Source organism: Rousettus aegyptiacus, unplaced genomic scaffold (assembly GCF_014176215.1).
Source record: "Rousettus aegyptiacus isolate mRouAeg1 unplaced genomic scaffold, mRouAeg1.p scaffold_m13_p_1, whole genome shotgun sequence".
Lineage (NCBI taxonomy): Eukaryota > Metazoa > Chordata > Mammalia > Chiroptera > Pteropodidae > Rousettus > Rousettus aegyptiacus.
This window is the reverse complement of record NW_023416284.1, coordinates 103,422,160-103,710,517: the sequence shown is the minus strand read 5'-3', so window position 1 is coordinate 103,710,517 and position 288,358 is coordinate 103,422,160. Positions and strand designations below refer to the sequence as shown.

The window sequence follows — 288,358 nt, the reverse complement described above, 5'->3', positions numbered from 1 at the left end:
AATAATCACTTTAGACAAGGCCAAAAATAAAATTACTTCATAAAGACCAAAGTGTACTGCTTATCTTGCATTGCTTTTCTTAAGATCAGAGTCAGCTTTTCACATTTTTTGGCAATCCCATAATCTTGCATCACCAATTACTTGACGATTGTATCTAAGAACAACTGTACTGATCTCAATATACCTTGAGGAAGCTCTTCAATATTTTGTCAAAATTTTAATTTTATATTCTCTCTAGATCTTAGAGTTTTGCCCTTTTGAGGTCAAGTCTGTTATAGCAGCACCCCTGGGACCTGCCCAAAGTTCCCATGACAGGCAAACTATTCATCCTCATTCACAGGGACAGAATGTCTTTGCAAAAAATTTCATCATCCTAATGGAAGCCGCTCACAGGGCATCAGTAATCCATCTTCCTGAGAAGCCACTGAGAAAAGCTACTGTGCTTATAAATCCCAGTTGTAGTAAAAGGTGACACAAGATTTGCTTTTCAACGTCCTATCTTCACAAAATAAGCTCTATTCTTAAATGGTCTTCTAAAATTAAATGAAATAAAATAAAACTCTTGCCTTTTAATTGGTTTTGCATATTTTGTTACCTAGAAATAATAACACATTAGCCAGTTTACACATTAGCAGAAAACATCTTATACACAAAGGCTTTGCCACCCATTGTGAAGGAAGCAATGGGGGTCATTAATTCATTCAACAAATCTTTTAAATGTCTGTTATGTGAATACCTGAGAAGATAATATTAGAGCAGGAAATGAAAATGAATTTATCCCTGAAAAAAAGTGTAGCCCTTGGCTCTTAACCATTTCTATCAACAGTTGGGTCAATTATCACAAAGATTCTGCAAATGAAAACACAGAGCAAGCATTATTCACAGACTGAATAAATGTGTTACATTCCAATGCACTACTATTTTATTATGTGTATAGTTTTCACTGAGAGTAACTAAATACAAACTACTTTAAAATATTACACAGTGCATATTAATTAGCTCCTCACTATATGATTACTGACTCACTGGTCATCGAGATTACAATTACTATTAAGTGAAGAGTTCGTGATATTCATGTGGTTATAAGGAAGAAAACTCCATATTTTACAACGGCAAGGACCATTGATGCAAGACATTTAGAAATGAAAGTTTTATGGGAAAGGGGGCATAATTATTGAGCATGACCCATGTCTGAGGAACATGAGGCTAATATTCAAAACATGTCTTCAAAAATATGGGTTCATATGTAACTAAAGTTAGCAAAGTGGGGTGAGAGCAAGAAAAATTCAATGTTTTAATAAAATATTCTATTATTTCATAGTTACCTATGAGATTAAAGATGATAGAAAGCGCATACTAAATGGAAAGATCTCCAATTAAGCCTCTTGTAAGATATCCTCTTATTGGATTTAGTAATACATCTCACCTGATCAGAGGTGGAGAAAATGGAGCCTTGGAAGTTTCTAGTAACTTCTCCATATAAAATATAAGCAAAATCATGTTTTAACATTTGTAAATATTTAATAAAAGGAATACAAACTTCTCCTTGGCAAGTCGTTGTAATAACCTATAAATGTTAATTTAACAGCCTGAAGAAATAATAGCATATGGTATATATCAAAATTAGATACATGCTCTAACTATGTTGCTTTTACTTTACATTACATTAGAGGAATCTGCTTTAAGAAAGTAAGACACTTTGGAATTCTGCTGACTTAGTCCCTCTTGATATATGACTTTTACTTTTACAGTCTTTGTAAGAGAAAACTTCATCCAGTTTTGAGTTACCAGGATCCAATTTCTAAGATAGAGATGTCACTGCATCCTCGCAAACATGTAATTTTTTTTTTCTGGCACACAGAATAACTCAGATAAACTGAGAAGTAAAATTGTAATTAGAAAAAATGAGATGCTGAATATAAAGGCCACACATTAAATTTTCAATTTAATCAATCTCATGGGTCATTTAACATCATTTGAAATGAAAACTTCAAGTAGAAGGCAACATAAATGTTCCTTTTTTTTTTTTTTTAGTTGTGATTCTTCTTTTTAAAGCTTTGAACATAGTTCTTGTTACTTTTTAAATAGAGACAATTATTTATAATAAATGACCAGACATCGAAATTAGGGCCAAGCCTACAATTACTTCCATTATTTTACAGGCTTTCTTTTTGTGACATTACTTAACTTTGGGGAAACTAGAATTTCAGGCATGTGCCACCTGGATGGAAGAATTTTTTAACAAGTAATATGACTGATATTTCTAAATCCTCAATGATACTTTTTCATAGTATCTTTTTTATTTGCTATGGCTTTCTCTTCTTTTTTGGCTTCATTAATCATTATAAATATAATAATTTTACAATATTTTTTGATTGTTCCATTTTATTTCATTTTAGGACATTAATTTTACTTTTTATAGCAGCTGCTGCCACTTTTTCATAATAATTTGTTTTCTAATGCAACTTGTGTTTTGATTTATTACTCTAATTTTCACTTTTTTCCTTTATAAAAGATAAGTGGGCCCTGGTTTGTGACTATCTTCTTGAAGAAGCATTTTGAATTATTTTTTAGGGCTTCAGGAAATTTACAAGAGCTAGATATGTTTGTATAATTTATTCTCAGCTTGAAATTAACTTTCCACTTAAGTAATGTAAATTTAGAACCGATTTGCTTGTGTAGTACTGACTTATGTGTATCAGTTTTTTCAAAAATATTTTTTCTACCTAATAGCTGGAGGAGATTGAACCAAGTCTTGAATAGTGGGTGAAGTTGTCTGAGACTATGAGCAGTTTCTCTGATCATGTTTTCAGACTGAATAGTCCTTTGTAGTCCCAGCTTTAAAGAGATTATCTTAAATCTAGATATGTACTTTGTCTGGATCCAAGATTATCCTTGATTTCAATCCAAGATTGAAAATCAAGCCTCACTATCAGGGAAAAATCACAATAGCAAATGCCTGGTCTGTGAAATATCTTCATTTACGCCTTACCAGAGGACAACAGGCTTCCTGGTCTGCTCAAATCTCTTTCTGCCTGCTTAGAAAATAGTGAGAGACCCAGTGGGATCAGATAAACCAAGCAGACCAAAATAATATCTCCAAGGTGCTAAAAATTTAACTGTCATTGCAATCGCAGCCCACAAAATCAGAGCAGTCACTTCATGATAATCCTAAACAGGGTGACTGCCTGCTAAAAATAAAACATTCAAATCAGACCCAGGGTTTCCTAAACATAACAGTAAAAATGTCCAGAATACAATAAAAATTACCCATCATACCAAGAAAAAAATCACAATGCGAATGTCAAAGATAATCAACAGAGGCCAACAATGAAATGTATCAATTGTTGAATGTACCTGACAAGGATTTTAAAGCAGCCACTATACAAATGTTTTAATAAGCAATTACAGGTCCCCTTAAAACAAAAAATAAAAAATCCCAGCAAATAGATAGAAATTATTAAAGAGAACAAAATGGAAAGTATAGGACTGAATATACCATAATGAGAAAAAAAAAATTTGCTGGATAGTTACAATGGAGTAGAGTTAGCCAAGGATAGTGTCAGAGGAACTGAGGACAGATTAATAGAATTTACTTAAATAAAATAAACAAACTGAAAAAAAAATTAACAAGACCTCAGTTTCCATTGACTGGGACATTGACAAAATATTCCATATTCATAAACTCAATGCCCCAGAAGGGGAGGAGAAAGAGCATTGCTTCAAAAACCGGCCCCAGTACACAGAGGGCAAGGAGAGACGAAAGAGGCAGACCACTCCGTATAGGTAGGTGGCAGGTTTAATAAGCAAGAAAACTTAATTTTGAGCCTTGTCTTAGTCACAAGACAAGTAGATCTCCACACATACCCACCAGAATCTTAAAAGTTTATATAGAGTCTTTAAATGGGTTCAGTCAGGTTTTCTGTCCTGATGGTCTCAATAGCACATTGCTTTTTCAAGCCCGTGTCCTTGAAAAATGTGAGAATGGTGGGCAAAAAATATATTCCAAGAACAGGGGAGAGAGTAAGAAGCCTCCAATTGCCAGGGTCCAGCTAGGGGGTCAACTGGTGGTCACATCTTCTCAATGACCTCCCCCAACACTCCACCTCTTGTAACTGTCTCTTACAATCTCACATGCCCCCTTCTTCTGTAATGTGCCTTGAGCAGCCAGCAAGGAGGTTCACTAGCATGGAGGTAGCTCGTTTTGTGGCAATCTGACTGCACTGGAGTCAGATACCAAAGCAGTAATATGGGCAAATGCAAGAAAAATACAGCTTAAAATAATGATTCCCAAAATAAGTGACAACTTTTTTTTCCATCAAGAGCTCCATAATTCTAACCACTGGTTTATTAAGTCCCCTAGGCTGAGTGTCGGATCACTTAGGGCATTCGATTGAATCCTTATGCAATTTAATAAAGATGATACATTAGCAGACTCATCAAGTGTTAACATGCAACATTCTATTTGGATAATGGCATAGGTGCTTCACTGCAAGGCAGTAATAATGTCTCAGGCTATCCGATTTTGTAGGACAGCTTTTCTCATTAGAGACATTTCAGTGTTCGGTCAAGACAGGCTTGGCTAGCTATCATTTAAGGCCTGCTGGGGGAATTGAGCAAGGGCTTCTGTGTGTGCTATGTATGTTCTCCAGTTCAATAGAGGAAATAAAGATAGCAGCAAATGATAGTACTAGTGGTAAACAAAATGTGTCCACCCAGCCTTCAGGAGAGGAAGACTAGCAGCTTTAAAACTTGACCAGGTCATGAATACCATGCATGTTGCCTGGGAGAGGCAGCACTGTCAAGCACGAGGAGATGGACCAGACGCCTGCTCCTCCACTCTCTCAATGATGGATGCTCCAGTCCAAGTATAATGTGTTTCAACAGGTCCAGCTTGCATTAGGACAACAGGATCCCAGCAGAGACTGAATTGCTCCCCTTCACCCATCCTGGCAGGATCCCCCATTGTAAATTCCAATAGATAATGCCTTTCTCAGACATAGTGAGATGTGGTATTCTCAGCAGCATAGTGTGTTGATCCACTGTAAGAGTTGGGACAATGGCTTTTACACATGACTGGCTCCTGGACAGATAGGGAAGTTCTTACCATGTATTTGGTATCTTTGCAGGGATCACTAGTCTGGCATGTGGGGCAATGGGGCCAACTGGTTGATCATTCCAATGTATTAAAGCCTGGGATGGTACTTTAGTCCACCCAGCCAAGGTATTTTTACCCATTAGGAGTTGAATCTGATGCTTTAGTATTTCATTATTTCTTTCTACTAACCCTGCTGTTTGTGAGTTAAACAGGAGATGAAACCCACATTCAGTGTCATGTAATTTTGCCCAGTTTGGCTTACTTTGACTCTTAAAATGTGATCCCCAATTACTGTCTACTTAACAAGCATATCCATACATGGTACTTAGCATTTTAGTCCTCTGATGGTGGCAGTGTGGTTTGCATGGTGACAGAGTAAAAGTTAGGTTAAGCCAGACCAGTGAACAATGTCTACACAAGCCAAGGCACATAAAGAACCCTCGCTATGAAGAAGGCAACCAATATAATCAATTTTCCAATTCTTCACTGATTAGGAATGCTGATGGATGGCCTCAGGCATCTTTGGTAGTGTCCTTGGGAGTTGTTTAAAACACAAAGGACAGGATGTTACTATATTAATCAGGTCACTATATTTCAAGGGCATTCTGCCATCCTTGACGATGTGCCATGCCACCTGGGTACTATAGTGGCTACCCTTCCTTTGCCCTCAGTCTGGTATATCTACTGAAAGGTGAGTTGCGAGGGTTTGTACTAGGGCTTGGACATCAGTTTCCTGATTGCCAGGGGGTGTCAGTGCCTTATGAGCCAGGACATGGAAGATAGTGAGGACTGCCTTAGGTTCTTGCGGACAACCCAAACGTCTTTCTTGACCCCACAAGGGCTTATTCATAATGAACTACCCTGCAGCTTACCATTGCCCAGGCCTTCAAATTAGTCCCTTTAGAGCAGCCCAACTGTCAGTATAAAGGGTTAAAGCAAAGATTCATGAGTGATTGCCAGCCAAACCACTGTGAGTTCAGCCCACTGGTTACAGATTCTTGCTGTTTTCAGGCATCTATGCATCAGATATCAATGTGAATGCCCCTCGACACCTGCTCTACAGATCACAGGGACCATCACAGGAATAGGAGTGGGGATATCTGGAGGATCTAGGTACTCCAGGGGGCCTAGAAGTACTTATATTTCTAGAGAGTGGGCTGGCAGCTAGGGTCCTCCTCTGCTGCAGTTAGGCATGCCACTTAGTCAAAGTGGGGGTTTGAGACTTAAATGGGTTGATGGAACATATTCTCAATCCACCCTTTGATAGGAAAGAAACGTCTTCTCGTAATATGCTGTTCCTTTGTGAGAAGCTCTACCTTTAGAATCACTGAATACACTGCTAGGAGCTGCTGTTCTGTGGGGGTGTATCATGTTTCTGACCCCTTTCAGGGCTGGGACCAAATCCCTAAGGGTTCTCTCTCCTTCTGTTGTCTCTGCCACAGTGCTCAATCCATACCTTCTGGAGTCACAGACACATCTAACTCAAATGGTAGCTCTGCTTGAGAGATATCTAGAGCTTTAATTTTCTTCACTAGTATTTTTGTCTCTAAAAGGCTCTTGCTGCTCTGATTCCTAGTCTCACATGTGCCCTTTTCTCACCAGGCAGGATAGGAGGTGGAGGCAATGTGCCCAGTGAGGAATAAAGGCCTTCCACATCCCTGATATCCTTATGAAGACTTACATCTCTTTCATGTTCTTATGTAGGGTTGCACCTTGTCAATCACAGCTTCTCAGACAACAAGCATCCTACTTAAACATATGACTCCTAAAAACTTTACAGCAGTGCCTGAGCCTTGGATTTTCTGTGGGTTCACAATGCCCATCCTGTCCCTTGCAGATGTTTCTGCAAAGTCTGCAGAGTGCCTTGTAGTAGAGGGAAGTCTTCACATGTTAACAATATATCATCAATGTGGAGGGCCCATTTTACCGATGTGCGGTAGGAGAATAGAGACAGATGTCAGGTTACCATCCCATGACATGTGGGGCTGTGTAGGTAGCCTTGGGGAAGCACTTTTTCAGGAACACTTATGCTGATAACATATTCATATAACTATAGCTTAAAGAAAGTTTTGCAGTAAATAAGCCTAATTAGCTTAATATCTCTCTTTTATAAGGAGAGGAAACAAATCTTTTTGAGATGTTTCAGGGGCCCTCTTTAAAATCCCAAAGTTAGTTTGAGGTCAAAAAGATTTCATTTACAATTTGATTTTTGGGAAGTTTATCAAAAATATCAAAATTTTTAAAACATGTCATTAAACAGGATCATAGGTCACTGTGAAATAATACTTAGTTCTCCATTTAACCAAAGTGAAAAAGATTTTGAAGGTAAATATAGAAAGTTACATAATTGTAAAAAAAATTTAGCTCCTTTAATAAAGAAGATTCAGTTTTTTAAAGTAATCGGAGCTTGATAAGGAAAATATAAAGCTCAGGAAATTATTCTGATAAAACAAAATCTTTGTTTTTGAGGCAGATTATTTAAAAGGTAAAGATAAATGTTTCATAATTTTATCAAGAACAGACCAATAGTCCAAGAAAACTTAGTCCTAAGAAATCCATCATAATTAAATTTCTGAAAACTAAAGACAGAAAAACTTTGAAAGCAGTCAAAGAGGAATGATGGATTACCTATAGGGAAACACCAATCTGAGTTACAGAGGATTTCTCATCTGAAGCCATGGAGCTGAAGCAAGTAGCACATTTTTCAAGTGCAGAAAGAAAAGAACTGTCAACCATGCATTCTATATTTGATGAAACTATCCTTCATGAACGAAGAGAAATAAAAGCATGTGTTAAGCAGACAGACCCATAAGGATTTTGTAAAGGAGATTCATCTAACATAAATGAAATTATGAAAAAACAATCTTGGAGCATTCGGAAGGACGATCAATGGAAAAAGCTGAAGTATGGACATATACAATAGACTATCATTGTCCTCATGAATTTTATGTGTGATAATTGAAATAAAAATTACACCATCTGACACTTCAGGTAATGACATTTAAAAGTGGGAAGGGTAAAGAAAACTAAATGGAAGTGAAGTTCCCACCCTTTACTAAAAATGGTAAACTGTTGATTCCACTGTGATAAGTCATGTAGTATACTGTGATACTATTATCACATAGAAAATTAGAGAGATAAACAAAAAAAAAGTTATAAAGTAAGAATGAATCTTAAGATGGCCCACAGGAAGGAAAAAGAGAAACAAAGGAATGAATATTAAAGGAAACAAACAAATAAATGATAAAATGGCAATGCTAAGTTCTAACATAGAAACAATTACCTTAAGGTTTAATGGTATAAATACATCAATCAAAAAACAGAGATTGGTAGCATGGATTAAAAAAAGAAAAACACAACTCAAATATATTCTGTTTACAAAACTCAAGTCCTAAGCCCCAAGGGCCTTTAATTCAGTTTTAATAATTTCCCAAGCCTCTGCAACATCAATTTGTTTTTCTCATTTTACATTCCTTTGAATTTTTGGCATCTGAAGTTTTCTCTTTCTTTTAAGCTAGATCTAAATGTTTTCTATTAAGGTGTTATTTCTATGGATTTTAATATGGTTGTATTATGCCACATTGCCAGATTGTGAACTACATTCTAATAAAGATTGAAAAGAGTTTTTATGATATTCTAAAAATGTAGGAATGAATAGAATATCAACCTATTATGACCCTGAAAAAATTCTGCATTTTGTGGATACACAACACATTTTTCAAGGGCTTATCTCTCATCAACATCAATCCTTTTTGCCTTCTTAACATAGTACCATAAAGACTTCTAGTTGACCATCAAAGTTTATTTTTCCCTCCTTTAACAAGAGAACTCCTAAGTATTTAGAGTTGGACCAGCTGGAAACTATATTTCCTATTCTACTTTGACATTTGATATACCTAGCAATTGAGAACTAGCTGATGGTAAGTGAGCTGGTGTGATATATGCCATTTCTACATTGAGACTATAAAAAGGAGTGTACATGTGATCTCCCTGTCCCTTTATCCACTTCCTACTTCCTGGGAGATTATGAGACCTGGAGCCACTAGCATCATTGGACCTAGAGATGCAAGCCACATGTTAAGAATGTCAGAAATGCTTTTCTATCCTAGAATTTATTTGAATGTTGGGTGAGAGAACAATAAACTTCTATTATTTTCAGGACACTATATATAGATATTTGTTTGAAGATGTTGGACAACCTCAGGAGTAAACCATGGCTCATTAACACTCAGTGAAAAATGGAAATGAAGATTCGAGGGAGAATAGATTGTGAAAACTAAGTTGGGCATAGATATTGGTCTCCGAGGGGCTGTCAGGTAGATCAATTTTGACTTCCTTATTGAAAAACCTCAGTCATAGCTCAAAAAAGCATTGATAATGACATAGTCCAATTTTTCAGTGGGAAACCACTTAACAGGCTATATGTTCAGTATTCTTCAGAAGGATCTTAAATAATGAAGTGGTGCAGAGTCAACCTGCAGGTCAAGTGTAGCCCATCATCTGATGTGTGTGAGTGTATGCGTGTGTATGTGTGTGTGTGTGTGTGTGTGTAATCCTATGGGTTTTTACAAACATACACACTGTATAGTCAACACTGAAATCAAGATAATGAACAATCTCATCACTCACAAAAATTCAGCTTTTCTCCCTAACCCCAGCTCCCGATAACCACCGATTTGTTTTCTATTCTTATAATTCATACAGCTACGTTATTATTATTATTATTATTATTACTATATTTTATTTCCTATAAATTTTGCTTCTCAATTATTGTCATGACTAAAAAGGAAAGTTTTTCTTCCTTGCAAGGAGAAAGATTTTCGAGGCAGGAAAACATATACAAGACATGCTAACTCTGGGGAGAAATTGTCTTGGGGTGCATTGGGAGGGTGAATTTGGAGAAGTACTGTTAGATTTAACAGAAACTCTCTCCAGCTGCCCACCTTACCCCTATCCAATTCTCTTACCCCTTCACAGATAGATTCCTGACATGACCTACCAGATTCCTCATAGGTAACAATGCATACAGAACATGCCATCTAAGAGATTCTCAAAAGCACAGCCACATGAGCTAAGCCTCCCATGTATGTGTCTATATCTCTTGAACAAGGAAATAAGCAGGTTATGTGGATAAAAGAATGAAAGATAAAAGACGTTTGATTAGAACAGCTACTTGGTTGGGCGTACTCTCTTTCCTTATAAAAACTATGCTTCTAGTGATATAGAGAAATACGTCATTTGGGTAGGGCTGGAACTCCTGGCCAAAGGCAGATTCAGCCAAGAGTCTGAATGAAGGTGCCATAAGAGCCTCGAAACTCCTGCTAAGTAGTTTACTAACTTCCCCTCAGCTTTCACCTGAAAGTCCAGACTGGCTTTTTCCAGAAACCACTTCAGCAGAAGAGAGCGAAACAACAGAGGGTACTTTTCTGAGGGCATTAGACATTTCCTGAGGGTCTGAAGGGAACAGAGCTCCCTCTCTTCCCTCTTAGTTTAATGCCCGAGACAGAAGCTATTGGCTCATGTCTGAGAAATTAACTTTAATCCCAGGTCCCAACAAAATCTCACGATAACACTGGCTCTATTTACTGAGAAGCAACATTACTTCTGAGGGGTGAGTTTTGCTGCCAAAGGATAGTATAGATAAAGTTTTGTCAGAACATCAACACACTCATTCTTTTACATACTTCTACACTACAATAGTGGAGTTGAGTAGTTGCAACAGAGATGATATAGCCTACAAAGCCTAAAATATTTGCTATCTTTCCTTTTCTAGAAAATGTTAATACCTTCAGCAGAAAGAGTCTTCATGTCAAGCATTCCAGTTATCAGTAGGAAAATTGAATGCTGGGTAGAAAACTACAGTAGAACTTCACTATGTAATGAGTCATTGCAGGCCTGGTAGAACTTATTTCAAAAATACTATAAACACATAACTTTTCCTTATAATGCCAAGATCCTTGGAAAATAAGTTATCCTCACTTTGCCCAATTTGAATTATATTACAAAGTGATAGTAATCAAAACGGCATGGTATTGTCAGAAAAACGGGAACATGGACCAGTGGAATAGAATCAAGAGTCCAGAAATAAACCCATATTTATATGGACAAATAATTTTTGACAAAAAAGCAAAAATATATGGTGGAGAAAGGAAAGCCTCTTCAATAAATGGTGCTGAGGAAACTGGAAAGCCACCTGCAAAAGAATGAAACTAGACTGTTGTCGATCACCACACACCAAAATTAACTCAAAATGGACTAAGGACCTGAATCTAAGACCTGAAACAAAAAAGCGCATAGAAGAAAATATGGGAACAAAACTCAAGAACCTTGAGAAATAGGATTTTATAAATTTGACCTCAAAGGCAAGGGAAGTAAAAGCAAAAATAAATGAATGAGACTACATCAAACTAAAAAGTTTCTGCTCAGCAAAAGCAACCATCGACAAGGTGAAAAGACAAGCATCCAAATGAGAAAACATATTCGCAAGCAACGCCTCTGATAAGGGCCTAATATCCAAAATATACAAAGGACTCATATAACTCAATAATAACAAAAAAACAAATGATTCAATCAAAAAGTGGGCAGAGGATCTGAACAGACACATCTCCCTAGAGGACGTACAAATGGCCAATAAATATATGAAAAGATACTCAACATCGCTAGCTATTAGGGAAATGCAAATTAAAACCACAATGAGATACCATCTCACACCTGTTAGAAGGGCTATAATCAACAGGACAAGTAATAATAAATGTTGGAGAAGATGTGGACAAACAGGAACCCTCATACACTGCTGGTGGAACTGCAAATTGGTACAGCCACTATGGAAAACAGTATGGAGGTTACTAAAACAACTGAGAATTTATCTACCACATGATCTAGAAATCGCTCTACTGGATATTTACCCCAAAGACTTGAAAACTCATATCCAAAAAGATATTTGCACACCGATGTTCATAGCAGCACTATTCACAGTGGCCAGGACACATAAACAACTAAAGTGTTTCACGATAGATGATTGGCTAAAGAAGCTGTGGTACATACATACAATGAAATATTATTCAGCCATAAGAAGAGATGAAATATTGCCATTTGCAACATGGATGGACCTTAAAATAATCATACTAAGTGAAATAAGCCAGATAGAAAAAGTTGAAAATCACATGATATCACTTATATGTGGGATATAAATCTAAAAGCAACAAATGAACAGGACAAACAGAGACTCATGGATATGAACAATGGACTAGCGGTTACCAGTGGGGAGATGGAAGGGAAGAGAGAGTAAAAAATAAAAACATAAAATATTAAAAAAATAATAAAATAAAAATGTTATCCAACCACTGCTGAATCTCATTGTCTATTAACCATTTGTTTATTAACATTTAACCTTAGACAGCTCAACAACTTGATGACAAAGAACCAAAGAACAAGCAAACAAAAAAATGTCAATTCATTGCAGATGCGCAATGTACACAAAAAGTTCTTGACTATCATCCTATTTGTGCATAAGTCTACAATGATGATTCCAGATGTTCCTCAATTATGTAATTTAAATTATCTTTATTTTTTTCTATGAGATCTCAAAATTGTTCAGGATTTGAGTTGGAAAAAAAATCCATAGGAAGAAAATGAGACTACCTCAAATAAAAGTTCTGGTGAAAGTAAAAGCTAACATCTCTATAGATATTCTTCATATCTTGGACTATACCTAAATTTGTGTATTATGTTAACATCCTATTTTGAATTTTATGGAAAGAGTTGCCAATGGTTACACAGCTTCTCTTATTTAACTAACTCTTTTCATGAAAATTAATCTTCACCTTTTTCCTCTATCCACTTCTATCTGTCATTTGCATAAGCATTTATCCCTGACTCATTTATACATTGATGTACATCTAGTGACAAAAAGAAAATGCATATTCAACAATCTTTTCGTTAGTTAGAATATTAAAATATTAACATATATATACATTTATATTTGGAAGAATAAAATAAACAATTATTCATATTAATGTTAAAAGTTTTCAGTATAAGAAAAAAGATGAAAATATAAAATCAAGTAAAAGCAGTCTAATGTTAAATTTGAATTAAATTTTATAATATCTTGATATATTTTCCTCTTTTTTAAAAAAAATATTTCCCAGCTCTGTTCACTATCAAGATCAAGAAACAACAATAAACAGACCAATGAGAACCATTGGTACCTAGATCACAGCCTCTAAGCACCATTATTTCCCTCTAAAATGCATCAGCTCCTTGGAGAAATGGCTAATTAAGGACTAGGGAAGGAAATAAATAAGACTAACCTGGGACATCTTGACATACTTGAAAGCGAGGAAATTATGGAAGGTATTGTGGAGACATCTCTAAACCATATTGTTAAGTAAAACGCAAATCACAGAAATGTCAAAGTATATAGAAGTTGACAAGAAGGAGCTGTCAATGGCCAAAAAATGAGATAATTTGAACATCAAAAAGAATGAGAGAAGTTTATTAAAATACATAAAAATATTAAAAAACACAACGATATTTAAAAAATTACCTTTTGATTTCTTTTGAAAGTTACTATGATGCCAACTCATTATTCTAAAATGCGGAAAATAAATACAAAAAATGATGTATCTGTCTTCCCTTTCTTGTGTGAAATATAACTAAATGTTTGATGAGAGAATGCTATTGTTTACAAAAGAATCACAGCTAATAAGAGCAGAGGTAATGATAGAATTGGAAAAAATCACCATTTCAAAAATACTAATGAAATTCTATACATTGGCAATGATTATCAATGTCTGATAAAGCCATTCAAAAAAAAGATTACTGGTAAATTTTAAATGAAGCTGTCAGGCTTACAACAAAAGAACCAATGGATTAATCTCCATATTATTAAGTGAAATATTCCTTCTGGTATAATGCAATAAAAATATAGCTTCACCTATAATTATTTCACCTTCTCTCTCTCTCTCAAAAAAAAAGAAACTGAATTTGTATAACTATCAAGTTTGCAGAAAATAAACAGAATAGAGCACTTTCAAAAGGTTACTACCAATAAAATATAGAATTTTATGATAATTAGCTATTCTTTCAATAAAGAATTGGCATTTTAGAGAGGAGAGGGGAACTATTATGAACTGAGATATATAATCATTATAGGTACATGGACTTACTTACATTCTCATATTATTAGCAAAAAAACTCTCAAGACATTTTTTGAGAACAATGAGGAGTATTGATCATAGATTGGCTATCAGATGAGTGTAGATAATTATATTTAATTGTACTGAATTTTAAAAATCTTTATATTATTAAATATCCTTTATAGGTTAGGATCACTAAGGCATTTGCAAATGAAAAGATCTGATGTTTGAAATTTTTTAAAAACACAACAGTGAAAAAAAAAGCAGAGGTGATAATTGAACCATGGAGGCAAATTTTTATAATAGTTGTAAGTGAATAAATCCATGAAGCTATTATTCTCTTTACTTTCTTGTAAATTTGAAGATTTCTATATTTAAAGAATTTAAAGGGGAAAAAGTAAATTACAGCCTATGCACCTGAAAGTGCAGGTGGGAAACAAAACAACTTTATCCATCTTCCAGTTTTTGTTCAGCTTTGGAAACATATATTTGACATTGCTCCAAGCATGAATTGAATATGAATATCTTGCCGAAAGTTTAATTATTTGAAAGATTAGCATGTTTCGAGGAATAATATTCCTGCAGGGACATAGAGGTCTGTATTACAAACTGTTTTATCCATTGGTAGTGGTTGTGAAACTTTTACTCCTAGGACCTTTCTACTCTTAAAAGTTGTGGAAGATGTCCCCCAAGAAATTTTTTGTGGGTTATATTGATGCTTGTTTTACATTAAAGATCAAAACTAAGAAATGTTAACAATATTTATTTTAAAATAAAAAATCCAGAATCCGTTACGTTAACAACAAAGACCTATTTTTATGAAAAATAACTATTTACAAAAAAGAATGGTAAGAAAATGTCATTGCTTTACATTTTTTTAGGTTTTCCTGATGTCTGACCTAATTGAAAATGACTAGATTACTAGATTCTCATACTGGCTACTGCATTCAATCTGCTGCAATACATTGTTCTGTTTTAAGTAGATATCAAAATTTCAGTTTCACACAGGTGTACAGTGGAATAGCCTTTTCAGATAATTGTGGCTCTCCTTTGATACCACACCAAGGCTAAATAGGCCGTAGTTTCTTAAAGAGTAGTTACAACATGAAATCAATGAACTTTTCATACTCGGTTATACTAAAATTCATTGGTCTCCCTTTAACTTTTCATGTTCTTTTACTGATTTCTAATTTTGTAATATCACTCATTGACCATTTGTAAAATATTGGTTCACTTACACAGATCTTTCAAATGTTGACGTATTTCATTATACAGTATGAAAAATCACATTTATTAATTTTACCACCAATTTCATCAGAAAACTTTCACGTATTAGAAAGTTACCAAGCTCACAGTAGCAGATTCAAGTGTTCCAAGAGTCTAATTTTTACTTGAAATTACAAATTTTATAATTAGCAACAAATACTGTCAGTTATATTTCTTGAAGTGATACTTATTTATTTTCAAGAAAATGTCTGCAAGTACCTGTTGGCGCCAGGTCTGGCTGTTATCAGCCTAGCTGATCCATGGCCTGACTGACCCAAAGTCTGGCTGGTCCAAGCTCTGGTTGTGATCCAAGCCCGCAGCTAGGAATAGGAACCCAGACTTAGAAAATATGTAAACATACTTCAGCTTATTATATCATGCCTGTGTGGCTGAAGGCCATTTTTTTGTACTCTGCTATGTGAGGAGACATGCAGTCCCCTGGAGAGTGGAAAGAAGGAGAGAAAGAAGGGGAGAGCAAAAAGGGAGCAGAGAGAGGGAGATAAGAAAGGAGAGCAGGAGAAGTGCGTGCAAGACTGTGTGCCCCGTGCAATAGACTGCCCTTCCCAACAGAAGTGCGCTCTGCACAGTAAAGTTGGTGCCTGTCGATTCACTCTTATGTCTGCCTGAGCCTCACACTGCCAAACCTTTTGGGTCAGGTCAGCAATAACCTCGGCTCTGACAGTACCTATGTGTGAATAAACACAGAATATGTATGATTTGTTCTTTCAAGTAAAATGGTATGTCATGAAAAAAGTAGCTGGCTCAACTCAGAATTCACAAGAATTTCACAAATTAGAGATAACCATCATGCTTTGGTATATATGAGACATAATTTTTATATACTTTTCATTTAATCAAATGAAGTATTTAAAAAAATTTATGCAATGGTTGAAATTTAAGAAAATGAATAATTTTTACTGCTTCATTAAGGGCATTTTTAAATGTAACCAGCAATTTTATTACTGAGTGCCTATCAGTGAAGCATGTATTGGCTACCACTAGTACATTATAGTGCCACTGTCTTGATTCTTACTGAAGTGCCAGAAGTTTTACCCATCATCAGTGCAAAATTCAGCACAGTGAAGAAGACAAATAATATTTATGAAATAGTATTGACTTTATGGATCCCTGAAATAGGGACCTCAGAGACCTCCAGGGTCTTCAGACCCTGCTTTGAGAACCCCTGGTCAATCTTGAATATGTTATTTCAAGTTTCCTCACATATATGATACAAATGTTCACAATTTTAATATACATAATTCATACAAATAAAATAAGTAGCTAGGACTCAGAGGACTGCAGTAGTCTAAGGCTTGTCAAGTCATTAAATGCCTCAGTCAGACCAATTAAGTTGTCATGTATAAGTTTCCAGAGAAAAATATTCAACCTATCTAAGATTGTTTATTCATACTGTTTTGATTTCTCGAAAAGAAAATATACTGAATTTTCCCTTCTAGGCATTTGAAAACTTTAGAAGGTAATACATATATATATGGCATAGAATTTTTAAAATTAATTTTAAAAATAATTGTATTCTTACATGCAGCTGTAAGAAATAATACAAAGAGAGATCATGTACCCTTTATCAAGTTTCTACAATTGATGACATCTCGCAAAACCATAGTGCACTGTCATCATCAGGATACTGACATGATACAGTCAACATACAGAACATTTCTATCATTACAGCGATTATTCATGTTGTCTTTTTTTAGTCTCACCGATCTCCCTCCCCATTCTTAATTCCTGGCAATTGCTAATCTGTTCTCCATTTCTCTAAATGTGTTCTTTCAAGAACTGTATATAAATAGAATCATACAGGATATAAACGTTTGCAATTGGCTTTTCCACTCAGCATCATTCTCTGGAGATTCTTCCAGGTTTCTGCCTGCATCAGTAGTTTATTCCCTTTTATCATTAAATAGTAATCCACAGTACCAATGTACCACTTTAATTCATCAGTCAAAGGACATTAGAAGGACAATAGAGCAGTCTATTAAGAATAAAGCTGCTGTAAAATTCATGTACAGGTTTTTGTTTGAATATGTCTTTATTTTTGTGAGATAAACTTGCAGTACTGGGTGGTATGGTAGTTGCATGTTCAGTTTTCAAGAAACTGCCAAACTGTTTTCTAAAATGACTGCATTAATTTTTCATTCCCACCAGCAGTATATAAATGATTTAATTCCTCTACATCCTCTCCAGATTTGGTGCTATTACTATTTTTTATTTTAGCCATTCTGATTGATATACAATGATATCACTTTGTACTTTTGATTTATAAATTAAAACATTTTTAATTAACACTACTAGATAATTTAGTCCCACAACGTCTCTAAGGCTCAGTTCATTTTTCTTCTCTACTTTCTCTGCTAGTCAGATTGGACAATACCCATTATTTTGTTTTATAATTTACTGATTCTCCCTTGTGTATCTTCCATTCTGTTGTTGAGCTCATCTACTGAACTTTTTCTTTCCAATTATTCCTCTTTTTGTTTGGTTTTCTTTGCTCTCTTCTATTCCTTACTTAGAATTTTTCTTTACTGAATATTTCCATTTTTTCATTTCTTTCAATAATTTTACAAGGACCTATTGAACCATTTTTTAAAAATCATTGCTGCCTTTAAATCTTTGTCATATAGTTCTAACACTGTCATCTTAGAGTTGGCATCCATTGTGGTTTTTTTTCCATAGAGTTTGTGATCTTCATGTTTCTTGCGACTAGCGATTTTGCTTTATAACATTTCTTTTAGGTGGTTTTCTTCGGCAGGGTGTTTGTTTATAGTAAAGCAGTTACTGCTGAAAGTTTTCTGTTATGCTAGATTGCCCCTTTCCTGTCCCTTTGGCTGGAGAGGGAAGGCTTTGTGGGGAAATTTTCTGTCAGCATTAGTTGGTATTTCTAGGTATCGGTTCATTTAGCTGAAGTATATGAGGAAAAACAAAACCCAGCGAACTCAGCAAACATGTGGCTCTGCAGATCCCAAAGTCCCTAATTATTTTACCTTCCTTCTATGGTTCAGGCTGTTGTTTATTTTATATGTAATGTCCAGATGTTTTGCTTATATTAGTGGGAGCCACAGGGAAGTATAAATCTATTCCATGTCCCTAGAAGTGGAAATCCAAGGAGTGGAATTTTATAACTCCAGCATGTAAATAAAATCATTTTTCTCTCACATGTTCCATCTGAATTTTATATCCCTGTCAATTTATTTTATAAATAACTATGCAACAATTTTATATCTTAAAAACCATTGTGTTGCTTCCACTGGCTATTATTTATTCTGAATATAACTGCATGCCTTGTATTGACCTGAACTTTAGATAGGATAAAAATTTTCCCTAAATGTACTACTTCTTCTATCATTGCCAATGTTTACAAATAGACTTTTCCCTAAGAAATGCTTACTATTTCTCCTTCCTACCTTGCACCATTTCTCTAACTGACTAATTCTGGAAAAGAATTAAGAGAGGTAGATAAGCTATGACAAAAAATATAGTTATTGAATACCTCTCCTTATTGCTAACAGACTAGACATCCATTTTTAATTAATTTAGTACTTTGCTTTTTCAGAATTTAATTATGCTTCACCGATACAGAAATAAAAATGTTTATGAGCAAGGTTATGCATTTTTTTTTTGAATATTGAAAATGGAGTAGATACAGAAAATTTTTCTTTGTAGATTAGAGACGGTGCAGACAGCTTTACATGTAACCAGAAGAAACAGAAAAATAGAAGATGGTATTTGAGTTACCTGAAGGATTCTGAATTTTTAGCCATTTGAAGACATAATGAGCCATCAATCCTTAAAGTCAAAACACAGAAATGTGCTATTTGTAAATGATGGCAGTATATCAATTCAACATCATTAATTTGGTATAATGAAATACTACATCAAGGAAACAAGGGACAAATATCTCTTGATATAGACCAAGGAAGGAAAGTGTCTAAGTGTGGTATGCTATCTAAGAAAACATGACTATCTAGAACTTAATGATAACATCAGACAACAGCTGACAAAGATGACATGATTGAAAGGGAGAGAAGTTACAGGAGATGCTCAAAAGGAAATGGTGAGGCTCTGCTGCATGGTTTTGTAACAACGGGCATTGGTGTGACCTTGAACAAAACCTTTCTCTTCGTAGCTTTTCTGAGCACCATTTCTCTCACCTGCTAAATAGGAAGCTTGGCTGGATAATTTAAGATCCCTGATAGTACTATGTGCCTGACTTCATAGTCTTATACCAAATCCGAATAGAATAAGCTGGATATGTTTCAATAACAAAAAGCTAATTATTTATTACAGGAAAAGGAGTTGAAAATTCCATTAAACTTGATTCTACTTCTAGTTTAAACTTGATTATTACCTTATTGCTTTGGTCAAAGGCATTTCCACTCAAAATTTGTCTCCTTTGTGTAAATTGTAAACATTCTTTAAAAGGTAAAATCTAATAAGAAGTCAAAAAAAAAATCCCTTGATTACATATATACATTGAGAATAATTCATGATTTCACTTATTCTTCCCTAGTAAAATATAAGCCTAAGGCAAGGAAATACATCTGTAGCAAAAGCCAAGTGGAAAAACTTTGACAGAGTGCCTGTTGGTCCAGAGGAAGTTAAATGCAGAAGAATCTTTACTTCTATAAACTTCCATCTAATGAAGCTTCCTTTTAATTTTAAGTGACTCCTTCCTTACAGTTGTACCATGAGCTCCTTTAGTGCTTCTTGCACACGAATAAGGAGAAAAAAAAATTAATTTTTTAATGACTGAAGATATTATAACATAAATGAGAAGAGAGCAGGCCAAACTTTGCAAAGCAATGTATTTTCAAATAAAGTATGACACCCATTGCTAATAGTGTTGAGTTTGATTTTTATTAAGTCTGCAATTATTTTTACACTTCCTTTACAAAAAAAGCTTTTTAAATTTCTATTTATGTATGAAGGGTGTTTAATTTTTAAGAAGTTGAAAGGAGGAAGTCTAGATCTATAGTTGTGCCTGAGTCAGATCGGAATGTCATTGTCCTAACAATTACTAAGGCTAGCATTTGAAAAATACTTTCCTACACCTCCAATAACTTGCTTACAAAAAAAAAAAAAAAAAAAAAAAACACTAGAAATAAACATTTCATAGGTAGGGAACTGAGGATTAGATGATTTGTTCAACTTCTCATATTTAGCATGTACTAAGTGATGGAAATAGAATTCAGACTTCAGACCTAGGACATAGGTTGCATGGAAAGTAAATGAAAACTGAAAGAAAGAAAATAAAGCAAGGCACGAAGCCATTTGGGATCTTCTTTGGCCATTTTTACCCTTCCTACTACACACTTTCAATACTAGTCTTCTCCTCAGACAGGTTCAGTTTTAGACATAGATATAATTTTCAGGAACTACTAGAAAGTCCTAGTGCCTCCTGACCTGCTGCTAAATAAGATTTTAATCCCGGTTTTAAATACATATGTCTTTGAGAGGTCCAACATTTGTATTTTTTCAGGTTTTACTTCAGGGTAGCATAGAGAGGAGCTCTGAGAACAAGGTTTGATGAGTGCTAGGAAGAGAGAGAATGAGATTAGTGAGAACATAGATAGAAGTCAGTGAAGAGGTATCTATTCACTAAGAGGAAAAAATAGCAAAATGTAGAACAGGATGCCATGACCTCCAAATATTACCTTTATCAACAACATGCCTATAATCTTTCAACATTTTTCTGGTTCTCAGTGTTGAAAAAGAGAATAACAAAAACAGAGGAAGATACAAAAATTTCAGGGCTACCATAGTTTAAAAGTTCTCTTTTATTATCACAGAGAGTGTGATAAGAGTTCAAAAGACAAAGGAACTTCCCCTGCAATAACTGACTACTTTGAAGTGTTTAAAAGTATGAAAGAAAACTAACTACCCGCCCAGGATAGATATTGGTCACAGTAATTGCTAACAGTTTGAACTTCTACCTGACAAGCACAATGCTAAATGTCTTAAGTACATTAACATATGCAATCATTTTGACAATTCTGTGAAAAAAGTTATCTATCCATAATTACTATGTTATGCATCAGGAAATTTTACTGAAGAAGTGAAGTCCTTCCCATGGTTATAGAATTATTAAACGATGGAGCCATAATTCCAGTCCAGAGATATAACTCCACAGCCTTAAAGAATTACCATTGCACTTAGCATTTCCTTCAAGTGGATGAGGTAATCGTAGTATCAATAATAATAACACCTTACACGAAGTGAGGTTAATTATATGTCAAGCACTCTACAAAGCACTGTACACATATTTTTAAAAATTACTCCCACATTATGTAAAGTAAGAATTATAACTCTTTTTCTGATAAGGAAATAGAGACAGAAAAAGTAAACAACTTCACCAAATGGTGGAACACGAATTCTAATGAAAAGAGCTTAATTCCAAAAGTTTTCCTCCTATGGTTAAGAATGAATGATGGTTCATCAGGAGTCACTGAAAAGGGTGCTGTTAGAAAGATATTTTGGGGGGAAAACCTGCATGCAATTGATAAGATTTCAATTTTCACTGCTATTTATATATCTGTTTTTTCGTGTAGGCTATCAAAATTATGACACACTTGAAACCTGCTAAGGAGGAAAATTTGACCACGTTTACTGAGGCAAAATTCAGAAATTTAGGTACCACTGAAAGGGGTTGCTTTTGTCAAGGGCTCTTCTCATCTCTGACATTTTGCTGAGTTGCCTATGTTTTTATAATTAGAAGTAAAATCTTAATTTTAAGAATCAGTTTTTCACCAGGGCCTGGGAATTTTATAACTAACTGATCATTTTGAAAATTGCAGGCAGCTCTCATTCTAAGGTTAAAAATCTCAGAAATCTTTTCTAATAGCCTTTGTCAGAGTTTTCCCTTCGGTTGGATTCCCTGACAATCCCTCCACTCTTCCCTTCTCTCCTTTGTGCCAGGTCCCCTCCTTCTCTTTTGTTCAATAGTCAGCTGTCAAATGGTCATGTATTCTGCCAGCATGTACTGCCCTAAATTATCCTGATAAATTTCTTGCTCCTGTTCTCCATAATTTCAGTCATCTTTGCTGTAATATTTCCAAGAGCAAGGATGTTAATTCTCCTCAACCATGATGCTGTTCATCAGGCAATTGTTATTAGTATCTTTATCAAAAAGGACCAATTTTTTAGGTAATAGCTACACTGTTTCAGTCCAAATATAGAGAAAAATTTTTCTCTTCACAGTATATTATCAACGAGCTGATGAGTTTTTCAAATGTAAGCTAGTTTTAGTTCTAGATCCTAAACTGATTAAAATACTCAGGCAAATGTGCAATAGCTTTAAACAAAACAAAGACAATAAATGAAATACTTTACAAAAGGATCAATGATTTTTCAAAATTGGTTAGGTACCTCTTTTTTCTTTCGCTGAAACAATAGTTTAGCAGTGATCTAATGGTGCTGATCTAATGAAGTTTGAATTTATGACTCCCTAAAATATGGTTTTAAAATATAATACAAAAGAAATTAAAGGTCGGATTCTAGTTATTTTGTCCTCTTTGTGTTATTAATCTAATACTCTTTATCTCCTCTGCATGACATAGATATGATTACTTCATTATAAGCCAGAAAAGAAAGGCAACCATTCTAAAAGCAGTGGTGAAAAGTAAGATCATATCTATTAATGGGAAGGTATGAAAATATTTTCTGCCCATTTGCCAAAAGTATGGAATAAAACTCTGGAATGGGCTAAACTATCATTGGCATTTAGAGGAAAGTGAATAGGTATTGGTACCATTATAGAGTGGGGATAAATTATTTAACTTCTGTGAGTCAATTTCCTTACCTGTAAAATGGGAATAATTAAATTTATTTTGAACTACAATTGCGAAGGTAAATTACAATACATGTAAGATATACAATACATCATATAGAGTCTTGAATCAGTGCTCACTGGTTCTCTAATTGGCCCAACCATGTTTAACACATACACCAAAGCTTTTCAATATAAAAGACAGGAAAAATCATTGTCATAACCGATTTTAAAGCTAAATCATATGTTCTGAAGTGGTTTTAAGGGTTTTCCACCTGATTCTCAGTTTTATCACTTCGAATAAGCTGAAGGTACAAGGTCATCAGATATCTCAACACAACCCAGAGTTGCTGCATCTTATCAGTTTAGGAACCAACTGTTCTCCCAAAGACCCTGGAATTTTACAAGCATAGTCATTGATCTTCTAATTGAAAGTCACTTGAAAAAACTCAATTTGATATTTAAAGAGAAGTCATTAAATGCAAATTAAGTCATTAATGACCCTAATGAAACCACTAGTTTCACTTTAGATGCACTCTTTGAAGCCCAATACATTGGAAACTAAAAAGAAGAGCATTACAATTGATAAGGTGTCATCTGCATTAGTAAACCTTTCAGCTGGAATTTAAAAAGCCCAAAATGGAAATTTATTTCATCACTCTTCTATTTAAATTCAGTTCAAGAAGTGTCCTGAAGATGTATTTATAATGGCACGAAAACTACCCTGATTGATTATGATTTATATATATAGTCCATAAGCAAACACCTGGAAAGCTAAGTTAGTTTGTAATTTAGGAAGAGATACTAATCTATATTTGGGCTTTCTTACCTTCAAATTGTGAACATCTGTGTAACTTCGTTTTTGCATCCCCAAAATGAAAAAAAAATAATAATAATTTTCTGAGGCAAATGGAAAGGAATCTAATACAGGCATAATTTTAGGTCATTTTGTTATTGAGGTTTTCATTTTATTTCCCTCGGCATGTTACCCAACTAATTTTCTAATACAAACAGTGACTCCTTTAGCACTGTTGCTATAAACAGCAGCAGTTTATCTGGGCCACTGACATGTTTTTCCCCTCCAAAATGTGGCACTATGTCTCCCATCTCTGATGTTATCACTGAAAAATGCACTTCTGGTCATTTCAGAGGCTCATTTATTTGCTATGGTGGTGTATTCCTAAACAAGAATGAAATCTTTGTTATTTCCCGACCCCTGCTGTTATTCTCTCTGGATCCAGGGACTCCCTTCTGTCACATCGTCATTTGCCAGATAACTTGTTTGTAGATTTTTGTTTTTGTGTTAGGACTATTGTCTTTAAGAGTAAATCTGTTCATCGCTTTGCCTCTTTTACAAAGATTCCATGATAAAGAGAAATAGTATAGCTGTTAACCGCTTGTACTTGAGAAAAAAATACTGGAGATATGTTTTTAAAGGGAATGGTGGAACAAGGGTATTTTTCCTCTAGTAGCATCTCAGATAGGTCTGGGGAGAAAAGTAACTAATATATTTAAAATAGCACTGACTCTGTGGATAAATTTCTCATAGTCAATAAGCAAGAACAAAATAGGATACAAAGGTACAATTTCATTTTAGGAATGATATAAATGGCACAATTTGTCTCCATATCTGGAGGTAATATTAACTTAAGATCCTGACATATATTAATTACTCTGCAGCATAAGGCAGAAAATTCAAGGGGGAAAGTATTTCATATTGGTATATAAATGACCAATAAGTACATGTAAAGACGATCAACATATTAGCTATCAGAGAAATGCAAATCAAAAATACGATGAGAAGTCACTTTACACCAAATAGGATGGCTAAAATAAAATGATAATAGCTATTGATGAGGATATAGGAAAATTGTAGCCCTGAATCACTGCTTGAAGTAATGTAAAATTGAAGTGCTGCTTTGCAAAATAGTCTTACATTTCATGAAAAAATTAATAGTTACCATATCTTATTCATAATAATCAGAAAGTGGAAACCACCCAACTTTTTATCAATCAATCAATGGAAAAACAAAATGGGTTTTATTCATACAATAAAAAATTATTTGGCAACAAAAAGAAATGAATTATTGATACATGCTACAATATGAATAAGTTTTGAAATTATTAGATGACATAATGTGTGATTTCATTTATACGAAGTACACAGAATAGGTAATTCTACAGAGAGAGAAAGTAGATCAGCAGTTGCTTAGGGCTGGTGGAGAATTGGGGGTTAATGACAAGCGACTGCTATGGGATGTAGAGCTTCTTTTGGGTTGATAAAAGTGTTCTAACATGGATTTTGGTGATGATTTTGCAACTCTGTGAATATAATAAAAAGTAGTGAATAATATACTTTACATGAGTGAATTGTATGATATATTAATTATGTTTAATGAAGCAGTTTCAAAATAACAAAATGATAAAAAGAAATAATTACTAACAATTATTGAAAGTTGAATATGTGTCAGACTTTTGCTGTACACGCATATATATGCACAGACATAGAATGGTTCCTTCTTATCAGTGGGGAATATGGTCCAAGACCCTCAGCAGATGCCAGAAAATGCAGCTAGTATTATGCTATATTTAAAAACTATACTATGTTTTTTCTTATATATACACATACTTATAATAAAGTTAAACTTATAAATTAGGTACAACAAGAGATCAACAATAACTAATAACAAAATAAAACAATTGTAACAATAAGACCTTTCACCTCTTCCCTCCCTTATTTCTCTAAATCCCATTTTCCACATGTTCCCCGATTCCACCTTTGTATTTAGTGTAATTGGTTAGCCTCACTTTTCAAATGACAGTACTTGTGCCCTGTGCTGGAATGGAAATGGTTTATGCTCCCAGTATCCTTTCAGGGCTTGGAAGGATCCAAGGGAGGCTGGCTACACTTCCTATGATAAAAGAAGCATAATGAGAAATGGAATGAACTGCAAAATTCACATGAAATTTTAAAACAAAACAAGATTTCAAAGTAGGATCCTGCTCTCTCTTGACTTGGTGGGGGTTCTCAATTCTCTTTCTTCTCCATTAGCTATATTTTGATGGTCAAGTTTGAGATTCCTAGAAATTATAAGCTCAAGTCCAGGCACATCTTAGCCATTTCATACAGTTTACAGTGGGCCTTGGCCCTTTCACTCTTCACACAGAATTTGCACCTTAATTTCACTTTTTTAAGTCCATAAAAGTTTTTTTTTTAAGTTTAAATTAAAGATATTGAAAAAAGTGGATGTTTCCAAGTCTGTAAAACTCAACATAATTGAAACAAAAGTCAATAAAACCAGAAGACCTGAAAAAAATATTTTAACGACATACTATAATAAAAGTTATGTGAATGTGATCACTCTTTCTCAAAATATCTTATTGTACCGTCCATACTCACCCTTCTTCTTGTGATGATGTAAGATGATAAAATCCCAAACCTATTCTGGAATCTGTGTAACTGTCCCTTACTTAATGGTAAATGGCTTGGTGCCACTGGCTTCAGGAGATCCCTTGCAATATATTCTTTGCATAGGCTCAGTGCTTTCTGGTGCAACATGTTGCCGTCATTTGCAACATTTTCTGTTCATGTCTTCTACCCACAAATTTAATGCCTTTTCCATTTTAATTAAGGACTTGTCACACACTGTGGCTATAATTTTTGCAGTCTGAGGTGTGACAGCAAAACTAGCACGAGTATATTTTTTTTCCCACAATTTCACAGATTAAAGACTTATTCTTACCATAGATCTTAGGGGAGCTCGGCATACGACTTTTTTCCTTCCCTTATTAAGTTGAGAATTTTCACCTTTTCATTTAAAGGAAGCGTTTTATAGCTTCCCTTTGGCATCACTACTTTTTTTGAGCCATTACTTTAAAAATAAGGGTTTCTTGAACAGAAGCACTGTGATACGACAACAGTCCATCGAATAACTCAGACCACAACTACATAACTAATGGGAGGGAAGCGTGTACAGCGTGGAGATGCTGGACAAAGGAACAATTCATCTTTCGCAAGAGATGGACCGGGATTTTATCATGCTACTCAGAATGGTGTGTAATTAAAATTCGTTAATTGTTTATTTCTGGAATTTGCCGTGTAATATTTTCGAACCATCATTGACTGCAGGTAAATAAAACAGCAGAAAGTGAAACCATGGATAAGCGGAAACTACTATTTACACACGTTACATGTGTATGTGAGTGTGTGAGTGTGTGAGAGTGTGTGTGTGTGTGTGTGTGTGTGGTGTATGAATCAGAGCGGTGAGTACCTGGAACATAAATATAAATGAATACATATATAAAAATATATGTGTATATACATATGTGTGTGCATACCTATACATATACGTGTATAGGCACATATATCTTCATGTAATCTTCACTATCAACACAATGAGAAAATTGAATATATCTCCATTTTACAGATGAAGAAACTGAGCCACAGTGAGGTTAAATGACTGTCTGAGGTTTTACTCTCTGTAAGTAACAGGAGTCCAAGGGGATATGGACTCAGATACGCTAGATTCTGGGCCACCTTCTGAACAAGCACACTACACTGCCTGCGATGTGATGAAGTAGAGCTGAAAAAGGAGCCCAGGTTCCTGAGGTGCCCCTGGACCCTTTCTTCCACATCACAACACTTGCATCACTTACGAGGATTATAGTATTTTGATATATTTCAAAAAAAGCTCCATGATAGTAATATAAAATTCTGTCAAAGTTGTTTACTGATGTAATACATGGTTGCTTATTCTCTCCTCACCAATTTAAATTTTAATCTCAAAGTGTTTTTATGCACATAAGTTCATGATTTTAAATTTATCTACTTTTAAGAAATCTTTAACTTCCTGAAAGCTGTTATGTCTTAAATGCATAATAGATTTCACAGTATCTAAGGATGATTCCACAAACGTAAAGTTGTAACTCTGTGTAAGGAATAAGATTCAGAGAGAAATAAAAATTAAAATGATAAAATTTATATTATGCAAATATTGTTAGTAATGAGCAGTAAGACAAAAAACACTATGTGGAGAAATACACTAAAAATAAATGCATAGTTTAAGTCTTTCATGGGGCATCGACAGCTATTTTAACAAAATAAAAAGCTATGTAAAAGTATTAGAGGGATTTATCCTTATAAAATTCGCTTGCTCTTAAAAAGAAATTAATATTCAGGGAACATATTAATAGCACAAATACTTCTCCACAATTTAAAAGTAGCAACTATATCTATATGATATTGAAGACAGATATGTATAGAGAATGAAAAGAGGATTGTATCAAATGATATTATAAGTGTTTTCCTTACATGTTCCAATAAATTCTTATAACGCTACTACGGCAGTTTTCATAGAGCTCAGGAAGTGACATTGAGAGTCTGTTATGTATATAAATAGGAAATAATATAAAGAATCAAATGCGAGATAGCGACAGGCAAAACAGCCCAAGTCCTGAGGCGGTGGTAAGGAATTATATAAGGGCAATAGGATTAGAAACAAGATTTCTTTCAGTTCTTCAATGTCTTTGACTATAAAAGAGGAAGGTGTATCTAATAACATTTTCCATAGTATGCTTTTTGGTATATTAAATGCCCAGAGCACTCAATGTGTCTTCCTATAGCACTCATTTTATTTTTCCTGGCCTTGTAGTAATCTGTTTACTTAGCATATTCTCCATTAATAAAATGAGAAGACATTTACTGAAGATCTGCTGTGTGCCAGACACTTGTGGAACATTTTTAACATATTATTTCTGATCCTTAAAACAACCCTACAAGCATCCTTATCTGTAAAGACAAGTCAAGAAAACAAAGTACAGAATGGTTGAGTAACTTGTCCAAGGTCCCATAGCAAGTTTTAGTGGCGGAATTTAAACTTAAATACATGGAATCCAATGTCCATGTTCTTTTTACTTTGCTTTTTAATACTCTCTTGAGGATAGGGACTATGTCTCACTATGGAGTTCTGTCCATAGTGTCTGGAACAATCTTAATGAATTGTTTTTTAAGTGAAGTGAATTAACAAGATGTTATAGTATCATCTAAATATGACTGGGCTAGAAAGCAAGAATGCTGAGTTCTAATCATAGCTCAATCACAGATTAACTGTAAACGACCTCACCTTCTCATGCTTTTGTGCTTTGTTTGCTCAATTATCAAATGGATATTCATTAATTGTAGTGAGAACTCATATTTGAAAGCAAGTATGAAAGATTACCTACACTGGGAAAGCATCCTTGGACTCAGCTAGAGACAATTCTATAATTAATCCATATTTTAGTCACTGGCCAATCCTTTTAACCATTATTGTGGTACAAATATCTCAATTCTGTTTTATACCTGTTCAAAGAATGGTAGCCATAGAGTATTAAGAGAAGGTTGAAGTATTACAGTCCAAGATTTACAACCCCAGCAAGACCAATAACTTATTTCTTGTAAATATGAACTGCTGTAATCCCCTTGGAAGTTAACAAGAGGCAGAGCATGTTAGTGTGTTTAAAGCACCCTCCTATTGCTCATTTTCCCTTGGGTTTATGTTAGCACATTCTAAGCTATATATATATATATTTAGGCCTTACAGTAATATTGAACTGGTTGGTGTTTTTATGAGATCCTGCAACATATTTTCTTTGTTGTAGATATCTTGCAAGGAACAAGTGGCTCGTTTGAATTGTCACTTTCTTTGAAACTTTGAGCTTTTGGGTTTCTGAGCCCATGGTTTATCAGTCTGGCCTTCTTTTAACAGCACAGCATTGAAAGCATGAGTTGAAAGACCACAGTAACTTGCAGAAAAATTTTGACTGTGATACTGTTTCTTAAAGTGCTCCAAAAATTGAAGCTCTACTTCTTTTAAAGTGTCTTGGAGAATATGCCCAAGTGGAGTATTTTCTTGCAGGCATTTCTCATTTCTGTTCTGACTTGGACTTCACTTATAATTACATGGTAACTTTAAAATCCATTTCAGGAGGAATGGCTAGACAAGATTAGACAGTTTACTAAAGTATCCTCTTTTATATGACTTTTTGCTTTTCCACATCCTAAGCCTTCACATGTTTGAATGTGATATAAAAGTTGGAACTACATGAACTGAAATTTAACTGTTAACATTTGGGATTCTACTAAATTGGGGAGATATTTTTCCTATACTAAAAAAGAAATTTCATAAGATAATTTGCTAGATGTATATGGGCAACTCACCTGGTTATGTTAAAGTTAAATGGTTTCAGATTTTAGAATTTGAAAAATCTTTAAATGATTTTTGGAAGGCGAAGAGAGATTACACATCTTCCTGAGAGATTTGCTTTGCAGAGTGGAAATCTTTGTTTCCACCCACTTTCCCTATGTTGTGATCTAAGGGGTTATTTAGGACCGAGAATTTCAACAGGATCCTGTTAACAAAATCAGGAAATTGGATTTATTTGATGGTTAATTATCTAGGGACTCCTTTTGCTTTGGCTGTTAATTCCACTTCCATGGTAGAACATTCTAGTTTTGATTCAATATTTTCAGAACTGTATGTTTGCAACTGCTGTGACCATACTATGTTATGTTGCCATTGTTTAAATTACAATAGTTTCACTTCTGAAGATTTGTTACCTTCACATCTGGGAGTGATTTCTGCCAAGCAAAAGCAAACTTAAATTAAAAACCCATTAACAACGGGTTAGTTAGGGTTTTTTGACATCGGCCCCCATCACCCATGCCATGAGGTTCTAGTGAAAGTATAAATGAGGGCAGCAGGCCCAAGTGAGAGTGTCTCTTGTGACCTGGACAGTTCATGCTTCACCTGCCTGGATTCAAAGCAAAAAAATCTAAACAATCAAGCCTTCCAAACCAAACTCGGTTTTGCATATGTTGAGATATAGGTCACAGCGCCCTTTTGGGAGTTTAGAGGGAAGAATCCATTTTATAGCTCCTCCATATCTCTAAGAGGCAGGAAATGCTGACTTGAGGACTAACAGCTCTGGCCAGCTACAGCCACAGCTGCATTCCCAGCTCTAGACAGTATGGATGAAGAAGACCCATAACTACCCAGCACATGGAAGTTCATAGGGTAATAGGCAAAGAAAGCTCTAATCAAGATCTAATTGCCACATCTGCAAAGCTACCTTAATACAAATCAGCCTTTCTGTCTCCATAATTAAGAGAATATAATATTACATAAACATTATTATTGGCTGCTTCAATACTAAATCTAGCTGGCCCTAATCTTCTCTTAATACTAAATTAAAGATTAGGAGTGGAGAAATACTAGAATTACTGGCTTCCAGTGTTAAAGAATTGTATAAAATTGGCCTTTAAATACTTATGACTTCGTAGATCAGTAAGGATATTTAATGACTATTCTGTTCCACTTTTATTTTACATGTGAAGACTCTGAGGTCCAGCTAGTTAGGTGAATTTCTCAAAGCCACACAGTTGGTCAAAGAACTGCAATACCCATTTTCTAGCCTTTGCACTTTTCCCTCATTTTTTAATGCATATTTTACTTCACATTGCTCCTTTGTGACCTACCTTCTCCATGTCATAGCCTGTATACTGAGATCTAAACAGTTAAGTGTGGACTCCAAATTCTACAAAATAAGAGAAAGATTTATGACTTGTTTAAAGTACTCCAATAGACAAATAATTGTATCTGTTGTGCTGCCATCAGCCTGAGCCATTACTAGGGATCCTTTCAAATTCAGGGCCCACCTGGCAGAGCAGAGGGTGATGTTTCCTATGATACATATGGCCAACCACAGGCTCTGCCAGCAGTGTCCAACCTACTGTCAGCTGGAGACAAAAAGCAATTGAGGATTTTCAAAACTAGCATACAAATTAATCACAAATATACTATATATAGCAGGATAGGAATACCGACATATTTCTACAAACCAATGAGGTAAAGAATAGGGGTCTAATTTTCTGAGACCCTTCTGCAATGGTCCTACTGCTCATCTCCAGCCAGTCCTCAAATAGCACTGTCTGCTTGCAAATTGCAAATGATTTCCTTATAGGTGTTATTTCCATTCACTTATTAACTCACTCAAACTTATATTAGTCTTTATGTTCTGAATATATCTCTGTTTATACAGCATCTAGCACAAAATTTGAAATAGTTACTCTCATTAAATGCAAAATTATAATGAAATTCCATAGTGAGTGGCATAAAAAGGAAAATAAATTATAAGAAAGTAAAACTAGTATTGCTAGAAAAGTATAACCATCAGTATGGGGGCCAGAGGAAAATTTGACTACTTTTTTTGAAGGTATCTTTTCATACAGAAAGTGCCATTTGAGGGTTAGCAAATTTCCAGCTCAATAAGACCAGAACTGTAGAACAAAATGTTATTTTATCTATCTCAAGTCCATCCAAAATTATTCGCTTGGACATGCTTTGCTACTAAACTATCTTTTTAATTAAAAAAAATAGAATTAATGACTAGATTTGGGAGATATACAGATACAACTGAAAAAAAAAAACATGGAAGATGACACATTTGGAAATTAAAAGGTGGAAAAGCTGAGCTTTTTCATGAGATACCGTGTTCCAGAATTATGAACCATGATATATAATTTGAATGTTGGTTAGGGAGCCAGCATAAAAGAAGCAAATTTAACTACAAATCAATATATGATTTCTTTTTAAGTATATGTCACTAGGTTAGGGCAAACAGCTTTTATTTTTTAAACAGTTTTAATGATAGGAAAATGTTTAATCCCTGCTCAACAGTGCACTCACTAGAGAATCTAACTGCCTAGCTGCTGCTGTCTTTGAGTTCAGCTGCACTGCATAAAGTAATATGGGAAAGCCTTGCTTCTTGTTACAAAATTACATTTGGGAGACAAAAGGGGATTGCATTGTTAAATGGTGATGAGACTGATTGGAGCTGAAGAATAATATCACCTGATGGTAATTTTTTTTATTTCTTTGTCCTCTAGCTTCCTACGTGTTCTCTGTCTTATGAGAATTGGTGCTGCTTTAGGGAGAAAAAACATAGCTTCCTTTTGCTAGGGTTCTTTGTCATATTTTTTCAATATATATGATGAATATTTACTCAGCAAAGTGCCAGGCACTCTAGGTGCTGAGAAGATGAAGGGAAAAATAAAACTGTTTTACCAAAAGATGGTTTCTTATTTAGTTATTATGAATGAAATCCCCTGCTTTGGAAGTAACTGCTAAATCTAAAATAATGGCTAAAAGCGGTTGCTGCTAGGGATGAAAAATTAAGGTGGAATGTATGGAGCAAGAGAGGATTGTCTTTCATCAAAAACTTTTCTGTATCATTTTATTCTATTTTCATTACTTTTATGTGTTATTTTGATATAAATTAAAACAAAGTAACGGACTCCTTGAAAAAAGAGCTTTGAGTAAAGTTGTAAAAGACGTTAATAAGAGGGGTAAGGAAAAACTGGTTAAAGGAGTTAAAGACATGACTTAAAATTTGTCAGTGTAATAAAGAAAACACAAAGCATAAAAACTAGAAATTCAACAAACTAGAAAAAAGTTTAGTTTCAATTTGGCACAGCTGACATGACCAAGAAAATTAGCTTTGCTAACCTTTCTTACAATATTTAGAATCACAACATCACTCCATTGAATATAATTGAACAAATATTTATTAAAACCCTACTATGTCCCTGGCACTGCACTAGCTGCTAAAATTGTACTGTTTTACAAAGTAGATGCAGTCCTTCTCCTCATGACATTTATAGTTTACCACCAAAACTAAGACTCAGAGAAATTAACTTTGTTCTGCCAATACTTAAATAATGGATTTATTACACAGCGAAAAAGCAGACAATGATAGTCTTATCTCTTGAATGACCTAGAAATATCCACATTTTTCTAACTTCAAGTGTCAGTTTAGGCCTCTTTAACTTGTACTATTGCAATGAGTTCAAATTTGCTTATGTTTTGGAACAGAAATCTATAATTTCCCAAATGCATATGTGTAGTATGATTTAAAATGCAAAATATATATGCCATTTTGTCAGACAGCAGATGGAAAGAACACATATACTGGCATCTACAAAGTCGATGAGTCTAATTATTCCAGGGTAAAATGTTTGGTCAAACAATTGCATGCTATGATTATAGTGGCAAATATATGTCACCCAGGCTTGTGGAAGAAATAGCACATAGCTAGCTGCTTATAGCCATCATCAACAGCATGCTATACACAAACAAACAAACAAACACTCTGAATAAAGTTAACCAGTCTATCAGCAGAGACGGAAGCAAATAAAGTTCTAATAAGGGAAATGTTCTCTGCCTGAAGCCTGTAACCTGAGTTGACTGAGCATTCATTAATTATGGGCCTCCTGGGCAGCAGAAGTCAACTGTTTCTGCAAAGCAGCAGCCTGAGCTTAATGAAGACTATGGGCTCTCAGCCTCTTTCTACTATGCTCCATAAAAAATCACTGCTAGACATAGGAGGCAGCCTGGAGGTAAAGAACAAAAAAGGGACATTGCCTTCTCACGTAGTGCCCACTGCTAAATTAAGGGGCACGGACATTAATCATAGAGACCAATAAGTGAAATAAAGAGATTTCAAGTTTACAGATCACGTCTTCAGAAGAGAAATCATTTCTCGTGATTAGGTTTGGAAAGCAGCCTATTTCTAAATCCTTTGTGACTCAAGTTGTAAAGTGTTGTCAAAACAGTTCAGTTCATCAGGCTGTAATATGCAAAATGGCTGTGGCACTCTCCTACTGCAAATTAAACCAATAGAATTAAGCAATTAATTTTTAAGGGTCTTTCAAATGGAATATTTTTCTAAAAGGAAAGAAGTAATATAATTGACTACATTTATGCTAAAAGGTTGGGATAAATTAAGAGATGAAATGATTTGAGAATCAATACTAAGCTCCTTCTAGCATATTTTTATTAATGATTTAGCAATTCCATGGATTGGATATTGCTTCCCAATTAAGCATATTCATCAACATGAAGCCATTTGCATTCCTCTAAAGATTAAATATTAATGCCTTTATTCAGTGGAAAATAATTATACATTTCTCACTACATTTATGTTAACTTCCTTGCATCTTGGTTATAAAAAAATATTTTCCCGTATGTTCTTATTTTTTCTCTTTTAATCAGTAAAGAAATCATAATTATAAAATATATGGTCAATAAAAAATCTCCACGGTTTGTAGTTTTGTTTTTATTTTTAGAGCAATCACATGAAGTGACTTTATTTCCTAACAAATGTTGTCAACAATGTTAATCGTTTCATTATTATTATTCTCCCCCACAGATGTCTCTATAATAGCTCCCACTATGGATAGAATTGACAGGTAAAACATCTACTTATCACAGAATAAGAAGTTTAAAGTCATCTAGTTAAAATAAAGTCAAGTGATTGATCTGAATAGATCAGTGTTTCTCAACTTTTTCTTTTATTATTGCTCCAGCCAAGGGGACAGTTTAGATGTTTTTTCTTAATCTTCCCAATAAGTTAATAACACAGATGTACAGTGAGTGTATCCATTCATATATTTTGGCCTTTTTGGAGGGCACAAACCATTGAACTAGCTTGGATTTTCCTGCCCCACGAGAAATAATTTTTGTCCTCTTGGGGACATATAACCTCCACTGAAATCATAGGGTAGATAAAAAGAGTTTCCATGTATTTCTACCACACCATTGTACAAGAAGTATAATGAGTTAATAGTATCTTTACTATTCTTTGAAGTTTTATTTAAACGTTCTTGTATAGTTTTTATTCTAATTCACAATATATCCATATTTGCTCTGGTTTACAGACCATTTCTCCAAAATATTTTTATTATAGTAACCCACTCTATGAATGTGTGATATATATCCTGTGGTGTTGTGTGCTTCTGTCAAGCTGTGACATATCCTTTTTTTAATCATTGATATTCCAGTTCAACAATAGTACTGAAAGGCACTTGAATTCTTTAGCACTACCTATGGATGACTAAAATGACCAACATTGATACAGTGAAATTCAACAGAGAAAGAGAGAGCGAGAGAGAGAGAGAGAGAGAGCGCGCTTTTAGATCATTTTCTTTTAGCTCCCAGTCCCTTCTCTACCCAGCCTCTCACTTTTTTTTTTCAGTGAAAAAAATGTAGACATATTTCAGTTGTTTAAGCCACTCACCCAGTCTGATATTCTGTTATGGAAGCCTGAACTAAGTAATACACCCTTATAGAATGTTCTTTTGGGTTGCTTATTCTTATATTACAAACATCTTTTCTTTTAGTAAATAGAATTCTATCATTACTTTAAAAGTGTGAATTTCCTTTTATCTCAAATAAGGAAGAAAATATATGCCTTTAGTATTCTACAATTACTTTTAAAAAAAACAGATTAAATAAAATAAGTTTTGTTATGACTGCTTCTTCAATTTTATAATCATTAATGATTGGCTTCTAGTTAGTACATAACACACACCTGTGTATATCCATTAGTGACTTAATTAACCTGCTTTCTCATCATCTGTGTTTGAGTTGTAACTATAAAGAACACATCTGGCCACAGGTTGTCTTCCTCATAACTGTTTAATACCTGAGTGGAGATTTTTGTCTGCTTTAGATTTTGTAATAATGAGTTCAAGAGCCAAATCTTATATGCAGTGGGAAAGCGTAGCATAGAATTTCCAGTGGAATTAGGTATATAGAAAGAGATACTTCACTCCAGGTTGGTACTGCTCCCCTTGGTTTGCCTTTTACTTGAGCTCTCATGTCCAGGTGACATACATGGTTAATTATTTGAGCTTAGAAAATGGAACCTGTGTTGAAGCTTACATTCAATTTTCATAGAAGTTTATCTTTAAGGCATTGTTAAGGAGTTCCCAATTTTGTTGTTTAAATCTGTAAATACGTAAGCAAATTCTTAGGCAGGAGTTGCCACAAAATCGTTTCAATATAAGATTTTCCTTGGGTTCTCATAACTAGAGAATCCAGATACCAATGGCTAAAACATACATCAACTACTGGACAAAACACAAATTAAAATGTTGACTTTACTGCTTTTTAAACTGACAAGAGCCCTTGCACAGTGAATTCTCCATGTAGTCAGAGGTAAAGTAAGGACATGGAGAGACTCACCACTGCATTTTTTATCCTAAGCATCACGATCTGCAACTTTCAAAATGAACAGTTCCTGTTCCCAGAACTCTATTCATGTGACTGATATTCATAAAGTAGAATGCAAAATCTCACTTCATTATTATGCACATAACCCCTCAAGTAAGTCTGCATATTGTTTACATTTTCTTTAAATAAATTTAGTTGACATCTATACATTGTTGTTTTTCTCTTACCCATAAGCTTACACATGTATACACTAACATCATTATTATTAAGTGGACACGAACTTTAGAGATCAAATTCATTTAGCATAGGTTAATTTCTATGGACCATGGCAGTTTCTATATCAACTGTCCCCTGCGGAGAGAATGCCAGTCTTACCAGTGCTCTCAATAACAGGTCAATGTTTTATATCGCTTATCTCGATGTTAAAATAGCTCTGAATGAAGCAGGATTCATTTTTTATAACTTCCTCTTCTCAGGGCCCATTGTCTATAACGTTTTCATCAGGATTTACTATTTGAAGTTCTTGACCCTTCCTAATTCTAAAGATGGCATGCACTCTCTCTCTAAAACTGCCTAAAATTTTCTCTGTCCATTATTTGCATGCAATTCTTAAAGAGTTACTCCAATAAGATTGAGAAACATAGATTCATTTCCAAGTGGGTAGACTAAAATTGTACTGAGGTGATGGTGAAAAAATTACATTTCTCAGATCCTACCATCCTTGGCTTTCTCTCTTAATACTTCCTAATTCACCCCTCTCCTGCTCTTATTCACTTCTCATTTTTGCATCTAAGTCTATCTGGCATGATTCTTTTCATATCTTAATCATAAAAGACACACACACACACACACACACACACACACACACACACGGACAAAATTTTGGAGGGATTGCTGACCCTTCAGACAACAACAGTGGCCCTGGGAGGGATGGAAAAAATAGAAGTTAAAGTAAAATTGGGCTGGAGTATATGTAAGGATTTTTGGCAAAATATTTATGTGTTTTCCCCTTTTAGATGCATTCATGATTTTCTCATTGTCTTTGATTTTTAGCACTTTTATCATGATATGCCCAGGTGTGATTTTCTTAGAAATTATCCAGTTCATGGTATAATAAGTTTATTGGAAGTGTAGACTGATTTTTTTTGCTAAATTTAAGAAGTTTTTAGGTGCATCCAAATGGTTATGTGCCCCTAGGAAAGTGTGATTGTGGCTATTATGGCCTCTAAGAGTTTTCAATATTTGTCTTTCATTTCCTTGGTGCCCCTGCCTGTGGAAAGTTTTGTCTGTTAAGTGTCTTGAGACTGCAGGGATGTTTTTCTCTCTTTTTAATGAAATGTCACTCCAACCTGATGCAGCTTGGGAATGCAGTAAATATCTAGAAGTGTAAACCAGCCAATTGTTGGTCCTTCTTGAACACCTAGGGTTGTTTGTTTTTTGTTTTGTTTTGTTTTTGAACTTCAGCTTGATGTGATTGCTAATTGGTTCTCTATTTCTCTATCCCTCAACAACGATTCTTTGTTCTTGCAAGCCCAGATTCCCAGATTTTAGCCTACAACCCAAACTGTTGAACGTCTTCAAAGGAAAAGCAGCTGAATATCCTGGGTGCAAATGAGAAAAGTCTCCCCACTCTAATATTTCAGTACCTTTAGTTTCCCTTGTTTCTGTAACGCCCCATACTTTTAAAAATATGATGTTTATAATTTATTTTGGTTTTATAGTTATTTTAAATTTTAAAGAAAGAATTAGATAGCTACAAACTACTCTACACTACTCCAAAACAGACATTTTCAAAACTGCACATATTGTGGTTGTCGATACTTAATTTCTTAAATGACTCTAATTCTCATTCTACATCTCAGTATTCAGTAGTTTAAGTGAGTGAACTTTCTCTAAACACTTAGAAGGGCAAATCAGACATAACTTTGTAAATACATTTAATTCGACCAATTTTTTTTATTTTTTTATTTTGGCAAGCTAAGCTCAGCTAACACTGAAGGAACAGGGTGTTTAATAGAAGTATAAGTAAGACAACATAAATTTTAGTGGGACAAATATTAGAGGAGAAGGGGAAGTTTGGGTCAACCACAAAACAGAAGAAAAGTCTGAACACATACAAAAATTATGAAGAATGACAAATGATAAAGGTCATTACCACAAAGGGAGGGAGTAAGTGTGTTTTATTTCTTTCATAATTATTCTAAAGCCTGGCTGTTAGCAGAAGGTAACAAGGTCCAAAAAAAAAAAAAAAAAAAAAAATGTCTTCACGCTTCTTCAGTCAGCATTTCAGAATTAACCAGTAGTTGTGAAGGAATGTTCTGTGGACTTCTAGAAATTATCTGTGAAGAGATTTTGAAATAGCCAGGCTCCATGATGGCCCTCCAGGGATTCTTCCCTTCTGATAGTCATGCCTTTATATAATTTTCTCCCACATAGGGATAACTTTATTAAACAGTACAATTTAGCAGAAATAAAGTGTAACTTTCAAGCTAGATTATAAAAAACATTACAATCTCCCTTTGCTCTCTATTGGATTAATTTTTTGGGGGAAAGCTATTTGTTGGTGATGAAGGCACTCAAGTGGACTTCGAGTTAAAGGACCTATGTGTCAAGGAACCAAGGCCTCTTGCCAAAATCCAGTACCAACTTTCTAGCCATGATCCAATAAGCCACCTTGAAAGCAAATCTTTTAGCCTTAGTCAAGCCTTCAGATGACTGCAACCCAGACTGACAGCTCAAATGCCACATTATGAGAGAGATCAAGACAGAACCACCCAAGTTTCTGTAGGTTTGTGACCTGCAGAAACTGTGAGATAATACGTATTTATTGTTAAGCCACTATTTGGGGAAGTAATTTGTTACACAGCAAGAGATAACTAATACAGATGCCATGGTATTGCATAAAATCCTGGGGCCACGTCTCTCAGTTTGACATTATTGCCAACATCCCTCATTAGTGGACCTACTATTTATCTTATAGACAATTGAATATTGTATAAAAGAAGTCCTTTGACAAATCCATTAAATATGATAGTCTCCTTTTCTAACCCTTACAAAACTGCTTGCTGTCCTACTTTCTAAATTTTCTCCAGCATTTGGAACTACACTCTCATTTTCTGTCCAAACTCAATGAACCTTATATATTATAGAATTAATGTTCGTGACATCTCAAAACTTCAGTGTGATGGTATTTGGAGGTGGACTCTTTGGGAGGTAATTAAGTTTTGATGAGGTCATAAGAGCTCCCATAATGGGCTTGAGTGTCCTTATAAGAAGAAGAATAGACACTAGAGCGCTCTCTCTCTGCGTTCGTACAAAGAAATCATGTAGGCTCACAGCAAGATGGCAGCTATCTGCGAATCTTGAAGAGGGCCCTCATCAAGAACTGAATCTGCCAGCACTTTGATCTTGGACTTCCCACCCTCCAAAACTGTGATAAATAAATGTCTAGTGTTTAAACCATCTAGTCTATGGAATTTGTTACAGTAGTTCAAGTTGGCTAAGATGTCTTATCAATAAGAACCAACTCTATTTCTGCAAAATGATATATGTTATAGTAAAAGCTTTAGTGCCAACAAAATTAACATATATTTTACATTATGATGAAAATAAGGAACCCAACAGAGCAAATGTAGAGAATGAAGAAAAAGTGACACTCAGATGTCTAAGTCTTCATATTTGTAAAACATATCATTTTTTTCGGTTGGTTTCCCATATATCTTTTTAGATTAGCATGAATTTCATGACATGATTTTGAGCATTTGCCTCTCTCAACAACTCTATGTACTTTTTCTTTCAGAAGCTATGAATAGTTTTAATATTCACTCTGTAAAAAGCAGTCAGTTTCTGTGTGTGTTTACTAAATGTGTAATTGGACAAAAATCATTAAATGATCTTAACCACTGAAGAAATTTCTGAAATAAATATATAAAAAGTCAGAGTAATAGACAGTTACTTAATCTAGTCCACAAAACTGAAAGTTCACTTCTTTTTAATTCCCTCTAGAAATTTTTTCTCTAGTAGTCTATTATAGTACGGCAGAGGGGTTATGTACAGATGGAAAAGACTAAACAGGAACACAAAGCATTTACTCAAGCTGCTGCATGTATTTCAAGAACGGTTATAAAAGTTTCAATGAGAACAGTTGCATAACCGATTGTTTTAATAATTCTTAAGTGAGGTTAGGAGACATAAGAAGGATCAAGGTGAGATCTAGAGAGCAAAACTGAGAACTCAAAACTTAGTTTTAATTTTTTTGATTATTTTAATTTTCTTGGTTGAAAGCCTTATAATGTGTTTGTACTAATGCTATGTCCTTGAATCACACAATATCTTTGCCTCAATTCTGTTGAGCATCATTTTAAAAAAAAAATAATAATAAGCTCCTAATAGTAGAGGTTTATTGAGGGATGATAGGAAAGAGGATTTGTAAATGATCATGTCCAAAATTCTGTGTAGGAGAATTGCCACCAGGGAAAATCTACTGCTTAGTTTTTAACTTAAATTTTGTTTAAAATATTAGTAGGCTAAGAGACAGCTGATAAAATTTGACTGATTCAAAGAGTCCTCTACCTCTCCAAAAAGATAACCACAAGACATAGGTTCAGATTAGAGTTTCTATTCTTTCGATTTAAAAGATGACTTAATCCCTATTAAAATGCAAACTCCCCCCAGAAAATTAACAAAGAAAATTGATTAATAAGTATGTGTTTCACATGTGAATTTAATAACTAAATCATAGAAGGCATGATTATCAATTATAGGTCATTCTCAAGAAACAATGTTATACATTCCATTTAAGAGATAACTAAGTGGTAGTTGGTTAAAAAGTTACAATACCAATGAGTTTTTCATATTAACAATGAATGACAAAGTCTTTAGCCAAAAGACAAACCAATGGTTTTATATTTCATTCACCAGCATACTTTATAAGCAGAAACATTCTTGTAATCCCTGAAATAATAGCGTACAATTACCTACCTAACCTTCTTATCATGCAGGTAGCATGAATGCATTGGACTTAATTTTGAAGGAAAGGAGCTAGAACCATCAAGAGAAGATAATTAAGCTCTCGTTGATTCAGTCAACAAAGAGTAACAACAACAAAAAAGCAACAGAAGTCTCAAGATTAAAAAGGATGATAATCAGATCAATGCTCTGATGGGTTATTTTTTAGTCTCTTTGACTGTGTTATATATCTAGATTTCTCAAACCCCTTTCCATTAATTCCTTACCTAAAGGTTGTAGGATGATCTCTGACCCCAAAATCTTTATCATCCTTCTGGATTTTTCTTCTGAGTTCAGACCCATACAGTCAATCACCTACTCAGCATGTCCAGATGTGATGCCCTAAAGGGAATTCAAGTTCAGCAGGTCCAAAGGTAAATTCATCATCTTTCCTCCAAAACTGCTTCTTATCCAGGGCTGCTCAAGCAAATGAGAGAATTATCCATCTGATTTATAAAGTGGAGCCATAAGAGTTAACCTTGAAATGGATTGTTTTACTCTTTACAAAAATGTCTCTCTTCAATTATTTTTGATTTTATATCTTAAATATATCTATGCTTGTTTTTCTTTCTATTTCCATTTTCATCCTCTGGTCCAAGCTAGTATCTCCTGTTAGGTTACTATACTAGCCTGCTAACCACACTCTCCTCTTCCCCTTATGCTCCCAACTACCCATTCTCCATTGAAAGTACAGAAAGACCTTTTTTAAAATGAGGATCTTATTATCGCCCACCCCTCAAAAATCTTACAAAGGCTTTTCATTGTTATTAATATAATAGGCAAAGTTCTTTAAATGGCTGAAAGGCCTTCTTTTTTTCTCACCTCTTTCTTCATCCTCAGCCCCATTTTCTTCTTCCAGGCATGTAGTACCATGGTTCCTCATATATCAAGACTTTTAGACATGGTCCAATTGCCATTAGTGTGCAGTGTTTTTCTCCCAACCACTTTGCCCAGACAGCTCCAATTTATCCTTCAGATCTCAAATCAAATAGCCCTTCCTTAGAGAAGTCTGTTCTGATGCCTCAGATTAGATGAATTCCTTAATCCATTTCCCTCTTTTTTTTTTTTTTTTCCAACTATAGTGCTTACCATTCTCTTTTATACATTTGTGGAATTATATCTTTGCCCACCCCTTTTCTATACTACTAGTTTTATCTGCTTTGATGACCTCACTCCTGGTACACAGTTAGTTGAAAGGATGAGAGAATAAATTTTTAAAAAAAAGAAAAAAAAAAGTAGCAGTGTGTGGAGAAATCAAATCTTATGTACTTTACAACACAAAGACTTAATTCTGCTAGTAGCTATCTAATTATGATGAGTTGTAAATAAAGGCTAGTTTAGTTGGGGTAAAAATAATATAAACACAGAAAGTAAAAGTCAAAAGGAGGGGAAATATGAGCAAGATCATTTTGAACATTCTTAAGAATTATTATCAGTTTCCCAATAATTCAAAGTGATTGTTAGATTCAATTTTGAAAATTGAATATTATCAACAAGAAGATTTACCCTGAATTTAATGTCGGTTTAAGGGCTAATTTGTTACTTCGAATTGGACAACCACCTACATGGCATTTATATGTAAAGTTTTTATATATTATTCCACTCAACCATCATTTTTCATTCAAGGAAAACAGTCATTTTCTCTTCTTCATTTTAACATTTACTACAATTTACATAATGTAATTTTCTTCTATTTAAAACTACATTTAAACAAATACAAGTATGCCATTAATTCAGGTTATGAAACATTGCCATTCTAATCCTGACTAATTCCTAATGTTTTCAGTATTTTTTAAATAATATTTTTCATTCTCTTTCCTATTTTCTTGAAAGGAAATTTTGAAGTATTTATAAAATAATTGAATTTGACCATAATAACTGTGATTATAGATCATCAAAATCTATTGTTTGCCACTGGTTTTCTTGATAGATTTTGTTTCTGAGCTCATTAAAGGAAGAGCTCAGTGTTTATGCAAAATCATTACAAGGGGGCACATCATCTAAGTAATCATTAGGTAGTATATAGATTTATGGCAAATACTAGAGAGAAGGGCTAATATGTGCATATAAATCCCTCATATTCAAATAGAGTAGGCCACTGGAGGTTAGTATTTTCTAAGCAGAAAGAAACGATATTACTTCATTAGAGAGGAAACATTTTAAAAGAGATCTTGGAGGACTGAGTCAGATAACAGATGAGATGTCATTCTTTTCCATCATCTGTATCTTGGACAATCAAAAAGAATATACTTTAAAAGAAAACTTGTTTTTTTCTCTAAGAATATGACCATGTGTCTGTTTTATATTTAGTTGTTTTGTTTTGTTTTTGCAAACCTCTATAAAATGTTTTTTGAGTTGAACAATGTCTGAAATAAGTTTTTTTTTCCCATTAAGTTATTATTTAGTATAAGTTATATTTAGTTTAAGATTTCAATTATACCAAACAGTTAAAGAGAAACTTGAGGGCTTTTGAGGACTTATGAAATCTGGCTGTGTCCTATATTATAATTTCATAGGATTCCATTTCTTTTTTCCCTCAGATAATTTGAATGAATTTCTGCTCTTTTCCATAGGTCATTCTGTATAAGAGATACTGGAAGACATTGAAAATTTAGAGGGAAAAAAATATTTTAGAATAAAAATCCATTCGGAAGTTGTGTGTCCCCTTCCTGGTGAAAAGATATTCTACGTCCCTTTCCTGGTGAAAAAAATGTTCTAAATCTATGTTGCCCTAAACAAGAAAACATTTTCCTTCTTTCTAAGCATAGCCTGCTAAGAATAAAATTGTGTCCCCCAAAATTTATATGTTGAAGTCTTAACCCACAGTGCAATGACTCTACTTGGAGATAAGGTCTATAAGGAGATAATTAAGGTTAAACGATGTCATAAGGATGGGGTCCTGATCTGATAAAATCAGTGAATATATGAGAAGAGACAGCAGAGAGCTTGCTCACTCTCTCTGCCATGTGAGGACACAGCAAGAAGGCATCCATTTGCAAGCTAGAAAGACCACCCATGTCAGTAACCAACCCAGTTAACCTTGATCTGGGGCTTCTAGCTTCCAGAACTGTGAGAAAATACATTTCTGCTTTTTAAGCCACACAGTCTATGGTATTTTGCTATGGCAAATCCAGAAAACTAAGATAACACCCCACCTCAGGATCTTCTGAATTTCATTCTTCTGTTAAAATCTCAAGTGTACATATATGGCATATTATTTCATGTTAAGGTTAATAACTGTTTCAGTGGGAAAAAAGAAAAAGAAAAACAAGAAAAATTTTAAAGTTATCTTTCTTAAAATAAAAATATGGGACCCTTACATTACGAGTGCCACAGAAATAAAAAGGATTATATAACACTCATATGATAAATTATACACAACCAAATTAGATAATCTAGAACCATATAATTTACCAAAACTGAATTGTCAGGAAATAAAAAATCTGAACAGGCTGATAACTAGTAGGAGATGGAATCAACATTCAAAAACCTACCAACAAAGAAAAGCCCAGGACAAGATGGCTTCATTGGAGAGTTTTACCAAACATTTAAAGAATTAACACCAAGCTTTCTTAGACTCTTCAAAAAAAAGAAGAGAAGAGGACAATTCCAAACTTATTCAATGAGGCCACATTAGCAGACAAAGATATTATAAGAGAAGAATACTACAACCAGTATCCTTGATGAATATTGATGCAAATATTACCAATAAAATACAAGCAAACCAAATTCAACAACACATTGAAACATTGAAAGGAGTATATATCATGATTAAGTTGTATTTATTACTAAAATATAAAAGTGCTTCAACATGAAAAAATTAATGAAATGCATCACATTAAAAAACAAAAATAATGATCATTTTAATCATCAATCATTTTATTATTTCGATTAATGCAGAAAAGGCATTTGACACAATTCAACACTAATTCATAGTAAAAACATTCAACAAACTAGGAATATTGATATATTTACTTCTTTAGAAGTGAGTTTATGTGATTCAGCTTAAAATTTGCATGTGAAATGGCTTCCTGCAAAAGAGTCAATGAAACAGGAATACTAATATTTTCAAGCAGGCATCATAGAGATTTATCTCATTCTTTATCAATGGATACAATCATAAAAACGAAGCTCTGAGCCTCAAGTTTTGAACTTTTTAGTTCAAAATGTCCAAATATATTCTAGCATTTTTTAGACATTTAAAGGTAGAATTTAGGTCAGGGCTAGAGATCATCCATACATAGAGGTGAGAAAAAAGGTATGAGAGTTAGGGATATAAATAGAGAAAAGTAGAAGGCTAAGGAACCAGACTTGGGAAGCATTCAAAACATGTGGTTCCGATAAAACAAGAGCTACAGCTAGAGAAAAAAGTTTAAAAGGTCATGAATGATACTCAGTAACAGACTTTTAGCATTAGCTAAAAAATCATGAATGTATTCCAAGTATCACCAAAGGAGAAATATTTTTTCCCTAAAACAAATGGTTTTGGTCTATTGTTACTATTTTATTTTAGTCTAAAATAGTAGTCAATTCTCTTAGGACATCTTTTCTTCCATATTTTATAAAACATCCTCGATGTTCCACATAATAACTTAGAAAAAAAACCTAAACCTAATTCTAAAGCACAGCTTGATGCAAGTATTAGAGAATTAGAAAAAAAAAAAAGCAATTAAAAAAGTGATTACTAAAAATCACACAAGACCTGAAACACAGAAGAAGGGAAATGTATTTGGAAAGTTGAAGAGACATTCATGCTTTGAATGAAGAGGCAATTTCCATCTAATTGCTGTACGGTCAATTTGCCAAAGATGACAATTTGCACATTTAACTGAAAAGAAAATAGCAAGCAGCATCTGAATGCAAATGAACACTTTTGGTTGTTTTTTTTTAATGGGCAGGTAAAGCAATTACACAAAACCAAACATTGAACACAGACAAAATAACTATCAGTGTTCAATGTAATGTTTAGCCAGTAGTTATGGTAGTTGCCCATAAATATGTATATACGTTTACAAATACTTTTCTAAAGCAATGCAAAATGTCATGTGTCTCAGAGAGAATGAGATTGTAGTTATGAGCCATCTGACCATTTTGACTAAAGTTTAATTTTAGCCAAAATGTTCCTATTCTCAACTACTTGTGAAGATAGAACTGATTGGATATGACTATTATCAAAGCATTATTGTTAAATGTAATATCAAAAAACAAAAACAAAAAATGGAACTGAAGTAGGAATAAGAAACTCACTCAAAATGACTGAGGCTGAATTTGGAGTGAATAATTGCTAAAAAATGTAACTTAGCAACAAGTTAAAAACTTTTCTGCCTCTGTTCTGGCAAGGTCTCTGATCATGTTGTCCACTATAGCTGAAGTGCTGTGATTACTCTGCCAAGTGGACATTTGGGGAAAGAAGATACTTTTATTGAGACATGGAGATGCAAATATAAAATGGCTAAAATGAGCAGATGTAACTGGGATTTAAGGATATGTATTTCTCTCTATTCTTTTGCAAACGCTTTGTTTCACCCTTACTTTTTAGTGGATAAGAAAGTACCAGCCCTGCTCCTGGTGATGGATGTTGGGGTCTACCTAACTTTCTGGTAGCAGCTGTGTATTATGGTGGTCCAATTACACAATCTGCCACTTTAGTCATCATAATTCTGGTAGCACCAGCTACATCCCTGGCACTATCAGGTATCCCAATTGACTATAAATAAGAGGTTTTTGGGACCTCCTCCTCAGGTTTGATTAATTTTCTAGAATAGCTAGAAACATTTTACTTATATATAACTAGGGAACAGTCAGATGTAGGGCAAGTCATGAGGAAGAGGCGTGGAATTTCCCTGCCCTTTCAAAGCAGGCCACTGTCCCAGTACTTCCACGTTGTCACCAAACCAGAAGCTCTCTGAACCTTATCTTTTTGGGTTTTTATGGAAGCCTTGTTACATAGGCATGATTGATTAAATCATTGGCTATTGACAATGGCTTCCACCTGCAGTCCTGTTCCCCTCCCCAGAGCTGAGGGAGTTAGGACCAAAGTCTGGAACTAATCAAAAGTAGTAAATACTTCTTCCTTATAGACTGCTTGCACCTACCCTAGATCGGCCCTCACTCCACCATATCCTGCCCCCTTATCTGTAGCCGATGTAAATTCTTTAAAAAACACCTACATCTTTCTTCCCCAAAACATAATGTATAGAAGCACTCATCAACTCCAGGCTGGTGGACATGTTGCACTGCTGCTGGGTGCTTGGACTTTGTGTTCTAAGACCTGGTCCTTTTGTGGGTCAGTTAACTCTTACTTTTTAAAAGGCTTTCAGCCACAGAAAGCACAATTTTTTTTTTTTTTTTTTTTTTTACACCTACAGCACCTGATCTTCCTAGGTGGTCTCCCATCCAAGTACTAACCAGACCAGGCACAATTTTTTTTTAACAGTAATCTAAGGGCATTTCAAAAATCACTACATTAATATAACAAAAGATTCTTTTTTCACTTGTGTACAATTTAAGCTAATAGATGAAAGCTTAAGACATACAGCACTTCTATGAAAATGAGTCACGGTTTTTTTTGAAATTTTTGCCTACATTCAATAGCTGACTAATTAAAACCATTATTATAATATAAGGTTTGCATTTTAGTGGTAATTCAGAAGTAATTCAAGATTGAGCTTTTGATAGTAGCCATCACAAGCAAGTACAAAAATTTAATTAGCAATAATGTCAAAAAGAAAACAATTATATATTGCAATACTAGGTTCTGGTTTGTATGTAGGCTTGTCATAATATGCTGTTGAACATCTATGTTGCTTATATCTAGGTTATGTTTCTGTTATTGACTATGTAATCCCATCCAGTATTACTCAGCGTTGATTATGTGTCTCCTCTGCCTGAGGGTGTCTCCTTGTCTTATTATTCTATGTTATCCCCTACAGCATCTATTACTGACTTTAAACTTGTTCAATATTTCACTACATTTGAAGCAGCTTACCCAACACCTAGCAACATTCGGGGAAAAAATCTCGAAATTTTAGTATATGCCAGAGTGACATAAAGCCATAGAGTTTTTAGAGCGCGCAGGCAGAACACCGCATACAGCAGAAGTTTTAAGGATCTTCAATGCTCTGTGTTGGGAACTGACTGGAATCCTGATTTTAGAAGGTGATGGCAAGTCTGGCTCTCTGCCGCTGCGAACTTTCCATACTAAGGATGGGGTTAAGTGAAAGGCCGAGAAAAAAAGATAGTCTAAAAATTGATAAACACAGAAGACTTTGGATCTAGACTTCCAAATCAGAGACCAGTCTGGTTATTAAGCTCTGATGGGTACTAGATCTGTGATATTAAGAGATTTACGTTCTATGAAATTTAATTAACATCAGCACTATAACATTAATATTACCTTCCTCATCAGATTGTTTATTAGATATGATAATAGATATGATATATTTGATGATATATATACAGATTTGTTTACTGTATGCTTTTTTTTTAAGATAAAAGGAAGAAGAGAACACTTATGTTAGCAACCCTGGAGAGAATTTTCTCTAGTGACCCTGCTTTCATGGGAAATCTTTTATTATTTGAATTCTTTTCTTCACTATGTATATGCTAGAGTTTAAAAAGTTGTAAATTCTCTCTGTTCTACATTTAATTCTCTTGAAGATTTACATCAGAGGCTGAATGAAAACCCAGAATGTTGTAATACTAACATAAATAACAAATTCACTAAATGACAGAATCAACAAGCCAAAAGGACACTGGAAGAAAAAAAAAAAGCTGACATCTAATAAGAATTGAGAAAAATATCCATATCTGGTTTCCATTTTTAAAAAATGAACTATACATATGCAAAATAGAAGCAATAGGTTCATGTGAAAATACCAGGATGTGAACTGTAAGCTGTCTCTATGGATACATCACTACTATTACTACATTAGCAGAGCCTCAAATTCTTATCATCTTACAATTATTGCCATGTTTTCTATGCTTCAGGGACCATTTGTCCTGCCATATCTACTCACTCTTACTTCTATTTTATAGATTAAGATGAGTGAGTATTTTACATATATGAGGCTATTTTAGAAGACTTTTCCTCTCCTAAAAGTTCACCTAAGCTGGAGGAACAAGAACTGGGAAAAGTAAGTACCAGAGAGAGTAAAAAAAAAATGCATTCAATTTCACGTCCATACTTATACACATATTCAGGTGCTATCATTGCCAGCTTTGTGCCTTGGTCAAGTTATGTAACTTTTTTGAGCCTTAGTCTTCTCCTCTATAAAATTTAGGTGCCCACAGTATTTTTGTGAGCATTATAATGATGCCTTTCAAGTTTTCGGTAGAGATTTTACAACTCTTAACTCCTTTCACTCTCCGCAGAAAGCAGCTACTGAGATTATAAGATGATTTGCTCTGATTTCACTTCACTTAGTAATTTAACATTTTATTTAATGTCATTATTTTCTAAAGCAGAGATGTGCATGGTCCTTATCAATGGATGAAATACCTTTAAGTTTACCCATCTTGAAATCTTGAGTCTCACTGTGAGTGCTACTTTGAAACAAAAATGTGTGCAGAGAAGATTTACTGAGATAGTGAAAGAGAGGGACCCTACTTAAACAGAATGGCTGAATAAACAAAAGATGATCAGATTAGAAAAACGAAAACATAGGATGGAGCTGAACATAAGACTATCGTCAAATACTTGCAAGGATGTCATACAGAAGAGTGAGTTTATTGCTATAAAGGGGAGAAGTAAGAAAAAAGAATGAGTTACCAAGGGATTGCTTCGAATTTACTATAAATGGGAATTTTTACTATAAATAAGAAATACAAGCTTTCAAAACTGAGGGATTAAATAACAACTTGTCAGATATACTGCAGAGATGTCTCTGCACTGAGCTAGAGGTGACACTATTCATTTCTTATACACCATATGTGAATATACAGATATGAAAATAATTTACTTCCAATTATAAAGCTGTGAGTCTTTTATTTTATGATAAATGAAATATTTTTGAGACTTGTAAGAAGAGTAACTGAAGGCAATCATGGAATCTCTTTGGATAACTTTCTATACATACTTGTAAGTAATATGGTTATTGCCTCAAGCATGCTCACCCTAAAATAGCAGGACCATAGCCCTCTATCAGTGTTTCTGACTTATATCAATAGCAAACCTCATTTATATTCAATCAAGCTTATTAGCAACAGATACCAGCAAGTGTCTTTCTGGTTCTTGCTTCCCTGATTTGGCTCCCCTGTATACATATCCACAGAGTAGTCTCACAGCAGTCACTGACAGTCATAGGAACACCATGTCCAGCTGTGCAAGCTACATCTGGAGGTTGCTGATACTGGGTTCCATGGCTCTGGCTTCCACACAGAAACAAGACCAGCTTTCACATCTCTAGGTCATTCTTTGTCCCTTGAGTCCTAAAGCAGCTCTGCCCATGCCCAGAATCTCTCAAAGTCTCAATTTAATGACATCAGTTGCTCTGTCACTCTGTTCCTACCCTATCAATTCAAAACCAAGCCATGGGGCCAATTTGAAATAGGTTCCACATAGCCTCCATCCTTCTCTCTCCTTTTCTTTTTCCTTTTTAAGCCCCTATTCCTGCACAACCCATCCAAGACCAATTCTGTTTCAAGTTCTTAGTCACTAAACAAAAACATCAATGCATAAAACCAAATAAATTTGATTGGATGTAGGTTTATTTTGGGACTGGAAGGAGGCAGTATGTCAATGGTAATATTTATAAAGGGGGAAATTATTGTTTTAGGAGCAGCTAACCGAAACACCCTGTTCTTTATTTTTCTAAGGGGAATGCACATTATAAACTCTTTTAAGTTAACTTTAAATACACTAACATTATAAATCCACAAAGCATTTTCTTTCATGCACTACAGAAATAGGCCATTAATTAGCATGTCTAAAGGAACTTTTTAGTAATTGCTTTCCTTAAATACAATTAGTATAGTTGGCTGTGTAACTGTAAGAAAAAGGAGGACAAAGTAAGTGATCCAACTTTGTTTCAGTTGCGTATTAGAGAGGAATGAAAAAGCCTTTAAATAATGTATTTATATTATAATCAGACTTCATAATGTGAAACAGTGAATTTCATTGATCTTTTCTTTGTGTTTTATTAAATTTATTGAGGCAATGTTGGTTAATAAAATTATTATGTTTCAAGGGTACAATTCAGAAATATATCATCTTTATATTACAGTGTGTGTTTACCACTCACAGTCACATTCCCTTCCATCACCATATATCTGACCCCTTTTATCCTTACGTATTTCCTCCAACCCTCTCTTCTCTCTAGTAACCACTACACTGTTGTTTGTGTCTATGAGTCTCTGTCTTGTTCGTTGCTTTCAGTTCTACATCTGAGTGAAATCATATGGTTCTCAACTTTTCTGTCTGACATATTTCACTTAGCTTGATAATCTCAAGATTCATCCATGTTTTCACAAATGGCAATATTTTAACTTTTCTTATGGCTGAATAGTATTCATTGTATATATGTATCACATCTTCCTTATCCAATTATCTATCAAAGGATCCTTCAGTTGTTTCCATGTCTTGGCCACCTTGAAAGGTGCTGCAATGAACATAGGGTTCATATATACTTACAGATAAATGTTTTCAACTTTGCAAGTTTGACACCTAGAAGAGGAATCGCTGGGTCATATGATAATTCTATTCTTAATCTTTTGAGGAACCTCCATACTGTTTTCCATAGAGGCTATACCAATTTACACTCCCACCAGCAGTGTATGAGGGTTCCTTTTTCCTCACAACCTCTCCAACACTTGTTATTACTTGTCCTGTTGATGAAAAACATTTTAACAAGTGCGAGGTGATATCTCATTAAGGTTCTGATTTGCATTTCCTTGATAGCTAGTGAAGTTGAGCATCTTTTTATATATCTATTGGCTGATTGTATGTCTTTTTGGGAGAAGTGTCTGTTCAGGTCCTCTGCCTATTTTTTAATTGAATTGTTTATTTTTTTATTGTTGAGTCATATGATTTATTTGTATATTTTGGGTGTTAGACCTTATCGGGGGCATTGCTTACAAATATCTTTTACCATTTAGTTGGTTGCCTCTTTGTCTTGTTGATGGTTTCTTTTGCTGTGCAGAAGACCTTAGTTTGCTATAGTCCCATTTGTTTATTTTTGCTTTTACTTTCTTTGATTTTGAGGTCAAATTCATAAAATTCTCTCTAAATCCAAGGCTTGTGAGTTTAGTAGCTATGTTTTCTTCTATGAAAACATGTTTTTTCATTGACCCTTTCTTAAAGTCTTTATCTACTTGGTCTCAAGGTATGAGGTATTCTGGTCTTAAATACAAGTTGATTTAAATGTCTCCTTAGAGATTAGAACTGGAGGTAATATAGTTAATATTTCTGTAACAAAGGAATATTAAACCCCAGAAGTAAGAATTATTTTTAATGCTATCTCTGTGAATAATTAGAATTGTAATTTTAGAAAACTTATTTTATCTTTCTGAGCTTCAATTCGGTAGTCTACAAAACTAAGGTATTGGATGTCTAATGTTCCCATCAGTTCTTAAAAAAAGAAAAAAGAAAAAAAAATCTCTTATTCTAAGCCAGAAAAGGTGTTTGGGGCCTATACACAGGAACACTTTTATTTCTGTTTCTTTTATAGAGAAGGAAAGATACTTCTTTTTATCTCTCACTTTTCTACTCCTATAAATTTAATTAAATTCAATGAAACATTTATGTTAACCAAATGTTCCATATCAAGAGTATTGCTTTGACAACTACATGATAAGATAAGATAAATTTAAAAATAAATTTTTAAAAGTAGAACACCTTTTGTCCCTTCTCTATCAGGAAAGATATTGGCATTCAGGAAGAATATAACTACTCGGGCTTCCAGTGCTTTGAGAAAACCTCTGATGTGTGGCCTTCTGGCCAAGCATCTGTGATTTCATATTGTCGGAGCGATCATTGTATTCCTGGGAGTTGCAGCTTTCCATAAATTTACTGCGGCTGAGCCTAGGAAGAAGGCATATGCAGATTTCTACAAAGATTATGATTCCATGGAAGATTTCGAGGCGATGAGGAAGCCTGGCATCTTTCAGAATGCAGAGCGCGATTTCAGAATGTAAAGAATTTCTTCAAGTTGGCTTCCATGACAATTTGTCACTGACCTGTGTTCCTGACTATGAATTAAGAATACTTGGGCTAAGGAATAGTTTCTCTCAATAAATAAATAATTAACAATTTTTTTAAAAAGTAGAATACATTCTTTTTTACCTGGTTTATCAAAGTAGGTTTGCAGTGGCTATTCCAAAAACAGGATTTCAAAGAACATGTTGCAGAGAGGAATTCATTTTTAAAAAACATAGATTCTATTTACATATTCTATTGACTAGCTAAATAAGCTTGTGCAAGGACCTTAACGACTATCTCCCAATATTTCTACCCATGACTTATGACTAAATTTACTGTCCTTTGCTTTAAGGATCATATGAAATACTTATCTAGCCAAACTTTAGTATTTGCTTTGTAATAGTGTTTAAAATAATGTTATTTATAAAGCAAATAGTGTCTCATTCAAATTGATTATGTGTTGTCTATACAGATCAAATTATCTTTGTTCCTATGAATTTCTTCATCTCTACCTAATAAAATATCTAAATTTTCTGAAAATTTTTCTTATGTAAAGCAAAAGCAGAGCATGAAGTGTGAAATCCAGCTCCTGGATTTTACTATCTTTGGGACAATGAGCAAGGTATTTGGTGGCTCTGAAATCAGTTAATGTTTGTGAGACTTATTTTTCTTATTTGTAAATGAGGGTGAAGATAATAATACTAATATCACAGATTTATTGTCTATCTTAAATAAGTTATTTCAAGTGAAAATGATCTATACATTTCTCTTTATAATTTTTTTATTTTATTTTTAATTACAATTGACATACAATATCATATTAGTTTCAGATGTACAACATAGCGATTGTACATTTAGTGATCAACCCAGTAAGTCTAGGACCCATCTAATACCATACAATATTTTAGACTATATTCTCTCTGCCGTGACTATCTTTATAACTAGCAGTTTGTACTTCTTAATCCCTTTCACCTTTTTCATCCATCCTCCAACCTCCCTCCCATTTTATGACCATAAATTTGTTTTCTGTATCTACAAATTTGTTTCTATTTTGTTTATTTTAGTTTTCAATTCTACATGTAAGTGAAGTCATATGGTCTTTTGATTTTCTCTTTCTGACTTATTTCATTTAGCATAATATTCCTTAGATCCATCTATGTTGTTACAAAAGTATATATTTTAACATGTTTGTTATTGTTTTAGATCACTGAAAGAAGTTTTTTGGGTTGGGGAAGGAGTGGAACACTAAAAGCCCCAGATAGAAATTTTAACTCTTGATGCAAGGAAATCAGGACTAACTCTTTCTCTAAAAAACAACAAATATAGAGGTAAATGAATATGGAGGTAGGTTTTGCCTGAGGGTACTTGCAAATATTGTCATATGTGAACTTTTGTTTTGATGGCCAACCATAGCAAAAGGGACAGATTTCAAAACTGAGGATTCTCAATGGCAGAGATTCTAGTAGAACAATCTCTCAAAATAATCGAAAACACAAAATGTTTACATTCTCAGAATAAAAGTGAACCTGAATTGAATCAGCCTTCCTATTGATGTATAGTCTATAGTTCACACTGCAGTACTCCAACATACCTCAGGCTTTGAACTTGGTTTAAGGTGGCTTTGAAAAGATAAAGGCCCCAGGCATTTGGGAGTAGTAGTTAATGCGAATCTCTAGAGGGAGGTCATTTATGCTGGGCCTCAGGTACCATGGACTACACATATTTCAAGAGACTTATAGGAAGAAACTAGGAAACCAGAAGCAACTGACTGAGGAAAAATGACTGCAAAGTCTTTGGATATTGGAATCATTAGACAAAGACTGAACAACAATCATGTTTACTGACAAAGACTCTCTTTTTAACCAAACTTTAGTCAGGGTCCTCTGAGCCTTCTTTTTGACTAGGTCTCAACCACCTATTCCCTGATTCTTTAGCCTGAGTAGCCCAGTTTTAGTGAGAATCCTGCTAAGTCAATTTAGTGAGAATCCCCCACTCTTGGTATCTGATCAAGTTCCTCACCTCTTACCTATAATGTATAAGTCCTTGAACTGTCTTTAGCAAGACTCTTGTTAGGTCAGTTTAGCAAAAATCTGCCTGCCCTTTATGCCTCCTCTTAGTAATTTTCCATCCATGGAACCCTTCACTCTGCTTGGTAACTATAAATCTCCAGCTTTCTTTGCTATATTCAGTTAATCTGAGTTCCCTCCCCTATTACAATACCCCTATTGCAATAGCCTTGAATAAAGTCTCATACATTTTAATAATGATCAGAATCTTTCTTTAACATTACTACATTTAATGAACTAACGTAAGAAGTTTAAAATATCTGTAGTACTACAGCCATACCACCCTGAACAAGCCTGATCCCATCTTATCTCAGAAGCTAAGCAGGGTTGGGCCTGGTTAGTACTTGGATGGGAAACCACTTAGGAAGACCAGGTGCTATATGTGTAAAAAATTAAAAAAATAAAAAATGAGAGATTGCAAGGTTTTTGCAATCTGTGAGGTCAACCAAGGGTTGCCTCGCCTAAAAAAAAAATAAAAAATAAAAATAAAAAATCAATAAAATATCTGCAGTAAATAAAAAAACTGTAAAAATGATCATAGTAAATTCGGAAAAGAGCTAGACACTCTTGAGAAATGACAAGTTACTAAAATCAAAGTCACCATAGTCATTTGATTTACATCCTCTGTTTATCTGAATATGTATGTCAGGCTCAAGAAAGAAAATAAAAAATTAATATAAAAGTGAATTTCAGCATGATTACATTACTTGAACCAAATTAACTGCAAGAGCTTTCATTGCTTCTTCAAATCCTTATTAACTATTAACAGCATTAATCAGAGAAAGAGAGAGAGAGCAACAGCTACAACATTCCACTTTTTCGCATAGAAATGGCTTGCCTCAAGGATCTTCAATAAAAAAAAAAAATTATCAAAGTATATTTTAACTCACAAAGTCTGTAAACTTTTTCTTTGTGATTGTTCATTTTATTTTTATCAAATAAGGTTACTTTTGGAAGAAAGCTCTCACTCATAGCATACTTGAAGGAAGAACAGAGGGCATAAGCAAGTCAATGAAAGCAAAGAAATATCTACCGATAAATCATTATGAATCGAAAGTATATGCAATTCAATTATTTGCCTTTTTATGTGGGTAACTATACAATGTGCTCATAAAATGGATCGTCTTTTTCATATCCCTTACACCATTTACAGAAATTTAGTTAAGGTTGTATAATAACAAGTACCATTTATAAGATACTTCTAGGTGACTGTTACCCTACTGGATATTTTTTTAAATACATGATTATATTTTTAATCGCAATAAGGTAGATATCATTAACTCTATTAGAAAATGAAGAAACTTAGACCTAAGGTCACACTTCTTCTGGTCAATAAAAGGGTTGAGATTAAAATTCTGGTTTGTTTGACTTCAGAGTACATTCTCATAATCATTACATTCTGATTTTATTTTTTAATTTTCCCTTTTTATTTTTGAAGAAACTATAGATGCTACAGCCGAAAAAGGATTTAAGAAATATGCTGCAGTAATCCTTATCAGTTCTATTTATTAAGCAGTGAGCTATTTCTATAATTACCTTAATTTTTCAAAAATAATAATTTATAATTAATAATTGGTCAATTGATTTTAATTGATCAGTTAAATTGCATTTGTTGGTTTAAATAAGTTTTGGCTAAATTGATTTTTTAAATAGAGATTATTGCTTCACAAATATTTCATATTAGAAAGATTATAAATACTACCAACATTGATCCATTGGTACTTATTTTCGAGGAATTGAAAAGTTAAGCTTGCACTTCCTAATTTGGGAAGCTGCAATTGCCACTCTTGCCCCTGTGCTTCATCACCTGCCATCATTGCTGACAATGTAGAAGAGTTTCCCACTTCAGATCAAGGCCCAGAACAGAGGGATGTCTATAAAGTCACTTCTGGAAAAGGGCCTAAAAAATTAAAAGGATAATGATCACTTTACTCCTTTACCTCCTATTTATGAAATAAAATAAAATGAGAAAATTTAATAAATTTGAAAAACTGACAACTTGGGAAAAACATTTCTTTGAACATTCCTCATCTGAAAAAATAAATGTTCTCCATATGAAAGAAATTGTTAATTTATGTTTAGCTCCCTAGAGCAGCCTTCAACCTATGTTGAATTTAAAAGCATGAAATTCCCAGTACCATGTTGGGGGTAGAGGTGGGGTTACCTGTTTTAGGTTTAAACCAACACCCAAGCATGGTCAGGATTATAAAGTCCCCTAGTTCTTAATAAATGAGTGGTCAGTACTCAGAAGGACCAAGCAGACAAGCAGAAGGATGGTTTGAAAAGCTCTGATTACATTGTTTGAAGGATTGTCAAAGGTTTCAGTACCGAGGCAAGTTCATTACAGAGAATACACTGTCTGATGACCAGTTAGAACTCAAGACGATCCTAACCACCACAAAGGATACAGGCAAAATTTCAGAGATTATTCTAAAGGGCAGTTGCCTCATACGTGGTAGGAGACTCTTTTCTGAGAGGGAATAGCCCTCCAACTTGGTCCAGCCTCCTCCCCTGTATAAGAGCCAGGACCTTGTTGAGTCAGCCTTCTCTGCCTTCTGGATATGAGTTCCTGATGGCATTTTGAACTAATGGGACACGATTTGACATCAGCTTGTTGAAAGTAAAAAGGAATCTGTGAGGTGGATGAAGTGTCTCTAGACAGCTGTCTCTGCACCTGTGTCACAACTCACATCTCATTCTGCAATCACAGAGTGCTATCAGAAGAAACCTAGGCTTTTTGTTTTCTAATCTCTCTCTCTCTTCAGCAAAAACATCATCTTATAGTCTGACTTAGAATGCTTTCAGAGATGAGAAAGACATTGCTTTATAATGTGTACCTGTAATTAATTCATTCATTCTTCCTCAATAAACATTTCATGATTACCTCGATGGTTAAAGATGCTATAAGATAAAAAGACAAACTAGCATTCCATTGTTTAAGAAGTTTACATAATTGTATCAAAATAAGACACATATCGAAATAATTAAATGTCAGTTAAAGATGTACATTGAAGTACTACTTCATGGTGTGAATGTGTTTGGAGATAGGGACTTTAAAGAGATGAAAATGAGGTCATTTGTTAGGGTTTAATCTAGTGGGACTGTTGTCATAAGAAGAGATTAGGACATGAACACACACAGAGGGAAATCCATGTGAGGATACTAGATGAAGAAGCACATCTACAAGCCAAGGAGAGAGACCTCAGAAGGAACCAACTGTGCTGACATCTTGATCTTGGACTTTCAGCTTCCAAAACTATGATGATATAAATTTCTGTCGTTTAAACTACCCAATCTGTGGCACTTTATTATGGCAGTCCTGCAAACTAACACAGTGTCTCTGCACAAATAAGATACTGACAGAATTAGATGATAAAAGATTATTTCACACACGCGCGCACACACATAAACAAATTAAGGTCTAGTGAGTCTTCAGAATCTCTGCCTCTTATTTTAAAATATCAGGACATTAGTTCACCTCCTTAAATTTCTCTCATTCAGAAAGATTATCAACTACGTCCTTGATCATATTTATAAATTATTTTATTATGCTAGAATATAAACTTTTGGTATTTGATAACCGAATATCATTGATAGGGTCAACATATTAACTTTACATCTTTTCTCATGTACTGAGCTTCAATTTCCCCCTGATACCCTTTCTTTGTATCTCCTCGTTAAAGAAAATAATAGTTGACTGTGTATGGTTTCTATCTGGTTAACAAAAGGATTTACAGTCGTTTATGTATTTGGATAGTTAAAGCTCTTTTTAAAACATTGACTTGTCTAAACGCGCATTGTATAGTCAAATCTTTTTCCTATTATAGTGCACTATGGATTTGAAATATCTAAATGTTGGAAACAGCATTAAACCAAAATATGGGGAATTTTGATCTTGGATAAATAGTATACATATATGTAGGTATGTTTCTTTGGTCCTTAAAAAATCTAACATATCTATCGTGAAATTGTTTTCATGTCAGTAACTCTAGTTCTCCCTCACACTATTTAATAGAGCTGCAAAGTATTGTAGTGCCTGTATATCGGTCGTAGGCCCAACAGGAAATGTGTGGGCAGAATTAAAGGAAACAGCAAAAGATGGTGAAGCACCCGGGTTTTAGTAACAAAAGAAAGCAGCTACCGCCTCAAGGCCTGAGGAAACAGAGAAAGAATGTTCTCTGTTACTGGAACCAGTGAGAGTTACAGCAGTGGAGGAGAGGAGGTTGTCCAGATTTAGCCACTGAGATGTCTGGCCATAGGTAGAGGGATGCAGTCACTACAACCACAGTTGGCAGAGAAATAGCAGAGGAGAAATACCAGAAATTCCATCTCACCCGTCAATCCTGTTGGTGCCTCCAACAGCTAATAAAAATCAAAAGCCAGAGGATAAGGAAACCCTAGGTCAGCTTCCCTGGAATCAGACCAGGGTAGAGAATTGATATAGAGGGCAATCACGGAATAAAGAGCATTACATTTATGTATGTCATTCTAATTATATTAATTGAGGATCTGCTATGTATCAGGCATTATTCCAGGCCCAAGGAAAATGATAGTGAATGAAACAGACAAACTTGCTGCTTTTAAAGGATTTACAGTTCTAGGGTGGAGAGGAAACAACAAAATGAATACATCTAGTTACATACTAACATGTACAGTGTTTATTAGGTCCCAGACATGGTTCTAAGCCCTTTCCATATATTGCCTCAGTAAATAAATTAATAGCGTAAATTTCAAACATTTCTTTAATGATGGAACATTATAGGATGTGCCCCATTTTTTTTCTTTTTTTCTATTACCAACAATGTCTTAATAAATTATTTTAAACATCATTCTTTGTGCACATATATAAGCGATTCTGTGGAAAAGATACCTGTACATGAAACTGCAGTCAAAAGGAAGGCATTTTTTAACTTAATAGCATCAGCCAAATAATTCTCCAGAAAACTATACTAAATACACACACTCAGCCAATGAGGGGGCAAGTTTTCACAGCCCCTCTACCCTGTGTCATAGAATTTTAGAATATCTTGGAAACCATTCTGATTATAAGATGGATGACTGCGTAGGTAGATGTTGGAGGAAAGATTCAAGCACAGAATAACAATTTAACCAGATGATCCTTAAGATACTTTATAAGCCTGAGGTTCTATGAGGCTATGCTATCATGTTTAACTATAAATTTGTTTCATTTACCAATACAACCCATTAAGTTTAAGAAGAAACAATGGTGGTGCCATAAACCAATTATCAGCATGCTTTTCCTCAGGAGCTTAGGATCTGGGCCTTTGGGGCAAATTCAGACAATTTCCCAAATGAATCCTTAACTGTAAATCACCATAGGAGTCAAAGCTGAGAATACCTGTATCTTTTCAACACTAAACACACACACACACACACACACACACACACACACACACACACACACACAACAAAATATTGAATTAAACATAGATCATAGATCAAAAATGTCATTTAAATATAACATCAATGAACAGTAAAACCCCAATGTGAAAAAATTAGCTTGCATTGTAGGTATTATTGTTGTCTACACATTGATATTCATTACATATAAAATGTGTTTTTCTGAAGAGTGAACTCTTTGATATTCATTATTTCTATGATTGTTAGAGCATCTTTTAAAATAGATATCAGTAAAACTATGCTATCCTAGGGCTTTAGAAGTGAAAGAATCTTGAAGATCACTGGTGGGTATTTGACCATGAAAAAAAAAAAAAAGAACTTAGGCCAAGGAGTTTACATCAGACACACAGACACATCTGGACAGAAGCGGCTCAGAGATTCTGTGACAGAAACCTCAGGTCATAATTATTTTTCCTTTGCTGTGAATCTATAAATGTACTGTTGAAATTATAGTGAGGAAAACATGGCTGAGAGTCAGTGGTTTGCTCTTTGGTTCTAGGATAACTGGTAGAGACTGCTTGCAATTCGTTTTCCGTATCTCTGCTCTAGCGGTTTTCTTTTTCAGCTAACCTACCTTTCCTATGTATCTCATGTTGCTGTTACCCTATGCAGTTGGTCCCCTGGACCCAGGGCATGGAGTCAAGGAAAGAAAAAAATATATATATGAACAGGGCTGGGTCACCTCTGTGACGTAGGAAGTGCAAATGGTCACGATGCCAAGTTCCAGAAGATTAGAAATTCCAGGGATGTCTCAAAGGCCTGCTTCTTTAGGAGGCCTTCACCGCATGCCCAACCACATTACTGAAGCAAGGAATGGAAGGGTACAGACTGGGAACCGCTATCCAGATATTCTGGAGTTTGAAAAGCCCTCTTCCAGTAAGCATTAGAAATCTGGATCAGGTCAGCATCAGCTGTGCCAACCTCATTACTGCCAGGAAGGAAGCAGCCTCCCAAAAGCAAAGAAGATAAATAAGCTTTTTTGTCATACCAATTCTAGACCAAAAGAGCTGAAATTCTATTTAATATGAAGCAAATTGCTGTAGAGGTACAGAGCTCATTTTTATTTTAAGGAATCTGTATCTAAGTACTTAACTCTTCAAAAAGAATATAAGATATACAATATGCTCTTCACTGAGTATCTTCAATGACTTTTGTTTTACAGTAGGATACTTAATTTTACTTTCAATCTTTAGTTATAACTTAAAGTTGATGATAATTCTCATTTCCATTATTTGAACTTTCTTTTGTCTGTAGCCATTCAAATAGGATAAGGACAGTTCTAGAGTTTCTTCTTCAAACTCAGTAAGGATTTGTATTGAAAAAATTACTCTCTTTATGCAAACACTAGGGGGCAATAGATAGTATCAAAAATGAGTGTAATTTGGCCAAAATAAATATCGGTTTCATAATCATGAAATACCAGTTACTTATCCATTTAGCCTGCACTTATTTCACTTTTTTTCTCTGAAGCTAAATCAACTCCTATGTTTGTTTGTTTATTTTTACTTTGCATCAAATTTTCATTTCTTGCTGCAATTGTTTTATGGCGGAAAGGTGGCCTAAATGATGTTTGAAGATGTCCTCAGTGATCATTTGCTCCTGGGCCTTTCCTGATAGCTGAGAATGTCAGTTTGGGTGATTGCGGCCAGCAGCCTTAAAAAGGGATCTGGGCCATGCTTACCGAGGTTGTAAGACCTGACTGCTCTGGTGTGACAGGTAATGTATAGAAACTTACTACTAACCAAGGACTTAATGATTAACGTAATCTCTTCTCTGCTTATCACTATCTTGTTCTTCTGAAATCAATTTTAAGAGATACCTACAACTCTCCTTCCTGCTTCAGGACTTGGCCAGACTCATCTTATTTCACATATATCTAGAAAGATGAATTGTTACTATTTGCAGATAGACTAAACTTTACTTCTGTATTTATGATCTCTTTTATTTCTTTTCCTAGCAGACTTTAAGTGTACATGTACCTCTGTTCACTTTTATAATAGCTTTCTATTATAGCTTACCTTCCTAGCTAGATTACAAATGCTTGGAGAGCAGACGCTCTGTCCTACTCATCTTATATACTCTAAGGTGCTGGTCACAGATTAAGTGTTCAGTGAAAATTTGTTAAATTCAATAATTGAAGGACCCAAAGTGGACTTTATTGGAGCAGATCGAATGACTCTTTAAAATATTTCTTACTCTATTATTGGTCTTTGTATTATTTATTTATTAATTTCAAAGGAATGGGTACAATATTTGGAATTGGTAGATTTGAGTTTAAATTCCAAAACTATCATTTATCTATGGTTTCATTTAAACTCCTTGAATATTGGTGTCCTTGTTTTTCAAATGGGATAATGATGTCTCTCATAAAGTTTTTTTACAAGAATTAAGTTAACATACAACTGTTAATCATTATATTTGTCACATATTATACAAATTTCCCTATCTTAACAAGAGAATACAATCATTTATATCTTTAGCATGATTGTATTTATGAAAGGTTTTGAATTTAGATCTCTCAATAGTCAAACACAATTGTAAATCTATAGAGCTAACAGAACTTTAGAAATTATAAAAGGTAGTAGATTTCAAACTTACAAAGCTGTGGCATGATCTGTTCAACCAGAATTTTTCTGATGACCAAAACTAGACACTAATTAGCTAGGATGTTCTGACTAAAGCAAAGGTAGAGATAGTTGAGGCCCATCTCTTCATCTCCCCGCTTTCTTCCACTCAACAAGTGTCAACTAAGGAAATCTGGAATGATTATGACTCCTCAAATGTATTTTTGAAATCCAGAGGATGTTCCTGCCCCTTTATTTTGTAGATTAAAAAAAAGATAAGAATCAGAAATATCATATTACATACTTTTGAGATCACACGGCTCGTTAATATCAGAGCTGTGGCAAGAACCAGGTTTCCTGACTTCTAGTGTGGTGCTTTTTCCACCCACCACAGAGCTGCACAAGTATTCAATATGAAAAAGATAATTGGTCCCATATTGCTCTTTTAGTATCAACGTATTCAAATAACAACAACAATAACAATATATAATTTTTATTGAGAGTTTACCATGTATCAAACACTGTGCCAGGTATTTTAGAATCAATGTTTCACCTAATGGTTGCAACAATGCTATGATTTCAATATTGTTATATCCCCATTAACAAGGGAAAAATTGAGTATTAGAGAGGTTGAATACCTTGCTTAAAGTTACCCAGCAAGAAACATTCATGGTCTATGCTGAACTAAAATCCTAACACCAAAATCCACATTGAAGCAACAGCACTGTATTTAGGATACTAAGCAAATAGATATAAATAGTTAACACATCAGTAATCTTCGAAAATTTTAAGGCCAAACAAAGATATTAGCTGACTCCAGTCAAGGGAAAACATTCATTCAAATACAAGTTTTCCACCTCATAGATTTGAAAAAGATGTATTATTTTGCTTTTCTTTAACCAGCAATTTTCTTGATTAAAAGGCATTAATAACCATTACTTTTTAAACTGTTCTTGCACTTCTCAAGCACATTTAAATTTTACAAGTCTTTATTTTTCAAGAGGAAGTTACATTTAGTCAATATTTTTCTAAGAAAGTCTTTGATCTATGGTAATACGTTAATATTAAGACTTTAAGTTAAGTAACAAAGAAGTATAATTATGACTTAACTAGTTGCTATAAATTAATCTATATTAACATTACAAAAATTATTTTAACAGAAAATAAAATTATGGACATTTTTGGTTGTACTCCTGTATTAATTTTTCTTTGTATAACTCCATAATTAACCATTGTAAAGGTCAAATATTTAATCGATGAATTATTTTTGCACTGATTATTTTCTTGATTCATTTATTTTCACTTGTCTAGTGCAAAGTATATTTATGCTAGTTTTATATGATTATATATTTTCATACTTAGAAATTCTAGTGGTTCCCTTATGTATAAATTCTCCAGGGCAGCATATAAGGCCCAGCACAATATTGCCTCAAACTGCTGTCAGCATCATCATTCAAAGTCCTCCCACATTTGACCTCTACTCCAAGAACAATGAATTTTCCTCTGCATTTTCTCTGCTGAACTGTTTCTTCAAGAACAATTAAAATGTTTTTCCTCCACAATCAGATAATTAGCTGCTTACTTCTCTGTACTTCTACTATATTCTTTTCACAACATTATTATAAAATTTAGAGTATTTTATAATTGATTTGTATCTCTATCATTCTTTCTATCTATATACCTATAGTAAGAGAAAAAGAGAAATAACCTTCTAGAGAAAAAGCACATCCTATTTATCTTTCTATCCTCATAGCTTTGCACAGTACCAATGATAATATTCTAAACATTTGTAAATAATTTCATATTTTTAAAGTGAAAGTGTGAAGTGTGGCATAGGTATTTTAATTCCTGTTTTGCAGGTAATAAGATGAGGTAAAGTTCCAAAATCATAGAGTATATCAAAGCCATATATATTTTAAAAATCACTGTTGACTAAGTTCCCCTGTTCAATAGGAAGAAGAGATATCCTGTGTCAGAGGCATATATTTTTAGATGCTATACAAGATTTGCCAAGATTATGATATATTATGGATGCAAATATATTTTCTGTTATTCATATTATCTCTTTTCTTAAGCTTTTTTATTGAAATATAATTGGCACACAAGAAAATTCACATGTATAGAGTGTGCAATTTGATTTTTTGACACATGCATACCCCTATAAAACTCTGCATCAAAATAGTAAACATATCTACAATCCCCCAACATTTCCTGTGCCCCTATCCCCATTCCAAGCAACCACTAATCTGTTTTCTGTCCCTATAGATTAGTTTGTTTGTTTTTTTCCCTAGAGTTTTATGTATGGAATTCTATAATATGTGCTCTTTTTCTTGGAGGAGGGGGATCTCGCTTATTTTACTCAATATAATTATTTCGAGACTCATTTTTGATGCTATGCATATAAGTAATCATCCCTAACATCACTGCTTGTTCTAATCTGCTATGATTTCAAAACCACGATAACATATTTATCTGTCATCTTAAAATGTATCTTCATCTACTCACATATACCGTATTACCCCAATTCTTCCTTATTTTCTTAGGCCATCAAGCACAGGTTTTGTTTGTTTGTTTGTTTGTTTGTTTATCGTGTCTTTTGAGATATACATTTACAGACTCAGTCATGCCTCTTGGAAAAGAAGGCTTTAAAAAGCTAACCTCCAGAATTCAGAGAAGAAAAGTCATTTTATGATTTGGTCAAATCCATATATCTTCTAATGTTCTGTCAGTGTTGTTTCCAGTTGATATTATTACAGACGTCCTCATCTTCTAATTGATCTCAATTGATTTCTCTATCTATTATCTATCTTTCATTCTTTCTATCTATATACCTATAGGAAGAGACAAAAAGAATATAACCCTCTAGAAAAGAGCACATCCTATTAGAAGACTCCCTCGTCTTCTAATTGATTTCTCCATTTTCTCTGTAATATAAACCCTATTTTCTCTTTTTTCACTTTATTCATCAATCCAGCAGTAAATTCTTCCAAAAGGATCCAAGTAAAATCTCCTTATTGCCACTTGTAATTCTTCATATCTTCATTTCCTAACCCTATTTCTTTTTTTACAAATTAGTCCTTTGGCTGCACCATAATACTGTCTTTCATTCCTGGGACTTTCTTCTATTTGTTTTTGTCTTTCAGAGAAAGAAAAAAAAAAAACATTATGCTTATGGTAAAATACATTCCTATTTACTTGGAATACCCTACTCAACTTCATTTTGTCAAACACATTTTTCTAGACTCCCTTTGAATTCTTCTGCCAGTCTTCTCAGATCCAACCATATTAAATCTATATCTATTTTCCATGTGTTCGCAAAGCACTTCATTTGCACCCCTATTACGCATTTAGTCCCATTAATTTTATGGTAGGGTTAAGTACACATAAAATAAAATATCTCTTGCTGCCTGTGAGCTCTCAAATGGCAGCTTTGAATCTTTAAAAATGATTTACCTTCATTGGGTAAGTATTATTATCTCAGGAGCTTCCATACCATTCTCCCTTTCTGAATGAATGCAAAAGATTCCATGGTGATCTTCCCACCTCCCCTCCTTATAGACCAGTAGGTCTCTTCATGGGTAATTTTTTTGTCTCTTTCCAAAATCATTATTTCTTTAAAGTGACAAAAGATTCATATAAGAAAGTGGGAAAAGTGAGCAACAAGGTAGTAACAGGTGACGATCTATCTTGGATTAAAGATGGGAAGAGAGGTTCATTTCTAGCAATTTCTCCCATCCCATATCTCAAATTAAGTGAGGAAAAATAATGCTGCATCATTCTATGGCCATGCTATGCTGAACGGGCCCGATCCTGTCTGATCTTGGAAGCTAAGCAGGGTTGGGCCTGGTTAGTACTTGGATGGGAGACCACCTAGGAAGACCAGGCACTGTATTTGTAAAATAAAATAAAATAAAATAAAATAAAATAAAATAAAATAAAATAAGGGATTGTAAGTTGACAAGGTCCTTGCAACCTGTGAGGTCGACCAAGGGTTTCCTTGCCTAGAAAAATAAAATAATAATAATTTTGCATCTTCTGCTCACTAGTACACTACTTTAAATTATCGCCCATTATTGACACATAATTTTATTAAGCAATCTCTGCTCATTCTCCCACACTTTGGTCTGCCTGCAGAAAGATAGAATTAATTTCTTCCCAAGGCTAGTAAACGAAACTTAAAGTTTAATTTCTATATTAATTAGAAATGCATTCTGTGGCCTAAAATTCACATTGTTAAAAAGAGAACTGCTTGGGCAAGTCACTTCATCATTAGGGATTTCAATTTCTTCACCTGAAAAAAAAAAATGAAGTGATTCATAGTGGATGATCTCTGAAGTTTCTCTTATCTTTAAGTCCCTGTGAAACTGTGACTCTATAATATGTGCCTGGCAGGAATTCTGCAAGAATTAACGTTTATAAAATAATTTAAGACTCAAGGATGAAAGGTTTTATGCGAGGGCCCCAAACTACTTTTGCTAAATGAAGCATGCCGGGGAAATCTGTTGTGCTAGAGGATAGCCGCTGTCAATGTCCCCAGCACTGCCTGTGCCCAACACCGCCTCAGAAATGAGAATAAGGAACAAGAATTACACTAATGGAGCCAGAAATCATGGTGAGTGAAGAGCACAAATATTCTTGAAATCCAAACCAGAAAGTGATAACGTGTACACAAAAGCACCAATGCTTATGGAAAAGAGGTTCACGAAAGGATTTTGTCTTGGTGGCCCTATTAAGGTCCATTTATATGCCAGGGAAGAGGATTGGTGATATCTCTGTGCACTTGCTTGCACAGCATACCCCCAATGACTTTCCCTTCATGCTGAATCATTTTTTGTCTGACTCCTGCCCCACCAAAGCAAACCAATTTGATGTTCCCAGTTCGTCCATCTAAGTAACTGAAGTGATTGAGCTAGAATTCAAGACAACTTAAAATTATTAATTCGATTTTTCTCATCTTTCTCATGTCAATAAACTGAGCTTCAAAAACAGTTAAGGAACTACCAAAAGTCACAATTAAAGGGTAGTTATACCAGGGCTGAATAGCAGTCCTGTGACTCATTAACCAATGGTTCTTTCACCACAGCTTATTAACATATAAATAAATTCTAGTCTCAATACTGAGGGAGGTGTAACAGATCCCCTAGCTGCATGTTGACAGAAATGTTAGTGCTTTGACACAAAAGATTGAATAAAGTGAATAATCTAGCACTTGGCAAGGCCATTCGAGGAGATATTATACACCAACACTGGAAGAGCTGGTACAAACTGGGCCATCCCACCTACGGATAACAAAAGAAGCACGGTCCATAAACTTAGCTCGCCAATGGATTACTATTTTAATTTCTGTCTAGGTGTCATTTTCTGGATATAAGTACTGGCATGGTTAGAATTAAAACCACCAAACTCAGGGTCATTTTTGTTCATGGTAGATAAATATCAACAACTTTAGGAAAGGAGACAGATGTAGGAAATATACTGAACTAGTTGTCCAGTGAGATCTTATCTAGGTCTTTATTTAGCACGTATACTGATAACAATGGTTCTTATAACACATAACATCTGCTTCAATAGGCTGGAGGATGGTCCAAGATTCTGCATTCAGGTGATGCTGACACTGCCAGATGGAGCACCCCATGTTGAGTAGCAGTGCTTTGCTATCCTCCTGCTCAGGCTTTAGCGTGCAGCAGGGTCACTGGGAGGCTTGATTAAATTCAGATTTCAGGGTCCTACCCCAGAATGTCTGCAGAGATACTGGTTCAATAGGTCTGAGGTGGGGTCTGAGAATTTGCACATCTAACAAGCTCCCAGGTAATGCGCGGCTGACTGCCTGAGGTCCATATTGTGGGTGCTTCTGCTTTATACTCTATAGCATGTCTTGTATAGTTTAATTTTTATTATTGCCGACATCAATTGTTGAATAGCGAAAGAATAATGTTTTTATTTTAAGTGAAGGACAGTCGAAGCTGCGAAAATTTTATAAGATCAAGGTAAATAACTCAAATTTAAAAATTCTGTTTATGCATATTTTCCTTACCTCAGTTATTCCAAATTATGTTAATTTTGCCCAGATTTGCATTGCTGTTGGATGCAATCAATCAAGAGGAAATGGTAAGCTTTTCTAATACAGCCTCTGTCAGAAATTTCTTATTGCGGAATTTTCAGGGAAATTTTAATAGAAAAAGTGGCTATGCTAGACACTTGTTTATATAATAAGTATACAACTGAAAACTTCGGTGTGAATTAAAACTGTGAAAAATTATATGTACATATGGGAGCATACTTTTTTAAAGGATGACTTAACACACTATTGTAATTTGACTTTTGTCAAGAATGAAGCAATCAAAGCTAAGACTAAAGTGGGACAGTTGGTAAATATTACATGTCTTCTTTTAGTGATTTGAACAATTATGGATTACAGCTAGCTACCAATGCTAATTCTATATTTTGATTTATTGTCTGCATTGCTGAGTGGCCCATGCATGGAGAGATGACAAGTAGGGATTCTGCAGCCCTAGGCAACCTGATTTTCTCATGAAATAGTCATATTTTCCCCTTCTAAAATTTTTTTGCAGCCTAGTGTAGAAAAATTATTGGCTTCCAAATCAGGCAGCTCTCAGTTCAAATCCTAGCACAGATAATTATGAGCAGAATGACCTTTATAAATCTGCTGTAAAATGGCACTAAAAATACCTGCTTGGCAGTGTTGCTGTGAGGATTAGGGACAATATCAATTAAGCAGCTCACAAAGCTATGTTCTATGAAGGAGCCACATTTTCATTAGCTTCCCTGGGAATGACTTTCCCTCCAGTCAAATACACAGTCATCATGTGAAAACAGCTCTTGTTAATTATAAATATTGACACAAAAGATAGTAGTGAGACTATGCATAAGAAATGTGTGTATTTCTGAATATATATTTACTTAATACTGTTCATAATTGTTTGAAGTTTCTAATTTACATTAAACTACCTATTTTAATTTTAAACAGACAATAATTATTTTTATAACAGTATAGATTCTAAATACTTATTAACTAAATCAAAGAGTAATGTATTAAGAAGTATTAAAATAGGCTAAAATTTGTAAAATAGCTCTAAGATACTATAAAAAAAATAGTGATGAAACATTAAAGATTCAAAGATATATCAAATTGACTCCAACCAAAATAAACTTTTGCATCAAAAAATGCACATGGATAATACTAAAGAAAGACAACAAATAGAAAAGAGGCAAAGTAATCACGTGGTAGTGCAGGATGTGCACAATTATCGAGGATTAATCAACATGGGAGGCATAAAATAGAACAGATGTGAAACAGAAAATTTCAATTTATGACAATGGGAATAAGAATTTCTAATGCGACTGATAAATGCACTGAATGCTGTCACAATGAAAAAGATTTTTCTCAATCTGCTAAATAAGATATCTGTTCTAAAGAGCTGATTAAGGGAATTCCAATTTAAGAATAAAATATTATAAAATCATACATAAGAGTATACTTCAACAGTGGAGGTTATGACGGAGCGCTAAAATTAAACCAATAATCTCTATATTCATTCTCAAAAGTTTCAGCATTGAACTATAATTATATCTTGTGTGAACGTTTGTTAGTTGTCTTTATAATAATTGGTTGGTTAAATACATTAAAATGTGTTAATATTTTATTACCAATCATTAGACTCTGTTAAAACAATAAGTTCTACCTGGATACAGTTGGCTGTGATTCCTCTTTGTATTATGGTGACAAACTAATATGCTTTATATACCATTTAATTCATTACCATAGGTTCAGAGTCTCAGAGACCAATGTTATGGAAAGTACTAAATAAACAATATTTAGAGCATCCTTAAAACCATGCATGTCCTAGATTAAGTACATTGTAAATTTGTTCTTCTATCATTATTATTTAACTACTATTATGTCTTTTAGGAATCTCCACCTCATCTGGCCTTGTTACTATTGATCTCACATAAGTATAATTCTGTCTTCGACATGGGCAAGTTTACATCAGTATGATCATTACCCATGTTACTTCAAACCAAAGATTTGGGCAAAGCCTGTACTGGAAGAAAAAACAGGTAACTTGGATTATGTGAAATGTGTTCATTTCTACTAAATCACATCTGGTAACTTAAGATACTAAACACTTAATGATATTCTTACAGGATACGTTGGACTTTATTGGATTTTTGATCATTGCTTTGAAACCGTGTCATCTTCAACAATTCATATTCATGTTTACATAATTACCCAGACTTAGGAGTATTCATTTCATGTATTGCTTTTGTTTAAATTATTCCATAGTCATCTTTAACATAAACAAAAAAACAAAATGTCAATTGCTTTTTATAAAGTAAGGAAACATTGTAAATTATAAATTACACATTTTTCAACTTGGGGTTTTCAAAATGACATATTTGTTCAGCAGCTAAACCATGCTAAGTGAGGGAAATATATCCATACTGCCAGAAGAGACCCACCCTTTAAATGGGGCACACAAAAATGACATCAATGGAAGCCTCTAAAAATAAACAGAGTATTGCTTTGTGTTTTATCAGATGAACCAACCACTAGATGCTTCCTTTTAAAATCCCTTATAAGAAATGACAAGAAATCTATGGTCCTGACTATCCATTTGATAGTCTGGTAACTTCACATGCCAACTCAAAAAGTTATTTTAATTTTGAAATAATTATAATTATTAGTTATACTCTCAACTTATTGCAGCCAACTGGGGTATATATCACAAAATTACATTAATATTTTGACCAAGAAGTTATTCTTATACGAACATGTTCTGTATATTATATACTTTGAGCTTTAACTTCTTAAGGGGCTACCACATGATAGTTCCAATGAGAATAGAGATACATAGACATTATAATTGACCTTTGTCTTTGCTGCCTAATCATTAATAATTGAGAATTGAAAGAAATATAGATTACAATAGCAAGCTACTTCTTTTTATGTAGTTATGGCTTTTTCATTTGCCTTAATCAGCTTTCTCTTTAGAATCAATATATAGACTTTAGAGCAAGATAGATCTGAATTTGAATCCAGGCTCTGCCATCTAGTGGTTATGGGATCTTAAGAAAGTTATTTATCCTCTTTGAGCCTCAAATAATTCATCTAGAACCCTACTGCTGCCCAGGATTTTTATGAGAATTAAATAAAACAGTGTATGCAAAGGTCTTGGGTTTTAGTAAGAATGTCATAAATGTTAATTATTATAATTAACATCACTGGCATTGTAATCGCTTTATTAATAAGTGGTATTATGATAGCACAACTTTCTTTATTGGATTGGTTATTTTATCATTTCAAAGCATAAAGATATTTGTTTGAGTACATATCTTAGGAGACAAAAACAAGATCTAAAACTGTGTGTTGGGGTTTCTGAAGGTATCGAATAGGCCAGAGACGGGAAGCACCAAGGAAAGATCACAGGACCCGACACCAAATCCCATTTTGCAATTTTTCTAGACAAGGGCTAGTTCTGTGCTGAAAAAAAAAATGCTCTTGTCACATCAGTAAGAAGACAAAGATGGGCCTAGGGTATGGGGGAAGGAGAAGCGAGGTAGCTGATAGGTGGAGAGTGCTGGGAGTGGAGCTGGCAGTAGACTCTATCTCTCTCATTTCAGTACTAGGCTGCTGCTCCTTCTCTACTTACAGCCTGCTTTGGAACGAACAGCTCTTTTGTGTTTACCATATAATTTTGAAAACAAAGAGAAACTAACAACTTAGGATATTAAGGTAAAGGGATCCTTCTCATTATCTCTTTTAGGTAATTAGAATAAGGATGTAAAGAAATACTTATGTGCACTTTTGGAAAAGAACAGGAATAACAAAAATGATAAGACAAATTTTATCATTTGTGCAAATGACCAAAAAAAAAAAAAAAGTAGAAGCAGTAGAGTCATGGCAAGAATGTTTTATTTCTTTCTATATGTATGTTTTGCTCCATAGATAGTCTCACTTTCTTGACTAAAGCTTTTTCGCCTTCATTAAAGTAATAAAAGCTGAGGAAAAATATCTCAATGTTCCTTTTTATTTGCATTAATTTACCTCTCTCTACTCATAGTAGACAGAATTCTTAGTTCATTTGAAAGCAGATTTGCTCTGAAAAAGAACTAAAAATGTCTTTCCCCTTTCACCCCCATACTTCCCACTCTTCCCTATTTTCTATTGAAGTATATCAAAAGAAGAAAATTATGAATATTTAATGGTTTAAGTTTAGTTGAAAATTGTGATTTTTTTTTATTAAAGAATATTCTAGTGCGGAAGTTTGAACTATAGCCCAAAAACTAAATCAAAACTTTTATCTGTTTTTGTTCAGATTATGAGCTAAAACTGCATTTTTTCCTTTTTTAAGTTGTTGAAGTAAAATCAGAAGAAAATAATAATTTTTGGTATGTTAAAATTATATGAAATTCAAATATAAGTGTCCATAATTAAAGTTGTATTAGAAGATAGCCATGCTCATTTGTTTACACATTGTCTATGGTTGCTTCCATGCTCCTATTGCAGAGCTGAGTAGTTGTGACACAGACCATATGTTATAGTTTCATTGCTTTGCATTGCTGCTTGGTTCACTACAAATCACAGTGACAGTTATAATTCTACAACATTTCTGGTGCCATGCATATTACTGTACCATAACATTTGTTTCATTACTGTTGCATGTCATGTCAAAATAAGAAAAGAAGAAAAAAATGGAGTTTGAATTTTTCAGTCTTGTAGTACAGTGGTGTAGATTATTTCATTATCAAACTAGGTGGCAAGACATCTTTTTATTAAGTAATGACACTGTAGCAGTGCTAAATAAATGTTGATATTTTCAGACTATTCTCTTGTCACATCTCCAACTCATAAGAAAATAGCAATCAGAAAAGGTAGAAAATTTTAAATGGAATGTCTCATCACAACAGAATTTCTTCCTCCACACACATACACACACACACACACACACACACACACACACACAAAATGAGGCTGCAACTAAATTTATCAACAGCTCATTTATCAGCTAAGCAAGGAAATGTATTTACCAAGGTTGACTTAGCAAATGAAGAAATGTGGTTAGAGAAAGTAAATAAAACTATCAACTTCTTGAGAACAGTTTTCTCAAAGAGTTGAAAACATTGGAAGCAACATCAATAGTCAATTAAAGAACAATGTGAATGATCTTTTGTGGCTTTCCTTGGCTCTTGATGAGTCAAAATATTTTAACAATACTGGTCAGTTGTTGCATATTAGAGAAATCAATGATGAGTTTAAAGTAACTGAAGAATAACCATCTATGAATAATCTGTGTGGAACTAATACAGGTAAGAATATTCTCAAAGAAGTTGAGAAAACAATTCAGTACAACCTGAAGTGGAATCTGCTGAGAAGTGTTATGACTGGTGGCTGTAAAAATATGTGTAGAGCAGAAAAGGGTTGTTTTTCAAAAACTCACAAAGCTTGTAAAGATGTAAAGTGTTTAAGCTTAAGGTTATTTATCGTATTAGTCATAAGAAGGTACTTTGCAGAAAGTATTTGAACCTGGTGTTACTGACAGAGTAGTATCAATAGTGTACTTCATTCACTCTTGTGAACTTAACCACTGTCATTTGGACGATTTTGAATTCAGGACCAAGAATAAAATTTTTCTAGGTAAGATCTTCTCTCTGCCACTATTATCAAATATAGAGCAGCTTTGAAATTAGTTTCTGCTGTAGACTTGATAATGTTTCTTAATAAACATTAAGAAAGACAAAAGAGTACTTATATAAAATGTATACTTAAATATAGTCATTTTCACAACTGATGTTCGAAACACAGGTAATATCACACTTTTTCATAAGTCCTATGCTGTCAGAAGTTAAAACATAACCTAGACCTCCATTTTTACACAAATTGATAGTGGGCTAATCTAAAAGCTCTGAGCTAAAACTACAAACACAGCAGCATTTTTCTCATTTTGATGAAAATGCAAGGGAAATTTCTGATTTTGAAGCACATTTAACTCTGCAGCTGAAAAGCTTTCATTTAACCTTCAACTGGAAGTAATTAAGCTGCATTGTAATGACGTATTAAAAGGCAAATATCAAGAAGAGAATCTAAAAGAATCTATAAGTTCTTTCTGAGAGATGAATATTAAAGAAAATTGAATGTCTGTGGATTTGCTATCAGTATTTGACAGAATCTCTCTATGTAAAAAGACATTTCATAGATGAAATGTATAAAATATCATTTAAGTTCATTAACAGATGGACATCTGCCACCAATTTTTATGACAGAGAGCACTAAATTTGAAAGCCCAACGCATGAGTTTTCTATCACTGTTAAAACAAATTACCACAACTAAGTGGCTTAAAACAATACCCATTCATTATCTCACAAACTATAAAGTAGAAGTCCAAGTTACAGCATAGCTCAACTGGATTCTTTGCTTAAAGTCTCACAACACCAAAATCCAGGTGTCAGAAAAGCTGTGTTCCTTTCTGAAGGGTTTGGAAATTATTCCACTTTTAAGCTCATTCATGTCGTTGCACAAATTTTGTTCCTTATGGTTGTAGGACCAAGGCTCTCATTTCCTTTCTATCATCCAAGGCCCAATCTTTGCTCCTAGATACTCTCCAGATTCTCTCTCATACTTTCCTTGCAGCCCCTCCACCATCTGTAGGTCAAGTCCCTCTCATGCTTCTAATCTCTACAAATTATCTCTCTGCTTCTTATCTCTGACTTCAGCCTGTGGGCATCCTCTCTGCTTTTAAGAGTTCATTTGATTAGATTAGTCCTACCAGGATAATCCAGGCTAGTCTCCCTATTTTAACATCCAGAAACTCAATTATCACTGCATCTTCTCTTTTACTATACAGATATTTAAAAGATCCAAGGATCAGGATGTGGACATATTTGTGGAGTCATTACCCGGACACCAATTCAATTAAGTAAATTGGTATTACCCAAAAAGAACTCCATTCTTTTTATTACAGATCTGTATTACAAAATTGTACTCTTCTTCTTATTATTATTATTATTAATTTTGAATTTGGTTAATTAAAATTTATGGAAATTTGTGTTTCTTTCTTGTTATATAAATACCTATCTAGTATCCTCAATTTTGCCTTTTGGCCCATAAGACTGAATTATTTACTATCTGGTCCATTAATGAAAAAGTTTGCCAGACCCTGTTCTAGTAGGAAAATTAATTGGTACAGACTTTCTGAATAGAAATTTAACAATATGGTTCAGAAATAAAACAAACGAAATAAGCAAATGAAAAATTGTGCTGGAAATTATATTACTAGGAATTTTTCCTAGGATGCTAAGGAAAGTGTACTTAAATTTTGTGTAGTCAACTTTAGCAACAATTTTTGTTTATTCAGCATCCTTTATAAAGGCAAAAATTTGGAGCTAATCCAAGCATGTACCAATAAGGGGATGATTAAATAAATTAGAGTAAATCTATTTGGTACTAAAATTGTATTATAATAAATATAAATGGTAGCTATTTTTATTGATTATATGCATTCTAACATTTTTTAATAGTGCATATCTATTATGTTTTAAAGTGATAACTATAATTAAAGTTATTTTTATAAAACTAATGACTTAATTTTGTAGGAACATTAAGGAAGTAATAAAAAAAGGCTTTGGTCTGTAGTGATTAATCCTGAAGTAGAGTTCTATAAATGTTGATTAGAGCTATGGAGAAATCCTCAAGAAGAAAAGGCTTAAAAATGTTGTAGGCCGTCCCTCAGAAGTTTGACTGAGAGTGGGAAGTTATGGGCAAGAATTCTTGCTTTTCATTATAAGGCCGCTGTAGTATTTAATTTTGAAATAAGGTGTTGGAGGAGAGCTCTATGGATACCCTGAACCACCAGAAAAATGAACAAATAAGTCCTGGAGCAAATTAAGACTGAAACGTTGCTGGAAGCAAAAATGAAAAAACTGAAGCTATCCTACTTCAGGCACATTATGAGAAGGAAGGGTTCTTTGGAAAAGACAATAATGCTGGGAGAAATTGAAGGTAGCAGAAAAAGAGGAAGACCAAATAGGCAAAGTAAGGAAAAGTCAATAGATGAATAATTCTTTCTTAGCAAGAGACTACCCAAGATATGCTAAGAACACAGGAAATTCTTCTCTCCACAGTGTAAACATAGGGATGAGCAGGGGCTTTGGCATAGGCAGGTCTGATTCCAAATTCCACTCTTTCCTGGCTCCCTGAACATCAGTTCTAGTATCTATAATGATGACTAAGTGATAGCTATGTCACAGGATTTTTAATTAATTGAATAATAATTAGAAAATACCTAGCATAATGTTAAGTAAAAGTAAACATTAAACAAAGCTGTTCTTCTGCTTTTAACTGTAAACTTCTCCCTCCCCCCAAAAAACTATATTTTTAGTGTCGACAATCATATACTATCTAATACTATCTATATGTACCTAGGTATAATTTTTAAATATATGCAAATTTATTTAATTATCTATTTCACTTTCAAGTAATTATGTACTTCCTTTCAATTTTGATAAGTATTTTGAAGGCAAGAACACATCTAATAATTCTTGTATAACATCATATAATATGCATACTATTTCTACTAATATATTTGAATATTTTCATTCAATATTCCACTTAATTCACACAAAAGTGTATGGTATGAGCTTTTATTAACCCACTGTTACAAATGAGAAGGCTAAAACTTGGAATGGTTAAATAACTTGGTCAAGGTAATACCTTGGTGGCAGAAGGATTTAAGGGATTTGAACTTTGCATGTGTCTGTGTCCAGAGTCCAGATATCTATTATACTGTATTGTCCCCACCCCTAAAACATAGTGGAAATGTTACCATAATTTTTTAATGCTTATCTTTGAAAGTGTATTCAGGAGGTACACTATCTGTTGTTAGTGTACACATCCACATATAACCTTTCACCAAATTGTATCTATTTTCATTTGTAAGCAACTTACAAAGCCTTTCATCCCCCACGATCCCTGCCCTTATACACTGGTTCGGGCTGCTCTTATCATGCTTCGTACTGGTTTAGTCTACCAAAGGATCACCCAGTCTTTATTCTCGCACCATCCAGTTCATTCTCTACACTGTAGAAAAGCTATAGTCTAAACTCCAATTACAGAAGTAATTCCATGTTGCTCTGAAGAAGAAGCTCCAACTCTTTTAAGACAAGTGAGGAGGCATCTGAAAAAAATGCAAAGGAAAGGGCCTGCAGAAATGACCGACTCAGCCGGTTAAAACTGCTCTCTTCCCATATGCTGCCCAGTGCTCTCCAGATAACATGTTCCCATAGCTACCTCCCCCACCTCAAGGACTCTCCAGCTCACATCTGTTGATTCATAGCTTGCTATCCAATTAATGTTCTTATCTCTGTAGCTATATAGGAATAACAAGACTGTGTAAAATGGCTTCTTATGTCACAATTAGAGCTCAGCCTTTAGATAGGAATCCGCTGAGCAGGTGCCCGCATCAATAAGGGCTACTTTCTGCTTATAGCCTCAGTGTCCCCGTCTCTCTGAGAATCCTACAACAGTGTTTATAATGCCAAGGTCGCAGGTTCTACAAGGCAAAACGACCTGTAAATAGATAAGACCAGTAGTCTGGAAATTCCTCCCCTCACCTGAAGCGCCCCCTACCCATCCTGAGTCATGAAGCACATGTGAAACCTCAGACAAAGGAATCACGTGCCCCTTGCATAGACACTGCAAAAAATACATAAGCAATAATAAATCCAGCTAGAGCAAGCATGTGCATGGAGTTGTTAACCCCACGTGCTCCGCCAGCCTAATAAATTCTCCTTTCTCTAAACAAAGTTGTCTGAATATCCGAATTCCTCTGTTAGGTGTCACTTCCTGCAACATTTTAACTCCCCCTAAAATGGAAACTCTACTAAAGTAGCAGCAACCCCTTCCAGCTTGCAAGGAAGGGTTTTGTATGTTTTGATTATTCAGTAAGTCTTTGGTCAGTCAGTGTGTGGATGGATCTAGTTTTAAAGCTTCTTCCTATTCTTGCACCAGCTCGTTCCTTCAGTTCTTTGCTACTTTTTGCTACTCCTACCCTAGAATTTACACTCTAGCTGTAATGAACTTTGTTTAGATCCTGAAAATCACCAAAAAGAGCAACAGTTAACAGAAACATACATTGCTGAAAATGAGCAAGATAAACCCCAAGACCCAGATAATGTGACAATACCAGGATAGCTGAGCTTGGGGACAGGGCAGCAAGGAGGACCAAACAAAGGGATGCTTGGGGATAAAGGGGAAGTGGACAGTGGACCCAAAGCGAACAGTAAGGGGTATAAATGCATGCATGTCATTATCCACAAGGACTGAACCTCTGGATTGAGGTTAGCTTGTTGTGTCTTATCCTTAGTAACACTTATACTTCTCATACATTTCCTTAGTTTCTTTTCTACTTCTCTTGCATTGAGAGAGCCATTCTGGAATGAGTTAAGTAGCTATTATCTAGTTATTATGTGCCAAGCATCCCGTTAGAAACTGAGGGTACAAGACCAGAGGGTAATAGTTATTGCTCTCACAAAGACTGAAGTCTATGTAGGAAGGAGACATAGATCATTTCAATACAATAGAATAAAGACTATACTAAATTTTATAGCTGCTTGGCAAAGGAGAGGCAATTTGCCAAAGATGAGGGCTCACAGAAAGAGGTTTTACCTGTTAAAGTAGAAACCAGTCTTAAAATTCCCTGAGCAAACAAAACCAGTGTAGTCATACAATCGAAACTTAATTTAGCTTATTTTGCAAGACTAATTATGGGATTCAGGACAGGCTTCCCCAAAATATGCCACTAAATATTGAATAATCAACATATGTAGAATACATATTGATTATTTTGAATTAAAGTTACTTTAAAAACAGCTGGTGTTAGAACATTCTGACCCCCCTTTACTCCCCCTGAAAGCAGGAAATAAATTTCCCATATTAAAGTTACTCTCCCTGTACCCAGAGAAAGAGAAGCATCCTTATTGCCAGCAGTAGGGAATTCAGAGCCAAGAAGCCTGTATAAAAAAACTTTTGCTACTTTAGTAATTTGCTGCCCCCAGCCTGAACTCCTTTGTCAGTTCTTCGCAAATAACTGTTTCTTTGTTTAAAAGTATAAAAGCTTTGGTCACTTCTTTGAGTCTCATTCCAAGCTTTGGTTTGAGTGTTTCTGGTTTACAAACTACCTTTTTGGTGTGTGCACAATGAATTTTTACTAATTATTACTTTGAAGATCTGCTGTTTTTACTTTGGCTGTTCATGAACCCTTGACACATCACGGTTTCTCTACATATCTGTTGATTTTGCCCACGTCCATGAGATAACTAAATCTCCAGATGTTTAGTCTAAATGCTTTCTGGAGATGTGCCCTTTCTCGATACAATAAGCCTGACCAAGAACTATTAGTGATTCAATGCAAAATCGTTAAAGCTATCGCAAAACAAGCTCGAAGAGCATTTTCTTAAAGCCCCAAAGCCAGCATTGCTTGAATAGCAGTGGCAGAACGAGTCCTGTGTGAAATGACAAAGGGCATTGGCAGATGTTTACCTTGAACATATAACAAGGACTTCAGGAAAACAAGGAAAGAGAATCCAGTAAGAAGGTGAGAGATTTTGCCACCGGATTATCAAACCCATTCCTTCTTCTCTCTAGGCAAATGGCTAAGCTGCGTTATTCAACCTTTCTTGTGACTAAGTTCTAATCAGAGGATGTAAGAGGAAGTGATGCACGCCACTTTCCAGACTAAACAATAAAAATCTCCCAGGTGTACTCCTCCAGGCTCTTTCTTCCTTTCATCTGGCTAGCTAAGAAATGACCTCAGGAATGACCTTGGAAGCCATGAGTTAATAAAAGTGGCTGAATGACTTGTGGAAATGAAACCTGTGTGTTCTACCTTCTACCACAGAGCTGGAATACCCATCAGGACTGTTAACCTTGAACAAGATATAAACTTTTACTGTTCTATACTGCTGAGTTTTAGACGTTTAATTGTTGTAGTTACTAGCGTTACAGCATTAGTTAACACAGTACAGCTACAGAGTTCTGGTGAACAGTGTTATGAGTAAATTGATGTGGGTTAATGTAATTCAAATTTAGAAATAAGGAAAATGAGGATCAGAGAGTTGAGTGTCTTACCCCAAACACTCAGAAACTAACTTTTGGAGCTGTCCCAAAACTCAGCTGCTCTGTATCAAAGCTCACATTCTTCTTGTGTCTTATTCTGCAAAAGAACAAGCAGATAAATTCCAACTTGGTTCCAAGTGTTGAAAAAATGATATTGACCAAGACGTACTAGAAAAAATCAACCCTGTATGAACTAAACAGTACGGGTTTTTGTATTGTTACTGATTGGCCCCTAAATACACTTTCAGTTTTATATTAAGCTTTATTTTAAATTAGATATACTAGAATTATGTGATTGATATCTACTGATGTTTTATTGCAGACTTACTCTCTGTAGTTTGATCGGAAATATCATTAACATTTCTTTTCTTTTAAACATATAATTTATCCTTCTAATGAATCCATAATAGCACTGGCCATTAGCCATTTACAGGAACCCTGCTTTTCTTCTTTCCCTTAAACAATTTTTTTTCTAAAACTATTAATGTTTTTTTATCATAGAATATGATATAAAAATTAAACACTGAACCAATTTTTCACTATTGGAGTGGGAGGTTAAAGGTAAGGAAAGGGAAGAGGCTATGATGATCCATGTTGCAATGATAAGAATTGGAGACATACATATAAACTCATATTTAATATAGTTATATAAAGAACGATTTATTGACACACATGTACACAGATTAGTATAATTTTGTATTTCCTTGCTCTTAGCTGAGAGGACTTAGTAGCAATAAACACTACAATAGCAAGCAGTGCATGTCCAAAGAGGACAACATGGAAAGCGGGATGGAAGAGTAACTTTACAGTAGAGAAGCTTGCCAAACACCACTTCAGGCAGGTGATCAACAGTGACTAACACACTGACAGGATGTACACTTAATGAGATATACTGAAAATGGCACTTTGTGTCTGTCTCACTCCTCTCTAAAATTCCTAACCCCAGCCTCATCATGAAAAAAACAAAAACAAAAGCAAAAAAAATCAGACAATTCTAAGTTGAAGGATATTCTTCAAAATACCTGACCACTATTCCTCAAAACTGTCAAGGTCATCAAAAACAAGGGAAGTCTAAGAAACTGTCACAGCCAAGAGGAGCCTAAGGAAACCTGATGACTAAGTACAACGTGGTCTCCTGAATGGGATCCTAGAACAACAACAACAAAAAGGATAATAGGGAAAATTAAGGAAATCTGGATAAAGTAGGGACATTAATTAATAATAAGGTATGAGTATCAGTTAATTATAACATATGTACCATACTCATGTAAAATATTAATAATGGGGGGGTTGGGTATAAGGGCACTCTGTGTACCATCTTTGCAATTTTCTATCATATAAAACTTACAAAATTAAATAGATTTTTTTAAAAAAAAAATCACCCACGATCCCATAATCTAGCAATAAAAAGAAACATTTTAATGCAAGTTTCATCTTTTTTCTGGTGTCTATCTTTATTTTTTAAAGTGGTTTCGAACTGTACATAGTTTTCACTTACTATTTAGTAAATATATTTTGATGCCATTATAACTACAATATGATTTGTATTTATAACAGAGTAGTTCATTTTAGGAATGTATCATTATTTAGTCAATTATTTATTGGTATATTTATTTTTCTCTAATTCCATTGAATTTATTAAGGAAGGAGGTGTGGGAAATAAAGAGTTAGAAGAGAGGAAACCATTCTCACCTATTTGTTCATTGTGAGAAAAGGGGGGCGGGGTGCTGGTCTCATACTAACTATCAGGGAAAATGGAATGGAATGAGAAACAAAGGACCTAGAGACTGGTCTCAGATTTGCAAATAACTCTGAGTATGGTTTTAATCTCAATCTCTACAGTTCCTAGTGCCCCCATCGATAAAATGAACTACATAATTTATGCAACTATCCATTTCTAAAATCTATTACTATATATTTTGCAAAAAGACTATTTTTTTTTAGAAATTTCTATAGAAGAAATGACCTAGTATACTTAATATAATAAAGAGAGATAGAAAATGGATGACAGATGCATTTCCTCTTTGCTGTATAGCCAAAAACAATTTCCCATCATGTGGTACTAATGGAATACATTATGCAAAATGACATGAAGACCTAACAGTTGTATGCAAAGGGGATTTTTTTTGCTGAAGGAGAGGGAAGACTCTCCTTCAAGGAGGTCGAGTTCAGCTAAACACAAGAAGGAATGTGTAATAATAAAATGGGCTTCTTAGAAAAATGAGCGTGTTCTTAGATTCAAAGAATTGTATAGCACACACTGGATAGAGAATCGATAGGGTTGTTTTATAAGCAATTCATTTTTTTTTTTCTTTTTTAGGCAAGGCAACCCTTGGTTGACTTCACAGATTTCAAGGACTTAGTTTACAATCTCTTATTTTTTGTATTTTTTACGTCTACAGCACCTGGTTTTTCTAGGTAGTCTCCCATCCAAATACTAACCAGGCCTGACCCTGCTTAGCTTCTGAGATCAGATGGGATTGGCCTTGTTTAGGGTAACACTGAGGTAGTAGAAGCATTTCTGACCTTCGGTAGGAATTCAAACTGAATGGTCACCAAGTTCATTTTCAATTTTAAAAGGCTAGAATTTTTATTTAATCTTATGTACACCACTCTTTAGACTTTTGCCCATAAGCACTGCCCCTGTTTCTGAGCTCTCTGCTGTCCCTTCGGACTCTTAAGTGAAGAACAAATTCCACTAGCAAAAATAAAAAGCATCTATTTATTAAGAGGATGAGTCCTTTGGCTTGTTTGTATGCATAAATGGGCACATCTCCAAGCAGCTAATGAAGAACAAGTCCTTTCATTGTCATTAAGAAAGCATGAACAAATCATCTCTTGAAACTCAGTCTTCTCTATGAAGCCAAAGCAAAAAAAGAACGAAAACTTTGGAAAGCAGGTCTCCAGCTCACAGTCAAACCCTAGAATTTGTCTTCAAGATTCTTCATATTTTTTCCAGAACATGAACTTGTGAAAAGCCCTAACAGGTAAAAAGTAACACACACTTATTAATATTCAAATTTTTGAAGTTGATCTGATTCAGGTGAGAGATCCTCACCTTCACACTTTTGTGTACTGAGAAGGAACTGTACTTGGTGGGAGTTTTCTTTTCTAAATGGTGAAGGTGACTCACTGTTTTGCACATCAAATGACCAATGCACTTCCGTTATCCTCTTTATTCAGGTAAAAACTATATGATGGGTGTCCCAAAATGTGGGGTTTTGGAATTCTACTCACAGGAGAAAATTAGCCTCTCAGTCCACTTCATCTCATAATAAACCAAGTAGATGGCTAGAAACCGTTCTCAGGGGTGCAAGATGGAAGAGAAAATGAAGAAGGCTAGAACCAGCTTTAAGAACTTTTCATCCTAAACTTAAAAAGTACAGAAAGTGAATGTAATATTTTATGAGAAACCACATGCTGCCTGTAGATGTTCACTTCCAACACACACACACACACACACACACACACACACACACACACACACACACACACCGACTGCTATTGGCAAATGCCTCCTCTCCAATCACCAGAGGAAGGAAGAGATCCCTAGAGGCCCAATGCTCCGCCAGTAGATGGGGTCTCTGACAGCCCTCGGCAGCTGACTAGTCTGTGGAATGACAGTGTGAAAGGTGTTGCAAGGAAATCCCTTGCGTGATTTGTGGTATGTTAAAAATGCAGCATCATCCTCTCTGCTCCTTTTCTTCAGACGAAAAGCAGAATTCGAGGGCACAGGGAAACTGGAGGGGCAAGAAGGCTGCCTGCCTCCAGGAGCAACTCCACGTCCCCTCACCCCGCCCGCCTTTCTTGGACTCCAATTGCCACCGCTCCAATGGGCCAGCAGCACCTTCACCCATTTCCTCTTCCATTCACTCCAGTGGGAAGGAAAGAGGGAAAACAAAACTCTAAAAATAACTGTCAGCATCTTTAAAAAGGAAAAGCTTAGCTACTCCTCCCCTCCCAACCTCAGCTCCCGCCCTCTCCCCGCCCCCCTACCCCCCCCCCTCTCCTTATGGGGCACATGTCTGCTTCTTACAACACCGAGGCACATGGTTCCACTTCGGCACCGAACCCCACCAGGACGGAGAGGAAATCCACATCCGTGGGACACTCCGCACGGAGCCACCTCCAGCGAGGGAGGCCGGGGGACTGCAGCAGCGAGATGAAGGGCTAGACCGAGGGATCGCTGCTCATGCGGTGAGAGGGGGCGCGGGAGGCGGCGAGGGCGTGGGGAGGCTGGGGAGGGGGTGGGCCCCCACTGTGCCCCCGCAGCGCCCGCCGCCCGCCCCCACGCGCGCTGTCGACATTTGCCCGCCTTACTGCAACTTGCTGCAGTGTTTGAAAGAGTAGTAGGAGCGCATGGAGGTGGGGCCCGGGAAAGACCAGGAGGAGTGGTCGGGGGTGAGCGCGGAGGGGGTGGGGATGCGGCGGCGGTGGGGAGGAGGGCTGGCCCCGAGGGGATGGGATGGGGGAGAAGGGGGCGGCCCGGCGCTTACACATGTCACATGTGCTTTTTAAGACGGCCGGGAGCGCCTGCAAGCTGGATCTGGTGGAGGATGCTGCGGCAGGTGCTTCGCAGAGGGCTCCAGTCGTTCTGCCACAGGCTGGGCTTGTGCGTGAGCCGGCACCCGGTCTTTTTCCTCACCGTGCCCGCAGTCCTGACCATCACCTTCGGCCTCAGCGCGCTCAAACGCTTCCAGCCCGAGGGCGACCTGGAGCGCCTGGTCGCTCCCAGCCACAGCCTGGCCAAGATCGAGCGCAGCCTGGCCAGCAGCCTTTTCCCGCTGGACCAGTCCAAAAGCCAGCTTTATTCGGACTTACACACCCCTGGGAGGTATGGCAGGGTGATCCTCCTCTCTCCACCCGGGGACAATATTTTGCTCCAGGCTGAGGGGATCCTGCAGACCCACCGAGCCGTGCTGGAAATGAAGGTGAACCACAAGGGCTATAATTATACTTTTTCCCATCTGTGTGTGTTGAGAAATCAGGATAAGAAATGCGTGCTGGATGATATTATTTCAGTGCTAGAGGATCTCAGGCAGGCTGCCGTCTCCAATAAGACAACAGCCAGGGTGCAAGTGAGGTATCCCAACACTAAATTAAAGGTATGCTCCTCCTGCATGCTTCTGCCAATTAAAGAGGCAGCACTTCATTTCTTGCCCTAAACAAGCAAAGAAAATGCAGAGGTCTCATCCTTAAGACTCAGAAGCTGATGCTTCTTTCATTTTGGGGGGAAAAGATGGGCAACTGAGTGAAGAAAAGAGGCAATGAATGGTACGACTAGATACTAAGAAATTCAAAGCCAAAACGAATACCAAAAATGAAAAAAAAAATGGAAAAAAAAAGTTTCTGAGACCCTGCAATTACATCTTTGTTCAGGGTTAATAAATCAGTGAATGGAAGGGGGTGGGGGAATCCTGAACAATTTGGGGGATTTCTTTTCATTATGGGGCTCAATGTATTTCTTATTACTGATTACACATCCACTGGTGCCATATCCACCTATTTACATCTTCAGCCTGGCTTGATTTTGATGTGTAGGGACTTTGTGTCTGGGTGCCCTGTGAATATGTGTCTGAAAGCAGTGAGTATGAATGTAGTTGAGATTCCAGGAATTACATGTACGTGTGTTTGCATAGCAAAAGAAGCAGAAAATTTTCATGTGTGAATATGGGGATGTGCAATTAACTGGTATACTAGTTTACTGAGTCCTGTAACCTTCTTCCCAAAATAAAAATCCAAACCAAAGTAAGATTATTATTATAGTCCAAGAGCAAAAGAAAAAAAAAATCCCACAGTCACCAAAAATTGCACAAAGAGTAATTATTTCAGCATTAAATATATTGTGCTGTTTAAACACTCAATTCAGATTTTGTTGCTCAAATGAGATTTCTAAACTCATCTTACACTGTCAGGATTGAGCTGCTGCAGGCAATGAGGCATGCAGTCTCCAGGTGACTGAAGTTTCAGGGACAAATGTGACTTCCAAAAGAGTCACTGCACCATTTGTAGGCTTGACCCCATGCAGGCTCAGAAGCTGCACAACCAAGAATTCCCAAGACAGGTGTTTCCCCAGAAGAAGAAATTTTCTTTTTTCTAATGGGTATGAAGAGGTGTGTGTGTGTGTGTGTGTGTGTTCATGGAGATAATGGAATAGGAGGAACCTCAGTTTCAGTTAAATGGATGGCCTAAATATAGGAAATCACTAATTTTTCTATTTATGTATCTGATGTAGTCAACAGCTATACACTATTAAAAAATAGTTTTCTCAGGATTTTTGAGATCAAAAGGCTTTTTTTTTTTTTAACTGAAGGAGGATTTAATGCACCAAGAAAGTAGGGATTCCTCAGGAAACCTCATTACCTGCCTTCTTTTAGCATGTTGGCCTTGTTTTAATGCATCCAGAGGCTGACAGTGTTGCAGCCCCTCATTTAGTTGAGCAGCCAGCCCCTTAAGGTTTAGTGAAACTAGACAGATGATTCATCAGCTTGAAATCTAGGTAAGGACTTGTCTGCTTCACACTTATTGAAGGGAGCATGATGAATATATGTGGTTGGGCAGAATGCTTTTCATTTCTTGAATCCTTTAACATCAACATTACTGATTGCTAATGAAAAGGATTTGGTGGAGAGTGATGGTCTTAGCCTGTAGTCTTTTAACTGAGTTCTTTCTTGTGCCAAACACCTGGCATATAGAAAGGTTTGAAAATGTGTCATGTTTAACTTTAGTTTGTTTTCCCTATTGAGGCTAGTCTGCAGTTTATTAGCAATACTCTTCGGGTGTTAAGAGTTTTGTCCAATCAGCCACTGTGTACATTTTGTTTTTCTGACAATATCATTATGACATTTCCAGCACAAATCCCTGAGGCCTCTTATTCATTCATTTAATAATCATTGGTTGCATTTCTATGATTTATGAGGTGCTCATCTAAGCATATGAGACAGAGTTTGAGGCAAGAAAATCAGGGTTCTTACTCTCATGAGGCTTAAAAGTAGCAGATGTCAGTGTCCTTACCCAGAGTTAACTGCAATTAGGGACTCTGCAATCTCTGCGTCCCCCACTCAGCCAGCACTGTGCTAAGCCTGTAATAGGGGCTCTGTCTAAACTTTTTTGGCTGATTGGTTGATTGATCTACATCTTGGTAGGAATCAGTAGATAATCATAGAAGAATGAAATAATTGATTAAGAAGGTCAGTGTAATAATTGTAGACTTATTCCACTACCCCTAAAAAGAACAGGAAAATTATACATTGGTTCTATAAACTGTAAAGCCCTTGTTCTGCTTCATTCCAATATCAGTGTCTCCTCGAGTGTGTTGGCTTGACTCCCTCTGCATGACATCAGTGAGATGCTTAAACTACGTTTGGGTAAATGAATCCTTTAAGAATCCTTTGAGAACAATGGGTCCTCTCAGGCATCCAGATGTAATCTCACACATGTTAATGAAATGTAAAATAGAATTTGTGGAGTACCATGGATAATTAGAATCCTATCAAAAGGCCTCCAAGGGCTTTCAGGGTAAGAACTCCCTTACACAGAGCAAAGTGAGATGTTCTTTTCTTTTGATTACATGTTATTGGAATGGTTTTAATTCATGTGTGGCAGTGATTTTTAAAGAGTGCCCCTATTATGCTGATGCATGATAAAGTTTGAGAGCTACTGGTGTATGATATTTGAGAAAAATTTTTATACCTACCATTTTTTAGCCCTCTATTTTGATTTCCTCTTTCATACTCGGGTCACCAATCTTTCCGACTTTGGACAATATGGAAAATTTCAGTGCTGAAAGATGCTGTTGGTAGGCAGGGAATCGGTAGTTGAAGAAAAATACAAAATAAATCCCAGTGGCTGGATAATGTGAGTAGGAATTGGCAATCTCTTGACATGAAAGAAGCAAGTAGGTCAGTGCTTAGAGATAGTCTGAAGATGTATAAACACTGATTGACAGAAAAGAGTGGTCAAAAAACTTAGTTATGACAATCAGAAGGGCATCTCACAAATATTATTAAGACATCTAAGTAGTCCTGAGCAAAGAAAGGTTTAGAACTTCTGATAAACATGATTATTTTGACAGGGTGATCCAGACAAGCAGGGACACGAAGTTGCTGGTATGGAATTCCAAACAGAGGCTCAGATAAAGCTGGTATGAAAAAAGCAGCAGTCAGCTAAGAATACTATAGAGGAAATGAAACATACACATTTTCCAGTACTGTATAGAAAAGATGCCACAATCTGAAATTCTTACACCTATATAATATGAAATCTACAATTGTGCCTGTCATTATAATCTTTATATTGTTATATCCCTAATTAAGCACTAAGGTCATGTTTTATATTCCTTCTGTATTACTTACATTCCCTGACCCCAACCTTGTCCAATTCCATGTAGATAAATTTCATATAATTCATTAGTCTGTTGATTAATTGTATATTTATACTGTAATGTCACAAAATTATCATCACATCAAACCTTTATGGCATGCTCTTATTTTAAAGATATTCTCTACATTCTCCAGATTTCTGTAAAGTGTTTTTGACCCCAGTAATTTGGGGACCTTTTTTTTACATATTAAAACATATATTGTATAAGTTAATGCAATGTGGCCAGACTGAATTTTCAAATTAAATACATAACATATTGTTGAATCTAGTCTCTTAAATCCAGGCTCTCAAAATCCTTAAGCAAGGACTACACTGGACTCTGAGAAATATTTTCATTATAATTTAAGTGACTCAAGTGGTAGCAGGCAATAGTCCCCAAGACCTCCCTTTTCCATCTGGCTAGTTCCAAGAAAGTAACAAATCTCATATGTCCCTCGTTCTTTATTTTGGTCACAGTAAAAACAAAACAAATCAAAAAAGTGAAGAAGCAGGCAAATATTGTCCATGGCAAATGGTGAGAAAGCAATAATACAGATTTAATTCCCTTGCAGCCTGTCCTTCTCATTAAATTCCATTAATATCATACCTTTGGACAGATGTTTAAGTGAAGTGTATGCACTTCGATGTACTTCAAATAAGAATAGGAGCAAAGAAACATTCCTTGCTTTTAACAAAAGTTTCTGTGGGTACATTTCGAGTACATCTTCCAGGTTCAGAAGATGATGCCATTAATATTTAGTTCAGATTTCAATAGACAGGCAACTTAAGCCAAGGTGGAAAGTAAGGAACAACATTATTTCTCAAAAAATAACTCCTTTCCCTAATTCATTCTAAAACCTCATAAGACATTCATATCAGGATCTTCTCTGATACTTAGATACAAGCTTACATTCTTGGTTCTATTTCTTAATAGGTGAAAACATGGCTACCTTACCGAATGTTCTGATTGCGTTCTAAGTGATGTTGGTGTTTTATCCACAGCATGTCATGTTTACAAGTCTATAAATTAGAGAGATTATTTATATTTCCATTTTGGAGGTAATGAAACTGAAAACCTGGTGGTTAAGTGACATCCATGAGGTTCCCAAGGTGGTACCTTTTGAAACTGGGATTTAAATCCAGGTCTGCTGGAACTGAACTTCGTGTTCTTAACCATGATACTGTATCAGGTCCTAGCAAATCCTGTATCATTCTCGGTAACAGCAGCCCTTTGTACCAAGAAAGAACTAGGGCTATAACTCCTGAGCCTTCTCAAATCCATGTGAAAAGACCCCTACTGCTCTTTCACACCAGCCCTCACACTCAGAGAGACCAGCTCAGAAGAGAAAGTAAAACTTCACTTCCCTTACCTGACCATAAGGGAATAAAGCTTGCAGTTTGGGAAAACTCCCACTCTCTGTCTACAGTGAAACTTGCCACAGAAGTTTAGCAAATTCCTCACTGGCACATGATTTTACCTCTAATATAATTTCATATCAGCTCAAACATGCTAAGGTGAGACTCCAAGATCAACTGAAAGTGAAAATTATATAATGCAACCCAAAGTTCCGAGCCAGGGGCTTGAGTGCCAGACAAGCTGGAGTATTTTTATCTTAAACTGGCATCAGGGGAAAAGGATTGGTGAAACAACATGGCATAATACAATAATATAATAAGGAGCGAATTGGAAAATATTTAGGAAACCTAAGTTTTAATCCTTGTTCTTTAAAGGTGAGTTTCATGATTTTGAACAATTCCCATCATCAATCTGAGAGTCAAGTTCTAGGACTCTTGTGTAACATTCTACCATATAGTAGTTAAATATCATTACAATAGATTTGGGGACATGTTCTAAAATATTTTTCCTTCAGAGTAAAGTAGATGTGCTTGAATAGATTTGAACTATGCTATTGAATGGTGCTAATCATTGTTTTCTAACTAAACTATTGCACATATATTTCGTAGCCACTATAACAGGATGTTTGTTCATTAAATTTTTCCGAGCGCCAGGTGGGCAAAAGACTTGCTTAGTATTGGGTCCTAGATCCTGCTCCTCGGTTTCAACAAAGACCTACTTTTAAACTAAGTAATTTTCATAAGTAGTTAATGTTTCTTTCCATTTTTTAAACTGAAGAATTAAGGGATGGATAAAAAAAGGAACCGAAATGGTTGTCTTTATTATTTTTCTTGTTTCCTTACCATCAGCTCAGTTGATGGTAGTTTCCTCAGTGGTCCAGGGCCACCCAGGACTTGGGAGTAGAATAGGGAGAAGAGGGAGAAGGCAAAGAGACACAGCAAGATGGATATGTAGGAGAAACTAAAGCCACTCCCCCCAAACCCTCGCACACAAAATTCTTTTCCCTTTCCTGTCACTTTAAGCAATAATTAACTCTAATAGTTTTTTCTTAATCTTTTCTACTATAAATGTTATTATAACCGAAACAAACTATGATACTGTGCCTTTCCAAATATATTGTGTTTGGAGAATATTTTTCACTTTATCCCAGCAGTTATACCATAATTGGACTACATTACTTTTAATTCAGGTTAGAATTAAAGAGCCTATGTTCAAACCTATTCCGGATATGTCCAGACATTTCTACGCATGCTCAACATAAAGAATATTAAAGAGGATATCTCGAAATTTCAAGATTCTACATTTTCTTATGAGACAACTCTAGATTGGATGGCAGGTCACTTTCTTTCCTAACTTAGTCAAACGAATTGCCCAGAGCATGCCTCCCCACAGGGTGGAATCATGGGAGTGACTCATTTCTCTGATTATTTGTGCCAGTGAGAGGTAGACAGAATTATATGCATCCCTGGCCCACAGAAACATTTAGGCAATGCTTCTGACTTAAAAGCATGCCAGGTCGCATTGCAAGCCACAAAGCTAATTACATTGTGTTTTCTAAGACCTTTGTTCTCAAAGTGTTGGGTATGGACCAATAAGTAGTAACGGCAGCACCTGGAAGCTTGTTAGAAATTAAAACACCCATGTCTCAACACAATTCTACTTACTGGAATCTGCATTTTAACAAGCTCCTTAGGTATTCATGTGCACTTGAGAGTTTGAGAAGCTCAGGTCTACGATGCAAGGTTGACTTTGGTATTCCTTATTCATGGCTCTAGTTTAGAGCAATGTGTGTCAATTCAGACTAAAAACACCATAAGATAATTGAGTAATTGAGCCCACAGCCATATCATTTAGTCACGCGATAGAGCCATTGAAGAAGTGCCTGAAGAATTATCAAGCAGCTATCCCACATTGAGTAGTTGGATCTGTCACTGAGTTAAACTTAAATCTGATTACTGTCATCCAAAATTTTCCAAAAAATGTTAAAAATAAATCTAACCATCTCTTTAAGAAAAAAAAAGCAGTGTTTTTCTCAAGCTCCTTTGCAATAATTTCACCATACTAGCAACATTAAAACCTAGTCAGACTAATTTTGTTAACCATTACATGAGAACACAGGCTATAGGAACTATACATAGAAGCAAGAGTATTTGGGTAAAAATGAAACACACAATTACAGAGGCGTATATTTTAAAAGTAGCCTTGCAATCCTTGCTTTCCTCAGACAGGATTATTATGACGGTGCCATTCATTGAAATCAAGGCTCATTCTCTGTCATTCAAGGGAATTCAGGATCTCTGAAAGGTACCTGATGAGCAGCATTCAGAATGAATGGACTCTGTTTAGTTACAGGATTTGTGTTAGAACAGCCACTGTTTCCTCTCCAGAGCTACCCTCCCAACATGGGAAGGCCCAGGGCCACTCTAGCTTTGCTGTCTCAAAGGCTGAAGGCACAATATAGGCTCTGGGTTTTGGAACGCAGAAACACGTTTAAAGTGTTCCCGTAGCTTCAGAAGGGTCTGAATGCAGCTCCAGGTGTTCGTGGCAGATGGAGGCTTGACTGGCTATTTAGGGTTCAGCCTCAAAGGCTGCACTTCCCTTTGAATGTTCGGTCTGTTCTCTCACCTCACCAGGTCTCTAAAATACATGGAGGGAGAGAATGTTCAGTTCTGATTGCCGCTGCAGGTCATGCTAATGTGGGCAAGAGCCACAATAGATTCAAAAGCTATTCATGTACACATTAATTTGGGTAACTTTTGTGTTTGCCATGTACCAGACACTGGAGATTCAGTGAGGAACAAAACAGGTGCAGTGCTTGACCTCCAGGAGTTTGAGTCTAGTGAAAAAGACAAAAATTACATAGATAATTTCATAATTACAGATTATTATGAAGGAAAAACACATGGTGCTGTGAAAGTAGGATACCGTGTCTTGGGGTGTTAGAAATGGCTGTTACGTGACTGTGAGCTGAGAGCCGAAGAGCGACGGAGTTAACACTCAAGAGTGGGTTAGATGGTAAAACCAGGAGTATAACGCAGAAGACAAAATATCTTAGATGCACTGAACAAAAGCCACTGTGCATGGAAATTAAAAAGTGACAATGACGAGAGTGCCAAGGGCCATGGTAACAACTTCTTGAGAGTTGGTGTAACACAGATTAGATTCAAGTCTGTGGATCTAGATTTTCTGGGTTTATCTCTTTGCTCTGCCCCATTAGCTCTATGACTTTGTACAAATATTTTATTTTACCCTCTGTAATTCAGTTTCTTTATCACAGCCTGTAACTCTTAGCATTGAGTAGATTAAATGAGTTCATGATACCTAAAGTGGTGCTTCTCAAACTCTAATTGTCACCTGGGAATCTTCTTAAAAATACAGATTCTGTTCTAGTAGGTCTGGGGTCAGGTGAAAGTCTGCATTTCTAGCAAGTGAAGCTTATGCCACTGGTCCATGAAACACCTATTGAGTAGGAAGGCCATATAGCACTTAGAACAACACCTGGTTCGTTGCAAATTCTTAACAAATGCTAGTGGTTTAAATCCGTAAGCACCGATATTCTTCTCTTATCCAGAATCGTTCACTGACTTTCTTATGAACTCATGATTAGACGAAAAACCCTTTTAGTTTTGCCCTCAAAGCTAAAGCTCTATCACATGGTAATTCTCACAATGTCCTTTGTAAATACAACACAAAGGGCATAGATCCCTTGAGCTGCCTCTAGGGTTGTCATTCTGAACATGACCTCTCTTTGCTAAGGACAGTAAAGAGCAGACAAGGAAAGTATGGGACCTTGGTTTCAGTTTTCACTGGGTTTGGGAATAACTTGGTGGTTAATTTTGTGTAATATTCTCTGTAGAGCTACTCTTGACCTCTTTCTTCCCTCTTGACTCCTGTGACATGGAGTAGTCTTTCTATATCTCTGTTGGTTCTCTACTTCTTACTGACTCATTCTCCTTTCCACTCCCATATTTATTGATGGTTCCCATGAAACAGTCTTTTTCATGGTCTGATCTCTCAATATTCTCATTCAAGCCAAATATCCATTTGCTTCCATGTTTATAGCCTATTTTAATGGCATTTTTATTCTGCCATTGCATCAGGCTCAGAATCTCAGTCACCTATGATTAAGTCTTCCTCACCACCCCTCAGCAAAGATACAGACAAAATAATATCTAATTAACTATTAACTACCAGGTGTTGATCATTCTACATTAGACATTCTCAAAGTGGGAACTTTTTAGAAATGGAAATTCTCAGGCCTCATTCCAGATCTACTGAAACTCTGGGCTTGGGGCCCAAAGAGCTGTCTATGTGATTCAGATTCCTGCTGAACTATGAGGATCACTGTTGCACAGCAGTGGTGTTCAGTGTTGGCTGAGGTAGCAGGGGAGCCTTAAGAATACTGATGGCATAGGTCTTGTCTCCAGAGATTCTGAATTAATTAGTCCTGAGGCAGCATGGGAATTGGAATTTTTTAAAGCTCCTCTTTTGATTATAATGGGCCACCAAAGTGGAGAACCAAAATCTCGTTTTCAAATTTCTTTTCCTTTTCCACTGTCTTCCCTTTGGGCCTTCGTTACCACTTACCTATTTTATTTATGGGATAATCTAATTTCTCTCACATAATTTCTCACACTTGGAACCTAGCCTATGTAGCAGGATCATCTGCATCTCTTGGTTATAGTTTCCTCTAACTAAATCTTGCAAGGGCTTCCCATTGCCTGAAGAAGAAATTACAAAATTACAAACTCTTGATCACAGTTAATGACAACTTTCCTTGGCCAGACCCCAGATTTTATATCATATATTCCATCCTGAATGTTCCTTTTATCTTACCTTCATGCATACTTTTAATTTTGCTTGGAATTTCTTTCACACTGTCAAACTCATTTCCATCTCTTAAAAGCTGGGGTCCCAAAGCCACTTTTTCCGTGAAGTTTCTCTGAGTGCTTTCGAAGGTAGAAAACACTTCTATGAACTTTGGAGGTACTTTGAAGGCAGTTCCCTCAATCAAGGTATAATTTGTATTACAGATTTGTCACAAGTTTTTGCTAAAATATAACTGCATCTGCCTAACAAACCAATAAGCTGGTAGCCTTCATTGCATAAATTGATTTGTCTGTGGGGCCAGTCCTTTGTGGGAAGTTGTGAGTTGTGAAGTTCGTTCCATTCTCAGTCTGACATTCTAAGGCTGTGCCTAAACTCTAATGATCACATAAAGATATTAAAACTGTTTTCATGCATGGCCCTGAGCTATATGAGGCACAAGCTTTGGGCTTAGGAGACAAAGGGCCACCAGAAGAGGGAGAGAGAAACATTTTTCCCACCCGTACACAGCTCAGGAGAGGCTGTAGGGAGTATAATATGGCTCGGGTATCTGCTAGGGTTGCCAGATATAGCAAATAAAAGTACAAGACACTTGTTAAATTTGAATTTTGGATAAACAAATAATAATTTTTAGTATAAGATGTCTTGAATACTGCATTATGTGCTTATCTAAAATTCAGATTTAGATGAGCATCATGTATTTTATCTGGCATCGAGCACTATGGGAATTCACAAATCACATCGGAAGACTCCAGTACGGACTTTAGAGTGTCATAGGGACCAGCATCAGTTCTAAGTCACAGTAGTGGCCATCATCCCAGAGGCTGGGAAGAAAGACCATGAAAGGTATAGTTCGGAAATTATAACGATATTCTAAGGACTCCCAGAAATGTGTGGGTGAACGTGTGCAGGGGCCAGAGTTTCTGTTTTATTCAAGTAGGGATGCAAAGAAATGAAATTTAAGTTCCTCTTTTATGTCCTCGTTTATATGCTCTGGCCTTAGGAAACCCAAGTTACATTTATTGTTTTAATAATCCCAAGGATTTATTTGCTAGTAAAATGAAAATTGAATGAATAAATGAAAAAGAAACAATTTAACTAAAGACTACACTGGATAAAGATCCTATATAGCAGAAATATCCTTTAGGCCTTATCTATGAGAGGATGAAATATATTTACATACAAAAGAAAAAATTTAAAGAAATTTAGTTATAAGTCCTGGGGGTGTAATGTACAGCACGATGACTATAGTTAATAATACCGTGTTGTGTATTCGAAAGTTGCTAAGAGAAGGATGTTAATTAAACTTATTGTGGTGATTATTTCACAGTATATACACATATCAAATCATTATGTTCAACAATATATAACTAATATAATATTATATGTCAACTAAATCTCAATTTAAAAATTATTAAAAGGAAAAAAGAAACTGTCCATATTAGCCAGAACCATGTTTTTATTAAAACAGACATTTATTATAAATGAAATAATTTAGGTCAACACCGTGGGTTGAAAAGATTTTTTTAAAAGGCCTATCAGTTATTCAGATTTAAGAATCGTTACATTAGAAAGAAGGTTCTTTAGGAAGCTGCCCATTTGAATATGGTAAGAATGAGAGTATCATAAGCAAAGAGGTCATAAAATGGAAAGTGAATGATTTTATCATCTCTATTCATGCAACAGTAGAGATTGAAATTAATTTCTTAAAACATAGGGAACTGGGTGAAAAAAGAAGTCTTGATTCTTTTTATAGAAAAAAGGAAGGGAGGGAGGGAGGAAAGGGAGGAGAGAGAGAGAGAGAGAGGGAGGGAGGGAGAGAGGGAAGGGAGGGAGGGAGGGAAGGGAGGGAGGAAGGAAAGAAGGAAGGAAGGAAGGAAGGAAAAAGAAATGGGATTATGGGTGCACATGAGTGGAAATTTGTAGATTGGAAATAGTAGGAAGCTAAAATCTGAACCCCTAGACAGACTAAGTTTCCCTTTGCATGTATGAAACGTATTATTAAAAACGAAGCTGAAGCATGCTATTAAATATTTGTACAACAGCACTAATAAAGTATATGTGCATTTAGAGCTTGTCTGATTTTCCTTCAAGATAATAAAGCTTTTAAGGGCAGGGATCATGACTTGTTCACACTTCTAGCTTAAACGAAATGTGTGAAAAGTCTAGCTTATCATTTCTCCCTTCCTAGGAACCAGGTTTTTCTGCACAAGACAGTTTGCAGGATGATCTCTGTAAGGCAACTCCCTTGGTGGCTTAGGCAGAGCCTGAGTAATGGAGCATGAGGACAGGGATAGTGGGACACCAGTAAGCACCCCTAGAGACAGACACGCACCCTGCCAGAGTTCCCAGAGAGACAAGAAGCTCAGGGTCTGAACTAGTTTATGACCCCTTTTCATAGGTAGAACGTGCCTCTCTAAGGGCATAGCACATAAAACTGGCGTTAGCAACGTGACCTTTATTTTCATTTCATTTTTTTCAACTATTTTTACCTTGGTGATTATTTTTAAGGAATTAGATCCTTTCTAGACTGTGAAACTTGAGACATTTTTTTGATTAACTAATCACATCTTACCAAATGCCTCTTACTAAATGATGTTCAAGTTTATAATTTAGTTAACTTATCTCAAAAATTGTTTATAAACTGATGTGACTCGACTTGTCTTCTTCCTGATAGAAGAATATTTTGGTAATTGATAAGAGATCCTCACTTCTCATCTTTCCCTCAATGTAATATCCTGAAAACTTACCGATGATGTTAAAATTATAAGCATGACAGTCTGGCCTATTTAGCCTAAAGCAACACATGTTTTTATTGATAAGGATCCTATTTCTTAATATATTAAAATGGGAAAAGTGCTTATTGATTAAGACCCTCTTTAAAAATTTTTAAATAGTGACAACAAGGGTAATTAAAAGAAAACACAAGTCTATGTTTGAATCCAATTTTTTCATTTATTAACTGTATGACTTTGACTTTAGATATCTAATGCCTTTATCCTTCAGTTTTTATATGTTAAAAAATAGAACTATTAATATCCCTATGCAGATTTTTAGTTTCTGGCACTTTATAGTTTCTTAATAAATTCTAGCTATTTTTTAAAAATGTAAATCCAACATCATAACAACACCAAAGAAAGATTAGGAAGCCACTTGAAAAATCATTTACAGTCCCACTCATCAGTTCTATAAACAATTTCCATCTTTCACTGTAAAATACACAGTTTGCCATACAGAGTATATGTCTTTTTTTTATCTTGTTTGTTTTCATTTTTTCATAAGCATTTTTATAATTATCATTTTATTGGTTGCTCAAAATTCTGGCAAGTGACCATGGTATAATTTACTTAATTGTTCATTTATTGTTATCTTTGGAGTATCTCTGGGGCAGTGTTTTCAGAGCTGTTTTTTTCAGTTCTTAACAGGCAGGCATAAGGAAGAAAGCAAAATATTCTGGCTTGTCAACAGAAGCGTAGGAAAAGAGCATTTTCTTAGTGATTTTAAATGTCGCTTTCCTAAGTATGTGCACTTAGGAAAGTGAGATACAAATATAGGTCAACGAGCTGCAGGGTAACAGGTGTCCCAAGAAAAACCCTGAATAGAAATTAGAAGAATCTGATTTATTCATAGACCAACTTCAAAATGCTGTAAATGGCTTCGTTAAGGACCACATCCAAGATTAAACTTCTTACAGTACCTTGTAGCTTATCCTACTACAAAGTAATTTTTGCTTTTCACTTAGTATTGCTCAATGATTCTTATAAGAGACACTTCAGGAACTTTTGAATTATATGACACCTGGGTCCCCTCCCCAGAACAATTGAAACATAATCTCCGAGGAAAAGGCTTGAGAATTGGGCTTTGCCTATGATTCCAGTGGATAACCTGATTGAGAAACACTAAAGGACCTTAGACCAGAAAAAGAGCCCCTATCCTACCCACCTCCTTTGCAATGTGTAGGATGAGAGGATAAAGGAATACTGTTGCTTCTCCTGAACCTCAGCTTCAGACTCAGTCTGGGGTCTCCAAGTAGAGAGCATTTGCCCTGACACCAATTGTAGTACCATTGCCCCGCCAGGTAAACTGCCTCCATGGGAACTCTGTAGCTAACGTGAACAACTTCATCCTTGGCTGCAATTCCCTAATCTGGTACTGACTGGCCAGAAATATGATGTCTTAATCAATTTGCTATGCTCGAAAGTTGTCCTAGATCGCTAGTCATTGGAAAAATATATCCCTTAACACTTTAAAAGGCATCCTTACTTAATATATTTCTGCAAAGAGGTTAAGAAAATCTGTAGGCACACAGTAAATATTTGTAATTATGGTGATAAAGCCAAAGATAATAAATCTTGATAACTCAAAGGAGTATGATACTAGAACTTGAAATAGAGTCAATTTTTATTTTCATTAGCTCCTTGATTTCCATCAAGATAACCTAAATTCAGATCCTGAAGTGATCAGTATTTATTAATTTATAACCAGTTCGTTATTGCTATCTTGTTAGCCCATCTTTTTGATAAACATGTGGGAGATAAAGAAATATGTGTTGAATGAACAGCTTTTTAATTGTCACATTTTGAATATTAAAAGCATGACATTAAAGAATTTCAAAATATTCCTACTTTTAGTTTAGCCAAACTTACTTAATCTTAAGCCAAATCCTTTATCTTCTATCTTTTCACCTGTTTTCACAGGTGAATATTAAACTCCTTTTCTAGACATACAAGTTCTGGGAAGGTTAACTATTGTTTTAGCATGCTCATAACTTCTAACTCATGCTAGCCTCCTTAGATCAGTGAGGCAAGTCAATCCATATTAAAACAGTCTGAACATCATGTCTAATTATAAGAAAAGTATGTTCATTAAAGAGCAATGAATATTTAAAGTACTTCCAGCTACATAAGAGCCACGACAATATAAGTGCCCTTCTTGGGTCAGTAGATAGCTTTTCCATTAGCATTCCAGTGGGTTCACAAATCTTATACTCACTCTCTTATTATTTTTAAATGGCAATTATAAGTCACTTGAGACAATGAGGTGAAATGATGTTTTCCTAGGATGTTTCAATATAAATGATATGTTGTGTGCCAGTGGGCACTGGTAACTGGAAATTATACATCACAAAAAGAATGCCACATATTTGGTACCCTTTATATCACCCTGGGGATTAAATACTTTGTCTTTGGAAAAAAGTAAAAGCATTTTACAAAGTTGAGTCCATACTCATCTTATTTTTGCCAAGCTGTATAAAATAAGGAATTGACTCTTCTTTTATTTACTGTTCTAAAAAAAAAAAAAAAAAAAGAGAAAACTATTAAGTAATTGTGGCATGCCTTAAAACATCATATCACGCGCATATATTTTCACAAGGCTTTGAGAGATTTTGGAAGGTTATCAGATCTATGCCCTTCAGAAAGCCCTGTTATATATAAATTGCTCCAATAACCTACTCACTAATTATTATCTCTCTAGATGAAAATTATTCTCTAAATCTATTTAAAACAGGTATTCCGTTTGTTCTTCCTTCAGGGGAGAACCCTAGTCATACTATCGTTTTTGAACTATCTTCTATCTGTGACTTTGGAAATGATCTTTATATCTTCTAATCTAGACGTCATTCTTCACCTCAAAGCTTTCTTGTTTTTAGCAAACTTTTAAGGTAGGGAAATTGTTATGTTTCCTGAATTGTAAACACATACGTTGTGTTCTTTCTAAAGATATACAAATATCTTCCCTGCTCCAAGCCTTCTCCTCCCTGTACTTGCTTTATCTGAAGTGAATAGCGTTTCTCAATGAAGATGCAGTCCATATTTTAATTGTTTCAGACACTGGGCTAGGCAATGGAGTTACAGGCCCTTTTTTTTTTTAGAAACCTGCAGTCTAGTGAGGAAGAAAGACAAGAAAATGAAAAATTATCAGTACAGCATGGCAACGTGAATCTTAAGGTTAGTAGAAAATGACCTAGAGCTCTGAGTAATCCAGAGCTGGTGCTATATCAGATTCAGCCTCCTCAAGGGCTATATAATAAAAACAAAAACAAATATTCTTTATTGGTGGGAGAAGTCTTTCAGAGATGCTTATTTTAATTGGTAATAAATGTTTTCTTTTTTAAAATGTATTCATTAGAATTGAGGTCAGTGGAGAGCTACTCTCCATAAGCAGGGAAATATTTTGCTATGATCAGTTACTCTGAAGGTTATGAAGTCAGCATAAAATCCCAATAATGCTGTGAACATAAAAAATGAACACAAAGCAAGAAAACTTTATGGGTATGGACCAAGAAATATCAAGATGAAAAAATGTGAGGGTTATTAATCATCCACAAAACCTGGCCAGAAGATCGTTGGATAGTGGAACTTTCCATGACCCTAAAAATCATCCTACCTTTAGGTCTTTCCTCGCTAGCATGTAGTAACTGTTAAGATAATTGTGGGATTATTTTTCTAGCAAAAATGAGGCATATGGAAAACTATAAAACATCTTTTATAAATTGTAAAAAAACCACAGCTATGAGGCTGAGCATTTTTAATAAGGACAAAGAATAAAGAGCTACTTCCTTTTTGTGCGTAATATCTGGTTTAATTAATGTCTCTGACTTGGTGCTTAGTGCCCACTTGGGTGGTAAATCAGCATTTTTATTCCCATTAAATGAATTAGTCACTTATATATCTTTAACAAAAGGTCACAATAATTCTGTCTAGAATAGGGTGTGTAAATATCATCAACCAAAGGTATCTCATATCTTTACAGATTGAAAGGAAGTCTGATGTAGGCTTGAGAGTTAATGTTTATGTACAACTTGTAGGACTCTAAGTCTCTTTGTTAAAAAGGATAAAACGGAAACGTGCCTTTTTCTTTTTCCTTGAAGATTTTCCATATTATCAAAAGGAAGTGCAGCATTAAATAATTGCCCGGTTATTTGATTATCTTCTGTAGAAAATTGAGTTATTGCTATCTGACTATCTTATGGCAGCACTTTTATTTTTCTTTACTTAGCAATTATTTGAGTTCCCTGGGCTTTGGTTGTTGTTATCTGTTTGTTTTTATTCAGATATAGTAAGAGAGCAAGTTAGGAAGTCTCCTCTAATTTTTTGGAGGCAAGGACAGACGATGCCATGTCTAATGTGGGACCACAGGAGTTCTACCACACAGTGACATGCACTGACACACACTGAGTATTCTGTGTCATTTGGAGAAGGCGCTGCTCCAAATAAGATATAGGAACTCATTTGGTCCTCACCAACAGAACAATGAGGCACTACCTTATATTTTTACAACAAGGAAACTGAGGCACAGATGGTTAAAGGTCACTCAGACTGGAGTGAAGCCAGTATTCTTACTGCAGCACCTACATTCTTACTTCTACATCACTGACCACAAAGGTTTTCCAGTCTTTAGTTAGCTGCACATAATTTTTCTAAAGTTATTCCCAATGGTTTTCATGGGACACACAAGATTATAAATGGAAAAAGATTCACTGTATCACCAAATTTATCCTCACCCAGAACTAATAAAAATATTCCCTATTGCATTTTTTTCAAAGCAATTTAGACAGTTTTATTAAGCTCGATTTATGTGCATCTCCCTTAATTGATCAAATCTCTGCCTCTTTTCTTGGAATACACCTCTAAAACCTTAATAAACCTGACTAATATAATGACACCTCTCTATTATAAAACTATTTCTCTTTATTATGATATTCCATTATTCTTTTTTTTATTAACTACATAGAATGACCCTAAATAATTCTTCTTTTTCTAATAAGTCATGGTGATACCTAGTTTTTATGAAGGCCAGAAATCGAAGTCCACATCCTGGCTTTGTAGTATAGGAACCATTGTAAATAGAAACGTATTTGATGTAATTTTAAGATGATCTCTTCTTGCCCCAAATTTGGACTGGGGAAAACTGGCAGCCAAAGTTCTTATAATTTCATTTACTAACCACCATTCCGAGGGTACCCAGAATATTTGGAGATATGACGAATAAACATGTATGGAGTTCTCACTATATGCAAGATAATAATTGATTGTATGTTTCTGAAGCAGTATGAAATACTATCCCTACCACCTAGGAATTTACAACTCAGTTGACACGTCACATACAGTAAATGCCTAAGGCAGTTCATGCCCAGTGAGGGATGAAGACACTTCTTCCTATAGAGAGGAATTCAGAGGAACGATAGATCAATCACCTTTTATTTTTCCCCAAGGCTTTTGGAATGAAGTAGGATTTGAGCTAATTCTCAAACAAGGGAGAAGAGCAGTGACTTGGACAAAAGAAGAACCAGTCTATATATATAGACTCTTCTCGCTTGGGTGGTCAATCACCATTTTTATTCTCATTAAACACATAGGGAGAATTATTTTTATTTCCTAGAACTGGCTCAGGTAGACTAATTAAAGTCATAGAAAGCCCTCTTGAAAAAGTTTATTACAGGACCACGAAGGATGTCCATCTTTAAAAGAACTCATTTTTGCAAGTTCTCTAGGTCAGGGTTTCTTAACCTCAGCACTATTTACATTTTGGGTCCGATAACTCTTTGTTTCGAGGAGCTGTCCTGTGCGTTGTGGAACATCTAGTAGCATTTTGCCTTCTACCCAGTTGTGACAACAAAAAACAAATGTCTCCTGACATTGTTAATGTCCTATGAAGTACAAAATCTCTCCCCATCCACTGTTCTAGTTATATGAACATTGAAGAAAAAAGTTCTCAGATTTCTCCCCTCTGTCTGTAACACAGACCAACCATCAGGACAATCATCTTTGTCCCCAACCTAAATCCTACATATCAAATGTCTTAAATCCTCTTTTTCGGTGACCCCAGAGTGTGTGTCTTCCATGTCAGGAGCAAGCAGACAACTCGACAGGACACGGGGGCTGTAATCTCTGGAGAATTTCTAGGACACACAGTGCGAGCCGCTAAGAAATGCTCACTAACACCTCCTCTCCACTGAGGAAAAACTCTCTAGTCGTGTTCACTTGTCAAAATTGTCGTCCTATTTAGATTAGAAACCTATTTCAATTGTAAATCTCGTTGGTAGAGGAAGCTCAGCATTTAGGAGAAAACACAGCTGGTGCTTCCTGGATGTTAAATAATTCATCTTCCTCATTTTGGAGAGTCAGAAACAGCCGAGCCGAGATGCTAAATCCTCAAGGTAATATTGTAAAACCTAGTCCCTGGCACTAAGAAGGGAAAAGGCCTACTAAAACACAGAAGCCACCCTCCATAGCTTTGTGAGGAGCTGTAGAGCAAATAATGCTATTTGCCAACTTGATTTTTCCCTGTCTTGGTAACTCAGGAAAGATAGGTTGGCCTGGCAAATCAGCCTTTCTCTATTTTATATATTGTCATGCCCGTGTCACTCAATCATATAATTCATTTTTCAAGTGAAATATTTTGACCCTTCTAAAAAAATATTTTCCCCAGATAGCAGCAGTGATCATGGAAAAGGGCCAACACCTGCTCAATTGCAGTTTATAGAAAATAGATGACATTTGAACAACTGCCTGATGATAAATATTTCTCATTAATGGTTCTATTCTCATGCTTGCTTATTTATTGCATTAATTTCAAATTTTCCTAGTACCTGTCCTAAACTCATCTTGGAGTTTCATATTACTTTTGGAGCTGCATTAAATCCTCCAGAATAAAAAACTCCTACAACAGTGTTCCACAGTAGTTCATTAAAACTTTTTCAGAACTTTTATTTGTATGCCCTGAAAGAAGTACCTTTCTTACCAGATACCTGTCTTACCTCTTAATGATATAATATCCTTCTTTATATATGATAGAGGCCATATGTATGCTACTACACTGTATGTTCAGTTCAGACAAATTTCATTGATTGTGGGACTCTAATGAGAATTTATAATGCTCAATGACTGCAGAGAGTTTTATGCTTTAATCTACTTTGCCTGAGTGGTCGATTCCATATGATATAAACAATAAAAACAACCAAACTTAATTTTTTTTCATTGGTCAGTTCTGTTTTGAGTCTAGCTCCACTGAAAGTAATTATAGACAATGGTAAAAGGTATTAGGAGAAGCCTGCATGCAACCATTGCAGTTATCAAGGCAATACAAATTCCTAAGTTATAATTTGGTTCTTAATAGAGGTATTTTCTCAGGGCACATAGATAGACAAAAATTGAATTTCCCAACTGGAAACTGGCCTTCTGTGATTTGTCACAGGTACGTCCTTTTGAAAAAGATGTCATAGTCAGTAGAACAAGAGAGGGAGGAAGAGCAGGAGAGTTCTAATAAACAAAATCTCATTTGGGTTCATTTATTAAAGTCTTTACTCATCTCATAAAAACAAAGGAGGAAAAACAAACATTCTGCTGACTGGGCCCATGGGCCAGGCAACCCAGTATTCAGGCTCTGACGATGAATCCAAGACATCCCAAGCAATATTCAGTTTATTGCTGTGGTGCCAGGGGAGGTGTTTTGAGCATCCACACTGTTTTTCCCTTCATGATGCTTTTTCCAGGAGTTAGCAATGTAACCTGAGCTGTTTTAACTTTAGAATAACAGTTTACTTTAATATACCCCAAAGAGGGGCATTTAATTCAAACAAGCCTCTGTTTTATTATGTTTCAAAGAGGTGGTCCTTCAGAAACCTCGTTATATCTCATTTGAAAAGTGACGAGTTGTATCAAAAATTAGATGTTATGCTGCATGATAAGACACGTATTGTTAAATAAGGTATAGAACCTTTAAAAGTCAGAACAATTGAGGAAGTTGTTTCAATACAATATCAGTAAGTTTGTAAGTATACAATGGAAAGAAAATAGAAATTGTTGGAGAAGTTCAAAATAAGGATTCATAAAAATAATACAATTAACACAATTAAATTACTAGTTTATAACTAATATTAAAAAGATAGAGAAGAATCAACCCATTCTATCAATTTAATGTATATTTGTTTATTTTAAAATGAAATCATGGTGCTGGAAATATCACTGACACTTTTAAATCTGTCCGAATTCCATTCAGAGGAGACCAGAAGAGTTCACTCAAAACGCTTCTGGGGCTTCTCAGAAGAACTACTTGCATCTTGAATTTTTTTTTATTTCTGGAAAAGAACAATTCCAAATGGAATGAATGAGATAAACAGATTTAAACATAAGCATGCATCCAGGAATTAGTGACCCAAGAATATCAAATGAAAAGGTCTTAATTATAAGGGAAGGTATTTGGAAATTAGTTAAAGTAAACTAGATCAGAGATAGCAGGTTCTTGAATTATTTCTTGATTTGTTCTCCTGAGTAACATATTTATTCGTTCCCTGGTATTATTGGATTTATTAACGTGAGTATTCACTCTCTAATTTATTTTCTCAGACTGTCTGAATGACTTGTTCAAACAAATTACGAAGTAGCCAGGCTGGCTCAGTCACAGCTAGGCCAAGACATAGCAACTGCTAAGGATATAACTAATATTTTTACAGAGACTTTAAACATGCTGTTTAGAATTTGTTTAGCCATTCATTCATTCAACATACATTTTAGTCAGACTCCTCTGTGGATGAGAATGTGTGCTGGACCGTGGAGAAACGAATAGGCAGTAACCCAATCCTCGCCCTCCACGCTGCAGGGCTCTGTGGACAAAAGTGCATTCTGCAATCAGCCAGATCTAGAATTGCAACCTGACCTTATCACTTATTAACTGTACGATTTGGATAAATAAATCTTTCTCTAAGCCTTGGTTTTCTTTAGTTTAAAACAGAATAATGACAGAAACTATCCCATAGGTCACCAGAAGGAATGAAATGAGAAACATTTTTCAGTGACTATACGAAAATGAGAAAACATTAGTGTTGGTGCTCTAAAGGAAAAGACATATTTTAAAAAATAGACACAATTAAATTGTAGGAGGTCTCTAAAGTGGGGACACTGAGAATCTCTTGGCATCTCAAAAATAAGAAAAATGGAAATGAACCATTCTATGTGGGTGGAGACATTGCTGGAATAATCAGAATCCCAATTTTAGAAACATTACAACTGAAACATTTTTAAATGAGATCAAGAAATTACTCAATATTCCTCTTCTCTGCTGAGTTAGTAGAAGGAATAGAATTAAACTATAGTAAAAGATAGGCCTAAGGGAAATTTTTTAATTCTAAAGGTTGTTAGTAAAATTTATCACCCCCGAAACTGTATTTTCAGAAATATGACATGCAGCTGTCTTCCCTGGATGATTTGGATGCCGGGCTGACTGGAGCCAGAGAGATGAAATCTCTAGGATCTTCTTCTCCTCCTGTGATTGATGTAGGGAATGATGTGCAGAGTTGACAACGTACAATAAACCACTGTGGCAGAGATGGAAAGGGTGCAGTAAAAAGTCAGGAGAAATAGGTAGAAGTTATATTTTTAAGAAGGAATGGGACATACTCTGTAATGTGTGGACTTGCATATTCCTTTGAAAGTTTGATGCAGAAACACCAATATATAAATTCTATTTGCAAATTCTGCTTAGAATGGCAGCCTGAAATCATGCTGCTACACTGAAGCCCAATAGCATTTCAGTTAGGAAGAGGCTGTGTGACAGGATTTTGAGGACGTTGTCATTTGGAACATGTCAAAAAAATTTGGAAATTTAAACCTCAAAATTTCTATGTTCTTTCTTCATTTTCGAAATTCAGATTACTCATGTCAGTTAAAAAAGATTCTAAGCATGATAAAATATGGGATTAAATAAAATCATAACATACCTATTTTACATGCTCTAAGCCAGGTGTCAATAAACTTTTCTGTAAAGCTCCAGACAATGCACAAACAATTGAGTGTGGCTGTGTGCCAATAAGACTGTATTTTCAAAACTGACAAGGGCCGGATTATATAGTTTGCCAACTTCCAATTTAGATTGTTTTTTAAAGCCATATTTTCAAAATGACTAGTAACATTTTTCCTCTGCTGAGTATCAGACATCCCCACATGATATTTGAGTTATGTATCTGTCTTTTTTTCCCTCCTAATCTTTACAATGCAGCATCTAGAACTTAGACTAAAAAGACTCAAATCTACAAAGAGAATTAGACAGATATACTACAAGTTTGTATCACAAACTTGCATTCAATTTATAAAGAATTTGTGGACACTGAAAAGAATACTTCCTGATGATATGAGTATATCTGTGCTGTGTTGAACTTTCTGGCAGCAGGGAAAAGAAAATGTCATTTTCTTCCTCTTCCATCTCTAAAATTTCTTCCTTCATGAAAATACCTCAGGATGTGAGAACAAAAATTAAAATATTAATGAAAATACATAAAACAACAGCATTAAAATCCCCTTGTTAAAGGCCCCATAAAAATAAGATTTGTACTGCATCCTGCAATTGGGCTCAATCAAGAATAATGAGGTTCTCCCTTTTATTTCTTTCCCCTCTTTTTCCCCCTCAAACCTGAGTTTTTGCATATAATTCTCATATATTTAAGACAATTCGACCTAAAATTTGGATCAAGGTTCTAAGCCTGAAAACTTCCTGCTTGTGCCTCTGAGTTGAATAGCATCTACACTTTAAATCCACAAAAGTTCTGTATGACTGTTACTGTGAATCTGATAAGTTATATCCCCTTGAGGAGGCAGACAGCCTCACTTTTATAAATATTTAGCATCTGGAAGCACAATTTTCAGTTTTGAATATTGTTATGAGCTTGGCATCTATTTTTAGTGGCATTCTTAGAGACATTGTACATAGTGAGAATAGCAAGCAAAGGCATTGGAATTTAAGGAATGATAACATTTCAAGTTTGAGATCATATCTGTGCCTTGCCATCATAAAGAATGTGTTATAGCAAACCTACAATATAAGTGATCACTCTAATGACTTAATCTAAGAATGAAGAAATGTAGAGAAAGTACGAATATGCTTGAGACAAAACTAAGATGAAAAAAATAATGAGGAACCGGCACTTGACACTCTCAGTCATAGTCTTCTGATCTTGGGCAACAGGAAGTGCTGCCTTTCAGCCTGGAATAAAAGTAATTAAATACTTTGATAGGGAATGAATAACAGTCCCTTAGCAATTCTGTGAAGTGTATGCTTCAGACTGGTATCTGTCATTGCTGTAGACATTGGGAAGAACAGTTTGGACCAGAACATTATTATTGTCAGAAAAACACTCTGGAAAGGCTTGGGATTGTTTGAACATTTATTGAAATGATGAAAAATTTAAAGACAAAAAGATCTTACATATTTATTTATATTGAAGGCATATTCATATCTCTCCAGGTGAATGCCTTTAATATGTGTGTTTGCTTATACCTTCAGGCCTTTTTAAAACACTACTGTGTTTCTCTAATTTGTCCCAACTCTAATATTTGCTCCCTCATATTTTCAACTAAGTAATACTTTCCTTCAGTTCAGTACACAGTAGAAACTCAGCAAATGTGTTTGATGCATTAGCTAAGCAACTAGACTCAACACCACTAATATTCATCAGAAATCAGAGTAGACAGCAAATTGGCAGTCTTTCTTTCTGGCCACTATTTCTTGGGTAAAAATGAAGCAAATGAGAAAATACAGGCAACTGTTTGTGGTGCTGGATTTTGTTGGCGGTTGTTTCTGATTAATTACTGTGTTGATTGATGTCATATTCATTACATCTTCCATAGTGTCAGGTGTCTGCCTAGTGTTTTGACTAAGAAACTACAGAATAAAACTGCAGGGTAGAAAAACAGGAAGGAAGGAACTGCAGTGCACTGGCCTAGGGAAGGTGCCTGAAAGAGCAGTGCAGCAAATAGCATCCAGGAAACAAGATTGGGTCAGTGACTTTGTTGGAAAGAGAAGCTGTTTTCTTTTAGTCAATTTCTATTTCTCTGTCAGAGTACTGAGCTGATATTTCTATCACACCTTTCAGTCTCTGTGAATGACTTGTTTTATAATGAGCAGGGAAACCCTCTAGCCCAGATATAGGTCAGAGCTTATATTTCTATTGTATTGGATTATGTTTGCATTGCTACCTCATTTAAAGATCAAATGACTATGATTTCTAGATGAAGTTATTTGTCCAAAGACGCAAAGATAGAAGAGAGTGAACTCAAACGCAGATCTTCTGACTCCAAGTTTATGGTGTTTGCCATTCTGCACAATGCCTAGTAGAAAGCTTTGTGGAGCCATTCTTATGCCCATTTATGAAGCCCCTATTTATGGGCCTGGATTTGAGGTGAAAATTGTTCAATATGGGTGATGACAGTAGGCAAAAAGATTAAAGAAAGAGTAGGAGTGACGGGTTTTCTTTCTCTTTTCTTGGAGTTAATCAGTGAGAAAAGAAGAAAGTGTTTATACCTAACCGCATATTATTGTCCCTTTGTTATTATTCACAACATTCACAGATTGTGAACTTTAAAAGACCGGTCTGTTTGGTTCTTACAGTTATGACCTTGAGCACCAAGATTCTAATCAATTAGTCAGTATGTTTCTGTAAATATCTTAAACTATACCATTCAGCAAAGGAATTTTACAGTGTGTTGACCTTTCTTTGGGCAACTTAAACATTTTGGAATTTTTTGCTAGTTACAAAAAATATTCACAAATAATTTCAGATTGGATCTAAAAATAAGGAAAACAGAATAAGGGAATAAGACTATTACTACACAGATGCTGGCAATTATGGTCAAATGGTTTCTAAGCTTCGACCTCAAATTCAAATCAGTTTTCTGATGCTAAGAGATACAACTTAAAAAAAAGCACGATCCTCTCGACGGGAAAGATCATTCTACCGGTCTTTCCTATATCTTAATCTTAACGGATTGATATACTGGACAATAATCCCAGTGGCATTTTTGGTAAGCACAGGGAGAAATTGTATGTAGCTGTGACTTTCAGTAACCTATAGTAAAAATTGAGAGCATAGCGTTAAAACATTTTAATGAAAGAAATTCTGTGAGGGCTAAATTGAGAAGCTAGATATCTCAAATCCTAATGCATACCAAGGAGAAATTTTAACAAATCTGACAGAATCAGTGGGCAATGTGTCCCTTAGACAGTCTCTAACAAGTGTTGCTTTATTTAGCGAAACATTTGGTAAGAGTTAGATTTCAGTGTTTGAAGTTGCATGCTTTGATAAGGAACTGAAGAGCTAATGTCCTACATTACAAGTATGGGGGGTGAACACTTGGAAACTGGAGGAGGCAGTAGCAGGGCTGATATTCTATTATGAAAATTGAGAGTCTAATTAGATTCTCAACTGGATAGCGGCCCACTTCCTCTCTATTCTGTGGTATGAATCAGTTTACTCATTAAATTGAACTTGTCACTGCTAAGTTCCCCAGGAACCAGTTAAAAACAAAACTCATCTTATTGCAATCCAAAGAAACTGGTAATTTATATGTAATGGGTTGCTATTTGGATTTTAGTTAAAACATGATACTGTATTTTGAATGATACTTGCCATACCCATCAACATGGATTTTAATATAAAACAAAGATGCAATTTTCAAGATATTTCTAAATAACTTAAAGTGCATGGTATCTCTCATCCAGGCTTCACCAAAATGAGATTTTCCTCTTTCTAGGAGCTGCAAGTGAGAGTGAGGTTGGCAAAACGAGTACTGTCTTGGAAATTAGAAAACCAGATTCTAATCTTGTCTCCATTTCTTATGAGATGTGTTGCTTTGGGCAAGCCATTTGACTACTCTCTGTTAAATGTGAATAATAACATACATTTCACAGAGTTGTGGAGGGAATTAAAGCATAGGAAAGCACCTGCCAACATATCTGGCGCATAATGCAAACATAATAAACGGACTTTGGTTTTTTTTTTCCTTACTCTGAACTCACTCTCTTGCATGCTTTAAAGTTGTTCATAAAACACTCATTGTTCATAATTTTGAACCATCCTGTTGGTCTTCAACTTTGTAATTGCTTATTATAACTCACTCATTATGACAACTAGAAAGCAAGACTCGCTTAATATTTTTTTCTTTCCTTTCTGACTCCTCTGAGACAAAAGCTCACTCATACTACAGGTACCAATGATAGAGGGAGAGAATTGCTTCTGGGCTATGGTGGCTATGCTTTCTGTTATTCCAGTGATATAAGGAAATCATTAGGATGAGTGCTTACCAGGAGTCTATCATTGCACTTCAGAATGAATGGAAATAGAATCATCATAAATAAAGATGGAAAAATGTAAGAGAGAATGTGGGAAAAGAGGGTAATTAGACTATTTGGATTGATAAACCATTCTCATCACCCTGTGAGTGGCGTGGCCTCCATAGTATGAGATTGACTCATGCATGTACTTAAATTAAGAATTAGAATCATGGCATCATTAAATTTTAGGATTGAGAAAGATTTTAAAGATTGTCTATTCTCTTGCTACTCAAAGTGACATCCACTGATCCACAGCATCATCGCCACCTGGAACATATTCGAAATGCAGCATCTCAGATCCCATGTCGGTCATACTTTATTAAAATGTACATTTCTACAAGATTCCCAGGTGGGTCCTATTCACACAAAAGTTTGTGAAACACTGGCCAGGTTCATACTCGTCCTATTTTCATTTAAGCTTCAAATATGATATGTATATATTTTCATTCGAGACTCTAAAAAGTGTTCATCGAATCAATGAACAAGGTTGAAGACAGAAGTTTTCAACGTAGCTCTGAAAAATTGTCCCAAACCAAGTTCGAAATCAGTGATTAAATCAGCATCTTGCTCAGAAATACAAATTCACCCAATTAAAAATTAACACCCGAAATATTTTTTATTTTTTTCACAATGTCATGAGACATTTATCTAACATTTTAATTGTATAATATACCATACATACAAAGGAATATAAAATACATATAGTTTAAAGGATAATTATAAAGCAAACACCATGTAAACACCAACAAGGTTAAAACATAAATCATTGCCGGTAGCTCAGTGTTCCTGTGGCTGCCATCCCATCATATCCTTTTTCTCTTCTCTACTGGTGATAACTGCTAAAAGTATTATTTTTATGATTATCTTTTCCCTCATTTTTCATTATCTTTCATCTAAGTATACATTCTTAAATAATTGTTGTTTCACTTATTTTTGAGCATTGTATAAATGGAATTCTATGGTATCAGTTTCTTGTTAATCTCACTCAATCTTATTTTAGTATGATTTATCCATGTCAATTAATTTAGTTTTTCCTTTCCACTGTAATATTTCATTGAGCAGTAATTTGACGATTTATTCTAATGCTCATGAGTATTTGTGTTGTTTACTCTTTAAGGCCATTCACAGACAACACTGCCATGAACATTTGTGTAGCTGTATGTGTACAAATATGTTCAAGCTATCTGGCCAAGAGAGCGATCTTTGTATCTTCGACTTTACTTGATAATGCCAAAAGTTTTCTAAGTCCTATCAATTTACACTCTGAGCAAGAGAATAAGTGAGAATTCTGTCACTGCCCATAAGAGACTTTTTCAGATACTGCCTCGATGGAGTCCAGGTACACTAGGTCCTTTATAATTCTTTAATACATCTGTTTGTAATTGTATCAAAAATAAAAGCAAACTCAAACCAGCATCTCATCTTTTGATCTTAATTGTTCACCCAGCACTCCCTGAAATATTAGTTCTCAAATCAACATCAATTTTTGTAGATGCATGTGAGAAAATCACGTTTTTCCTTTTTTAAACTCAAATTACATTTGCCCATCCCAGGCTTCTGATCCCTCTTCGTTTGCTGTGGCTGCACCAGCATCACTGTTGGCAGCTGAGTCTCCTTTTCATGTTCTCTTGGAACAGTGGGTGGTAATTAACCCAGGTCAGGAGATAGAATTTAAAGGCATCATTCAATAATGTTTTATTATTTTCTATTCTTCCTCAGTTTCAATTCCTTTTCCTTTATATTTGTTCTAGCCCTTTATTCCCATAGAAAGAGAGGAAAAAACTATGTAGTAGTTTTACTCTTCATTTTTAATTCTGGTCAGCAAACAAGAGTTACATTATTAGCAGTGGGGCTATTCTCTGATCTTCCTGGTCCAAACAAAGAAAAGCAAGTCAGGTCAAACATTAACAACAAACAAAAAGAACTTTTTTTTTCTTACTCTTAGCATTTGTGGCTTATTTTAAATTTAGCCTTCTGAATGCTATTCTTATAAATCCATGATGTTTTCTAAATTGTCTCCTTTTCCTTATTTGGACCTCTTCTTTTAAAAGTTAAACTCATTGGAGAACATTCTGTGCCACCTCATTTTTTTGTAGGTTTCTCCTTTTTTCCTTCCTCGGTGAAATTACTTCTATTTGCATAGTCTGGTATTTTAAGACTTTTCCAAACTTTGAGTTTTCTTTTTCTGTTACAGAGTTACATTACATGTCATAGATTCTGTCAACTTTTTCTTTTAAACCTTTGAAGCCTTCCTTTCTGAAGTTTGCAGTGCATGTCCAACTAAGCCCAAGCTTGATCAGAATGAGGTTTTTTAAAAAGAAAAAGGCATAAATCTGTGTATACTTCCTTTATGATAAAAGGACTTCTAGACTTCTTGAAGTTTGTGAAACCCCACGTTTCTTCAGGCTAACACGTCATCTTTAAGTAGTTTCCTACTTCTTTACCTTAGTGCTTTCACTCTTCATCATGGTTGCCCAGCAGCCTCAGCCTGTCTTGTTAGCCAAATTTCTTTCCCTTTAAACTTTATGTCTCTGTTTTTTCTTCTTCTAACTATCTCTCTGCTAACATATACAGACTTAATTGTGTATGTATGTGTATTTCTTCAGGACAAAAAAAATAAAATTAAACTTCTTATCATGTTTCTGGTGTAAAATTTGACTCATCATCATCAAGCTGACATTGCAAGCACTGGAGAAAGAAGTTCTAGAGCGGTGGTTCTCAGATCTGAATGGGCATCAGACTCACCTGAGGGCTTATTAAAAGATGCATTACTGTGTCCTTCTGTCTTAGTTTTTGATTCAAAGGATAAGAATTTGATTCAAAGAATTACCAGTTACCAGTTGATGTTGATGCTGATGGTCCAGGGAACACACTTTGAAAACTACTGTAACAGAGTGAAATATTATAATTTTCTGAAAACTTGATTTTCCTAATTCAGAGTAACCAAACTCATCCTCATACTTTGATATTATAAATGATATAGTTTGAGCTGTTAGTGCAGATTCATTTGTTGCCATCTTCCAAGTAAGTGTTTCAATGGTATATGTATCAGGAAAAATTATATTTCAATGATTATATATCTCTGCAAAATGAAGAACATTATTTATCTATAAAACAGATAAGAAAAAAAGGTGATTTTAAGAAATAAAAGTAATGATAAACAGTTACATTTTATACTTGATATACATTTTAGTATAGAAGAAGAGTAGAGCATTGTGAAACAGTAGTTTAACTCTTTGAAAAATAGGTCCTCTCCCTTTAATGGAGTGGTGGCGGTAAATGCAAATGCATGTAACAGCTGTTCTGGAGAGGAAGGTACTGCACTGTTCCTGATGAGATAGCTCACTGCCCAGACACCTTTAACCAGCACTCATTGTTACTCAATAATTCAAGACATTTTAACTTCTAATCATAGTTTGGGGAGTGAGAAGGTTTGGAGTGAGAAGCAAAATTTTCATTGACTGCACAGGGAGTTCATTCCGATAAGAGGTGGTACCTGCAGTAATTAGGTCTCGAGTGATGAACTCACTGACAGCTCTGGAAAAGCGCACAGTATGCCAAGCCCAGAAGTGAAAGAAGCAGCAAAGGAACAGAGAACAATTACTCTGAAGACACCCTTTCTCCCACCTCAGCACTCTCTCTTTTATACTTTCAATTGTGACTTTTTAAATAATTCAAATCCTCCATTCAAATACTGCCCTCTGAAATCATAAAATATGAATTTTTAAATACTTTTTCACCCTCAGCTTTGTTCTGTTAGTTGTTAACCAAAGGGTCACTGGGTAATCTTCATTTTTCCAAGAAAATTAAAAGAACACAGCACAGTCGACTCCTCATCTTTTCTTCTAGGCCCTAATTCTGATCCCTTTTGGCAAGACCCACATCCAGAAGGCCCATCTACCTTGGCAACCACACCTAGTTGCTTAGAAATGACTGTCCTAAGATATCTCTCCTTATCCGAATATGCCATCACTGGGGTCTAAAACTGCTCACTTAAAACTTGTCATTACAGGTCATATATGCCTGTGGGTTTTTGTTTGTTTGTTTTGCTTTTGTTTTTTTATAAGAGAAAAATGACTACTACATCTATCAAACAAAAGAAACCCCTCGGCTCATTTTAGTCAGAAGTATACAGTATGCTCATTTTTTTCCCCAACATCCAGTAGCCCAGGATTTCCTACAAAATGTAATGTCTCTCAGGGCTCATGATTTCTCAAGGGATGCCTTGTGTTTGACTCTTCAAACTCTGCTCATTTAATGGGTCATTCTTTCAGGCCCTTGCTCTGTGCTTTCCAAGGTAACAGATAAATGGTCTGGGCGGATCTGCCAGTGAGAAAGAAACAGCATCCCAGCTAATCATTTCCATCCAGAATTCATATTCTTAAGAGTGATTTTCTGGGGAATCCACTCCCTTTGTCTGATACATGATAGTGGTAACAATTTCATCTCGTAAGAAATGAAAGCAAGGCTATGGCAATCCGTGGAAAAGGTGTTTGAGAGAAGGCGGAAACCATGTAAGTATACTTGGTACTGGTTCAGTTACCATTTTGACATAAGAAAAATAGAAACTACCTGGATTCCATTCATCTGCCTGCGACTTTAATGTCTTGCCCTTCTTTACTGCTATGCTCTGGTATTATAAGTCTCCAAACAATTCAAAAAGTTTTTAGCTAAGGCAAATATCACTCTTCATTAAATGATTTTGAGAAGATACTGTAATTCAGGCAATTGCAAAACAAACCAAAACAAAAACACTTATTCCGCCTCCAAAGAGTTTCCAGTAAAGAAGGTGAGAAGCATAATAAAAATGCCTTATAATAATTATAAATGTCTTAGGAGCAATCCTGAAAATATCACACTTTAGAGGAAAGAGCTTTCTTCCAGTTTAAGGTTTTGGGAAATTTTATGTCAGTTCTAACTTTTTGTTCACCACAGATAAGAAATTCTCTTGCAAATAAGTTGATTTGTCTCAGACAATTCAGAAGTTTCCTTAGAAATAATGAGACATTAAGACTTTAATGGCCACATTAATCCAACTTGAAAACCCATCCATTTTATTATTTTATTATAACCAGGAAATATATTGTTGTTATTTTAATGCAATATGCTATTGCTTCATTAATACATCATTTTTTATTAATTCTTTATTATTTAATTCAACTTCTGTCTATTCAAATTAAATTAGAGTTTTGGACAGGCTCCTCCTCTCCGCCCTCTCCCCCTCTCCCACATAGCTATTTCCTTGCTTAAAATATACTGCTGACTCATGTGGCCTTGAATGATCAAACTCCCCTTCGCAAATAATTCTTAGCATATTCAGTGTCCTAATCTAACACGATTCCTTTCATGACTAGTTCTGTCTTCACAAATGCCCGTGAAACAGGAAATTCATGAGGTCACCTCTAAGAATTTTCTTTATAATGCACCCAGCAAAAGAAAGTGTGTGGGGTTTTTTTCCCCCATACTCACTTTCTTTTATGTTTATTTTTTTTTTTTTTATGTCTGAGATAAATTTTCTAGAATCTGTTTTTAGTATATGCTGAGCACATGATCCAAAGAAGTCTCTGCTTCTGTGGAGAATAACCAAGTCAAGGACAGAGGGTACATCCCTTTAATGAAATGCAAATTTCTCATTAAAAGGCAAATCCTTCATCTCAAAGGCTGAACAGGATGCGACTTCACTTGACTGGTGGGGAATTTCCTATTAAGGCACTGAAAAAATATTTCGACTAAAGACTATTCTTTGGATCGGAACCACTTTCATTTTAATGCATTGGAACATTTTCGTATCCCACAAAAATTTATTCTGAGATAAACAATGTCAACCAATGTGTTGCCATTTGTTATAATTCCTTCTTTTACTCTATATTTTTTCCATTAGGAATGGGAAATGTTTCATCACTATAGACTCTATAGAGACTGCTATTTTTCGGCACAGTTTTGCCTTTTTAAAAATTTTCCTGACCTACTTTCCTTAATTCCAGTTCCCCTCATCCTACCGAATGTGGTTTTCAGCTCCAAGAATGTCACTGTTGTCCCCCAGGCTCCAAAGCAACATCTATGGAGTCATCACCTACTTGTTCTTTCTTGCCATTGTCTCACATTCAGTGAGTCACCAAGTTCTATCCATTGTACTTCTTAAATAACTTGTTATTAACTAATTTTCTATTCTTTCTATCGCCACTTGCTTAATTTAGAAATTATCTCTCACCTGGATATCTGTTGGAACCCACTCATCTATCACCCTGTCAATATTATCATAAAATCCCAACATACATGCGCACGCACACACACACACGCGCGCGCGCGCACACACACACCACACTGGCATCTCACACCATTCTTTACGTGGCTACCAGAGAGAACTTCTAGCACATGTATCTCACCAGATTACTTCTTGTTTTAAAGATTTTCATTGGCAAACATCCCACATTCCCTGGGTGGTACTCAAGTGTCCCTTCAGGTGTCTCCCTTGGTTTCATCCTTCTTTTCTTTTCCATTTTGGATGAACAGTAACAAACATCAGTGTTGTTGGAGGGAGTGCCACCATTATTGCACTTTCACACTGGGAAGAAGCCTTCATTCCAAATTGGCTATCCTAGTCCTGAGTGCCGTTCCATTCCTTTACATCATTACTCAGTATTTCCTTGTAAACAACCCCATGTGCTTCAAACAGCTCTAATGGTGTCAGCCCCAGTTCTGAGGGAGTGTTGTTTTGGGTGTATGTTATTATTGGTGTTTTTAACAGTGCAATGATATAGCAATATGCATTTGAAAAGTCTCCCCTAAATACCTGCTTATATAACTGCTTGCTCTGCCTTCAAAGAGCCCTGATCTTTCAGTCAGACGCCCACCTAACCACGTTAATCATGCTTCCACAAAGTACCTCCATATAAACGAAGAATGTTAGATTGTTTTCTTTTCATAAGCTCTGTAAAAAAGAGAGACTCACTTTATTCATAAGGCAGGCATGACATAGTTACCTCAAATTCTCTGATTACTTGGAAAATTATGGGGAATTAATCTATGTTGCAGTAAGAGAGAGTGACAGTGAACGTTCTTAAGGACAATGGATCAGCCTTTTATTTTTTTTTTTTGTGCCTGTAAAATCGTTTGTAGCAGGTGCTCTAAAAAATTAGTTCTTTGTTGAATGTGTTAAGTTGGAAACAATGTTTATGTGTACCTTATTTGTATTTACATTTCTCTGTATTTTTTCTTTCTCTTTACTTTAAAATGAGCAAGTCATTTGAATGAAGGTATTTGCTATCAATGGGAAGGATGAAATACATTGAATTTATATTAACATCACTATACAAAATATTCTTGGCATTCTTTAGCAAACATCAGTGATGTTTGTAACATGTTACAGAATAAGAGAACATTTAATATCTATAGCAAGCATGAAATATTGTACTGAAACAAATATATTAAAATCAAAGTGTTTTGTAAATGATTTTGATGAAATTATATTCTTCTGAACACTTTAGTAGGGAGATCAGATGATAGATCAGAAAACACAAAATGAAACCACATGAGTGTAGAATCATCTCATCTGGCTTTTGCATGCCGCCAATTTTGTATATGAAATTTAAAGAGATGATAAAATAAGGAAGTTTTATAAGGATCTTTCATGATTTCACCAGATGCTTTTAGTTATAAGACCTTTCATTGGAGTGATGGAGGGGACTCTGTATTGTGGAATCTGAGGTTTGGTTCTTATTTTCATTATTGTCCTGACTGCAGAGAATGTCACAAAGCCACAGGCCTTCTTTCCACCATGATATTTGTCACAACCAGAAACCCCACTTTTTGGGTGCCTAGAAGAAAAGCAACTGGTGGCAATGCTGACACACAGGCCTGACTCAAAAGCTACAGTGAAGGAGGGAGAGAGCTCCATGAGCCCAGCTGTCCCAGAAGTTTGCTCTGATAATGAATTGCTTTCCAGGTTAGAGAAAGCCTATGTCCAGGTGGTCATTTGGAGAATACTAAAGGAAGACTTGAATGAGCAAGTTTAGATTTCCCCTAAATATACCAGATAACATCTGTCTCCTGAAACTGCACCAAGCTGAGGGCAAGCTCTAAGTTGTATAGAGAGTGTACCCCCAAGACCAGAACAGAGAGTTAGTATCTTTTGTTCTCTGTGTTAGCTAAATAAAACCTATTTAGAGCCCTGGATATTTTCTGTACTTGTAGTGTAAGCCGAGTGTTGATGAAATGTTCTCAGTGCCAAAGGCCATGATCTGTTTTTATTTCATTTTAAGATTACCAAATCGCTCTCCCATTATTTCTTAATTAGATAATAACTGTTGATAGAGCCCTTACACAATAATGCACTGGGTGCCATGCCTCTTCAAATATCATCAAACTTATTTCGTATAAATATGATTTAGACAGTTCCATTCTGTAATTGAGGAAATAAGGTCAGAAAATCTAAGTAACTTTCCAAAAGTCACAGCAATTATAAGTGGCCAAATCAGAACTCAAGCCGAAGTTCTATGAACTTTAAAGACAAACTGTTATTGATAGCCATATGTCTTGTGAAACCAAAGTGGTTTTGCCATCACTGCCATGGCAACTAGGTCATGTGACCTCTACTATGAGCCATAGGTTTTTTCTCTGAAAAATGAGGAGGAGATCTCAGTTCATTTCTTTTTTTTTAGGCAAGACAACGGTTGATTGACCTCACAGATTGCAAGGACCTCCTCAGCTTACAACCCCTATGTTTTATTTTTTATGCCTATTTTTTATGCCTTCCTAGGTGGTCTCCCATCTAAGTAATAACCAGGCCCGACCCTGCTTCACTTCCAAGATCAGATGGGATCAGGCTTGTTCAGGGTGGCATGGCCATAGTCATTTCATTTCTTAACACTTCTTAAGAACAAGTTTGGGAGAATTCTCTATGCTAGAATTTTGTCCTTTGAAAAGAAAGGTAGTAATTTGTTGAAAAAAATATATCAACTGTCAAATTATGAGAAATTGGACTGCTGAAACTTGGCACTATTTTGAAATATTCAGAAGTAAATTGAAACCAATCTAAAACAGGAGTGCAATTTGATTAGAAGCCTTGTCTCCCAACTCCATGAAATAAGGCTAGGTGATATCAGAACTGACACAGCTAAGAGGGATATTTATGTGTGGCTGGAAGAAGGGGCAATCATGTTTATAGAGTAGAGGCAATTAAATTCCCAAAAGCTAGAATGTGGGTTGGCCCACTGAAAATTGGCCTAATTTTGAATAGTAAATTCACAGTGATGATTACTTTTATTATAATGAGACTGCCTACCTTAATGTTTTTCTTATGTCGTAAAAATCTATATCAATAGCCAAAACCTTTTGGGATGATTCATCAAATATACTTTTACTCACTGTAACTTACCAATACCTAATTTATTAAGATTATCACATGTTTCAAACTAAAAATGGGGCTAGGTGATCAAATAAAAGATTTTAATTCATAAATATTATTCATTAAAAAATCTCACATACATATAAACTAAGAATACATGTATATAAGTGTTTTATGAATTGTTCTTATTTAAATAATAAAATAACATGAAATATTACCTGCCTTAGTAAAGTCCATGGTTATTGTATATAACTTAATATTAGCTTTAATATTAAGTTAGCTTTATATTAGCTTTTAACAAGAACAACTGACATATTAACTTTGAACAAAGACAACCAGGCTTGTTTTTTCCTCTCAAGTAATAAAGATAAAATTATTTTCTAAATCTTTAAAGAGTTTTGGATAATCCTTTACAGTAAGTTAAATTATACTTTGCTTTTGGGTTAATTTTTCATTTGGGTATATCTTAAAAGTTTTATTAATTTTTAAAATTTTACCTCCCAAAAACATACAGATGTTCTTTGGTTAGACATACAAGAATATATAGTTTAATACAAAATATGTCACATCAACCCAGAAAATGTTAATACCCTTGCAAAGGTGAGCCTTTATACCCCTCATCTCCTGTGCTGAGAGAAGTAATATTTAACTCCCACGTGGAGCTGCAAGATAGGAGAGTAGTTATTTTCATAGCTTTATTAAAAGGCTTTCTATTATTTTAATATCTTTGAGGCAGAATATCTTGGTTGTAGTAAAGAACAATTGCAGGGATCTCATTAGAATGTATATCACACATGATACTTTCAAAGAATGCCTGTCTTTTTAGGGATTAAAAAGAAAAGGTAATTTAGTGAAGATAAAATGGACTTCAACAAGCCTTGTATTCTTTATCTAACATTTTACCTTACCGACATAGTTCAATAATTATCCTTAACAGTGGCTTTGAGGTAGTTGTCTTTCAAATAAAGGAAGGACAGGCATAGGAGGGGAAAGAGGAGGAAAAGGGAGAGAAAAGCCAGAAGGGAGGGAGGAGAAAGAGAGAGGAACAAAAAGAGAGAGAGCACAAGAAACAGCCAGGCCAGAAGAGTAGGAGAGAGAGGGGTGAAGCCTGGAAGAGATAAGGAGAATGTGCATGTAAGACAATAAGATGTTAAGATCTGATTCATCTTCAGTAGAGATATAAGGGTGTCGCTTTTGTTTTATCAAAAAATTAAGACACTGCTGACTTCACACAACTGCAAATGAAAGCTACTCTGTTGTTTCCACATTCTTTCACATTGTTTTCACATTCTTCTATACTTCCTTGAGATTTGTGCCTCAAATTGTTTCCATTAGCTCAAAAAAGATACAACACTCATTTCCTGTCTTCAACAAATTGGGAAGTCTAGTTGGATTGATAAAAGGAGTAACAGTGGTAAAAGGTAACATGTATTCATTATCAGAAGAGGACCCTTTGAATAAAAATTTGATGTGATCTTGGAAAACAAAGCAAAATAGAACTTAGAAAAATGGAGTTTGTAAATGGCAACACTATCTGCAAGCTGCATAAATTAATGGCATATTTCCTGGAAGTTTTAATCAACCTCATAATATAGAACTCTGTGATTACATTTATGTGGATAATTCAAGAAAGAAATGAACCGGCTTTTGCCTAATGTGGTGCTTCATATGTAGCAAATAAAAAATTCATTTGGTTGGTCAAATAATTTGGCCTTTGTTTTCAACTTAAATTTAAAAAGTACATGGGATGGTGCAAAGATGAAAGTTAAAAAGAATCTCATGAGGGCCAGTTTGGAACTCAAGTTCAATACAAGAAAAGTGATACTGAGCCACCAAGGTCCTCATAATCTTTTTTTTTAAAAGAAAACACCATTTAGCCAAGTACAAGATTAGATCAGCTCCAGAGTGTTAGCACTTTACCTTACCCTAGTGCTCAAGAATCTGCTGTTACTTACCTATAACTTTAAGTAGAATATTATTATTCATTATGTCTTAATGGACAAAACCACAGTCCTTCATGAAGAAGAATGAAGTATCATATCTCAAATTGACCTAGATGCTACAAAGCAGATTGCTTAGAATTTAAGTCTGGAAATAAGGGAGTCTTCGTCCACTGCTTAAGTGAAATTTGATTAGAGGTGTACCTAATTTATCTCTCCCCTGCCTATCTATTCTTTACTTAGTTCCCTTAACATCCTTGTTTTTATTGTTTTTGCTGATGAGTCAGTAATTTTTTTAAATATAATATCAAATAGCCTAACTAAGAAAGCAGACAAAACCCATAATTTTATACCAAATAAGAGCTAATGTTAAAATTTTGATGATTTCCTTGAATATTTATATGTGCATATTTATTTTTACATGATTGAGATCATGCCGTATATAAATAATTTCAAGGCCCTCAGCAATTATCTTGATTCTTCAGCAATATCTTCTATGTTGTAATGCTCTATGCTGCATTATTTTTTCCCATCTTATTTATGTGCTTTGTTTCAATAGCAAAAGTATAAATTCTTCCAAGAAAGAGAGTTTATCTTCCATTTATTTGTGCTTATCTTGTTTTCTACACATAGACTACCTTCCTAGGCACTCAGCACAGATATTGTTTTAATTTATTGAATTTATGGGAATCACTAGAATCACTTTCAACAACCCCTGCACCTCCAGAAAGTAAGCTTTTCTCTAAGAATTCCTCAGTATTCCAGAAGAAGTGCTACTTTGGAAAGAAAGGCCAGGTTTGGAGAAATTTTATTTTCAAAATAGTATGCATTCCGTAAGATCTGAAAAATCTTTTTTTAATGCTCATATAATCAATTAGGTAGGTCTTGGTTTAGACAAAGCAATAGGAAGGCAAAAAATTATTCCATGCCCCCTCTCCAGTGCCCATCTCCATCCCAAAGACATGCCTGAAGTTCATTTTTCACACTACAATCAAAGAGAGCTTTTGAATATGCAAATCTCCATGCCAACCACCAGCGTGCATCTCAACATTACCCTTCTTAGCCTCCATTGTATATTTCAGTCATTCTCAAAGTCCCTGGAGCACAACATGCTTACTCTTCTTTCTAGGCCTTTGCACATGCTGTTCCATGTTCTTGGAAGACCATTTATCCTTATGTCCACCAACCAAATTCCCCACCTTCTCTTGGATAATTGTTGTTTGTGCTTCAGGTCTCAGATGCCATCTTCTGTGGAAAGCCTTCTTAGTCCCCACTAGGCTACTCAATCCCTACTTAGTGTTCCCTTAACATTTTGTGTTAACCAGTAACCATGGTGTTTATGTATATATTTTTTCATTACCTGCCTGCTTACTTATTTTACCCCATCTCTCACTCCACCCCAGAGCCAGGGGCTTTTTTAAGATAAGAACTGTAGCTGTCCACCACTCTATCCTTAATAGATGGCTGATACAGGGACACAAAGCGTGTGCTCACTAAATAGTTCTTAAGTGAAAGAACCACTTCTCTTCTTACTTGTTTCCACCTGTGCATCATGTCCTAGGGCATCCTATGAATTCACCACACTAGTGCCCCATTTAGGTACATGCAGGATCTATGCTTTTGATCTGCCCTAACTTTTCCATTTCTGGGAGGATGTTTTGAACTCTGTTCTGAGGTTTGCCTCTGCAGGTTGTCAGTCTGATTTGCTTTACCATTTAGAGGTGCTAATGGACCTAGTGTCACTCTCCTTATATAGCTGTGGTTGTAAATTAGTCTTAATTGGAGAGAGTTTTTAACCCAAAAGAAAGGCTATGCTGGGGGCACTTTCAGTCCCTCTCCTGAAGGGAGCATTCTACTTAGGGGCTTTCTGTATTCCTCAAATGCTCCCACAAGAGGGATGTGTGTGTCTTTCCTTTCTGTAGAATGGCATCAGAGATAAATGTCCTTCGGTATAGAATACTTGCCCATGAATGGTCATCATGATCCTTTTGTGAAACACTGACACAAAATAGTAATAGCAATATGGCAATTTTTTAGATGGTGTCACAGATATGAGTTACAGAGAAATGAAAAGTTCAGTGTCATATGCCTAACATTTAATGTAGATGTTAACTCTATTTCCACACATTGTTTATAAATTTGTGTAAAGATTTTGCATAAGTAAAAGATAAATTGCAAATATTTATCCTATTTTGTGATAAGTAAACCAAAACAGTAGAGAGGATACTCATGAAACAGAGATCCAAAGATAAAATAAATGTTACTGTCTAAGAAAAAAATTGATTCACTTGGGCTACTGAGAGATGACTTACATCTAGGTAAAATGGGGCAAATTCTTGACCTTTTTCCATTTGGATTCTCAAAGAAGGGGGAGAAAAAGCTACTGGGTCCAGATTAAAAGAAGATAAAAAGCCTCTTGTTTCTAAGGAAATAAACATGGGCGTCTGTTTCTCCTTTCTTCTTCTTTCCATCCCTTCCCCCATCCCCACCCCGCCACCATGGAGGACTTCTCTAGCTTACTTTATGGTGTCTAATAATGACTTTACCACAGATGAATCATTAAATGCAGCGCTAATAAAACCCTTAGAGATAACATAAATCAAAAACTTTTGTTTTGGAGATGATGGAGTCAGCATTCAGAGAAATCAAGCATCATGTCCTCTATCACCCTCCAGTAGCAGAATTGGAATTTGCAGCCCTGTTACAAACATTCGATGACAAAATGTGGAATAATCTTAGATGACTAAGTGAATAAAGAGTATGATTCAACGAAATTTATGGCATATATTAATAAGAATAATACTCAACCCTGTCTAAATACTATTCTAAGTGTTTTACATGTATTAGCACACTTGATCCTCACAATGCCTTATGATTCTTATTTTAACCAATAATAAAACTCATGTCCAGAGAGCATAAGAGACTTCCATAGCTCGTCAGTGTTGATGCTGGGACTCTAAGTGAGACAGTTGAACTCTTGAGTCTGTGTACATAACTGCTATGTTGTACTTCTTTTCTTTCAAGTATATCTATAAATTATTCAAACATCTGTGCAGTGGTGTTAAGAGCATGAGCACTGGAATCAGAAACAGGAATCAAGCGATTGGCAGTGTCACTTAGGAGCCATATAATCTTAGTCATATTACTTCTTCTCACTTGGCTTCGAAGGGAAGGAAAATTCCCCCCATTCCCTCATGGTTCTTCTGGCTGGTTTAATAATTAAAATGACATAAGGTAGATTAAGAGGAGAAAACCAAATTCAATATATACGCATGGGGAATTCACATAAGCACAAAGAATTCTAGACAGTAAGGTAAAATGAGGTACATTAAGTCCTCAATAGGTTCTTGGAAACCTAAATGAAATGACATATAATAAAAACCAATTTTACCACTGGCTAATTGATATAAACAAAAGTTAAGTTTTCACGGCATATTTCGGGTTACAAAAACATCACTAAACTTCTAAATAAAGACCCCAAAACACTTCTAATATTAAACATGGAATTAAATGTGAGCTATACATACATTTAAGAAAAATTCATAAAAATAAGAAAATGATTTTCCCACCCGGTTTAGGGTCACAGTGGCCAGAGCTCAGGTCACCAGCCGGCCACGCACCCTGGACAGGACACTCTCTCAATGCAGGTGTGCTCACACCCATCCACACTTAGATAGGGACAGTGTAGACATGCCACTACCTCAAGTGCACATCTTTGGAATGTGGGAGGAAACCCAGGTCCCTGGACAAAACCCACACAGACATGGAAAGAACACACAGACTCCACATAGGCAGTGGTGCCAGCAGGGAATCAAATGTTTTTCCCTATCAGTGTTATAACGAAATAACATTGAACGAAAAAATGTTATTGGAGGACCTGCTGTGTGTGCGTGTATCATTCTGGACTAAGGAGAAAGAGATAGGGGGTTGGAACTTCAAAGGAAAATAAAGCAATTCAAAGGTGGATGAAAGAATTCATGTTTAGTAAACAAATGTTTGTTGTGACATCTAGATATAATGTGACATAGGGAGGACTTTGGTCAAAGGGCCTTGTTAGGCTCCTCCCTGTCTATTACATCTAGTTCAGATTAAACTATAGTTTAAACTATCTGTGCTGCTAGTTCCAGCTCCTTCCCAGAACAGGCCTTCTATCTTAAATTCATTTAGGCAGTTAGACGGAAACTTAAAGGCTCTTCCAGAGTCTTCTGGACTTCAAATAATCAATATCCCAAGAGGTATACTTTGGGGTGGCAAACTCTGCTCCCCTTCAGCCTATCTGTCCCCATTGGTGACTTGAGGTTCTCTAGTGTAGCACTTCCTCATAGAGTGGGAGAGTTGCCTAGGATAATGCAAATAAAGTTCTTAAGTCTCAGAACCAAGTCTGCCACATGTGTTAAAAATTTCCAACCAAGTCTTAATTTATATGCTGGCATGCTGTGTTAAAGTTCTTGTTTCATTTCAACAACACAGAAACCTTATTTTTTTACCCTTCCTCTTTGGAAAAACAAAACAACAACAACAAAAAATACATGACTGCACTTTCCTAGCTTAGTAATATGCATAAGAAATTTAATTTATGCTTTATTAGGATATTTTAATGCTTTAAAACCTTCATTTTGATTTTTTCTTTTAAACTAAATGTATTGTAGGAACTTGCTTTCTCGATATTTGCTAGTTTCAACTAAACACGAAGCTCTGGAGAAGAAATTCAAGGTAGTTGATTTTATTTAATCCTGGTTTGTGTGTATACTTGATACTGAGAATAAAACAAAGATCAACTAATGAAATAAATATGAGGGAAAATCTTGTTTAAACAATCAAACAAACAAATAAACAACAACAACAAAACCCTTACCATTTCTTTAAAAATATCACTGTCTACCATACATAGGAAGATAGTGTTTTCAAAAATTAAAGACAACTGACCATCTAAGTTTCCAACATCCTTGTAGGGCCTACCTCATCAAGAATCAATGAAGTCTGAATTACAATTGTCTTGGACAGAAGCTGTATTTGCGAATTATCCTGCAGTCACAGAAAGTATCTAATGTCAACCTAGCAAGTATATTGAGCAGATATGACATTTACTCCCCTATAATTACAAGGCATCACTAAGTAATTTTTTTCTGCACAATTGTTTATGACATTAAAATCTCTTTCCTCTAGTATCTCTCGAAAATTTATTCTTTGATCTAATCTCTGAGAATTTAATTTCCTTTTCCACTCTAAAGGTGTGGTTTAGGTGGAGTAATTTTAAGAGCTTCAAAGCAGTAACTGTAAACTAAATGAGACCTGAAGAACCCAAGATGTTTTTCCCTGAGATTACTGCTAATGGAGAGATAATTCGTTGAGGTGTTTCATGGCTATGAGATAGCATCATGACCTATAATTCCATTGATTCACCTTGGGGCAATTTATCTACCAGAAACTGACAGCTGACATTTTTTAATGCTGCATCGAGAACCAGCAATACTGCATGGACTTCTTAAATGAGCTCTTTCCTTTAGAGTCACTCCAAATCATGATCCACAGGGCAGAGAGAGTGAGTGCTACAAAGTAAATCAGTTATGCCTCTGCTTAAAACTCCCCAGTGGTTTCCTATGACAGGACAATTAAGTCCAACTCCTTAATAAGGCTTTCGTGGCCCTTACAGAAGAGATTCTGCTTTCTTCTCTAGCCTCAAATCCCATCTTTGCAGGGTCACTTCCTTCAGTTCTTTGTGTTGTTCTTTGCCTCAGCCATATGCACACAAATCTTTTTTCTAGGTACTCACTACGTCCCCCTGTTGCTTGACCAGGTTACTGCACATGTTTGGTGTGTAGTGGAAATAGAAGAGGAAAGGTTTTGGGGGGAAATGTTACATTAGACTAAGCGGATTGAAAAAAAAAGACATCAAGCTTGTTTTCTTCTGTATCAACCTCTAATTTCTATATATACCTCTCTTCATCTGAAGTCCTACCGTCCTCAGCTACTTTGAGCTGTTGCTTACTGTTCCTGTTCTTAGCAAAGTAGTCTCTGAAAAATAATGTATGATTAATTGTATACACCTCAGGGTGAATTCACCGAGTTAAATATTATAAGGTGTTTATAATATATCAGGCTTTGTTCTAAGCACATGGAAATTATCAGTGAGCAATTAGGAAAGGTGCCAGCTCTCAATGAGCACACACTCTAGTGGAAGAGACAGAAAAGGAACTATTAAATGATTAAATAAAGATCACTTTGGATAGAAATCATTAGTAGGAAGAGAGGCCAGGTGTTAGAGTGTTTCTGGGAAGAAGTGCCTAGTGTAGACCTTGTGGTTCAAATGTTCTCTTCAAAGATAAGAACTCAATGAGGGAGTAGCCTTGGCCCTAAGAAGACTAGGGGAAATCATTCCAGGCAAAGGGGATGGCAGGTACAAAGGCCCTAAAGTGAAAATTAGTGTTTTCAAGGAGTAGGAAGAAAGGCCAGAAAGACTGGAGCAGAGTTTGTGAGGGGACAGGAGACAAGGTCTGAGGGCTCAACCAGCAATGGGCCATAGCAGGGCTTTGCAAGCCTGGTAAGGAGTTCTTATTTTATTCCTAGTGTAAATGGAAGCCAGTGGAAGGTTTTAAGTACATAAATAGTGTAATCTCATCGGGAATTGCGCAAATATGTTCTGGCTTTAATGTGGAGAACACATTGAGGAAGAGCAGAAGTAGACAAAAGATGAGTTAGGGACTTCAATTCATCTCATGTTGATGACAGTTCGGGTCAGTGAAACACTGATACAGGAGAGCATTGAAAGTACTATGTTACCAACTTGTTATACTTTTAAGATTTATCTTCATTGAGACACGAAAGTGATTTCTGCATTTAAAGGAATTTCAGAATTTGTGTAGGAGGTTTTATTGGGAAAGGAGGAAGTTGAATCAACATATGTGTTAAACGATAGGGAATTGGTTTAGAAAAGAGGAAAATATTGGAAAAGGGGACTCTTCATGTGAAATAACTTTAATAATAAAGAATATTTAGTGGGGAACAGAAGCCAATGTGGCTTCCCTGAAATTATCCCCTAAAATTCAGGAAAGTACTGGATTTGGAATCAGAGTAACTGAATTGGAACCCTGGATTCATCCCTGTAACTGGCAGGTTTGCCTTCTCTGACCCTTTAGGTTTGCTCATCTGTTAAACAAAACAGTTTTACTCAGTGCTTGGTAACATATTTTCCAGATATAAAATTAATCAATTAATGTCTCTGTTAGTTATAATGATATCATTCGTACATTTATCTCTTTAGAATAGCTTTATAGATGGCATTTTCATTGAATAATAGAGTCGAAAGATGTCTACAATATCACAAAAATATTTACTCATATACTCATATTTGCTCATTTTATAGACGAGAAAACTGAAAGATAGGAGAAATGAACCAGACAAGGTTTTCTTATCCAATTAGTATGAGATGTACTCTGCAACCCAGATCACATGACTCTTAATTAACTACTCTCTACATTAATCTCATCTAACTTCTTACAAGTCCAGAGGATAATTACAATATATCTTAAATTCTTTCTTTGTTTCTCTTACATAGAAGCACTTATGAACTGGTTGGTTTGATAAACTAAAGAACTCTTCTACAGCTCCTTACAAAATAGTGGAATTTTCCCTTGTAAATAATGTATAAAAATGTATTTCTCAGAACTGTACTGAGTAGGATGATTGAGCCAACAGCTTGTCCCACACATGAACAATTCAATAGAGATTTCCATTTGAGAACATCCAAAGACTCTGTTTACTTTTTTCTGGTACATGGAGTAAAGCAGATTAAGAGAGAGAAACTCATTCTATTAGTTACATTGCTTTTAATATAATGGAATGAAAGGATACATTTTATGAAGTAATTTTTGTAAAAAATGAAAATTAGACACTCAAAAGGGAGGGAGTGAGCAGTTAGCCAAAGCCATTAAGATCAGTTTTTTAAAAGTCTATATTTCACTTTCTTTAAAATTTTGACTTTTGTCCAGACACATTATCAGCACCTTCTTTGATCCACTATAATCCCCAAATGAGGCCTGAGGGATGCATAAATCTTTGCTCTGCTGCTAAAGATTCCTGCAAAATCTTTTTGATTATGGAAATGAGTAAAGACAGATGGAAATTCACAGTCTTAAGTGAATAAATATAGCTTTTAAAACACTCTCTCTTTCAAATAATCAAAAGCACAAGTCAGCATTACAGACAATATTTCAAGAATGAGAAATAAGAGTGGAGCTAAAAATTATACCAAGCTAAAAACAAAAATAAACAAGCTTAATTGAGGAGCAATGTGTCCTGGACTGAAAGAGTAGAAATTATATTCCACAACCTCTCAGTGCCAGAGCAGGACTCTCACTTTTTCTTCAAAGCTTTCTTATCTTTCCACTTGCAGCTCATTGGAGAACCCAGTCAGGCTTCATTGAGAGAGAGCTTTAGGAACCTACAGCTGGAATTTTAGTTTGATATTTATAAGGAAAAAAAAAAAGTTAACCTGGAAGTGGGAGATACACTAAGCCAAGGGGAAAAAACCCTCAAATCAAATTCTTATTTAGATATATTATTCGTTTATAGTTTGGCAGTTTGTGTTAAATAGAATGATTGTTTTTATTGACTATGTAGGGGAAAAATGAGCATCCGAAGTGACTATGAATTTGTTTTCTCTCAGTACTTGATGATCCTACTAACAGCATTTGTTCTCTCTGTAAATTTTTCTACGTTTTGTGTTTGACACCCACTCTCAAGTTTTAGGGTTGCTTTTAGTGCTCGTTAAGAATACAAATACAAAAAAAGTACCGCAGATGTAGGTTTCTAGACTAAACAAGTCCACAATAATTGTTACACATGCCTACTTGAGTATATAAAACCTCACAGTTCTGTGAAAACAAGCATAGTTATCACACTGTTAAGGTTGTTTCCCTTACATGCTACCTCCTAGAAAGAATTGTTTTCTGCTCTGACTCTAATCCTTTACATCCTCAGCAGATGAATGTCCTGCCTGATCTAATAAACACACAATCTATTTGTGGCATAAAATTACCTTTGTGCTTGTGTCTCAGTACCTGAAGCACATTTTCAATGCTACCATCTTACAACCTGCTATTGGATTCAATATTCCATCTGACTATTATTGCCATTGGAATAAATAACAGTGTGGCAAAAAGAAAATATCCAAATTTATTAAAATTTGGCAATGGCTTTCTTCTATGTGGCAAGGTATGCTGGTTAAGAGTTACTGCTCTGAACCTGTTTTAGCAACTCAATGTTCATCTCATGTATGTCTTAAAGAGGAGGGATTGCTTCTATTAAAAATAGCCTACTCTCATGATCTTGAGTACTCTACCTTATGTGAAACTCTGAAATTGAGATGACTTTTGACAACCCATCTGAAATTTTATTAGTTTTATTTGGCCGGGTGGGGGAGGGGGAGGAGGGAATTCATCCACTATCTTCTGCGGTAAAAATATTAATCTATGACTGAGGCAAGTGTCTGGAAGGAAATTGTAGTGAATGAATAGGTGCTCCCATCATATTTAAAAAACATTTCAACACTATAAGATTAATTGTAAAAAAAAAACAAACAATATTTTTCTTCTGCTTACTTTGTGATACACCGTTGTATCCTAGAATATAAAATGGATGAGTATGGATGCTTGTAGTGTGCATGTGTGTGTGTGCGTGTGTGTGTGTGTGTGTGTGTGTGTTGATATAGATATGTGTGTAGGAGGTATGTGTGTTAATCCTAGAAAGTTTAGCATACATTTATTACATGAAATGTTGACTTCTGACTTATTTTAACTTTTGAAATGTTGTTAACTCATGCCATGCTTTACTGTGACCTAAAATGGAATCATAAACTTGATCCTGCATAAAGGAGTTACAATAGATTGTTACAGAAAGAAGTGGTGGGAATGAGGGTATGGATGAGATCAAAATAATATATATGTACATTTCCTATGCATGTGGCAAGACTTGTGTAGCTTCATAATATTCTTTGCATCTTTTCTAATCCTGATCATCTTGCATGGTATCCCATGTGGCTCTAAAAAGTTCAGTATAAAATCCTAACATGTCACTCCACCCACATCGGTTTCACAATTGCTAAAGCTTATCTTTACCTTCTTTTTGCTTCTTCACATAGAGTAAAAATCTGTCCTCTAGAATGTGCATCTCTCTGGTAACTTAAATCTCTTCTTTTTCTGTTTTCAAGGATGGGAGGAACGGTTTTATTGGACACCAACTGGGCGGGGTAGTGGAAGTGCCAAACAGCAAGGACCAGCGGGTCAAGTCAGCCAGAGCCATTCAAATCACCTACTACCTCCAGACCTATGGCTCTGCCACCCAGGACCTCATAGGGGAGAAGTGGGAGAATGAGTTCTGTAAGCTTGTGAGGAAGCTCCAGGAGGAGCACCAGGACCTCCATCTCTACTCTTTAGCATCCTTTAGCCTCTGGAGAGACTTTCATAAGACCAGCATCCTGGCCAGGAGCAAGGTCCTGGTGAGCCTCGTGCTGATCTTGACCACAGCCACCCTCTCCAGCTCCATGAAGGACTGTTTGCGCAGCAAGCCCTTCCTGGGCCTCCTGGGGGTGCTCACAGTGTGCATCTCCATCGTCACCGCAGCAGGGATCTTCTTCATCACTGATGGGAAGTACAACTCCACCCTGCTGGGAATCCCGTTCTTCGCCATGGGTAACTATCCATCCTTGTGGTAATCGGATTCTTACCGGTATGGGGCAAGGTAGTACATTTCTTGAATTCTCAGGTGGAAATCTGTTTTAATTTTGCATTGGTGTGTCTATGAGATTATGTAAAATTTTACTTGGGTGGTGTCTGCTTCACCTTATTGGGCTTTTCAAGAAATTATGGGCTGACCAAGCCATTTTCTCGTTTATGTTGGAGAATTTAATGCTTTCAAAATATTTTAAAATTGCATGATATTGTAATTCTCTACTCATCTTCTTCAAAAATTGTAGGTCAAGGATTAGGAGGTACAGATTTAAGGAGATCCAAAACCTTCAAAACTTTCAAACAAAACTTTATGGTTTACATTTATATGAATTATCAAGTTGTTGGTGATAAAGAGCAAATATCATGATGTGAAAATTCTAAGAACAACCGATATGTTCTAATCTCAGAGAGCTTTTTAATTAAACTTTATTAATTCATTACAAAGTTTTTGCAGAGAGTATACTCCATTTCCCACCTCTATATAAACTAAAACTTTCCTGCTGCTACTTAAAAATGTGTCTTCTATTTTTTTCATCTCTGTTGAAAAAAATTAATGAGCATCCGAGCATCCTCAGTCAAGACATCCGTTCTTGTAAGTTTTCTCCCAGATATACATAAATTGTTTTGCAAAAGAGAAGATCAAGTCTGGGAAAAGTGAGTGATGGCTCAGCAACAAAACTGATGGAGCATATCAGAAAAGAGATGATAATGGTGATAACCACGGCACTGCAAAAGAGTTCTGTCAGCTGTGATATAATTCCCTACATGTAGCGATTTGGAAGAAGAGCTGTAAAAATGGCCTCTGTGTGGTGAACTGACATGAATGAGAGAGCTTTAGCTATAAAGTAATTGCTTTTTGCTCCCCAGGTTAAAATCAGCTCTAAATTACATATTTATTATTAAATGAAAAAGACACAGGAACATGGTCAGACAGTCTTCTAGGTGGTCTGGACCCTTTTTGTTTTCACCTTAACAAACATTTTCAAGAACACTGCAAAGTAGATTCAAACTTCTTTATCTGGAAATCTAACTTCATTGTGGCCCTGTTAAGTTAGTTCATCTCATTAAGCCTCAGTTTCCTCTCATGTAAAATGAAGGTAATAAGTGAACCATCTTCAAAGAATTGTTTTTTGAATGTAATAGGATATACCTGAAGCTAATATACTCAATAAGTATAATCAAGCTTTAGTGGTTAATCTGGTGCTTGGTAAGTGCAGTAGAGTCAATGATGAATAAGAAACAGTACTTGGCTTCAAGAAGTTGAAAGTCTTCCAAGATTTGCAAATCATCTTTAAATGCATGTTCATCTCATTAACAAAACATGTTTTCCTTTTTCTCAAAGTACCATATGAAAAAATTTTTTTCACTAGTGACGAGAATGAGTCTAGATTTGAACCATTTATACTGGTTATTTTGGGGAGGGGCTCAGTCTTTTGACTCGAAATAGTAAGATTCATAAGAATCATAAAGCATGACTACAAATGAAACATGACTCATTCAAGACTGACAAATTAAATACTTTACAGCCTACTAGGGCTTTTTCTAAAACTGATGGCAATCCAATTAGGTAATGGAAAGCTGTATCAGGAAAAGTTTATAACATACAGAATTTTATACTCCATACAACTAAGGAGAAAACTTGTCTCTAGTGATGCTGAATTGTAGCATAAGCCTTATAAAATCAGAATGTTGTTTTCATTCCTTAAAGAAATAATAAGAACCCTGAAAGCCACAATGAGAGAAAAGTCTAGACCCTGTAGCACACACTTTTTACATTTTTCTCCTCTCTCAATGATCTTTGACATCATAAATCAACCCTGGACAGTGTAGGTGCAGACTCTAGGAAGCCCAGTGAATACTCTTTAGTATTCCTGCAATTCTAGTCCTTAAAATATTATAAAAGGAAGTTTTCTGCTTTCTGAAACCTAACAAAAATAGACTATAAATATAAACTTATTTAAGAGAAGGAAGAGTTTTGTTGTTGTGTTTCATTTGTTTGTAAATTATTAAGATAATAAAGATAGCAAGGTAAGAACTAGTGAAATGAAAAGTATACTCCACAAGGCTAGGTTTTATCTGGGTTTTATCCCAGCTTTTCCACTAACTTTATATATTTTACTTGGTAAGTTATGTGTAGTCTTTTTGTCACTTTGTTCACATTCTTCACATATTAAATGAAGGATTTGGACTCTTCTGTCTTAAATTTCAAATATCCCACAATATTATTCATTTCATTTCTCAATTGAAGTTAGAATTTTATCATTTTTTATAAAGAAATGATACATTTAAGGTATTTATTATCCTCAAACCTCTCATCTTCATTCGCGTTTGTTGACTTCCAGTGTGTGTGTGTGTGCAAATGTATTCAGAGCCTGACACACAAAGCTGTGAGACACAGAAAGCACACCATGATGCAGGTGGTGAGGTGGGATGTGATGCTAACAATAAGTTTAGTTTGGCAGATATATATCTTCAGGTTATACACACAGTATTGGTCTAAACTAGTCCTTTGATGAATTACAGTTTACAAGGTGTCAAAACTGCATAATCCAAAGTTAGTTGGGTATAAGGAAAAGAAGCCCAGATCTTTTGTGAACCTCTATTTCTATTCCTATCTCCCAATAAAGATTTCTTTGAGGTAGTGAATATTCACTCTATTGTGCTCCAAGATTCAAACCATTCATCCTCTTTAGAACTTATCCCCAAAGCCGGATGTGTTGCTCTTCAGTCATTCTTATTTTTGATACCTAACTTCCTTCTATACTGCACTTGCTTATTCTTTTTTATGACCATTCATCCACTTAACATCCCCAATGTCATTTCAGAGTCACATATACTCTACTACCCCTCTATATCTTGCATTTTTTAAGCCCGTACTAATTTTTATATTTTTTCCTAGTGTTCTCATAGGTAAATTTATGTTTGTCAAATTCTGTTTCAGATTTAGGTTTAGAAAAGAAAATGATTACAAGTGTATATATTTTCTTTAGAAGAAATACCAGAAAGAGAAATCCAGACTTATAACAATTTTTTTTAAACCATGAGGTCGTCTAAAATGACCCCATTTTGCTCCACACCTAATGTTCTTTCTCTATACAAGCAAAAACCAATGCCACTAATTCAATGTATAACCCTTTGTCAGCTTTTTCCTTTTTTTAACTTCATTTGCTTTATGTGGATGTGTCTCTTCTTTCTGGAAAGAGAAGTGTAGCTGATATTGTACACGGATGCCAAGCTGGTTCTCCCTGTTTGTTGTTGATCTGTGGATACTTGCCAGGGACGTTAGTAGCCTTGGTTTATAGTTATTTTTGCTGTCCATCCGAATTTGTTTTATACTCCTGGAGTCTTACTTTAATCAGTCAGCTCAATGCTAGTGGACACATGCAGATGACTTGTTTTTTTGTTTGTTTGTTTTCTATATGAACCCAGAGTTTCCAGATATGAGACTTTCATTCATCAAATAAAACTGAGCTTCACATAAATTTATTTATTAATTTATTCAAATTTATGAGCTTCTACTGTATTACAGGTATTTTGGGTTATAGAATAAAAGATATTGAACAGGACTGATCAAATCATTGCCTACATGGATCTTACATTCTAAGCCTGCATAAGGGAAGCATCAGACAATAAGCAAATAAATATAAACTATGTTATATTATTGATAAGTGATATAAAATTTAAAAGTAAAGCAGAGAAAGGGATAAATAATATAAGTAGTTCAGAGAAAAGCTTTTCTAAAAAATAAAATAAAATTGAAGTAGAGAGCTGGATGAAGTGAAGATTAAGCCATGTGACAACATGAGAAAAGAGCATCCTTCACAAAGAGAACTATACATGCAGAGGCTTTGAGATAGACCTTATTTGGTGAAGTTAAGGAAGAGCAAGAAAAGTAGTGTTTTGGGAGCAGAGTGGGCAACTATCTTAGTATTATGGGATGATGTTAGGGAGGTACTGTAAAGCCAAGTCATGTAGGGCACCGAGAACTCAATACTGAAGCACTTCAAGAGAAGAGAATGTGATTTGAATAATGTTTTAAAACATTTTGTAGTTACTTATTGTACCATCTTTGGCTACAGTTTGGAAGTTTGTCTGCAATAGTGTAAGAATGGTTATAGGGAGACTATGTAAGAGGTAATTGCAAAAATCTTCATGGAATATAATTATGGCTTGAAATATTATGGGAGCAGTGGCAGTGGAAAAAAGGGATTAAACTCAGAATATATTTTTGAAAATAGAATTGACAGGATTTGCTGAAGGACTGCTTACAGTTTGTAAGGAAAAGAAGAGTCAAGTGTGACCCCAAACTTTGAGGACTGAATAACTAATAGAAAGCAGTTGCCACCTACTGTCATAGGAAGATTGTGGGAGGAATAAGTTGTGGGGAAAAAATATCAAGAGTTTAGTTTTGTATCTGCTAAGTTAGAGATACTTTTAAGCATCTAAGTGGGAAAATATGGGGTTAGCTATATAAGACAGTTATGTAAATGAGGTTTAGAAGTAAAATCTTTAAGTTTGAACTGAAAATATAAATTTTGGATTCACCATGGCATAGCTAATAATCAAAGACATGGAATTTGAAAGGATCAACTAGAAAGATAAATGCACATAGAAAATAGAGACAGTCTGAAATCTAAGATTAGAATCATTCAATGCTTAGAGTTTGGGCTGAGGATGATTTAGGAAATGACACTAAGAACGATCAGGCAGTGAGATAGCAAAAACCAAAAAGAATATTGTCCCAGCAGTCAAGGAAAGAAGATGTTTCATGAAGGAGCAAAGGATCAATTGTTCCAGAAGCTGCTAAGATATTGTGTCCCATGAGAAGTGAGAATTGGTCATTTTATTTAACAATTTGAAGGTCATTGGTGACTTTGACAATATCCACTTTAGGAGAGTGATGAGAGTAATTTAAAGAGGTTCAAGGGAGCTTGGAGGAAGTAAAAACAGTGAATAACAGTGGTAATTTTTTCAGGAGTTTTGCAATAAAGGGAAATAATAATGATTATATGATGATGGCAATGTGCAGTGAAGAAAGAAAGCTTCACCGTAAAACAGAGAGAGGAGGAAATCAAGGGGAGGGAATTGCAGAAGCAATATCACTGAATAGGAAAGATGAAACTGTATTCAGAGCTCAAGTAGAGTCATTGGCTTTATATAAGAGCACAAACGGCTCATTTACATTTAAGAAAAGGGAAGGCATAATATATGGACAGATCCAGATAGATCGGTACATGTGGGGGTGGGAACATGTGGAAATTATTTTCTGTGGCTTCAACTTTGTCAGTAAAATACAAAGCAAGTCATCATCAGCTGAGAATAAATTTTGGGAAGGAGGTGTTGATTTGAAGAAAGTGAGGGGAGTTTGAAAGAGTCACTTTTGAAAACTGAGGAATGAATTAAGGAAGAAATTTAGGAGAATAAGTAGGAAACAATAGGGTCACTCGAAGTTTGTGTACATGAATTAGAAAAAGGAATCAGTCAGCATGGTTGCTGAGTCCCACCTGCTCCTTGCCCAGTCATGTAGTATAGCTGCTTGGGGGAGGAGTCGAGTAGACATTGAAATGAATTTAATTTAAACCCCTCCCCCCAAATGAGAGGGTTTATAGTGTGTGCAGAGTGACTATAATGACAGATCATAAAAATTATACTAGTTAAGGTCTGATATAACAAATAATAATGCCTTAAATTTACTTAGCTTAAAACAACAAAGATTTGTTTCTTATTCATATTACAGCTTGGTGTGGGTCAGGAAGCTCTCTTTGGCAATGCTTTTCGGAGAGTCAAGGATCCAGGATACCTCCCATCTCAAAACTCTGTCTTCTTGGAGTTTGTGCTCGTAGCCCAAAAGAGAGGACAATTAGAGAAATCATACCTACTTCTAACTGTACTCAAAGTGATTTAGTTAACTCTAATTATATCCTACTGGCCAGAAGTGGACAGATAGCAATCAGCTACCTGCAAGGACTTGTAGAGAAGGTTTGTGAGCAAATGGATTATTTTATGATCTGTCTCTTCTACATAAACTAAGCCAAACAATAAGGCAATGAGGAATCATTCCCCCTCCCATCATCATACTAAAAAATATTATAGGGTCAAAATATTATGCTTCATTGTGGAGTCAGAAAATTCTTTTATGTTGGAGTCTGTTCTGGTTATCTATTTCTGTAAAACAAACATTGTAAAACTTAGCAGTGTCAAATAACAAGCATTTTATTATGTTCATAGATTCTGTCAGTCAGTAATTTGGAAAGGTCACAGTGGGGTCAGTTCTTTCCACCTCTATGTCTAGAGCCTCAGCTAAGATGATTTAAATCGCCGAGAATGACTTGAATGTCGGAGAACTGGAATAGCTGGAGCTAAATCAATCACTTCCAAGGTGGCTTCTTTGCACATATGGCTGGTACCACATCTAGGTCTTTCTGAAAGACCATCTCAGCTGGAACTATTGAACTTAGCATTAAAATATGGCCTCTTCAGCATGTTGTTCTCCAGGTAGTCAGACTTATATGGTGCCTCCAAGAAAAGTGTTTTTCAATACTTCAAATAGTACTTGCCTAAGGTAGGCACTCAATAAATATATGTGGAATTAATGAATGAATAGTCTCTTAGTGTTTCTCAAATGGGTTATGCTCTATTAGACAGTCATTAAATCACTTGAATGTATTATTAGCTACATTTATATTTCACTTAAAGAAAAGAGAATAGAGAGGAATAGGAGGTTTCAGAAGGTGTTGCACATAGTATAATATTATTGTGTCATATTTTTTGTTTCAGTTTAATATATATGTATGTAATAGATTATGATGTAAGATGTATTTCCTAATGTGGGCCACAGTCAGAGTTTTTAGAAAAAGTACTCTCTAGAATCTTCTTTGGACCAATATCTTAAGCAGATCATGCTGATAACCGGGGATTTTTTAATGGGAAGAACTCATTAGAAACATAGATAGCTGTTCCTCCTGGTTCTGCTAGAGGAAGTATCTGGATTTAGGAAGAGCAAGGCTGTCAGGGACATAGGTGTTATGTCTTGGGTACTTCCGTTTTCCCCAGACATTAACTAGAACTATGTTTAGCATATAATGGGCCCTTTAAGACTTGTTGGTTGGCTAAAGTTCTTTAATGATTATGTTATAGTACTGGAAATCTTTCTCAATAAGCTGATTTTGCCAACAGGGCCTGTTTCACTTAGGGCCATTAAGCCCATTGACAGCCTTCCTCAAATAACCCCATCACTGGAAGAGAAAGGACATTATTATGGAATTAAGAATGTTCAAGTGGACCTGTTTCTTAGCTACAGTCATTGCACTCACCCTGCTTTGGGTAATAAAGAGTTATTTTCTCTGGGAAAAGGTTTGTCAATGATGTGAAAATCCCTGTGCTTAGAACTTGGAATCAGAAGACCTGGAATGCCCTCCAGTCCCTTCCTTTTATCTGCTAGGTGACTTCTTCTCTCTGGGTTTTCTCTTCCATAAGATAAGGAAATTAGACTGAGTGTTACTTAATATTTCTTCCACCTTTACTCTTTAATCAGTGAATCATTTATTTGACACTTAAGCTATATGTCACCTTATCTAGAATTTTGGCTCATTGGTGGCTGGAACTGGGTTTACTTAGCATTTTTCTATTGTCTAGTCCAAAGCGTGTGTGGCAGACATTTTGCGATTATTGACTTACTGATGGCTTTGCGACTGTTAAAGTTCTTAGAGCAAGAAAAGTCTAAATTTTTGGTTATTTTTATCTTCAATATCTTAATGTCCCTTTTTAAATATATTCTTTAGTTTTAATTTCCTTATATTGATCTGTTCTTCTATTGTAGATGTGAAATGGACCTTCTGAGACAAGTTTTTAATTAGTTAAGACACTGTCTCACCAAATGGTTTTTGTAGACTTTGAAGGAGGAAGGGAACAGATCTTGGCATAATAAGTAAGAAGTTGAATTTTATGCCAAGCAATTGAGGTAACATTGGAAAGTATGTACTTTTTACTGTATAGCACTGTTCAATATTAATAGTTATATCTTGACTTCTTAAGATTCTGCATTTTCTTTGGAATCTACTTCCATCTATTGCACTTTTTACTGCTAATGAGCTTCCTCCAGTGGCAGTTGGACTTTAGAAATGAGGAAGAGAACCATTGCATAACACAATTTTACTCAGAGTGAGAAGCATATGTACCCATTTCAGTGATTTTTTTTCCTCAAGAGTAGCTGCTAGTTTAGACTTTTAAAATGGAAAGATTTATAAATAAGTCATATGCTGCCTAATATATACTGCCCTTGAATATGTACTGCCTCCTGAATCGGATTGTGAATGAGCCTTGAATATATAAGCAGATAGGAAAATGAGAGAGATATCATTTTATCCAGCACATGGTAGAACTATGAATATGCAAGGTACTGTACTTTTCCATTTTGGACATCTCAGCCTTCCTCAAATACATGTCTATCACAAGCAACCTTAACTGCCCTCATTAATTGTAGCTGACCTGACTCTCATGTCAGAACATCCCAAGAAAAAATATTACTGATGCAGGATAGCTGCAGTTGCCAACCAGAATGGTATTTTCTGCAATGATCCATCAAGGCAAATGCTCCAATCCAAACTCTTACAAATTGAAGGATGAAAAAGAATTAAGGCTTATGCCATTAATTTCTTGAGGAAAAATAAAGTCTTTTCCAGATAAAAATCACTTAAAAACTGGACACTTATTTCTTAGATTCAATTCTTTTTCAAGTTAGTATTTTCATACTCAGATAGCTAACAACAAAAAAAAAGTTAGCAGAGAAAATGAGATAAATCCTACATTGATTTGATGGTCATGGAGGTCAGTCTTAAACTTCCAGGAATTGAAGAATTGCTGTGCACTGATTCCCGCCTGCCTTCCTGGAACGTTGTGGTTTATGTACAGTTTGCACCAAGTATCTGTGTGTCATAGTTGTCGATTTCTTTTGTAATAATTGAGCAGTGCCTTCATGCAGACCAAAGCAAATCTCTATTACTCAAGCTTAGGCTTATAGATATTATTATGTACCCTTAGAGAAATAACCCTGAACTGAATTTAATATAAAGAAGGAGCTGCTTTTTTTTTCCCATTGCTTTTCCACACCGACTTGGCCTTAATGGGAATAAGAATATATCTTGGTCAGTGATATTTCCAGTGATTATTTCTATTTTATATGGAACATCCTAAACTACATATTATAGTTAATAATATAAATCATTAAAGTATTAGTTAAGAATATATACTAATAGCATTTGAGATGACATAATAAAAAGCATAGACTTCAACCATAACAGTCAGTGATACAAACCAAATAATGAAAGAAAAGACCTAATTTTATCAGAAAGAGCTGGGTTTAAGATTAGGTTAAACTACTATTGAGAAAAAAAAGTGAGGGGAAGAAACAGGTTACATGCGTCATTTCATCAAGTAAAAACCAATCAAGATCACACAAATTATGAAAGTCACCTAGCTTGTCAATTTGAAGTGAGACTGTGATGAACTTGAGGACTCATCATAATACTTACCAGTAGATTGACAAATTCAGTCTATAGTTCTATCACCCTCGCTTTCTGTCCTCTATCATGGTCAAATGTCAAGGCAACTGCATATATTTAACTGTGTTGGCACATGTTTTATGAATAATAAATGCTCAATAATTATTTCTTAATAAATGACTTGTAATTTCGCTAGCGTGCAGCAATATAAAGCAATAATATAAAGATTAATTTTTTAGAAATGTATATAAATGTGTATATGAAATTGTATGTGTTCTTTTAAAATTTTTAGAGCAATGGTTTTTAAACAAAGTCAAAGAAAATGATTATGTAATGAGGAGAGTTTGGATTTTCAAATATGAGAGTTTAGTCCAAACTTTGAATCTTTTGTTTGGTGTCTCATGCAACTGACAAATATTCCCAAGACTGATTTATCATGAAAATGTCTTCCTTATTTGCCAAGAGCAGCTGTTTCTATTAAATAATGAAATAAAGTCACCAGACCTATTCTCAAGCTTGTTGTGGAGCCAAGATTGAAACCTGTATTACTTGATTTTTCCTCCCAGGTTTCTTGACTCTGTTAGCTGTTCTCAAACTGAGCCCCACGAGGCTCCTCAGGAAGTGCTGGGGTACCATGGGCATTGGAAAGAATTGAGTCAACAGATCCACTGGCTGTTCTTTCCTGCTTTGGACCATGTACTTCATGTTCACATTTTTACATGACAGTTTTCATAAAGATTTAGTTTGAAGAAAAATTCCTGTGGATTAAAAAAATGTTTGCTTAACTGCTAGTCCTCTACCATTCTGTAGTGCCTCCTTCATAATATAATGGAAGGTAGAAACTAAACTTGAGATAAATTAAGTTTATTTTACATCCTGGGTGGCTGTGCTTTGTTAATTACATCTTGGGTGACTGTTATATCCACATACTTCCTGTAGTCATTTTATCAAAATGTTTTTAAAAGTGTGATTTGTACTTAAGACCTTAAGTTTCTCTGTAGACAAGTAAACATATTTTTGAGATGCAGAAAATCTAAAAGGATACAGGCGATGAGATTGTATTGGTGGCAGGAAACTAAGCAAGACTGCCAAAAGACTCCAAAAAGTAGAATTTACCATATTCCAGGGTTAGAATGTCTGTCTTATAGGTCGGAAAATGGTATTGTAAAGGCACAGTGGTAAAACTAGATTCTCAATGAAAGCAGCTTATTAATGAAATTGACAAGAGATAATATATTAGCCAGAATCTCTGTTCTGGTAACTTTTTCAAAAAGTAGTTTACATATATTCCTTAACCAGGCTTCCTTCTCTCAAGATATATACAATTATTACCTGAAGGCTGATGAGCATAAATTATAATACGGTGATGTCTGATGGATTTTTCTTGTTCTCCTCCAAGAATGCTGCCAAAATGCCCACCCATGCCTCCCAGATTCAAGGAAATTCTTCTCTGAAAAGTTCTATGAACAAAGCACAGATGTCCACGTTACTGGACCCTACCATTCCATGTCAGCCACCCCTTTTGAGTGATAAACTTTCTCTCTGAGATGAATCAGCACCATTGACTGTTAGTAAATGAACTAAGTAGATAGTGTTTTCTGTTAGGACTAGAAGACGTTCTTTCTCTTTTGATTATTTACTGATCGAGTGAGTTTAATCCTCAGAGAATGACAATCTTTTTATGTATTCCAAGGGTTAAAGGTTCCTCTTTTTATTCCCTCTGTGAGTTTCTCTATTTTTCTTTTGGGTTATGTTATTTATTCCAGTCTGTTTATCACTTTGCCCATCCTGCTAATTCTTCTTAATCTTATTCTAAGAGATGAAAACCCTAAAGCAGTGGAACACTCTCTGAACAATCCTGTATCCTCGCACCCTACCCAAACATTACTACCAATGTGCCATCTACTTACTCAGCCCAGCATTGCTGTGTTTCTATATCAGTCTGGCCAAGGGAGCGAGGTTCATCCAAGAAGACCAATAGTCTCTACATAACTTCTAATTCCAATATCTCTCACTTTTTTTGCTCTGACCAAAACCAAACTACTACACATCCAAATATACAAAGCTTTTTATGTCTCATAATGTTCCTTCTCCACGAATTCCCTTCAATCTCCCCCTTGTTCTGATTTTCAAGGCTTAAATGTTTCCTGATCTGTAGCATTTTTTTTACCTACTTCCAAACCCGAGAATGACTGATTTTCTTTTTCTCTCATCTTTGTTACATGCTGTCTTCTCTTCCACGCAGGGCCGCAAAACATTCATGAGAAAAAATAACTTACTGTCTTTGTAGCCTCAGCACACTAATAATGGGGCAAACACACTACAGGAAGCATTTTTAAATTATTTTGGGGCTGACTGAATGAAGGACAGCTCTGGCATATTGGCCCACTATGCATAACGGGTCTTTGCCTTGGCTTCTATGTGCAGAGTGCTGTTTGCACTCCCTGTCATCACCAACAGATTTTCTTCTCTACCCTTCTCTTCCCTTATCTTTGCACCGGAAGGTTGATGTTTGTGGCCAGCATCACCCAAACTCCCTTGTCCTCTGGCTTTGGGCTGGACTTGCCAATAAAGAGGCATCACCAGCAAATAGCAGAACAGAAGGAGAAAGAGGTCAAGGTCTTTTTATCCTGCTGTTTTCCTTTCTATTTTGACATTATTTCTCTGGCAACAACTTTACTTTCTGACAGGTCACCACTGCAGTTCTTACTAGACTCTGGTAATGCTATTTCATCCCTTTATTCTTTGAGACTTAAAAATGGTAACAGCATCCTTTTCTTGATAGTCTCTGCATACCTCAATATTCCTTGTTCTGTTTTTTTTTTTTTTTAAATGGCTTGGCCCATACCTATGTAAGTAGTCTCTCAATTAAAGTTTTCGTTCTTTATACTATCTGAAGGATGTCTATATCCTGCCAGCCTCTTTACCTCTTGCAAGATATGAGATAGCACCCCAATATCTTGCTGAATTTGAAGTCCTGCCCTGAGATCCATCCACTTGACTTAGTTGCTGCCTAAGTCTCGCCAACCAAACTTCTTCCAGGCCACTGGATCCCACTCTCCACCAATCCAACTCCTGACCATCAATGGACCTAGGAGCAATATGCTTTACCTACCTGACTGATTATCAACTGATACCTAGACATTTGCTGCCATATTCTGCTTGCCATTTTGGACATCTTAAGGTCACAATGGCCTTTGGATATTGTGCACTGTATATTCTATTAAAGGCCAGTTTTGAGTCAGGATTCATTTCTCCTGCTTTTATGATTTCTGTACTTTGCTTTCTCCCATAAGTTGAATCCTTAAGGGAATGCAGGCTTATTTTTTTTATCTTTCATGGCTATTGTGAGATGTCTTTTTTGAGAAAGATTCTAAAGAAAAATTTCCAAATATCCACATTTTTACCATCACCCTGAGTAAAACTTGGGACTACCATTAAGAGAGGCCATGCCCTTTATGAAACTAGAATAAGAAATCATTTCATTGGAGAATTCCATATCACCATAATGATTTTTAGGTCATGGTGGCTATTTTCTTCCATGTACCTAGTTTAAGCTAAAAGTAGTTTGCTATAAAATTGTTGCCTTATAGTCAGATTTTCCAAATATATATAAAAAGAAGCTGCTTGTCCTTGTTTTGTGCCATGGTGCCTGTGCTTTTGTAGCTATAAATAACACTGGCTCTCATTCCTGGCACATAACACTGCGAGCTTCTATCTAATTTGCTGTCCATACTCACCCTGAAGTCCTGTTCAGCACTGCTGCTTTCCAAGTATTTCCTTCCCATTGAATATCTATGTCTCACTTTTCACAAAGCTATTCATTTTCCATTCCAAGGTTGACACACATCCTTCTACCAACCTCTCTTCTCTCTAGAAACCGTATTTTCTATTCCCAAGTAGTAAATTTTATCCATTTTTTCCTTATTGCAAAGCAATGTATATTACAGGAAAACATTTAAAGCAAAAGAAAGTATAAAACCACCATCCAAAGATAACTGCTGATAAAAATTTCATATATATCCTTTGACTGTATTTATAGATAGATAAATGTATAGATATATGAAACAAAACAAGATGACTCTGTATTTGCTTATGCAGTGTGCTTTTTCATGTAATAACTCAAGAATTTCCCTAATATGCAGATAATATGTAAAACATATATGTATACTATTATTACTAATAGTTATGTGTTAACTCTTATTTAAACAGTGTTCAGATTAAGAAATAGAATATCACTAGCATTCCAAAAGCCTCTTGAATGTCTTCTTCTAATCGCCCTCTCCTCCTCTGCATTATTTTGACTTTTAAGATAATCAGTTCTTAGCTCTCCTTTATAGTTTTACTACCTATGTTATAATGTGTACACATATATATTATTATATCTTCTTGATGAACTAAATATTTTATCAATATAAATTTACTTTCCATATCACCATAATGATTTTTAGGTCATGGTGGCTATTTTCTTTATGGAAACACTTTCCATAAAGTGTTTCTCTAGAAACACTTTAAAGTCTATTTTCTAATATTAACATAGCTTCATTAGAATCTTTTATTCGTATTTAAGTGTAAGTTTTTTTCATTCTTTTAGTATCAACCTTTTTGTAGATTTTCTGTATATCTTATAAATTGCATATAGTTAAATGTGAAGATTTTTTCTGTATAATTACTTTTTGTCTTTTAACTGGAGAACTTATTCCCTTTAGTTTCTTTAATATAATTTCAGATATTTTTGGATTTAAATCTACCATTTTATTTTGTGCTCTCTTTTTGTCTCACATGTCCCATATATATTTCTATCTATATATTCTTTTCACTCTCTTTTGGGCTATCTTTTGGATTGGCAATCCAATTTATTATACCTTTATTCCCTTAGTATCTCTAAAAAATAATGTTTGCTTCTAATTTTGTGATTGCTCTGGAAATTATAATGTTCATACTTATCAAAATTAAAGTTTGTTAAAATCTTCATTTTTCTTCTTTATGTGATAAAAAAGTTAGATCATTTAAACTCCATTAGAACCCCTCCTGACTTAAACATTATTGCTGTCTAGTGTTTTAATTCTAATGTTATTTAATCTGACTAGATGTTATTTTTTTTTAAATTTACAGTTCTTTTTTTTTTTTAATTTACTAATGTACTACTTTTTTTGATTACCATTCCCTTTTGCATCTCAGAGATTTTCATCTGGAATCACTTCTTCTTTATAAAGCAAATTATTTACTACCTTCAGAGATATTCTGCTAGTGAAAAACTCAGTCTTTGTTTCTCTGAACATGTCTTTTTTCCCTCATACTTGAAAGCTATTTTTGCTTAGTATAGAATTTTTCATTGTATTGAAAATAATGACTTTCTATAATCTTTATCTCATTATCTTGTTCCTGTGACTATTTTTAAGATTTTTTTCATTTGGTTTTCTGCAGTTTCACTTGATATATCTACATGTGGCTTTCTTTGCATTTACGTCACTGGAGATGCACTGAGCCTCTTTCATGGATTTCATGAATTATTGTCCTTTATAGATTTTAAAAACTTATCAGCTCTGTCTCTCAAAAATTATTTCTATCTTATTTTTTCCCTCCCTCTTGAGTTGCAATCAAACATATGTTACAACTTTGCATGTCTCTTACCTTCCCTTTTGCATTTATCCGTGTCTTTTTGTTCTATATTCCGAACAATTTCTTCTGTGTAATAGAACAGTTTACCAGTTTTCTCTTTTGCATGCTTAATCCGAATGTTTGTTTACCTCCAAAATTTATATGTTGAAACCTAACCCCCAAGGTAATAATATTAGGAGGTGGGACCTTGGTAGTTGATTAGATCTTGAAGGTACAGCCCTCATAATTGGGATTAGTGCCCTTAGAAAAGAGACCTCAGAAAGGTAGCTCCTCCTCTCTACCACATGGTGGGCACAATGAAAAGGGGTCATCTATGACCCAGAAAGTTGTCCTCAACACAAACCGAATCTGCCACCACCTTGATTTTGGACTTCTGAGCCTCCAGAGCTGTGAGAAACAGATGTTTGTTATTCTCAAGGCATGCAGTTTGTTATAGCAGCCTAAATGGACTAAGACACAGCACCCATGAAACTACCCATGAAATTTATAATTTTTATTAAAATATCTTTTTACAAGTTTGATGTAGGGTTTTTTGAGCCCCAATGGCTATATCTATTTTGTGTTATCTAAAGATAATTTCAAGGATTATATATAATATGTATTATATATAATGTTTTATATATAATATTTTAATATTACATGTAGTATTTAATATATAATATACATTATAATATATAATATTTTAAGTAAGCATTATATGTGTATATTTTTTAAGTAAGCATGGTTTTCTATATAATCATGCACATATTCTTAGCTTTTTATAATCATTTTATTTGAGGTCTCTGTGGCTCTGCTGCTGTCTGTTGTTTGTATAGATCTTAAGTCAATCATTTTGTTTCTTTGTGTGCCTAGTTATCTATGAGTGTGTTAGTCATTGTAACTGAAAAAAATTATGAGTATTCAGATTCCTATGGTGGCATTTTTTTCTTCCAAAGGGGATCTGCGTTTGTACCTGTCTGGTACATGGGGGCACTTATAAGTGGAAACTGTCTCAAATATAATTCACATCCTGAAGGTCCTCCACTTCACCCAGACTGTAGTGTCCAGATTGTAGTTGTACACAAAGACCCATCTATAAAAAACAACTTCTAAGATGTTGTTTTTTCCTTTTCGTTTATCTTTTCCTGCTCTGCTCAGCACATACAATGTCTGAAATGCTCTGTGATTTAAAGTGAGGGTTGGGGGTTAGTTTTAGTGTGTCATTGCTCTGAATCTGTGGCCTTTGAGATCCAGCTTGAGGTGGTGAAAGTGTCTCAGCATGACTTCTTACCTTTAGTAGCCTATGGAACTAAATTTCTGTCCCTCTTCACTTCTTGAGGCTATCGACCTGAAGCCCAAATGTGCAGTATTGTACTAAACCTCACAAGAAAAACTAGAATTGCTGTGAAATTCCACTTAGCACTCTAGGTTCAATCTTTCCTCAAGAATTTGGCCTTAAAATTCCCCATTATATTTGCAGCTCTTTAGTGATTTTCAAATGATGAGATTTGTTAGTGAATTTTATGTTTATTTTTTATCCAAGCTTTTTTTTTAATTTTTAGCTAAAGGGTTGCCCAAATAACTCAATCTTGTAATCTTGAAATATTAGGAAACAGAAGCAGCTGTAGTTTCACTTACAGTGTCTGGGTATTATTCTGGGCCCTCTTTTTAAATCATCAGCATTTTAGTATTTTCTTAATATATATGTGTGTGTGTTGTATATTCAATATTAACTTCCTTCTAACTCAAGTTTATTCATCACATAATTTCATAGGTAACAATTTGTTATCTTTAATTTTTGATTTAAGAAATAAGATTTGAATACAAACTTTTTCAATCTTACTTATACTGCAGACCAATTATTACCTTTCCTTTGAAACACTGGCATCTCCTTCCTTAAAAAAAGTATTTGCCACTATGAGAACTTTAATATCAATGTAGAAACAAAATGTTTTAAAATACAAAGTGAGTAGAATGACTTCATCCAGAGTATGACACTATTACATTACTAATGTGGAGTGCGGTATTCATCAAGTGCTTGTCCCTTGCAGTGATTTATTTTTCATATCCATATTCAGAAAGGTGAAAGGATGCCAATAACTGTATTACTAGACTATATTGTTTGTGATCCTTTTCTAAAATCTGATGTACAATATGAAAGATAACAGAAAGAATGTTCGTATTGGTTCTCAGAACTTATAGTTCAAAAATATAATTCTTTGGAGTACTCTGAGTTTGAGTTTTGTTAGACCAGATTCATAGAAAACATAATACAGCTCCACTAGGCAGAGCCGGTCCAGTGCTTTGATGACAATAATATATAAAAAAATCTCTTGTGAAGCAAGTGAAGACAGTTTTCTGAGATCATGTACATATATCTCCTTAGCAAAATGTTCTGAACTAAAATGCCTCAGAGGAGAGACTGCTAACATTGATATGTGCAATAGACTGTTATAAGACAATAGGGAATGGTGTAGATTTGTATATTAGAGAACGTCTACACTGCAAAAAAGCATTGAAATTTAATTTTTAATAATGCATCATCTATATAAGACATTTCTGCAGGCCAAATTATGTATTCAGGGAGTGACTAAAACTCACGATGCTGATTTAATAACAACTAAAATGTATTTAGCACTTAGAATGTCCCAGTGATAACACATTACAGGAATTAATTTACTTTTGCTTAATCATTACAATAATCCATTATATACAAACTTTTGTTATAGTTAAGAATGATGAGACTGACAGAGTTTTAATAATTGACCAAAAGTCATATCAGATAGGGTGTGATGGAGCTGGGGTACAAACACAGAAGCTCCAGCTCCATCTAAGCTCTCTACCACTAAGCATCTTGTCTTTCCAGGTCTTAAAGATAGCTAATTATTAGACTAAGGAAAGTTTTGTAAACAAAACTAATACTATCTACCAGGGTATCTCAAAACTCAGACATCTTTTCCATATGATAAAATAAAAAAATATATATTAATTTTATATATGCTAATCATTTAAGTATATTTATTGTATATATATACACACAATTTCTCAGTTCAACATACTAAAATTTAGCATGAAGCAGGTCTGCCTGTTCTCTATTCAAAAAAATTTCAATATTAAAGAAAACAAGCAGACCAAAAAAATAATTTAAAAAAAACCTCATCTCAGTGTAAGATAACAACACCACAAGTTTTTCTCACAATGTAGACTCCATGGGTATTGCTAAAAATATCAATGTACTTGCATAAAAATCTTTATGCTGAAATGTTAGCTTTTATATGTCTTAAATCAATAGTGAAAATAGGTCAGAACAATGAAGTTACCTGAATATAGATATACAACATAAATAGCAATTAAATCACATGAGTTTTATTTAATTAAATTTAGTTTTTTCATTCTTCATTAAATGAAAGATTTCTTTTAAGAAAAGAAAATTGAATGGGAATAATTTTATTATATAATTTATTATTTTCTTTTACATATTTGAAACTTTATAATGTTAAAGTATTTTAACTAAATAAATGGCTTTCATTCAGTGTCTTGCTATTTTTGCATATTTTTGTTACTGCAAATAATTTTATTTATGAAGTAACTAGCTAGTTATTTCATAAAATTCCATGTGTCCTAATGTTTGTCCATGTACCATATATGTTTTTAAGCCTCTTCTTCATTTTGTGCTGTGTAACCTTTCCAGTATTTATTTAAGGCATAGAAAACCCATCCTATCGGCATGATAATTGTTATTCAACCATGTCAGCTTAAAGGAGCAGTGAGAATGGGAACTATGCATAAGGAAGGCAGGAGTCAATAAGAAATTAGGTTCTGAGAATAATTCCAAGGAATCACACAAGAGATACATTATGTTTTATGAATAAAAATCACTTCTCGTAGGTAAATAAAAATGTGTTAGTAAGGTTACAATTATATTTGAAATTCCCATATTATGTGTTTCATTGAAGAGAACTGAGTTAGCACTACACTCACATTAAGGTCATAGGGAAATCCTAATACAGTAGAAGATATAAAAATTTGTCTTTAGACACAAGCTTAAAGAAAATCCTAAACTCAAATTATGTAATTGTTTTCCCTGCCTTTGAAATTTCTCCAACCTAAGTTATATCACACATCTACTTTATTTTAGATCATATGTGCTATGATCTAAATTACCTGTGCATTAAATTGTTAAGTAAATTATACTTGTAATTTATTGACATTCATTTTCCTTTTGATGCATAGTCATTGGTAAATATTTTGTGAAACTGTACTCATATGTGTGCCTTAAATATTTTTCAAGTAGTTATTGATCTGCACCGAAACTTCATATGAGAGGCTTTCCTTTTTAAAAGAATCACTTTTGGAGCAATTACCCTTAAAACATTGTTTTAAGATTTAATTTAATATATGGCAAAGTAAGGAATCCTTTTATTGTGGAGTAGTGTTCAGTAATGATGAAGCCAATGATAATTAATATATTTATATAAAAACATTACTAATGCTATTACATTTTCAATAAAACATTTGTTGAAGATTTATGTTACTATATAGAGCCCCCTTATATGTGACTATATAGAGCCCCCTTATATCTATTTAAATATACCATATTGCAAGGTGAAGAAAATACGTCATTCTTTTTGTTTAAATATTACATATATGGCATTGTCAAGAATTTACGTAAGAACCATAGTAAATGCCATTGGTTTGCTGCCAAATATTTGATATTTTTGATTTATTGTATTTCATAAATGCAAGACCTTTTTTACTAGTTTCTAAGATTAGAATGACAGACTGGCCCAGATTATTATAATATTTAGGGTTTTTGAATTTGAACTTCATAAATCCTTAAGCTGTAACCCTAGTTTGTTGAGTTTATTGATAATTTACTGTTATCTTTATTTTTTTAATATGTTAAAATAACTTTAGGCATTTACCAAAATTTTATCCTACTTCACACAAAGACTGAGTTGTGTCATATGGCTGCGCTATAAAAAAACTAAACTTGGAAGTCTCAGTTATTTGCCCTTCAAATCTTGAAATACCAAATGTGCCTTCCTAAATAGAAAAAAATATACATTTTTTTCAAAACAGTTTTAATGTCATGCTTTTAAATTGGTCTCAGAATGTCTGTCCGAACTATAAGAAAACTAAATATTTAAACCACTGAGAACTAAACCTTTCCCTTCTGAAATTTAAAAATATTTCTGAATCAAACATAAATCCAACATTGACATTAAAGGTATCATGAAAACTTCCTTTAATCATATTCTTTTAATATGCTAACACTAATTTTTTTTTCTGGTGCAGAAACAAACAAACAAACAAACAAACAAAAAAACCCCACAAAAACAAAAAATAGTTTACAAGCTTTAGTATTTGAACAACTTTTTTCTTCCTTCATTTTATCTCTAACTTAACTCTCTTGCCATAGTCTTGTCATTTATTTTACTTTTCGATGTCTCCATTTTTATTTTACTCTAAACTTTCAGAAATACATAATCTATATAAGTATTCTTCTAAATGTATCTCTATGTTTAATTTAATTTAATACATTTAATTATACTTATTTAATTAAATTCAATTGTATTTAATTATTTAATTCAATTCCATTCTCAAGCCAATAAGGGCTTTTTTACTCTCTTCCTTGCCATGCACGGTATATATTATTTTATAGTTTTTTTTTTTTTAAAGTTTTCAAAGTTATTCACCTTGATATGCATTAGATGCCTTCAAAAATAACATACTCTTGTTTGGAAGTCAGTTTATATTACATGCATGAGTTAATCTATTGTTTTATTCAAAATTCTTATTAAGCACCTATTATCTGTTAGGCACTATGCTAGGTGGAGGAAGGGGAGGGGAGAGGTAAACCAGACTAATGTGATCCCTTCATTCACAGAGACTAAGTTCTAATGTTTACACATTTGGAGAGGGGGGTGGGGAAGGACTGTTTTAGGATATAATCTGAGGGATTTTACACAGATAAAATAGTAAACACCGTCAAGGGGCCATAAAGGAGAGAGATAAGGTTCTGGTTGATTTGTTGAAGAAAATGCAAAGGGAGATAGGTCTTGATATCAGTTTCATAGACAGACAATGCTTCTAATTAGAGATGCTACTACAGACATTTTAATAGCTTTCCTCCCTTGTAAACCAATGGAAGCAACTAAAGAGATACAACCCCAAACCATAAATTGTGAGGAATATCTGTTCTATTGGACAAAGATGAGAGAGGATGAAAAGACTCAACATGTATCCATCTTTGTCTTACGGCAGGCTACAGATTCCCTGACAGTTCAATGTCACAATTCTGAGAATTGCTGAAACCATACTTCTAATAGTGGAATGAAATGTAGAATCTGGGGCAAGCTTTGGGAAAGTCAGAGGAATGTCTTATAAGAACTCTATCTAATGTAAAATATTAGGAAAATGAAGCAAAGGAAAGAGTAATCATTGATGAAGGTGATCCTGAATGAGGGCTGAAGGGGAGCCATGTGGACTACCCTTAATAGAGGGAACCCATTGTTTTAGGAGGGTCTCCACAAGCCACCCCGATCTCCTGAAAGCTAAAAGCTAAATGGAGATGCACAGTTAAGATGAAGGGCACAGAGTTTAGTAAGGGAGATTCTAAGATGGCCAGCCCAAACTGAAACTTGAAGGCGAGCCCACCTCGCTTCTGCTACCACCCACTCAAGGTTCAGCGACAGCTGCTCCAGATAGAATTGCCTCCATTCTATAACCAGAGAGGTGCCAGCACAAAAAGTGAAGGAGAAAAGAATATAAGTAAGATGCAGATGATGAAATTATACCAGAAGTGCAATTTATCCCAGAAAATAAAGAAACCTTAAAGCATGCTCCATAGAAGATACAAATACTATGACCTCTCTTGGGGTCATTTACAAAAATGTAAAAAAATATGCATAAAAGAAAACAGAAAAAAACTAAAGACAGCAAAAAGAGGAAAACAAGCTGACAGAGCTCAGGGAAACAAAATGGAAAGAAAAAAATCATTATTAGAGAGATGAGCTACTTTGAAAGCAACAAAATATAAAATGAACAAGAGTGAAAACACATTTAGAAACAGAGAGCACAGACTTGAGAAAATCACACAAAATGAAATAAAAAAAGAACAAAAATAGGAAAGCAATTAGAGAGATGATTAAGATGAAACAAAGAGATCAACATAATGATAAGCTGTGATTCTGAAGAAAAATGTAGAAATATGGAACAGAAATAACATTCATAATTACCCCCAATTGTCTTTCAAGCATTAATATTAAAGAGAGATGATCTCTTGTGTATAATAGCTCAGGAAATATAGCAAACATGACCCCTTCTTGAAAAAGAAGCTCCTTTATAAAGTGTCATTAAAAGAATCTAAATTAAAACTCAGAATTGAGAAACCTTGATAAAACTACTTAAATATAGAACCGAAGTTACCAATTCTGAGAATTACAGATATAGGATAAAATGCAAATATTATAAATCTTAAAAAACATAAAATAGATGTATAATAACAAAACTACAGAGGAAGAAAGAACTGTGTGTACCTCTTGACCTTCACAGTGGGGAATATACAGATAGGGCTTACTGTTGAAACATGAAATTTAAAAAAATGACCTAATATTTTAATTTTTACTAACTTTTTATTACTTTTATTTATAATAATTATTTAGAAACTTTATAAGAAGAATCCCATATGAAATTTAGTGATTTATTTTGAGGAACTTATTTAAAGAAAAGATGTGACAGCATTTTATTAGAATGCCAAAATCATTCAGAAATTATCATTGATATTAGACAAGTATAGTTAAAATACAATTTTAAAAATAATCTTTCATGTGATCAAATCTCATTTCTTTGAAAATTTATTGAAGGATAAGGAGATTTTAAAATTTTTAAGAAAGATGAGCAGTTATGGAGAAAATAGTGTTAAGAATGAAAAAGAATACAGAGAAAAAAGAAAGAAATATGAAGAAGTTTTGAATGGAATTATACAAGTACAACATGCAGTAGATTTTTTTCATGTGTGTACATGTTACTGAGTTGGCTCTGACTCCAAGAGACCCTGTGAACAGGTGATGTCCATCATGTCCTTAACAGCCCTACTCAGCTCCCATGAACTCATGCCTGTACCTTCTTTTATACAGTCAATCTATTTCATATTTGGTCTTCCTCTTTTTCTACTGCCTTCTGTTTTTCCCAGCATTTATTTTTTCCCAAAGAACCCTACCTTCTCATGATGTACCTGGAGTAGAGCAGCTTCGGTTTTGTCACTTTTGCTTCCAGCAATGTTTCAGACTTAATTTGCTCCAAGACTCACTTGTTCCTCTTTCTGGAGGTTCAGGGTGTCTGTAAAGCTCCCCTCCAACACCATTTTTCAAATGAATCAGTTTCTTTTTCCTGTCAGCCTTCTTCACTGTTCAACTTTCACATCCATACACAGTAACTTGGAGTTCGAGGGCATAGGTGGTCTTAGCCTCGGTCCCTAAAGACACACCTTTTCTCTTGTTGATCTTTCCGAATTTGTCCATGGTTCCCTTTCTGGGTCTCAGCCTTCTCTTGATTTCTTGGCTGCAATCTCCATTTGAATTGATGACTGAACTAAGGTAAATAAAATCTTTAACAATTTCAATGTCTTCATTGTCTATGTTAAAATTGTATATTCTCCTATAGTCATGATTTTTGTCTTCTTGATCTTCAAATGCAGTCCCACTTTGGCACTTTTTTCTTTCACTTTTATCAGTTCCTTCAAATCATTGCTTTCTGCCTGTAAAATGATGTCATCTACACATCTTAAGTTACTGATATTTCTCCCACTGACTTTTATTCCTCCTTCCTCTGAGTCTAGGCCAGTTTTTGTTTATTTGTTTGTTTGTTTGTTTGTTTTGTCTAGCCCGGATTTTTCCATGATTAAATAAAAATTGTAGTATACCAACATTTGAATATAGAAATTCAGATTTGTGTCCTGGAGATCCTGGGTTTACCCTTTTTCTATTTAAATGCTATAAGAAATCGTCTTTCTTCATGTTTTAATATTCTTATACATAAAAATAGAATTATTTTCCTTTCACAATTAAAACAGTGTGTTTGATCTGTAAAGTCATCATGTGGAAACATTTTGAATTCTCTGCATGGAATAAATTGAATATAAACAAAAATTCTTATTGTTCTGGTCCTAGAAGAGTTGGGCATATTGATGTGTCTATGTTGAACAATGATGAAGATATAGCGTATTTTAAAACTCAGTAGAAATAAGACTATTTTCTTTAAAAACTGTTACTTTTTAGGAAAGAGTATTTGTTCTTTAGACATCAAAAATGTAACAAAGAGAATATGAATAATAGTGATTGATTTTGTAAACTAATAAGAAACATGAATTTAAAAGATTTTAGATTTCTACAGTGCTTTACTTAAAGGCAGCTCTTATCTAATTTTTAAATACGAATTTGTCTTGATATGTATACATATACAGATTTAGAAATAGTGTAGTTCTTGAATATCTAACATAATTTGCTTGCTAGGTAATAAAAAAACAGCAAAGTTATGTCATTTAAGAGCTTATTTTTGCCTACCTTTTTAAATAGACATTTTAAAGCATACAAAAATGTTCAAAGAATTATACCTACCATCTAGATTTTACAATTGACCTTTACTATACTTCTTTATTACATAGCTATTTATCTGTCCACCCTCTATCCATCAATGCATCTTATTTTTGATGTATTTTATACTGCGTTCCTAAACGCTTCAATGCACATGTCATTTACTAGAATTCAGTGTTGTTTAGAATTTATTATGTGGAGGGGGCAGGGTAAAATTTATTTAAAATAATTGCACAAATCTTAATTATACCATTCACTGACTTTTTAGGGAGAAAAATATCATTATAACTCAAACCCCAACAAGATAATAGAACATTCCACCACCCCAGGAAGGTTTTTCACATCCTTTCGCGGGAATGCTTACCTTCATCCTCACCCGTCTGAGGCAACCACTGTTCAAATTGTATCTCACAATTAATTAGTTTTGCCTTTTCTAACCTCATAGAAATAAATTGACATAATAGTCTTTGAAAAAAGCTGGTTTCACTGGATGATAATACTTGTCACCATCATCTATGTAAGAGTTTATTTTCTGATGTTCATAAACTCAATATGAATATTTTTATGAAAACCTAAAAATAAATATTCTGTTCATTTTTAAGTGCATTAGAATTTTGATGCAACAAAGAAACAGATGAGTTCCTGTATATCCTAAAATCATTTTGCCAGTAGTACACATCCCCATTTGAAAAAAATTGTAAAATTCCAGTGTTGAATCCTGACTTCATCGTTGCATTGTTCTGTTGCTAGATAAATTACCTAACTTTATTTGGCTTCAGTTTGTTTAAACACCATCATCATCTATTTCACAGGGTTATCGTGTGGGATAAATGAGAAAACATGTAAAGTGCTTAACATAATGCCTGTAATATAGGAAGGATGAGATAAATTGTAGCTATTATCATGGTTAGAAACATCAATCATTAATATAAGTAATCATAATAAATGTTAACATTTATTGAGCCTTGATACATGCTGTTACAGGTGAATTAAGTCATTTAATATTTAAATAAACTCTGACACTGTTATTAACCTCATTTTTATAGGATGGAAGTGAGATAGTGAGATAGAGTTTAAATTGCTTTTCCAGAATACACACTAATAGAGCAAGGTTTCACACTCAGGCAGAATTCTCTTGACCACTAAGTCATGCTGCTCTATAGTAAACAGGTGTGGAAGTGGTAGTGGAGTAGGATCTATGAATAGCAGTGATAGTATTAGTAATAGGGTAATGGAAAGGAGCATAACAACACCGAGTCTCAGAGTGAATTAATAGGGAGATGCTACAAAACACGGAAAACTCAAAAGAAGAAAGAGAAGGAAGAGGAGGACCAGGGAGAGGGGAAAAGGAAACAGAAAGGAAAGAAGAGGAGGGAGAAAATAAGGAAGAAGGGATGGAGGAGGAAATAAGGTCAACTTTAATCATTTCCTAATTTCCCGGTTTCTAGTTCTATCAATAAATTAATTACTTAAAAAAATGTGTAGCTTTGGAAGTTCCCTAGGTCATGTGACATAACTGTCCTGGAGCTGTCAGGCCAAAATGACACTACCCTCATAGGTTAGTTGAGGGGGAACAGAAGTTCTAAAATTATCAACTACGAGAGATATAGATATAGATATAGATAGACAGATTATTGAGTTATCTTTACTTTTTCTTCCGTTTCAATATTTTTTTCTGACTGTATAAAGAAAATATGCTCTTTGTAGAAAAACTTCAAAGTGGGAATGAAGAAAAGTGAAAAGATGTCATTTTCATTATCTTAATCATATTGTCTGAAGATAATGCTGTAAAATTCTGTAAATATATGTTTTAATTTTCTGTTGCTGCCTAAAAAATTAGCCCAATACTTAACAGCTTAAAACAATTATTTTGTATAATTTCTGGGTGTCAGGAACCTGGATATGGCTTATTTGGATCCTCGATTTCAAACTGTAATTAACTTTCAACTAGGACAGGATCCCTTGCATGCCCACTCAGTGATTGTTAATAAGATTCAGTTCCTCACAGACTGTTGAATTAAGCATCTATCCTTTTCTCACTAGCTGTTGGTCGAGGACTATTATCAGTTCCTTGTTATATGGAATTCTTCAAAATAATAATGTGCTTCTCAGAAGTACATGAGAGTCTGTGAGCAAAATGGAAGTGATAGCCTTTTGTAACCTAATCACAGAAGTGACATTCCATCACTTTTGCTCTATTCTATTTATTAAAAAGCAAATTACTAAATCTAGCTCACACTCAAGGGTGATGTATTTTGGATATTTTCCAATGCAATTGAATATTTAACAAATTTTAAAAGCCTATATAACGTTCTACTCTATGAATATGTGGTAATACTGTCAGCCCTCTCTTCTTAGTGATTATGAACATAATCTAGAGCTGGGTTGACTGGTTGTGGAATCTTGGTTCCACCATTTTGTATCCGTGAGGCTTTGGGCACTTACTTAACTTCTTTATAACTTAGTTTCTTTATTGGTAAAATGAGGCTAATACCTATCTCCCAGAATTGAAGACAGTGCCTGACATACAGTAAGCACTCGATAAATGTTATTATTTTCATCATTATCACTATTATTTCAATTATTAAAGTATCACTGTGACCATCACTGGACATACAAGTTTATTCACCTCCCTAATTATGATAAATTTCTAAAAGTGGAATGGCTAAGTCAAAGGATATATGTGCTTTTAATAACATTGTCAAATTACTTTTTAACAAGTTTATGTTAATTTATGTTCTCAGCAAGGCATGACAATCAGTGTCTGTTTATCAAACTCTCATCAATTCTGTATAATTTCATCTTAATAACTGAAAAGCAAAAAACGCTATTAAATTTAAATTTAAATTTATATATCTTTATTATTGAGGTTGAACTTTTTAAAAAATTTTAAGATATAATTGACATTCAGCCTTCTATTAGCTCCAGGTGTGCGACATAATGATTTGATATTCGTATATGTTGAGAAACAATCAGCACAATAGTCTAATTAGCATCCATTGTCATACATAGTTACAAAAATTTTTTTCTCATGATAAGAACTTTTAAGACTTACTCTTAAAAGAGCAACCTTCAAATATGCAATACAGTATTATTATTAACTATAGTCTCCATGCTGCACATTACATCTCCATAATTTATTTATTTTATAACTGGAAGTTTGTACCTTTTGATTCCCTTCATCTATTTAGCCTACTTCTCTACCACTGACTCTGGCAAACATCAATCTGTTTTCTATATTTATGAGCTTGAGTGTTTTGTTGTTGTTTGTTTGTTTGTTTTCACATTCCACATTTAAGTGAGATCATAGAGTATTTGTCTTTATCTGTCTGACTTATTTCACTTAGCATAATCCTTCAAGGTCCATCGATATTGTCTCAAAAGGCAAAATTTAATTCTTTTTTGTGATTGGATATTATTCCATAGTGCATATCTTTACCACATTTTCTTTATCCATTCATCCATTGATGAATAGTTAAATTGTTTCCATATCTTGACTGTTGTAAGTAATACTGCAATGAACATGTGAATGCATACATCATTTCAAGCCAGTGTTTTCGTTTTCTTTGGATCAATACCCAGAAATGGAATTACTGGATCTGAGGCTGAAGTTTTTAAATTTCCTTACTGGCAATAAAAATTTCTTCTTTTGTGAATTACAATTCATATCCTTTGCCCATTTTTAAGTGGGGTATATTGTTTGAATTATTAATTTATAATTATATATTTTTATAATGTAAATTCCTCTGGAAGTATCACTGCATCGAGACATTAGCAGATTTGCAGCTATTCACTTCCCATCTGGGAGCAGAGAGCTGAAAACTTTGTGAGGAAGTCATCCTTTTTCTCTGGGAAGGTGGTATTGTGTATTTGATTCTGCTCTTGAAAGGTAGCCAGGAAAGTATTCATTTTCTAGGTGCTGAACCATACCTATTAAGCCCTTTTCAATGTGTGAGGGCTCCAGCAATAAGCTGAGTGGTGTATAAAATGTTACAAGAGTTTCAGAAAGTGCTTTATCAAAGTAAATAACATAAGAAATTGGAGAGTGGTGTGTCTTATAAAAGTCCCAAAATTGTGTTGACAACTTTGAAGGACAAGAAAGACAAGGCATCTGAGAGCTGAATGATGACTGAAAGGGGCAAACATGGGATCAGAGAATAGAGGAGTTGAAGGTCTGATTGGGGACCAACCTCAAAAATATGATCCACCCCTTCTGGTACCTGTTTTGTGTACAAATGACTCAGGAGCCTGTGTAAAGTTGAAGTATGTGGCTCACTATGCACTTTCCAAGAATAGGAGTACCCCTGTTTTTCTTTGTAAGCAGGATGCTAAGCACAATTCCAAACTGATAATAGGTAAAGAAATAGTACTAGTTTAATTAGGGAATAAAAGTAGTACAACAGTTAGGAAAAGGCCTAGGTGAGTATAACTGGGATACGTAGAGGCTTGGAGAAAAAGAGACATGGAGACTAATGTTTGGTGTGGAGTGTGCTTATTAAGGTCAGCCTCGCAAAATAAAAAGAATATGCCAAAGGCAAGGAAAGATTAGTAGCTAGGCAAACTGTCAGGAATTAAGAAATCAATGGAAACCAAGAATATTCAAAATATAGATATTAGGAAATAACAAAAGGATATCTTGATGAACGGCTACCTCAGCCAGAATGGGTCATATATGTTAGAATCTATAACAGCAAACATTTTCCAAGTGGATTAGTAATTCATTTACTCATTCAGTAACTATAGTTTGAGCACCCAACATGTGACAGCATACGTTACTCACTGAGTATATGATAGTGAGAAAGATACATCCTATAACTTCAAAAAGCAAACAATTGCAAAACAACATAAAGGCCATGATGGATTAAGAAGAGAGTTTTAAAGGAGTTATAGTGAGGAAGCTGGACCCAACCTTGGAGGTGATAAAGGCTCCCCAGAGGAGATGAGACACTAAGGACAATTGTGATGACTGACTGACTGAGCTGAGGGAGGAGGTGTGGAGAGTAAATTTCTGAAAGGGGGAGCAGAATGCATCACAATATGAAGCTGAGCAAGAGCTTAAAGCATTCAGGAAATCTCGAGGTGAATATAGCCTGGAAACTACAAGGAAAGCAGGCATGTAAAATCGATTGGATTTTTTAAAAATTTAACCACCAATCGCACCCTCAGTAGCATGAGCTAAAATAACTACATTTCTTGAATATTATTTTAGAATTGTTGTGGGTTCAGTGAGACATAAGAGTCAAAGGTCAGCTAGAACATATTGAGAATTTTCACATTTTACTGGAATATATATGTGCAGCCACACAAAAATAAGTTCCATGAGAGGCCAGAATCAACTGTCTTTTTCACCATTGATTCCCCAGTATCTGAAATGATGCCTCATAAATAAATATTTGTTGAAAGAAAGTAAAGGAATGAATGATGTTGCTACAGCTTGATTATAAAAAATGTAGTTTATTATGAAATGTTCTAAATCCCAGATTGCTTTCTGGATGATAACTTTATATTTATTGGCCAACTTCCCTATTTGCTAGTAATCTGTGGCCAGCAAATGAAAATCAGTGTTAGTATTAGCCTACATTAAGCACAATTAGAAAGGAAAATCTGTAAAAAATAAAAACATTATGCCTTCCTAAATCAAATATGTCTCAGATTATTTTAGTGTTCTCAGCCAGGGACAATTTTTCCGATGAGGGGATATTCAGCAATGTCTAAAGACATTTTTGATTGTTAGGACAGGGGGGATGCTACTGGCATCTGGAGGGTAGAGACAGAAATGCTGATAAACATACTGCAATGAACACGATGGTCCCCACAACAAACATTCCTTCCAAAATATCAATAGTGTTAAGACTGAATAATTCTGGATTTTTAAAATTAGGGTCTCTACTTATTTGGCACACAGATCATCAAAAGATGGTTTCATCTTTGAATGCTTAGAACTCTTCTAGCTCTCAAAGTTTATATTTTTATTATAGTATATGCATTTGGCTCTGTAACTGAACAAAATATAGTAGGAAACATGGATGAGAAAATGAATTTTGGCATTTGAATATTCTTTGAAGAGTTAGCCATTTGCCTGCTGCTTAATGAGGTAAAATATTGAAGCCAACTTTTTTCTTGTTTTCTTTCCAGAATGTTATACTTGATTATTGTATTTTTATTCCTTAAAGAAATGGTGAGATTTCAAGCATTGACTTATTAGAGCTCTTTAAAGCATATCTTTAACTTTGTCTTTGTTCTTTATGATTGGATTTGTATGTAAACTCCAACACTATGAACGTAAGAATCTATAACCAAGTTTGGTCATCATTGTTGATTACAGTACTGGTTGTAGTTAACCACTGCTATTGGGTACTAAAATGATTTTGACACATAAATATATAGCTGCTGCCGTAAGGCTCCAGAATGCCCAACATCATCCCCAGTGACCCAGACTCACTCTGGACCCTTTTCCATCTCTCTACAGTTCAGCAACTACAGGGTTAATACCTGCCTCAGTATAAGCGTTTGTCACTCCTTCAGCTTCTGCTCTGATTGACTGATTCCAACTGTCCCCCCCTGCCCAAGCTGTTATATAGTTTGAATAGTGTTTTTATTATAGCACCAGCTACAACTATTGTCATGTTATTGTCATTATTGTTGGTAAAGGTGGTGCTTGTCTTCCTAAATCCCAATAAGTAAAAGTAGATGAAAAGCTTCCTTCCCTTGATATTTGTGTATTTACTTGAATGTCTTCAAGGAAAACAGAAAACCTCAGATATTAACCAAAATTTGATCTATCATAATATCTTTCTTAAAGTGCCAAGAAATGCATCTATATCTTTGTATAAGAAAATTAACTATGGTAAAAAAAAAATAGTCATGGCAAAAATGTCACCATTCTGTTCATGTTCATTTCTAATGTGAAATACAAAGAATTATAAATAACAGTATAAAACTAAGCACATTTTTCTGACTCATAGGGATAAGAAGTATAACAATAATGTTTACATGGAGAAAAATAGTAAGTGGGGAAATAAGCAGCATGAAAAAAGTGGTTTAATTATAAGAGTGCTAAATGCATATGATGAGAGATTATAAAATAGATGCATGATGGAATAATATCCAACTTTAAGCACTAAAATTCATTAAAAGAGAGTTTTTCAAAATGAAAGATATTTTAATATTGATATCATCATTATTTTTAAAAGTCCAATCAATACAAAAAGTACAAAGAGAAGAGTAAAAAATAATTTCATGTCAAAACAATCATTATTAGCAGCTGATGAACCTTGGTCTACATATCACTCAATGTACTTATGCAGACATGATGGATGGATGGATGTTTATATAAATAAGATAAATGGATAGACTGGAAAATAAAATGGCATTACATTGTTTCATTACAAATAACATTTTACTTACTTTAAATTTTTTAAAAAGCAAAAGAAATTTTAGAGCTTAAATTCGAGTATGAGGATTTAGCCCACTTATACCACATCTGCCACACATACTTCACTTCTCACATTTTCTTATACTGGTTCTATCATCAGTGGTGACTGTGTACATTAATATGATTGTAAATATCTTTCAGAACTGAGCCATGATTATATTTCTCTCCTGTTTAGATTTTTCTTCAAATTAGCAATCGCTTTGCTTTTCTATGTTAATAGTACTAATTCTTTCCAAATTAATATTGTTTCCCACATGTCAATTGCTTTAAGTAATTGATTAGGTCAATTTTTACCTATTAGAGATGTTGCTTCTGGAACCTTCTGTTTTCCTGAGCCAATCAACTGATTACTCTCTAAGTGTGCTGCAACTATTGTTGTTTTTGATTGATTTAACCTCCTAGTTCCCAAATTTCATGTCTTTTTATTTATATGGAGTACATTCTGAGTAAGAGAAATTTGGAGTGAATTTTTGAAATCTTTTATATTTGAAAATGTTCTTATTCTATCCTTATACCTTAAAAATAGTTTGGGCATTAGTTAGAATCTTCTTTCTGAATATGGAGGCATTTTTCCATTGTCTCCTAGCTTCCATAATGTGACTGCTACACTTACCAGGTGCCATTTTGTTTCCCCGGACTTTATATGGAACTTTCCTTCACCTCTCCTGAGCTCTATTCTGAAATTTTAGGTTGTGAATCAGTGCAAGTATTTTTTTTCATTCTTATGCTAGATACACAGTGGGTTACTTCAATTCGAATGACCTTCAAGGAATGACCTTTGTGAAGGAATGACCTTCACAAATAACTCTTCCAGAGGGTCTTTTCATCTTAAATTTCAGCAATCATGCTTTCAATTTTCAAAGAGTTCTTGCTTGTGTTTCTATTGTTCTTTTTTTTTAAATCATTTTGTATGGTTTCATGCATTCAATCTCTTTTCTTAACTTTCTGAAGATAACATTTGTAATTTTTGAAGTTTCTTCTGCTCTCTTCAATATCATACTTCTATGTCTTTTTTTTCTGTTTCGTTGAGTTTCTATATTCCCTCTTCAAGGCTCTGCTCAAATATCTGGTGATGTCTTACATGTCACGCATTTAAAAAGCATGTCGGAAGCTCTGTGTGCATGTTCAGGTAGAGCTAGCTGGCATGCTTCAAGGTAGAGTGATCTGGTTGGCACAGAGCACTCTAGAGAAGTGGTTCTCAAACATAGAGGTTGAAACTAAAACCTATGCCTTGGAAACACCCAGAAGCCTTGTTAAAACACAGATTGCTAGGTGCCACACTCAGATTTTTTGATTCAATGATAGAGCCTGAGATTTGCATATGTAAAATGTTTTCAGGTGATGCTGATATTGCTGATCCTGGGGCCACAATTTAAGAATCACTGACCTAGAGAAAACTCAGTCCAATTTCCTGCCTAGTAGGGATACATCTATTACCAGGAGCAGAACAAAGACACCGAGGATCCCACTTTTCAGTACTGAGCTTTCTTTAAAACCTTCAGTTTTAGGGAAGTTCTTATTCCAAGGTTTTTGCAGCTTAAATCTTCATTGGCATCCTTCTGTTTAGGAGCACAGATTTTCCCTTGTACTTAGTTAATTGCCGTTCTTCTACCTGCTTTCCATTTCCCCCTTTGTGTTTTATCCATTATTGTCTCTATTTCCATTTTATTTTTTTAAATAGAATTTATACTTGTTTCAAAACTATGTCATTTAATGGGACTCCAGAAGGGAGCAAATATAAATTCATGTGTTCAGTCTACTATGTTTTATAGTCATGCACCACATAATGACGTTTCGATCAAAAGCCACATATACAACGGTGGTCCCATAAGATTATAATGGAGCTGAAAAATTCCTATCGGTGTCATAACATTGTAGCACAACACATTACTCATGTGTTTGTGGTGATGCTGGTGTAAACAAATCCATTGCGCTTCCAGTCATATAAATGTATAGCTCATACCATTATGTAAAGTACATAATACTTAATAATGAAATAAATTACTATGTTATTGGTTTACGTGTTAACCATACTGTACTTTTTATCATTATTTAGACTGTACTCTTTGTACTTATTAAAAAAATATTTTCTGTAAAACAGTATGGTTGCTATGTCAGCAGCAACCTCATATATCTCATGTTTACCAGTCTCTTGATTGCATCGAATTGTGTTCTTGATTTAATCTCATGTTGTTTTATACAGTAACATGCTGTACAGGTTTGTATCTAGGAGCAATAGGCTAAACTATATGGCCTAGGTGTGTAGTAGGCTATACCATCTTGGTTTGTGTAAGAGCACTCTATGATATTCTCACACTGACAAAACCACCTAAAGATACATTTCTAAGAATGCATTGCACATGATTGTATTTAAAATCTTCCTTTTCATCTTTACCTTCTTCATCCCCTCATTAGGTAGTTTTCTTAGGCTATAAGAAAACTAAGACATAGACAACAGATATAGCTATAGGCATATGGCTTCTCTTATGAGAACATTTCTCACTTATCCCATTCCAGACTAATGTACTCAGATTGTGTTCCACCTTTTGGGACCAATGGGACCTATTCAAGGTTTTAAAAGGAGTTATGTGTCAACTTTCTCAGTTCCTTCATTTGTTTTGGTCTATATGCAAAATTATCTAAGACACAATTATAATTTAAGTTGTGGATATGTTCTTGTTTCATTGAGGATAGCGTTTCAATAATTTTCATTTTCTGTTAATATTGGTAAATTTCAAGGAAGGAGATTGGATTAGAAAATTGTATTTTTCCAACTTTAATTGAAATTCACATTTCTGAGAATTTTAAATACCTTGAATTTTTATGTATACTAGCTTAAGGTAAAATGAAAATTACCCACCAAGAAATTCTTCATGCTCCATTAAAAAAAAAATCTCCATCTAAAGGCTATGCAATTTTATTTATTTTATTTATTTAAAAAAAAAATTTGTTCTGGGAAAATTTAATCTGAAGTGTTTTCTGTATAACTTTAATATTTATGTTTACTAATTCTTCAGTTTAAATAAAGTTTTCCAACTTTACATAGAACTATATCTATGATAGGTAGTGAGGGTAAATTAAAAACAAAAAACAGAAACAAACAAAAAAAACAAACATCTTATTAACAATGAGCCAATAATGATATAACATATTTTTCAGATTTTCTGGTGTGATGTCTGATAGTATTAGATGCTTAAAGATATTATATGACTAATGAGTGCAAAAATGGATCCCATCAAATACGTGCATACTTGTCAGATTTCATGCCTCCTTTTTGTTTCTGTCACCATAAGCAGTTCACTAGTAGGAGCGTTCAGGAGTAAAATATATGTGAAAGCAAAACAGACTCCCTCTGTACTCCTGAAATCCTCAAGTTTAGGGGCTGAACATTTGATCAATAGCCCTAGTTTCTTTTATTTTGTCTTAATTTAATGTGTAGTCCTCTCTTTGTTTTGTTTTGTTTTGTTTTCCTCAATATCCAATGAAGTTTTATGAAGCAAGAAGTGGTAACCAATATGAAAAGGGAATTCAAACCACTAGAGAAACAGCTCTGGACTGTTATAAAGTTTATGCAACGTATCAGAAATTGTATTTGTATTTTGCTAATAAGACTTTAGCAAGTTAAATCAGCAAAGGGAATTTAACAGAGAAATAAATCAAATCACTGGAGATTAGAACAAGAACTACAGAGATCACTGAGGAATATACAACCCATTATTAAAAATGAATTGGTTAAATACTTTAATATAACATATATTATTGTCATTTCTCCTTCCTCTACTTCCCATCAGGTTTTCTTATCTTTTCCCAAACTAGGTCTTAGATTTTAGTTTGTATTTATAGAAGAGTTTTTCCTTCCTTCCTTCAGGTTTCCAAAATATCATTTTCCGTCCACCTTCCTGCTCTCATATCAAAAAGACACTATTTGAGACCGTTTCCATTTGGTACCAAAGCTGCTGTCTGAAAAGAGAAAGATTTAGGGAAGCACCTAGTTCATCAGCCAACAGAGTGGCAGACAGCATATTTACAAATTAGACTCACTGTTTTTTCTCTTACTATTTTTAGTACACAGAGCCAAATGTTTCTTATTAGTAAATTCTAAATGTTGAAAGTCTCTAAACCAAAAAACAATATTACCATTCAGTCTGAATTGTGTTGTATGTAGTTAAACTTTCTCCACATTTCATTTCACAAATACACTTACTTCAGAATGGGTTTTCGGTTTTTCCAGTGACATAATAGATTTCATGTTTTAAATTAGTATTATTACTAACATCCACACCACAGTTTATAGATAGCAGGCCCCTAGTAAAAGCCAGCTCCCTTTCATTTGAATTTTTTTCATCATTTTACTTAGAATCATTAAGCTCCTATTCAAACAAGGGGTTGGCTTTATAATATTTGGGGTTATTCTGAGACCTTTATAAAGAGAACTAATGTGGAAATACTTCTTGCTCCAGATCCTTGAAAAGGAACAAGTTTTAAGACTTCTAGAACAACAGAGCTATAAAGTATAATTTCAAGCCTGCATACCTACAAATATTTTGCCTTTGTATCTGGTCTTCATGAAATATTATTTATCTTTAAATATATTCTAATGGATTTCAATTAAGATTCAACCTAATTTAACATGTTTAGGGCATTCAAACTTACTTATTGAAGCACTCAGACTGTGGGGAAATTACATCAATGGACATATTTTATTTAAAACATTTTCTCATTCATACCCTGTCAAAAAGGCACAAAATGGTAAGAGGAATAGTAAGTAGGTGCGGCTCATGAGAAACCTCAACAGTAACGATGGCCACATATTTGCCAACTAATGACTGGCAGGAACCCTATTAGAAATAGAAATGTATAATGACAGTTATCAATATTGTAATATCGTACCCTAGAAGGCAGTTATTGTAAATTATATCCACTCTCATGTACTATTTTTAAATCTTCACCATACTCTCGAACACAGCAGTGACATTCTGCATAGGAAAAAAAAAAAAAAGTCATTTTCAACTAAACTTTAGTATTAGAGTATATTGTGCTAATTATTGAAAAGTTATTGCAGCTCTTAAACAATCAAATACTATTAAACAGATTGCAGGATATATGGCATTGGCATACTGTGATGAGATTAAATCATTCATTCTCAAGATGAAATTACTTTAAAAGCTCTATCATAGGTACCAAAAGTTAAATACTGTATGTATAAATCCAGAAATGCATTTGATATATCTAGATTTGCCAATCTAATTTTTTTTCCAAAAAGGAAAAAGAAAAAAATCTTTCTAATGGTAACATTTGATATATTATTGTCAGTTTATGGCAGACAAATTTATGCTCACCGTGTAATTTCCAGCCCCCTAATAGTTAAGATGTATGCGAGTAGTTCTGGCCAATTAAATCCCAAAAGGAATGTATGTGTATGTCACTTATGGGCTGAGGCTATGGAGACCTTATATGATTTTCCAGTCTTGCTCTTGCTTTGCTACAGCAAAAGTGGAGTCCTTAGTGCCTTAATGCAGCTTTCAAATCTTAGAGCTTGTACAGCCTGAGTGCCTGAGTGATTGAGTGAAGCAAAGTCCTCATTAATCTACAAAGGACATACAGTATGAACAAGAATGAAACCTTGGCTGTATTAAGTCACAGGGATTTTTTTCCAGTAGTTTATATCTTTCAAGAAATTTGTTTATTTCATCTAAATTATCTGATTTATTGATGTGAAATTTTAAATAATATTATCTTAATATCATTAGACATCTTTAGAATAGGTGATGATGTCACCCCCACACTCCTGAGAATGGTTAATTTTTGTCTTCTCTCTTTCCTGATAAGTCTGGCTAGAAGTTAATTTTTTTATATTCTCTACAAACAAGCTTTTATTTTCATTGTTTTCTCTACTCATTTTAAATTTTTTGTCTAGTTGATTTGTACTCTTGTGTACTGTATCTTCTCTTCTGCTTATTCTGAGTTTAATTTCACCTTCTTTTCCTGGTTTCCTAAGGTAGGAACTGAGATCATCGATTTGTGACCTTTCTTCCTTTCTAATATAGGTTGTTAGTTAGTGCAATAAATTTCCCCTTAAGTATTGATTTAGTATTTTGTTATAGTGTGTTTAATTTCTATTTAGTTAAAAATACTTTCTAATTCTTTCTCTTTTTTTTTCAAGTTTTTAAGGATACTCCAGAGATTTTTCTACTATTGATTTCTAATTTAATTATATTTTGGTTAGAGAACATATCTTGCATCACTTGAAGTCTTCTAAATTTATTGAGACTTGTTTGATGGCCCAGAATATGGCCCAGCTTGATAAATGTTCCTTGCGCATTCTGCAGTTGTTGGCCGCTCCATAAATTTCACCTAGGTTGAGATGGTTGATAGCATTCTTCTAGTCATCTATCACCTAACTGATTTTTTCATCTACTTGTTCTATCAATTATTGAGAGAGAGGTACTGAAATTTTTTACTATAATTGTGAATCTGTCTCTCTCTTTTCGGTTCAGTTTTTCTTTTATGTATTTTGAAGCTCTGTTATTAGATACAAAACCGGTTGGGATTATTATGTCCTTCTGATGTATTGACCCAGGAGTAATTATGAAATGATTTTCATTATTCCTGGTAGTATTCTTTATGCTGAAATTTACATTGTTAGATATTAATATAGTCACTCCAGCTTTCATTTGGTTAGTGTCAGCATGATATGTCCTTTTCTTTCTTTTTTCTCTTAACTGATTTGTATATTTACATTTCAAATGAGTTTCTGGTAGACATTATAAGTTGGATCTTGCTTTTTAAAATCAATACGACAATCCTTGTTTTCTAATTGGGACATTTATAACTGTTGCATTTTATGTCATTTTAATGATTGGATTTAAGTCTATGATTTGCCTATCTTTTCTTAGTTTCCTTTTTCATATTTTTCTATCTTTGTATTTTTTTAGTTATTATTCCATCATATCTCCTTGATTAGATTATTAGCTATAACTCTTTGGGTTTTATTATTATTTAAGTGGTTACTTTAGAGTTTATAGTATGCATCTTTAACATCTCAGTCTGTCTTCAAGTGATATTTGTTATACTACTTCACAAATAGAATAAGAACTTTATAATAGCTTACTTCTATTGCTCCTTTCTCAGCTCCTTCATTGTTATCATGTGTTTTATATATATTATACATATGCTTCATTGTTTTATTTTTAACCAGTCAATTGTCTTTTAGAAAGATTTAAATAATAAGAAAAACATGCATGTTTGCCGATATAAGTACAATTTGTGATATCTTTCATTCCTATCTATAGATCCTTATTTCCATCTGTTATAATTATTCTTCCTTTTGTAGGACTTCCTTTAACATTTCCCATAGTCTTTATTTTGCCTTCATCTCTGAAGGGTATTTTTTTCCAGATAATAGAATTCTAGATTGGTGAATTTTTTTTTCTTTTAGTATTTTTAAAGATGCTAATCTACTGTCTTCTCACTTGCATTTTTTCCAATGAAAAATTTCCTGTCATCTTTATCTTTCTTCCTCCATATATAACATATTATTTTGCTTTGGCTGTTCTTAAGATTTTCTCACAGGAAAATATGGTTTTAAACAAAACTCGGTTTTGTGCATATTGATGATGTAGTTTTAATCCAGTTTTTTCATGTTTCTTGCACTTGAGCTCTTTAGATCTTACATCTATTGCTTTCATCAAATTTGGAAAACTGTTGGCCATCTCTTCAAATATTTTTGCCCCCTTTATATCATTTAAGGACCAATTCCATATATATTCTATTGTTTGCAGTTGTCCCGCTGCTCGCTGATACTCTGTTCATTTTTTAAACTCTCTTTTTTCTCAGTTAGATTCACTGTGGACAGTTTCTATTTCTATGTCTTTGAGTTTAAAAATCTTTTCTTCTGCTATGTCTAATCTGCCATTAATCACATACAGTGTATGTGTCATCTAAGAATTTGTAGCTTTTATTTTTAGAAGTTAGATTTTGTTCATTTTTATATTTCATATCTCTGCTTAAGTTTTTGATCATATGAAATACAGTTATGAAAGCTGCTGAAGGCAGCCACCATACCACGACCACCACCACCACCCTCCCCGCCACAGACACATGAGGATGTGGTGGTGACACAGACCCTGACACAAAAAAGCTGCGTAGGATGGACACACAGCAGCTGTCTTGCCCCCATGCACCTCTTCACCTTCTCTTCAGGGCTCAGGACTTTTCTATGCACTTCAGACCTGGGACACGGCAGTCCAAGCCACTGGTATTTTGAGATTAATTCGTTAGTACAACAAATTAATTTATCCTGACTAATATCCTAACATTATCCCCAGATTAGAAAGACTTTTAGCAAAGTGTTAGTTGATTTGAAATAAAAACAAAATGTACAGTGATTTAAAACATCTTTAACTTTCTTGTTATAGAAAGGCATCAGGTTTTCTATTAGCAAAGAGAGGCTATCTTAAATACTGAAAATTCTGTGTGATACACTTTTGGAAAGTAATGTGTTTGTCTCCAGCCCCTATAGACAGGGTTGCTTAGCAGTGGAGTATATCGATCTAGTTTTGAATCTAAATGGTAGTAATATATTTAAAATATTCCTTGGAATGGAAGGTGGGGTGAGAACATAGAGTAACTAATTCAGATTAAACTTTTATAAGACATGCACCATATGCTACTTGGTATGAAAATTCATAACAGGAATAGAATGCACAGCTTTAACACTAGTATTTCTGCATGGTCTCACAAGTAATGGAAATTTGACCTGCAACAACAGATGTAGCTTAAATAATGTCTCAAAGTGGGATTTGAAAACTCACATTCTATGTAATAACTTCAATCTTTCTTGAGTGAAACTATGCTTGCTTTTTACTCTTAGCCATTGTGTTCTTTGAATTGTCTTTTCTTCTTTCTGTTTAAAAGTTATTTATATTATAGGCAATTTAGAAAAATGGTAAAAAGCATTCATACTCTCACTACTCTTAAAAAGTCATTTTCACATATTTTTATTATCTTTCAATCCTTATTTCTGTATATGAACATTTTAAACCAAAAAGTACATAGCGTAGCATAAGACGGCATAGCAAGAACTTGGATTCTGCAGCATATTCTGGCTTCGAACCCTTGCCCTGTCACTGCCTAGCTCTTTGATCTTGGACAAGTTATTCATATTTCTGTGCCTCCTCTATGTAATCTGGAGAATAATATTACTTACTTTATGAGGATTTTTGAGGCTATATTGGAATAATACTTACAAAATACTTAAAGTACAGACTGGCACATAATAACTGCTCACTTAATGTTAGCTATTATTGATAGTTACAGATTTCTGTAGATTCTTCATAATTATTTATTTTTTTACCATATTTCATCATCTTAAAGGTATGCAATTCACTGATTAAATTCCTATTTTTATTCAAGTTATTTCTAAATGTCATAATAGATATGCTACAAATAAATCTTCATATCTCTGCCAATATAAAATTGGTCTCTTGGATTATTAATTCTTTCTTTTAAAGAAAGAATTGGCATTTTCGTTAATGACCAACCTAAAACAGACGGCATATTTAAAAATTACTTTAAAATCTTAAGTTTCTGAATGCTTACATAAGAGCTTGATAAACTCTCTCTCCACTCATTTATAGTAATACCTCCTGTGATGAAAAGAATATGTCCTAATGCTGTACTTATTCATCTAAAAACATCATTAATAGGAGTATAAGGGACATTAAAAAAAAGCTAGATATATATTCTTAGATATCAAGAATTGATATATAAGAAACTAATATGTAATAAAAACGATCATTATATTGTACTTAAAACAAAGGTCTCCCCTCAAGAAGAGACATACTTCACAAATTATTTAAACAAAAGTTGAATTTAGGTCAAAGGTGTGAGAGAGTGGGAGATGGTTCCAAAACTGAAAAATCATATAGGACAGAAATAGTACTGTGACCATTTTTGAGTGTCTACCAGACTAATACTTTCACAATACTACTAATGCTACAAGGTACTAATATTGCCATATAGTAAAACTACAATATCACTATCAATACTGCAATACTTAACATGTACCTCTGGCAGTAACTGCCTTACTTTAGTGCACTTGCAGATTTTCATGGTCATCTCTTTCACTGGACACAGGTTCTCCGAGAACAGAATTTATATCTTGACCATATTTTATTTTAAAACTTTGCATAAGACTTAGTGCAGAATGGGCACTTAATGTATGTTTGTTTCATGAGTGAAAAGTTTGAATCATCACAACTAAAAATATCAAGATAATATAATAAATTAAAATAGAAATTTTAATTTATTAGTAAGCATCTTATGATTAGCAATCTTTCAATAACTAAGTGGAAAAGATTATGTCAAAATAGGAAACAATTAAGAGGTTTAAAAAAGTAAAATTATTTATAAATATTGAATTAGGATGTAAAGTATTTCCCTCAGGGTATTTTTGGGAAAAAATTATAATTAGAAGATACTCTGATGTTTAGCTTCTGATCCTGCAATACATTTTGGCAGACACCATTCCAAATTGAAAGAAGGTTCCAATATAGACCAGATAGTGTTTTATGTAATGTTATCATTTAAACAGTTGGTGTTTCCCTGGGAAATTATTTCATAGTTCTTACTTACATCGGTACATCACTCAGATGCTCTTTTTCTTAATGGAGTATTTTACATGCAAAGCATTTTGGACAAGATATGTTTGGCCTCATTCTACTTCTCCATTGATTCGTTTGATGTGCTTTAAGCTTTATTTTCTGATTACAGTATTTCAACGACCACCTCGATTTTAATCTAAATCAATATGACACCACTTTGTGTTCATACCAGAATCTTTCCTGTAGGGATATCTCAGAGCATTTAACCTAATAGAATTTACTTTGAGATGTATAGTACAGGAATAATTTTACTTATATGCTAAATAAGATACTAAAGGGTACTTTTTGATTAAAATCTCATCCAAACTTAGAAATAAATCTTGCACTAGCGTGCAGGCTGTGCATTTTCTCAAAATGGTTTCCTCTACAAAGCAGAATTCTTAACTCAAAAAAAAAAAAAAATCCAGACCATTGGAAATGCTGACCAAAGCTAAAGACCTCAGAGTAGAAACAAACAAACACATACACATAGTTTTACATCATACTTGTTTTGTGTGTGTGCATACAGTTGACAAAGCTGACACAAACTTCCAGCAGAACATCCATTATCCAAAAGTTAAATGGTAGACTTTTTTCTTCTGGAGGGTATATTTTATCATTGACGTCATTACCACCATCGTTATCATCTTCATCATCATCACCCTAATCATTATATGTTGTTTCTATAGTAGTTTAGAATTTTCAGTGTATATGATAAATCTATATTGTTTGATTAAACCAGCAACATGCCAGCCCATCCCCAGTTACTCCAAAACCCTTAGCCTCTGCATTGTCTTCATACACTTTCCTTAATTTAAGAAACATAGAATTACTTGTTTATTCATTTATTTATTTTCCTAACTTACTTGTTTATTGTCTGTCTGCTTGACCAGAATTTAATTTCCAGGAATGAAGGTATTTCTCCCATTAGTTAATTACTGACTCTTAGAGCTTTGAAGTGTAAGCTCAGCAACATTTGTTGAATACATGAACTGCAACAAATTTAGGAAGTATGGAGTGAGAGTTAAAAAATGGAAGTGGTGAAAAATGAAGTTGGAGAAGTATAAAGTTCTATGAATAAGCAAGGCAAGACCTGGGATGTGGATTTGATGCCCAGGGCTATGTGAAGCCATTGAAAAGTTAGAAGCAAAGCTGTTCCATATTTAGATGTACCAGGCTGAGAGATCATAGGAGTTGCAGTGTAGAGAATGGATTAGAGGGAAGCCAGATTAAAAACAAGAGACCAGTTAGGAGAACATTACAGACATCCAGGCAAAATGCAAAGGAATGAAGAGAATCACAGTGAGACAGGTTCCAGCTCCCTCTCTTAGGTCGATGCTATTTGTTTTCTGTTTTAAAGTTAAAATTTACAAAATCAGACATAAGAGTAAAAAATAATAATTAAGTAAGCTAAAACAACATATGTAGTGAAAAAATTCCACAGAACCAACCTTTTTGGCACCAGGGCCCGATGCTCCTATGAGAATCTAATACCCAATGATCTGAGGTAGAGCTGAGGCAGTGATGCTAGCACTGGGGAGCGGCTGCAAATACAGATGAAGCTTTGCTCACTCACCTGCTGCTCAACTCCTGCTGTGTGGCCTGGTTCCTAACAGACCACAGACTGGTATTGGGCGTTGGGACCCCTGCTCTACAGTATTCCTTTGATGCCCAACTCTTCATACCCATGCTCTTGTGAGATCCTTCTGCTTCAGGAAAGTTACTGGATGTTTGGCTTGCTTTAAACCAATGGAATTTAACAAGGATAATGGGATGCACTACCATGATTATGTTACTTAAGTGTATGACATTTGTCTTGCAAAGAGACTTTCTACTGTTTGAAGCCCTATTCTACAGCCATGAGGAACTGAATCTGGCCAACAATCATGTGAGTTTAGAAGTGGATCCTTCCCTAGTTTAGCTTTGAGATGAGACCTCAGCCCCAGTTAACACACTGACTGCAGCCTCAGGAGACTCTGAAGAAGAGGAGCCAGCTATGCCGAGCCCAAAATCATGACGCACACAAATGATGATATAATTAAAGTATGATGTTTTAAGCCACTGCCATTTATTGTTGTATACCTACATGGCAATTAATAACTAGCACAACATATTAATAGAAAAAAGGTAAGAAGGAAAAAATCATAGAAACTAAGCATGCAAACAAACTGCCTCAGAAGTAGGCAATACCATGTGAGTGGATTAAGATAATTGCAAATGGTTAGCAAGGGCCTGGTATCTGTACACTCATATTTGGAGTTATTTTCTTTTATGGTGCTTATCATAATTGTAATAAAAGAGGTTTTCAAGTATTCGCTTGATTCCTGCCTCTCTCAAATAGCCTCTAAGCTTACTAATACCAGTGATAGTGGGAATCTTTCTTTTGTTTTATTCTGTGTCCCCAGGCTTAGCAAGCCTGGCAGAGAATAATTACTCAGAAATACATTTAGTTAAAATATTTGATGGGTGAGTAGAAGAAGGAACTGCAGCAAGTTCCTGGGGCCTCAGGTCTCTGGTCCAAAGTTGTATTTTAGAGACAACTGGCAGAGAGCCCTGAGAATCTGGCTCTAGTAGACACATGCACAATTATTTCCTGGAGAGAAGTCTTTCTTATCAAGCCTGGGCAGATCCTGCTGAACTCCAGTCAGCTGCAATTGAAAGATAGTATCCCTTTTCTGTCATCTTCTCTTTTACCTTTTCCAGGCTTACCTCTTTTCTGATTTGAGAACCCGTTGTTCGCCCTGTTTTCACCTGTCTTCCAACCCAACATGCATTTTTCTCCAATGAGTATTGTTTTCTGCCTTTATAACGTTGAAAAGTAAAACAAATTAAAGAACAGTGCTTCGTTAATCATTCCTCATACTCCTTGCTCTGATGGTAGAAGTATGATCTGTCTCAGAGTATATCCAGTCACTCTTAAGGTTCCCCAAACAGATTCTCCCATCAAAACTCTGGGAAAATTGGCATCAGATCCGCAGAGTCAGTCTTTTCTCATTTCCAATTCCCCAAATGCTAACTTTTTATACCACTTTCTCTCCTTGAGCATATTCTAAGAATTCACAGTGTTTATCTCTCCAGTTTTACCTTTGATATTATATTATCTTTAGTCTTTTTGGAACTTTGATTTTTTTCTTCTATTCAGTTTATTTGTCTGAGTACATTTACTTTTTCTTTTTTTTTCTTAATTGCCTATGATGCCATCTATAGCATTTGGTTTGCAGTTTATTTTTTACAACTACTATCAAGAAATTCATAGTGAATTTATGTTCATTCAAAATAACATTTTATTATTACCAAAGTATTATATAGCCAGAATATATAGATAAATAACATAGATAAGAAAAAATAAAAATAAAAGCTCCAACCTTAAAGAATAACCACTGTTAACATCATAATAATTTTCTTCTTATATTGCTCTATTGTGAATAAGAAAGAAAATTATACATAGCCATTTTTTCTTCCATAAATATAGCATTTTAGATGTTCAGGGAAACTTCACCCAGCACCAACACCTAAAAATACTAAAACATCTTATTAGACTCTTTTTTATAGTCTGTTGACCTGACAGTAAAGAAAGAGAATCAGAGGTTACAAATGACAACAAAGCACAAATCCAGAGACGTAACTGTGCCTTGAAGTCAGTGTTTGCCCTGCGGGGAACTGCTGACTCCATGACCTTAAGTGTTGGCTTTCAATGGGTCAGCCCTGAGTAAGACAGGAGGAAAAGCCTGGGTACCTGAGTGGAGGAGGAGACAGAATTGGCATCTCACACATGATATGGGACCTCCAAAGGGTGATATCTTTTAGGGTGAATCGGGAAAGACTGATTCTACAAAAGAGAAATGGTGGAGAGTGTATGTCTCTTTTGCTCTTGGTGTTGAGTGAAATGGGAAAAAAAAGAGAGAGAGAATTCCTATCTCTAATTATATACTCACGAACAAATATAAATGCCGTTTCGAAATATATACTTTTAGGTGTTAACTTCAAATAATTCCAGAAAATGAAGTTTTAAAAAGAGCATGAAGTCACAAAGAATGATGGGCAAGAGTTAACTGCAGAATCAGACCTTAGAAATTATGGATCTTTGAATTATCCAGTATAATAACTAAACTATGCATATTATAAGTTTTTAAAAAATAAAAGAGGAAATTAAAAGAATGATAAAGGGTTTTAAGATTTTCAAAATTAAAAGGTAGATTTGAGGGGGGAAAAATAAAGAACTTCTAGAAATAAAAAATAATTATAACAATTAAAAACTCAGTGGGCGTGATCTAGAGAGAACATAAACTGGAAAACAGAGCTGAAGAAATTGTAGAATACTACACTTAGAGACAGAGACAAAAATTATGGAAAAAGCATTAAGGAACATACAAGATAGAATGAGAAGATTTAACAATTAATCATAGTCCCAGAAAAAAAAATTTCATCTGCAGTTGGTTAAATTCGTGGAAGCAGAAGACCAACTATAGAGTCAAAAAGTTTATGCAGATTTTCAGCTGCACAGGGGTTGGCTCCCCTAACTTGCTGTGTCATTCAAGAGTCAAGCATATATCATTGCCTTGAAGAAATAGATGGATTCTGTCACCTTTAGATTTGTCATTTTATTTGTACCACCTGCTTAGCATCTACTCAAACCAATGATTCCTGTTGGATTCCTGACCCTACATTCACCAAATTCTCAAATGGCTCCTGGATCAATTTCCTTTTTCAGACTTTGAGCAGATGTAAAGAAAAGGTGGAAAGAGCAACTATAAAGAGAAGGAACAGAAAAGAGTCAGCAAATTCCTACTTCTCTTCAGGTCTGAGGTGATCTGTCGGGAAGAACTTTGATAAAGTAGCTTAGATCAAAGCAGATCTACCAGGCACATTCTTGTAAGATTCTACATTCCTCTCTAGTTACTAGAACACTGTATTTTATTATAATTGCTCAATGCTTACCTTCACCCATTTAACCACAGGCACTATTAAGCGAGGAGAAAGTTCGCCCTCTTCTCCGTTGTATTTCTGGCACTTAGCTCAGTACTTGGCAAAGAGTAGGTCTTCAATAAACGTTTGCTAAGTGGATGACTGGACAAGAGCAATGCTCCCAAGTTTCATTAGCAAGCATAAATGTAATTACAGCAGCCTGAAAAACTTGAAGACTGTTCTCCTCTTTCCTCTCCCTCCTCTCTTCTACTCTTAGAACTGTACTCGCCAGTTAAATGAAAGTCCTCCATCAGGGTTCTTTATATGTATATAAAGAACTGCTGTTGATATTTTTTTCTTTTGTCCTCCAAGGGCCTTTTTCACATTATGCTCACCTACTGGAATCTAATGTACATCAGAGATGGACTGGGAATGCTACCAAATTATTTTCATTGATGTTTTTGAAAGTTTTTTTAAATTGTGTTATTGATTAGGGATTATCTTTATTTTTGCAAAATAAAATTTGGGAGACTTGGATTTTTAATGGTGTGAATATAGTCAGATTTGTTTCAATCCTTAATTGATTTCCATAAATCATTGTGTTTTATGTCTGCTCCAGTTGTAGCACTTTTTAATTTTAGCCCATGAAGTTATCGTTATAGAAACATAGAGCTATGGGATGTTGGAATTAGAAGGTTCTTTTGAGATAATCTAGTCCTATTCTTTCATTTTATTTATTGCTTACCTAGCTCTGTGATTCCCTTTCTGAACTGATATGTGCAAAAGTAGAATTTACTTTTGAAGATTGATAATTTCTGGGGGTAGAGATTTTTAGTCCAACCTGATAAACTTTTTAAAAAAGAAATTTATAGCAAATACTTACTACTAATAAAAAGAAACGTATTACAGAACACTTTAAGATATTTAGAATTATAAAAATTGGACAAGATAAGGTTAAAGGGAATGTGTTCAAATACCTGATCTGCAACTCTAATAATCTAAACTATGGGAAGGCAAAGTTCTTTAGAGGATCATATAGTAAATATTTTAGGTGTTGCAACTCCTCTCTTTAGCAAGTACTTAGTTCTGTCTTTGCAGCTGAAAGTAACCATAGATAATACATGAATGAATGAGCTTGGCTTTTCAAATAAAATTTTATTTACAAAAACAAGCAGCAGATTGATTTGGCCCAAAGCCCGACAAACTGATATATTATTGATAAGCCTACCCTTGTGAATTGTCGTTCTCCAGGTGTGTGAGCATGAGACATTTGCTTAAATTAAGCACTGTAATTAACAATTACTTGATAATTAATACATTCAACTGCGCCACCCCTTTTCATCTCTAGATTATTTTTCCCAGATTGGGAACCACAAATCCTCAGGTCCTAGCACATACAGTGCCAAGCCATAGTTGGCATTCATCGAATGTTGGTTGAATGAATGAATAAATGAATGAATGGAAAAATGAGGGTATGCTTAGGAAAACTCTAGAAAATCAAGATGTAAAGAAATTGTAATCACAATCATCAAAGAACAAGAAGACCCATAGCCATTACTTTCTTTACAAACTTCATATGCATAGCATCGTATGTGTTCAAATATGTAAATCTCAGATTTGCATTTATAAGTATTTTAAATATACAAAAGATATGAGGTTTTGCAGTCCTTAATCTGAAAATTTTCCCCAAATAGATAGGAATAGGAAATTAGGCATGCCCTATAGACTCATCTTGATAAATTACTGATATCTGTATTCATCTGGGTTGCAATGGACTAATTAACTAAACCATTTCTCTCATGAAATGCTACATAAAAGAGATTAATCCACGAGCAAATTGAAAACTGCTCTTATGGGCTTCAGGATTAACACAGAATGCTTTCATTCTCTTTTCATACAAACTCTTGGAAAAATATTTTTTAGGTTATCAGACATATTCTTGCTGAATTTATCAACTGACTACTGAGACACTAAGCAACAGAGGGAAAATTTTTGCACCTGAGAGAAAAAAACAAGACAGAAATTATTTTTTCCTCTTTCTCCCCTGGGTGGCATCTGCCAGTAACAAAAAGTGTGTCTCACTTTGCAAAACTGAGCAATGTCTGCAAGGAAAAGCATAGAAGGGCAAACATTGGTTTGCTAGGAAATAAGGAGTTCTACTTTTTGAAGCTATATTTTCCCGAACTGAATTTTCAATATGAGTCTGTGCCTAACAGCTGGGGCAGCCTTGGTAACCTTCACCTGCTGTGATGAGAGCAAAAGAAAAAGATTGTTACGACCCTGCAGCATACATTTTCTGTCCTTAAAGCTGTTTTGTGTTATTACATTGGGGTTTTATTATTATTATTATCGTGTCGTGTTTTGCTGTTCTCTATTCTTACTGCAACCCCTGAAAATTTATGAAGGACAACTACCACATACTCGTGGTTTATTATGAAGCAGAACAATTATTTTTCTTTACATACATCAACCAAAGACCTCTGTTCTTTTCAAAAGATTTATTCCAAGAGGCCATAAGCTTATGCCAGTGGCAATGCCATTGTCCAGGATGCATTTGCAGCTGCTCAGTTGGAATCCCTGTGGATTTTCTGCAACACAGTTTTGAACCTTTTTGAGGATAGCAATGCTTTGTCCCTTGGGAGTGTGCTTGATTTGGTCAGTCCTGAATCATTTAGAACTAAAGCACATGAGTAAGGTGAATGACCAAGTTGCATAACACAATTTTTCAGTCCAAGCTGAGACGGACTGTTAGTGATACCAGGTTTTGCGAGCTTCCTACACTGGGAAACAGAATAGGTCAGGGACAGAAATTAGTTTTCTAATATGGCTGCCATACAGGGTGTTAACACAATTTCAAAAATGTCCACATTCCAGAAATGTTTTGAACATTGAAATTAGTGTCTAACTTCTCAAGGAGATCGCTTTTAAGGAAAGGTTGATGTATACGTTTTTTAAATTAACTTTTTCTTTAACAAAAATCATATAGTCCTAACCACATACCATTCCTTATTCTCTGAATTTTGCAGATATTAATACACTAAACCACATAACCCTATGGAGTAGGTAATGCCATTAACTCTATTTTACATATGAAAAAAGTGAGGTCAAATAATAACGTTTACAAGGTCAAACAGCTAGTTAGTGTTGTGTTTTAATTATCTCCCACTGAGTTTGGCTCCAAAGTATTTAGTATGTTTCTCCATGGTATTAGTTTTATTACTTTATGGTCATGCCCCCTAGTAGACTAACCTACACAGCGTGGATTCCTATGGTGAACCTCCATCTCCCAATTCATCTTTTTTCCCCAATCTGAGTATATCTGACAGTTTCCATCAAGAAAATTAGTATTTTGAGCCAGAAGAGATTTCATATAGGGAATAAAGAGCTGCAAAACCATTAGGAGGGCTAGAGGGTGAAGGACAGGGAAGGGCTCCACAAGCTTTCCAGAAGACAGAACCCAGATGACACACCAGCAGTGTCCATAAGCTGCCTGCACAATGGCTATCACATTTGCCAAAACACAAGTGCCTTTTGCTTCTGCTGGAAAAACACACAATTATACCCTTTGCTTTTGCTCCACCTTTTAGATATCTTGAATGTATCTCTGATTGGCAGACTCTAATCCTCAATCCTGCTACTAAAGTTTCTGGAAAATGTAATTCTCATATGTTTAGCTCGTGCCATACAAGGATAACCTGGAACGGGGACGATGATGCTGAGTTGCCAGCAGGCACAGTGGAAGTCAGGGAAAGTTTGTTCCAGAAGAATTGGTGTTATGGCTCACTGGACAGAGCAGATAATGAAAGGTCTACACGTTAATCTCAGTGTCAGAGAATCAATATTTACTAGTTATCTGTTGTGAAACATGTACTATGGGAGATATTAGACTTACAACCGCCTTCCATATTTTAGTATTGATTGACTATTAGCTTGCAATGGCCAATTCCTCCCTCTTTACATTGGACAGAGAATTATATGAGTCCTGAGATTAAACAGGAGTCACTAAATGGAAGAGGGAGAAAAATGGAAACATGTAAATTGGTTTTTCTCTTCTCTTATTCTTTGTGTGACTGCTTTTATGCCACATTTTTCAAAGTGCTGTTTCTCATATAAATAAGCACAGTAAAGTGGCAAAGAGAAATGCCCATTTTTAGCAGCTTGTAAAAAGTGTGGAAGTTAAGGCTTTAAGTATTTATGGTTTTAATTTAAGGCTCAGATGGCTCAGATGCAATACAGTGACCTAGAAAGGCTAATGCTTTATGATATAAAGTTTGAAAAATATTCAGCTGAATGCCTCTGGGGAACTCCTTTTGGAGATAAAAAAGAATCATTTGTTAAATTGCTTCTCTCTCTCTTTCTCAGATCTTATTTAAAAGGGAGAGAAAAATGCATTGGCAACATGGACCCCAAGCTTTCTGAGTCGCCACCTAATATGTTGTAATTAAACTGTGTGGGGCACAATGCGGGAAACATGACATGGGTAATTTAAATTCAATATACAGACTAATTATAGTTGTTACGTTGTCCACTGAGATTATATAATGACATTAAAGATGGAGTTGATATGTTTCTATATATTTCTCTATAATTTCATCTATGATTTTCTTTGTGGTCATGCCTGAGATCCAAGGCAGAAAGATCCCAAAAGAGCTGTGGTCAAATCTATTTCTACACTGGGTAAAAGACCTTTACAAAGTAAAACAATTATGATCATAATCATAGATTACATCTGTAAAATGAGTGCTTTTCATGTTATGCCGATGTCGTTTACAACATTTCTAGTTCAAAGCAATGAATGTCTAAATCACCTAAAGTTCTACTTGTTATAGGGAGTCAGATTTTAAAATTCCAAATAATATTAAGGAAAGAATAGAGTTCTACATCAAACCAGGAGCTGAAGATCAGTTTCAAAGCAAGACAGGGGATTTCAGGAGAGCCCATTTAAACAAAGAACATGAGGAAATGAAGAAATAACAGGTAGAGTTGTATTGAGGTTAGTGATCACCATGCATCAAAACTGCCCTAAGTACTAGAGCATTTTATTACTCATTTATTCTCCCAACGACGTCAGCAGGTAGGTACATTTATTTATTAGCCATTCTTTACAGATGAGAAAACAGAGACATTAAGAGGTAACTGGTCCAAGGTCACATATCTAATAAACAATCAACCTGGCTCCAGATGCCACAGAGTCACCGATAAAGAGCAGAATGAGAAGACTGAAACAAACACTTGCATTACATTAGAATCACATTATGCTCTCTACCACAGCTCATTGAGACTATTCACTGTCAACTGCTGGGTCGTTCTTCCTCCCCTTATTTCGGCAGTGTTAGCTCCAGACTCAGTGTTGTTCTCTCCCATATTATTCCTCTCTTAATTCTTGATTTCAACGTACAGGTAGGACATAATTTCCAAATGTAGTCCCCCAACCAGTGATATAAACACCACTTAATTCTTAGGCTCTGCCCCATACCACCCAAATTAAAGTGTCTAGGAATGGCGCCTAGCAATCTGAATTTTAATAACCTTCTCTATGAGATTGCGAAGTGGCTAAAATTTGAGCATAGCTGTAAGTGATCCACCTTCTTGGCCTCTTAGTTTTCTGAACTCCTCTTCGTCATTAAGTTTCCTTCTCCAAGCCTCAGGCCCTCACTCCTATGGCCTTCACCTAGGCCTTCCCAGTATACTTTTCCATAATCTCAGTGTCATGCATTCACTCTCTAAACACCACATGTGTCTTTCCAACTCACTCATTCTTTTACCTTTAAGTCTCTTTCTACCTCACTGGGACCTACAGTACATTGATTCTACCAGCTTGCATTGTCCTTCATCCTCTTTCTTCCTTACCCAGCTTAAATTCCTTGGTTAATTATTATAATCGCTCTCTTGGGAAAGTTCCAAACTCCCTGGGCCCTATCTTATTTTGCTGGCCTCACCTAGTAAAACTATAATAGTACTTAAATTTAATTTTACCTACTCTGTACCTGTAGCTGTGTAGTAGAACATGCTCAGAGAAAACCGTGAGAGCACATTGAGTATTCTCACCCTAGGTTCATTGCCACACACCAGAAGTTGGCCATGGTGCTGCCTGGCAACCATGCTATTCACCCTCAGTCTACTCACTGCCCCACTCACCTAGATGACTATGTCGTACTGTCTCTTCTCTCCTCAAATACCCAACACTTATGTTCCCATCTTCACTTTCAGCTGATGACCTTATTTTATATTTCATTGAGAAAGTAGAAGAAACTTCATCGGGTTCATAATCTACCTTTTAGCATCTGTAGCCACTTGTTCTCCTGTTCCTCCCCTTGCTCCTATCTAAAACCAATCCCTCCCCTTGATTACTAGACTCTTGTTTGTCAAAGTGTGATTCCCCAGACCAACAGCACTAGCATCACCTAAAATACCATTAGACATACAGAATCTCAAGCTCCATTATTCCACCAAACAATTTTTATCCAGTCTCTGATACCTCCACATTGCTAAACCCAACTACTAATTCTCAGTCCTCATTGTTCTGAACTGATTAGCAATATTTTACATTTGGTCAGTCCCTCCTTTCTAACATATTTTCTTCACTTGCTTTCAATTCTCTTTCTTGGTTTTATTCCAGTGTCATTGCTTGCTCCTTCTCAATCTCCTCCACAGGATCCTTCTCTCCCTTCTATTCTCTTACAGTTCGAATACCCTGGGCTCAGTTCTTGGTCATCTTTTCCATATATATTTATGTCCTCAGTAATTCTGTCTAGTCTCTTGTCTTTGAATATAAATTATGTGCTGGAAACTTTCAAATGTCTACCTCCAGCCCAAAACATCAATCCTAAACCTCAAGGTCATCTGGTGCCTATCAGACATCTCAAACCTATATATACAAAACAAAACTTCTGATCTTCCCCCACAAATCTACTTTACCTGTAGACTTCCCCATTTAAGTTAGTAGCAAACTCTATCCAACTTTACATCACACAAATCATTAGGAAATAATGTTAATTCTGTCTACAAAATACATCTAGTTTCTCAACACTTCTTACCCTCTGCACTGTTACAATGCTGGTCCAGGCCATCATCATTCTTCATACTATACTGCAATAGATTTCTAACTAGTCTCCCTGCTTCTACTTTAGCTCCTCTATGTCCTTATTAAAAAGCAGCCAGAGTCATATTTTAAAACACCAGTCATGCCCTTCCTTGGCTCAAAACCCTGTGGTGGGTTGTGATTTTGCTCAGAAAAAAAAACCAAAATTTCCTCAGTGCTTGCAAGGCATTAATGACCTGACCCCATTATCACACTGATCTTTCCTACAAGTCCTGTTAATCACCCCACCCTAGCCAGATTGCCTTTCTTGCTGTTTTTTGGAAATACTAGACTTGCCATTGTCTGGAGCCTGTACTCTAGCTGTGCCCTCTGCCTGAAATGCATTTCTGCTTGAGTCACTTACTACTTTGGACCGACGCTGACCACTTACAGGCTAAGACTAGAACCTCTTTAAACTAATCCTCTTTATCTTCTAGTTTTTTCCATTGCACTCATTATATTCTAACATACTATGTATTTTACATATTTCTTATGTTTATGTTTATTATTATTTTTTACTCTACTAGAATGTAATCTGTAAAAGGACAGAGATCTCTGGTTGATTGATGTGACCCATCTCTGTTATGTACAAATGTATGTTTAATGAATGAGTGACTGAGTGAGGGGAAGAATAGTGTGTTGGTGACTTGCAGATGCAACTTGTCTGTGGTGTAGGAAAAAGAACATTGGTCTGGAAGCCGAAAGACCTGGTTTGAAATACCGGATTTGCCATATTCTACTATCTGATCTTGGACAAGTCACTAAAACTTTCTCAGCTTCAGATTCTATGTCTGTCAATGGAGAATCATGGTATCTATTTTACCGGGGTTTTTTGAAATAGTATTTTAAGGAAATGCTTGAAATATATAAAGTGTTTTATAAACAGGGGACCATATAATTTAATCCAAACTGGAATACTTTAAGAATGAAAGAGGGCACTCTTGATAATTATAACTGGAGTGGCCAATGCAAACCAATGCAAACCAGGACACAGTCATTTTTATATCAAGTCCTATTAGATCCACCTTCAACATATATCTATCTAGAATCTCATAATTTTTATCACCACCACCACCACTACCTTAATCCAAGCTATCATCTTTCTTTTTTTAACCTGGTTCCTGCAATAGATTCTTGTCTCACCCTCTTTTGTTTCCTTTAAAGTGTCCTTCACAGCTCATCCTGAGTGATACTATTAAATGCAAATCAGATCAAGACACTCTTCTGCTTAAAATGATCCAGGGGCTTTGTCACTCACTCACGACAAGACCTCAACTACTTTGTATGGCCTAGATGATCCATTATATCTCTGACCTCTTTCCTTCTTTGCCCCACCAAAGCTCTTGGCTGTTCCTCCAATGTGCCGAGCATGTTCCTACCATAGGGCATTTGCACTTAGTATTTTCTCCCCCTGAAATTCCCTCGCCCTGCATATTCATTTGTCTCAATGCCCCTCGCCTCTTTGTTTAAATGTCACTCTATCACCTATGAAATAAAATCACACTGCCACAGGCACTTTTTACCCGCCTTATTTACTTTATCAGCTTTATTTTTCTCCATGGATTTGTCACCACCATGATTATTTATTTTCTGTCTCCCTCGTTGGAACGTACTATTGAAGAGTGAGAATTCTTCTTTTCCTGTTGCTATAACCCAGCACCTAAAACAATGTCTGGCACCTAATCAGCAATCTCTATATTTGTTAAATAAATGGGTGGATGAAAGAAATTGGAGACATAATTAAATGCAAATCAGATATAAGTCAACCTGTATAATGCAATAATAACCAAGGTAGGATGCGCAAGTGATGAATTCCTCTCAAAATGCTTTCACAGTGTTTGAGGCCTCCTTTGATGTGGTTTGGTATATGAGGAAGAGAATATTAAGACAATCTTGGTGGTGATGTAAACAAGAGACGACAGAAAGCACAGGGCGTGCCAGCTGGTGTTACTTCACTTGAGTTCATGCAGACATCTGAACAATGCAAAGTGCCCCACAGCATATTCCCCTTTTAATAGAATCCAGCATATTAATTCTATCCATAGTTTAAATACAATTTAAAGCTACAAATGAAGAGGTAATATAAGGATGATATACTTCACAGTTGATTTCACAGTTTGATTTGTATACTTAACCTAAGAACAGTTTTACACTGTAAAGCTGCATGCAATATATGAAAACAACATAAAAAGGAATGGCTTTAATTCTACGACAAAAGATTTCTTAAAAGATCTGATTTCTAAATCTATGACGCAAAAAACAACTTACCGGAAATGAAATATTCATTGTAAACAATACTAAATATGCAGTCAGATGATATCTTTTCAACTGGATTTACTTTGCTACATAAACACAACCTTCTTTAATTTTAGTCATAAGTAAATGAAATATTTTAAAACTTAGTTAAATAATACTGTACATATCTAATAATTTTAATTGTTTTATAAAAACATAGAAATTGAAAATTTATTTAAAATCTCTCTTCTCAAAATTGACATAGGTTTTAGAGTCAAATGCAAATAACACCCCTCACCGAAAGGTGAAGATAACAGAATCAAAATAGATGAGGGGTGAAGTGGATTAATATGTATATTTAGGGCTTTTTTTTTTTTTTTAAGGAGAGCGATGGAGTGAAAAGTTGCCACTTCATTTCAATTCAGTCCTAAATGCTTTATGAAGAAGGTCCAGTTTTAGGAGTTTAAAGAAAATATTTAAGAGGAAGGAATTTTGAAAGGAGAATGAAAAGTCATACTGGTCAAGTTTAACTATTCATATGTGCTTTAGCAAACTAAGCCACACTTATACATTTTTATGCTACTAGATTAAGTTACTAGATTTAGATCCATAAAATGTGCTGTAAACCAAACATCATGTTAATTTTTTATTTCTTTCTTGGCTTAATATCCAGAAAATTTGCACATGTAGTAGCATTCAATACAATTGTTTTGTGAGGAATTTGGTGACATGGATGTACATGTACATAATATACACGCAAATGTTTTAAGTTATGGGCAGATAACCATTCTATTCTCTGAAGAACTTATATAAAGACAACACCCTAAGTGTTTAGGTCAGTAATCAAATGAAAGGTAACAACTTATCATTTGACATATTTTGTGAATAAGTCATCATGTTTTATAATGCATGGTAATTGAAATGAATTGTTAATAGTTCAAAAATAATATAATCATCAGGTAAATTTTTGTTCGAAATAGAGAAGAAAATAGCATATTCTTGTATTTGTAGATAAGCTATTTTCCCTCATAAATGAGGATTGACCTCAATAAATAACTGATACTGAAGACTTAAAAGAATGGATTTTTGTTACTGTCTAAATGCTTAAAACATAATTTTCCAGCACTTGATCGATTTGTGTCTTACTGCCCTACATAGCAAGCCAAAACTCAATTATCTAGAGGTATATCTGAATCCAGTTTACCTTGCAGGATTCATTAAGAACTTGCAAGCACTTAAAGTGTTTTCTAGTTTCTTACTGAGGTATATGATCAGGATGGGTAAATATTCATACTCACTTTGAAAATTCTCCAAACTAAAAGCATCTCAGCCAATTTCTCTCTGTTGCACAGAAATTAGGCCCTTAAAGATTTATGTGCATCTTAGTGGTCCCAGAACTCTTTCCTGAGGAACATCTGGATTCCTCCACAAGTAGCCCTGCAGTGCTCATGGTGGAAGGTTGTCTTCCATTCACCATGTGTTCAGTTGGGCTACTGATCTTTCATTATAGATGTCAACCCCGCCTTCTTGGTTGGTTATCAGAGCATATGGTTCCTTCTTTAATCAGCCATATAGAATTTCTGCAGGCTAGGTTCTTTACAGAATGTATAATCTCAAACTCTCACCTCCTAACTGTGATCAAAGTGCCTCAGCAAGAAGTGGTTTTTATTGTGAAGGTCTTAAATTGTGTGTCGTCTTTCATCTAGATATTCTACACTTTTTTCCTTTGGTTAAGCTTCATGCTAAAGTGATATTCCAGGCCCTTTACACGTATCAACTAATTTAATCCTCAGGGAAAAGAAAACTATGAGGTAGGTAATATTATTACTCCTGCTTTAAAGATGACTGCACTGAGGCAAAGAGATAGAAATTTATTTAATGATGCATAGCCAGGAAGTGGCAAAGTCGGGTTCCAAACTTAGGCAATTTGTTTCCAGAGCCCAGGCTCTTAACCTTGATGCTGTACCATGCACAGCCGACCATTCACTTATACCAGAACATATAGGCCCCTAAAACTGTGCTTTTCTTTAGCTTTGCTTTGGCATTGAGCCACCCATTGTATTGAGGGTCATCTTATGAAGCAGCCTTATGAAACTTGCTATTGGACTTAATTGAAAAATATTGCTCTGGACATAGTTCACTACATTGTACCACATACCCTTAAAAAAAAAAAGAAAAAAGAAATTCTCTCAGAAGTCAAAAACAAACAAACTTAAAAAGTTGTCCTTTTACTATGTAAATACCATTAATCTCATTCTTATAACTTACTGTTTACCCTTTTATTCCAGCCACTTGAAAGCTCCAAATCTAATTTTGCTTCACCTCTATCCTTTCTCTTTGACCTCTTTGTGTTTTGTGCACTGACCCTACTTATTATTCAGCCTTATTTTCCTACAATTTTCTCCCTTGTCCTATTATTTGTGTCTCTTTAAATAACTTCAAATGCATTTTTAAGAGCGAGCATGAAAATGCATTATATTTATTACTAACAGATTCAGTAGACAGAAATGTTTATTTGCATAGGCATGATTAATGGTTCTCTAAGGAAAAAAAAATGCATTTTTCCTATGAGTATGAAATGTTATATCAACACTTGTGTGTTTGGTCAATAAGCATTTTAGGATCAGCTTACTATCAGTAACTCCTCACTACACTTCACCTCTGAGTTCACAGCCACCCAGGTTCCCACCAGTAGAGGTGTCCAGGAAACCAAGCTTGCATTTAGAAGTTGAAGAGAGATGGGGCAATTTGAGAGTCAAGCCCTATCTGGCTTGGAAAGTAATGGAGTAGAACAGAGTCCTTCCAAGACTATGAAGTAGGAAGTAGTTTGGAAGCAGAAAGATAAGATGAAAGAATGAAATTCTGGTTTCCAACTTATAATTAATAATAAACAAAAGTATCCTGAACAAACCATCCAATCTGAGCCTTACTGGAATCAACTGAACTGTAATTAAAGAGAAATGCTTCTCCCAGCAACTACAGTCCCAATATTGGAGATTCATGTTGACTAATAAGAAAGCACTCAGGAAAAGTGAGAAGGGCTCCTATTATATAATTCTGTCAGCTAATCTAATCTTTCCTAAGACTTTAATGAGATTAGCTGAGGGGATCAGAGTTTTGAACGAAAGAATGAGAAGAACGAGGGATAATTTGTGAGCATGGGGCACTTTAAAGAAACACTATAGAGAGTGATAACTTTATGAGGGAATTTGATATGGAAGAAAAATACCAGGTGCAATTCTGAACTAGTTGAGTTTTTGGATCTTTGGAACATTTGAGTAAAGAGACTGTGGTAGATATTGATAATATGGGTCAGAAACGCCGAAGAAAGATCTGGAAATAGATTTAGAATAGGTCAATTTAAGGATTTGCAATCAAAGGAGTTAAAGAGAGCAACTAGGAGTGGAAGTGCATTTAGTGAGAAGAGAAAGAAATCTGGAACAGAGTCTCGAGGGTAGAGATTAGAGAAAAAGTATCCAAAAAGGCAATTAAGATGAATTGGCCAGAAAGAGAAGATCAAACTGGGAAAGGTATAATGGAAGTGAAAGACCAGAGTGTGCCAGCTGGGACCTGGCTTTGTTTTACCTTGACTTGCAATACAATATAAGTAATGCTCTAATGGAAACACCTTTAGGACACAGTGGGGTCGGTCAGCTGTGGGAGCCACAGAAGGAAGAGATCTTGTCTAAAAGGGTAAAGCCTTCCAGAAAGAGAAAACACCAGGAGCAAAGATGTGCAGGTAAACTTACTATGCAGAGAATTACCTTTGTTGGAGAATAAAATGTGAAGGAAAACAGAAAATGATGAGTGATTTTGTTTACTTAACAAATGCATAGGCGTGGCGTGGGCCCGGCACTGCTCCAAGTATTTTAACACAGATCAACACTGATTCCTCCCAACAATTCCTGAAATGATTTCGATTATAACTCCCCTTACAGATGAGGAAATGGAGATTACAAGAGGTCACTTGTGAAAGTCTCACGGCTATCAAGGGACAGAACGGCCCTTCGCACCCAGTCAGTGTGACTCTGGATTTGATGAGTTTAACCACCACGACCCGTACCTTCTGCAGTAGAGAAGTAGGAAGAAAGATTTGTGATGGTAGGCAAGGGAGGAAAGTGTTTTTGGAAGGAGAAACCTTCTGTGTAGAGAATAATGCTGGAGGGCTAGATGGGAGTGTTTCCCATGCTGCTTGGAATTTGAAGCCTACTCTGCAGTTTGGAGCATTACAAAGACTTCTATAGTGTCCAGTGCATCCTGAGAAACCCTTTAGCCCCTGAATCATTTCACCATCGTACCTCAATTTCCCTACCACTGAAATCACTATGACACTAGCTGCCCCTTATCTCCACAACAGACACCTTGGGAGGATTCACAAATCACTACCTGGAAAAATTCCCTGACCCTTTATTGATGAACACTATTATTATATCTGCTATTCTTATGCCATTTTATGCTAATGACGCCTTTTATCAGTTTAAGGCCTGAGGAGGAATCTGTAGGTTTATTCCAATCTCAATGAAAATGTGAACTTATTGTTTTGTCATATGGTACTTGGAGAATATGCTTAAAAAGAAAATAGCGTTTTAATTGTATAATAAAAGGAGACATTTCATCATTGTTCAGTCAAACAGTAATGATTACACAATTACCTATTTTTCTTCATCTGAAATTACCACTCTGAATGTGCTTCTTTATTAATGTATTTATTTATTTATTTATAATTTTATTATTTTTTTATGGCGACATTAGTTAATGAAATCCAGTAAGTTTCAGTTGTGTGTTTTAACAGTAAGGCATATATATATTTACATTGTGTTTTCACCTCCCATAGTTAGATTTCTTTCTGTCACCATATATTTGACCCCCTTTACACTGTCTACCTCCCCTCTGTCCCCTACCCTGTTAACCACTAGTCTATTGTCCATGTCCATGAGTCTTTGTTTGTCTTTCCTGTTCACTTGTTGCTTTTAGTTTTATATCCCACATATAAATTATATCATGTGATTTTCAACTTTTTCTGTCTGGCTTATTTCACTTAACATGATTATCTCAAGGTCCATCCACGTTGTCACAAATGGCTGTATTTCTTCTTTTCTTATGGCTGAGTAATATTCCATTGTATATGTGTACCACAGCTTCTTTAGCCAATCATCTATCATAGGAAACTTCGGTTGCTTCTATGTCCTAAACAGTGTGAATAATGCTGCTATGAACATCAGTGTTCTTGGATTGGAAGAATCAACATAGTTAAAATGACCTTATAACCTAAAGCATTATGCAGATTTAATACAATCTCTATCAAAATCCCATTGGCAGTTTTTAAAGAAATAGACAAAAAGATCATCAGATTTGTATAGAAGCACAAAAGACCCCGAATTGCCAAAGCCATCCTGAGAACAAAGAACAAGGCTGGAGGCATCACTCTGCCCGACTTCAAATTATTGGTGCATTTAAATCACAGCCTTTCAGCTGCCATTTGAAATGTCTGGCTTTAGCCATGCATCTTCAATGCTATGTTTGTCCATCAGGATATGAGTCTCTTTTCAAATGTGGAAAACTCATCAAAGAGAAAAAGTGCCAAGTGCATGTGTGTGTGTGTGTGTGTGTGTGTGTGTAACTTTCATTAGACGCTGGTGATATTTGCTTGCGTAATGGTAAGACCAAAAAATGACTGGGAACAGGGAGTCTGAATGAAGTGAGACTGGCAACATTTTAGAGGTGAGTGCAGCCCTTTGTTGGCGGTGAATAGGGAGGGCTAAGCAGGACACTGTCAGATCTTGCATTGAGGGACCTCAGGAGTTGATTAATGAACGTTCAGGGAGAGATGCTGTCTTATATAAAGTCAGTGTCAAATAAACCAAAATATGCTTCATAAATCATGCAAAGTGAGGATGCTGCCATTTCTATTAGCCTGACAAAAATTCCATGATGCCCATCAGCTATCTCTCCTGTTCAATCGAAAAGAAACAAGGACTCTCAAGGGCAAATTCTTCAGATATTCAAAGCTGTCTCTCTTTCTGCCACGTACCTCCAACCTCTTGTCCCTTTGGCATTTCTTCTTGATAAAAATTTACTAGTCCTAATTTCCTTCCCAGTATCCACATTGTGAAGGACCTGGTAACCTGGCATTTACAGATTGACAAACCCAATTAAACTTTAATTAAAATTGGTTCACATCATAATGTTATCTCAGCTTCAATTTAAGGCCCATTATGAAATCTCTCTGGGTAATAAACACACACACACACACACACACACACACACACACACACCTTATTAAAGGTATTTCTTCTAGATATTAGCAAAAAGATAGAGATCTTGGGTAGCTGGAGTGGCAGAAGAAGTCTATGAAATCTGAGGAGACCCACCTCTAATTTCAAGGCTTCCACCGAGGGAAACCTGATAGATAATTTATGGATGACAAAGGTAGGTGACTTAGAGCTCACAGTCTGAAATCTGTCCACACATAGAAAAGGATATGTGCTCTCCCAGAAATCCTGTCCAGCCTTCTCTAGCTAAGAAATAACTTTATTTCAAGAATTGCTAAGCACTAAAAAGCCTACCCTGTTCATTGTCACCCCCTCTATTAGAACCACATCTTGCCTTATCCATAGTTGTAGGGATACACCTCCTTCCAGGAGCTTTTTTATGCAAAAGAAGAGTTTAACTCTTCACTAAGCACACCAACTCTGACCCTAATCTGTGTTCTCTGTCAACTTTCATAGATATGAATGCTTCTAATGTTGCATATTTGATATATTGCTATTTGTTTTTTTTGAAATTGAACTCCCTTTCTCTGATAAGAAATATATCCTAATGAGATCCATATTTCATTTGTACCCATTTTAAGGAAGTTTTGATAAGAAAAAGTATTCCTGAAAAAGCATTGTTTTTCTGAATAGGTTTCTGAATGTTTACCCATATTTAAACAACTGGGATAAGAAGCAATATAGAAAAATCCATACAATTCTGTAGGGTTTTTTAATGACGAACAAGGTATAAAAGCCCTCCATACATCACACTTCCCCCATGAGTAGCCAAAAGAAAAGTCAAAACATAATATTACACTTTGTTGGTGCACTAACTTCTTTATAATACCAATGTTTGTAACATGAAAGCAGAAATATTTCCAAGATCTTGCCTATGTAATGTGAAATTGCTAACTTACATTAATTCTGAGCTGATACAAAACTAGCATACATAGTTCTTATGAATGTTTCATTTTGAAACATTTTCTACAAAGAAAATCTCCTAAAAAGAATTTCTTTAATGTATGCCATGAATCCCTGGAAATACGTGCCTCGGAATACGTAGAATTACAATTATCAAGTAGATACTGAGAGCTAAGGTTTTGCTGTAAGGCTTGATGATGTGGAGACTAAAAAGAATCTCATTTCTAGAAATTCTCCTTTAATAATCATGTCCCTATTACAGTTTTCTAAATTCCAAACATCTGAGTGGAATGCAAAGTTTTCCATCCATGTACCTCAATGTGCTTGAAATGGATCTTTAGAATTATTTAATAAAGTTGAATGCTAAGGTATAAAATGTTGTTATATGTCTGTAAAACATAGGCTTTTTTGTCCTTTCAAAGAGTGTGTCTTTGTGCTGATGTCTAGGTACTGCTCCTCCTCCTACTCACTTCTTTTTTTTCTTTTCCTTCTTTTCCATCCACTTCAGAAAAATCATACTATTTTCTGACAACTCATTCAAGGACACTAACCACAGGGTATGGGGCTTGATATAACTACTTAAAACAAGTTTCTTACCTAAGACTATGCATTTTTTTCATAGAAAAAGTAAATCTAAGAAGCTGTAGAAATGCTTCAGAACAAAGAGAGGGAGGCATTGCTTCTCTTAGGCATGGCCTCCAACTCTTCCATCCATAAGGACCATGGAGTGTTCCCAGTGGTGTGAAATCAAAAGTGAAAGTGACCAGAAAGGGGACACTTAGCCATTGGCAAATACCTGGCAGTGAGCAGAATTGTCACAGTGGCTTATGTTGGCATACATTTGTTGCAGACTGAACGTCCATAAGTCAGCCAAGAAACAGCAGCAGGGTGTGCAAGACCCCAGTTCCCAGGCAATGATTCAAACCCCTCATTGCAGCCTGGAATTCCTCTCTGGAAATTCACAATTTCACATCTATGAATGTATATGACACCAGGGAGTTGTAAACTAAAATGCAGTGGTAATTTGTCAGAGTTTACAACCTTTCTACCTACTGCAAGACAAAAAGGGATAAAGATGTGTTTTCTTCAAAACTATTAGGACCAAAAAATGCTTCAAGTTCCAGGGAGTACCATAAATTGCTGCAGAATCATTCATTTGGGTTTATTAGATACTTTTTCTATTATAGTTTTATTCATTATAAATGTAAAGATTAAAAAATAATAACTTACCACCTAGGTGCAGGCAGAGTCTTGATATTCAGTGACCTATTTGAATTTTTTTTTAAGTAGAAGATCTCATTACTTCTGCTGAATCTCCTTCCCAATTTAAAATTCTTAGTTCAAATTTTCATTTTAATACATAATTATCTTTTCTGTTTAGAGTACTTTACTTGCTTTGTCAACTTTTTCCATTTTGTAATGTTTATAAAGAAGTTGTTTCATATCAAAGTGCTTACATAGCATTAAATAAGAATCTACACTAAAACTGTCTAGTTATTAAAATTAAGTGTTAGGTACCAATTTATACTTTTAACAAGAGACTCATTCTAAATGCAGCTCCATTTAGAGTCCTACTGTTTAAAACTATTCTCTATATACCAGATGTGCCTAGATTCAGCTCATCTTGTTTTTGTTGAGAACTTTCCACTCTAAAATACAAAGCCCATGATTGCCTGCAATATTTCTTCCCTCAAGCACCATTATAATAAATTCTTTATATCAGTACATTGCACATTAATTCTCTCATTCAACATTAAAAACACATTTATTGAGTATTAACTGCAACAAGAACAGCCTTAGCTCCTGGGAAGACCGAGATGATTAAGGCGTGGTCCCTGTCCTCAAGGAGCACACAATCAAGTAGAGTAAGCAGAAATGTCATTAAGAGTTGCTATTTATTTCTTTCTCACTGATTTTCCTGTTTATGGAAATAATTGTCAGTGCCAGTTGTAGAAACTATTCCTTGCTAAACTTGGAATGAAAATCTTTTGCTCATCTTAGTTAAGGAATGCTCCTTTCAAAATTATTTGGATAAGCTTTTTTTTTTTTTACTGCCATAAAAGCGATTCTTTAAAACTCAATCACATGGAAATTTCCAAGTATGTGTGTGCTCCGAGAAAGGCAATATCCTATGAAAACACAGTCACTGAATGAGAGAGTTCTCCCTAATTTCACAGGGCTACAAATTGGTTATTTGAGCAATGACAGACAAAATAAAATGGTGGGGAGAGCCAGTTCTGGTCCCTACAACTTAACATCTTATACCATTTAGATTAAAAGATAGTTGTTTTGTCTGTCATTTCTCATTCTTTGCCCAAATAATAATAGGCAAAGGGCTTAGGTATACATGAATAGTGACGCTCCATGCAAGCCAGAACTCATGGACAAAAAGATCAACAGTGAATGAGTGCCCTGTTATTTCACTATCCTGCAGAAAGTCTACAGACAGATTGCTTGGCCCCATGGAGAGCTTTACCCCTTTCAACTCCCCAGTTCTCTCTTTTTAACAGGGAAAGTACAATATAGAGGGTACATAAAGATGTTGGGTTTGGGATCCACATAGCTTAGGTGCCAGCTCTTTAGGATAGCCCTGGGAAAGGATAGCTTCCAACACCTGGAGAGCTTGGGGACCCCTGGTCCCGTAAGAATTTAAATTGGGAGATAAAGGGCCCTTTAGTCCAAGAGCTCATTAATAGGGAATCTAGAGGAAACCCATTGGATAATGCTACTGACATTCTACAAAGTGAACTTTAAATGAGTAAAAAATTTTAAGAATCCCCTAGCTGCAAAGATTTTAATGAAATAATAGTAGTAGTTATCAGGTTTTGATGCCAGACACTGCTCTAGTGTTTTACATGTATAATTTTTAATTCTCACATCTACCCTGAAGGCAGAGGTTATTTTCTTCACCTTACAAATTGGAAAACCAAAGTTAAGTTATTTTCCCAAATATTTTCAGTAATGGAGCCGAAATCCAATTTCAGATCTGTTCTTTCTGCTACATGATGTTTACATTTAGATAATTATATTATTTAACCTATAAAATGTAAATACAGAATCTCAACATTAGAGCTGAAGACTGGTGCTTCACAATCTGTAATGTTCATATGAATCATCTAGGAGTGGGTTAAAATACAAGTTCTCATTCAGTGAATCTCAGATGGGCCTTGAGTCTCTTTGCATTTCTAACAAGATCCCAGATCAAAATGATGTTGTTTGTCCAAGAGTCACACTTTGAGTAGAAATACATAAAGCTATCTAATGGAGAATCTAGTCTAACTCTCTCATTCTATGAGATTTAAGTTACAGAAAATCAGAGGTCCTATCATTAAGAAATAAAGAATAGGTATATCTCATTTTTTATCAAATAAATAGCATTTTTCAAAAGCAGATATCCCTTTAGAATCATATATTGGCCCATCATTAAGCTCTTTGAAGAAAAGATGTGTGAGAGAGAGAGAGAGAAAGAGAGAGAGAGAGAGAGAGAGAGAGAGAGAGAGAGAGAGAGAGACTGGTAGACTTCATTTTCAAAACCGAAGATTCCAGGTATCAGCCTGGAGCACTCATCTTTCCTCCTCACCACTAGTAGTGACTTTCAACCCAATGCCCTGTCAAGGATTCTACACAATTGTAGCTGCAATATTGAAGTGAGGTTGTCTTGCCCATGTCCTTTCATAACACAGGTGAGTTGAGCCCTAGCACTTTTGAATGCAGTGTGGTATTTGGTGTTCACTGTGCTTGACAGAGGAGGAGAATAAACAGGACCATGTGCTTGACTTCTGGAAGTTCTTTCTGTCATCCCCCAGTTGGGGACACAGTCCTTGCACAACAAATTGCTCATTAGTGCAGGAAGCACCGATAATCAATCCCCAGAACCTGTTCTTTGCTCAGTTGAAGAACAATGAAATTAAAGAGAGAGACATGTGTGACAGAGAGCAAGTTGGGAAACAAGCCCTAATAAATTTCCCCTGAGCCTGAAAGCAGAGTAAGCAACCATACAGCACATAATGGGAAGGAAGAGCTGTACAGATTTGTCGGGAAGGAAAGAATGAGTAAAAGCAAGCCATCAGGGATAGTTACAAACACTTGTGAAATCCTAACTTTTTAGATGTTAAAACAAGTCATGGGCTCTGAGGCATGAGACTAGCAAAAATTAAGGAGTTGTGATGCTTCTGGCCTTCTTTTAGGATTGTGGCAAGACCAAAAGGGATTCATCAGATCCTTTAAGGAACAAATTCTTTGTTTCGATTGAACAAGTTGGTACCACATATTAGAGAAAAACTTCTAGGGCCAAAAAAACTAAGAATACTAGGAAGATATCCTGCTAATCATACCTATACATAATAAACATGAAATAGGAAGGAAATGGGTCACCATAGTTCACTTAAATATCTATTTACTGCCTTCAATTCAGACATTTTTATGTTTACTAGGGAACAGCAATAAACCCCAATCTCATCTTTCATGAAGACACTGATGAAGGAGATCACTGTTACCAGTAACAACAACAACAAAAATATACACAGCAAGTCCTCCAATAACATTATTTCATTATAACATTGTTGAGAAAAAATATTGATTTCTATATGGGGCCACTGTCTGTGGGGGTTTTCTCCGGGAACTCCAGTTTCCTCCCACATCTCAAAGATGTGCACATGAGATGAATTGTTATGTCTACATTTTACCAGTCTGAGTGAGTATGGGTGTGGATGTGAGTGTGCCCTGTGATGGAAGGACGTCCTGTGCAGGGTGGGGTCCCACCTGATGCCCTGACTTGTGGGATGGGCTCCAGCCACTTACGACCCTGAACTGAAATAAAGGTACTGAAAATCATTCTTTTACTTGTTTATTCATCTTTCTTAAATGTATGTATAGCTCACATTTATTTCAGTGTTTAAGATTAAAGGTGTTTTGGGTCTTTATTTAGAAGTTTGGCAATGATTTTATGACCAGAATTATACCTAGAAACTTAACTCTTGTTTATATCAATTAGCCTGTGGTAAAATTGGTTTTGTTGTACATCATTTCCCTAAAATCACAGTTTCCAAGAACCTATTGTTGACATTAAGTGAGAAACTACTATGTATGATATAATATCTCATTACAAGTGATACAAAGGAAAACCGAGAGGAAAGAGACTGATCTAAACTGCCATTTACACGAGGTAATCAGAGGAATTTTCTGTAAGAAGGCAACATTTAAGCTGAGGTTTGAATTGAGTAAAAGAAAAAAAAAATAGGGGCAAAGAATTGTATTTGTGTTCTGTTCTTGAAGGAGATCACTGTTGCAATCTGCTTTCGGCTGCTTTTGAACAAAGGCCCAATGAAAATTCCTATGAGCCTAGAACCAGGGTTTTTGAACCTGTTTTTCTCAAGCTGCCAGTTACAGAATGCATGCTATGGGCCAGGCACTGTGCTAAGTGGGCCATATGCCTAGCTCCTGTAATCTTTACAAGTCTATAAGGGAGATATCATGACCCTCATTTTAAAAATAAGATAACCGAGACTCACAAGGTTAAGAAACCAGCCCAAGGTACTCAAAAGCAAGTAACAGGCTAAGATTCACTCTTGGGTCTATCCATTTGACTTAAACTCCACACGTCCTCCCTCATTTTGAATCTATGTGCCACTGAGTTTCAAACCCATCTTTATCTTCATTTTGGTAATACCTTGAAACAGCCTGTTAGACATCCTTTTCTTCCTCCCTCCCTTCTTCTCATACTTATTTTGAAATCAGTCTCCTCTTGCTAAGCTTTTCCACATAGTCAGGACTCCAATTTACTGGACAGTAGTAGGATAGTACTGACCAGGAATAGCCTGGACCAACATCTGGCTGAGCAAGTGAGACAATAGTTCGGCTCTGACAAATAGGCTGGTAACATTGACCAAGAGATTGAATTTCATGTAGAAATCAGTTATGGAATAAATGATTCAGTGGGCAAGATACAGAGCTTAGATAGAAATATTTAGTGCAGTATTGATAAGAATTGGAAATGTCAAGGAGAGATCTGACCATCCAGAGACAAATTTTTACTCTCCATTCACATTTTGTTCTCATTGTTAACCTTCGGCCCAGCACTGTGAAGTGTTACTCAGAAATCAGAGGATTTTGAGAGGTCACTGCCCTTGACTGGAACAGGGAGCATATGCCAAGAGTAATGAGGTGACATCACTCGCCTGAGCTAAGTCCAGGGAATCTCTTTAATTTTGCAATCAAGCATTCTTACATGTTCGAACTCAACTTTCCTATCAAACAAATAAAAGTTAAGACAAGGAAAACCTCACAAGGAGCCATTACAATGGTTTTATAGTCACCATTTTCTTTAATGTGAAACATAAATTTCAAACTTGACATCATCTGTGTTCTTTGCACTTGGGGCAAAAAAAAAAAAAGAATCAAATGAAGGATGTATAAACAACACTGCATGGTTATGCCAAGTGGAGAAAATAATATAGCATGAGTTCTAGTCTTAACCTCAAGGGCAACTGGTTGGAAATGACAGAGAGGTCTAGCTTTGGTTTTGTTTCAGATTGTTTTGTGAAGGTTAAATTTATATGTGAGGACTCTGGAAGGAGACATAAAAAGTATTAATGCTATCACTCGAGTAAGGATAATAGTTATTTGGTTATGCTGGTGGGAGGATTAGTAAGACAACTAGAATTTCTAATAAAATAGATTGTATAATGTACTACTGTGTCCCAGAAATTAGGAGAAAGAAGGCTTATAACGAAAATAAGACTGTACTCCCAGAAGTACATAGAGAAATCCCTGTATTGAATATTTCAATTTAATTTTCTCTCTTCAGTTTAAATTTGAAGAATATTTTTAACTGTCATGTATGTGATGAACATATTTAACTAATGGCTGAAAGACTAGTCAGTAAATTTGATTAATTTTCCAGCTAATTTGGTTAATGTCCATCCCCTCTACATCCTTGGCCAGCACCAGTCTACAAGACATCAGCACAAAAGGGAGCTGAAAATTGATATAATAAGAACCAAATTTGTAAATATGTACAGGTAATAGTTGCTACCAGAAACAGTGTCAGCAATTAGAGATACATGCAGGCAACAAATGAATCTCAGTAAGACTCTTGATTATAATCTAATTGGAAATAAGATAAGCAAAAAAAAGTTTTTTTTTAGACCTAGAAGACTGGTAATAAGAATGACACTTGATATTGACTCCAGGCAACTGTACTGTGAACTAAGAGACTGTTACATGTTTCTTTATATCACAGTCCTATTGAGGATGAACTGAGCCTGCTAATAAAAGACTAGCCAGCTGCAAATATGGACATATAGTTCACTGCACAAGGGCACCCAGCCAAATGAATGAGTAGGGTTTGAAATCCAGCCCAGGTTCTGCCTACCAAACCATATGCTCTGTGTGGGGATGCATCAACCTGGAAAAAGGGGAACCTTTTTCTGATTCCCACAATCAGCCCTCTTGCCAAGTCATGAACCAGTGAAATTGCAGCCACCTTGAGGATGGTCTTGTTCTAATTTTTGCAAAGGGGCCAGTTGGGCTAGCAGAGACCCTAGTGAAGGGAAGTAGGCACACATAACCAGAATAGGAAAGTAATGGTGAAAAGAGAGTAATATGGAGGAATAGAATAGAAAAGAAAGAGTCAGAGGGAAGAGATCAGGTCAAGATATTAAATCTGGATTTTTAAAAATAAGTTTATTTCATGATTTCTTCTAACAGCTATCTGTTTTCAAGGAGTATCTCAAAACTAACATTAATCGAAAAATGAAAAGTTGAATTCAATGCCTATGTTAGTTAAGATTAGATTTATCTATAAGTGATAGAAATCTATAAAATAGAAATCTATTCTTCCCTTTCATAAAATTTTAGATGTGGAGAGTCCAGGGATGGCCTGGTGACTATCTTGCTATCTGAAACCCAATGTGCTTCCAGGCAGCCAGCTACGGAGCATTCCCTTGTTCTCATGGTCCAAATTATAGATTTATCCATTATATCCATGTTTTAATCATTCGGAATGGAGAAGTGGATCAAGGGCCCATACTTCCGTCCCTTAAAGAAATTTTCAAGAAGCTGCTATACTCTATTTCCACAAATATATCATTGTCTAGAATTTAGTCACAGGGCCACACCTAGCTACAAGTGAAGCTGGAAAATGTCTTATTTCAAGTGGCCTTAAGCACAGCTAAAAACTAGAGGTTCTAAGAGGGAAAAAATGGATATTTGGGTAGAAAAATAATAGTATCTACCAAAGCCCAGGGTTGTAACCAGTTAATTGGCAAAAGATGAGTACAGCCGGGTAGCAACTGGGAGGGTAAATGTATAATATACTATTATTTACAGCAATGTAAATGAAAGCCGAGTGATGGTACTTTTTCTTATCAAGTTAATACCCCCGAACCCCCAAAAAGAAATAAAATTTGCTGAATAGTTTATAGAAAAATGTAATAATTAACAATAGTTATCTTGAAGCAGTGAGACTACATATGATTTTTTTCACAATTTGTCTTAAATTTATAGTGACAATAAAAGTATTTTTTTAATGTTAGGCATTTGTTGTTGTTTTTGTTTCTGCTTATGCCTCTTTGTTTAACTTTCGCAGCAGACAAAATTAGTTCTTATATCAGTGACCTAAACTGACAGTGTGGTAAATGGAATTACGCTTCAGTGGTCATTTTTTCTTCTTTCCTCTTCTTATAATCTCAACAACAATCAGCAGAATCTAACCGTACTTAAGAGGTTCCCAATCCTCTTGTCTTTTTCTTTTCTTTGACATTTGAGTGGTAGCCATTATTCTCTTAGGAATAGAATTTTAGCTAAAAATTAATGTTGTCTATCCGTGGTCTAATTCTTCATACTATGTGAACCTGCTTGTCCAAGCTCACATCTTTCTAATGTTTTTCTCTAATATGACTGTATTTTTGTCTCATTATAAGTGATGGGTAGATCTTTATAAAACATAGGTAAGGAGTGGATATGCTTATGAGAAACAATCTCCTCTGTAGACAAATATTATAAATGCAAATGTTGGTGAAATCCACATCATCTATTGGATGATGATTCCAAAATTTGTCTTTAGCCCTTCTCTCTCTTCTAGGACCAAATTTATACATCTAACATTTCCATTTTGATGTCTTATTAAGTATTTAAAAATGTATCATAGCCAGAATTGAATGCTTGATTCCCCCCACCTTATAGACACTTTTCTCTTCCCAAGTCTTCCCAACCAACCCCCATACGTAATGAAATCACAGGCCACACAATTTTCAGCTAAAAATCCTAAAGTTTCTTCTGATTTTGCTTCTATTATGTTATCTCCATCCCATCCATCAGTAAGTCCCGTTTGCTCCACTTTCTAAATATATCCCAAATCCAATCGCTTTACACTACCACTAGTGCTATCTTTGGTCTAAGCCACTATCATTTCTTGTTTAGACTACACACTAGCTGTCTGTATCAATCAGGTCAGGCTGACTGCTTCAGCAAACAATACCCAAACTTCAGTGGCTTACCGTAATAAAGGATTGTTTCTACCAATGAGGCTCTGTTCCATGCGGTCACTTAAGGTCTAGATTTCTTCACGTAGTAGCTCTACCACCATCTAAGTCCTCAAAGAGTGACATCTGACCAGCAGATGAGAGAAGAGAGATCTCATGGAGATTCACAAGAAAAGTGTTAAGGCTGCAGCCTTAAAGCAGTCTATATCATTTCCACCCATATCCTACTGGCCAGAAGTTAGTAACATTTGCCCTCCTCTGCAAGGACGACTCAATAATGTAATCTTCCTGTCTGGCCAGGAGGAAAATAAAATATGTTTGTGTGAACATATAGCATTGTTTTGTCACACTTATTTCCTGCTTCTAGAACTATTGTAGCATCTTCTCAAATAGATTAAAAATCAGAGCACATTATTGCCCTATTCAAAGCCTTCCAGTAGCTCCCCACTGTGAACACATCAAAATACAAACTTCTTACTCTATTTACTAAATCATATAGGATCGAATAAATACCTGTGCATCTCTCTGACTTTGGATGCCTCTGCACTTCTTTCTTGGTTACTATTTTCTAAAGCCTCTTAGCAACTCTAAGTTCACTCTTAGTTTGGGGCTTTGGGACAGACTGGCTCTCTCTGCTGGAACACTCTTCTTCTGTATATTTAGATATGTCCTTCTTCTTAGCACTCTCTTTTGATCTTAATTTTTACCTCCTCAAAGAAGCTGCCCATTATTAACTCATTAAAAATAGTTCTTTACACACCTAATAACTCAGTGTTACATTGCTATGCACTATTGTTTGTAGCATTTGTAATTATGAGCTATTACCTTATATATAATTTATTTATTTATTATATGCTCTATTGAGCAAAAACTTGTTTTATTTTGTTCACTGTCAAATACATTATTAAAACAGTAACTGATATAGAATATGCATAATATATCAATTCCTTAAATGAATGTGTGAACAAATACCTATTTCGGTTAGATATGAGCTTGGGATTAGCTGCTATAAAAGAAACCCAAAATAATAAGGCTTAAATATGATTAAAGCTTATTTCTTTCACAAGTAAATAATTCCTACATAAACATGCCAGATTTAAACACACCAAGGCTAATATACCAACTTCGCAGAGTCAAACTCCTTTTTCTTTGTCACTCTGCTAGGGGTTCACCCTGACTGACTGGCTCATCATGGCTCATACCTCATCCACGTTCCAGCCAGCAGGTGGGAGAAAATAGGGTCCAACCTTTCACATCCAGGACTCAGAAGATGAACACACCATTTCCTCTCACACTCCACTGCCCAGAACTTAGTCATGTAATCACACCTAGTTTTAAGAGTGGATGAAAATTCATACTTAATCTTTGTAGATATGTGACAAGTTAAAAAAAAATTGGGGTTTTGTTATTGTAGAAGAGAAGATATACTAGAAGAAAACTAAAAATCTCTACCATAATACTCGAAGTGAATTTTTTCCAATTAAAATTTTAGGAGAGAAGAAATTCCAATGAAAAGGCCTGAACTTTCAGTAGAGTGACCCTCTATATAGTATTTGCAACAGTTAAGTATATTTATAGCCAGCCAAGTACAAAAACAGCAAATATGCTAACATTAACTACAAGTCCCTTTTTATTTAGTTATCTGTGATGTCTTAGCAAAAATAGAATAGGACAATCTCTGTCCTAGTTCTGCTTCAATTTCTCTGGCATTTGGTTGCCCTGGTTCTTATCTCTTACTCCTTTATCCCACGCAGAGTATTTTCCCCAGGCTGATCTGGGTTCTTCCTGATTTAGAACTAATGGACTAATTGATTTTGTCATTGCTACATTGACTTTGTCAATAATCTTTCAATTGCTTTAGCTAGTTCTTTGCCTCCTTAGAAATGCACTAATCTGTGCAAATTGAAAATTTGAAAGAGTGGCTTTCTGATGCAAATATGAACTTTCTCAGCTACAAATGTCTGTGAATGACCTCTGCAGCTGAGATTGGGAGGCTCTGAAGAGAATTCCCTGGACTTGGAGTGGAAATGGTAAATTCTAGATTGAGTCTAGGCTGAAGCTTTTTTCTCCACTGAGTTTTTCCTGTCTCCTGTTGGCAAATCATCTCCATAGACTCACCCATCCCCAGTCACCATGTCTTTACTGCTTCGGTAATTTAAGGTAAAAATTATTCCTTGAGATACAATTCTTCTCAGCTAGGGTTTTGATTGTTCTACTTCATGTACATTTTTAATGGTTACAACTGTATTACCATCGTGATACTTGGATTTGCTTTTTTTCTTTTTCTGTGGGTGCTCTCAGCACTATCGGAAAGAAAGAAATTTTCAGGCATGTCTATCTTAAAAAAAGTATGATGAAATCCCTGCAGATAAATCTTTCAAATTCCCAATAACTCCACATTCGAAATATATACTGCACATTCATTTCATACTTGCAGGCCTTTAAATCTCTTTCTCCAGCAAATGTCTCAATGTATTTAAGTTTGAGAAAATTTGAAAAGAATACACACACACACACACACACACACACACACACACACATATAGTAAAATCAAGTGTATTCTTCAATATTAGTTGAAGATCTAAAAGAGTTATGGCATTCTTAAAAGAAGATAAAAAAGAAAGCCCTTCCAGGCCACACACTGCAGTTTAAAGAGTCTGTGTGTTCTTATGCATCTGCCTACTTGAAAACACGCATAATCTGTGCATGTCAGAGTCTTTTTCTGTTTCACTGATACATTTTCATCAGCCTGGCTTTTGTTGTTTGGACTGTGTAGGCTGACTAGTGATGCATTCAATTCTAAACCAGGTTTAAAACATGACCTTGAACAATTTATTTCATTTCTTTGTGGCATAGGAATTTGGAAAGAATGACTACTTCTTTTATTCTCTTTCTTTGAAAGCACAGTACTTGTTTTACACAGAAATAGTATTATTGAAAAAATTAGTATAAATTAAATTGTGAAAAATATCGTGTTTTAAAGGCAGAGTCACTCACTGCATGTTACTTTATATTGTAGTTTTAGTTCAGAGAAGGAGTCATTATAAGACAACTGGATTTTATTTAAATTTGGATTTTTTTTGTAATTCAGAGAATTTCTTTAAATGCTATGTTGAGGAGTGCCAATGGAAGAGGATTAAATATAAAGCTGTTTTATTTTTCTGCAATTATTGTCTTAGATATGAGTCTTAACATTTTGAACAGATTCCATAATTTCATGTTAATTTTAGGTATTACAACTTGGCCTGTTTCCTACAAATCTTTAATTTCCTGTCCCATTAGTCATTATCAACTAGTTGTAAGAGGAGATGATGTACTCCTTCCTTTCTAACTAACTCCTTAGAGGGTATGTGTGTATGTGGTTGTGAGGGGTGGGTGAGAAGGTTTGGTTCAGAAAGATAGCTGCTTCTGCTACCTCTTCCAAGTCTAGCTCTTCCAAATTTGCAAATGAAGAAAAGGAGTTGGGAAGGTCAGATCTTTTTAAGCAACTGATACCTGTGGATGGTGGGAAAGAAGACTGTTCTTTCTGGCTCAAAATGGTCCCACTTGTTGCTGAAGGCATCTACAGTTGTGGTAGTCTCCACACAGACGATGAGGGTGGTTCGCTGAGGATTGCTTCATAGAGTGTTTATCAGGGCCCCCTTCAGTCCTACAACACATAGGTTCCTAGGTGGGGTATAACCTCAGTTAGCCAGTTTATGCTTTGGTTGCCTATGTCCTGCCTCTTCCATTAACTTTCCTGCCCCTTCAGTGGTACTGGAGGAACTGCTAAGGTCTTCTTCTACCTACTCAAAGAGCCACAAGGACACAGAAAAGAATGCCACCACCCTTTTCTTCTAGGCCACACTACACTTCAATCCCTTGTCATTTTGCTGATGTGAGCAATTCCAGCAGCCTTCCAGAACTTTCTGGAATTGATAGGCTAGAAGCAGCCATCAGTCTCTTTGTTCACTCTCAGAATTACTGAGCATACACACATGTCACACTCTCCTAAGAAACCTCTCACCCTTCACTAGGTCATAGCCTTGGAATGGGCCTCCGATTTTGTAGCTCAGAAACTTTCCAACTAGTGTGTATAAAGGATTATCTTGGAGCATCACCAGCCACCACCCGCCCCCAAAATTTTTCACTCTCTTATCTACATTTAGACACTCAAAAGTTTCTTTCAGACTGTGTTCCTGCTTTTGTGTGAGTTAGGGGTGTCCTCAGAGACTTTGTGCTTTTTTATTCAAGTACAGAGACTTCTGAGACAACGGGAAAAGTCCCAGTCATTGTTTCTAATAAGCGCAGTAATTATAAATGCCAAATGCTGTAATTTATTATCAAACTCATTGCAAATAGGACAGCATTATGATCAGCCCAACTTCTATTATGTATCTTTCAGTTTTCACTCTTTTTTGGGGGGTGGGGGGGACTTCAGTTTTCTTATATTCAAAAATAATCTCCACTATATCTCTATGAGTCTATTCTACCAACTTAGAAATGTCTGGAAACTTTCTACAACTTTAGTTCCGAAATGATGTAACTATTATGCCCCTATGAAAACTGCTTAGGACTTTCAGTACAAACGGATAATTCTCCTCTATAACTAAGCATTGCCATCATCTAAAAATGATCTCCATAAAGAATTTTTCTGTTTTGGCATGTGTTTGAATTCTGACTATGCCTCCATAACAGTAAATAAATATTACTATGTAAATCTAATACATAAATGGACACACCTAGTAATGTAAAGAAATGCCAATGGACTTAATATATAATTTTTTTAAATAATTAAGAGTGGAAAGATTTAACATCAGCTTTTACAGTGCATATTGACAAGTGTTTTGGAGAGCCTGAGGCACTCCTCTTCATAGCTTTACTTATTAAGCAGAAAGGTAGTAAAAAAAAAAAAAGTCTATGACATTTAATTAGGTTTCTTTCCTCTGGAATTACCACTGTAGACCTTTCAATATGGACAGTTAATCACTACCTTAAGCAGACATTTTATTGCCCCAAAATCTGAAATGAATTCTAATAAAGGTTTAAGAAGTAGCTTTGGGGAATTCTGATAAGGTTGATGAAAGAAGAGAGAAAAAAGAACCTCATGGTAAATAATGTATCATTTTTATGCTCTCTTTAGACTAATTTATGCAATAGTCATTCATTTTTTATCTCCTTTCTTTATTGATTTATACAACTATTAGTCAGGATTTTCTAGAGAAACAGAAGCAATATATCCATAGGGAAACAATAAGGTTTTGTTTTATGTGATTGTGGAGGCTGAGAAGTCCCACTGTATGCAAGCTGGAAACCCAGGAGAGCTTGCAGTATAGTTCCAGTTTAAGTCCTTATGCCTGAAAACCAGGCGAGCCGATGGTGTAAGTTCCTGTCTGAATGCAGTAAGTTCCAGCTTGAAAATAGTCAGGCGAAGGCACTGAATATTCCATTTTGTCTTATTTCGGCCTCCAATTGCTTGGATGAGGTTCACACAAATGGAAGAGAGCGACCTACTGACTAAAACGTTAACCTCATCCAGCAATACTCTCACACACACTCAGAATAACGTTTAACCAAATATCTTGGCACTCCATGTGATGGTACACATAAAATTAACTACCAGAATGACACTAAGGAGATATTTAAATGACCTCTGAAACAAACACAGAACATAATAGTGAAGAAATATAAAAAGATCTGTCATCCATACAGACATTTTTGTGCACACAATACCAAACTTAATATTTTATTTTATCCATATTTTTGGTATGGCATAGACAGGAAACTGGTTATGAACAAACGTGAGAGAAAAAAGTCAATATTATGTTAACATTTGTGAATATGAGATGTTCTGAAGTAATCAGAGACCAGTATGTTAGATAGAGAGTATTTGAAAATCTGATCCAGAGATGGCATGCATCCGAATTGCGTGGCTTGTTGTAAGAAATACAAATTTCTGAACTCCAACTCAACCTACAGAAAAATGTCTGAGAAGGGGCATTGGAAGCTATATTTTAACAACTTCTGCAGCATCAGCCTCCTCAAGCCTGCTCAAGTTGAACTCTGCTCGTTCGTAGACTGTTTCTTTGAAATAATCTGAAGTAACTGGAGCCTAACAGTAGGAAGTGATATGGAAGGAACTGGGGTAGTCTTTGATTTTGAAATCCGGACCCACTATTGATGGCGAAAGTGCTTCACAAGGGGTTCCTTCTATATTTATCATCACCAATCTTGTCCAGAATTCTTGTGTATTCTTCACAGTGAGTCAACTATTTCATCGTATCAAGCACCAGTTCACCATGAAAATGCAAACCTTTTTTCTCAGTTTTTCTCCTCTGATTTTTCACTGAGTGAAAAAAAAAAGTAACAACAAAAAAAAAAAAAGCAAAATTTTGCTTCAGTTTTTGGAAATGCGAATTGAGATTACAGGTCACCCAAATTGAGAAGAAGCTACACTGTGTGACATCCTTGTCCTCATTAGAGGAATGAGTAAGATTTTTCTTGGTGGGTAAAGTTGTAAGAAATAGTGTCCCCATGGGGAGCACCATAAAATGAAGTTCGCAGAATATAAACCACCAGGATTCTCCACTAATAATAAAGTCTCCTTGTGCCAAGTAGAAGAAAAGAAGCTCGTTGAAAAAGACAGGAGCTGAGTTAATTATTGCTTCCTGGAGAAGCCATTGTTTCGCGAAACTGTGCTTGCTGACTCTGAGGTTTAGTTCCCTGCTGAGCAAAACTACTTGCCTTTCTTCAGAAAATTTGCAGGACAGAGGCTTCCCAAATTATAACAATTGATGATAAAATATAAGAGTTTAAATATAACCAAAGGTCATGCCCTCATATTCTTGGTAAATCACTAAGGGTGTGCAATGATTTCTAAACAGAAACATGTAATTGCAGTTGAGATATTTCTAATTTATATCACCTATAAAATAATCTATATAAATATTTCAAACAGGGATTTTAATGCTGGGGATTAGGTACAAAGATGCTGGAAAAATGAGAAGATCAAAAGCAGAAGGAAGGACCTAAAAGAACAACAAGTAAGAAGGCATGAAACCCAAAAATGAGAGGCTGCTATTGTTGGGCTGTTGCCACAGCTCATACATACTTGCTATTGCACCTTTGAAGATGTCACAGATAGTTCTGGATCTACCAGAACTGCTACCTTTATCAGACCCGAACTATTGCCTGAAATCACTCTTACAGTTGTCATTTCTGTAACCACTGTTGTACTATCACCTCTATTGCTGGCAAAATGTTCACCACAAATCATAAGGAAGAAGAAAGCCATTTTTCCCCTTCCTCTTGCCTTCCATTCTTCCACTGGTGCCTACCCATGATAGAGCATAAACTGCAGCCAGTTAGCAAGAGAGAAAATATAGTTTGCAGACTACCAACCCCATATAATACTCAAGAGAATGCAAAGGAATAGGGGCTGAGAGCAAAGAGGCAAATTAATGTCTATACAATGTGGCACAGATATCAGCCTTGTAAGGGTATAAAAGTAAGTGATAGGTAGAGACCAAGTAAAAATTAAGATAAGAAATTCTTTATATATTCATACTGAATGTGATGGCATTTAATACCTGAGTTTCGGCAGGTAATTTTGCTTCTAGAATGGCTGGTAAACTTTGGGTTTGAGACATTGAAAATAACCTATAGCTTGTTAATTTAATAACTCATTTTTGAGCACATGTTATGCCCCAGAAACCATGCCGGGCAGATTATCGCCATTTATAACTTTAGGAAGTCCCATTTTCAGGTGCTATCTGTCTTATTTCAGTCTTATCTGTGCCTTCAAAAAAATCATGAGCTATAAAACCTGGGCAAGATATCTATAGATAACAAGTGTCTGCACCTAAACCAGAAATTTTTCCATAAGGACTGTTCTAAAAGGATTAATTTGTTGATTTTGTTAAAAGACCAGAACACATGAACAATCATACTAAATAATAATAACAACTAACATTATTGAACATTTACTAAGTTCCATACACTCTTTCATAGTCATTATAAGTGAGATCTTATTTAATCCTCATAAAAATCCCATGTGGTAGGTACTACTATTGAACTCTCATTTTATAAATGAAAAAGAAAAAACAGAAAGTTAAGTATCAAGCACAAGATGAGACAACTAATAAGAGGTAAAGCCAGGACTGGACCCCAGGGGCCAGGTAGAATGATGGAAACCTAAGGTTTTAACAAACTCAAATTTTAAAATGAAGGATAAATTAGATGTTAGCCGTGCTGCTCACTCAGAGCTAGAAGTGATTTATATAAGATTGACTTATTTTAGTAATGGCTTAAAATACTACTTTTTTTGCAGATAAAATTCAAACATAGCTGAAAAAAATAAGATTGACTTTTAAGAAAAGCTTCCATTCTCTTGAGCAACAGCATAGAGAAGCAAGACCAAAGGTCAAAAAACTAGAATAAGGAGAGCATTTTAAAGGTTATACAGGGGAAGTGGCATTCTGAATCAGAACATTCTTCATGGTGTTGTGAAACTGGCCTGTGTATTGCAGGACATTTAGTATCCTTTACCCCTCCTTCCTTTTCCCTGACACTAAGTTAAAGTAAATTTACTGTGATGATTTTCTTCCTATTTGCTTTTCATTGCTACCATATTTTTATTTCCTTAGTATAACCAATCATAACTGATCTTCACAAAGAAAATTCTTATTAATTCATTGGGATGTAGAGAACTGATTACTTTCCTTTATGCCCTTTTGAATGTTTTATTTTTATCAGAAACTTAATTCAAATAAATAAAACATCAGTGATGTTACTTTGATATAAATAAGCGAAGAATTGCAATAATGGTAGGGAGATAATTTGAGGTAAAATAAACTCTTCATTTTGTCAAATAATGTAATTCGATTAAAATTTTAATAATAACAATAATAATGATAATAAGAAGAATAGTAAACACATAGTTACTATCTGCCTGAATTGCCCTGAAGATCTAGTATAAAGATCTCTTTGGTATTTCTCTACATTCATTCCCTAGATCTCATCTAGTACCTGACCATCCATGTATTAATGATTCTTAAAATTCATCTCTAGCCCCAGTTTTCTCTCCTGAATTTTAACTGCACGCATCCAAATATCTACCTGGCATCTGGACTTAAATGTTTATTAGGCATCTCAAATTTTAACATGTCCAAAATCAAACTCTCAATTTCTGCCCACCCTGGACTACTCTTCATCAAGTCTTCCCCAGCTCAGTCAGTGTCATCACTATGCACCTGGTAGAAAAGACTCAAAATCTTGGAATCTTTCTCAACTTCTTTTTTTTGCAACCCGCATCCAATCTATAAGCAAATTTCCTTGGCTTTACCTTCAAGATAAACCCTATATCTGCCATGTCTCACCTTCTCTATCTCTCTCATCCTAGTCCGAAGTGCCATCGTATTCTACTTGGACAAACTGCTGCTATGGCCTCCTAACTGGTCTGCTTACACACTCTCTTCCCAGAGCCATAGTTCAATTTACTCTTCTCTCCAATTATTCAGATTACTTCTGTGAGACCTATACAGCCCTATATGATCTGATCCTTGATAACTCTCTGCTTTATTTTCCTATAGCTTTTTCTTTTGCATACTATGCTCTAATAATGCTGGTCTTTTTGCTGTTACTCCCACTTGCCAAGCATTTTCCCACTGCATGTCTTATGCCCTCAGCCCAGAACATCGTCCCCTGAGACATAATCATGACATATATCTTCATCTTATCCAAGATCCTTCTCTAAAGCCCCTTTCCCAGAGAGGCCTTTCTCAGCCAGTATATCAAAAACAGCATCCCCTCCCTCTCTGTTCTCTTATCAGTTATACTTCTTGGCACTATGTCAGTCAAGTTACAATATGGAAATAAGAACCCACTCTAGGTGGTCCAAAAGAAGAACTATAATGTAAGGAAATCAGAACAAAATTGTTGGAAGAGGCAGCACAAAGATTAGGAAGAACCAGAAACTGCAATGACCCCTAGGGGGAGAAAGTGAGGAAATGGTATCACCAGAGACCAAGAGCGGCCCTTGAAGGGAAGATAAGGAGTGGATTCACTAAGTGGCTTATATTGAGGGGATGCAGCTATTATGTGGTGCACCGCCTGAAACAAAGAGAAGGAAGGAGAAATGCTCTGGATCTTCCCTTCTTCTTGCCTTTCAGTCTGCTGTTAGGTCCTCCTTTTGGCCAAATTTGGTTGGAAGCCAGAGGACAAGGTACCCTCGGAAATACATTTTCCAGGGTAAGGGCTGGAACTGGATCCAAGAGCAGTGAACAGGTGACTACCACAGTACCAATCACTCCTTGAGTTCATTGGTACATTCGGCAACTTGTTGTTGTTTTTAAATGTCTGTCTTCCCCATTTAGAACCTGAGCTTCTTAAGGAGATGTACTTTGCCAACTTCTTTCTCTCCTGTATCTCGGGTGCCTAGAACAGTACCTGGCACACTACACTGTGTGTGATTCTCACACATAAGGGGAAGGGATATTTTTAACTCAAAACATTTAGGATATGCCCTTATATCCAAAGTCTCAATGAAAATCTTATCTTTCTTCAAAATCTCTTAACATCTTGAAGCATATGATTATCTTTGACCAAAAAAGAAGACTACGTGTCTCTTAGAATAAAGGATATTTATAGATGGGATGCTAAGGGTTGGGAGCAAGGACTGTGAATACAGCCATACCAGAAAGTAAAAAAGGTGCGGACTTAGAATAAATTTTCAGCTCACAAGGGATATCTTGATTTAGAGAACTGGAAGAGTTTTCAGCACAGCTCTAATGCATTTTTTTAAACACATTCTCCTTATTATTTATATGGAAACATGTAGGAAGAGAAAATTAACTTAGACTGGAAGGTTTTTTCTAAAGGGCTTTATCAAGTAAAAAGCTTGACTTCAATTATTTATGGAGAAATAGGAAAGAAAATAAACACTGCAACAAATGAGAAATAAAGCTTTGCTTTTAGGAACACAAACATTCACAAGCAATATGTCCTGCCTCTATGCCATGGTTGTCCATACTATAGAGGGCTGGCAAATGCGGATTTGAACAGATCAATCCTCCATCCTGCGGAAAGTACTTTGTGTAGCCCCAGATGATGGCAGACATTGTGTGTGGGTGAGCAGCATCTCCTCTTCTGGCCTATAATATCATAAAGTGAATTAATAATGAAAGCAAAATGCCAAAATATTAGCTAATTAAGCACGGTGACGTACTACTTGGGTCTGCAATGGGAAAGTCCTGGAGAGAACAGAGGTGTTTTACACATTCAACAAAGGGCAATGTCAGTAGTAACAGATCTTAATCATCTCCTACTTAGGGCTCACTGTTTCTAGTCAGATTCATGAATATTCATTAGCTATTAATGAGTTCCTAAAAACAGCTTAATACAAAAGTATTTCTTTAAATAATAATAACAACTTATTTCAGAGCGTCCTCTCAAAATATTTGAGATATAAACTTAAGATATGGAACCTGACATTTCCCAGGCCAACTCAGAACCAGGGGCTATGACATGTATATTAGGGTTTTCCAGAGAAACAGAACTGTAGGGGATAAATAAACAAGCATATATATATATAATAAACAAGCATATATATATATATAATAAACAAGCATATACACATATATATATAATAGATAGATAGATTCTTTTGGTTCTGAGATATATGATTTATTTAAGGAATTAGCTCACGCAATTATGAAGGCTGAGGAATCCCACAGTCTGCTGTCTGAAGCTGGGGAATGAGGAAAGCTGGTGGTGTAATTGAGTCCTAGTCCAAAGGCCCAAGAATTGAGGGGTCGCTGATGTAAATTCTGTTCTGAGTCCAAAAGCCCAAAATCCATAAGCCTAGATGTCCAAGGGTAGGCGAAGATGGTTGTTTTAGTTCAAACAGAGGGAATGAACTTGCCCTTCCTCTACCTTCTTGATCTTCTAAAGCCTTCAGTAGGTTGGATGATGCCCACCAGCATTGGTAAAGGTCATCTTCTTTACTCAGTCTACCACTTCAAATGCTAATCTCTTCTGGAATTATCCTCACAGACACAGCCAGAAATGTTTTAGGGGTTCTCTGGGCATCCCCATCCTGCATAAAATTAACTATTGCTATGTGTAATGTCCTAATGTTATGAATTAGAAGAGAAGGAAGGAAGGGAGGAAAGAAAAGAGAGAAAAAAGAAGAATAATCTTTGCGGAGGAAATCTAAAACAAAAACTAACTAAAGCAAGCAACAATAAAATAGGGAAGATATGGAAGTGATTGAATGTAGGTGTGACAGAATGAACTTCTCACTGACAATTTCAGTTGTTTCTAATCCAAGGGAAGCCAGGAATGAGTCCCCATGCCTCTGTTTTTATTTATTCGTTCTTTTTTTTTTTTTTTTTTGCTTGCTGTTATTGTCGTTTTCTGAGGTGATCTCAGAACAGCCTATCCTAAAGAAAAAGATGAAAAAGATGTCACAAATTTTTAGGACCAAAATCCTGGTGATGTTCAGTTCCCTTTGTTCTCAGTTTCCAGGATCTAGTTTCAAACCAAAGACACGGTTTGATGAAAAGATAAAGAGGTAGTTGACAAAAAAAATAAAAACCTGGTAAACATAAAAGGCAAAATGAATCCTTTAAACAAAACAGAACATAGACCTCTGCCTCCTAACCAAATTCCAAGTGCCTGACTAAAACTTGGAATAAGTGTGTGTGTGTGTGTGTGTGTGTGCGCGCGCGTGCGTGTGTATACGTGTGTTGTGTGTACATCAATGCCTGTGCAGTGCACTTGACCTTACCCTGACCTTTCAGCTATTCTTCTGGTCACACTGTCAAGGTCTCAATAGTTCCCTAAATTCAAAGGAAGAAACCCTCAAAATAAAGGAAGTTATTGTCTTCTGAGGCTATTTCAGAGAATTTAATACCAGATGAGATCTTACAAGCCACCTAGTTCAAAATTCTAAATGTAAACAAAAAAGTTAAAAGACTGCTTCACTCTCACTGTCCAGAAAAAGGTAGAGAAATTTTCCCTACTCGAGGAGGATGCTGACTGGATCCTCCCACTACAGTAGCTATGTCTCCCATGTGGAGAAATGGCTCACCCCTTATATTATGAAGAACAGTTTCTATTTTTCGTTCTAATGTGATACTTGTGCAAGGCCTGCCAGTATTGTATGGCAGCAGATCCTGGGTCCTAGCAGGGTACAGAGTCCAATACTCATCTATATCTCCATTGCTAACCTCTTGGCCCAATTAGTTAATTATTAGTGCTTGCTTATTCATCTGTAAAAGAAGGGAGTTATATTATTGACTCACTTTGAAGAGTCCTAGAGATCTAATAAGAAAGAATTAAAATAGCATAGTAATTAAGTTTGAACTGTAAACTAATAAATCATCACAAAACAATTGAGGATAACAAAAATATTTGTCATATGGCTTATAGTAAGGATTTTCTTAGTTTTAAAATCCTGACCTTCAAACAAAGACTACTGCATTTTAATACTAGAAAATATAAAAATCTTTAAACCCTTATTTAATATTAATAATATTTTGAACATATGGTTATTGTCTTTAATGTAAATATGTGGAGGAAATGTGTCCTGGATTCTTAATGGTTTGCAAATAGTCTCATGTAAGCAAAGCCTTTCAAGCTCCCCATTAGGTAAGCATTTGATACAAATCCGTTTAGAATAATGGGAACAAAAATATTTAAGTAAACATTTCCCCAGAATTACAGAACTGGAATGGCTTTGCAAAATCTGTGTTTTCATGTGTCTGATGTGTATTCTTTCTGATGTTTAAACTATTTCCTCAAAAGTTACCTGCCTCAAATTACAATGATAATTCTAATCTCAGGATTATAGTTCACTTCTAGATTTCTTTTGACCATCATGATAAAAGTAGCATTTGGACTATCCATGGACGTGAACAAATCATTCAAAACATAATTTGCAGGATATGTGTGTGTGTGTGTGTGTGTGTGTGTATTAGGTTCCCTGCTAGTTTGACATTTAATTCATGTGCATTCCTGAGAGAGGAGTTTATAAAATAAGAGAACTATTATGCCTTTGCTATCTACATCACTATTATTATTATTTCATTATTCACATATTATAATCTCCTCAAACAGATCATTAGCCACCTATATATAGTTTTACATTCACTCTTAGGGAAGAAGTTTATTAAAATGGATATTTCATAAATTGAAGTTAGTAGGAAAGATATGGGTCCTAAGTGGCTGAATTTATAGAATCAAAGCATAATTAGATATGAAAAAAAAAGATTTAGTCAGCTATATTTTCATTTCTGTTGGAAACCATGATATTTTGTTAGGAGAACATTGGCAGAAACCATGCTGAGATATCAACAACATGGGTTATTAATGAGATGGAGTAATCATAGCTCAGACTAGATTAGCAAAGAGTGGTATCAGAGAAACCGACCCAACTCTAGGGCAACTTTAGGCATATGTACAAAGAACCTCCCTTACCCAACCTGCGCCAAAAATATGGGGCCACATCATATTTCTATGTAATCAATCCATTCGCAAGAGTCTATTCACTGCTGGGAACACATGAAACAGAATCAACTACCTCTTCTGGAAATGTTAGTCAATGTCCCAGAGGGTGAAGTTGGAATAAAGGCTCTGAGCTCTAAAGCAGGAAAGGAAAAACAAAATCCCAACTCATAAATCATGTCAAATGAGCAAGAGCTGAAGGGCGGGAAGAATGCTGAGAATTGGTTGATGGTCATCAGAATTTCCCCAGATCACTCCAATAACAGTAACTGAACATTTGAGAAATTATGTTATAAGATTCTGGATCTTAATCTTTTAACAGCAAGTCTCTCTTTAGGCTTCTCATGCAGGTCCTGACCTACTTTTATGGGATGTGGTTCCAATGACAAGTTAGTCTTCACAGCCTATGCAGTGATATTTTAGTCTGCTTTGTGTGTGGGCTACTCAGAGGCCAATATAAAAACTCGGGCAGTACCCTGCACTGTATTTCTGTCTTAAACCTTTGCAATGTTAATTCTAATCAGCTTCATGCATGGGTTACTAAGAATCTTCCCATATAAAGATTTAAAGAAATTGTTTCTCCAGCTCCCTCCTCTCCAACCACCTCTCCCCCTCTAACTGCCTCCCCTCTAATTGGTATGGAAAGGAGTCCAGCTTGAGGTGGCTGTCAGAAAGTCCAGGTCTCCCCCACAGTCTCTGCTGACACCACCCAGACTGCAGGGGAATCAGAGAGCTTCCTGCTGCTTTGCCACATGCCACTCCCAGGTGGAATTGGAAGTCCAGGCTCTTTACTCCTTCCCCACCAGCACCACAGCAGGGCGAGGGAAGAGGGCATGGTTTTTTCCATGATGTTTGGCTGGAGTAGGCTGAATTTTTTTTTTAATTTTATTTATTATTAGTTTCAAGTATACAGTATCTTGGTTACACATTTATATAGTTTGTAAAACAATCCCCCTAATTGCTCTTTCTTTCCTCTGGCTCTATACCTAGTCATTACATTAACTGCATTCTTTATGCTGTGCTCCCCATGTCCATGACCATCTATCAACTACTAATTCATACTTCTTTAACCCTTCATCTCATTCTCCCAGCCCTCGAATCCCCCTCCCCTCTGGCCATCACCAGATTGTCCTCTGTACATGAGAATCTGTTTTTGATTAGTTCGTTCTTTTTGTTCCTTAGATTCTGCACATAAGTGAAATCATGTGGTATTTATCTTTCTCTGTTTGACTTATTTCACTCAGCATAATAAGCTCTAGGTCTATCCATGTCATTGCAAATGGTAGGATTTCATTTTTTTAATGGCTGAGTAATATTCCATAGTGTATATGAATCATAACTTCTTTATCCAATTGTCTGTTGATGGGCATTTAGGTTGCTTCCATATCCTGGCTATTATAAATTGTGCTGCCATGAACATAGGGATGCAGAGATCTTTATAAATTATTGTTTTGGTTTTCTTTGGATAAATACCCAGAAGTGCAATTACTGGGTCAAAAGGTATATCCATTTTTAATTTTTTGAGAGACCTCCAGACTGTTTCCACAGAGGCTGCACCAATTTGCAATCCCACCAACAGTATATGAAGGTTCCCTTTTTTCCACATCCTTGCCAACACTTACTGTTCTAAGGGGAATATTTTTAAAAGTATTCTCATTCTGCTGGACTACCCACTTTCTGGTCCTTTGGTTTAAGAGAGAAGACTTTTGGGGGACGTTTTTGTCTGTGTCTTCTGGCACTTCCAAGTTAGGAGCTTCTCTAGCACCCAGCCTGGGATGTATGAGAGACAAAAAGGAAGTATAGGGAATTCATCCCTTGCTGCTAAAGCCCCAATGTCCCTAATTTATATATCCTCTTCATTTCACCTTAGTCTCCTTACATTTATCTGTTGAATTATGTCCGGGGCTTTTATAATTACACTTATCAGAAGACAGAGCAAGAAATGAGTCTTCTGCATCTTGTCCAAAACTAGATCTCTCATTTATGACATTAATTGTTATGATCATTAACAAAACACATTCTCTCCTGTGGCTGTGCTCTTAGAAACTCAGACTAATGGGAAATAAGACCAATGCCATTTGGTCAGAATCTTAGGAAATTTTATTGACACCATGGAGAGGCAAAGAGTCTTCTACTGAGAAAAGATTTTCCAATTCCGTGGTACAGTCATTTTCAAAATCCCTTCCCTCCAGTTGCACTTGTCTACCACAAACCTGTAACTGCATTCTAGATTTGAAGGCATATTTGTTTCAAGGACTGTTCTATGTGAATAGAATAATATATAGGCAGTATATCGATGTATGACATTCAAAGTGGTCCTGCTTTGGAAAATGAAGACAGGGGACACATGTCAAAGTTAAAATTTTCTGTCTCTTCCCCAAACTGACTTATAATTAATATACTTAATTTCCGCATGAGTAATAATATTATAGCTTAATCGGTAATAATAGAATAAAACCCACCATAATTCTGTAAGTGGTCTCCAAAAAAGTCAAGGTCACACTGTTGTAGAGTTAATGAAATAATGAAAGTGAGCCTCCTATGAGAAACTGCCAATCTTTTTATATCCAAAGTTTTCAAAATGTGCAACGTCACCACAGGAATTTCATAACTACCACTTATCTAACGCTGCTCTCTGTCAAGATTTACATTAAGGGCTTTATCTTGTGTGGAAGATTTTATTATTCTCCTTCTATAAATGAAAAAAAAAAGAGGATTCAGAGAAGTTAAGACATTTGCCCAAAGTTACACAGCCCAAGTGTAAAGACAGGAGAGAATCTAGGCTCCAAATACCTGGCTTTAGTCAGTAGTCTATCCTGGCCCCAGGCCTAATTCAGGCTCCATCTCTTGGTGCAATTAAGCTTTGCAATATACTCTCTGACTAAGATGGCTCACGCTCAGTGAAATTGATTGTACAGGTAGAAGCGATTCCAGCTTGGAGGGCAAGGGAAAGGATGGTTTTGGCAGACTCTCTAGCTAGCAACTGTAATATTCTTCAATGTGTGGAATGACTGCTACGAAATGGCTTAACTGAAAGTTCATCACAGCTTCTTTATATGTTTGATTAAATTAATGTTTATCGAACATCTATTATGTTCAAAATGAGAGAGGTGGGACCTTACAACCCTCATATAGATCCAAACTGAATCAAATAACTCAGCCACAATACCAGATAAACTTGTTAGACCCTGGAATTCCATGAACTGTTTTAACTTTATTTGACACATTCACTTATTCTTGGCTCCTTTTCACATGCTGAAGTCAGTCAGAAATAACCAACAACTGGCTTTAGGCAGAATAAAGGCAAGCAAATTGTTAGTACAGGGAGGGGGACAAGTTCTCCTGGCAGGCTGTCTGATTGTGGCATAAAGAAGATTTGGGGGCAAGGAACAAACAATGTACAAAGGAGCTGAGATTGGCACATCCAATTACTGAAATTAGTGTGTTTGAGGCAATGAACGAAACAAGAGTCCAGAGACATGATCCAGGCCATTCCCCCAATATTTCCCAAGCCTCTATGATGTGTGAGGTACTGATTTGCTGTAGTTAGTATTGAGGATACAGTGGTGAATAAGATTCTTTCATCAAACAAGCTAGTAGAAATTTTCTTTATCTTGGCTCCAACTTTACTCTTTCAAGTCATCATACAGAATTTAGAATTTATCATAGTCAACTACATATAACATATTCAGAGCTATAGGTTTATCGAAGGCAGAGATAGTCTTTCTCCTATTTATCTTTGCCCCCTCAACATAAAACCAAGAATATTATTTTATTTATGTAAAAATACAATAAATGGTTGTTAAATGAAACTACGGTCATAAACTTAGTACAATCTACCATCATCATCTCTCTCTTGAGCCACTGCAAATCAACTCCTAACTGGTTGCTGACTTTAATTCTTGGCCCCCTTCAATTCACATTCTTAATGGGGCTAGAGTTCTATATAAAAGGTAAAATTTATCATGACTTTTTTGCCTTACATTCTTCAATGACTCCTCACTAGACTACATAATAAAATCAAAACTTTTTCACATGATCTATAAAACTCAACATTTTTCAGTCCTCAACCCATTCCATGACTCTTTCTGCATTGCTGCTATAGGTCTAGCCATCCATGCATATGTATGTGCATGATGTGTTTGTGTCTATCTGTCTGTCTGTGCCTATGTTGGTGTGTCTGTTTTTTTCCAATTCTCCATCTAATTCACCACTTTTGTACATTTTGTTCTTTGAACGCAAAAATGCTTCCTCTGTCTTCCCTCCCATTCGTCCTTCAAATGGCATTTCCATTGGCCTCCCTTAATTTAAATTTTATCCTTTGCTATTCTCCACTGAATCTGAATCTTTCCTTCATGGCACTTACTGCTTTTGAAATTATATATTTATTTGTATGCTTATTTGGGAAAAAATTACATGTGATGGTGTCTTGGTTCAGAAGTACCTATAAGGAAAGTGGTCTTGCTTATTTGTTTATTTTTTCATCCAATATATATTTATAGAGTGTGTACTGTGTACTAAGCACTGTTATAGACTCTAGGAATATAGCACTGATTAAAACAGAGGAGGTCCCTGCTCATGTGATCTACATTCTACTGGAGAAGATAAATAATAAATAAGATAAATAATCACAATATATAATGTGTTGCATGTAGGTGAATTAGGAAAAGCTTAAGCAAAGCTTAAAAACTAGCTCATTAAATTTTATGAATGGTAAATGTTGTTTTCAAGGAATATTTCTTGAGTGAATGAATGAATGATATTCTTTATTATCTCTTATTTTTAAAAAAACTAATCTTATTTTCATATTGTCTCATTCTCTAAAACCCAGATATAATTCTCTCCATTTTCTACAAAAAGATATAGTTGTACAGAATTATAATGAGGAGAAACAATGGTTTGTGCTTATGCTGTTTTGCATGCCCAGGAGGCAGTTTCACTGCCTCGATCCTCCTCCCAGGAGATTCTGAGTCAGAGGTGGGCAAACTTTTTCTGTAAAGGGCCAATACTAAATATTTTTGACTTTGCTAACCATATGGTCTCAGCTGTTGTAGGGGGAGAGCAGCCATATGCAATATGTAAATGAATGAGCATGTCAGTGTTCCAATAAAATTTATTTCCAAAACAGGCTGCAAGCTGATTTTGGCCCACAGGCTGTAATTTGCCAACCCCTGCTCCAAGTGATTAGAGGCACAGCTTTAGATAACACATCTTTATTGCCTGGATTATTGCAAAAGTCTCCTAACTGATCCTTTTTCATTTGCACCCTTGCCTTCTGTTCTCATTACAGCAACCAAGTTGATCTTGTCCAATATCCTCCCATCTTACTCGACATAAAAGCCGAAGTCCTCACTATGATCTAAAAAGCTCTGACTAGCCCTCACCATTTTCAATCTGAGCTCATCTTCTACTAGACCCTCCTTCTTTCAGCCCCCTTCTGCCGTGCTGGCCATGGGCAGATCCTTGACCATGTCAGGCAGGTTCCTTCCTTAGTGCCTTTGCACTTAAGGTTTCCTCGGTCTGGGATACTCTTCTTCTGAAGATATCACAGCTAGCTTCTTCACTCCTTTCTGGACATCTTTCCAAAGTCATTTTTATAATAAGGTCTTTCTTAGCCACCGCTATCTAAAATCCCCCACTCCAGATGCTGCTAACCCCTTTTTTCTGCTTAAGCTTTTCCTAATTCACCAACACACAACACATTATATATTGTGATTATTTATCTTATTTATTATTTATCTTCTTCACTAGAATGTAGGTCGCATGAGAGCAGGGACCTCCTCTGTTTTAATCACTGCCGTATTCCTATCATCTATAATAGCACCTAGCACATAGTACATACTCTGTAAGTATATATTGGATGAAAGAATAAATAGATAAGCAAGACTTCTCCCCTTATAGGTACTTATGAATCAAGACACTATCACATACAGTTTTTTCTTTTCTTCTTATTGTTCAAGAACACTAGTTAAGTTTTCAACTGAACAGGTTTGTATACATTGTGTTCATCTTTCTGCTCAAATTAAGAATGTTTTTGAACAGACTCTCCCCATTGATGGGATGAAACTAGAGGAAAGGAAACTAAGCTGTAAACTCAAAGAGGTGTACCTTGTTTCTTCGTTCTAAATGCATGCACAGAAATTGGTTACTAAAAATTTTCTCTTAAATTCTCTGGGTATTTGTGAATGTGCATACCAGACTTAGCTCGTGGGTCATAACAATGTGAGAAAAACCTTTCTTACAGAGCTCCAAGAACAATCATTTACTTCCATAACTTTAAAGAGAAAATATTATGTGAATATATGCTTCCTTTGTACTTTGGAACAAAGGAAAACATCAAATCTTTTAAGATTCATAGGTGTGCATGGATTCTTCATGAGGATATGAAATTGGCTCAAGGTAAGATATTTTGACTATTACCCCATCAGAAGAGAAAAAAAAAAAGATTAAAATTTGGATTTATTTATATGTGACTTAAAGGATATCAGAGTAAGAAATATTCATTTCAAAATTAGCTGTTTTGCTTGAAATGGAAGGCAACGCCATTACTAATTAATCTTCAGGCTTAAATCATCATTAATGTCTCTCATTTCTTTAACAATCTATATCTTCATCATCTTGCTGAGTTCTAGAATTGTTTCCTACATTTCAACTTTCCCATTTATTTTTTTTCCCTGAGCTATTATAATTTCACCTCCAAGTGATATGTGGTGACTTGAACACCTTAGGTAAATAATATATGCCTGTTTCCCCGGGTTAAAGTATCTTGAATTTTTATTTAAGTGTTTCTTAAGTCTCAATGAGACTGTAAACCCCCCAAAATAAAAAAAAATCTGAACCTTTCTTTTTCTAATCCCTAACATTCATAACATACCAGTTCAACTTGATCAGTTTTTTAAAAAAAGAAATATTGATGTTGAGCAGATATTTAGAAACAAAGGATTATTCTTTTAGAGCATTTAAAATGAAACTTTTCAATAAAACCTAGTGTTGTGAGGGGAGCCAGAAGATGTTGATTCATCCAGAATTAGACACTATTATGTTGTTGTTATTTTTGTTGTTGTTTTGTTTTTGGTGGTGGTGTTTTTAAAATATTTAATTCTCCAGTGTTTCACAATAGTAAATCAGAAATATATGAGTTAAGCTAAAAAAATAACATGTACTCTAATTTTAATTACCAACTTGTTCATTTTATTTTTAATGCATCAATGGATCATCTCCACTGAGTTTACCTCAAGCTAGTAGTAAATTTACTTCTAAAAAAAATGAAGGAAGGATGGAAGAAGAAAAGAAGGAAGGAGGGTGGGAAAGAAGGAGAAAAAGGAGAGAGGGAGGATGCAGGGAAAGCTCTGGTGGGAAAGAAAAACTAAAGAACCAAGATTTAAAAGGTTAAATATGAAGACTCTTTTTGTGGAGTCTAAAAGGTAGGGTACAATATAATGATGATAATAATAAACAGTGTGATTTATGAAATATTGAGATTTTATTCTGGTCTAAGAACCTAGCTCTCTGTTCCTTGGAGGTTAAGTATCCTCCAGACATTTCTTCCTTCCTTATGCTTAACTGCTTCACATCTGCAACACACACCATCTCTCTTTATCTCCCACCTGACTTCTCTCATGGGAAAACTAAATTGGTTTAAATTATGTGGGAACATTATAAATACTGTTTGATGATGAGAATAAATTGGTTCAAATCACATAGGTACTTTCCTAAGTACTGACTGATGAGGAAGTTTAGATATGCTGTAATTTATAAGCAAAATAAAGGTTACCTGGCAAGATATGAGGAGTAGAAACAATTTTTATATTTAATGAATTGAAAGGAAAAAGAAAGGAACACTTTCTAAATCATTCTATGAGGCCAGTATTACCCAGGTTCCAAAACCAGACAAAGATATCATAAGGAAAGAAAATTATAGACCAATGTTTTTTTTAATAATATAGATGCAAAAATTCTCAACGAAATATCAGCTAACCAAATCAAGCAACATATAAAAAAGATTATAATGGTAAAGGGATCAAATATATGATGACAGAAAGAAATTTAATTTTGGATGGTGAACACACAATACAATATACAGATGATGTATTACAGACACACTTGTAACCTATATAATTTTATTAATCAATGTCACCCAAAAAATTAATAAAAAAATAAATAAAATTAAAATTCATATTAAAAATAAGAAAATAAAAAGTATCATATACTACAACTAAGTGGAATTTATTTTGTAAATGCAATGGTGGGTGAACATCTATATAATATAACAATTAATATAATAATAATATCAATAAAATAAACGTAAAAAATTAACATGATCCTCTCAAAAGAAACAGAGAGGGCATTCCACAAACTTCAACACTCTTCGTGATAAAAAAAAAAAAAAAAAAACAACCACTCAACGAACTAGGAATATAAGAGAACTTCTTTAATCTCAAAAAATCATTTATGAAAAATCCAAAGCTAATATCATGCTGAATGCTTGATGCTTTTCCTCAACATCAGGAACAACAAGGATGTATGCCCTGACCACTTCTATCCAACATTGTACTGGAACTTCTAGCCAGGACAATTAGGCAACAAAATGAAATAAAAGACATTACTACTGAAAGGATGAAGCAAAACTACCTCTGTTGGAGGTGATATGATCATGTTATAGAAAAATCCCAAGATTTACCAAAAAAAAAAATGTTTGGAATTAATAGATGAGTTCAGCAAAGCTGCAGGATCCAAGATCAATAAATAAAAATCAATTATAAAAATTAAGAAAAGAATGCCATTTACAATAGTTTTAAAAATAATAAAATCCTAAGGAATAAATTTACCAAAATAAGTGTAAAATTGTACTCTGAAAACTACACAACACTGATGAAAAAAAATTTTAAAGACCTACATAAATGGAAAGACATTCTCTTTTCACAATCAGAAGACTTACTATAAAGCTACAATAATGGTGACACACACACGAAAATAGACATAGAGATCAGTGAAATAGAATTGAAATGCTAGAAATAAATTCTTACATTTATGGTCAATTGATTTCTAACAAAGGTGCCCAGATTATCCAATAGCCAAAAAATAGTCTTTTCAACCAACAATACTAGGACAATTGGATATCTACTGAAAAAGAATGAAGTTGGACTTCCTCCTCAACCCTAAATAAAATTTAACTCAGAGTGGTTAAAAAATAAAAAAATAAATAAAATTATAAATCTCTTAGAAGAAAATATAGGAGTAACTCCTGATGACCTGGTTAAGCAAAGCCTTCTTAGAAATGATGCCAAAAGCAAAATTAACAAAAGAAAAGAAGGATAAATAGAACTTTCTCAAAAATAAAAACTGTTTGTGCTTCAAAAGAGATGATCAAGAAAGTGAAAAGACAACTGACAGAGTGAGAGGAAATATGCTCAACATCATAAGTCATTATAGAAATACAAATCAGAACCACCGTGAGCATATCATATCTGTTAGGATGGCTAAAATTAAAAAGCAAGTGTTGATGTGGTTGTGGAAGATTAGAACACTTCATACATTGCTAGTAGAAATGTAAAATAGTGAAGTACTTTGGAAAGCAGTCTAGACACTTCCCAAAAACTGTTAAATGTAGAGTTATCATATGACCCAAAAGTTCTACTTGTGGGTATACACCCAAGAGAGATGAAAACATGTGTCCACACAAAAACTTGTATACCAATGTTCATAGTGGCATTATTCATAATAGCTAAAAAATAAAAAAAAAATAAAAAAAAATATCCATCAACTGATAAATAGATAAATAAAATGTGGTATAGCCATGGAATGGTATAATATTTGACCATAAAAAGGAATAAAGTACTGATACATACTTTAACATGGATGACCCTTAAAAATATTATGCTAAGTGAAAGAAGCCAGTTTTGAAAGACTATATATTTTATTTTATAGTTTTATTTAGATGTGATGTTCATAAAATTAACAAATCTATAGAGACAGAAAGTAAATTCATTGACACCTAGGACTGGTGGTTTAGGGGATGGAGATGGGGAATAAGGAGTGGTGGCTAATGGCTATGAATTTTTTGGCGGGGTAGGAGGAGAGGGGTGAAATGTTCTAAAATTCATTATGGTGATGATTACACAACTCTTTAAAATACTAAAAATTATCGAATTATGCATTTAAGTGGGTGAACTATATAGCAAGTATCTCAATAAAGTTAAAAACAAAAGGAAGGGGTTCATCTTCCATACCTTTTCTTCTCTTTAATTTGAAAACCCTATTAGGATATGTAAAGTTATTTCAGTAGATGTTTGATCTCCAGATTCATTTTCTGTACCCTATGTAATGAATTCAAACTTAGAAATCTTTAACAGCTGAACAACATTATGCCCATGTTATAGTTATAAAGCACAATTACTATCCAATTTGGTGGTAGTCAGGGGAAATATTTTATTAAAGATGTCAAAAGCATTTCCTAAGCATCTATAATAATCATAGTACAATGAAAGCTCAGGTGTTTGGGAGCACAGAGGCATCAAATATTACTTTGTGGGATTAGAAGAATATGTGGAATGACAAGAACAATAGGGGAGGAATAATAAAAGTATTTAATTATGTGCATTATAAGAGAGAAATTCTTGTGAGAATCCCAGGATTTGTGGTATATATGGTATTTTATAGTCCTGCTATAAAGGGAAAAGTCTCTCCTAGACTTATATCTGTCTTGATATTCTGCTTTAATATTTTAACTCTTATCTCTTGTAAGAGAAAATACTCTTTCACTTATTCATATTTTTAATCTTCTACCTGTAAGAACAATCTTTTTAAAAAGGTTTTGATTAATTCATGTAAGCCTTTCATTGAATTTCTTTCTAGAGAGAAGGGTGACCTCCTCTGTGATTGGGAAAATGGGTAGAATCCAACATCCAGTGTCCCCAAGGCCAGTAGTAACCTAAAAGGCAAAATTGTTTCTCTTACTCCTCTTTCTTCTTTTCTTTCCTTTCCTTGTTCTCATTCTTCTTTATTTCCCCACAGTGGCATGGCCACCTTCCTCTTGCAAAGGACATATTTCTCTCTGAAGTGACTTTGCTTTTAACTAGAAGGATGTGTACATCAGGTTGGGAGGTAGAAGGCTCCTGTATCTTCCCATCTAATTTTACCACAAGCAAGCTGATAAATTCATGGCTGCTTAGCTCAGGTCTTTATGTTTACTCTACTTATAAGAAAAAGAATATGAGTGATAGAATGTGTACATTAAACTTACCCTGAGTCTCCAGCTCTACTAATGAGAGTATTCTGCTGACTCATGCTTCCATTATTGTACAATGAAGAAAATTCCTTAGACAGAATATATACTTAATAGATTTTTTAATAATTTTTCTTAATTACTATATATAGGGTTAGGTGCAGTAATGAGAATGGTACTTGTTAAGCAGACATTTAAAAATTAGTATTAGCCAAAAAGATTCTGAAAATTACCTAAAATTTTAGACATAAGGTTATGATAATTAAAAATACAGTTTAATAATATAAAATGGTATTTTGGAAGGATGAAATAATTACAGAAAAAGAAACCTGCAGTTTTAATATAATATTTTTACAGCATGCCTACTCTATATCTAGCAACAGACTATTTAATTAAAGATGCTCTTTCAATGATTATCTCATAGATAATGTCTGGAAATCATTTATTCAGTCAATCAATTCTCCTCCTTGCTGGGTTCTGTGCAGAAGAGAATATATACCCAAGAACCTAAATGAGACTCAAATTTTCATCCTCATAAAAGGATGCACAGTATTTCCCTGATAAAGATAGAATGATGTCCTTATGTGGGACCAGAGCCCAATGGTAGGGATCTGCATCAAATAAATCCAAAATCTAGATTTTTCTTCCTTCTACCTGTAGGGAGAGTTAAGCCTTCAAGGCAAAAGACCCACCTAAGATTTTTTTTAGTAGCCATCTACATGAAAGATTATTTGCCTCACATATCCAGTTGCTGTCAGAAGAGAGTGTGCCAGAGACCAGCATTAAGAGATAGATAACCAGACTCCCTTTAGGAAACCCTGCAGGAGTGCTTCCTGCAGAGAATGAGAAAGCTCAGGGCAAGCCCTGATCCTTTTTACTCATCCATTATACAAGTAGAACAAGAACGAGAAATGGGGTTCAACATATTGGTTTAGAGGAATAGTAGCCAGCCCATTGATAAATTGCCACAGGTGTTGTCAGGCTGTCACCATCAGATCAGCCATTCCCAGTGCTCAGAAGAGTGGTTAAAGAGGGAGGGAAAAAATGAAAATGTATTCTCCATCCAAATGAGAGTGGAGTGAAAATCTCTTCTTCATGGAAACGAGAAGTAAGAAACAAGTATTCTCCCACCAAGAAAGAAAGAAAGAAAGAAAGAAAGAAAGAAAGAAAGAAAGAAAGAAGGAAGGAAGGAAGGAAGGAAGGAAGGAAGGAAGGAAGGAAGGAAGGAAGGAAGGAAGGAAAGAAATACTACAATGCCAGAAACCTTGGAAACTCAGAGGCACGTGTCCATTACTCATTTTTACAATAAATATTTACCAAGTGGTAGGCTCTGCCTTAGGAAATGGCAATTTAGTAATCAAAGCAAGACACAACCAGTGCCCTCAATATCATAGTCTCCTCACAATGGGATTAGAGGCTGAAGATTTGGGTTCTGGTCTTCACTACCAAAAGAACACTGTAAGCTCTGTATGTCCGTGACTTTTCTGAGTTTCCATTTTCGAACCATGAAATGGAGATTAAGGAAGGATATGACATCTGCTTCAGGTAGAGCTCATGAGATTTATATACAGTGATATTCCTCAGGATCCTCTTTTTGCGTATTTCCTCATTGGCGGGGCCTTCTTTGTACCCAGCCTACTGTGTCAACATACATTCATTTTAGGAAAGGATATGAAAAACTCATTCACCCAAAGCACTAAATAACTACTATGCTTTCAGCGTGGATCTTCCCAGGAGTATTTCTATTTTCATGGAAGTCTAACTCCTTAAATTGAATGCTGAAAGAATTTCCTCTTGTAGATTTCACATAATAACATTTTTTCTTAGAATTATTCTAAAATGGCAGTCAACTCCACTGACAAGTCAGGCCAGCCCTGCTACATGTTGCATGGAGAGCCAGTCTAGAAAAATCTGTCTTTATTTTTTTAACCTTGTAGTTCATTCACAGACTTTATAAAGGTATCCAAGAAATATTCCTAGGATACTATGCCTCATGACAAAGAAATGGATTTTTTCTTTGAAGACCTCCACAGTTGGTGAGGACAGGCTTTATATAATACTGACTTGATCACATCTGTCACAGATATCACTCAAATCATCAAATTAGAAGAGAGTTTCATCACCCACTACAGTACAGGAGAAGATGAAAGGAGACTAACAATTCACATGTAAATATTGATTCTTCGGCTATGTTCCCTAACTGTAATTCAGAAATGATCACAGAACCTATCATCTGCTACTCCCTGTAATGTCTCAATCTGCTTTTGAGCTTAGCAAGTTTAGCTGAAGAATTTATGTCGACACTAAACTCAAAAGTATTCCTTCAGTACCCTCTACACCATGACACTGCTAGGTACTTGAGGAGCAAACAAAAAAAATGAAAACATGGTCCTTGGATTCAAGGCACTTTCACTGCTATATAATACTTCATATGGAATTCTATGCAGATTTTATCAGAGAAACAATGAAAGTACTGAAAGGATTGACCTAGAGAAGATAGAAGGTACCGTGCTGCTGTCTCTAATATCTGAAGTATGAGTATGTAGCAAGGATAATGGGCATATATTCCAAACAATAAAACTGAAAGCAAATTTTAGAAATTTGTGGTAACGAATTTCAACTCAATATGGGGAAACTTTCCAAATTCAGAAAGTAGCTGGGCAGAATATGCACTTGGGTATGTAGAAAGAGTCACACATCAGGGGGAAAGCTGAGTGTGCTCTCATATAGCACCATGATTTGCATATAGTAGATGTTTAACTATCATCTGCTGATTAATTGATTCATTTCTTTGAGAGGTTTGCTTTTATTGAAGCTTCTCATGCCACTTGATATAGTCTACCCCTTGAGAAATTTCAGATGTCAAAGAGATAATAAATTTTATAAGCTGCTGACATTCTATTAGCAATTTATTCAACATTTCTGTGCCCTGAGTTATTGTCAGTTAATAGGTGAAAATGTTCTGAAATGAAATAATGTGGGCTGCTTCTTTTTTTTTTTTATAATTGCTAAAATAGCCCCAGAGTTTTCATATATCTCTAAAGATTAGAAACCTTCAGATCATTTGCCTAAACTTCCTGATGGCCACTTGGCCGAAAATCATCCTTCCTTAGAATCCAGTTAGCTGTTCTGTAGTCATAGCTCTATGGGAGGGTTTTCATCTGACTGTTCCTTATTTTTTTTAATGACATGTAATTGACATATAACATGTCATACGATATATTAGTTTCAGGTATACAACATGATGATTTGGTATTTGTATATATTGTAAAATGGTCACACAATAATTCCAGTTAACATCATCACACACTTACATATTATTCTTCTGTGATGAGAACTTTTAAGATTTTCTTTCTCAGCAACATTCAATATTACACAGTACAATATTATTAATTATACTCACCATGCTGTACATTGTGAGCCCAAGACTTATTTACTTTATAGCTGTAAGTTTGTACCTTTTGACCATATTTACCCATTTCTTCCATTCCCTATTTCCAGTCTCTAGCAACTGCCAATCTATTCTCTGTATTTATGAGTTGATTTTACTTTGGTTTGTTTTGATTTTAGATTCCACATATTATTGAGATCATACAGCATTTCTCTTTGTCTGTATGGCTTATTTCATTTAGCATAATGACCTCAAGTTCATCTATTTTGTCAAAAATGGTAGGATTCCCTCCATTTTTATGGCCGAATAATATTTCTATGTGTGTATATGTTTATGTGTATGTTATATATCATGTTTTCTTTATCCATTCATTATTCATTCATCAATGGACACTTAGGTTGTTTTCTATGTCTTTGCTATTGTAAATAAGGCTGCTATGAACATGAGGGTGCAGATATCTTTCCAAATTAGTGTCTTAATTTTCTTGGAAAAGATACGCAGAAGTGGAATTGCTAGGTCATATGGTAGTTCTAGTTTTAGTTTTTTTTAGGAACCTCTGTACTATTTTCAATAGTAGCTGCACCAGTTTATTTTCCCACCCACAGGGCACAAGGGTTCCCTTTTTTCCACATCCTTGCCAACCTTATTAGTTCTTGTCTTTTTGGTGATAGCTATTTTAACACGTGTGCAGTGATATCTCATTCTGGTTTTGATTTCTATTTCCCTGATGATTAGCAATGTTGTTATTTTTTTATTAATTTTTGACTGATGGAAATAAACAAGACAAAGCCCATTAAGACTATTAAGATGCAAAGAAGGAATAAGATTTATCACAAGAGAGCAAGGAGTTTCCTATCACTTACATTCACTGAAGCTATGTTCGATGGGCTGACATGTTATCATGATTAACTCATTTTTATGGATAACTTCGAGAATGAAACGCAGAAGTGTGCATATGAGAGCTTGTGCTCACAATCGTCTCTGTCAGGGTGTTATCTGCTTCACCCACTGTCCTCTATCTTTTGCCTTCAGGAATTAACATTTTCCGAAATGACTCCCATTTATAAATTTGTGTTGTGATAAGGCTAAACTAAGCTATGGACTGCTGAAAGGGTCAGATTACAGAAAAATATGGCAAGAAAGGGCCTTTTCAACTGTAAAGGAAGACTGTCTTGTACTCACCAGGGATATGTTGAAATAACCCGAGTTCTGTCACTTGGAGAGTACCCTCTGGAAAAGGTCTCCCTGACCCTAGGCTGATGGAACTCAGCTAGCTGCACAGCAGCTCTGCTATGCTGTCCTTATGGGAAAGACTCTGGTTTGTGCCCTGAGTTGAGGAATACCTAAATTAGTGGCTGGAAAGCTCCCTCTCAGCTCCTCTCCTGCTAAATAAGAGCAACTCTATTAGCTCATTCTGAATAAGAACACATAGGTAAAGAATGCTGCAATTTGTTGAATCCAGTTAATTAAAATGCTTTATTAATCAGCATTTTTCCACAATTAACTTCTAAGGACAAAAAAGGCAAATTTCAAAATAACCATCAGAGAAGAAAACTTTTAAACTTAAAACTTTTGCTTTAGATTTGGTACACATTCAACCCAAAATCTCACATTTCTACAATTATATAAGAAAGCTTAATCCACAGAACACAGTGCTTTAATCAATATGCCATAATGCCTCCGAATATTGGTGAATGATAAAATAATAACTTTGAAGTACATTTTTCAATAAATAATAACAGCTCAGTCACTGAGTGCTAGGTACTGCTCTAAACACATTAAAACTATTATCTCATTTAATCTTCACATTTAACCCCATAAAGTAGGTCTATTTTTATCGCTGTTTTTCAGACTAAGAAAGTGAAGTACATAGAGATTAACTAAATCTCTCTACATTATACAGTGACGGAGCCAGAACTGAAACTGAAACGCATCACTGCAGAATCCATCCTTTTAAGAGCTACACATGCTGCCTTTTCTTTTTCTTTCTTTTCTTTCTTTTTCCTATTTTTTTAGGATTAAATACAGAAGAGAAATACAAATCGAATACATTTTAGAAAGATCTTCTCCAATAAAATTAATCAAGCAATAACAGTTGAATCAAAAAGGAAGTTCTGGTTGATGAATTTAATGACTATTCAAATAATCAAATGACCCAATCCTGAGCTTTCTGGTTAATTGAATTTCCACTGGCCTCAGGCTGCTATGTTCAGAAAGAATTGCAGCCCATGGAATGTTTTTATTTTATCTTCATTTGTAAGAAAGGCAGCAAAACATTTAAGGATGTTCCCCAAAAAACTTATCCTTTGAACCATTATGCTTTTATCAAGCATTTGTGCCATAACTTTGAAGATTTTCTCTTGAATGATATATATTAGAAACCAAAAGTGCATAATTTAAACTTGCTAAGATTTCTTCCATTTCAAACATGTTTCTTAATAATTTAATCAGACATTTAAAAAGTATTCTCTAGTCATGATGTTACACAAATCCTAAGTCATCACCACTTTCACTCTTTATAGGATTGAAGAGCCCCCAAGCTTGTAATTAATGAACTGCTAAATTCAAATGTATAGATGTGATGCGGTTTTCAAGTGGGACAAATGGGAGTTATTAAACTTCAAAGGAATAACATTTTACCATATTTTCCTGATGAGAGGCATTCAAGAAATGTTTTTCAAATGAATAAATGATTTTTTCTAACTAATTTTTGTTCTTTACATATCATTTGCTCAATAAACTCTAAGATTATCTTAATTTTTATTCCTACAAGTTCTTGTATTTATTATTTTTGTATGATCTCTTATTCTAGGTCTTGATTATTTTAAACATATGTTTGTGTTTAGTTTATAACAATCTACTTTTCTTGACAATTTTCAGCCTTATTACCCATCCTTTCATTCATTGCTCTTCTCTGCTCAATGCAATGACTTTTTAGTTCCACATGGCTCCTCCTCCTTCCTCCTATATTAATATCTATGTCACCTTCCTCTCAGAAAATCTTCCCACTTCCCATATGTTCAACTGGCACATTCTTTTCAGTGGGAATGCAACTAAATATTACTTCCTTCAGGAAGCCATCCCTTTTACTAGTGACATGGTCTGGAAATTCAAATCCTCTGGGAATTAACTCTTACCCAATGCTCCTGTTCTAACTCTTATACACAAAGAAATCAAAAAGTCAATAACAATAACAAAAGTTTTAATTTACTTTGTTTCCCAAAATACTTTTTTTTTTAATAAGATGCCAATGCCTTCCCAACAAAGACCACAAGGAATGCTACTATAATTAAACAAATTTGGGTTTATTGACTCATTACAATGAGGAAGAACATACATTATTGGGGACTATGGAATATTTCAAGAAGAAGTTATTAGAATGGACTTATTATATGACTTCTGCAAGTGTTGGGTGATTTGGAAGAGGATTCAAGGCAGCATGGTTGGTTACTATCCAGAAGAGAGGGTAACTCTATGATCAATTATATTAACAATTCTAATACCTAGAAAGTGAAAAGACCAGACTAAGGCCAAAACGTGATTGTTAAAGAAGTTGAAATCACTCCTACTATTCTTGTGTTTTAGACAACGTTTGTGCTTTGTTTGTACTCAGTCATGATTATGGAGCAATCTTCTCATATCCATCCCAGTCAACAGAGTAGTCTTGCCCAGTGCTGTTCTATTATATTGTCTGTGGTCAATAGGACAACACTAAGCCCAGCTGTGAGTACCAGGCCAGCTCTAGGCAACACCAAGGCTTACTTGACAGCACCCAAATGCCCAAACTGCTTTCTTCTTGTTGTTCAAAAACAGTGTATGTTCTTTTCATGAAGCTTGAAAGGCAAGAAAATCATTGAGAACAAAACAAAAAGCCTGATAGTCTTTTTTTCACTGAATGGGAATACCAGAGAGAGGGAGAGAATAAGAAAACGAGCCATCATGCGTGTGCTAGCTCTGCAGTGGTGCTTCAGCTCTTGGCAGCTCTGAGGCCCTGCAGCAAGGAAAGCTGAAATAAAAGCCCAGGGGTTCCCCCAAAAGCCAAATCGGCTGTGGTGGTAAAGATAGCAGTAACCAAGCTGCATTCAAAAAGTAGCACCCGAAGTCAAATGATTTGGAATGTTCTCCCTGGAAAACATTCTGAAGTTGTCAACCATGAGTTTTTCCATTCAATATGGTATTTATTGTATACTAAATACATGTGTTAATGTATCTAAAACTAACAACGATCTTATAAGGTAGGTCCACTGTTATCCCATTTTATAGATGACGAAACCGATATGTGAAAAGGTCTACAAAACAACTTGCCCAAGATCACAGAGTGTCAGCGCCGAGCTGATCGAGAAGGGAAGGTTTTGGTGATGAGATGCCCAGTTGGAAGAACACACGAGGAGCCGACATGAGAATGAAACGGCAGGCACCAACTCTATTGCGGGGAACACATGCTCCTGCTAGGGGACTATGTGGCCTCCATATATGTCAGGAAACAATAGTGGCATTCTGCCACATATGCGTGATACAACAAATTGAATCATGCTTACATAAGCTGGGCGCAGGTGCCCTACTACATTAATGTAACATTCTAAATCCAGGGTACTATTCCTAGCCACAAGTCTGGATCACAGCCAGACCTGGGACCAGCCAGGCTTGGGGCCCACACAGAGCTATGAAGTAAGAGACATGGGATTTAAACTCAAGTAGTCTGGCTCTGGGGAATGTGCTAACTAACCACAATATCAAATAGTTTTACTTTAAGTATTAAAAACTTTTCTATAGTAGTCAGTAGGTTTTAAAACACATCTACCTCTTATCTCTATTGCTATCTCTCCTCTCTCTCTCTCTCTCTCTCTCTCTATATATATATATATATATACATATATAATATATATTATATATATGTGTGTGTATACACATACACACATCTTGATATATATGTATATATATATATATGTATGTATGTGTGTATGTGTGTATATATACATGTGTGTATAGAAACAAACACGCATATAATGGATTTTTTAGAATTACAAAATATATTGTCAAAAATGATAGAATGCAAACTCTGGAATGAGATTATATGCCTTTTTCTATGTATTCAAGAAATTGTATGCAATATATGACAGATCTGAAAACAACAAGAATCTGTTGCTAAATTCTATTTTTCTTTGTTGGGGACCTAATAAAATCTTCTAACCTCCTACGTGCTAAGAATGAGTATCTGTTCAGATTCATTCTGAATTCCCCTTTTCCATGCAATATGCTGTCTCTCTACTCTGTGTTTTAGCCTGCCTCGTTCTGCACTGGGATGGGGTCATCCCACAGAAGTCGCTTCCTGCTTAAGAATAATATGAAGCTAGACCCTCCCTCATTGCACGGCACCATCACAGGCTTCCAGACAAAGTTATCAAACACCCCTGGCAAGAGAAGCTTGGAGAACTCCTGTCGAATAATTTTCTATGTTGTATCTTCTGGGCTATATAGATACCAAAAGGCAAAAGCTTTCACCATCCTTTATGAATGGAGCTTAATAATCACCTGTTTATTCTAGATGAGAGTCAATTAAAAGTAATTATTCTACAAATACACAGTATTCACCAACTCTAGGTTAGACATTATGGAGGTTAGAAAATGCCAAAAAAAAGTCATCATCTCTCAGGGAGTATGAGGGCTTTATAGACCCATTTATATGCTGCCAAATAGCAAGTTAGAGCAAGTTCTTTAATTTTATATTCCATCCCCTATAGACATGTATAATGTTGCATGTATATGTGTAGAAACAGGAAAATTAATTAATTACATGCTAATTTTATGGCTAGACATCATTGATATCTATTACCACCTCTGCCAAAGAATCATCGAGTAACACTCAACAAGTGTCCTCAATGAAATGAGACAAACTACTAGATCCATTTCACAAAATCTTATGCTGAATATAATAATAATTATCACAAGAGCATTTTAAAACTAGACACAGATCATTGCCAATTCAGTATCACAAACATTTATTAAGCATCAATAACATGGCAAGTAATTGCGACACAAAAATGACAAAGACAAGTGCCTGCCTATAGCAAAGACCATATAGATTTACATAAAAGATAGCCCATCAGTGGATAATTTCAGCTGGGTATAATTGTAAACACTATGATGCGTGTTAGAACACAAAGGAGAAACTTCTAAGCAGGTGAGTTGAAAATGAAGAGAGCAAGGGGGAAGGTGTTAGAAATAAGATTATGCTTAAGAGGGATCTTTAAAACTCTAAAGGCCCAATATCCAAAATATACAAAGAACACATACAACTCAATAACAACAAAAAAACAAACAATCCAATTAAAAATGAGCAGAGGACCTAAACAGACACTTCTCCCAAGAAGACATACAAATGGCCAACAAACATACGAAAAGATGCTCAACATTGCTAGCTATTAGGGAAATACAAATCAAAACCACAATGAGATATCACCTCACACCTGTTAGAATAGCTGTTATCAACAGGACAAGTGATAATAAGTGTTGGAGAGGATATGGAGAAGAAGGAACCCTCATAGACAGCTGGTGGGACTGCAAATTGGTACAGCCACTATGGAAAACAGTATGGAGGTTCCTCAAAAAACTAATTGGTCTACCATATGACCCACCAATCCTTTCACTGGGTATTTACCCCAAAGATTTGAAAACATATATCTGAAAAGATATTTGCACACCAATATTCATAGCACCATTATTTATGGTGGCCAGGACATGGAAGCAACCGAAATATCCTATAATAGATGATTGGATAAAGAGCTGTGGTACATACATACAACAAAACATTACTCAGCCATAAAAAGAGATGAAGTACTGGCATTTGTGACAACATAGATGGATCTCAAGATAATCATGCTAAGCGAAATAAGCCAGACAAAAATAGTGGAAAATCACATGATATCACTTATATGTGGGATATAAATCTAAAAGCAACAAAGGAACAGGGCAAACAAACAGACTCATGGACATGGACAGTAGACTAGTGATTACTGGGGTCGGGGTGAGGGGAAGAGAGTAAATGGTGTAAAAGGGGTCAAATATGTAGTGACAGAAAAAAATCTAACTATGGGCAGTGAACACATGATGCAATATATATATATATATATATATATATCTTCATGTTGAATTATTCACCTAAAACTTACTGGATTTTGTTAATCAATGCCACCAAAATTAAAAATAATAATAAAATAATTTTAAGATAAATAAAATAAAATAATGAAGAAATAGAAAAAACATCTAAGTAGGAATCAGCCAACTAACAAGAAAGAACAATGAATAAGAATCCTGCATAATGGCAAACAAGTGAACAAAAACAAAATACTAATTCAAGATCCAGATTTTTTTGTCAGCTGTTTCACTGGTTCAGTTGACTAAAATTTTATTTTTTCATTCATTATTCATTTATTTGGTTGGCATCAGAAAGTCACATATCCTAGCTACCCAACAGAAAGTCAAAATGCTCTTAGCCCAGTGATGATTTCCACAAACAAGATATTGAAAGCATAGCTAACTAAAGCAGAAATAACTGCTAAGAGATAGAAGAAAGCTTTTTCCAGAGCAGATCATAAGGAGTATTTTTTTAAATCTCTATTTCTTATGTCTGAGATACAGGTGCAAACCCTCATGTCCTGCTAAGGGCTTAACATGTTCAGGTGCAAAGGGAAACTCACTAGCACATCTTCTTAAGCCAAATGAGAATTCTGACTTATTAGAAAGAACTAAATGGGGCTTATTAGAGCACTACATTAAGAAAAACCTAGTAGGGAGTACTAATTGAATCAATTACAATTAGTCCTGAATGGATTTAATCATTGTTAAAACTATTTTCTTTGGAATTCTGGGTTTTGGAGAGATTGGGTTTGGGAATAAAATGGTAACTGTGATATTTTTATCAGATTTACAGAATAACAAATATGCTTGGAAAGAAATCACATTAGGCCAAGCCATGACACCAGATAGTTTTCCTACAACATAGTAAGGTACAATCACAGTATGGAATTTTACACTGGAAGTGCAGGAATTTAGAGAAATGTTGTTAAATGTAGGTTGAAATGAGTTCTCAGAGAAGATCCATCTTATTTTAGAAGCCATCTTTATTTATTGTAGTTATTTCTAGAAACTCAAATGGAATTGTAACCAATTTTGAATATCGTTTAGCTCACTTAGGACTGAAATCAGTTTTGTTGGTAACAAAAACACTTTTTAAATTTTAATCATATAAAATATTTGCTCTAGCTGACCTGTGCCACTACAGTAAGAAGAACCCACATAATCTTTTTTTCATACACTTCAATTGCAAATAGCAGAACTTATTAAATTATTATTAAATAGGGTATGTTAGCAAGCTGCCATGTAAGCTTTCCATGTTATTGCGCAACCCTTCCATTTACCGTCACTTAGAAAAATGTCCCCCAGCAACATCCCATGCACATTCACATACAAATATATTTCCTTTCATTTCCATCTTTGATTTTTCTCTCAGTTTCAACTCTTTCCAAATCATTTTCACTCCTAAGAGTTCTCTCTTTTCTTTCAAGAAATTTTGCCAAAGGAAATGCTCGTTATCCAATAATGTCCCACGTGAGCTACACATTATATTATTCTAATATAGTTTTCAAGTTTGTACTAATGTAGTGGAAGGGAATCATAATTATAATCAAAATTTGGCACTCCTCTTTTGGAACATTAAATAAAATATGAATTTTGGGCTATAGCTTATCTGCTGTACCAGTAAGCTAATCTCTGCTGAGCAGGAAAAAATCAGTTATAAACAATAAAAACACAACTACCTCCTCTTAAATTACAAGTGTTTGTGCATTTATTTATGTTATTCCAGCAGAATATTCTTAACTGCCATTATCATTATCCGTTGCCTCCTAAAATCCTTTTGGAGCTTTTCCTGATCCCTCAGAAAGAATTAACTCCATTTTTGTAGTACACAGCATACATCTCTACTTAGCAAGAATGCAATTCTTCCTTATACGTCAGTTAACTGCATATGTGTGTGTGTGTCCAGTTAGGAACTTAAATGGAGTTGGTCATAAGACAAATTGAGGCCTCAGGTGAGGATTAAGGATTTAATCTTTAATTAAAGGACAGTCAAGACTGGGGTAACAGGAAGTAATATCCTGGAATTGGTTTGGGGTCATTGTTCAATGGAGCAACTCATGGTCATATTTGGTTCACGCATCATCATACAAGATGGTGGACTACCTGTCATTTGGGTTGATAGAAGTGACTTGGTTTCAAGTGAATTGTTTGAATTGGAATAGAAGTCTCTGAGTGAGAGTGAGAAAATAGTGAATGCAACCTTGTTAAAAGGGCTAAGCAGATAAACAAGACTTCTTTTAAGCGAACAGATGCTCAAAAATGGTTCTAGCCTCAGAATGGAAACCAAAGTGAAAAGTAAGAAATCAAGAGAGAAAACATTTTAGTCATTAGAAAACAGGCTCTCTGTGGTTGACAGGCCACTGGACAGTGCCAAGAGTAATCCCAAATTCTAATTTCTTCTTGATAGGAGTTAGGTCCTGTAATTTAATTATTTAAGTAGTTATCTATCTGGATGGACATGAGGATGGATAAATGGATGGATGGCTGGATGGATGGATGGATAGATGGATGGATGGATGGATGGATAGATAGTAATGTCCTGTTTTTATAATATAAAAAATAATTAAATTCCTATATGATGTGTATATGTGTGTATGTACTATTTCTTTTTCTTTTAAACAAACTCATATTTCTCAACTGAGTGCAATTTTTTCCCCGAGACAGCATTTGGTAATGTCTGAAGATATAGTATAGAGTGTTCTAATGGCATAGGGGGTAGAAACTAAAAATACTTCTAAATATCCTACAATACACAAGACAGCATCTAAAATTCATATTTATTAGAAGCTTTGAACTCTGTCTCAGAATTAACAAAGTAAAAATTACCTGGGCTGACAGATGTTGAAAAGATTGTGTTTCATGTTTACCTTTATATTCTATATTTTGGCACAGGTCCTCATGTGTAACAAATTCTACATAAATATATGTTGGGTTAAATTGAATTAATACATAAAGAAGATATGGTACATATATATAATAGATATTACCCAGCCATAAAAAAGAATGAAATCTTGCTATTTTCAACAACGTGGATGGACCTAGAGAGTATTTGCTAAGTGAAATAAATCAGACAGAGAAAGACAAATGCCATATGATTTCACTTATATGTGGAATCTAAAAAGAGGATAAATGAATAAGCAAAACAGAAACAAACTCTTAGATACAGAGAAAAAAGTGATGGTTGCCCAATGAAAGGGGAGTTGGGAGGATGAGTGAAAAAGGTGAAAAGAATCAAGAAGTCCAACTTATTATAAAAATAGTCATGGGGATATGAAGTATAACATAGAGAATGTAGTCAATAACATTGTAATAACTATGTATGGTGTTGGATAGATAATAAACTTATTGGAGTAATCACTTTATAAGGTATATAAATATATAAATGTCTAATCACTATTTTGTACACTTGAAACTAATATAGTATTGTATGTCAATTAGAAAATAAATTAATTTTTAAAAAATATATACCTCTTCTGGACATGATTAATGTAGGTATAAAGATGCATTAAGTATATTATTTTTATAACTAAGAATAAGCAATTAAAAGATATGTTTTCTGAACCCATCTAGAATCAAGAATTACAGTTGATTTAATTTAATAAGAGGTTAGTTGGCATCTTTTGAGCATCTATCACTTTGCCAGATGTTCTACAGAATATGAAAGTAATATAAAATATATTCTCTGACCTTGAAGAATTTGAAATCTAACTAAAGAGACAGAATATATCTTGAGAAAACTATTTTGTTCCAGAGCAAAACAGCACGTGGTTGAGTGTCAAATGAGTAACTAATTAGTGCAACAAGAGTTTAAGGAACAGAAAAAAAATCAATATGTCTGGAATTGCCGGAGATAGCTTCTTGGCAAAGATGAGAATTGAGCTGACCCTTTACAGGCCAATAGATAGAATTTCAATTAAATGACCAGCAATGAGGAGAAAGTATTATAAGGCAGAGATAATAGCATGAACAAAACTAAGAACAAGACAAATCATAGACAGGTTTGTGGAGAGCCAGAACACTACCCTGGCTGAAGTGAGAGATTTGACCTGCTAGGAAGTAGACAGGTTATGGTGAGAATCAAATGAGTAAATGTTGATAGAAATAGCCTATAAAATATCTAACTTTGTGAATGGGATAAAACATGCTGTCTCCAGACAAAGTTTGGAAATTGTGTTTTCAGTATTTATCACACTTAAAGTGATTGTTGAACCTAATATGGTTTAGCACATCCTCCTATACATGTAGACTTTTATACCAAATAAAGCAACACTCCGGCCTATATAGTATATCTAATACTCCATAAAAGTGACCATTAGCAAAGGCAAGCCAAATTTAGCTGTAGCCATGTGTAACCTCTCCCCTTGTGACTACAAAGATAGCAAGAGTCCTTATTTCAGAAAAGAAGTGCTCTCATTAAAGAATTATTTTAATTACCTTAACTAATGTCCTGATATTATTTCTTTGTCAAGAGAATAAAAGAATAAATATTCCGTTTGGTCAAGAAAGCCTGCAGAAGATAGAAATGAACAACTGATTTTGTTAAAAATCATTAGAGTTAATTCAATGTGTGTATATATTGAGCTAGTAATTAAATGCAAGAAGGAATAAATCATCATCTGCAAAAAAAAAAAAAATTACTTAAATAAATAAATAAACCTTACCTTACACTTAGTGCAGTTTTCATAACTCTTTCTACTTGTTAGAGTAAAAGTATCTTTCCTGACTAGAGACCCAGAAAAGAGAACTTTGGAAAATAAATGGGTTTTACATTTGGATTAAGAAGAATGACCAACGCAATAACAATTAATAGTTAATAAGAGCTCCCAAAATAGGTGGACCAATATGTCTTTAAAATCAAAGATTAGCATTATATACATTTAAACCTATAAATTCCATAGTCATATAACTATAAATTCTTAGATCCCCATAAAAGAGATTTTAATAGACATCAACTCACCTATATAATTTTGTTGATTAAGAATAGGTTCACTTGCATATAACAGTCTTACATACAGTAGCTTGGCCAAATGGAGACTTTTATTTTCTTTAAAGAGAATTCACGGGGAAGGTCGGCCTGGGCTGTTAATAGTGGCTACATGATGTCATTTAGGGCAAAGCTACTTCTGGGTTTCTAATAAGCATCCTTAGATGACTTCCAGTTACATTGCACTGTTCATAAATATGTCACATGAACCACCCCTAGTTGAAAGATTGGCTGAGAAAGAAAATTTTTAATTGTGCACATTGCAGTCCAAATAAAAGTAAAGGGGAAGAATTATGTAGTCCAATCAGCAATTAGTAATTATAGTAAGACCCCAGCCATTATACATTTGTTAAAGCAATAACTAAGTGAATTGGGTCTGTAACACAACTCTAATATCTAGGTGCCACACAGTTTATTTTCCAGGTTTTCTTTTTTTTTTTTTTACATAAGTTTATTGGGATAATTGGTTAATACAATTATATAATTTTAAGGTATACATTATAATTTCATATCTGTATACTGTATTGTGTGTTTACCATCCAAAGTCCAGTTTCCTTCGGCTACCATATATTCGATCCCCTTTACCCACTTCACCCTCCTCCTAACCCCCCTATATTTGACCCCCTTTACCCTGTCTCAACCTCTCCCCTCCTCCCCCACCCCCTATCCTCTGGTAATCACTAGTCCATTGTCCATGTCCTTGAGTCTCTGTTTATTTGTCCTGTTCATTTGTTGCTTTTAGGTTTATATCCCACATATAAGTGATATCATATGATTTTAAACTTTTTCTGTCTGGCTTATTTCATTTAGTATGATTATTTCAAGGTCCATCCATATTGTTGCAAAGGGCAATATTTCATCTCTTCTTATGACTGAGTAATATTCCATTGTATATATGTACCACAGCTTCTTTAGCCAATTGTTTATCGTAGGACACTTCAGTCGCTTCCATGTCCTGGACACTGTGAATAATGGTGCTATGAACATCAGTGTCCCAATATCTTTATGGATATGAGTTTTAAAATCTTTGGGATAAATATCCAGTAGAGTTTTTCTTGAACTAATTAATTTTGTGCCTTTAACTTACATTTTTGTCTAATGGATTTCTTGGGGAATAACCCAAATGCGGCTTGTATCCATTCATAGAAAAAGTCTGTGTATACTACTGCTGTGGCTACAACAGCAAATCTATGAAGATTTCCACTCAGTCAGAAAGTTATCAATTGATATATCATGGACGGTAATTGACAGAGCTAATTTAGGAAAATGAAAAAAGAGAAATTGCAGGTATGGTATGATACCTTTACTTTCCCACTGCTTTCTGATTTTGCTAGTAAAGAAGCAAGTGGTGGTATCCTAAGAACTGTCAAGCTCCTAAAACAAAGTGTCTCAGGATCTAATAATATCTCCCACATAGTAGGTGCTCACGTAATATTTGTTGACTAAACCTTTTGTCTATTTGCCCTTATCAAAGGGTACACAGAAATTAGTTAAAAAGGAGCATTCTCTATCCACTTAAATTAGGCAGTCAAATGCTTAGTCAGCGTCCACTCTATGTGAATAAAAACTCTGTGAGGAGCCCAAAGGAAATGCTTGCTGTGATTTCTCACCCTGAAGGTCTTGCCCTGTCTTTTACATGACCTGGCAGATTTTTTTGATTCACATCCAATGTTAATAAATCAAATCTACAGGAATTGGTTTCTAAGGCATTTGGCTACCAAGCAGATTATTAATATTATAAAATCAATTTAAAGCCACATTTAAGTGTTTAAAATCATTTTATAATTCCCTTAATTAGCATGTAATTCAGCTTGAAATGGAGGTTAGGGACTATCAGCCAATACATCAATTGATCAAGCACTGAATTTGTGTTGAGGGGCATTTGAAGACTCAAGAATAACATTCCTTGCCCTTGACAATTTATGATCCATTTAAGGAGATGATATGTATGTGTACAGAGGGGGAAACACATAATAATGTCACATTATATTTATGACTTGTCAAATTAATAGAACAGACAATAAATATTTCATTTTACCCAAAATACCTATAAATCTGGTCTTTACTGAAGGGGAAACATGAACCAAAAATATCCTGTTGTAACTGAAATTTGGAGACACTGATAGGAAGATGATACATAGCACTTTGAAGACTAGAGTATAAACTACTTTTTACTATAGATAACCTCTAAAGGAATTCACTTGAACCTTCATAGGAAATAAAAAGCATTATTATTTTTCTTCTTTTCTTAAATTAGGTCATGGAACTAAAGGAGTGTTTGAGCTTCTTTCTGGATGGCGGAGAACCAGGGAGAATCTGCCCTTCAAAGACAGGGTAGCCGATGCCTATTCTGATGTGATGGTCACCTATACCATGACCAGCTCCCTGTACTTCATTACCTTCGGCATGGGTGCCAGCCCATTCACAAACATAGAGGCTGTCAAGGTCTTCTGTCAAAACATGTGTGTCTCCATTCTGTTGAACTACTTCTACATTTTCTCTTTCTTTGGCTCCTGTCTGGTCTTCGCTGGTCAACTAGAGCAAAACCGCTACCACAGCATCTTTTGCTGTAAGATTCCTTCTGCAGAATACCTGGACCGCAAACCTGTGTGGTTCCAGACAGTGATGAGTGATGGGCATCAACAGGCATCCCATCATGAGACAAACCCCTATCAGCACCACTTTATTCAGCACTTCCTTCGTGAACATTACAATGAATGGATTACTAATATCTACGTGAAGCCATTTGTTGTCATCCTCTATCTCATTTATGCCTCCTTCTCCTTCATGGGGTGCTTGCAGATCAGTGACAGAGCCAACATCATCAATCTACTAGCCAGTGATTCCCCCAGTGTTTCCTATGCCATGGTTCAGCAGAAATATTTCAGCAACTATAGCCCCGTGATAGGATTCTATATCTACGAGCCCCTCGATTACTGGAACAGCAGCGTCCAGGAGGACCTACGGAGACTCTGCAGTGGGTTTGCTGCAGTGTCCTGGGTAGAGCAGTATTACCAGTTCCTGAAAGTGAGCAATATCAGTGCCAATAACAAGAGCGACTTTATTGGTGTTCTACAAAGTTTATTTTTAAAAAAGCCAGAATTCCAGCATTTTCGAAACGATATCATCTTCTCCAAAGCAGGGGATGAGAACAACATCATTGCTTCTCGCTTGTATCTGGTGGCCAGGACTAGCAGAGACAAGCAGAAAGAAGTCATAGAAGTGTTGGAAAAATTGAGACCCCTGTCCCTCTCAAAGAGCATCCGATTCATTGTGTTTAACCCCTCCTTTGTGTTCATGGACCATTATGGCTTGTCTGTCACAGTGCCTGTCCTAATTGCGGGCTTTGGTGTTCTCCTGGTGTTAATCCTGACTTTTTTCCTGGTGATCCACCCTCTGGGAAACTTCTGGCTAATTCTTAGCGTCACCTCAATTGAGCTGGGCGTTCTGGGCTTAATGACATTATGGAATGTCGACATGGATTGCATTTCTATCTTGTGCCTTATCTACACTTTAAATTTTGCCATTGACCACTGTGCGCCACTGCTTTACACATTTGTATTAGCAACTGAGCACACCCGAACACAGTGTATAAAGAGCTCCCTGCAAGAGCATGGGACAGCCATTTTGCAAAATGTTACTTCTTTTCTTATTGGGTTGGTCCCCCTCCTATTTGTGCCTTCGAACCTGACCTTCACACTGTTCAAATGCTTGCTGCTCACCGGGGGTTGCACACTTCTGCACTGTTTTGTTATCTTACCTGTGTTCCTAACCTTTTTTCCCCCTTCCAAAAAGCACCACAAGAAAAAGAAACGTGCCAAACGAAAGGAGAGGGAGGAAATCGAATGCATAGAAATTCAAGAGAACCCTGATCACGTCACCACAGTCTGAAGGGTGTAGACTAATGGATTATTTTTTTTTCCAGTATCGCACAATGATGCAGGGGGAGTAAAGCTCAGACCTCAGCTGCTTGGGCTGGCCAGGGGTAACAAGGCAAGTCAGATTAAGAGTGAATTATTCATGACACATCAAGGTGTCCACTTCTTGGAGGGAAGAAAGAATCAAAGAAGGGGAAAAGTTCTTTACAACCTTGTTCTCCACTAAAGATGAGTTTCTGTATGTGATCTTAGAGCTCTTCCGAGGAATGGACAAATCAATGGAGTGTTAGAAGGCCAAAAGAATCAACTGCTTTTAAAAATAAAATGCTTAGGAGAGATGGAGAGGAGAGGAAAGGGGGCCTCCAAATAGGGGGAAAAAATAGGAAATATCAAAATTGCCATGACACTTTCATATTTATTTTTTGCGAGGTTGATCAAAGAAAACCTATGCACTTGGGAAGTAAATATTTAATCCCGTCTAAACCAAAGGACTTCCCAATCCATTTTATGTGTACGTATATATGTATATATACTATATATACATATACTTAGGTTTGTCTTTAGCATACATTGACATTTGTATGAAGGGAGATGTCCATTTGCAGAAAAACTGGCCTTTCTCTGGAAAGTCAAATTGGCCTTAGCCAAATACAGACACATTCATGGCCATTCGAAACCAACTCAAGTGTTTCAGCAGCGAGGATATTATTTAACTGTGTGATAAGCAAAATAAACAGAGAAATGAATCTATTAGATTCTACATATCATATTGTCAATCTTTGAGATTATTATTTTGGGCAACTTAGCAAAAACCACAAAAAGCATTTGAATCAATTACCACATGAACAAGGTTTAAAATCTCATATTAGGGATAAATAGTTGATATGGCTTTTCATTGGCTTTTAACAGTACTCTGTATTTGGGAAAGCTGACTTGACTGCTTTCAGAGAGCTCACTCACTGCAAATAAGCACGTTACATTTTTTGTCCGTACACATGTGTATAAAAGTAGACAAATGTGTGCATGTCTTGTGAGTGTGTGTGTTGTGTGTGTATGTACAAGTTAGAGTATTTCATAGTTTTAGTGTTTTCATTTTAGATGGTGAAAATATACTGCCATGGAATATAGATACTTGTCATAGGAGAAAGGAAACATAACTAGGAAATTTGTTGTAGAGTAAAATAGAGTAAATGAACCACCATCACTCATCATATACCATCAACTGGTTCTCAGTGTAAAGAAAATATTCTAATCCTATAAAGCCTATTGTGTTCCTTGCATTGATGCTGGGAACATTAACCTGGCCACAATCATTATCAGAGTGGTTACTCTACTGCAATATCATCTCGTAGCTTCTTGCTGTATCATTGTTCTTATTACCTGAAAAGTCCTCCTCAACTAGCCCTCCTCCTAGGGTGATTGTAGCTCTCCACAGGTGGTATATTAACTATAACTGCTGTTGAATTCTCTCTCAAAAAAAGTACTGAGGTAAATGTTTTCATCGAGTTCAAGTTTAGAACTGCTCCCCAGCAGATAGACTTAGTCTGTTGGGTGCTTACTTGGATTAATGCTGTGCTTCCTGTCACAGAAAATTACTAGAAAATGCCTTTTCCTGTGCCATACTTAGAACAATTTTCAGGTAGGACTGAACAAATGTCCAATGATTATAAAACCTGCTAGTTAGCTCTTTTACCTAGATGAGAGCTGCTGTTTCCCACCAACTTTGCTTGTATGTGTTAATTGAATTTAAACTATTAAAATATTAAAAAATAAAAGTCAATCTCCTAGACTCAGTTAGGTTCAGAAAAGAAATTCAGTAGAGGTAGTCTTTGAAATGAAGTTGCTAAATTAATTAAGTAACAAAACAAGTGTATTTTTACAATAAAGAGTTTACTAGGATATTAAGAGAAAGGAGGAATGTCTCTAACAAAATTTTAACAAAATTTTATTTTATTAAGTGGAATTTGTTTTGTCCTACCTTGAGGTAATTGAATTTCTGTTAGAAATGATCTATGTCTTTTCAGTTGTGTTCATCTGGGTACACTATCAACAGATCAAGTATGGAAAATAATTGCCATAAACATAGGGTTACTGTTCTTACATTATTGGTAAAGTCATGTCACAAATAACGCTAGCCTTTTACCTCCTGAACTGCTCTGCTAGGATAAACTGGTGTTTGACACTAATGGACCCGCAGACCATGATCTCATATCTGAAGCAGAAGTTTCTAAGGAGTTGGGTTTTTTAGGAGGGGAGAGGGGTTCTTCTTTCATAGTTTACTCATCATTCATGAAGATATGTTTTATATTCCTTTCAAAAGGTGAGATAATCAGCTGAGAAATTCCATTAAGTATCATTCCACTTCTTTCCAAGGTGTGCCATACTCCAAGCATTTACAAATTTTTAAAAAGCTTGCCCATGTGGGTAATTTTTTTTTTTGCTTAATTATCTTAATTATCTTAGTCAATGTCAAATGCAAAGAAGGTTGGTAGACTGCTTTATAAAGAAAGAATCAAGCAGGCCAGTCACCAAATGCATATGTAAATAGTAGCATATATTGTCAAACCACTGATACAGTTCTAATATCATTCATGCATTTAAATAGTCTCTGTTTGGATGGAGATAAATAGTTTTTTTTAGGCTATATGATCAAGGATCCAAAGTGACTAAGATAAACATGAATTTCTCATTGTTTAAATGACTAGAGGAGTGGATGTTTGGAAGGGACATTATCTTTTCCACTTCTTTCCAAGGTGTGCCATACTCCAAGCATTTACAAATTTTTAAAAAGCTTGCTCATCTGGGTAATTTTTTTTTTTTTTGCTTAATTATCTTAATTATCTTAGTCAGTGGTACTTTTTAGTGAACCATAGCAATAATTCCTTGAAATGAAATTAATTATTCTGGAAAAGTTAATATACCACCCAAAAAGCCCTAACTCAGTCCTAGGAAGTCTTTTAAGCTCAGGAAGAATCTACCTGAGCATCATCTGAACGCCCAACCTCACTCTGAAGCAGATATTTCCAAGAATTCTATTTACCGAATGCCAAGATACATCCTAAAATATGAGATCATGATTTGCAGGTAACACCAAACCTCTGCCTTTTTCAGTAGCTTGTGTGCAACTCATCCTAGTATTTCAAGTTTACTCCTACAGTTTTGTCCATTTGTGAAATACTGATGGCATTCAAATTAAGAACTTATCTATCACTGGAAGATGACCAATCAACTCCTAGAAGAGAAGAAACCTGTGAGGAATATCTCAGACATGTAGAATATTTTTCATTGAAATGTGTTTTTCTCTGAAAGTGAGAGATTTCGATTTTGCAAAAAAACACACCTTTTCTAAAAATAAACTGAAATGTAGATTTGTTTCTTTCCATCAGAGTTTATATATGAATTAGAAAAACCATAAGAGTTTCAGTCTCCATGATAGTTAATAAAGCTTCAAAGAAGTCTCACCTAAATTATAGAGAGACTTTTGGCAAAAGTTAAATTCTTAACTTCTTACAGTTAAACTTAGTCATATGCTAACTTCAACCATAATGACTTTTTTAATGAAAGGTGTGCTTTAAGATTATCCATGAATTTTTCCAGGGACCGTGAACCTCTTTGAATATTCTATGAAAGAATTATTCCCCACTGTGATTGTATCATGTGAGTGTTCCTTTCCCATTTAATTCCTATTTATTTTCACAGAATTTGGGTTTTACTTTGTGAGCTTAGAAGACGAGTTATGACAATGAAGCTCCTATGATACTATAATAGCCATTCTTGAATGTTGGATTCAAGAGGGTGAGAACTTGTTCATTTTGTAATTACCCATTACACTTTTCCATAATAAGCTAATCCTTCTAAGCTTGTGATTAGAGCTAGGGATTAACTATTGCCATTCAGAATAACATGTGTTTTTATAAGTTGACTGTAAATATCATAATTACAGTCACATATTTTTATGACCAAATAGTTATGAATGCCTGGCACTATGCATGCATCGTTACTGATAGTACATAGATTTTTAAAGACACTATTTTCATGGTTGTTGCAACTTTTATTAAAATTATCATATTATCTAGAAATAAATGCCTTGCAGGTTTTGGCTCCAAGGGCCTAAAGTCCATAGAAATTTCCATTCCAAGGGTAACAATTGAAGAATTGCCTTTCTTGGGTGTTGATGGCAGCAACATTCTTTAGCATGTCCTCTGGAAAATTCTAGAGGCTAAATCTGGCTTCCACATAAAAGACAGAGCAGATTCTGTGTTAGGCAGTAGTTAAGCATACTTTAATGCCCTGTGTTTGCTAATCTCATGGTGAACCTGAGAATACAATGCCTTGAGACTGGAATTTAGGTGTTGTCTCCTATGGATTGGAGAACTCATTGATTTGCTTAACCTCTTTCTAGAGAGATCTCTCCGTTCAGTCGATTTTGTTGATGTGTGCAAATGGTATTAATAATCCTTTCAAAAGTGAACCTGAAAATTGTCATTTATTCCAAAAGAGATTTAGAAGCAGTTTTATTTCTTTAAAAACAAAATCAAACAAACAAACCAAAAGAGAAGACTTTTGGCTTTTTTTCTACTACAAAAGAAAAAAAAAATGTGGCAAATTATAATATTGACTCAAAGCCTATTTAAAACCAAATTGATATGCCCTTGAAATCTCCCCATCTTGAATCTAAATATAAAATTTAGCATCATCAATAAGGTGCAGGCATGTATATCAACAATCGATAAGCAATGATCTGCCAATATGTCATGTAGGAGGAAATGAGATAATTTTTTTACTGGTTTCTCTTCAAAATCATGACCACAAGTATATTTACCCAAATGAAAGCAGAAAAATCATAAATGAAAGCAACAAAGCCTCTTTGGATCAGGTTCAGCGCGGGAGGAACTATATATAGGTATAATAGCAATAAATTACTTTGATTTCTAAATGGCCAAGATTTGACTCACCATTATGCTTTAGTTGAAAGGGCGAAAGATGATACTTTGTGTTGGAAGTGTTGTGGAGTCGGATCAGGCAACATTTGGAATAAGACTGAAAGGATTTTGAAATCGGAAAGTCTGTAAGTATCTGATAGAACAGGTGGGGAAATTCCACATCTTTTACAGTTTAGTATACAGCACAGAAAATTGCATGGTGTCTCAAAACTATAAATTCTTAACTGAGAGCAAAATTGCTCATATGCAAATATATCCTACTTGAAAATTTTCTTCTCATTTGTTCGATTCATAACCTGATCTTTGCAGGGAAAGTACCCTGGATTTCCAAGCATGAACCAGCAAGCATGAGCCATAGATCATTTTGTGAGTGAAAGTGGGCTACTAGGGAGCTCCTTGAAAAAGAAAGCTTCAAGTAAGCTTTCTGATAAGTGTTATTCATTCCCTGGGATAACTGTTGGCATTGATCTCATTTTGTGCATCTTTGATATAATAGATACTTTTTTGATGCTTTCCCTATACTTAATGACAATGTCTCTATTGATGAGAGAAAAGTCATCTGCTTTTCTTACGAAATGGAAAACAATTCAAAGAGAGAAATATGTAGCGTCAAAAATCATATATTAGAATAATACAGATGACTAGTCTACAAGCAACACCATATCTTTTCTATACCTCTAAAGATGTGGTCAAAATTAAATGGGCTTATACTCTAAACTGAGAACTTCTATAAGGTAGATAATTTTTAATGTGTTAAGTATTTATAAAAAGTTATTGCTAAATTTGTACTTTTATAAATTATAGAAAGTCAATCCCTACTATTTTTCCCAGTTAAAGTTTTTCCTAAGAAAGTTCTCATAGGTCATGCTAATTACAAAGTCTTTAAAATCAGAAGGAAACTTTAGAAACAGAAGAGTATGAATATCTACTGCTTATGTGTGATTTCTACTTCATGTGATATATTTGTATTTATCTGAACTGGAATTTTTAGAAGTCATTTTTAACTGTGTTCTGGTTTCTCATATGGCTAATGGTATGACCAGATAAAAGAAGAATATGGTTTTCTTTGTCTCTATTTCTATAGTTGTTAGAGCAACCATATTAACCACAGGGCTCGGTCAAATAGTGAAGAAATAAGAACTTTAATGCTTTGAAAGATTTCATTGAAAAATTTCCTAGAAGTAATTAAGAGAAAAATTTCCTAGAAGTAAAAGGCAAGTGGAGTTTATTATTATAAGTGTGTCATTTTCTAGTCCTTATAAATTTATTAACCTGGATGTTGGCAGAGACAGTGTGGAGTATGTTGTAGGGAGCATATAAGTTATCTAATGTAAGATGGTCAACAGAATTTCCCTCTGGAAACTGAAATATCTTCTATCATTCTTTTTGATTGATTCACTGGTTATTGGTAACTACAAGAAGCGAGCTGAAAAAAGATGAAACTGTCATGTTCCTGCATGCCCTGCTGCAGTATGCAGCACTAATTTTGAGGTACAATCAGGAAATTCTGGCATCTTTTCTTCTCAAACATAAAAGTGTCAGGTACTGATAAGTTACACCTTAAACTTACCAATGCAAATATCCCAAAGTGTTAGCAGAGTTTAAGTAACAACTTTTTTATACTTTCCTGTTAATTATGCATGTATTTCCGCAATAGACTTTCTTGCTCTTAAGTAGGAAATCTGTCACAGACTGAAAAGGGCAGAGATCTCTCCAAGCTACCTCATAAGGGTATTTAAAGACAAAATGGCATGAAACCTTTGATTAAATGGCAATATATTAAGGCCACAAAGCAATATTATTTATCACCTCTCCTTGATGCTCTTTCACTTTGTAAATTTAGGCCAGGCTAAATGTAAAAGGAATACCCCTATGTGCTGTCCTTCTTGTGCACTCTGGTTAATGTAACATTCATTAATATGAAATCTCTCAGGGCTGTTGTGTTTGGTTGAGTTTCTACAGACATCCCAGAGCACAAAACTTGGTTCAGAAAGAGAATAATCTGACACTGACTATAAGGCAGTGGTCCACCTGGTGAGGCGCACAGTCAAATAATCTGTGCATAACTTCAGCACTTCTTACTCATGGAATGAAAATTTAGTTTGTTTGTTTACTTGTTTACCCTAATCAAATAGAAAAGAACAAAGTTACCAGTATTTGGCATTTTACTTAGGTTTTCTTTTCCACTGGATACCATTACTATTATTTTTGGCCAAATTAGAGTTCTGAAACACGGGTTACTTTTGGAAACGTTAGCATCAGTAAGAAGAAAACCACTAGGAAGGAACACTCTTAACCCATACATAGACATGTTGTAAGAATGAATAAAAGTTAAGCACATTTATTTCATTTTCTTTCTTAAAACAAAAGCCTACTTGCTCCTAATCTTGGCTCAACAAAATGCCAATATCTATAACAAAAAAAGATAACAAAAAATATGAAATCGTGAGACTCCAGGTCTTATCAATACAAACCTCATGACAAACCATCATTTTCGATGTCTTTTCCTCTGAAAACCATCTTCTTTTTAATGTTCTATAACATACTGATTCTTACCACATCTCATTCATGAAAACAGCATCATTTATCATTCCTAAAATAGTACAAATAAACTAAAAAGCTGTTTAAATCTATCTGCTCAGTACTTTTCTGTAATTCTGCATCTTGAACTCTGAAACTAAAGCCACTTATTGAGGAAAGCTTAAAAAAGAATTTCAAACAAAAAAATGTCAATATAAAAAAAAAACTGTATTACCTAACTTATATTTTCATCCCAAAATATATTCCAATTATGGAACTGCCTGAGTGTACATTGTAGATCTAAGAAGCAAATATTCTGGATGTGGTTCTATAGTGTAGCAGTTAGCACGTTTGCTTTACACGCAGAAGGTCCTGGGTTCATGTCCCCATGGAGCCATAGTCCATGGTCTATTGCCATGCCATCCTGAACAAGCCTGATCCCATCTGATCTTGGAAGCTAAGCAGGTTTGGGCCTGGTTAGTGCTTGGATGGGAGACCACTTAGGAAGACCAGGTGCTGTAGGCATAAATAATAATAATACTTTTTAAAAATAAGAAGCAAATATTCTCATATGAATTCTTCAAGTCTTCAAATTACCTGCATTTGGTTCACTATCAGAATTTATCTTCATTATCTACAAGGAAAAATAATTTATAAACCAGTTTTTTTCTAATTATAATAAAAATAAATAAATCATTCCCCATAGATTTGCACATGCAAACATTTAATAATGACATTAACCTAATAACAAGAGAAACCATGTTGCAAATATTTCCTTGTTTATTTCATTATTATTTTCATATTTTGTATACATGAAGATATAATAATCTTAGTTAAATATTTCAGGATTACTCTGTTTAAGAAATGTATGCTCTAAAGCCTAAACATAAAAACCTTATGAAAAATAACAGATACTTACAAAAATGTCATCTCAGTTACATTTAATATAATGCCGTTAGGTAAAGTTGTTTATAGTATTTCTTGTTATGTTGACCTTTTATTTCAACAATAATAACAACAATAAAAATCTCATTCCATTAGTCACATTAAGGAACAGTTTTCACATTAAAGTAGTGTTAGTTGATATAGGTATTTAATCTTTAGTTCTCAGAGTCAGTTGACTTTACTAGTTCTTCCTAAATTACAGTCCCAAATGCTGCAAGTTAGGTTGCCTACAGATTGACTGTACTCTTCTTCATTTATTATTGTTAATATTAAATGTATTATAGAATGTCATAATATATGACTTCTTCACCTAACCTCAGTGGGGTCTTTGTGTTTCTTCTCCTTTAGGGAAAGATTCTTCTGGCTGGAAATTAAACTTCTTAAGCATAATATCTCATGACATTGCAATGTAAATTAATCTATATTTTTTAGTTCTTTATTAAATAACAAGCTCCAAAAATGATAAATTTTGTCTTTTAAAAATTCGAGACTACATATGTTAAAAAATAGTGTTATGATACTATATATCAATTATTCCTATATGGTCAAGATATGGAGGTCTGAAGCAAATACAAAATACCTTGGCAATCCTGAGACATAATTTTTATGAATCTCTAAGTTTACAAATATCTTTATAACATATAAATTCCTAAATGTTACCAAGGTATTTAGATTACCCTATAAGAACCCTAATAATTGTCATAACTCCAAGTCTAAAGCAATTTATAATCAGTTCAAAAAATAAAAACTCTGTTTAAAGCTTCTCACTGCATTACATTGTATTACTAGAGGAATATTGACTATTAAAGGGCTTAAACCAAAAAATTTATCACCATGTGAGAGCAACAGAGATAGAGACAATAATAGTCTAGTAGATCTCGAGAAGTACACACACAGGCTTATTCACAAAGTACGTCCCTTAGGCTGCACACAATACTGTTTCAAGTCTGGGCAAAATTAATCATGAGCTGTCAGCAATGCTTCTAAGTATTAAAGCCAAGAGTGTTAAATCTTTGAATACTCGAGTCCACTGCAGTCTGATGAATAATATGGTGGCACTACAAGAAATACACAGATAACCAACGTTCAAAGGATTTAAGTGCACCTGACACCAAAATTACTCTGAAACAATTTAATAATCCGCAATCCACCTTAGAAGTTATTGTCATTGCAGAGTCATCTTCATTATTAACATCATTTGTATGACTAAATAGAGAATTCTGCCTCATAACATTTTTATTTTTAATACTTTTCATATTTTTTAAACAAGGACACCCAGAATTTTGTATGAAGATGTTTGGATTAATTCAGTAGCCATTTTCCTCTCTAAATTTTAATCATTTATTTATTTTGTTTCCTTTCTTTGTTTAAATATGTTCAATTTTTTTCATGTCTAAAATAATTTTCCTTAGAGTATTTAAAACACAGTTTCCCTTTAGGTAAGAATGAGCATGGCTAGAAAGTGGTAAAATAAGAACTTGGCAAAATTAAGCTGGACAGGCGAACATATTTGCAACCACTAAAGTTTGGGAAAACAATTACTCATTGTTATTTATATATACATCAAGTGGAAAGTCACAACTGCTTTTAATAATGGCAGATGACATGGCAAACAGTATATGTACAAGTCTGTGTGCTTAGCAGACATTTGCTAATTATCTATTCAATGAACAAAGAAAGGATCCTTTTGCCTCTGACTTGGCTACCTATGACCCAATGAAAAGTTATTTATTTAATAATCTCAGTCTGTGAAGACTTATATGTAGACATTTTGTTGTTTTGTTTCATTTTATTTTCTGGAATTCTCCTTTATTGCTAGTTACAGAGGAATAAGGCCCCATATAGAGGAAGAATTTCAGGTATGTGGAAATTGTCCTTTCCCATATGTTGAGAATGTGATTTAATGTGAAGAAAAATACCAAAGAACAGGGATAATTTTTTAAAAGTTCAGTAAGAAAAACAAATGCAAAATTTTTGAAGAGGAAAATAAACAGGTGAACTAATTTTTTTGTTTTTGTTTGGTTTCTGTTTTGTTTTGTTTTGTTTTTGTTTTTGTTTTCACATTGGAAGGAGTCAGGAAAATGCCAACATATCTAAATCTTGAAAAGTTCACTGGCTGTTAACCCTTAAAAAATAACAAGAATTCAGTTGTAGTGTATGGTCAAGATTTACTGTGGGTGGGTCTCTAGAGCACCCCTAGATTTCTTGGGATTATGTTCTTTTACTCAGCAAATATTTAGGACTACCTATATTGGTCTCTGCTAGGCTCAGAGAAAAATATTAATATTCAAAGTTCCTGCCTTTGAGGCACCTGAGATCTGTTGAGGAAACTTCTAGCTGAGATGTTCAAGGAAGCAAGGAAGGTGTCTGAAATAATTTACATTGAAACTTGGACAAGAATCTAAAGTTAAAGATGAGGATATGGGCACTACAGTCTGGGAGAAAATTGAATACACAAGAACACACAGACTGGAGAGCAGGTTGTCCAGGATAAAGGCCATTAAAGATGAGGTGATTGGAACCTACGAGAGGGTGGTTACAGGTGGGATATTATAAAGTAAGAATCAACAAGATATGGGGAGCTGTTTGGAGTTAAGATTTGGATCATGAAAAGAAAGCTTGTTCTGAGATATATTCTTGGCTTAAAGGTGATGAAAGATTTATACAATATAAACACACCACCCCCTTTTCTGTGTTTTAACTGTTAAAGGATCCAAAAATTCAACAACACAAATTTATAAACTTGATTGCTTAGTTTGTAGTGTTTGTAAGAGCTATATTAGAGCATTAGTTAGATTCTCTTGATGGTAGAACACCATTTGTATTCTGTCATAGATGGCTATGACAGAATCTGGTCACCTCAGGTATGTATATACCAGGTGTCCCCCGATGTGCAAGAGTGAGAGACTCATATGGATCAATTGGAATCCAAACCTTCGAGGAAAACAACTCAAACATAATAAAACTAATCATCTCTGTTAATATTATTAGTTTTAGTAGCTATTCAAATATCTGCCTAATACCCTTTCTTCATAGATTATAAGAAAGAAAACAATGGAAACAAGTGCTATGTCCCTATGGTATAATACACCATCTTTTCACAATAAACCAGTATAAAAGGTGCCTATACAAAGGAATACAAATGCAAATTATATGTGATGAGAATAGCTGCATAGATTTTTCTCCTCTTCTTGACCTTTTCTAAATGCAAAATTTAAGGCAACGCTTTAGTTAAAATACTTAAAACTATTTTTGTAAGTTATATGCTTAAGAGTCACTTTTAATTCCTTAGAGATTGCAATGAGATATATATATGTACATAGTTTTAAATTAATCAATTTATATACTAACCTTTTCTACTTTATTTAATTAGAGTCTTAATTATAATAATAATTAGTCTTCCCCAAAAACAACAAACAGGAAGTTTGTAGGAGTATATTTTAATCTTTAAATATGGGATAAGCATAGTTGTATGGGGAAGCCACATTTTAGAACTGGTTCAGAGTTCATCTGTTCACAGAGTTGAGGTAGACATAAATCTACCAATCAAGTCACCATATGAGGCTAGCCAACATACACACTCCAAAAGACATTTTGAGCAACCTCAGGATTAGCACAGTCATTGGTCCTAAAATCTGCTGCATATACTGCTAGAGGGATTTTTAAAGCCCAGACTGAAAGCCAGACCAATTAAATTACCATCTCCACCAGTGGGACTCAGGTCTCACTATTTTTGAAAGTTCCCCCAGTGATTTCAATGTGCAGCTAAATTTGAAAGCCAGTGGCTTAAACCACCAAATCAACAAATTCAATTCAATAAATACTGATAGAGCCCTTATGTTGAATGAAGATATAAAAGTCACACAACAAAGGCATCTGTGGCATCTACAACTAAAATGCCAGCAAGACTTGTAGAGAGTCCCAATGGAAGTACCTAGAGTGCACATAGATTATTTCTAGGAGAGCCAAACCTGGTAGAAAAACATTGCATTTAAGGTAGCATTTATGATGGGATTAGATTTTTTAGGTCTGAGCATCCCATGTGATGTGAAAAGCCTGAACAAAACCATAAAGAAACAAAAGCACGGAATGTGTTCTTGAATCAATGAACTCAATTTAGCTTGAGTGTATGTTTTCAGGGAGAAGTTGAATTCATATAAGAATTCGGTAATGGGATCGATAAATGTCATACAGAGGAACTCATATTTAATTTGATGGGCTTTTGAATAACTTTTTAAAAATTATTATTAAGGTCAGGATTTAGAAATATTAGTCTGCAATAATATAAGTATAAGATATATCGGCAATGGGAGACCTGGACTAAAGAAATGTTAGGAGGATATTGTAGTCACCAAGGAGATAATGGCAGGAAATAGGGTTGTGGCCCTGAAAATAAAATGAAAGAAATGAATGCAATCAATACTATAGCATAAAAACCTACATTCATTATGTAGCTTGGACACCCAAGAATTTTTGAGTGTCCAAAGCACCAGCATATGGTACCCTACAATTGAATATATTAGTGGATTTGATGGGGTATTGCAGTAACCAGTTATTCATTCTTTGAATGATATACTCACTCTAGTATTGTAATTCACATTTTAATAATCATATTCCTGTGGTTTTGAAATGTGAAATGACCTGTTCTTACTGCAAAGTATCAGCACATCACTCTTTACAGAATGGTTGATTTTATTCTCCACATATCTAGCTTTGGGAAAAAAGTTATCTAATTGGTTTATCTTATTGACATCATTTAGTAGAGTAAATAAAAGATGAGTCAAAGAGGATAAACAAAATTTTTCAGAAAATAAATAGGTACATCTAATCTTTTGTGTGTTTTTTTTCCATGTTAGATTGCTAGATGCTCAGGTGTATGATATTTAGCTATATATATATATATATATATATATAGTATCAATCACACCTAAATAATACATATATATATCACATCTAAATAATCCACAATATCTAGATTAATCTACAGATGGAAAATCAATATAATTAGCAAATAATTCTTGAAATTTATTTGCATTTCAAGGAATTTAAGATTTCAGGTGACTTATGCTTAGAAACAGAATCACTGTTCCTCCTACAGAAAGCTGGTCTTCAGTCATCTTCTCTGAAAGTTTTGTATAAGGCACATATCTTTATTCCACCGTAAAGATAAAGTATTGTCATTTGTAACCATCGGTAATGTTGGATACATGTTTAAACTGTAATTTTCATAACATATCCTTATGCACAGCAGTTACAAAATTCAGTAGTTGGCCTGTCTCTAATTCAATACTTTTCCAATGGAATAATCATTTGGTCAAACATTTCATATTTATAGATATATGCTTCTAAACATTAGCTTTAAAATGGCTAGAGATAATAATCCAGATGAATTATTTATATTCTACAATATTATAGAACAACAAAAATGTGTAAGGGCAGGAAGAGCGAGTGGCAGCTTGAGAAAATGTAAAAACGTTTGGATCTTGGAGCCACAATAGCATCCCAAGAGCAACTCAGTCATCCACCTAGCTTTATAGTATACTCTTTGAGTCACAGCTTTCACTAGATTGCTTACTGCAAAAACCCCATAATTATCCATTCACTCATTTACTCACCAAATCTTCTATTCAACGAGCGTTTTTAAACATTCTCTATGCTCCAGACACTGAGCAAAAATGCGAATAGAAATCTGATGCAGCTGCTACCCATTAAAGAATTTAGACCAACAAACTAAAGGTGAGACAGCCATACATAACTCTAAAAAGAGAAATGGGTGGTAATATGGAGGATTTGTTCTCAAACTTGAGCATGCATCAAAATCACCTGGGAGGCCTGTTAAAACAAGAATTGCTAGGCCCTAACTCCGGAGTTGCTGATTCAGTAGGTCTGGAATGAGGCCTGAAAATTTGTGCTTCTAACAAGTTCCCAGGTGATACTAATGCCACTGGTCTGGGGAACCATCCTTTCACCTTGAAAATTGCTGCAATAGAAGTCTGTAAAAAGCAGTAGGCATTCTAAGGGTAACTGAATCTCATCTCCCCAAGAAAGAGAATGATGATGAGGGACAGTTTGTTATCACTAGACCCGAAAAGCTGGATGATCAAAGTGCGCAAGGGCATTTCAGGCTGAGTAAAAGGAACTACCCAAATTAAGGCCACACTTGCCAAGTTTCCCTTTTAATAACAGTCACCTGGAAAGCTTGTTGAACTCATTAGATGTGCACCTTAGGAATCTGTATTAATTTAACCCAAGAGTATCTTTTCATGAAGAAAATTGAGGAAACATTGAACCAAGGCATGGAGAATGAAAGAATATATCATTTTCAGAAAAGTCCTAATATAGAGTGTTTTTGACTAGAACACATACATTGCCAGGTAAAATATAGGACATCAATTAAGTCTGAATTTCAAGTAAAGATCAAATAAATTTTTTAGTATATGCCCCATGCATCATTTGGGGCATACTTAAAAAAATTTTTTGTTTATCTGAAATTCAAATTTAATTAGGCATCCTATATTTTTATTTAATAAATCTGTCAACTCTAAGAATATAGGGTGTGTTTCAGGTGTAGAGAAGGGCCAGGAAAAAAATGAAACTAAAATAATATTATATTGCTATACTAAATAATAATAAAATATTATTTTCTATGTGGGATGATGCAGACTTAGCCTGTAACTAATGAGGCTGAAGTTTCAGGGCCCTTTGTTTGCATGAGTTTCTCAAAGGCCCTGGGGCAGTCCCTAGGAGTGTGTTCACATTGTCATGGGTTTATATAAAATTTGCAAAAGAATAATTTTGTATTCTTTTTCTTACAAAGGGGCTCCAAAATTTTATACATTTCAGGCCCCACAAAATGTTGATCTGCCTTTGCACGTGGAACCGTCATTAGTATCAGGTAAATCATAAAAAATAATATTGGCATACATTAACTCTAAGATGAAGACGATAAGGACAATCAAAACTCAGATCATTCGAAGATTTTTTTGTTACTGTTTTATCAAGAGAAGCTACTCAAAGTCCAAATGGCGTCAACATTGGCAAAATGAAGCCTACTCTTTGAATTACTCTAGATATATGCAGTTAATTTCTCAGTGGGATAGAGAGACTATTTTGTTTTCTAACTATGTTTGACCACAGGACCATATGTTCATGGAGCATCTTAAAGAATATGTGTTCCACGGAACAAACTTTAGGAAATGTTATATTAGAAAAGCTCATCTTTGTTACTGATATGCAAATCAATATTTATTAAATTTTTAAACAAAACAATATGAACAAGTCATTGTAGAAACTAGTTCCCATTTTCTAAATAATATTGCTATTTTCTAGATAATCAAGTGATTTATGTCCTTATAGGAGAGTAGAATACTGAAGGAAAAATGACTTTCAACATAGGTAATCTTATTAAGAATCTGGGTTTTATAGTTAAAACAATACAGAGCTGATTTTGCCCTTTGGTTCCAGAAATTCAGGGAATTGGAAGTAGATAAATGGGAAGCAAGTTGGAATAAACTAAAAGGAGTAAAATATGAAGAAAAAATTGCTAAAATGGCCTGAGAAAATGGGTTATTTTTTATTCTTTTGAAAAATGCTGCAGCATTCTAGGATAATTGAGAAATTTTAGTCATAAATAAAACCCATAAGTAAGACTATTTCTATTAGAACATTGTAAAGTAAAAAAAATAATAAATTGCTGACAAAAAAATATAGTGTATTGGAAATGGCTATAATAGATATTTGGTCTCAATATTGCAGCTCTTTAACTGTGATGTATACCAGACTGAGGGTATAATTGTTTTAAAGCCATACTCTAGCAAAAACAATGGTTGACAAATTTGTTTATTCACTTAAATAAAAATCATTTAAATAAAAAAAATTCATTAAAAAAAAATCTACCACCACCAGACCCCCAAATGGCCTCCTTGGTTATACAAATAAAGAATTGTTGAAACTTAGAGTCACACACAAAATACCTAGAAGTCAAAGATCTCTTACCAAATGTTTCAGTAGTTTTTCTTTATTACATCTAAATCTTAGAGCATTCCTGTTTTTTTCTTTTTTCAATAATAGGAAGCCACAACTAAAGTTTGACAATGATAGAGATTGATTGGAAGAAAATTTTTCAACAACCAAAAATATGAGCATTTACCAAGGAACTAGGAAAGTAAAGTGGCATAATTAACCAGCCATATCATTCATTCATTCATCCATCTACCGAACATTAACTAAGTACTTGTAATGTGCCAAGTAATGAACCAAGTCCTGTGCTAGGGGCAAGGAATGTTCAAATAATTCCAAGGAACAACTTAAATATCTTATAAAAAATAAAATAAAATAACTTTTAACTGAAGCAATTGCATTATGAAACATTGACAAGACCAGAGTTATTCGCCTCCTGTTAACCTGATCTAAAAATTATTCAAAAGTTTTAGTTAATATTTGTTTGCTATAATAAATAGCAATTACTCTTGATTTTTTTTTATTGTTGGAAATGAGTATCAATAAGTGCTAAATGTGTTTTGGACAAAATGGTAAGGTAGGAAAGCAAGCACAGGCAAGCAATTGATTAGTATTATTAACAACACAGAAGATAAAAACTTGAACATAAATTATTCTGCTTGATAGTAATACAGTAAAACGAGTTAGTGTATAAAGTATAAATAAGTTCTAAAGCTCATAATTTGACCCAAGGGAATAAATACTGATAAATAGACCTGTCAAGCAAGAATTGAAAAGCAGATAAGAAAAAAAAGAAAAGGAAAATTTGTTTTATGAAAGTACATCAGCAAAGCATGTTCATAAGGAGTCATTTCCTGCCCTGTTGCCACCTCCGCTCACTTTTATTTAGCATGGCAATGACTAAAGCATATTTTAAAAAATGACTTAAAAAAAAGGAAAAATCATGACTAATTTGGGAAAGAAAGTTCATCTATGGGTGGAGGAAAACAATCTTGTTCCTTCTTAATGCTGGGTTTCAAAGTGTTTGTCCAATTTAATATTTAGTATTGGAAGGATTGTGGAATCTCAAACACTGAACTGAGATGAACAGGTTCCACTAAAATCATGATTTGAGAGGGCATCAAGTAGCATTTTCCTTCCAACTTTGTTTTATTTGGCTTGGAGCACATCAAAATTTATTCTTCAGTTGGGCTATACTATCTTCAATAGAGAACTGATGGAAAATGTGTATAAATTATTTCAGGTCTAAAAATTATGAAGACTTTACCCACAGAGAAATAATTAATTTGTATGAAAGTGTTTTATTACTCCCGTTCAACCATGACTTAATTACCCAACTTAAGCAGGCGAATATCAAGCAAAGGATTCAAATAAATTAGTGGCTTTGTTGCTTTTTACCCCGTAGCTTTCCTCTCTAATATATGTATTATTTATATATATATATATATGTAATATATGTATTATCATCTGCTCCATAACCCTGACTCTGCTAGGTAACTATACCCTAGGAAACTGGAGATACAAATTCTGAGAAAAAAAAAAATCATAAATAGAGGCAGACATTAAGGGCAATGGTTAGTAATACTATTATAAAGAAAATAAAAAGGCTGCATAGATAAAACGCTTATTTTCTGCAGAGAAGGAAAGGGAGTCCACAAATATGTAGATATCATCTCTAAGTTAAGATAGACAATGACATAAATCATCAGAAAAGTCAGAAGATAATGTTTCATCCACTGAGTTCCAACCTACTGTTTTGTTTTTGTTTACATAGTAATATTCTCAAAATTCCTTGAATTTCTTATTTTGACTTGTGGATTTCTTTGCTGTTTCTTAATTAACACATAATTGTATGCATTTCTTTCATTTAATTACCTCGAGGTCTCTTTCATGCACTGTATGATACAGAGAAAATGTGCTATGTGGTTTCTACACTTAAGTAACTTGAGATCTGTTTGAAGATGTTAAAAGAGGAAATAGTCGTGGGTGATAAACACAGAAAATGGCTAATGGAGCACATCAAATTGTGGCTTATACTTTAGAGTTGAGAACCTGGGCACCAGAACCTATTGGCATTAAAGGAAAACACTGCATGAAGTAAATGCAACTTCGAGCAGGTCTTGAAGTTGCATTGGATCTGCTTAAGCAAGGGCTTCAGCTCTCCAAAGCTATTAAGTCTGGTGCAAGAGGCATGATAGAGGGAAACCCTACCCAATCTGTCTGCACCTACTTTGTCCTCTCTGACCAAGCATGTCCACCAGTGTGTCTTTTGTACTTTCTGTTTTTAGCACCCTAAATGTCTCCCCCGCCCCCAGTATAGCCACAGGTATTCTTCACTTTTATGATTTCTTTTTAAATAGCATGTCAGTAGAAAAATTGTCCATGACCGTACAAAAATACAGTCAGCCTCCTTCCCTCCTTGTCATGGCATCATCTATTATCTGTCTGTCTCCAGTAGATTTAAAGCTCTACGAGGGCAGAGATATTTTTTTTTCTGTTCTAATACCTACTGTAAGTCTGATACCCTAGAATAGTGACAAGCCCATATGAGGCATTCAACAAATAGGGAGGGGGGAAGGAGGGAGGGAGTAGAGCCAAGTGTAGACCAATTTTGGGAGGGCCTTGAAAACACCAAGTGTTTCAATTATAAAATTAAAGCCATTAGATATATTTCATTGTCTAGTAAGTAATTCAAGGTAGATTTACTAATAAATTTGAAAGTTTCTTGCCTATGAATTTCTTGCTAAGTAATGTTAACATCTAGCCTTTCATTTCCTAAAATATTAATAGCTTAAATTTTAACAAAAGTCATGGTTTTCTTTGACACAGTAGGGACCATGCTCATATCCTAGCTTGTCAATGGGAAAAAAAGAACAGAAATGCAGTTGAAAAGTGAAAGATTATCATGGCAACCACAAATTTAAATAGCAGTAATTGCCATGCTACTCCTGCTCGGCCTAAGGAACTCAAAGGTACTGCCCCACGCCATTTTCAGCTGGAATTTTAGGATTATGAATATAAGCACCTAAAGCCAGTCTGACATAGTTATAAGCAAAATATATCATCTAATATTCGGGAACTTTTCCTTCCCTCAAAATGAATCGTTTATTGGTATTCTACCTACAGTTTCCAAGCTCGCATTAATGATTCATTAATTAGTCTCAAAAACAGATGCCCATAATTAAATCACGGGTTCTGTAAGATCATTAACTAGTCCTCTAATGGCTAAAAAAAGTAAGAGAAAGTTTCATAGTTTAAATTAATCAATCCAGGAAGAAATATAGAAAGCATTTTCTGCACAATTGTGATATTTGCTATATTGTTTTCCTTTCTGGTAGAAATTTCTCATTTTCTGAATTTTTGTTTGTATAGAACTTGTTTTAGTTTTTTTAACATCAGCAGATTTATTATTCAGTTCCATCCACAGAAATTCTGACTCAGATGACTAATGGAGTGTAGCCTTATTGTTTATTCAAATTTCTTATTGCTTTTGGTTTCATGCTTTCATTTATCTGTATTATAAGTTCTCCAAAATAATGTGCTTTGTGTTGGTGAAGCAGAATTGCACTATTTGTGGCAGAATATGGTGTGTTAACTATACCACATAGGTCTCAGCATATGCAAAGTTTTCTTTAAGTTTTGTAGATTATAGTTGCTTGGGAGACATGATAGTTCATTAATGTTTTCATCGCATCCTTGTTCTCAGCTGGTTGCTACTTATATTTTTACCCATTTGAATCTTGAAGTTGAGGTAAGCTGAATATACCCAATTTTCTTTCATACACATTATTCTGTCCTACATAAGAAATTTATTTATAAGCAAGGTGATGAACATTATAAACTCAAATCTGATTTTCTTCTTGTGTCTGCCTTTGAATCCATGATTAGGGGTGCCTGCTACAAAATCTAGTATACTTCTGAGAACCTTCCCACTCCTGTAATTGCTGGGGTATTTATTCGGGGCTCTCAATTGCCATACAATTTCTAACAAAACACTTCCTAGGGAAGGTACCACAAGAGACTGCACAGACAACATTCAAGTTTAAATGTCCATAGATGGTCTGGTTCTGCCACTCTAGCTACAAACTAAATCAGCTGAAGTGTTTCATAAATGTTTCTGTTTGGACTTGAGTTTGAGATATGAAACAAAAGTCATCCTTAAATGTATTATTACCAGTCCTCAAGGTACTGATAGCAAATTAGTTCTAATTACAGTTTGCTAGAAAATAATTATAATGAAGTTAACTTTGAGATGTGTGTGTTAAAGTACCAGCTTATAAAAGAATATTTAATGTTTAATATCTGTGGGCTCAATGTAGTGCCACATTTACCAGATGATTTACTTCACAATCTTTTCATTGTCATTCTCCAAATGAAAGTTAGTAATCTATTAACAGTTTACAGCTCTTATATTTGGATATTATTGCAAAGACACAGGAGCACTTTTAACTGAAATGCTATGGTTTAAAATGGTTTTGTGATGGTATTAAATTGGGTCAGCACTGCAATGCAATATGGAAAAAATTAGAATGCAATAAAAAAAATGTAGATATTACATATGACTACTTCATGCTACTCAGACTCCTCATTTCTCGTTTGGACACAAGAGATATCCTTTTATCTTGACGAAAGGCGATTGTCAGGAAGTCAATGTGAAGCCACTTCGCTCTAGGATAGTTTTAAGAAGGGAAATATTTTTAAATGATGTAGTATTTCTGGACAGAGGTAAACCTGACGGGAAACTGCATATTCAGATGAAACTGTATTGTCGATGTGCATTTGTTCTTACTAGTCTGATTTCTAGTTAACTGTTGATCTGACGCCACTTCTTGTTGGCAGCACTGTTCACCAGCACATGATTCACACCACTCTGGTACAAAACTGTTGAAAGAAAAGAAAAAGCAATTGTTCTAAAAACATGTAAAACAACTCTGATCATGTTTTTTTTTTTTTTCTAGTGGGGCAATCCTATCATAATAACAAATTTTTGTGTCTAGATTTTCCCCAAAAGACCATTTTTGCTGGATCCAGAAGATTCAAAATTTCCCTGAGCAACTCTTATCATAAATGTTATCATGCTTCAGCTTTTGGCAGCTTTGATTCATTACCTATTATTAATATCATTCTTTAAATATGAATATTGTCCCTTCCCGTTATGAAAAACTATTCCAAACATATATGGATTTATATAAAGGTTGATGACTATATGCTTTTTTATATTAGAAAACTGTGTGAAACAAAATTAATCTTATGAATGCTGGTAATTATTTTAACTTTTTTATTAGGTATAAAATGTTCATACAATTATTCTCTATATAACTTAACAAGATTTATCAGCTTGTGTAATTTTTATAATCAGAGGAGTCTGATTTTCTAATTAAAGTTTTGTCAAAGAAAATGAATTGTATGGCTCTTTACTTTCTTAGAGGCGTATTATTAAAATTCCAAAAATACTGTCCAGGGTTTCTCTCCTCTTCTGTGTCGTATGCAAATGAAATTGTATACAGCCAACACGCCTGTATTTGGGGCTATTTTGAATTCCCGTCACTGGGGGAAAAGAAATCAAAAAATTCTTATGCATACTCAAATATTAGTAGAAGAAGTTAAAACCAGGAAGTCCAAGCAAATCATAGAGGAGCCTAATCACACTTATTTAGAGGTCACTCTTCCCATCTACTCCTAATCTGCGGAAAGCACTAACAGGATTTCCTGAGTATCGTCAACTTTCTCTCAAACTAAGCTGTCAAATTCTACGTCTCGTAAGCCTTAACTATAACATTCCAAACCCCAAATGAAATAATTTTTTTTTTTACTATTACCAGAGATATAATCACTGAATCTCAAAATCCTGATAGTCTAAGAAATAATGTCAAGAGCAACTGTGAAAAAAAGACAGGTCCCGAATCATACACATTGGCACTGCCTTTGCCAAATTTCCTATGAAACAAATAAGTAAAAGGGAAAGTATTATCAGATATAGCTTTTAGTCAAAACTTTTCTGCTCCAAGGAGCCTTCCTTACTGATTTTCTAGAAGTAGGCTATATGAAGTAAATTCTAAGACTGACAAGCAAGAAAACCATCTCCAAAAATATCAACCTCAGGACCATGTATCATTGTAATTTCATTCCTTTGATCTTGAAAGCTTACCACTCTTAGGAGTTTCCCACTAAGACACAAGTCTCTAGAAAACATGATACTGTAATCAATAATGGTAAGCATTAACAGCTTAGTTATCCATTTGTTCATTAATGCTTTAGCAGGGGTTAGCAAAATGGAAGTTCCTCTTTTTTTCCTCCAAGGGATGAGATGTTATTGTTTCTCACTGAAAGAAAAGGAAAGCTTAAAGTGAGTTCAATTTCACCTCCTTCTTTATTTACCAGAAGTCCTGATAAAAAAAAATAAAGAATAAAGAAAGGTTAATTATTGTAAGTATTTTCAACACAAGTGTCACTTGTCTCAGAATAACCAGCTACTTGATTAGATGCCATACTGACTGCCAGGTAAATATTTTAATATAGAAAACACTATACAAGCCATTAGCCTCTATTACTCACTATACTTAAAAACTGCACTGTTCACCTGGGCTTATAACCTCTGAGTTGCTACATCATCCCTTGTATATTAAATTGTCTAAACACATGAATTGTGAGTGCCTGCCTAAACTCTATAGGGCTCACTGTATCCTAATATTCAGGATGAATAATTTTTTTTTCCTTAGAGAGTAACACAGAGAGAGAGAGAGAGAGAGAGAGAGACCTTAAGAAAATAGGGCTCACTATATCCTACTATTCAGGATAAATGGAATTTTTCCCTTAGCACAGGAAAAATAAAGTGGATTATTGAGCAAAAAGGATCCTGATGATTACTATTTGGTAAGGTAGAATTAAAGTTTGGTGAAATATAAATCTAGTAGTAAAGAGAAAATGAATAAATCTCTAAGCATTCTCTAAAGGAGCTGTGAGGACCACATGTTTTAAAAAAATTATTTAAATGAGGATGGGAGAGAAAATGAATATATAAGCAATATGCCCATCTTGTCAGAATTTTAGAAGACATTTTAGATAATACTGCAAAAAATCTTACTTGCAAATTGCTTGGGCTCTGCACATTCCTAGGGTTGGAAGGCTGACAGCATCAACAAATGAATAGAAATGAATCTTGCTGAAGGAAGGTGTCATCTGCAACCTCTAGAGTCAAACGTTGTTTTACATCTTCATTATTGATTCAGAACAACGATAAACCCAATCTGCAACTGGTAATAAAGCAGTCAGTGTTCCTAAACGTCGCAAAGGAAGAAAATCAAGAAATACAGGCATAAAGATACTAAAGATGCAAGCATTAAAAAAAACACAAATTAATGTGGCTGAGAAATCTGGGTTTCAGGGTAAGGTTAGGAGAAACATATATGCAAAAAAAGAGCCAACAGAGCTCAACAAAGTTATGAGAAAGCAAGCTGAGAATGCATTTGTAGCTTTTATAAGACATAAATAGGCCAGCGCTATTTGGGGTGACATGCAGCATGAAATTGAGAGATGAAAATGGTTTTTATAGACCACTGAAATGGGGGATTGGCCATTTTCAATTCCAGAAAAGTTTGAGACAAATTGGAAAGATCAATAGTGAGAGGAAAGATTAGAAGTAGTTAGATGAATACACTCATAAAAATAAGCCATGGCTCAGGAAAAATAGAGCAGTGACACACAGTGGCGAAGCAAGTCAGGATAAAAAGAATAGGTCTGAGCCAATAAATCCCAAAATATGTACCACTTTTCCCTCTCTGTTAGGTTCTTATGGTGATTGGTGCTCAAAAAAGCAGTTAATGGCATTTCAAGAGGCAGAGACCGAGTTTCATTACACTGAGACTGTAAGAACAGAAGGAGATAGAATGAAACACTAGTATAAACCAGAGTTTCTAAGTTTTTAGTTGTGGAATCCTTTCTTCAACAAAGATCAATGCAAAAATTGCACATGTAGAGCAGATGAATACAGCAGCTCTGAGGCCAGGAGCCCATTACTCCCACCATTCCATTTCCAACCCCTCAAACTTTCTGGAAATTTTTGAAAACCATTAGTAAGCGAAAAAATAGAAAATCTCCTTTATCTCTGCTTCTAAATAACTGAGTGAAAACAATTAGCCTTGTCTATAGAATGAATGAATTACATTAATGATGTCGAAGGCCCTTTCTTTCTCTTGTCACTACAGGTTTAGCCTCTGCAAATTTGGCAAATGAAAACCATCATATCCTGGCTTAACACTTACTGACTGAACTATGCCAAAAAATTGAGAACTTTTTCTTGAGTCAGCTTGTACTCTGCACTATTAAGAATTTATTGCCTAACTTCCCCCACTCCCCAAGTTGAAATTCTTTTTAGAAACATCAAGCTTCTGTTCATACACATCTTATGTGGAAGGCTTACACCTTCATCTTCATATAATTGTTAGAAAACTGCTCTTTACATTGATCTGATATCTATATCCACCCTTTGGCCCAATCAGAATAAATCTAGCTTATCTTTCACATAACATATCCTCAAATATTTGATGAGATGGCTTTTGTTCCCCTGAGTAATGTCACCTTCCAGAAAAATAAAAGAAAATAAAATCTCCAGCGCTTTCAACTATTGATCAGATGACACGATTTGCTGTCCCCTCATTATGCTCGTTTCCCCATTTAAACACGCTCCTGCTCATAAGTGATACTCTGGAAGCACCTTGCCCAGACTGTTCACAGAGTGCAGGCTGCTGTCTGATTGTTGCACAGTAAGGCGGAAACTTTATCACCTCTTTCATGCCGCCCGTGGTCAAGTTATCTGTCTCAATGGCCACATCACACTGTTGGCCCATTAGTACACAAGTAGAGCACTATTATTTCTCAGAAGCTCTTTCACTATTTTCTTACTGATTGAACTGTGAGAAGCCACTCCTCTGATTTACTGATAGGAAACAAGATAGGAAAAGCCCTGGCTGTCCATATTGCAGTTAGCTGCTAATTTCTTGAGAAGCCAAATCCAGCCACAGGAGAGACACTATTCCCTGCCAGCTTACCTGATTCAGACACTGTGTAATGTCCTTCAAAGATTTATCCAAGAGTAATTTCAGTGCATGTAGCTCTATTAGGAACAAGTTATTTACTTAGGCAGCTAATATATATGATGCACCCTCTCCATTATTTAATATTTGGGATATTAATTCCTGATTTGAACAAATAGTTCATAATTTCTAGGCTCCAGAAAGAAATGACTAACAGAAAAATCCCACTGTCTATTTCTATTATATGTTTACACAAACACAGTACATTAAACCAGTTCTCCTTAAAACACTACCGTATGTTTCCCTTTCCATCCTCTTCTAGGAACCATTATTACCTATCTGGCTGGCTGCATCTAAAACATTAAGGAGGATTCGGAAGCATTTGTTCTGAAATAAAGAAAGAAATCATCTTCTATTTCATATGTGAAAAACTTCTCCTTAGGAGACCTTTCCCATAATGGCATCACCTTTCTAGAAGGCAAGTTGGCCTTCTGAGCCTCCTGGACTTCTGTGCTGATCCTGACTCTACAATTTGCAAGCCATGAGAGATGTGGCCAGTTGTCTACCTTTTCTGAACTTCTTGTTCCTCAAAAAAATTAAATCATTTTTAATAATTATGTACCTAGAACCCAATGTTCTTTTACTTCTTCCTTCCTTTCTGCTATCTGAAATTTGATCTCTTGGTACAGTTTAATAAGATGATGTACATATGTCATTACACGTTTCATGGCCTAAAGGCCCTATAATGCATTTCAGATGATTCCATCACAGCCCCTCTACAGCCTCTCCTGACCACAGGTGCTGAAGAACATGGAGAAACACTGCAATCACTAGAAGGCCAGCTTCCGGGACTGATGGTTCTTTTCCTGGTCCACGGAGCTGCCATACCGAAATGTTTGTTCAGTTTTCTATTTAATCATCTACACTCAGCAATTGTTAATTGAGCACCTACTGTATGATATGAACACTCTGCCCTAAGTAGCATACATTTTAGCAGTAGGAGACCAACATGGTTTCCAAAAGTGCTAAAGGGAATAATGTGTTATTTGATTGATGTATGTACAAAGTATGGAAGAGCACAAAGGAAAGAATGTTCGGTTCTACCTGATTGGATGTGGGGAGTGAGAAGAAGAAAGACTTCATAGAAAACATTTCTGGATTAGAGTGTACATTCTGTGACGAGAGAGACTTATTTGTCTTATTTGCTATTATTCTCCCCGGAACCTAGCAGAGGGTTCGAGTACCAAAGAACTGAGACACACAATTTGTCCATAGTTGCAGGCAAAGTTAAAAGGAAAGAGAAACAAGGACTTTTACCAAAATACATAAATTTGTGGCTCTTCTCACAAGAAAGTGTGGGCAATTGACTGCATTCAAGGTCTAGTTAGAACAAACTTTGTGTAGCCCCCGATACTGATCCCATTCCTAACCCTCACTACCTTTCCCCAGCAGGAAGTGTTACCTCAGGACAATAAGTTTTCTTCGGTAAGCTTCAATGCAAAGGTAAGGAAACTGTATGGTCTATAAGATATTTCCATCAGGCTATGATAGAATCTAATGGGCCATCATCTGTTACTAAAAGTAAAGCAAAGCATCACCTGGATATCAGCTGCCCCTGCCTGTATCTTTTGTTCTCACTCAGGTCAAATCTGAAGTAGAGATCAGAACATCTTTTACTTCTCAGGGAAAAAAAAAAAAAAATATATATATATATATATATATATATATATATATATATATATATCTTCATATATCTAAAACATTAATGAGTGCTATAGTATTAAGGGGAGATTTTTAAAGGAAGATGAAACAATTTAAGCTCAAAACTCTGTAGCACATAAAATTGTGACGCCCTGAGCAATATGTCTTTTCTTCCAAGAGCTGCTCACCTGGAGTCTTCTTTCTCAGCCATTCTCCACGGGGGCTCCCATTCCAAATTCTGATCTTCTCTCAGACCTTTTCAATCCTTCGCTTCCTTTTTCATAGAGAGCAATCTGTTTATCTCTGTGCTGTAGCCTCCATACTTACCAACTCTAACCCAATCACACACCTAAAAAAACACCTTCTGGCTACCAGAGCCCAACCATCTTAGATGGCAATTGGAGGTTAGAAATAATGTTCACAAGAAATGTGTGTTTACTTCATCATATGCTACTGAGCAAAGCTAAAACTTTGCTTGACAAAGCTTTCTTTTCTCAGCATTTCTCATTTTTATTGTTCTGATTTTTATTATTTTACCTTATTGCAGTATGCCATTCTGAGATATAGCTTAGAGATTAAGTGCATGAAATTTGGAATTTGAAATAATCTGGATTCATTTTAATTCTTACATCTGCCACTCACCTACTTGAGTATGACCTTGGAAGAGCTATTCAATCTCTCATTGTCTTGGTTATCTAATCTCCTAAAATGTGAATGCATTGACTCAACAAATATACGTTGAGAGATCATTATCTGTCATTTGTTTATGCACTTATTCATTCATTAAATATTTATGTCATATATTATTGGTGTTCATAAGTTTGTTTGAAGTAATTAATGTAAAACTCTTAATGCAGACTTTATTACATAAGTGTTGAGGAAGCCAGGGGTCCCAACCCCTTGGGCCACAGGGCCCGTTAGGAACCAGACTGCACAGCAAGAGGTGAGTAGCAGGTGAGTGAGGAGTTTCGTCTGTATTTGCAGCCAATCCTCAACACTAGCATCACCACCTCAGCTCCACCTCAGATCATCAGGCATTAGATTCTCATAGGAGCACTGGTCCCTGGTGCCAAAAATGTTGGGGACCACTGAAGTAAGCCATTCCCATTGATACCATTATTTCCTCCATTCTAGAAAAAAGGCCTATAAAAACTTTTATACATAAAAAATTTATTTCTGTTGATTTTTGAACTCGTATCCATTCAATCAATTTGCCTTCTTTTTTTACTCTCTGTTCACTCCAGTCCTCATTCCTGAGGAAACCAGGTATGTTGAACTTTTTGACTGCTTGAATCTGATAAACCATCTTACAGTATCAAAGAGTTAAAAGATAATAACCTTCATTTAACATCAACATTCTACTAATTATAAAGCAATCTTTCTTAAATATCTTGAAGTCATAAGTGGAACTCCAGTTATCATGGTCTTGTGGAAACATGAAAGCTGAGGTAATTTTTTCTAGTTCATAAAATTATGGATTGAATAATTTTACTTTCTATCATTTATCAGAAAAGACTTTATCAGTTACTGAGGTGAATAATGATTTAAATAATTAATTCCAAAAATTCGGTTTGAATTTTTCTTCCTTTCAATCTCTTTATTATACTCCTCAAGCCAACCCATATAATGTCAAGATTACCTTTCTTCATGAATCCATGCCCAGATGGTAAATTCCTGAGAAAAATAAATTATTATTGTTTTAAACTATTAAATTTTGGGATTATCATTATTCAGTAATAGATAACCAGAACACTGTTGTACTATAACATTTAAAATCTAAAAGGCAAACTATCAGGATTAGGAAACACTCTAGAGGCTATCACGGTAGTCCTTTACTTTTCATAGATGACATTATTAGGTCAAAGAAGTTAAGTGACTTGCCTATTATCAAGGAGATACAACTTTCACAACTAGAACATATATGATTCCCATTTTCTTTCAATTATTTAGGACCTTTTCATTGGCTGTCTCCTTGGTTTATGTCTTTTTTGTTTTCTGAAATAAGGTTCACTTATTTAAAAACTTCTTCCCAAAATTACTTAGAATATATTTTGATTCCAGTGAAATATTTATAAAAGAGATTATACTTATTATGTGTTTTTGTGTTTGTTTTTGCTTTTGCTTTTATTTTGGTAATCTACAGTTATATTCTGTTCTGCAGAAATTATATCAAAGTCAAAACTGGCAGAAAAAAGGTTTCCTTGCATAGTTTCAAGTCAATACTTTTTCATCCTTAAGGCCAAGCCAGGACTTAATATTCCCAAGAGGGGATTATAACAAAGGGGAACTATTCTGACAGAAAGAGAGCAGCAGGGGAATCCTGATCTTTCTAGGTTAATTAGAGTGTAAAGAGAGGCAAAGGTAGAGGAAGGTCATGAAAAAAATGTGTCCCAAAGTCCCTTCTTTGTGCAAAATTCCAGTTGGGAAAGACATTTTATAGAGGTTTAGGGAAAACAGAGCAAAGGAGATTTTTCTCTGATCTACTTTGAAAACTTTGAAGGAGCTTGCTGGGCTGATTAACTCAAACCAAAATGAGGCACTATAGCACAACAGAGCACCTCGGGGAAATGTCTAGAGAAATGAATTTCTTGTTCTCTACAGCCTGCACAAAGCATGTGGAGACACAAGTTCCTAAGTGTCTTGAGGTGCAATTAAGAGACATTGAGTGAGCCAGTAGTCTAATGGAACCTGAAAGTTAGGCCCAAAAGACTGAACATTCACTATGGGTAGCAAATGATCAGGGCCACAGCCTTCAGCAGTCAGTGTCAGATGGGACAATTACACCTCTATAATCACTAGTCCAAGAGCCAGACCAAACCAGCCACTTCATAGCAAAGACCCAAGAGGATCCAGAGGATATCGTATAAATCCAAAGTCTCCCATCATGCACTCAGAGGCCATGTTGCAAGAAAGAAGAGAGTGAAACATCTTAAAGACTGTGCATTTAACAACAACAACAAAAAGCGTGATTTCAACGAGATTATTTAAACTGACACTGATAGGGAGTTACATTTAAATTTACTAAACATTTGACCACAATAGGCTATATCAATTAGAAGAGACTGACATGTCAAGTCAGCAGTCAATGTATTTTGCTTTATGGTGAGGCATGAACTCATAAAGATTAGAGACAATAAAAGACCACACTTCAAATTCTTCCTCACAAAACCTAAAAACAAAGAAGACATTAAAGTATAAAGAAGGCATATACTCCCAAGGGCAAGAAGGACCAAATAGGCAACAATAGCAGATAAGAGATGTCAACAAAACTTTGGAAGTTTGTGGACAGATAGAAATTTGATAGAACCTAGAAGACAAAACAAAGCAGAAAGCTAAGACTATAAGGAAAGTGATTAACAAGAAGGGCACTGATTTTCACCACGGAACTCTAGAAAGTTCAAGGACTAAAAGAGCAGGTAACATTCAAGTTCGTGGTATAAACAGGCCTAAAAACAAAAGTTAAAATATTCACCCACACCCAATATACCAGAGCTTTCTTCTCCCAGCATGGGGTCAAGTGGAGATGAAACAGAAGAGATGACTAAGCTTGTGGGATCTGAGACTGGGTTGAAAGGCTTTTTGTCTTATGGGAAAGAAAGCCATGGGAGGTGGAAAGAAACAGGAAGTCGGGAACAGATGGAAAGGATAAAAGAAAGATCTATAGGAAAACCATGAAGACAGAAGAACCCAGAGAGAGAGGGAAGGATGGAATATTCATGCCAGGTATCTTCCATAGAGCTACTAACAAGGCTCTGACTTCTTGTGCAGAAAAAAACATAGTAAGTTGTATATACTAGGCACTTTCCCTGGGCTTTGATTTTATAGCGTTTTAAAATATTAGCTTAAACCATTTGGTAAAATAATTTATTAAACCTCCATGAGGTCCAGTGATAAATCATCTTGGGTAGATGGGAGCAGCTCATTAACCCCTCAACTCTATAGCTGTCACACAAACGCTGGCCCACCAACCGAAAATTAGTAGGAAAGGAGTAGGACTGAAGAGCAGATGGCAACAAGTTAGGATCCTTGAGTCCAATTCTTTCAACTATCCCACTCCAGAAAGAGGCTAACAGCTTGCCCTGCAGATCAGAAAGAAAAGTCTCTGACCCAAGAATTACACTATTAAAGTTATTGTTGTTTAGTAGTTAAAGCAGGCAGGGGAGTTGGAATCCCTAAACCTAGTTTTAATTCCTGCTCTGCTACTACCTACTTATTCATTTATTTACTCAGTTAATGAGTACCTACTATGTGTTAGGCTGGGGCCAGTGACCAGAGGAAAAATAGTACAAGGAACGTTGGAGAAGGAGGTACTTTAAAGAATGTAGATATCATTCTAAACACAGTGGAAATCCACTAAAATTTATGTTGGTACTTAACATACTTTTTTAAAAAAGTATCAGATAATTAGGCAAACGAGCTGTTGTCAGGAAAAGAAATGTAAAGGAATGGTCAGGGAGATGTATGTAAAACTAGGAGAGAGAAAGATGTCAAAGACAAAGCCAGGAAATGAAAGGAAACTAACTTACCGCTTGGTTATCATGCAGCTTAAAATCTTGAATGGAAGGAAGAGAGAAACGTGTTTATCAAATTCTGCATGATGTAAATCATTGGAAAAGATGAAAAGTTGGGGGAGGCTACTGGACTGCAGTGGACTTGAAGAGTGACTAAGAAGTAAGGAAGTGACAACAGTCAGAGGAGACAACCTTTCCAAACTCTTGCAGAGAAATGAGGTGGTAGCTCAAGGTGGTGTGGAATCTGCCAAGGAAGGAAAATAATATCAAGTTTTACACTGAGGAGGAAGAGGGTATACAATTCCAGTGCAATATCAGTGAGAAGAAAATAGACATGGGCACTTCACATATTGTAAAGGTAGAGGGAGCAACTGAATCAACACGTGCATATAAGTGTTGGTCTGGCTCAAAATACAAGGAGATTTCTCTTGGTTTATATTTCTCAGTAAAGAATGTGCAGAGAGAGATGGGGGACGACATCAAAATATGAAGAGAAAAAAGTACAAAGCAATTTTAAAGAACGGAAAGGTGAATGAGGCAGTACAAATCTCACCTCACAGCATTGTTGTGCAGGAAATGTAACTTTCTATAATCTTCTACAAAGGAACTTTATCTCTACCCCAAGACCTCACTCCACTAGGTAGCAAAAGCTTAACATCAATTGAGGATCATACTCTTTTCTTAAAGCCTACATCTGATCTCTGGTACGGGCTAGAGTTTAAATAGTGACAGGGCACAAGGGGTGTAACCTAATAGTTATCAAAATCTCTCTGGCATCCATCGAAATGGTTTTGTTCCTATTTGATCTTAAGTCTTGAGTTCACACAAACCTCCATAAAGTTGCCACTGTGCTCCAACTAAAAAGCTCTTTTAAGACCAGATCAACCTTAACTAGCTTCATCCCACTACAAAACATGTGATTATTTTGCTGCCAGAAGTGTGGATTTTAGAAGTATTGATATCAAGGATTAGGAGGTGGAACAGAGAAAAGGATTGATTATACGATGTGCAGATATTAAAGAACTAATACCTCAGGGTATGGACTGGTTCAATTGTGTGGATCTTACAGTTCTCATAAATGATGACAGGACTAGAGGTAGCAAGAAAGATAAAAATCCAAGGGTTAAATCTTCAGGGAGAGGAGACATGGGGAGGCCAGTAGTCAGCAGCAGTGATAAAAAAAAAAGGGTAATAGAATAGTTGAATGCAGCAAGTTTCAGAGAAGCTGGGTTTTTGTTTCATTGTTCTTATTTGTTTATTTGTTCTGATGTAGCAAAGAAGAGAAATGGCTTGGAAGCAGCAACTGAGACTCAGGGATACACCTACACCATTTTCTGGACTTGAGATTTATGAGATGTGAGGGAGAAGTAGTCTTAATTTGAGAGAGCCACAGGGGAAGACTTGTCATCATGGAAGAACCAGGTTAAAGAAAAGGCAAGGATGTAGAGGGAGAATTCAGAAAGCCATTTGAAGATACAGAAACTCATCAAATCACAGACAAGTATTGAGAGGAGGCTAGGGTTTGAGTCAGTTTGGGGGGTATACAGAATAGTGGAAGATGAGCATCCAGTTGATAACAGATGACAGGAAAGGCATAGATATGTGGTCTTTCCAGATTACATAAACTCCCTGAGCCTGAATTACTTCTGTGGAAAGAAAACATATATATGCATCT

General features: G+C 35.1%; 1 protein-coding gene and 3 pseudogenes across 4 annotated transcripts; all 4 read left to right on the top strand.

The window, feature by feature from the left end:
- Nucleotides 1-56,810: 56,810 nt before the first annotated feature.
- On the top strand, nucleotides 56,811-56,929 carry LOC118606578 (annotated as a pseudogene).
- Nucleotides 56,930-68,305: 11,376 nt separating this feature from the next.
- On the top strand, nucleotides 68,306-68,424 carry LOC118605162 (annotated as a pseudogene).
- Nucleotides 68,425-86,691: 18,267 nt separating this feature from the next.
- Nucleotides 86,692-255,582, top strand: PTCHD4 (patched domain containing 4). 4 transcript variants are annotated; one of them, XM_016158931.2, is made up of 4 exons: nucleotides 86,692-86,857; nucleotides 87,180-87,591; nucleotides 135,802-136,282; nucleotides 253,452-255,582. In XM_016158931.2, exons 1-4 carry the CDS (start codon nucleotides 86,853-86,855, stop codon nucleotides 255,083-255,085), a joined length of 2,532 nt encoding a protein of 843 aa, XP_016014417.2. In that variant the 5' UTR covers nucleotides 86,692-86,852; the 3' UTR covers nucleotides 255,086-255,582. The 4 variants fall into 4 exon arrangements, with proteins under 4 accessions (XP_016014417.2, XP_016014415.2, XP_016014416.2 ...); XM_016158929.2 differs by having other exon boundaries at nucleotides 87,180-87,765; XM_016158930.2 differs by lacking the exon at nucleotides 86,692-86,857 and having other exon boundaries at nucleotides 87,166-87,591.
- Nucleotides 255,583-262,941: 7,359 nt separating this feature from the next.
- LOC118606060 lies at nucleotides 262,942-263,060 on the top strand (annotated as a pseudogene).
- The last annotated feature ends 25,298 nt before the right edge of the window (nucleotides 263,061-288,358 follow it).

Coding starts and splice junctions, on each gene's coding strand:
- PTCHD4 (XM_016158928.2), top strand. CDS start 87,166: ATGTGCTTTTTAAGACGGCCGGGAGCGCCTGCAAGCTGGATCTGGTGG. Junction 87,766..135,801: donor ATCCCAACACTAAATTAAAG/GTATGCTCCTCC, acceptor TCTGTTTTCAAG/GATGGGAGGAACGGTTTTAT. Junction 136,283..253,451: donor AATCCCGTTCTTCGCCATGG/GTAACTATCCAT, acceptor TTCTTAAATTAG/GTCATGGAACTAAAGGAGTG.